General features: G+C 38.8%; 1 protein-coding gene and 2 long non-coding RNA genes across 3 annotated transcripts; 1 reads left to right on the top strand and 2 right to left on the bottom strand.

The window, feature by feature from the left end:
* The first annotated feature begins 20,026 nt into the window (after nucleotides 1-20,026).
* Nucleotides 20,027-177,207, top strand: sema6a (sema domain, transmembrane domain (TM), and cytoplasmic domain, (semaphorin) 6A). Its single transcript, XM_044110280.1, has 19 exons — nucleotides 20,027-20,435; nucleotides 89,719-89,881; nucleotides 91,683-91,800; nucleotides 108,578-108,638; nucleotides 110,745-110,807; nucleotides 111,247-111,348; nucleotides 121,678-121,768; nucleotides 123,506-123,625; nucleotides 124,932-125,020; nucleotides 133,028-133,245; nucleotides 135,074-135,205; nucleotides 138,189-138,344; nucleotides 142,711-142,884; nucleotides 145,177-145,317; nucleotides 145,430-145,507; nucleotides 151,865-151,923; nucleotides 152,729-152,749; nucleotides 156,589-156,744; nucleotides 172,275-177,207. Exons 2-19 carry the CDS (start codon nucleotides 89,782-89,784, stop codon nucleotides 173,408-173,410), a joined length of 3,015 nt encoding a protein of 1,004 aa, XP_043966215.1. The 5' UTR covers nucleotides 20,027-20,435; nucleotides 89,719-89,781; the 3' UTR covers nucleotides 173,411-177,207.
* Nucleotides 32,474-36,179, bottom strand: LOC122827401. The gene is made up of 5 exons (XR_006370056.1): nucleotides 36,118-36,179; nucleotides 35,588-35,750; nucleotides 34,754-34,825; nucleotides 32,830-32,901; nucleotides 32,474-32,513 (listed from the first exon to the last, which is right to left on the bottom strand). It is a non-coding gene; the product is annotated as an uncharacterized LOC122827401 (long non-coding RNA).
* Nucleotides 177,208-177,537: 330 nt separating the features above from the next.
* Nucleotides 177,538-199,325, bottom strand: LOC122827398. Its single transcript, XR_006370055.1, has 3 exons — nucleotides 199,206-199,325; nucleotides 197,870-197,983; nucleotides 177,538-178,091 (listed from the first exon to the last, which is right to left on the bottom strand). It is a non-coding gene; the product is annotated as an uncharacterized LOC122827398 (long non-coding RNA).
* Nucleotides 199,326-227,337: the final 28,012 nt, after the last annotated feature.

Below are 227,337 nucleotides of genomic sequence, written 5' to 3'. Positions count from 1 at the left end.
CCAAAGCACTACCACACCCAATCCTAAATTTAATTGACGCATTTAATAAATGTCTGGATTAGTCTCCTGGCAAGATGGTCATGTTATCTGCATAGTTACAGTAACACATTTTTATGCACACATTTTGAGAAAGTTCAAAACATAGGCCCCAAAACATTTAACCTTGGGGAACTATTTTTCTATTATATTACTAAGAAAGAGGTTTACAGACCTGTGTGTAAGAGACCTGTCTACTATTTCTTTTTAAAAATGGCTGTTTGTGGGCACTGAGGAAAGATACCTCACAGCAATGACATATTTACAATGTGCGAAACCACTACTCTGTTCCAAGAGTGTCAAGGCTGTAAGTGATGGAATTGAAGTGATGCATGAAATCATCCAGGTCCTCATTTGTTACAATGACAAAACTGTATCATGGTTTCTGTCTGTGGACACAGAGGCATCACATCTCATGCATCTGGCATTGAAACAGTGACTGAGCGTCTAATTTTCTGGATTTTGTCAGTACAGAGAGAAACATAATTGTACAGAAATTCAGGGTCCACTGAATCAGGGGGAACTGTTAGCTTCTCAACAATAGAGAACAAAGTCTGAGCATTATTGTTGTTTTTGTCAAAAACATCAGCTCTATGCTACATATCCTCAGTCTTTCTTTATAGATGTCATAATGAACCTGTAATTTTCCACTGTTTTCCTCCATGTAGTTTTTTTTTTTTTTTTTACTGTGATAATTTTCTTATTAGTGGGAGCAATGGTATTAATAGCAGTTCAGTAGCTGAAAGCAAGAGAGAGAGATGGGTGAGCAAGGAGAGCTCTGAATTAACATTTCATGGGTTGTTTCATAGTGTTTCTTGATAAACACTACTAGTTTTTCTGGTTATCCTGGTTATTTGTTAATAACACATTATTACATGGATAAATATGTTCACAGTCAAGGTACAGTAGATGGTCAACAACTATCCTTTATTTTGCTGGATCATTGCAGTGGTTTATATTAATACATAAATGCGAGTTTAAGTGTATAGTTTGGACCTTCCTTTTATCTGAGATGAGATTAAGATTTAATTGGCTTTCAATGATCTTGCAGTCATCACAAACTAACACGAGGTGTCACTGTTGCTTAGTACATTAAATTTTAGATTACATTTACCAGTTAGAATTACTCAAACAGAACAAAAGTCATTATATACTAAATTATGCATACATTTCTACTTAACAATAACAATCCTGCATTGGTCAGAAACAACATGGTGATAGTTGTCCATTTGCAGGAAGATGTCTCTAAAACTCTCTTTTTAGACACGCTGCTACTCTCCAATTTATTGTGGATAGCTCCTTACATGTGGAATAAAATGAGGAATTGCAAGCGTCAAGCTGAATTAAATCATGTACACATAAATGGAACAGACACTCTTCATGACTAATTAAAATCGCTGACATGTTGGTGACATGGTGGAAGACTGGTGACATGCACTGACGATGAAAATGTTGACTTCCCAGGAAGAAAGTAGGTCACACAACATTGTTAAACATGTTCCTTCCCTGCCTAACTGTGCTAAATGTCAAGCTGCCTCATTATATTGATCATGTTTGGTATAACATTGCCAATTACTTGTAGCATAGGGGTGCTAGGCATGTAAAAACAGACATGACTTGCACTTCCCTAAAAGACTTGCACACATGCATACACACGCACGCACACACACCATCCATCTTGATGTAGCAATGTCGCACTATCGATTTTCACCTACTCAGCTCTCTTTCAGTGGGTTTGACTTTAAATGACATTCACAGAGAAAACAGACGAGGCATCTGTCATAGGAACAGCATTGACAGATGTCACTTTCTTATGCACTGCTGTGTTTTTGTAACTGGGAGTCTTCTGACAGCATGCATTCTTTAAGGACTGACACACAAGCAAAGAGAGATCTCTCAATTTAGATCGATTTACATACATATGTTAGATTACCTTCGGTACATTAAAGGGAAAGAAAAATCATCTAACTTATTTTTGTTAAAGTTTATTTCATGTGATGATGGCTAAGGAAAGTCTAGCCTTTGGACAAGTGGCGACTGAAACCTTTTAATTTTTTCTTTGCAAGACAGCTCAAGTTCAGTCAAACTGAATGGGAAGCATCTGTGAACATTAATTTTCAACTTAGGTCCTTTGATTGTATGCATTCCTCTACCATTCCATTATAACTCTGTCTGTATGTTTACTACTGTTGTAGTAAACAGTAAGATAAAAGTCTCAAGTCTTTTACAACCTAAAATGACTTTTCTTCCTTTATTGTCGTATCTAGCCCATTCCATATTCCGATAAAGTTTGAGCATCTCCACTTCCATGTTTGTCAATGGGAAAGGTGCGTTTAGACAGATCTGTATGTTTTGCATGTGTTAAAAAGTTCAACCTTCTTTTCCAGATTTTCCTGGCTGTCACTTGTCTGGGGTCTTCCTCTTTTTCACAAGAGTGTACTTTGGTTCAAAGAAAAGTTCATAATCAACTCAACAACTTCAAGGTGCTATTATTGCAAAAAGTCCTATTATTGCAAAAAAAAAAGAAAAGAAAAAGATATATCAGTGATGATTCTCAGACATCCTGGACATGGCATTAGCTTGTGTTGATGCCACACAAGCTCAGCAATGCGGTGTATGGATACTAGTGCAGTGAGAAATATTTAGACCTCTACAATGGATAAACAAAAACGCAGCTACGCAGAAGAATGACCCTTTATAACAGAAGTCAGCTCATCTACATCTCAAGGACAAGAAACACTTTGTTGAAGACAGCAATGTGACAATTTTGGACAGGGAAGACAGGGCAAATGATGGATGTGGTCTTAATGGCCCCATTAGTGACCTTCACAACCCTCTTAGTGTGATTGTTGTGGCTACAATTTATAGGCATCATACTTCTAACCCAGGTAATAAAACAAGTGAAGAAGCCATTTAAATAGAAGATATAGCATTTATTTGAACACCTCATTATGCCTTAATCAACATGCAGCTTATATTTCAGTTTACCTTGATAGATATAGCTCTATGCATTGTCCAAGTTGTCCCAAATATCTTGTGGAGTATTTTGTTGCCATTTTATTTTAGAGAAAATATTTTCTACCAATGCTTGTTTTGTCTTTTTCTAACAGCAGTAACATGAACTTTAACATTTAACACACTGAGACCTGGAGAGTCTTAAATTTTAAATGTTTCCTGGCGCCTTAGCAATTACTTTGTGTGTTTGACCTTGGGCTGAATTTTCTGTTATGCCCACCAATGAGGAGGTTGGCAGTGGGCTGAACAGCTATTTTTATGCAAAGTGATTTAACACTTTCTTGTATAAATGTGTACTCTAAGTTGTTTGGAAATGACCTTACAAGCCTTCCCAATTTGATGGGTAGTAAAATATGCTTCCCATAGGCCTTTACCAAAGGTTTTTTTCCTTTTAAAATTATTGCCAGGCTCATCTACCATCTCTTGATGTGCAATCTGTAAAAAAAATCTTATTTATATGGTTTGCTCAATAAATGATGAGTTATTGAGTGCAATTTACTAGTACCTGGCTGCAGAGTTTTTTTTTGTTTTTTTGTTTTTTCACAGTGGTTGTTGTATTTTTTAATAGCCACCTGATCCTGAACACAAGGATCAGGTGGCTATTACCTGTTTAAGATTTTAAATCTCTAGATTTAAACAGGTAAGTTTAAACTTAAACAGGTTGCAATGTGCGTAAAATAAACACAAGAGGGCAGTATTGAAACATATGAAACATGCATTTCTGGTTCTTGTCTGGTTTTTCTCCCCAAACTGTTGAAGCTCCAAAATTTAACCTCACAATCGAAATTCACTCTTGGCTGCTGCATAATCCTATTGTGGCATGAGAAATGGGCTCCATATTTATAATGCGAAAACACAGTCTAGTGAAAACAGCTCTCACTACTGGACCCTTTCATGCCAAACACTGAAATTACACCAGCATAAATCTCTATTATCACGATTTTTTTTTTTTCCAGGGTCTCAGTCCAGTTGAGTTCCAGCTGCTCTGGAAGGCTGAATCAATCCTCCCTCATGCATAATCCATGAGTTTTTATTTTTCCCCAGAAATGAGTGTTGCCTCTTTGAAGTACTTTGTGGTATTATTATACAGTGGTTAGGCGAGCTATAATGCTGATGTCCCGTGTAAGCTGTAATTACTGGATATGGAGGTAGGAGGGCAACTCCAAAAATGGCTTGAAGTTTCTCTCTGGCTCCTGCTTTGATGTTTTGTGGGTGATGGATAGGAGTTGTTGGAGGAAGGGGTGTTTGTGAAGCTTGCCGCAAGTTGCTGAACTTTGTCTGGCAGGACTTAGACAAGGGTAAATGACTATTGTAAAAACAAATAAGTTCTTTAGCATTTGGTATTTATTAGGATCTCAAGGCAGTTATACACAGGCTTTAAACCTACTTTAAACGATAAGCTCTTATTTGGATGTTTGATTGGAATTGAGCACCGAAAGAGATCCCAGGCACTCTTTGTGCTCAGCAAAGCAAACATTTCTGCACATCACGCTAATATTGTTTTTCCTCTTGCCATCCCTGGCAGACTGTCTGTTTCCTGCTCACGTCCTCCGTTCTACAGTTTCAACACTGTCATTGAGGCCTGCGTAATGCAGTGACCTGAGCGAAAGTGTCCTTGGCTGTGAATATTGAGTCAAGTGGAGGTGTGTTTATGTGAGTGAGTTTTTTTTCCTGGCTGTCAGCATGTGCGAATAGCTGCGTACATCATAGTGTGGTCCTCCATCTGGATGCGTGTGTGTGTGAGTCATCCCAAGAAGTGTTTGTGTGCGTGTGTTTGCCAGTGCGGTCATCCTGCAGAGGTGGCTGTGAAACGATGGGAACAGACATTAGCAGTCAGAGGAAGACGGGTTAGGAGGCAGGGCAGCAGGATATCCCATCACGTTGGGTTCTCCCGCTGCTCCTGCTTCCTTCAGCTATTCCCAGCAGCTGGATCCAGGAGGTCAGGAAGGGTCAGACGAGCTCCTCCCTCTTTCATTATCTTTCCATCATCTGCCATCATCTCCATGCTGACAGCAGAAGTTTCTCCTCTGTCTCCTAACCCTCTACTCTGTTCTTTATTACCCTCACCACCCTTTTCTCTTCTTGTCTGAAACTGGCCCTATGATTTTCACATCTTTTTCCCACTCCATCTGTCCCCCCAATTCTCCTCTTGTCACAGACTTTTATTTGTGTCTCTTTGCTCTTTGATAGCTCGACAAGAGTCTCAATTTCCTTTCACATATACAGAGAACCATTAAGGCTCCCTCTGCTGTGAGTTTCTCTTGAGTCTGCAGCAGATCTACAGATTGCATCCGACATGCAATGGAGGCTGTAATTTCACAAAAAGGCTACAGAGACTGAACCCATATTTCTCTCAGAGAAGAACTTAGTTTTAGTGAGTTTCAGAAAGAATAGAAAGACAGCCCATCACAGTGAAATGTGTGTCAAGAATACTGCCTAAAACTGGGGCAAGTGATAATGCAATATAGATGTTATGTTAAAGATTAATTTTTCACAGTTGACAATCATGTAATGTCATAGTATGATGGGCCTGGGTATAAATGAGCGCAGGAAAAGAATTTTAATTCAGGACCTGAGTCACTCAAGTTTAAAGTCAAACATTTTCTTCCATTTTTCTCAAAAACAGTAAACTAGCCCACTGTGAAAGCGACACTTAAACACAGACACACAAAGTCAAAGGTATTTTCTGTAAGAAAAAAAAACCAAGCAGATTGTCAAATAAAAACTCATAGCTTACTAAGGAAATATGCATTGTTAAACAAAAACACACTCGGCCGGTAAAGAAACAAAGAAATATAAAAATATTTTACCAAGTTCCGTGGAAAAGATTGCTACCTCTATCCCTGGCAATTTGATTTGATAAGTAACTAATAAAGACTAATAAAGATACAAATCTAGACATAGAAACTCTCCAGGCAAAGGTTGCAAACCATTCATAAATAAAAAGTTGCAAAACAAAATAAAAACCCACTCTGTTAAAAGGTCTCAAAGTTCTTAAACCTTTATATTTTATATTTTTCCTTGAAGCAGTCCAACTGTTAACTGCCTCCACCTTAAGTAAGATGCATTGTTTTACATGCATTTGGGATGTTCTTAATTTTTGCAGCTCAGCTCTGTTTTTATACTTTGGCTTCATTCTTTATTTAACAGTGAACATGGAGTGAATTTGCTTAATGAGACGATGAGAATATTTTTATATCATTTAGACAAAAATCTCTAAAACAATATCTGACAACAAATCATATTCAGTGTGAAAGGCTTGTCAGTGAGAAATATTTGCAGCTGGATGTTTATTTCTTATCTCCTGTCTTGGTAAGCTGGACTCATGTGTGTTCAAATTCTGTATTTATATCTATACAAACAGCTTAGAGCTATTTTTGGCACTAAAGATCCCCTTTATGTCATCGTAGCTTATGTGAGCTATAATTTACCTGGTGACTGGATCTGTAACTCCTATTAGGTGAATACACATCACTCCATCTGACCTTGAATCCGGAATCACCTCATTTTTAAAACCACAAGAACCCAACGTCAAAATATCTGTTAGCAGTAAAATGAGCAATCCAGTATTTAGTGGCTCTGCGGCAGAGTGTGGAGTTATGGCTGTAGCATTTACCCGTAATGGTCCCTGTTAGACCATTATCCTCCACGATATCTGGTTATTATCTCTGTCTGATTTATGCAGACCCTCACCCATGATGGCCTACATTTTCTTTCATCTCAGCCATCAGTCATTTAGCAGTTCAAAGCTAAAGCCTGTCTGTGGAAGAACTCAGCGGGTTTGATCATGATGACATTAATTCTCAGGTGACGCTGTAAAAAATGAAATATTTTGCATCTCAAAGTGCTGCAGCAGATAAACTAGAAACAGTGTATATGCTAGAGTATAAAGTGGCTGAAGGACACAAAGCAAACTGTTTTGATTGTCAGTTAAAGGAGTCAACCAGCAGTTAGCGATCTCTGCTGGAAATGCAGATCCTGTGGTTTTTCAAGGCAAAGTCCAGTTTCAATTCTTCTCCCACTTACTGTTACATGGATCCATGCCACTTTACCCTAACCAGCCACAAACAGAACAAAGTTCAATAGAAACAATCCATCATGGCTGCACTGTAAATAAGAGAGATTCTAGTTGCAATTATACCAGATGAGTTTCTAATGATCTGCTGTTTAAACACAGAAATCGAACGGCTCTGAGATGCAAGCGTTGAGAAAAGGAAAGAAAGAAATCCACTGAACTGAAAAATAGATGAGTCCTAGGGGTGTGTTGGCTGAGGTTTGATGACTTATTCAGTAGGGGCTGTGTCAACACGTCATTAAATCAGTTGTTACTGCAGGTGAAGTTCAAACTGGAGCTCAGGGAGAAAAACAAGACCCGGATGTGGATTTCCATCTGCAAAGCCCTGTAAAAGTGTTCGTAAAAGTGAGTTTCATCCTTATTTTTCAGGTAACACACACATAATTTAACGACTGGGGATCAGCTTCCTTTTCTCTGATACTTCTAAATAAAATTCACTATTTACCATCAGATGCCATCAGAGAGATCAAAAGCTCAAATGGGAAAATTTAACTACAGAAGAACTAATAGTCATACATTTTACAGATCTGACCTTTAGGGAAACATGGCAGGAAGAAAGACTTTGTCACAAGCAAATCATTAGAAGCCCTTTTTTATCTATGTAGGGGACACAGGAAACACGCAGAAGCAGAATGTGTGGTAGAAAAATAATATTGTACATCACCCTGACCACCAGATTTCCATCTGTATAGATTGTGGTGGTAACATCATGGTGGGGAAAAGCTTTTGAAATGTGGAGTTAAATGAAGGTCAATCCTGGAAAAATACATGTTGGAGAATGCAAAAGACTTCTAACACCTGGACGACTGTTGACTTTTAGCCTGAGCTGCAATACAAAGGTTTTGATCACACCATATTTGTGTGTTACAATGGCCCAGTCAAAGTCCAATCTTTTTGCAGTACAGCTATAATTGCAGCAAAAGGTTGTTCTACAATTGCCTATGAGGGGCTGCATTAATCTCAAAACCATTCATTCTTTCTTTCCACTTTATGGTAATACACTACTTTATTATGATTGACAACATAAAATTCACTGATGTTTATGGTTGAAACCAACTAAAATGTGGAAAAGTTCAAGGGCTAAAAAGGGAAAAACACTAAAATGAGCAGGGGAACAAAATGAGATGTGAATCTGTATCCACTCTCCATCCTGCTGTAGTATTCAAGAGCTTTTCTGTGCAAGTCGGCATCGTTTCCTCATAAAATCAATTTAGCTCAACACCTGATATGCGTCCATAGGTCCAACAAAGTACAATGTACTGCACACAAATAGCCTGCTTACTCGTGGATGCAGAGCAAGGAGACAAAGGTCAGTTATGCTTCTTGCAAAGGATAAATGAGATACAATCTTGATTGTTAAACAACAATCCCCAACACACAAAGCAGATCATAGTTTCTTTGTCCAATCAATAAGAGAGAAGTGAGAGTTATTTAATGCTGTAATGAGCCTAATATATATTTTGACAGTCAAATTAGTGTATTAAGCATCTTCAAAAAACAAAGGAGCATGAAATTTTGCAACTGGCAAAAACATCAATCAAAATGTATAATTTCATTGTTCCTTCATTGTAAATGCTGTGGTTGGAAAAGCGTTTAAACATGCTGTTTTGTTGCAACCCTTGCTGATAAAATCTGACCTTTAACCTCAGGTTGTGCTAGTTTATGCTAGTTTTCAAGCTACCTTTTTGTCTAAAAGGCATGTGGAAAATTGGATTTCTTCCTGGATGAACATGCATAGGGTTTGTTCAGGAATGGATTGGTGACTGTGAACCACTTGTACTATTATTTCCACTATTTAGATGAAACTTTTTGTGTTAGAATAATTGCTTTTATCTCCATCTCTGCTAAATTCCCTACAATTTAGGGAATTCTTGATCCTCTTTTTATAATGGGATAAGAGTATTTGTATGGCATTAAGAGAAATATTCAATCCCATTGGCAGCTGATCTCAAACTGTCAGAAAAAAGGATTTGTTCATGCAGTTTTAATCTGCAGTTTTCCTTTTTAGATCTGGGTTTGACTGTGAGAACTCTCCCTTCAGGGGAGTTTGTCAACATGATTATCTTTAATCTGAAAAAAGATGATCCTATTCCACCTGGAAAGTTTTGGACACATCTGTTGGTTTTCTGCCTTCAAGCTGCAACCTTCACTATGCACCATGCCCACCCAAAACCCAGATATAGTGGATTAAGTAGCTAAAATACATTTAAAATATGTGAAACATACATTTATAACTTAGACCATTTCACACCAACATGTTTAGTTATGTGTTAACAGTATATATTTTACTCAGCAAAGAGCATTCACTTGCTTGTCTGATCAGCTGTTAGATTTTCCAAAATAGATTTTCACAGATGATTGTCTTTTCATCATCTACACAAAATTAATAAAAATCACCAAAATATTAACAGGGCCGTAAAAAATGTCTACCGTACATCTTGTGTATTTCTTCTGGTTCTTTTTAGCTGTTATAATCATCAATTGAAAATATCTGTTATTGAACTCTTTGTGTTAGAGTATTTTTTGAGATCTTCTGGGACTATTTCATGATGTCAGAAAGATTCAGTGGTTTTTTAATCGTACAGGTCAGGAAGTGACCAGGCCTGGAAGTGGATAATAAAATTAAACCAATTTGTCAAAAAAAAAAGTGGTTGTTTGCAGATAATTTATAATTTAAGAGGCGAGAATTACTTTTTGACATAGGACCAGGTTGGTTTATATTGTTTTTTTTCCCACATTAATAAAACTGAATTCTCTTTTTCTTTGGGTTATCTTTGTCTGATATTACAATTAGTTTGATGATCTGGATCATTTAAGTGTAATAAAAATGTCAAACTAGAAGAAATCTGTAAGGTTTTCAGTACCAACAACCAGCCCATGGTGGTTCCCGACCTCTCTGCTCCATTTGCCGCTGACGTCAACAACCTCGCTTTTAAGCATCATCAGCAGCATGGCTTCCATTTGTGGAGCGGCAGGAGGGAGCAGGGAGGACACAGGGGCACTCAGTCCCACCACACCCATCCTACAACACACACACACACACACACGCACGCACACAAAATCCCATCTGCGATTCTAAAGACTATGCTCTCTAACTGTCACTCCTAGTTACAGACCTATCATGCAGAAATGCTGACTTATTCATGGCTTTCATGCAAACCTGGATGCAGGGAGGAAACTGAAGCTGGTTGGGGTGGAGCTGCACTGGCTGCCGTGTGTGTGTGTGTGTGTGTGTGTGGTTTCTCATACAGTGCTTTATTCCTGTTACTTTAGTCAGCTGTACCATTACAGGTCAGACGGACCAACACACACTGTAACACACACTCGCCGATTCTGTATATACAGTAAATGCTGACACAGATGCCTCAGGCTTACAGTCAGAGCCAATTTCTAATGATGCTTTTAATACTTTAGGCAACTACTCACAGCAGATTGATGACAAGACGAGAATTGTGTTTAGTAAGTAAAGAAGTAAATATATACACTGGAAGCCAGATGTCTACATACACTGAATAAAAAGACACATACACATTTTTTCCTCACTGTTTTACGTTAAATCAGATCACACATCTTTTGTTTTAGTTTAGCTAGAATTTTAAAAATTATTTATATTTGCTAAAACTCGTAAGAGTGTTCTGGCATTTGGCAAATAGAAATAATCGTTCTGTAATTCTAACTGACCTAAAATGAAGTTTGGTCCAATTTGACTTCAGACATTGAGAAACAAATTTGTATGTGTCTTTATATTCGGTGTATGTAGATATCTGGTTTCAAATGTACACAGTAACTTATAGTGCATAAAAAGATTTGACTATCTTTCTAAGATAGTCAAATGAAGCAGGACTGTAAGTGAGCCAACATGTAAAAGTCAGAGCAGCAGAAACTTTATACCTGCTGGTTAAATGTTATTAATGATCTTCAAACATCCTAAAAAATGGCAAACTGCTAAAAGCTTTCGCACTTCAAATATCCCCGACGACTTGTCACTTACAGCTGTTAACGTAAAGAGGTGAAAACAGGTTTGAGATTCTGGTTTCTAAAGCTTCTGCATAAGAGCATATTTATTTATTTAACTTTTTTTTTTTTTTGCAAAGAGTTATCTCTGAATACAAATTAGTTTCCCCAAACTTTTTTGCGACACTTTCACATAAAGTAAACCCAAGATAGAAACAGTTAGAAACATATTTCCTCCAGACCAATTAAAATCGTGTGAGAGTGTTATCTGCCAGGTAGATGGTGTCAAAATGGCTCTGCTCTTCCTGTGAGTCTGACTGCATTTCCTGTAATCATGCAAAGAATGAACATGTGTGTTAACACGCATATGCACACATATGGGCAGGTGACAACGACATTCATTTAGACACCTAGGGAGAGTTCAGAAATCCGATGATTGTTATTCTGGTGCTCAAGGGCAACAAAATCACAGCTCATTACCAGAGCTGGCTTTGTGGTGTTTTCACCTTCCTGCTATCTGTCTTTTTGGAGGTGGAATCCTGGAGACACCTGTAGCAGGAACTGCCCCAAATGTGACTTAGAGTCCTTTGACTGGTGTTTACGTGTCTGTCAGTGTGTCTCGAGGAGAATCACAAACAGAAGACGTCAGGAATCAACTAGAACACATATGTCAGAGTCAAGGCCCGCGGGCCACATCCGGCCCGCGAGAAGATTTTCTACGGCCCCTGGGATGATCTTGATTTATTCTGGTGCTCAAGGGCAGCAAAATCACAGCTCTGAAAAATGGCTGTTCGATTCCTTCACCTTCCTGCTATCCTGTCTTTTTGGATCCTCTGGAATCCTGGAACACCTGTCCGCAGGAAATGCCCCAAATGGTCCGCTGCACTAGACCAAATGCGTCATTTAAGAATCTGAACGTTCGATCAGTCAGTGTGTCTCGTAGGAGAAGCACAAACAGAAGGCGTCCATTTGACTTTGACACCCCTGAACTAGAATGATGAAAATCTGAGGAAGCTGTAGGAATATTTTTAAAGTGTCAGGTTGCAATGAGAGAGGAGTACCCAATTTGGCCCTTTGACACCCTAAATCACATGTGTCAAACTCAAGGCCTGGGGACCAAATATGGCCCGCCATAGTTTTTTACATGGCCCTAAATATTACCTTATCAATCAAATCAAAGCAGTTTTTATCTTTTTACTTCCAAATTACATCAATCAGTCCCTCCACTTTCCTGAAAATTATTGAGGAAATTCCCATAAAATCAACAAATCCCTGCACTTTTTTGCGCTAATGCAAAATTGTAAGTTTATTGTAGATTTTTGGGCAAATGGTGACATAGTGGATCCAAGTGACTTTTTACTCCCATTTGCAGGTGGATGTGTTTCTTATTCTATGAAACAGCTGCCTCAGCCTAAAATGATGTCCAGATGTGATCCATAATAAAGAGTAATGAAAAGTTGCATTTCCCATTACACATAAGTGAAAATATTTCTAAATTAGTATCACAAACACTTTGATTTTTTTTTGGTGAAAATCCCCAAAACAATCACAAAATCCTGGAGGGGCTGAAAAAATGTTCAATATTATTTAATTTTAAAAATATATTCATATTTTAAAAGTTTGTTAGCAGGTTTTAGCAATAGGTTCTGCCACAACCGGCCCTTTAAGAACAGTCATGATCTTGATTTGGCCCAAAATGAAACTGGATGTGACACCCCTCTTACACTCTAACACCTCTGCTGTCTCAAGAACACAAAAACATAATAAATAATAATAATAGAAAGACTACATACAGTGTCTGCCTTCAGGTAAAAGATGCAAGGGAATATAAGAAAGAACGACAGGTTTAAATAATTGTTATTTTATTCAAAGGCAGTTTTAGGACATGTTATCCATTTTAAATGAGTATGTTCTTATATTTTAATGGTTCATATGTTGTCAGAATGATTGACTTCCAATTTCTTTATATTGCAGATAGATTGCTATTCTTTTACGTTTTAATAAATGCATCTCATTTTTTCCACTGGAAAAGATTCTACAGTAGTTGTGGAAATGAAAAAGTAATGTATCTTTTCTAAGCAAAATTTCTATTAGTTTTCATTTGGAGTATTTAACTAATACTCCAAATCTCTACTTTGTCTCAGTACAAAAGACCACAGATGGATTGCAGTCCATTTAAATTCATCACTGGAAATCCTGTGCTGCTATTTTCCTTTCACAAAGAAGAAGCTGCCTCCTGAAAATCTATAAAATTACGTCTACACGTCCAGTATTTTTCTACTTATCTTGTACAGAACTTCAAAATTTAGCATGCAAAATGTGAAGTCTTGGAAAGAGCGCTGGAGGTTTTTGAAATCTTTTTCAGTTCTTGGGTTGAATGTGGCAGGATCTCCATTAATGAGAGGATTATTAATTGTGTGTTCTCCACTTTCAAAACTCTTTGAAAGTGTAAAAAGTCAAACTTTACATTGTTTGACATGGGCAGCTCCTTGCAGATTGATGGGAAGCCACATCTGGATTCTTGTGGTTGCTGGTGATGTCTCTCCATCTTGGCATTGTGTCAACACTCAACTGTTTGCCCCAGAGCACCAAACTGCCAAGAAGTCATGCTTGGCAGCTTGGTGCCAAGCTGTAAACTGTGACAACATTAAGGTGTTGTCACACTTTACAGTTATGTGTATTTGTTTAGCACAATCTGACTGCTACTCCTCCTAATTCCTTTAGGAAACAGGAAGGGTGTACTGAGTATTTTTTATACACACCTTCTGTGATTTGGCTTCATTTATGGGTATCAAAAATGTCTGTGGGAAATCTGCTTACAAGACGTATTTTAACAACTGGAGAACCTGGAATTCACATAAATCCGTCTATTGTCTGTACTCAGCTTTCCATGGAGTGAATTATACTCTGAAAATGTTGTCAGCATATCACAGTGCAACAACTAGGAACACATAAACTCAGGCTTAAGGACAAGTCCAGTTAGCTTTGTCTCATCGATGTTTCAATGTATCCAGAGGGAGTCCATATGTGTCCTGGAAGAATGCACAAACCCCATTCAGAAAGACCTGAAAATGTAAATCATAGAACTGAAGTTGTACCTTCCACTTACTGTTACTGAATTTTTCTGTTCTGAAATTAGTGTAACTGTGGAATTTGTTTTTTAATCAAAGATTTGACATAACTTGTGAATGTATTAAGGAAATAAATCTGAAATTTACCAATGTGGACAAATGTGGAAAAAAGGTGGCACTCCAGATGTAAAAATGAATCAAGTTTAACTCCCCAATGATACAGAAAATTATTTCCCATTTATTTTAATCAAGTAAGGTTTTTCTGTAATACCCGGTGCAGTGACTGTCAGGTATCATTTCCCTTGAAATGCTATTATTTACCTCAGATAATGCTATTTAAACGCAAGGTGAAACCATTTTATTTTCAAGGTTCAATGTTATTTTAATAATTTTTAAAACACCTCTGTTACAAACAGAATTCATGCTTTTAAAGTGAAAAAAAAAAACAACCCCAGCAACAACAGCAAAATAATTTTCCTCTATTAGGCCTAAGTGCTAAATTACAGCTCTTACACCTGTGAGAGACCAATGATCAAAATGTTTCAGTGTTTCTATTTCAGTGCGCTTCATTTCCTATGCTGCAGTTTTTACTTATTTTCATTGGCAGAGACGTTTAGCTCAATAACTGACCTGCAAAAATGACAATGAGAGCTACAGGCAGCGTAGACTATGGTCCTTTCCAGCTATGATCCGTGGGTTAGATGTTAGCTGGAAGTGTTAGCACTTGTTAGCCACAATAAAGGTAGTTTTAACAAATGATGTGACTACAGAGACCACAACAGGGGTGTGTGTGGGGGGGTGTCAGATATATCCCGGACGTTTGATCACTCTATACAAAGCCATGTGCACGCACATCAGAAAGCCCCTCTATGAATCACAGATGCACCTCAATGTTTGTGTATGCAAATGGTCATGCATTAATGGTCAATGAATGACCATTGATGAATGCTAAGGCTTATTGAAATGAGTCAGCAGATCAATGTCATGTCATAGTCAACCATGGCAGCCATATAGAAAAGAGTAAAGCATAAAGCATAAAACAATGTGCTGGCGGATGAGGTGGAGTCAAAACCCCCCCATTATTTTTGGTAGTAACAGTAGCAGCATGACAAATAAAAGGAACAAAACACCACCACCATTTTAGAAGCATAAGTCAAGTTTTGGTTTTTTAATAGATCATAACTTTTGGTTGGAAACTGAAATGTTCATAAAAAAAGACCTCTGCTCTGTGGACCCTGGTTCTGTCATTGCCAATGAGCGTCACAAAGCTCTAGGATTAGTTACCTCTCCATGGATGATTCTTTGGTGTTTTTCTGCTAACTCTATGAATATCCAAATAGTTTGTGTTGGATCTTCTGACTTCTGGTGTCCTGAATCGGGCCTGTCCTAGACTTTCTTTCACCGTTACCTGTTGTTACATCTTTCCCCTCACCTGGCGCGTTCTCTCAGGAGAAGGATGAGGAACAGAAGCCTGGTTACCCAAGTGGACAATGTGCTAACAGCAAGGCTGCTAACAGAAGAAGGGTGCCTCACTTAAAAGCACCAAAGGAGGCAAGATGCAAGGCCTTGTAGTCTGGTGAGCTGCAAGGCCAGGGAGGTCAAGAGGAAGAGATTCTCACCAGAGTCCCAGTCTCTGTGTTTTATTCAACAAATAAACTGCATTAAGTTGTTCAAGAATATTATTCTCCTGACAAAAAATAGCTTATCTGTTGTAACACAGAGGCTTCAGGGTTTAAAGTGAATAGATCTTTATGAGATTCAGACACTTTCAGGATGTTCTACGGTTATTTACTCATACTTGGTATTAGTTGATTTAAATCTGCAGTAGTGTGACTGCTGAGTGTCCCAGTCTTTGGTCTGACGCTTGCTCCATTTCATCCTCCTCTCCTCTGTGCACCGAGCCCAAATGCTTCTGGGAAAACTTCGGCAGGATAAGTGAAATAAGCTTTGACACAGAGCATATTTCCAGAGCCCAAACTAACTGGTGTGCATCTTGACATTATTGAGCTCAAATTATACCCTGCCTGCCTCCCACACTTTGCAACACTTCCGCTTCAAAGTGTGTGCGAGAGAGAGCTAAATTGGAGGATTTAAAGGCACACTGTGTAAAACACAATCCATCTGTGTGTTTATTTGATTTTGTTTGATTCGGGCAGAATTTGCACAATTACTGATGTTTGCTTATGCATAGGCATTATTCCTCCACCAGTGTAGCCCACACTCATTCACATGTTATACAGAGCATTTAATGAGCTCAGACAAAACCACTGGAAATCCTGCTACTATCACTTAGAAAGGAACTAAAGCTGGTTTTGAAAAACACAAAACTGGTTGATGAAAACAGATGGATTGATAGTTTTGTAGCAACATCTTGATGTAAATGTTTCCTGTGGTTTCCCTTTCCTCATAGCTGAACTGAACTTGGTTAAATAGTTGATAACGTAGAGGAGAGGAACATCATCCCTTCATCACTACAGTTTAAGCTTTTCTGAGCGTGAAAACCCTAGTTTTCCTCCAGCTACAAAAAAATCCCCCATCAGAAACATAAATCAGTTCAATTAAATTAAACACTCTTTTAATCACAAGCGAAAATGTTTTTGCGACTCAAGCACGTTCCTTTAGTCAGACTCATAATAAAAGGAAAAAGAGGCATAATAAAACAGATTAATGGGATTTCTTCAGTTTTTCCTTTTTTGTCACACTTAATGTTTTAAATCATCAAACTTAGAAAAGTTGTGTGTTGATAGTTTGGTTTTCTCTTTTAAACTAAAAAGCCTCCATAAATACCATGTACCGTGTTGCCGTGGCTATTATACCGTAAGATCCTCACAGATGCAGATGTCTAGTTCTTATAATTTCTTCACATGACCTCTCTGTGAAAAACTCAGTAGGTCCTGGTGCAGCTTTCAGTCTTTGAAAGGAAATATGCTTGATCAACTTTTACATGTGTATATTTCTGCATAGTCTTCAGGTTGTGGTCTACCTTGTATTCCCAGAACCAGATTTGTTTTTATGCTCCACAAATCTGGAACAAACCTACAGAAAACTGCAAAACAGCCTAAACACTGACTTCTTTTAAATCAAGGCTAAAATCCAGATGATCAGAGTTACCTTTGATCATTAACAGCAAGAACATTGATCAATATATTTGATGCATATCTGATTGACAATGGCAGTAGACAAAATTTAATATGCATTGCTTGGTTACTGTTTCATGTTTTTATGGTTTAAAGCACTTTGAACCACCTTGCTGCTGAAATGTGCTTTGCAAATAAACCTGACTTGACATGATTGTTTTTACAGCTGTGGTTTAGTGATTTTATATGTGAAAAGGTGTTAATGTATCCTGGGAAGGGTAGCAAAGTCAGAAAGTTACTTGAGCAAATAAATGTTGGAGCACAGATTGGGGTTATGGTTTCCCTTAGAGTGAGTGCACTTCCGATTTTTATGCCATCTCACATGAAATATTTTGGAAAATAACCAACGTCTGAGTGAATGGAAACATTATAGTAATGTTTTCCCGGATTGCGCTCTCTTATGAAAGTTCACTGGGATGGAGGTAAATGAGGCATTGTGTCTTTGGCGGCAGTACTGTACTTTACTGTTACAGTAACAAGAAAACAATTTTGCTTGACAGCTCTCTTCTCGGGAAAACAATTAGGTCCAAACACACACACACACACACACACACACACACCCACATACACACACACACACACGCAAACACGCACACACACACACATACACACCCATGCGCTCACCCATTTGTTGTTTCACAGGTGGCTTGTTGTTCTAATGATAAGCCATCACCCCCATTAACTTCGTCCCCTTGGAGCTCATATAGTGTGGTCTAGACGTTCACACAGGTGTGTGCTTGCTGTTGTGCAGCCTGCTGTACGTCTGACAGCATCTGCAAGCAGTTTGTGTTTGTGCTTCGTGGCAGGCTTGCAATTTTCAATCGGGCAAATTGATGTTTACTTTGGCCTGGTTAAGCCAAGGACTGTTTGTAAGAGTAGCCAGCATGGAGCATGCATCACTGCCATCTGATTGTAAACGGTGGACAGATTTTGATATGGGTGCCATGACTTGGGGCTGTGCAGCAACATTTATTACAATATTGACCAGTAACCTAATTTAAGTCTAGTAACACCAAAAAACATAATACATTATAAGGTTTCTTAAGGTAAAAACTAATTTTACAAGTCATTTGTATATCAGATTTTGTATGGGTTGCCTCTGTCAGAAAGGAAGATGATGATGTTTTCATGTTCAACTAGTTGTACTAATTAACCCATATTTATTCCACTCACTTGGATATTTAAATCCATAAGTTCACCCATTAATTCATCCAGAATGCAACACAAGACAGTTAACCATGTACACACTCATATCTGAGGGAAAATAACCTAACAGTTCTGCTTTGGGACTGTCAGAGGAAGCCAGAGTACCTATAGAGAACCCAGCCATGCACAGGGAGAACATCCAAACTCCATCCTGAAATATCAGAGATTCAAACAACAGAGATTCTTGCTTTTTAATTTTGTGTATAGATAAATATTATTTTCAGTATTTTCAAGTAATCACCACAATGTCCATTTGGTTGCTAAATCCCTTTGTGGAATGTGAAAGAATTCAGGAAAAGAACAGAGACTGGATGTGTTACTCAGTTACCAGCAAAATAATGTAATTTTTGGGTTATTATTCATTTTATTATACTTAGAAGAGGCAGGATTACTATGTTGTTGGCTGTGTATTTTTCCCCAGAGTATTTTAAAAAAAATAGTTATTTGTCAGCCAGATGCTTATCTGCATCTCAGTAAATGGGATTTGGCGCCCCCCTCTGGCGTGGACAGCATATGCAGTGTTTGAAAGTGAACCAGTCCTGAGGCGTTCCCAAAGCTATACGCACCCATGAAAAGTTCATTTATTTTAGTAACTCATTTCACTAAATGAGACAAATTAAATACATTAATTACAAACTGGCTGATATTTTCAAGCCTTTATTTTTGTTAATTATATATGATGATTCTTTTTTGTCCACAGCTAACAAAAACAAGTTAAAGCTTACGACTACAGACCAATAATAATTATAATAATAAAAAAATATCACATAAATGAGAGCTTAATAAAATTTATTTTTGGTACCTGCTTAAAGATTATTTCCAAAAAGGTACTTTTAATCTCACAAGAAAGCCTCATCCGAACTGATATTCTAATTTATTGAATATATATATATATATGTTTATATTCAATAAACTGGAATACATAGGTGAAAGAAAAAAATCTTTATTGATTTGATGTAAGATGCTAATCTTAAACAATCTTGTTTCTATTGACTGTAAACGGAAGATTCTCTTATTTAACATAAATAAAGACTAACAAACACCAATTTAAGTGTAAATAATATATGTAATGTGTTTCACTGAAATAGTGAAATATTCAATAGTAAAACATTTTTAGACTGTGACTGTGAACTCCGCAGTCTTGAGAGTTTGTGTGATGACACGAACTTTAAGTTGACTCCTGTCTAACCGGGAAGCACGTGCTTTAGTGCGTGCGCTCATTAGCGCGTGCCAGCCCCAGACCAGGAGGGTCCATCAGGGAAGAAGAGTTCTGGTCCAGAACGCATCCGTAGCAAGTAATAAGACGGAGGATCTAAACCTGCGACGAAACAAGAAGATTCTCAATAACCTCGTAATATTTCGCTGTTTTCTGTCGCCATCAAGATTTTTTCCCCTCTCCCCGGCGCGCATTTTTCCTGAAAGGCTGCTGCGTAAAAATAGAAGTACAGTTGTCCATAACTGGCCCCCATTGACACAATAGCTCCCATTCCTCAGACGTGGCTCCTCCCTGTATGTGTGAGAGCGCGTGTGTGCGTGTATGTGTGTGCGTGTGCAGCGGGTGGGTGACAGCTGGGCTCGCTGCGCTCCGCTCCAGTCTAAGCTTCTCCAAATAGGATGACCGTCGGCTTTTGTGGAAGAGGACTGCGTACGTCTCCGTAGCTCGTTCTGGGACACCCTGTCGGTTCGGTCCGTCCGGTCTCACCTGAGGAGAACCTAAGAACTAGAACAACGTTGATCTCTTTAGTGTGGATTTCTGATGGATATTCCGATTTGAAGAGGTGCGATTTGAGCGCGGCATGTAACAAAAAGAAGTGCAAGAAAAAAGTAGCGCTCGTATTGTTATTCTGAAGCAAGCTACCCCATCTGAACTGCTTGAAAAGACAGATCTAATGGATTATTAAAATAAAAACCAGAGCTGGCATACTCATTCATGAGCTGAAGGTAAGATTTTTCTTTATTTATGTCAAACTTTATGCGCTAAAAGCTGCCTCCTCCTGTCTGTTTCCACCAGTCTGTACAGCCGGGAGACAAGTGCACAAGCTCCACTGGACTTACTCTATTAACCCAATGCGTAAAACAACTTATTTCAAAACAACGCGAGCACAAATCTGTATTGTTTTTGAATTTATGTAAGGATTATTACAGCTTTTACAAGATAATTTAAAAGAGGAGACTTTCGTGCGTAACCCCTTATCGTGGTTTTTATTCATATGAAATAAAGGAGGTCTGAAGTCTCTAAGGTTCTGTTTAGGATCTCATAGAAGCAAAACAGAAGAAAAGCGATGTGTGAAGCATCAGTAGGTACATGAAGGGACAACTTTTGTGACCTCACAGACAGTTTTCCTATTTGTAAGAAATTAATTTTAATTTTAAATCAACTTTTTTTCCCCTGGAAACGTTAGGAACTTACAGCTAAAATTTTGTAAGTTTAATTGGCTATATGCTCAGTTTAAAAGATGCTTAATAGCACATTTATTTTCACATAACTGAAATTAGATTTAATTAAAATTGTTATCAGTGGGAATTCTAATGATGCAACTAATGTTGACAGTTTTTTCATTCAAAGTGATATCGATAATCATTGATTTTCCATTCAGATCAGGATGTTGGCTTACAGTTTAACATGCATACACACATGGTCCAACACACGCACGCACACACACAGGTTTGGGTGTGTTCAAGGATTTCTAGCTACCAGGCGGTGGAGTGGTCACAATTACCCTTGTTCAAAAGGATCAATCATATGTTTGCAATTCTAACCCGGAGCCAAATGTGTTTGCCATTAAACGAAGTGCTTCAGTAGCACATTAGAATAAAACCAGGACCAAAACAGTGTTATAGCTTCAAACTGATTTTTATTTTAACAAGCATGACTGCCAACACCCTGTTACTCCATTGTTGCCCCTTCTCCTCTCTTCTTCTCTCCTCTCCCGTCCTCCACTCTCCTTGTCCAGTGTTAAAGATTCCCCCCTGAGACACTGGGAAAAGCTGGGAGAGCTGGGGGGAAGGCTTGAAAACTCCAAATGTAGGTTACAGATTGTGAAGTTTGCAAAAGATGTGTGTGTGGGAGCTGGAGAATGAAACAAACACAGCCGAAAATGCCTCCCGTCAGCTGATTTTCAGCAGCAGCACATGGTGTTTTAGAAATGTAATTCTGGTATCAGCTCAGAAAAAAAATATTTTCTTCCCAGAGAAACTGAAAGAAAAACATTTTACTCATTTACTCAGTTTTTTCTCTCTGCACAGAATAAGTATTTGGCTTATCTTGTAAAATGAGAGATAATGTGCATTTGCAGCCTGTGGGCCAACTTTGCTTATAAACTGGATTTCAGTCCCACTGCTGAACTTGAACGGAATTGAACTTAATCTGGATATATTGATTGGTTTGGATGTATTTTTTCCCTTTATAACTGAATTAGATTGGTTTGGCTTGTAAAGTGCCATAAGAACACTCTGGATTGAACTGACTCTGACCTGGCAATAGATATGTCTGCCTTAGCTAGGAAAATGCAACTAGGTCAGATTATCTCATTTGTACCTGGGATTCTTGCTTCACAGTAGATTTTTTTAACATGTTCAAAAATCTGAGCCAAGGTAAAAGAAATGATAACAAAATCGAATAAAAGAGCCATATGTCAACTCGTTTGATTTTTGAATTCTCGAAATAGAAAAATTATTAGATGCAATGAGAAATTAAGGCACCTGGAAATGTCTTATTTTCTACTTGATCGGTCCTGAATGGTGGCAGCCGGGTTGGAAAGTCCGAAATGTGATACTTACAGGTCATATAGACAAAAGCAATCGTCAGTGCTGAAGTTGTTATAGAGTGAAGATGTGTTTTCAGGATCATTATTCAGAGGAAGCAGAAAAACTGTAAGAAGCCATTTAATATGAAGTTGTGTTTGTTATGGGGACTTCTACAAAGAAGGGCTAGACGTCAGCTTATCTTGGTTCAGTTTTTCTCTACTTTTGTACCTTGGACATTTTCTCTAATTGGAAAAAAAACCCCTGGGCAAACCGTGCATGGGACAGACTCGAAAATGCTCAATATCTGCCCACAGACTGCACTGTTCCTCCTACAACATCCGCCTGAAGGCAGTCAGATGCTCTGGATCCAGTTTTTCTTATGATCTTCCACAGTCTGGAAATCCCAAACAGTTCCTTTCATTATGGCAGCTCACCACCACAAACCCAGAAGGCTAATCCCGCCTTTAACACTTTTTATATAAACACTCTGTCATGCAGAGGTGCTGATACATGAATTACAGCATGATTACCTTTTGTGACAATGGCCCGCCTGTTGTCCTCGCGGAGAAGCAGAACACAGCAGAGCGACCCGGGCTGATGCTTGTATTTGGAGCAATGCTCCGTGGAGCGTTTGATCCGCCGATCCCCTAACAATAGCAGTGGGGACGGCTTTGTGTGTGACTGATGTGAATTTGTCACAGTGTGTGTGTGTGTGTGTGAGTGTTAGAGAGAGAGAGAGAGGCAGAGGGAGTTCGTCTCTACCTTTGCCAGTTAAGGACACATGCGGATACTGAATACGGAGGTTCTGAATAATTGATAAATGGCTTTGCTCCTGTTCAAATGAATTGGCCGTCTATTATAAACACGAAGAGCAGCCAACTGCTGTTAACTACTGCTCCTTGTTCAGCCAGTGTCAATACCCAGCATTCAGCAGAGTGTGTATTTATGCATATTTTATAAAAGCCATGTTTTATTGATGTGCATCCTTGGTGTGTGGGCTCCTTTTTTTTATAACAATTAGAGTACAAGGAAACATTGGACCCATTTTCCTCCACTGGATGTGATTTATTGATGCTTAACCTATTTTCCAGCTTCCACATTTCTCTAAATTGCTGCCACTTAAATTACCCGCTTTAATGGCGAGTGACAAGCCCCCTCTACAGATGGGGAAATTTGGCACACTTTGATTTCAGAAATACAGGTCAGAGTAATAAAAAGCATGTTCATAGACTGGTCTTTTACAGGCGTGACATGGCTCATTTGCTAACTTTAGCTGTGTCCAAATTGACTTTATTCTGCTGTGATTCATAAGGCAAAAAGAGGACGATCTTCTAACCTGCATTACACAAGTTCCCTTCCAGATAAACATTTCTCTACTTAACCTCCTCTGCTCCATCTCTTTCATTTAGGTTTGCTATGATTTTCCCCAACCCTCTGAAGTCAAACTCATTATTTGATAAATGGCTTTCATTTTGCTAAGGAAAACATGCTGAGGATATTAGCAGAATGAAAAGAGGTAGTCTGGTGTGTATTTGGGTTTTCTTCAGAACTAGAGGTTCATTTACTCACATCCTCATGCTTTCAAGTTGAGCCAGAACAATTTTGATTTGCTTGTTTGTAGCTATTTGTGACTATAGATCAGCCATGAAATTTACATTTTTACTACTGGAAATGAACAACAGAGAACATCTGTGGGAGGCCCTTAGGTCTTTGCTGCAGGAACCATGAAAACTTCACCATACTTTGTGTGCAAAGAGCTGCTGATGCAGAATGTTTTTAGGGTCAGCCGCACCATTTGGTTCAATGGATCTACACTCAAAGCAAATAAGAAACTATAAACTTTAGATGATTTAATACTGTTTGTATGAATTGGACTTGGATCAAAGTGACAAAGTTGTGAGAAAACCTTATAGATATCGTTAATGATTTTTGAGCAGAGACTTTATAAACAGCTAACATTTTACTTGACAAAAGACCAAAATGGATTTCATCCTGTCTTAAACAGCTCTAATTTAAAAAATGTACCATCTATAATTTATTTATTTACGAACTATTAAACGGTCATTAGGTTTCTGTTATGTGTGTATTTCCAAAGAAATTGATGATTATTTACACAGGAAATGAGGGAAAAAGGTGTTGCGCTGCCTCAAATTACCCTAAAGTGTGGATTGAGAACATTTAACATGTTTCAATCAGAGTAGCTATTAAATTCACAATAATACTAATAAAAAATCTATAAAATAGTGCTTTTTTAACATGCATTATGTACTTTTTTTTATAAACCAGTCACTCTGACTGGAAACAGTGGATGGTTCATGCAGGAAGATTTTTGGTGGCACAATTTCCTCAATTTCCTGTATAAATAATATTCAGTGTGAAAATAATCAGCAAATTCAAATGTGAAGATGGCTTAAGGGTTCATAAAACAGCATCATCCTAAACTTCTATGATATTTTGTAGATTGGAAATATTTTAAGACGGTAAGTCTGCTTTGGTTCTGGCTCCTCCCAGATTAGCTGCATGCCAACCCATCTGGATTTACTCAAAATGAAGATCCTATGAGAATTATCCACTCAATTCAACATATTAACTACCGGTAGTTGTAATATTTTCACGAAAACTCACTTAAAACTAATCTTGAATTATCCTTAGTTTATCCTGTTAATGTGCACAGTGAGGTTTTGTTGGTAGGAAGGACAGAAGGTGGGGTAAGTGCAACTGGAAAGTGTCTGATTACCATCTTTGGTGAACAGTAGTGGTCTTATGAGGGATATGGCACCCTGCCCAGGGCGCCATGGCATGAGGGTTAGGAGTGGGGTTACATCGAGCACTTAAAACTATATACTTTATTTCTTATTCGGATGACTAGTTGATTGCAATAATTGGTGGCTTATTGCAATGAAGTTTGCACCTGGTTTCAGAGTTAAATTAAAGGGCCATTTTACTGTTTCTACTGGGAATCTGGCCTGTTTTCACACACCTGAACCACATGAGTTTCTAACTGTTACTGTAGAGCTCATAATGTAACAACAGACTGGTGTGCCTTCTGTAAGTTACTGTCCAGTTTGCTCTCTATCCACTCTACGGCTCATTGAGAATGTAATCACTGTCGTATCTCGGGCTTTGGAGTCTGGCTCCAGTTCGTTCTGCCCTTCACTCATAAACACAAACACAACCACCCGCATGGATGCCACGGTTTCCAAGTTTTATCATGTTGTTCTAACTGACTACTTTCTCACCACTTAGCCTTAGCCCTTCTGAGTCCATGAGTGACTGTTGAATTAACCATTCATGTGTTCAATGGCCTTCATATTCTCCACATTTGCATAATTGATTGAGCGTGTTTTTTTACTCTGCCAAAGGAAAAAAAAAAAACAGGCAACTGGGTGTCTGCTGTTGGCTGTGGGTCCTTGGCAGGGCTTTGTTGTTGGAAATTAAGTGAATTAGAAAGCGATCGCCAGCCCACCACCTCTTCTGATGTTGGGAAAGACAACTGAGAAGCCTGCATGTTGGATAGGACAACACAGCGAAATCAGATTATACCTCATGGATTTTTCCTATTTCAAACACTTAAGCATATCCAACAATAACGTGCTTTAATACCTTTGTCACAGATGATGGTTTTTTTTCATTTGCCATTATCCAAATGGAAATGAAAGCAAATGCATTTGTCGGGATAATCCGAAAGCAGCAGGCTTTTTTTTTTTCTTTTTTAAAATGGGAACGTCTGAAAATCTAGCCTTAAAAAGAGGCTAGCCATGTACAGCACAGATCAAATAATGTAAAACATGGTGTGCAGTGTTAAAATATGATGTCCTATTTTCTGTCCTGCTGTTGCTTTGCCTTTAAACACGAGGTGTGTGAGTCACAAGGACAACCAAGCTGTGAGCACGGACTCATTAGGGCCACATCCGCTGCCGCGGCTGCGGTCATGACTGTGGTTAGTTTGTTTGTCCGGAGCCAATAAGGAAAATTATATCATGCGGATCGGTCTCCTGATTTGGTTCTCCACCCCTAACACTACTGATAGCTTGTGTCCATGTTTAAGTCAGGCATCTGTGACAAACAGACGAAAGGTGGCTAACGATGGAGGCGGTGGAGGTGTGGATTTGGGTGTGCATGCTTGCTGTGAATGTTTGTGTGGCGTTGTTTGAGTGCATCTGTCCCTCCTCCCCAGGCCCAAGCGATTGGCACTGCATCTCTCATCTATTAATCATAGAGAGCGCTTGCTCTCTCACTCGGTTGCCATAGTTTCAGGACCTGAGACAGTATCGGGGTGCCTATAAAGAGGAAAAGTGAGGGAAAGAGAAGGAAAGGAAAGGAACAGAGAGGAAAGAGAATGAAGTGGAGAGACGTAAGTTTAGAGAAGAGCTAAATTGTGCAAAAAGTGTCGGAAAAGGGAGAAGAGTCTAAAGCGCAGCTGAGGAGGCGAAAAAGGGGGGATGTGACTGACAGAGCAATGGCAGGCTAACACACCGAGCAGGTCTTCACACTGTGGATGTGAGTGCTTCAAGAACCAAAATGGATTCCATTTTTATCTCGGCAGTAAATCCTCTATCTCCCCCTGCGAGTGCATCTCTTCAATTTCACTCACTCTCTCCCCCCTCTCACACACACAGGCATACACAAACTATTTCCATCTCTGTGCTCTCTGCATCCTAAAGACACCAGAAGAATATTTTCACAGTAGGCATCATCTTGTGAACAGCACGCTCGTGGGGCTGGTGCATCTTGGGTTGTCACAGTACATTGAACTGCTGTTATTTTATCTTACTTTACAATGGAAATTCTTTCCACTGAGCTGAGATGCAAGACGGGCCCGGGTCTCCACTTTTATGCTCGGTTGGATGCTTTGATGTTAAATCATGCTGAAGTGTGTTTATTATTGTGTTATTTGGTTGTGGATTATATGAATGAACCACTATGAAAATTTCCAAGGCAGAGATTACCTCTTTCTATCATGTTTTCACCACTGTTGTAATATTTCTTCTTCTTCCTTTTCTTATTAAGATGTGTTGTTCTTTCTCTACCTTCAGATTTTGTCTGTACAGATGAGATTAGGGTGAGAACCAGACATACCACTCATGAGATGGGATGATATGATACGTGGTACTGGATTCACACGGGAAAAAAAAACGAGATCTGAGCAATACCTTGTTTAAATAAGCATGTTTTATCTTTATGGAACAAAGTAGCTTCATCTCTTGTTGTTAAGTTGTTCTTAAAGACAGTGCATTTTAGTCACATTTTGATTTGTTCTTTTATTGTTTTTGTGTTTGTTTGTTACTACTTATGTATTGATTGGGTCTATTTTAAAAGTGTGATGGTCTGGTTAAACACATTTTTACATCTATTTGTTATTTCTTTGTTTATACCCTTATTTACAAACAAAATAAGCCTGGAATTGAATTCTTTATTGTTTCCAAAATGGTAAACAACAAAGCAGATGCTAACTTTAAAATGTTTAGCAGCTAACAGCTAATCAGTAGCACTATTCTCACATTGCTTGCATCTTGTTCGTCACTGTAGTTTTCTGTTTTCTATTGAATTTTCAAGATCATGCAACAAAAACAAATAAAAAGTGATTCTTTCAGAATAGGGTAAAGATTTCAGGAAAATGTATTTAAAAATGTTCAGGTTTAAGCATTTCAAGTATTTTGGATTTTGAACTAGCGATTATCAAAAAGCAATCTCAATTCAGCAAAGAAACTGTGAAACATTGGTGATATTTAGCACCGACTGGATGCTACACAACAGATGCTAATTTTAGTGGCTAGCGATTAGCCGGTCTAAGTATCCTTAGAGTGCATGTTCTCTGTCATTGTTTCATTTTCCTGCCATGCACTGCTAATGCTACAGCACAAATCATTTAAAAATGATGGAGTCTTCATCACTGATTTTGGTACAGAGCGTTGATATTAGCTCATCATCCGACTCAGTCAATATGAAGGGACGAGGAAAGAACAACTTTCTTTTTTACTTCAAAATAAGAGCCTCAAACACTGATATAATAGGATGCCACTTTTCTGTTGTTTGCGTTTTGGCTTTTTTTCTCAGAATATGACCTCATAATCTCATTTGATGTCTAACCTTGCGCTAATGTGTTGCTTGTATTATCGCCTTTTCTCTCCACGTCGTGCTTCCACTGGGAGCTTTTTGGAGAGTTGGTGACTGCCAGATCTGCAAACATGGGATTCTCAACTGCATTTGTGTGCGTGCACACAAATGGGCATGGACACACATCGGGACATTTAAGTGCACTCAGTTTCATGCAGCGGGGCATTTTCTTTCAAGTTGGTAAGACTGAAGAGGAATAAAGAAAGCTTGTCATTTGTATTGTGGTTCATGCGGTGGATGCCAGTGGGCAGAAACCTTAGAATATCTGACTGAAGAGAATGCTGTAATTCTCCCCCATCCATGTGTGGACTTTCTGCGGGGGAATTACCATTAGGAGACAGCAGGACAAAGGAAGAAGCGAGAGGTCGCGTTTGCTCTCTGTGCTGATGGCACTGAAGTGCTTTTGAGCCTTTGAAGTGATGGGATTGCAGGTGACATCATAGCGCTCACATTCTCAGGTGCAGCAGGTGAATTAATCCAGGTGGAGGATGGGGGTAAAGGTGGATGTGTGTGTGTGCAAATCCAAAATGCGCTCGGGTATCAGTGGAGGCAGGCATGCATGTGTGGATGAGTGTGTGCATCCGTCATCAAAGCAGAGGAAAGCCAGTGTGTAAGTCGATCTGTATGCTCACAGCGGAGCAGCAGTCGTTCTCTCCCAGAGGCTATGAGCCTCGCTGAATCTGGAAGAAGCAGCTTCTTCTCAGCAGCCCAGCTGCTGGTCTCCTTGTGGGGGCCAAACCGGGCCGGACAGATTTAGTTTATCCTGCACATTTCTTAACTTTCTCCACAGCAACACTCCTGGTCACATTATCTCTCGGAGGAGATACAGTATCACATGATCCAATGTTGCTTACTACATCATGATGTAAACATTTACGAGGCTAAGTGGACAAGCTCTGCTCAAACAACCGTCAATGGATACCCTAGACACGAGGTAATTATTAGAGCAGCCTTCCTCAGCTCATCTGACACACTGATGATGATCATTGCCGTAATTAGTCCTTGGTGAATATTGATTATGTCCAGATGGTTTACAAATCCGTACAAAGACATGCAAGTATAACCCTTAAATTTAAAAAGGAATAACTTTCATCTGGATTAGAGCAATCAACCAGAGACAGTTCTTGTTTCTTTCAAATAAAGTAAAGTTACAAGATTGAAAATCTGTTTTTAATTGTCTCTTTCCAGTGACGTAGTCTGCTTTGTATTTTATTTTTTGAATCAGACATAATAATAATTCAGACCAGATTCTTAGGGAAAAAAAGAGTGAAGTAGTCTTTTAAATTAGGGCTGATACAAAATCCATGAGTTAGAGACCAAGTTTCACATCACTACTCAGTAGTGAAGCCAGTCCCTAAACAACAATAGCTACATTTTTTCAAAGTGCTTTTCACTCATAGTGGAATGACGCCCTGGGTTGTGAGCCACATTGCCATAACAAAATCTGCTACGGATCAAAACAACTTCCCCCGAGCAGGATTTTGTTGAAAACACATCAAAAGAACAGAATTACCTTTCATTTAAACAGGTTTGAAACAAGCGAAACATGTGAAACAAGACACTGAGATGGGAACTTCTAACTATGGCCAATTGTTTTGAAAAGCACTGATCAAACAAAATTAACAAAACTTGTCTGTCTTTGTTCAGACGCATATATACTTATAAAAATGTTTATTTTCTATGTCTTTTTCTGGGCTAAAAGAAGAAAAGAACTGGGCATTAAAATGTTAATAAATGTCCAGTGTTGGAAGAAAAACCTCAAAATCAAAGCCCATTCTGGAAAAAATGAGTTTCTGTGTAACTCCACCTGCCACACAGAGAGCTAAAAAAATAAATTCAGACTGATTTAGTCTGATATGAACAGTGACGGTACCTTCCTGCTTCTTTAACTCGTTTCAAACACCAAAACCAGCTTTCAAACACTTTTCATGTTTTCGTAAATTGCAGAAAATCTACAACTTCTGTTTTAAAGAGTCAATGTTCAACTATTCGGCTCAGACCAATCTTAAGTGTTAGAAAAATTTAAATGTAATTCATGTGAATAAGCAAAATAAAACTTGTTTGTGGTACAGCTGAAGGACCTTTTGTTCTTTTTTGTGTGTAGCTCCCTACACTTTGCCACCCCGAGTAGTGTGCCATGTTGGCCATATTAAAAACCGGCACTGGTTTCCATTCACAGCGTTTCTCTCCACAAATAGACAAACGCTGGAAACCTCTGAGTTTGTCTCAAGCCTTTTTAAGAAATCCTCTCGGTCACAGTGGTTGGCAGACTACAAGAGCTTCCCTGGAGGGTCCTCCATTTCAAAATCCAATCAGGCAGAACTCTGAACAATATTACCTCTGTGTGTGTGTGTACATTTATTACATTGCTAATGAACAAATTGCAGCCATGTGGCATGGTCTGGTGGCACAAATGGTGAAAAAACAGAGCACACACATCACACGCTCCCCAGTCCCCAGCCACTGCCTCCCCCCCTTCACCATGCACACAAACACACACACCCACACACACATACGGGTTTTGGTGGTTTAGAGGGACACTTTTTTCAAACCAGTTTTTTGCAACACTAAACAGTCACCCCTTTCCACTTGTGCTAGAAAGACCTAGTAAGTTGTCAAAAATCTTGTTTGAGCTACACAACATAGATCTCACTTGAAAACTTCAATACACACATCAGAACTCAAAATACAAGAACCTGATGCAATGCTGTATTAGAAGGACAGACGATAATGAGGTGCTTGGCTCCGCCCATGATACCAACAGTAATTGTCAGGGCCAATTTTATTTATCAGGACCACAGCATACACAAACATGAAATATATATGTATTAAGTCCAAACATGGAAATATGGAATATGGCTACACAGAAAGTGGACTTTATTTACAGCACCTTCACTAAGAACTAGAGCAACAATTCTGTTTGTGAACATAAAGGAAAATCTGTGAATGGCAAAGTTAAATGAATTACGGGTCTATTGTTAAATCAAAAGATAATGCTGGCATTCTATTATAGTGGCCAGTTGTCCTTTCTTGATGTGTTCGCCAAAGTGCCTCATGACGCAGCAATCTCCAGGAGATCATGGATGCTTTTGCTCTCCTAGCACTTTCCATAGATGCTAGAAAAAAGAAATAATTCATTAGTGAAAACCAACTCCAATTGTTAATTTTTCTTGGTTATAAATTATGTAATGCCTGTTTTCAAATAAGCATTCATAAAGAACATACATTAGTGGGAGAAGCTACAGAAATGAGCATGTAGGTTGCATCGATGAAAATTAATTTCTGCAAATGCCAAACAGGTTAACACTTGGTATGGTTGCTTGGTATGTATGATTAATTATTTGAGGGAATTCTAGAATTTTTTTTTTTTTCCATAATTTAAAATTGCATTTGTTTGACAAACAGGCCTCAGCAGCTGGTGAAGAACCATCCAAAGCCAAAAGACTTGTTCCTCCTTCTAATGCTGGTGCCTAGTCTTTTTTCCAGTGAAGGAGATCCCACTCTGAACCATCTCACTGACTCCACCAAAATACAGGTTCTGTACAGGTGCAGCATCAGCAAAGGGCCATTTATTGAGATCTCTGGTTTCCTAAAACCAGAGATTAATCAAATTTAAGATGTTAAATTTGGTTAATATCTTAAAATTAACCAAATTTAAAGATATACTCTGATTACTTTGCTTATTAGTTTTGTGGTGCTTTGATATTTTGAAAAAAATATAAATATGTGAATGTATTTCAGATTAAGATTGGGATAGAGAAAGTAGTATAAACAGTCCCATTACTGATCACCAAATTAGATTTTCTAGCATCTGAACATTGGCTGTGTGAAAGTTTATCATTTTAATACAAGGCACAGTTAAATGGTATGTGTGTGGTAATTTAAGCCAGATGACATATTGGATAATGTCTGCTCAAAATATCATGCATAAAGAAGAACATGGTCACCCTATTGCCTTTCAGTGGTGTAGATCATTACTTTTGACCATGCTTCAGTTGTGCTTTTGAGCTTAACTAGCTTGGTGTTTCAAGACTTGTGTAGGTGTGGTGATTTACCAGAATTTTTATTTGTGTTCCTTTTCTGCATGGGCTCTATGTCCTTCTGTTTTAGTTTTCTGTTGAGCTCTTTCCCCTTACCATCTGTGTTTACTTTGTGCTGAAAAGAACATATAAAAAATATGGGGTTAATCAACTGAAAAGTAAAGAACACTCGCTTAAGGCGAGTCTCTTCCCAATGTAGAAAACAGTTCTCCATCTTCCTGCACATTACATGTTGAATATTACACAACACCTGTGTGTCTGTGCACTTCTACATGTAACTTTCATTTTTTTGTAACTTCAAAACTCAGTCCTCTATATACCTGCATCTTACATGATGAATATTACACAAGACCTGTTTGTTTGAACAGTAGTTAATACCATTTTAATGACTTCATTTAGAAAATAAGTTGGTCTTTGGAGACCAATAGTACCTCAGGAGGGTTGGTTAAAAAGGATCCCCATGCATCCACGTCACCAGCCTGATACGGTTCCTTTTTGGAAATCTGAAATGTAAAGAACACTCATTGAATGCGAGTTTGTTCCCAATGTAGAAAACAGTCCTCCTTATTCAGGGACCTTACATTTTGAGTATTACACAGGACCTGCGTGTATAGGCGTTTCTACATGTCACTTTCATTCTTTCAAAACTATGTCCTCCTTATTCTGGCACCTTACATGATGAGTATTACACAGGACCTTTGTGTATGGGCGTTTTTACATGTAACTTTCATTCTTTTGTACTTGTAATTTCAAACCTCTGTCCTCCCTTTTAATGCAGCTTTACATATCAAGTTCTAGACAATACCTGTGTGTTTGAACAGTACTTAATAACATTTCAATGACTTAGTTTTAGAAAATATGTTGGTTGTTGGACACCAAAATTACCTCTGGAGGGTTGGTTGAACAGGATCTGCATGTTTCCACATCACCAGCCTGACACAATTCATCTTTGGAAATCTGAAATGTAAAGAACACTCATTGAATCCAAGTTTGTTCCCAATGTAGAAAACAGTCCTCCTTATTCAGGGACCTTACATTTTGAGTATTACACAGGACCTGCGTGTATTGGCGTTTCTACATGTCACTTTCATTCTTTCAAAACTATGTCCTCCTTATTCTGGCACCTTACATGATGAGTATTACACAGGACCTTTGTGTATGGGCGTTTTTACATGTAACTTTCATTCTTTTGTACTTGTAATTTCAAACCTCTGTCCTCCCTTTTAATGCAGCTTTACATATCAAGTTCTAGACAATACCTGTGTGTTTGAACAGTACTTAATAACATTTCAATGACTTAGTTTTAGAAAATATGTTGGTTGTTGGACACCAAAATTACCTCTGGAGGGTTGGTTGAACAGGATCCGCATGTTTCCACATCACCAGCCTGACACAATTCATCTTTGGAAATCTGAAATGTAAAGAACACTCATTGAATCCAAGTTTGTTCCCAATGTAGAAAACAGTCCTCCTTATTCAGGGACCTTACATTTTGAGTATTACACAGGACCTTTGTGTATTGGCGTTTCTACATGTCACTTTCATTCTTTCAAAACTATGTCCTCCTTATTCTGGCACCTTACATGATGAGTATTACACAGAACCTTTGTGTATGGGCGTTTCTACATGTCTCTTTCATTCGTCTGTATTTGTAATTTTAAAGCTATGTCCTCCTTATTCTGGCACCTTACATGATGAGTATTACACAGGACCTTTGTGTATGGGCGTTTTTACATGTAACTTTCATTCTTTTGTACTTGTAATTTCAAACCTCTGTCCTCCCTTTTAATGCAGCTTTACATATCAAGTTCTAGACAATACCTGTGTGTTTGAACAGTACTTAATAACATTTCTATGACTTAGTTTTAGAAAATATGTTGGTCGTTGGACACCAAAATTACCTCTGGAGGGTTGGTTGAACAGGATCTGCATGTTTCCACATCACCAGCCTGACACAATTCATCTTTGGAAATCTGAAATGTAAAGAACACTCATTGAATGCGAGTTTGTTCCCAATGTAGAAAACAGTCCTCCTTATTCAGGGACCTTACATTTTGAGTATTACACAGGACCTGCGTGTATAGGCGTTTCTACATGTCACTTTCATTCTTTCAAAACTATGTCCTCCTTATTCTGGCACCTTACATGATGAGTATTACACAGGACCTTTGTGTATGGGCGTTTCTACATGTCACTTTCATTCTTTTGTACTTGTAATTTCAAACCTCTGTCCTCCCTTTTAATGCAGCTTTACATATCAAGTTCTAGACAATACCTGTGTGTTTGAACAGTACTTAATATCATTTCAATGACTTAGTTTTAGATAATATGTTGGTCGTTGGACACCAAAATTACCTCTGGAGGGTTGGTTGAACAGGATCCGCATGTTTCCACATCACCAGCCTGACACAATTCATCTTTGGAAATCTGAAATGAAGAGATGTATACTGAATGAGTCCATAGAAAAATAAAATCCACCTATTTAATGAACCTGTCCAGCTGATTGTTAAACAGACATTTTATGTATTGACACTGCAAAATATGTCTCCTGCTATAAAATGTTCATTAATATAAGGTCAAAATATATTAATTTACATATGACAGTTTCTAGCATTTTGGATAGCACTGAAAAAGTTGAAATAGTGGTCTGGTTAAGTCTTTCTCCAAAATCTGGTTTTTAGGCACTCTGCTAATCACTTCTTGTTTTCAACTATAATGAAACTCTGTACTACAACTTGACATTTCCTTCAAAAATATTTTCAATGCTAGTAGAATGACTTGTGATAGTATTTTCACACTTTACTAGTACCCTTCTTCTCCATAGCCAGTCAGAATCACTACAATTATAAGTCATTTCTTCCCCTGGACCAATATCTTTGAGTGCAAACAAACAGAGATGACGTCTTCCATCCACCCTTGTAACTTTCATTTTGTTGTTTGTGTTCATCTCTTCATCATTTACCAGCCTCCCCAATGATCCATGTTCTCTGGCAGCATCAACACTAAAATATTAAGTATGCTATAAGAATAATTATACCATGCAAGGGAAATGATTTTGCATATTTGGTGTTTGCATGTCAGAAGAATATTCCTCCTCCAACTAAAACTACTTTTACTGATGAAGCTGAAAATGTTTACATCACTTTGATTAAATATAAAATAAAAAACAACATTAAAACAGTCACATACCAAAGCTGTTGTCCATTGAACTTGAAATCAAACATAAAAGCCTGGAGTGCATCATGGTAAATTTTCAATCGGTTTTCTTGTTCCTTCCTACTTATGACTTCCCCTCTGCACTCAATAAGGAAATCTCCTTTTTGAAAGCACTGGCAGCTGAACACACCCCGACCTGCAGGTAAACATAATGAGTAAGGTTGAATAAACTTTAAACAATGCATATCTTTCAAATAGTAGCAAATGAGATTATTAAAAAATTTTCAAAATCAGTTAATTGATCTAATTTGAGGTCTTTCTGTGTTACTTGAACATTTGTTTGTCAGCTGAGTGGTGCTTCTAAATGTCACTCATTCTTTTATACTTGGAATTTCAAAACACAGTCCTCCTTTATACACATATATATATATATATATATATATATGATCTATGCTAATGTGCAGTATAAAAATAGTTTAAAAGTCAAAAAGCAAGACAAAAGTAAACAAAAACAATCCTTTAATAAACTCTGGAATCCTGTACGTAAAAAAGTCACAACTCACCTTTAAATGAATTGATGTATTTTACATCAAATCCCTCTTTATCTTCACCCAAGGAGAATAATAGCTGGCATCATGTTTGGGATTTCTTTTTGCTCTCTGAGACCTTGTTGCTGACATCTCCTGCAAAGATCAGAGTAATTTGTTGTTGAGTAACAACATGATGCTGTACATCAGGAGTGTCAAACTCCAGGCATCGAGGGGCAGTGTACTGCAACTTTTAGATGTTCCTCTGGTCCAAAACACCTGAATTATATGACTGAATTAGCTTCTAAGGGCAGTCAAGTTGATGACCTGCTGATGACCACCTCATTTGATCCAGCCATGTGGCATCACAGACACATCTAAAAGTTATTGTATACAAGCCCTCAAGACCTTGAGTTTGACACCTCTGCTGTACACAATATGATTTGATTTTATTGTATGCAAAAAACCTGTACTGAAGTACACAGTATTACATAATTGACTTTCTATTGACAGGTTCTCAAAACCTTCAAATATTAAAACATTATCTTAATAGTAATGATTATTACAAAGGATAATTTGTGCCTGTGAAAGAATATCACTCACTGATGCACAGAAAATGTCCAAATACAGTTTTGTCTAATTCTGGAGTGAGCCACCTTCCCTTTAAACTCTGGTACACTGACTAAGATGGTTGGTGATAACTAGCTAAACTGAAGCAAATCAGATGCTTTGGTGCATCCAAACATCAAGTAACCTACAACATTCTTCAGAATTACAAATCAATATGTACTTAAATGTCTTAAGAGATTCTGTATGAGTCTTACCTCTTCTTCCACGCAAAAGAAGTTCAATTAATACTAATGGCTTGCACCTGGCCTTGATGGACTGTACCATGTTGATAGAGTAGGAGGGGTACAACAAAAGGAGAAATCCATTTTGTTTCTGAAGCACACAAGGTCAGACTTTTTTTCAGAAACAAGAAAACAAATTTATTTGAGTTATATTTTGTAACTTTCATTCAATATTTCAAAGTTAAATAGTTTATCATACATCTTTCTTTAATTAGGAAACAACAGTAAGATGGTATCTCTCACCAGCAATGTTTAATCTTTTATCAGGAAGGTCACTTCTTTTAATCATTTCTGTTCAATCAATTATTTAAGTTTACTTCTATAGCACATTTCAACACACATATATATATATATATATATATATATATATATATATATATATATATATATATATATATATATATATATATATATATATATATATATATATATATATATACACACACTAGATCACTTTATGATATAAAGTGTTCAAAACACTTTAAATCATAAAACAAAACTGTTGTCTAATGGCAGACAACACCAGCAGAAAAAGGTTGTCTTATGTACCTGCCTACAGACAAATTAGACTACCTAGACAATCTGCATGTATGCAGAGTAGTGACATTGAGATAATGACAAAATATCAATCTAAAGTTTTGTGCTAACAGTAACATAAGTAATCATAATATTTTTGGCACTTTAAATATTTTTAAATAAATGCTTTTTATATTTATATTTGTAATTCTGTATTACTCCATGAGTGGTTATCCCTTCTTTCAAATTCAAAATACTTTATTGATCCTAAAAGGAAATTAAATTTAAAATAGCTTGGGTCCTCTACCACAGGCCTTGGAGTGTGAGTGGTCTTCACAGTATATTAACAGTTCCCAAAGGTGTGCTTCTCTGTATCAAGAGGTCTGATGATGTATTGTTTGAGCCACTCTTCCAGTTTAGGGTCATTACCCCAAGGGTTTCAGTGACCACAGGCACTACTGTTGCCCACACCTTCCACACTCTTTTAACCTTTTGCATGGCATGCATTATTAATTCATCTTTAATATTGGGGCTGATTGGGCCCTAATGATTCCAAAAACAAAGAGTTATCTTTTTACATGATATGTGGACATAATTCTTCTCAGAAAAATATTTATTCCTTTTAAATCACCATGTTTAGCACCATGGTAAATCTCTACAGTTGCCAACTTTGTAAACTTACACCACAACAATAAACACTGAACATCTTAGGTCTAGCTGTAATATGTAATAATCTTCCACTACCACTAAGTCATAAAATAATGACCTAACATATGGACACCCAATCCCATGTAGAGCTAAATTTATTATTGTGGGCTAGACAGCCCAAAATAAGTCATCCACTTATGTGGATTGGCCTCTATTTATAAGTTACTAGGCACCTGATTTTGTTCCACCATAAATACAACCTCTGTGCTGTGTTTCAGTCTAAGCCTTTTTGTCCATTGGTAGTATTGTTTGCTCGCTATTGTAAACACCCTGTTGTTATGATTATGCATCATAACAAAATAGCAAAGTATAAAAATATTTACAAAAATCAGTCCAAATACACAGTATCAAAACAAGAAGGAACTTTTGTCCAAACAAAAGCTATATTTCCCCAGAAAGGCAGGAATGAAAGTTTAAAAGTTAAATTCTCAATGAAAGAACAGGGCTACTCCAATGTGCTACAACCTTGAGAGGCACAATTTTCCATTCATCATCAGTAGCATTTGAATTCTTATATCAGTGGACTGAGTTTCCTCCCTTTTCCATCTTATCATTCCAGCATGGTATTTGATAACTGTCAATGCATAGCTGTTGATTGCTGGACCTTGTTTCTCTCATTGGACTTGCCTTACTTATTGTAGGTACAGTAGTTTGCAAAAGTATCCATAGCCCTTGAACTTTTCCATATTTTCTGACATTACAACCGCAAACATATTTTTACAGAATTTTATGGGAAAGACAAACACAAAGTGGCATATAGTTGTGGAGTAGAAACAAAACTATACATGATTCAAAACATTTTCTGCAAATAAAAGCTGAAAAGTGCAGTGTACAAAATCTTCAGCCCCTTTCCCTAAGTGCGACCAATTGCCTTCAGAAGTTGCCTGATGACTGCTAATGACTAAATAGTCCACCTGTGTGTAATCTAATCTCAGTATAAGTTCAACTCCTCTAAGACTGCCTCAAAGGTTAGTTAAGAGAATATTGGGAAGCAAACAGCATCACAAAGTCCAAGGGACACACCAGACAACTCAGGGACAAAGTTGTGGAGAAGCTTAAAGCAGGCTTAGGTTATAAACAGGTTCCACGAATCATCTGGAAATGGAAAGAGAATGGCACAGCTGTGAACCTACCAAGACAAGGCCATCCACCTAAACATACCAAAGTCCCATTTGCAATTTGCCAGAAGCCATGTTGGGATACAGCAAAAACAATAAGACGAGACCAAAATTTAACTTTTTGGCAAAAATGCAAAGCATTACTTGTGGTGGAGAATGGACACTGCACATCACTCTGAACACACCTTCCCCACTGACAAACATTTATTTTCTTCATTCTTGATTGTAAGATGGATTGAGCCAAATACAGGTCAATCTTGGAAGAAAACCTGCCGGAGTCTGCAAACGACTTGAGGCTGGGGCGGAGGTTCACTTTCCAGCAAGACAATGACCCTAAACATTAAGCCAGATCTACAATGGAATGGTTTAAAAACATTCATGTTAGAGTGGCAAGGTCAAAGTCTAGACATAAATTCAACAGAGAATCTTTGGCAAGATCTGAAAACTGCTGTCAAGTCAAGTTTATTTGTATAGCACATTTCAGCTGGAAGGCAGTTGAAAGTGCTTTACATCAAAGAAACACAGAACTAAGAAGTCATACAAGTAACATACACTGTGTTCCAAATTATTATGTAATTGATATCTTCTCAGATTTTATTAAATGGTCAATGGAAATGATGGTCAGTATGATTGTCAAGTCAAGAACTACTACAGTATAAATAAAATTTTACTGAACAAAGCTCCCAAGGAGAACAGTATTTTTCAAAAAGAAACTCAAAATGCACTGTTCCAAATTAATATGCACAGCAGATTTTCTAAACATTTTATGGATTATAAAGAACTGCAAACAGTTCTCTGAACTAATCAATATTTGAATGTGCAGCATCACAAGTACTAAAATCAAAACCTAATTCAATCAAAAACCTCTTAATAGACTGAGTTACGTGTTCACATAGGACCCTTCTTTGATATCACCATCACAATTCTTGCATTCATTGAACTTGTGAGCTTGTGGATAGTTTCTGCTTGAATTTCATTGCAGGATGTCAGAATACCTTCCCAGAGTTGCTGTTTTGATATCAACTGCATCCCACCCTTAGATCTTCTGTTTGAGGAAACTCCAAAGGTTCTCAGTAGGGTTGAGGTCAGAGATCAGAGGAGGATGGTGACCTCACCATGAGTTTTTCCCCTTTCATGCCTATACACAGTGGCCTTGCAGCATAAGATGATGCATTGTCATGCATGGAGATGATTTTGGTATGGAAGGTATGGCTCTTCTTTCTGAACCATGAAAGAAAGTGATCAGTCAGAAAGTCCATATACTTTGCTGAGGTCATTTTCAAGCCTTCAGGGACTCTGAAGGGGCTGACCAGCTCTCCACATGATTTCAGCCTCCACTACCTCCTTGTTGATGTCACAGCTGTTTTGGAATTTGGTGGCCATCCATCATCAATCCACTACTGCGAACATCTGGACTATCCAGGGTTGCACATCAGTCATCAGTGAACTAATCTGTTTGAAAATCAATCTTCATGTACAGTTGGGCCCACTGCGACAGTTCTGCTTGTGAGCTCTGGTTAGGAGCTGCCAAATAGTAGGTTCATGCACTGCAAGCCTCTGGAGGACCCTTCACCTTGTGGTTCCAGCTTCAAGTAACTGCTTGCTGCTATGCAAGGGCATTTTAACAGCTGCTCTCTTAATTTGATGAATTTGTCTAATAGAAACCTTCCTCATTCTGCCTTTATCTATACAAACCCATCTTTGTTCTAAATCAGCCACAAATCTCTTCACAGTACAATAATGCTTCAGTTTCAGTTAAAATATTTGATGTTTTCATATCTTGTCATATAGCACTACACTATCTGATGATTTTGGTCAGCAAAGAGATCCTTTCTCTTTCCCATATTGCTTGAAAGCTGTGGCCTGCTTAATAATGTGGAACATCCTTCTTAAGTAGATTTCCTTTAATTAAGCTCACCAGACAAACTAATCCGAAATTAATTATAGTGATTAAAAGAGCCCTGACACACAATACCATCTATAAATTTAATAGCACAACAAAAATGTAATCTTTATAACAGTTAAATCCAATTTGCATAATAATTTAGAACATGGTGTGCATTCACCTTAAGAAAGAAAAACAAAGAAATTAAATTCAAAGTAAAATCAAAATTAAAATCATATACATCAAATATAATGATACATGTACCTTTGATTAAGATTCAGAAACAATTGTAAATAGTTGTGTTTTTGCCTTGATTTAAAGGAATTCATTGTTTCAGCTGTTTTCAAGCTTTATTCAAGATTTGTGGTGCATTGAAGCTAAATTCTGCTTCAAAATGCTTGGTTCTGGTTCTATGGATGCAGAGCAAGCCAGAATCAACAAAATGTTAGCAGTGGAGTGTATAAATAGTTTGGTGAAAAATGGCTCTCTTATGGTTTATATTTCTTTTAATCCATGCACTTATGTCACACATTTATTAGTCATAATATTTTAAATAAACAATATTTGACCAAAATATATATTCATTTCTGTATCTTATAGCACAGAATAATCATATTGCCAACTCATCCCCAGTGTAAATTGCAAGACGTGAATTAGAAGGACACTGTAATAATTAGCAGGACCTTCCGGTAAACAACCAATCAGATTAAGACCTTGTGTGAATATTCATGAGGTCCTGCTATTACACAAACCTGCCATAGGGGGCACTGTGGTGATACACAGATTATACACAAAATCAGGTTTATGTGTATTAAGCGGACATCTCGTTTTTTTTGCATTTTTGGGGTTAATAGACCAATAGAAACCTTTCTACGTTTTTAGATTTTTCTCTGTTTTAGCAGGACACCGCTCCTGTCCTGCTAATTCAAAATGTCCTTCTAGTGTGGTGTGTATTCTGACGAAATGTCCTGCTAAATCACATATACCAACACACGCACACGCGCCCACACACGCACACACCCACACACACGCGCACACGCATGCACACTGAAACCACAAGGCTCCCAGTGTTCTTGGCCTGTCTGTCCATCAGCTCATGCAGAGTGCTGGGCTGGGAGTACTTATCACCACTCTGCTGAGTGGAGGCCTCACAAAGGCCCCCCTCATATCACACACACACACACACACACACACACACACACACACACACACACACACACCAACGCAAACGCACCCACGCATGTGCAAAGAGTACGGCGAGCACCGGGAGGCTGTTGGATGTGCTCAGAGCTGCTGCGGCTGATTAAATGTATGGTGTGACAGCAGCCTGAGCTGACACTGGGAGGAAAGCCTGATAGGTAAACGAGGCGACTCGCAGGCAGACACAGCACTGTGAGGTGATCCTTAACATCCATGGAAATACTAAAAAACAACCGTTGTTTGGAGAAATACTTTGTTGCTGGAATGCAGGTTTTACTCAAATAATACTAAACCTTTGTTCAGGTTGTGAAATATTTCAGTTCAATGGTGACAGTAGTTAGGATCAAATTTGACTGATTGGATTGAAATGAACTTAATCTATCTAAACTGAATTTGGACAATTTGGCCTCTACAAAGTAGATTATGATTTGGACCTTTTAGATCATTTTGTTGTATTATACCATTGGTGTTTTTACCATTTGTTTGGTATTTCTACTCAGAATATTGAAATTTCTGATTTTCAAGTCAGAAAATTCAGTGCAGGTGACTCTGAAAGTTAGTGGACTTTTACCATTTCAGAGTTCAGACTCTGCATTGCTGCTCCATGCTTAAAGTGTTGTAAAGGTTGCAGGAATAAACTCTTCATTGTCAATGTATTTGAATTTTCCCACTTTTTTCCTCAATCTTTGAAAAATGGTTAAACAACCCTTTTGTGTTGTATCAAACTTCAGCCTGTAACATTTTAATGGATATGCAAATATGCAATAAAAAACTCAAGGAAAGGAGTTCTTGTTTAGATTTTTTAAGCTTTTTCCTGCCCCCTGGCAGAATGCCACCCTGTGCAGAGAGCCATTATTGCCCATATCACAAACCACCACTACCAGGGGCACAAAAAAATGGCCTCATCTCTATTTGTGAGAATGCTCCTTTATTATTACAGTGCATGAAACTGAGTCATTCATTATGTTGGTTTGCTTTAATAACAGTCAGTAATGACTTACACTATATGGGCAACATTAGAAAATAGCAGCATAATGCAAGTTATATATAATTTGTGGAGAAAGCAAGTTTTTAACTTCTTTTGTGCATGCGCAGTCAATGGGGAGCCGGCATCCCGGTGTGTGGCTCACCCAAGGCCCCATTCATGCAAGAACAGGCACTGCTTGTTGTTGTTAGCGCCATGGCAAATTGCAGATCAGATAGATTTTCCGGCTTGCAACTTGAACACAAACTATGCTTCTGGAGTAATATTTTGAGTCAACTAAATATGAATATGATTTTTGTTTTCTTTTGCTTTTGACTGAGGTGTTTGTTTTTGTTTATGGATATAAAACTATAAAAGCTATAAACCAATAAAACATTTGTTTATTTATTTATTTATAATTAAATTAACCACCTAATGCACAGTATGAACAGATCCTATAAGTTAGACTTCAGACTTATATGAAGTCTAATTCATTCCATATTATGATTATAAAGTCAGAGTCAACATGCACTGATCACTTAATGTCTATTAGTGGAACGCTAAGTATCTGAGGAAGCCTGCTTATTGCATCAAGTTGTTTTAATTTGACTTTGCACTCTGACTGCAAAACTCTGTATCTTTGTTCAAACGAAACAAACAAGGCTCCACTGTCAGTGTGCTTCTTTTAAGCATTCATCCTAGCAGTAATTACTCACATAGAAATGTGGCAGGTAGGAGGAAATGTTTGGAAAGCAGCAACTGACAGAGTCACGCAGTCAGCCTGACAGCCATGCAGATATCCAGGTTAGGGGGAACCAAGGAATGCACAGACTCAAAGAGCTAACTCGGATATTTAAGAAGACAAGCTGAAAGCCAGACAGCCTGTCAAAGGGGGCAGTGGAAATAGCCTGCAGAGTAAGTAAAGGAGGCAGAGAGCGGGGCTTTGAGTCACACAGAGAAAAAAAGAAACTCAAGACATCTCTCTTTCAAAATGAGTTCTTGTGAAAAGAAATAATTTTCAACCTCGCCCCATCCGTTTCCCCTTTAATATGGACAAAAGGTGCCCTGTATGAGTGCAGGTAATCAGGAGAGCAGGTTTGATAGGCAAGAGGACATACAAGCTGTGAGGCAGGAAGACTGAAGTTGTGCTCTGCATGATAATGTATTCATTCATCCCCCACTCTGATAATGTTCACAGCATGCTTGGGTTGATTCATTCATCACAGTCTACTGGGGGTCTTTTTCCTCCTTATTTGTTAAAAAAGCATCTCAGCTTTTTAAAACCGTTAAGGTTTGCTCACTGGATTATTCGCAACATAAATTCTTGTGTGTGAAGCTGCGTGAGTCCACCTGAGTTTGGATCCTGTTTGTTTGCATCTCTGTGATAACAAGGGTGTGTTGAGGCAGAATATTCTGCAATGAAGCCAGTGTTATCTCCCTAGTTGCTTAGGATAGTTGACACAGTCTGAAAAAATCTGAAATTTGATTTCAGTATATACCAAGTCTGGAAAGTATGAAAAGAGAAAAATGAGTGGGGAATAGTAAATATTTCCTTTCTTACCCCATACTTTAAAAATTGTCCTTTTTTCCCTCTTGAATCCTTCTTGCCTCCCTGGTGTTCTTTCTTCACTGCTTTTTCCTACTTTGAGTTCCTTCTGTTCTTCCTCGTTGCCTTCCTTCCTTCCTTCCTCTCTCCTCACTTTGGGTTCTATTTTTCTCCCTTGTATTTCTTATTGCCGTCGTTACCTTCCTTCCTCTTCATCATTGTGGCCTGCCTTTTTTTCTTGTGCTTCCTTTGTTCTGTTCCTCCTCGTTTCCTTCCCATGTCTCCTTCCTTCCTTCAATTGTTTCTTCCTCTTCACCTTTTTTTTATTCATTCTGTTCCTAAGATCTGTCTTTTCTTTTGCTTCTTCCCTTTCTCTCTTTTGTCTTTCCTTTCTTGTAGTTGTGTACTTTGTAGTTACTTTCCTTGCTTTTTATTCTTTGTGTCCTTCCCTGTCCTTCCTTCCTTCCTTCCCCTATTGAATATTTAAAGTCAACTCTGCTATATAAATATTTGCTATAGATTCTCTGTAATTTCTAGTATCCTAAATATTAAGGTAGCTGTCAAGGACAGTGAACTCTAGAAAGTTGAGTCTGGAGAAGTCATCATCATCATCATCATCAATAAAGTGATTGATGATGATGAGTCTGGACAAGTCCTTTTATTTACATGAAAATCATGTAGGAATGCCGGTTTAGTAAGTTGCTGCCTTGTCCTTTCAAATTTCACTTGTCGCACTGATAAGTTCACTATATATTCGCTTCATTTCATTTAAATGTCCTGTTTATTTTATGAGTAATAAACAGCAATTTCATTCTTGATTATTTAATTGGATTTGCAATTTATGCGAGGAAGCGTGTCCGGGCGCCCGGCTTCTGTGACGACAGTTTAGATGAGTCAAAACTGGTGGGACATCATCACAGCGAATTAACTCTGTTTTGACAGATTAGTCTGATGTGTGCGTCCTTTTTCGGCATCAAATCCTGTTTGCGTGACGGCTTTAACGTGACTTTCTCAGCAGTCCGTCAGGTTGGAAAAACAGAAGATGGCCAATCCATTAGTGAGCCTCCTAAATTTCTCTCTTCCTCTCCATCCGTCTCTTTTTATCCTTTTGTGCGGCTCTGTTTCGGGCCGGCGCACATTTGAGATAAGAGTGCACGCATTAAATCTAGTAATGCTAGCTACTCCAGTAATACTAGCCTGGTAACCAGATAGGAGCACCAAGAGACAAGTGAGACAACATCTTAATCATTTACATGGAGTAGCTGGGTCTCACTGATGCGTAATGGCTCTTTTTTCAGCTTTTCCAGCTAATTGTAATTCATCAAATGCTCTTCTGTTTGCTGTTTCTACTTCAGATTTCCACTAGAAGAGTGTAAACACATTTTTAGCTGGTTTAAACTTTGATTTAAAGGTTAATTAGAGCTGCAAACAGATTTTTCTCTGGTTGCCGTGGCTCACATTTCAAAGAAACGGTTGTCCCCATCGCCTCGGTTGTACTGTAGAAAATAAAATCAGTAATCTGCTCTCCATCTTGAGTTTACTCTGCAAAATTACAGTACATTACATCATGGCACATAACAACAAAGACATCAAGCTGGCAGGAAAGAGAGGCGGGATGATTCTTCAGAGGTGCAGCTCTGACCTAGATAAGATTGTGAGTTTGTAGAGTTAAGCCGATTCTGTGGCGTAGGCCTATTGTTGTCATTCAGCCCATACCTGTCTTTGATCTTCATCCTCCCCCTGATGCTGTGCTGAGTTTTTCTGCTCAGGCTTGTGAGTTACTGCCATCCTGGGCCCGGCTGAATTCCCCCTAGCAAAACTACTTGATTGTTGGAGACTCTATCTAGAACAAATAGGTTTTTTTTTTGTTTTGTTTATGCAGCCAGCTGATAAGACGGGACACGGTGGTGTGCTCACAGTGGCGCCGCTGCAGCAGTCATTCGTTTCACACATTAACAGGTGAAGGACTCGGTGTGCGCTTGTGCTCGCTGTGTGGGTGCTCTGTAGTTAACTCTGGATGACCCAGACTTTTGGTAAATGAACAGTCACAGATAAGACAGACGACCGAGACATGCATCGGGTGTCATTGCAACACCGTGAAGAACAAGGATGCGGTTGCCTATAAACAGCTTCTTTGTGTACACTGGAGTTCACTCAACCTTGGACACAAATATGCTCAAACATTTGGACTCGATAAATCAAGTTTTAGAGGCAGCTGACTGGTGACATCTGAGCAGTGAGGTGACAAGCTTGAAGTGCATTTAGCACCAGAATATACAGCCTCGCAAAAGTGTTAATTCACATTTAAATTTTTCACATTTTGTCAAGTTATAACCACAACCCTTTGACAGGTCAAACAAAGGAATATAACATATGCCTTTCATTCCTTATTCTTTTTCTGATCAGACATCCACTACTATGATACCCCTAAATAAAATCCAATGAAAGCAATTGTTTTTAAGTAACCTAATTAGTAAACACAATCCAGTTGTTTGTTTCCACTTTCTGATTAGTTTCATTTTTTAAAAGTACCTTTTAAACATAACAACCTATAAGGTGGTATTAAGCTCAGTGGGTTGAAAACACAAATTCTGAAAAACAAAACAAAACACTTTATTTTTAACCTTAGTGTGACAGTGTAACTCTCCGTTATTGCACCGTTATTTGAATTTCGCAGAGGCCTTTTTTTATAGACACACTCACTCATAAGCCCCCATTTTTCATTCTGAATTGAGAGGCATGCTGATTACAGGGAGCAGACCACTGCAGGGTTTCGGTTATTTTCCCTTCCACTTCATATCAGCTCCTCAGTCATACTCACAGTGATTGTAAGACGCTGCCTACATCGCCTCAACTACCTGCAGAGGTTTTTTTTTTCCTCCCCTATTGCATAATGAGGCCTGACTTTCAGTTTTAATGTTCTCATTGCTTGTCCCACCCTAGGGGCAGTCGGGTAGTTACTCCTTCTTCACAGTGATTTCCATGCTTTTAAGGCTGGGCTAATTACCACAAATGACAACAGCATCCGTCTGAATGGGAAGGATGAGCACACAAGAGATGCTTTTAATTAATTAATTGATAAATCGCTGTTTGGGGTCCTTAGTGATACCGAAATAGACGGCAAGGTGCTATTTTTATCCAAAGAGTATAGGAACAAAAATGCCTTTGGTCAATTTAAGATAATCTAAATGGATCAGTTGTCCTTTCAGTTCCAACTGAGTAGTTTCACATCAGCTTCTTCATCCTTAATTCCTTGTGCCACCATATTGAGATTAAATAAAGATTGTGGCTGGGGTGGATATTGATTTTAGTGGCTAGAATGTTAACCAATTCTCTGGAGCTTTTTATAGCCATTAGATGTGGTTATTAATTCCCAGGGATGCATTGTGTTACATCTAGAAGGAGGGTGCAGAAGCAGATGGCGAGATTGTGATCAATAGAATCATAAATCCTTTTTTCCCCTCTTGTGTTTTCCCTATTTCCACACTTCCTCTTTCTGGACAAAACCGCTTTTATCATGGGTTCAGCTCATGGTTCAGATAGGCTCGCAAATCGTCATCATATGATGTGGTCATGGGAGCGCAGCCACAGAGAGCCCACAGAGGAAAGGTTAGTCATAGAAACAGCTTGCTGACTGCGGAGCAGCCTACCATATGCTTCTAGTAAACAGAGCTAAATGGAGATGTTATTCACAGAGGGATGTAATGACGAGCAGGACGTAGAGGGGGGAAAAGTGTGTGTTGATTAGCAAAGGGGTTTTAGTTACCCTTTTAACTGATAGCTATCTCTCAAACGGACAGAAAGAGAGGCACACCTGTATTACAGGCATTTGTATGAGAACAAATAGTGGATTTTATTACCTCCTTGCAGAGGATGCAACTTTATCCATCTCTGAGGGGTTTCATAGTAGATGGACAAATAAGTGTATGAGATAAAACACTTTTTGGCAAATGTTGACAGCAATGTAGTGGTTATGAATTTAAGATATCCTAAATCAAATCCGACAAACAGCCAGGTCGGTGCAAACAGGCAGACATAAATTCAAGATAAAAGCTTCCCAAGTCTCTTGCTGCCTCAGGTTAGAGGCAGGCTGTGTCATGCCTGTCCGGTATCTACGATCAGGGCTCTGGGCTGGAATCCACGTATCACGTATCAGCGACTCGGACATGTGCCGGGGAGTCGGATGACTCTGTGATCGGATGAAGATGTGATCCACGAGTAGCCGGATTCTCTGACTCGGGTTTTATTTGTTTTCGCCGGAATGAGACTTGAGAAACACGGTTTAACGAGGGGTCAGCGGGGAACTGTGGACTGTAGGACTGAAGCGGTTAATGGATTAATGTGTTAGGTGACCCACCAGGATTTAAATGGCAGCAAATGATTGTGTAATTCCTGATGCTGCTTGGTCAGGCTGATGAAGATGCAGGATCAAATGTCTTCATTAGGAGGGTGTGACGAGTGTCTGAGTCATATTTGAGAACAAATAAATTATTTTATGTAGCAGTCTCATCATACTTCCCAGTCATATAGTATGTAAGAAAACTCTTCATACGCCCTAACCTTTTAGTTCATCTTCTCACTTTTTAATTAGAATGTAAAGGACTAACAAAGTAAAGCTTTTTTGTTTTGTGGAAGGAAGAAGATGTTCTCAAAATGTTTTTCAAACAAAAGAAATCTGAAAACTGTGGCTTGAATTTGTTTTTAGCTTCTTTTACTCAGATATCCCTTCACTGTATGCATGTCGGAAAACTAAAACCCATTTAATAAAACGTGGTTTGGCAGTCTCATGTAGTAAGGTTATATGGTTCAAAAGACTCAATAAATAATAACTCATAGCAGTAATACAATTTTCTTTTTACAAAGTTTTTGATAAAGATTAGCCTCCAGTAGAGGAAAACATCTTCTTTTAGGTCAAATTTTATTTTATGCACTATAAATTTAACAATAGAAGTAAAATGGAGGTGCTTTAAAATGACAACAAAGGTCATATACTAGATGCATTTATTTTTATTATAAGTTGCCTTTTTCATAAGGTTAGGTAACATATTTGAGTAGCTTAGATCAAAGAATATTAATATAAAATATTGTCCCAGTCAAAGTCCAAATTCAAGTCCAGTTGAGAATAGTGGCAAGATTTGAAAATTATTTTTCACAGATATTCTCCAGTCAGTCTGGCTTAGCTTGAGCTCAAAAATGGGGCAAAATTTCAGTCTGTAGATGTGCAAAGCTGCTGTAAACGACTTGCAGCTGTAGTGATGTCAAATGGTGGTTCAAGCCAGCGAGGACCTTGGGGGAAACAAATGCACTTTTTACACTTTTCATATTTGTATTAAAAAAATAAAAATAAGAAAAACATGCATATTTTAATTCCAGTTAAAAGTCATGTGCTCCTTTGTGTTGTTGTATCACATCAAATTATAATAACATGTTTCGAAGATGGTGAAAAAAAGGTCTAAAGTGAACACGTTCAATGCATATGAGTATGTTTGCAAGGTTCTATATATTACTAGAAAACCAATGTTTTAGCCAACAGAAGACAAGCAAACCTCATTTGCCATAAATGCAGGATTTTCCTGGTTTGACTGTTTTTGGCACCATTGCTCCCTACAGCTCAGCTGGGAGCTCTAAAACCAGGCATGTTACAATATTGCTGCATAATATAACACTTTACAACACCATCTGCTGCTTCTTTCAATTATAATAAGTTCATAAAAGCGAACGTTACAGAGTGGCCAAGCTATGAATGCTAAGTGAAATCAACAGCATGACTTTTGACACGCTATAGATCTGGTTTTGTTCCCTCCACCGTTGTTTAGTATTCAGTCAGATCTGATTGTATTTCTGCCCACCCAGTCTGCGCTCCGAGCATGCAGGCTATAAGCTGTGGTGGGAAATCACAAAGAACCATTCAACCAAGCGTCCTCCCCCTGAACAGATCAAATATAAAGATAAGAAAAACAAACTCATGTTGGCTGCCCAACTAAAGCATGTGATACTTCCTCTTTCTGTGGTTCACTCCGTGCAACAGCAAGCTTGGTTTCTGAGTCTTTTAGGTATAGAAATACAGAAAATAGGATCAGATTGTGGTAAAGCCTGATTGTCTTTCCTGCAGGTGGACTGGGAAATATTACTCTTGTCCTTGTGCACTGTTATTTTGCAAAGATAAGACAGGACAGCAGCTTTTAGTGTCTCTTTGGGAACAATCGCTGTTCCAGATTCGTTCTTTGGTTTCCTGGAACTGGATTACTGTAGCAATCATTCTCTTTCTGCTCTCTGGCATCCAGTACTGCGCTGTTGCTAATGTTCTTGTTAGTTGTTTAATGCAGTCTTTACAAACCCTTTGAGAAACCCACGCAGTTTATTGTGCTTAAGAGGATGCTTCTGACTTCCGGTGGGTCTTTTGAAAGACACATTGAAAAGCTTTTGACTTAATACCCTGAATTAGAACCGTGTTTTGGAGGAAAGTAAGAGAAGCGTACATTTATGCAAAAACTGTAACAGCCTGAAAGCTAGGACAAAGAAATATTCATGTTTGCTTTCTTTTTAAAAATGTTAACTGCTGACATTTCATAAGGTCTTGAATGTTTCTGTAGGGGAGAAAAGGATGGTCTGTCTACCCATCCTTTGTCTTCTGGCTATCAGAGATCGGTAACAAGTATCTTTCCTCCCTTTGACATTCTCCAAGCTATTCTGGATCCCAGTGTCACCCCAGGCCAGAAGGTTTACATAAATCTTCAAACGGATTGTATCCCAGTGGAAAATCTGTTAAAAACCTCTGAAATGAGGCAACTAGGAAGCACACTGAACCAATGCTTTAACAACCACAACAGCTATACTCTGAGCCTCCACTAACGGTGGAGCTTTTCAGCATATTTCCTAGACTGAGTCCAATCACTATACAGAGGAAGCTCCTTTCAGCCAATCATTTAACTGGGGTTGTTCATTGTTTACGGTCCATATTTTAGGACCATATATAAGAGTTGGTTCAGTGAAGCCCACTTATTCGCGGTTTGAGTATTTGCAGATCCCCCTACTCTAATTATTTGGAGAAAATTCACCTGCTCATGGATTTTGTTTTTTTACAGTATGAATAAAAATGGCGCTTGGGAGGCTGAAATACGTGTGTGTAATACGACCTGAGACTCTTGGCTGGTGTTTCCAGAACAGCCAATTCAGAAGAGATATTGATTCTACTTCACACTGATTGGCTGTACCACAAAGAGGGAAGATAAGGAAGACTGAAAGGTAGATAAGGGGCGTCTATTAGTGCATATTAAGTTATATTTGGGGTTTGAGCCATTAACGGGTAATTATAATTGCTTCTAGAGGGGGTTTAAGTATTCATGGGTTTTCATTGTTGGTCCCTAACCCCTCGAATATTGGGTGTCTAGTAAATCGGAGTAAGAGGAGTTGACTCTCATCCTGGCTACTTCACACTCAGTTGTTCCCTGATCCATTACATGTTGTATAAGTTATTGCCTCGTCTGCAAAACACAAAGAGATTCCAGTACAAGACACCCTCCTCTCATTGACTAAGGCTACATAGGGACACAGTTGTTGCAACAGGAAAGTTGTGGTTTGGAGACATTCGGTGATATGGATATTCTTGTTATATGGATATGTTTTATTGCTTGTTTTCCCATACATGCAACTTAGGCTGCCCACTTTGAATTAAAAACCAAGTCCAATGTGTGTTTTTTTTATGTCCAGTAATAACTGGCAACCTGTCTAGCGTGTGCCTCACCTCTTGCTTATTGTCCTTTGGAAAAGACTTAAATGGGTGTAGAAATAGATGGATGATGTTTTGCAAGGGATAGTCTCCTTTTAGTTTAAACTTTCACATTTTTCTCTGTTTTTGCTTGCTGCCTCATGTTCTTTATGCTTACCCCTGCTGTGCGCTTGTGTGTATTTTAGGTGAGTGAAAGTGAGTGTCTGTGCTGCTTAGTTGTCCTCTTATGATCAGAGTCTTGCAGTGCTGGGAAAGCGGAGCGAGGTAGACCAACCCAGAGCAGAAGAAGAGAATCAGGGCAGCCAGACCCTCCTTTATGCCCCATTAATAACACAATTCCACGAAGGACAGCCAGAGGCCAAAGAAGCTCTGTCAAGGTAGTTCATTGTGCTTTAGGAAGTGAGTTGTTCATATGGTAATAGCCACAGAATCTGGCTCCTTCAGAGCCCGTTTGTTTTAGAGAAAGTTGCAGTCCCTCACAGAGGACGCCTGGATGGAATGTGACAGGGTGCAAGGCTGTTTAGTTACTGTAGCTTAATTGACCCTGAGAAAGCTCAGGCCGAAGACAGTGGGAGGAGGGCTAGTGGAGAAAGGAGTGGATGAAGAAATAGGACAGGAGAAATGTTCAGAGCAGTAGGGGGCAAAACTAGAAGACATTTTAATAAAGAGAGAGAGCGAAAGAAAGGGAAAGAATGAAAGGGACGATGCTTTGTTTTGGGAAACGTTGCTTTCTGCAGTGGAATCTGTGTAGATGAAAAGAAAAAAAAAGACCTTATTGGTGAATGCACAACACAATAACATGAAAACTACTTGAAGCTCCTCTTACTAATGAGCTGACTTGTCCATAATCATCACATTTCTAATTATTTAGTCAAATTTTATTTATTTTTCCATTTATATGCTCATTGGATGATGATTTGCTGTTTTATTTTCTGGGTCATGGAAAGAGCTGAGTCTAGTCTTTTTTCATTTGACTACATCACAATTACATATTAAAAACTATACTTTGCAGCAAAGTCCACCTTCATATTATCTGCCTTGTTATATGGCAGATAATATGAATTTATATAAATATATTAGAAGGTGGAGAGAAACATTTATGTCCTCAAGGGAGCTCTATCTTCAGAGATAATGAAGAAAGCTATATATAGACACTGGACAAAACCTAATGTTTAAGACAGTGTGGTGGACAAATTATAACATTATGTTCACTGTAAACAATTTGTTTCTGCAAACAAATTTTTTTTTATTACCAGTACCTGGTCAAAGTGCTATTTTTTACACAGGAAAAACCAGAAAATTACTTAAATTAAATCACTTTAATGTCCAGATGTTGGTGCACAAAAACATTAACTGTAGATGGGTGCGCAGCAGTAGCAACAATTAAAAAAATTACGTTTGAAAATTGAAATTCTCAAGTTCCAAGTTGGTTCACAAACCAGAAGTTGTGTTATGCTACATGGAGTCCAAAATCCAACATGGTTTCCTAGTATCTGTAATTAAATTAAGCAAAAATAAACTATTTATCTTCCAACACTTTAAAGCTCATCAAATAATAAAAACATTTTACCAGTCTATTGTTAAGTGCAGTGTTTGCAGTAATAACTAGCCTGGTCAATTAGCTAAAAAATTAAAATATGCCACTAGTTTTTCTACACCACCTGAATACAACTAAACCAGATTTTCCACATACAGCACCTATTTTACTACATTACTAAAGCTGTAAAAATTGAATTAAAAATTTCCTGGAGATCCATGACATTACAATAAATATTTTCACCTCAAAGCTTACATAACTTATCTGTTAGCTTTCTTATCCCAATTATATTTAGGTAAGAGTGGATGAGTTTGAAATAATTTCATAGGTGCAACCCTGAAAAAGGAAACATTTCCCTGTTGAAAACAAACTATCATAACCTTTTGACGTGAATAATTTCCAGCTAAATTTATACCGACTGAGATCAATAAGGATTAATCATTGCATGAGATGTAGACTCTAAAACTTTGATAATTTCTTATTTTTCTATGCTTTTGTAATGATAATAATATCAAACTGCTCCTGTCACATAGTTATCAAACACACTGTGTTAAGTGGACAGAGTGTCAGAGGGGAAAAGAACGAAAAGAACGTGGGTGGGAGGTTGTTTGCCTGCCTGACATTCCCCTGAAGTCGCTACCCGTAAGCTTCTAATCTGACAAGTTTGATGGATGACGCAGACGCTCTGCACATTCATGAACTTGCAGCACACACACACACAAGCTGTGCGTGGGCTCCTGAGCTACTTTACACCCAAATTTCTTGCTGAAATGAACACCAGTCATGTCCATCTTTCACTCTGAGATGTCTCCTTCTGTTTCCACTCGCTACAGAGGTCATAAGGTAGTCCGGATTGAAAGGACCTCAGCGGATCTTGGATAGCAAGTCATTATTTGGACTGACGCTGTGCTGAAATTGGGGGAGCTATTTTAAGGCCCCAGCTGCAGTGTCCCCCCTGTTCTCCCTATATCTCTCTGTGGGAACTTAGTCATTGATCTATTGCCAAGCAGCATCCACTGCTCCACCCTTCCTCAGCGGGAACCCTCAAAGCATCTCCACCCTGCGGATTTCACCTTTAGATGGCCTAGCAGCTGTATCGTGGCACAAAACAAATAACAGTGTGCAGGGAGATCAGTGGAAAAGGCTTTTAGTGACACTGCCAGCCTCGTACTGCCATGCCCCGACCTTCAGCAGAAGATTCTGCTTTGTGTTTAAGGCAGTGAATTGTTGTCTGTAAATTATAGGCTCAGGGAGCCTTGCCCTTTTGCAACATTTGGAAATGGAAAAGCATTCCTCAGGTATGTTGGCTGGAATAAAGATGAAATGCAGCTTGTGTCTGCAACTAACCATTAAATGGCTCGATAGAGGACTGTTGTTGATGATAATAAGCAATGAGCCCATACCCTAACCCTAACCCTGCCCTGTATTTCTTTTAACAAAATTACATCTTTATGTGCATTATTTTTGGAATAAATACAGCTGCAGTTTGTTTCTATGGTAAATTAAAAGCAAAAGTAATTGATGTTAGATTTGGTGCACCGTTAGAGTAAACATTATCTCACTTCATATTGGAATTATGTCCCAATAAGTCTTGAATGCATGTTTATTTTGCATTTATTTCATTGTGTGGCTCCTGTACATCCTTCACTTTTGTATAGGAAATAACAGGAGGAGATTTCCACAGGAAACTTGTGTCCAGTCGTATCTCACACTTGTCTTCCTCACTGTCAGTCTTAGATAAGTCTCTCTGTTTCGCTCCTCACTTCCATCACATCCTTATTTGCTATCACTGGCTAAATACTTACTGATATGTTATCATTAGCATGTCGACCAGCACTAATGTTTTAACTTACATTTACAAACTTTACAATGCTAATGTCAGCTAATACACTGATCATAGCAAGTTGTGTAAAAGTAACTGTGTTCTTCCCATGTAACTCACTCTGAAATGGTGAACTTCTGTCTATGGATTAAAAAAACATTAAATGCTGATTATTTAGATTTATGAAATCAAACTCCACACAAAGAGAAATTAGAAGCTAAATTAAAAAGCATCCCAGTGCTTTAAAAATCTTTCATCTCTTTCTTTAAAACTAATTTAGCACCAATCAGAAATGGGGGCTGAGGGTCCCATTGAAGCATTAAAGCAGCTATTGAGACATTTCGTCACTGTGACATGCGTTTCGGTTCACCAGCAGTCTGATTGTTCATTTGATTGTTCTCTCTGCGTCAATTCAATTGGCACTTTGGTTTACATAGTCTGCCCCTTCGTCTTAAGTTGCTGCAGCAGACTCTCCTGCTATGTCATTGTTTATTTAGGTAATGGATTCTAAGTTGCTATTGTTGTTTATGTCATTTGGTGATTGATGGGAAAAACTCACCTTCTCTTAACCCATTGCCCCGTCCCTCCCAAAGCCATCTTTACACAGACAGAACCGAGAACAAGTCCCATCCTATTCTTCAGACAAAGTGACTCAGTGGCTTCCGGATGCTCGTTTTTTGGACCAGTGGACCGTGCCTTTAAATCAAGAGGAGCTTTCTAAAAACAAAGTTGAATCTGTGTGACTATGACTCTAAAAGGGAGGTTGAGATTATATGCGTGGACAGTTTGGGGGTTCCTTCTATTCATTGGTCATGTCACCCCATGGGGAAGGACTAATTGGTGGCCCCAAACAGCCCCCTGTTTTGTCCCCGCTGCTCACAAAGGCATTGGGGTGCAACTGCATGGAGGATTGGGGGTGCAGGGAAGCAGCAATGGGGATGAGCAGGTTTCCCATAGAGGAGTTGGATGAACTGGAGTTGGGTAGGTGGAGGAGTATGGGGTGGGGGTTTGCTCCCTACTACGTTGCAAGGGAACATGACGCACTCGTTCACTCATCCACTCCCTCATTCACACGCTCACATATACACACACTCAGTAGGGGATTCTGGTGCCAGTTGCAGGCCTCCTCCTCTTTAAATGATCCAAGGCTGACCCACATAATCAGCCATGTGTGAGGCTTCCCTTTATCCAGCGGCCCCGCTGAAACATTGAGTTATTGGTGTTCTCTGGTGCTCCCCAGCCGGGACCGCTGTGGGGCCCCATGTGGGACGACATTGTTCACCCCGACCCGGGGACAATGAAGCTGTTGGCTGGGCTGAGATAGACAGTGGGTGGGGAGACAGAAGAAGAAGAATAAAAAAAAAACTGACAGAAAAAGATTGAGATTGACAAAGTGAATGATTGAGAGAGGAATGGAAAAGATGAGGAGAGGAGATGGCGAGGGAAAGAGTGTGGGGTAAAAGACAGAAGGATTACTTTGTTAGTAGACGGGTGAGAGATAAGATGCTGAGATGAGGGGTGAAAGGAACGGGAAAGATTGGCATGAGAGATAAAAACAGACGGTCAGTGAGACGGACAGCAGGAAAAACACAGAGACTGCATGAGAAAGTATTGATCGCAGTGTGTACTGAGTGTCTTCAGCTGTCGTAGCTGCATCCAGAGTGAGGTCGTTAGTGTCTGCGAGGCATGGAGCCACAGACATTAGTGGCTCTTTAACAAACTGTATTGATTGGGACTTAGAGGAAGACTTACATGTAAACCAAGGGGTAGTGTCATGAACGCAATTAGCACCATGGCTGTGATAGGGACATAAAGGGAGAAACTATCAGTACTACTGGGGACGGACGTGTGTGTGTTTTTGCAGTGAGTAAAGGTTTCATTTGATCACTTCTCTCCGCCAGCAGCTTTTATGAGCCTTTTAGCCTTTTTGACCCAAACAATATTTAATCTAGTTTCAGGCATCTCAGGCGGCCAAAAACAGCTGAAGAGGCAAAAATTAATAGTTTGTTTTTAATAGCTATAAAGAACATAAATTAGAGAATTGCAGCTACAAAGGTGTTTTGGATCATTTAATTTGTCACAGTTCTCCTTTAGCTGCCCCTCCCCACATTATACCCCTCTCCTTCTGGCTATGATTAGTGGCTGTACTGGCTCTCAAAATGAGCAATTTAATTGAAAAATCACTCTGAAGTTAATCAAGTGATTGTGTTGATGATGGCCATGTAAAAGCGTTGCCTCGTGTGCAGCGCTGCAGGTCAAGCACAGAAAATCAAAAAATTCTTCCTTTTGTAACATAATTGCCTTTTTAAACAATTATTTTAACCTCTTAACCACACATCTAAAAATATATATTTTTCTGTAAAACTGTGGCCTGAATGATCAGGAGTTAGGAAAGCATATTGCCTTTCTTAAGGGATAGTTGTTTACAAATAAAATATCAAAAAAGTGTGGGATATTTGTATCAAACCCCTTTCAGTCTGACACCCTTAAATAAACACAGCTGTTCAGGGAAAGTTTGTTGGAAAATATTGTGAACAAACAGAATCATGAAACTCAGAAGGCAGAGTCGGGATAAATTTACGGAGATGTTTACAAATCATATGTGTGACACAGAAAACATGCAGAGGACGATACCCTGGTCAGCTCAGATCAAAATGTAACTTTTTGCATTGAGGAAAACTAATACTGCTCACCAACCTGAACACACAAACCACACAGTGAAACATGTCGGTAGCAGAGTCATGATGCGGGAATACTTTTAATCAGCATGAATAGATAGATGACGCTATGTAGACGACATTCCTTGAAAACACCTGTTAGAAGCTTCCTGTAACTGGGGTGGAGCCTCACCTTACAAGACAACAACCCCAAACAAACCAGAGCTACAACAGCACGGTTTAGATGAGGGGTCTTCAACTCCAGTCCTCAAGGTCTGGGGTCCTGCAACTCTTAAATGTGTATCTGGTGCAACACACTTGAATAAAATGGCTGAATTGGTATCAGTGGTGCCCCCAGAAACAATTCACAAGGGTGGCCAGATCAGGCCAGTACAGATTTTAGAGTGGCATAACTAAAATAAAATACATATTTTTATATATTTATTCACTTAGTTTTTGTGTTTTACATTTATGTCTTAATTGAAGAAGATGACTATATACCTTTGTATGGAGCTGATATGATTCTCTTTCGGAGGTTGGGGGACAGAAAGGGACCAGCATTTCCCAGAGGTGTCATGGCCCCCTTAACCCACCTTTGGGGACGCCACTGCTCAGTATAGTTGTCTTGAGTCCAGTTAATGATCATTTCAGTCAGGTGTGTAGAAGCAGAGATGCATCTAAAAGATGCAGGACACCAGCCTTTGAAACCCCTGGTTTAGATCAAAGTATAATCATGCGTAAGAATGGCCTAATCAAAGTCCATATATAAATTTTATCCATCAAGTGTGTGTGATAGTGAGAGTTTGAGTCTACTTGAGCATGGTGTGGGTATTTATGTGCTTAAATGTCTTGATTATATTTTGGATTTACTTACTGGGAGTTTTATTATTTGTTGATTGTGTTTATGTTTTGTAAGGACACACTCCAAAATCAGATGCTGCATCTCAAAAGGTTATCCTCGAAATAAGTAAAATAATCTTTTGCAATACTTGACATTTGCTTTTCTCAAAGGCTCTCCATTCAAATCTGACTGAGCTAGAGCAATATTAAAAATAAAAACAGGCAAAAGCATCTCTTGACTGCATTGCAGGTATGATCTATTTTACATAAAATCACAATAAAATGATGGAAGTTGGTGGTTGAAACCTGAAGACAGTTGGGTTTTTACCAGGGGTAAAATGCACTATGTTAATGTTTGCTATTACCTGAGACAGAGATTTGTCTGTCTTCATTAAAGTACTGTTTCTCATCTATTTGTGTTGATATTTTGCAGTATTGGCATCTATAGCCACAGATGAGAGATATTGTTTCTCCAATCATAAAAGCTGCCAGATCCAGCAGAGGTCCGACTGTCATATTTTTGGTATATTTGCAAAGCGTAAACACTTGTTAGTGGGGCTGTTAAGGCTGTGAAGCTGTTAAGGGAGACTTCTGCATTCAACGCTGTGTTGCAGTGAATTACTTGTAACACCACACAATGTGAAGCCAAGGATTGATTTATAGGCTCTTTTGTTGTGTTTTATGGGGATTTCTTAGTTTAAGTTCTGATTGTACCAATCAGAACTTTTTGCAAAACTTTTATCTGCAATAATAATTTCCACAGATTCAGATTTCTCCGTAAGTGCTACAATAAAGAAAAATATAGAAGAAATAATTTGGGGCTTTAGTGTCGTATGCTACCAGTTTGCACTCTGAGTGCAGCTAATGTTGGGAAACAGCAGTCTACTTTAAGTTTTCTAAATGCAGTTTGGGAACTTGAAATACTAAGGTACAACGCTACTTGACACACTATTGGCTGGAGTTTGAAGGTAACCAGTTCAAGAACTCCATTTATTTGTCTTGGTTCTGACTGACTGTACCCTTAAAGGTAGAAATTAAGAACGCTGTAGATATTATCTAAGTTTCCAGTGTGCGTTTTAATGCATATTAATGCATATTTGTTGTTTGAACTGCAGGGGTTTCAAGTTTACACAGATTGTAGCAATTCAGAGACGACTGTGGTCCCTAACCGCCACTCTACTCCCTTCAGCCTTCATGTTACCTGAAGTGTGTCTTGCTCTCTCTCACAATCTGAATTATCTGAGAACAGACTTTTGAACACCCCAGTTCTCCCGCTGCTCCCTGCAGGAGTATCCTCACTCTGTTTCCAGTGCCACATGTTGATCATGAGCTGCCTTCTTGGTGCTTCTCTTAAAACAAACAAAGTGGGGAGTTTTTTTTGAAGATTCTGCACCTTCAGCACAGATGCTCACATCCCAGCCAAACCAGCAGCGTTTCTTCAGAGGCTAAAGCTCCAGTGCCGTGTTCTCTCTTCTGGAAATCATTTTGGAGTGGCGGTAAAACCCACATGAAAAGTGAACTTTTCACCATATTTTTTTTAATCAGTGACTCTTTCTCTCAGCTTCTGTTAGAAGATTAGACAACTTTACTGGATTTTATAATCAAAGATGTGAACCACGGATCTAAAAGAAAAGAAAAGGAAAAAAAGCCCACCATTCTGATCGTTTTCCAAAAACGAGACATATGCAGGTCATTATGCTTCTCCCCTCAAAGACATCTGTTGCCTCTGGATTTCAGGACTCCTTGAAAGTCTTTCACATAAATGGAAGGTAATTACCATATCAGAGATCAAGACTCTGGGCTCCGACACCACTTTTTCAATTACGTAGAAAAGGTTGTTAAGATGCAAATTCAACAAAATGGGAAAAACCTCCAGAGAGGGATATGGTTTCACACTCAAAGCTGCTTCTTACGTTTCTTTGCTCATCACATTTTGACAGACAAAGAGAGAAAAGGAGACGGACGTGGAGAAGAAGGGCGGAGGGATTCAAGAGATCTATAATTCATTTAGCAAGGCATCCCTACTGCCATTTTGGGACAACTCTTTGGGACCATTGGGCATCCTTTCCTTCAGGTTTTTATTTCTTATCGAGGAAGGTTGCCCCATGGAGTAAGAAAGGAAATAACTGCTTCATCAGATGTGCTAAACAAAGATCAGGGTGCTTCCAGTGTCTAAGCTTTTCTCCTCTCTGCGTACAAGATAAGCTCATTCAAATTTAACATATACTTTGTTTTCAAGGATCTAATATTTGCATTGCTGGGATATAATCCTGTAATGCAGATAAATTATGCAGCAGCCATGAACAGAACTGTACAATACATCTCTTGCCATGAATCATGCAAATTTCAGATGCTGCCTTTAGCGAAAGCTGAAAGGAAATGATTCATTGTATATTTAAGGCATTTTTTGGAGGAGAGATGATGCATAAGATGCAAGTAATTATGACAACCTGAGCACAGATGAAAGAAAATTATTTTTATTGGATCAGAAGCAATTTGTCAAGGTATTTGGTTTTTTTAAATGTTTGACATAGCATTGTTGCATATTTTATGATTTTCTAAATTTGTCGGGATTTCATGAACTTAGTAATTTTTTTGTTTCAAATTCTGTATCCTTCTTGTCTTTCTTGGTCTGTTTAATTTGTCCATCCATCCATTGTGTCAATCCATCTGTCTATCAATCTATGACTCTATCTGAACATATTTTGTACTTGAGTGAACTTTAGTTTTCCAGATTGAAACTTACCCCTTCATACAAAAGAGGATTAGGGTCACTGAAAAAATATTCTGACATTTTCTTCAAAATGTTGTCTTTTAAGTTCAGATTTTTTTTCCCCCCCAGAATCCTGAATTCAAAAAGTCTATGAGATTAAAATCAGAATTCAGAGAAAATTGTCAGAATTCGTATTTTATTCCTCAGTGGTCCTAATGCTCTTTCCAGACTCCTTTGTTAGGAAATTAGCAAACTTGAAAACGTTTTACTCTAAGCAGAATAATGGCTGTGATTTGGGCTGATAAGGTACAACTGACATGAACCAGGTCATTTTCACAGTTAGGTGTTCATGACATGAGTAAAAAAAGTCTTGTGAAACCTGGATCAAAGAAAGCAGGAAGAGATACGGGAAAACATGGAGAAAGTTTCCCAGCAGCCAAAAGATGTGGAGGAGCCGTTCAGTTTAACTGGTGCTGCCAGGAACGCTGGGAGCACTCTGCGTTGTGTGTGTGTGTGTGGGTGTGTGGGCGTGTGCGTGTGTGTGTGTGTGTGTGTGTCAGGGCCAGGAGGAGGGAAGTCTCTGGCTGAGGTCATGCCATACAGACATCTCCTTTGGGCCCCACACACACACACGTGCAAACACACTGTTGCCAGTGCCAGATTGAGGGCTGAGGAGACTCTATGGCTCTGCGCCGTGAATGGCCGCGTCTTACCTCTGTTTGTCCTTCATCATGACGGCCTCATTATGACGGACCTGAATTGTGCCGCTCTGCTTGTGTGTGTTTGAATAACTGGGAAAGGAAGGAGAAAAAGAGATAGAGGGAGAGTGACAGGCAGAACCACACAAAAAAAAAAAAACGCCGTCATGTGCGTTCAAGTGTGGCGTGCTCATTCAGTGTGTGTCTGTGTGTGTGTGTGGTCATGCTCCTTTTTTATCGGATTGCTGTACGCATCAACAGGATGTTTCCCTCTCTGCTTAGAGGTTACATTGTGAAGGAGCCCAGCTCAGTCTCGAGGAAAGCACCGGTGGGCTTATGTAATAATTCATTAAAACTTCAAGTTCTACACGTATGCATGGAGTTTGCTTGCTTGGTTTCCGCCTAACCTCGTTTCCCCCCCAGACAGTCTATACAGAGATTTCATGCATTATGCAGATCACACAAGAGGACTGGTTTACCGTGTGACTGGAGAGAAGGAAATATAACTGCATAGAGAATTATTATATCACACACAGCTTGTTCTCATTCAGAAAGAAACGGGGAGGGGGAATCAAATGGTGGAGGTCTCCATGTTTATTCTGTTTTTTGTTTTACTTCTCCCCTGATTCTCTCCATCCCTGATGCTGTTTCTGACGTTTAAAAGAACATGTTGGTATCAGGGGGAAATTTATTTGCATTCCTTTGAATGCCTATCCTGCGCTGAATTTTCTTTGCCTTTAAGTAAACATAGAAGAGAATCCACTGAATTGCAGCATACATTTCCACATGTGTGGCTTGAAAAAAAACCCCTATTCCTACTTTTATCTTACTATTTATCAAAGCTCGCCTATTTAAATGAACCAAAGCCAAATATGCACATTTTCCTTAATCAAGACCATTTTTGATCAGTTGGCCTGAGAACTGAATAATCATTATTCCTTAATCATCTCTGATTTTGTGGTTGCACACAATTCACATGAAATGCACTGAAATATCAACAAGTCATATAAAAATGAGGGGAAAACATGCATACTTTAAACTAGAAGTAAACTGCTCTGCATGGAGGCATCACGAGGAGGAGTGTCACCAGTAGATCTTTCTTTTGAAATAAATTATGTTTTTTTGATCCAGATAACATCGAATTGGAGCAGCATGTCAGAGATGTTGTGTAGAAACTCTAGTTGAGCTGAAATATCTGTTGCTGTCTAATGAACATTATGTTTTATTTTACTGCACTTATTGGTACAGAGCTTTTAATTATAATTTCTAGATTGATTATAATACCTTTGATGCTGTATCGAAGGAGGTCCTTTGTGTCAATAAGCTCCTCCCCCTTAAATGAGTCAGCTCAGCATCTTGGACAGATAATCCTGATCAGGAAATCCCTACCTTGCTCATATTTGAAAAAGAGTAAAAATTAGACTATACATTCAGAGAAATAAAATATCAACATTTGTTTTCATTTTCTGCAGCGTCACATTACTTGAAAATCATCTGGAAGATGGGTTTGTGTGCATTGTTGTGTCTCAAAGTGGTTTTTCAATTACTTTTAAAGACCGTTCCTCTGAAAAGCTCATTGTATGCCCAAATTAAGCCAGCAAATTAAATCAATAAGGTCCAGCCAAAAAGCGAGAATGAAAAGAAAAAAATCAATAGCCTCACACATTACTAGAGCTGCTCTTTCTGAGGATAAGAGGGAAAAACTTCACACTGAAGTTAGATGGTAGTTACAGATGGTAAACTCAGGAGTTATTCCCCGCACTTTACTTGTTTGCTTGTTTATGAGGCAGAAGTTTGTGAATTTTATTGGAGCACTCGTTGCATAACGCTGTAATTATAAGTAGATGTGGTCTCTAGAAATGCATCGCTGCAGCAGCACCGTGTTCTGGTAATGGGTTTCTGCCGTTTTTGTTGTTCTCTTGCACTCGTCCTCATCCTACACGCTTTGAAGAACCTTGATATTTACAGCCAACTCTGCTGTGCCCTACTTTTTCTCTCAAACAGAATAATCCTCAGTATCCCCCCACATATGTTTACACTGCTCCCTGTGGACTGAGCCACCTCACCCCCTACGGCCCTACATCACCCAATCCCTCATGGGTCCCATTGCTGCAGCACCATAATAATAATAATAACAACTGGCAGTTCTCCCAGTACGTCCGGTGTTTTCATTATGGCAACCGGCACTTCTGGTTGAAGAGAAGTGCCGGTTGGTGCCGGAAGAGAAGCCTGTTTTTGATCAAATAGGAGAGAAGAATAGAGACAGAAGCTGAGAAAAATCTATATTTGCTCACTAGAGATAAAACAGAAATAAAAAAAACAAAACATTTAGATTGAGGAACATGATCTCACGCAGAGTTTGAGGACTCTGGCCAGCAATCACAGCGAGCAAGCGACATACGTCACCTCTGCTTTTAAAATAGTTAATCTGCTCCTAGAGGGACAATGGCTGCTTCAAGTCGCTCTCTCTGCATAACCCCCCCCACCCCCCCACCCACTCCTACTCGCTCTTCTAAGTCCCTCCCTTGGAGATAAACCCAATCGAGGCTCATTGCTCGGATTAGCTTGTGTTGTTGTTGCATCTCTGCCGCTACATAGCATCAAATGGAGATGCAAATGCAGCACTCATTCAGCATAAGGTAAGGTGCTTATCTGTGGATAAAAGAAGGGTTAAAATGTTGTAATCTGATGGTGAGTAACATGGTCAAGCTCAGTATACAAAGGTGTTACTTCCACAACATGATGTATTGCAAAGATTGTTCAGAACTTTTTGATATTTTATCACAACCAGAAGCTTCAGTGTGTCTCATTGGGATTTTAAGTGGCAGACCAACAGAAAGTTGCCCAAAATGGTCAAATGGCAGGAAAATAATTCCTTGTTTTCAAACTTGTTTTGCATAAAAATGCATTTTTATTCACATAACTGTAGGCTCATTTTTATTTAACCTCTTCTTTACTCTGATGCCAGTACATAAAGGCCCCTTCAGAAAACTTCCGTTAGAAAAATAATCCAATAACCTTTTACAAGTACCACAAGTATTAATGCACTCCACAAATCTGACCTCTGTGAAAGAAATGGGTTGCTGAAAGAAATCCCGTCTGCATTTTGCAGAAAGTCATGTGGGGTATGCAGCGTGGAAGAAGGTGGTCCGGTGAGATTGGACTATAACTTAATGTTTTGGTGTTTATGCAAAAGGCTGTGGGGAGGTAACTAAACATGCAGACATGGTAAAAACTGAGGGTGACCTCATGCTGTGGGAATCATTTTCTTCAGCAGGGCCAGGGGACGATAGCCAGAGTTGATTGGAGAGGTGGGTTCAGCTTAAAAAAATAAAAAATAAAAAAAGCAGGACAATCCAGAAAGAAAATCTTAGAGGATCTAAAAGAGTTCATTACCTAAAAAGGGAAACATCTAGCATCCTTTTCTTTCAATTAATAATTTTGTGTTGGTTTTTAAAACTGTCACTTCAAAATGCTCACGTTAGACCTTGGATCCATGAAGACATTAGTAGGTTAAAAGATATAGTTTGTGGTTGTAATATCACAAAATGTCAAAAGATTTTAGGGGTGTGCATATTGTGGAAATTTTCAAATAATTCCCTCTGAATAAATTCAGATAAGTTGGAAGTTGGCGAAATTATGATTGGGCCGCACTACCACACTTTAATGCACTTAGTCGTCATCAGAGAAACTCTAATATTACTCAGGATAATAAAATGATTGGTACCAACAGATCCGGAGACTTTATCTGCTTTGACCTCCAGGACTATCGCTTTCGCTTGAATTAATTTGATGCATTTTGTCCATTTTAATATCATTATACATTTGCACGGCTGCATGTGGATATTCTGCTGTGGGTCCTGTCCTCAACTGGCCTTCATGCAACCCAAACAGTAACAAATTGTACTTGTTATCTGCTAATTTTCCAAGAACTGTTAGTCATGAACAGTGAGTTGCTGAATGGATTAGGCTTCCCAGGAAGCATTATCTGTCTACAACTGTACACAAGTCAGAAGAGGTCATCACGCTTCCTTTCTGCAGCTGTTTTTATGGCTTCAGAAGCAGAGAGTTTACTCCTGCTTTGTGGTAAATGAGTTTGCTCCATGTGAATCAACCTTCATCTGGAGAAAGTTGAGGCCAAAGTAGTAACCTTTCTCCTCATCTGGCCGTCCTGCAGAAAATCTGCTGTTCAAGGTGCTCTGATGCTGTGGCATGAAGGGGATTAGCTGTTGCTGTCTGCTGCTGTTGTTTTGTCCACCTCCAACCACTCACCTCAACCAGCAAACAGACACAAAGGACGCCACTGTGCACTCGTTAGAGAGCAATCCAGAAGGGGCCCCTTTGCTTCACAGCAGCAGCTCTGACAGGACTATGGTTGTCAGCCACAGTCTTTTGACAGATGTAGCGAAGGAGTCAAAGGGCAAAGCGGATGACTGAGTGTTTCTGGAAACATGTCAGATGCTGGCATACCTCCGTGGCCCTGATGGATTCAACAGAAATGACTCGGATTCAACATGAAACTGTCCTTCTACATGACTGCTGTTCACAAAGCCAGTTGAAGGCTGAGCCACACAGCAATCCCCAGACTGCAGGTAAATTAGGGTTCCTATGTGACTATATGTCAAGTAATAAACCTTAAAAAGATCTTTTTAGGTGAATAAATAGGAATATCAAACCTCCCTGATCATTTTCCACCTAAATACCGTCTCAATTCCCTCCTAACCTGTCAGCGAGCGATTTTAATCACTTTAATATGCCACAGGTGTTTGATTCCCTACTGTATCATTTCACAGATGGCTTATCTTCACAGTGAAAAAATGAAAATGAAACATGAAATCTTCTTGGTTGCGCACTAAAGTGATTAACTTACAAACTCCTGGATTCAAGAGACTGCCAGTAGACAACCTGAGCTGAGAAAGAAACAAATATAATGTTTTATTTAACACACGGCGCATAAATGTGATTTACAATCTCTAATTCACTCTGGGTGTTTCAGCTGAAGCTTTTATTGCTTGTGAAACAGAACCAGAGTGAAATGATATTATCGGTTGACCTGAAACTTGGGCTCGGTACCAAACTAATACACAAGTAGCATTCTGCAGTTCGCTCAACCAAATTAAACTGGATTTATTTAATATTCATTGTAAACTTGTTGTTGTTTGCTTTGTTTCTTTTATAAAGTCAGATTTTCTACAATAAGTTTTGACAGTAAGGATTACTTTGTCTCCTCAAATATTGTATTTCAATTAAACTTTTCTGCCATTGTTGGAATAGGGCAAAAAGAGTCGAATATTTAAGAATATGTTATCATTATTTTTAAGACTCTGCAAAGTTGAGGCTCGTATTTTGTAAAAATATAAATTTTAATGAGTCCCTAAGTCCAAATTCTTACAGTAAAAATACAACTATAACAGCAACATTTTGAAACAGAAAAAAGACTAAATTTGTGTAACAGCTTGACCATTGTAGCCGTGGATACATGACCTGTAAATAAAAAACTTTTAGGTTGCTATGTCCTGTATGCATCTCAGAATAAAGAAACAGCAACGTTAAGATCTTTGAACGTGGTACTTTTCTGTAGCAGTTTTTGTGTAAACTTCCTTAATGTGCAGAATACTGTTTCCTTTTACTGTACAACTTTTTAAAAATAGTTTATTTTTTTATCCTGTTAAAAAAAGTTGGGCTATGTGTTCATGTTATCAGCCTGCAGTGTTAGGCTGAAGAACTACAAATTTGATACAGTGTTACTTTATTAGAAGTGAGGTGGTACTTTTTCTTTTTCTTTAGTTATATAATCTTTTTTTCTTACCAGTGTATCCTTTGATATAGTCTTTTTTGAGTGCGACATGGCAAAGAGGCACACCGTTGTACAAATCAATAATTAAAAGGTAGAGACAAAATAAAAACATAAAAAATAGAGTAGAAAATTAAAATTTTATAAAATAAATTTGACATGTTTTAAGAATGACATATACTTTTTCAGGACCATAAGCATAAGAGAAAGTTTTTGTTTATTTATTTTTTTATTTTTACCAACTTCTGAGCAGATTTTGGACACGCTGACGAGAAACTGATGTGGCACAAAGCAAATATGGGGGTTGCTTGTTCAAGGCAGCCTTGTAACTGAATACAACTCAGTGTTGTTGCCTCATTTGTTTTAGTGAAGGCCAACAGAGCATGGAGTACAATTTATTTATTTTTGCAGCCTTGTTTTAACCAGTCAGTTTAAAACTGATTAGTTGCAGTGTTCAGCAACTGGTTGGAAAAGGGTCATGGCTCTATACAGATAACTCAGTCAGGTTCTCTACAATTTCATTAAAATGACTTTATACTAGCAGCTCAGGATTTAATGTCTGTGGTTCTGACCTGTATCTACCAATAACCAACTCTATTATTATAACTAAATGTCCCAAAAAGCATCCTGCAGGCATTCAGTCGGGTCAAGAGATTATAGCCTTTTGTTGTTATGCTCTTCAAACCTTTAACATTTTTGTTCAACATATTGTCTTGCATTGTCCTGATTGATCCTTGGGAACAGGTAGAGAAGTGTGCACATGTCACAGGATGATTTAAAAGAGAGAGTCAAAAGAATGTAAACACCAGACAAAGTATTGAAGCTTCCCGGCAGAACATTGCTTTCCACATCATGATTGATGTTATTTATTGCATGGATTGTATTGATGTGGCTGATGAGTTTGCTTGTGTACAGAAACAAAAGGAGTGATTCGGGTATTGGATTGCACTTTTGGGTAAGGCAGATGAAAAACTACTTACAAAATTGGAGTTAACCCCCTGGTGTATTGTCCTTCTTCTCCACTGAGTTTTAAGGTAACAGTAGTAATCCTCCGTTGTATACACAGCTGAACTTTACCTTTTCAGTCAATTTCTGATATAAAACACACAAATTAAAAATTTGCTGTGAGATCAATGAAATAAAATGAAATCAGCATCTGAAATTAGACTCTAGAAGTCCTCTGACATTCAGCCCTGGTATCTCCTCTGACCCAGCTTGGTTGAGTACTTTAGCCTCAGCATGGTCTACTTTGCACAGATTTCCCTTTAAAAATTCAATGTCAATTGGAATTAAATGTTCAAAGAGCTAAATGGTTTAAGTTGCTGGAGGAGCAACCTGATCCTCTTATGTCTTTAGGGGTCCTAACTCTGTCAGTGCAGCGCTGATTTCATTGTTGTGGCCGGCAGACTGTCTTCTTGCTTTGTAGGCTGTCTCTGTAATTGTGTGCATGTGAAGGTGAAGGTGCATGCTCGTGCTTGTTGTGCGACTTTATGGGCCTCGTCCTTGGATTAGAGACGGTAGTGCCGCTGGTGGTAATGGTTCGGATGGGATCATATCTGGGTGGATGAAAGGAGGATTTGATGAAGGGGTGGAAGGAAAGGAGGGGCAGGGTACTTCAGGGATTCATCAAAAGGAGACAGAATGAGGGAAACAAGAAAAAAGACCAAAGGACATTGACTATCATCCCTTTTCTCTCTAAGTCTTGTGTGACAGCAGCTGAGGTCTGCTTACTGTTGTTGCCTTTGGCTGAGCGAGTATTTGACCCTTGAGCAACCCCTGACTTGCTCCTCATTTATCTCCTTTGCACTCCTGCCCCTTCCTCGGTTCATATTGTACTTTCTCCAATTCCATTATATTCAAACAAACCTATTAATTGTTAAAACAACAATCGTCCTCAAATTTTGTAAAGCTCTATCTTTTTTATTATTCTAGCTGATTTTGCTTTATCTTTAATAATATTTAATAATACTCTTTTTCTACCGTTTTCTAGAATTCGCTAATGTAACTGGCTTAATATTAAAATGTCATAGTGGAATTGTACAAGACGTTTCTTAAACACAAATATAGTTACAAATCTGTGTCTCTCCAGGGAATGGAAAAGAAGTGTAACATTCAAAAATAAAAAGAAACCAGACATTTTACAACATATATTATTATCTTCTAAAAGTTTTTATCTTTCTACCTTCACAATTCATCATTTTTTCATGTAACACTGGGTTCAAAATAAATAACAACTGTGTCCAATTAGAGAAAAACGGCCTGATTAACGATTATTTCGAAGAATATGAATAATTTCTTCACTTATTGCAACTAAATGATTGCTTTAAGCAGCTTTTTGGTAATCAAACATTAATAATTTATTTTAAAACTGGAGGTAACGCCACACTGTGTGAGTGAGACAGCAGCTAGTGATACACAGTTCTGCAGTAATTCACTATTATTTCAAAGTATACAAAAATAAGTTCAGAGGCCAAATTTTAAATTGTCTTTTGTATCTTTAGCAGGGTAGCTCCAGTGGAGCAGTTAGGCCTGCTAGCTGTGAACATTAATGTCTGGGTGTGTTTGTTGTAGAATAAGTACATTAACAGAAGCTTCCAATAGATTAACATTTCTAAATCTAGCACGACAGATATAAATTCAGTATTTAAAAAGACAAAACAATTAAACTTTGGTGCAAAATGCTCAGTTTTCAGTTTTCTGCTAACGTTTTTATGCTTGTTCGCAGCCTAAAGAAACCACCAAGATGCCTCTTATATGCTTTCTGGTAACTTCTTACACCTTTTATGTCTCCAACATTAGGCTAATGCTGAAAACAGCTAACTTTCTTTCCCCTGCCTTCAGATCTGTGCATCTTTCCAAAACATCAATAATTTAATTAAGAAAAAGTAAAGCAGGATAAAAGTCACCTACACTAAAAATCAAAACCGTTGCAGTTAGCTGTAATTCCACTGTTCCTTGTGGAAATATCATCTAAATGAAAAGATCCAGACTCATGTTTATCACAAAACCCAGACAGACATTAGCGAGAAACACCAACAGAGGAAGCAAGAAGCAAAGGGAAGCAGCACAAGCCAGAAAATTGGGCATGGAGAGAGATAGTATAAATGGACAGAGGGAGATGTGGTGTCAGGGGAAGGCTCCAGTCACAGTCTTTTAGCTGATGATGATGAATTACTTTGACAGAGACAATCAGTATGAAATGTTAATGCGAGTGTGCCAGTGGATGCCATCGCAGCCTGACCGAGTCCTCCTATGGGGAAACGAAATGGTTAGTTAGACTGCACAAACACTCAGACACACTCAGATGCACACGTGTTTGCTTGGATGTACAGCCGCGCAACATATCCCGGAGAAAGTGGAAGTTTTATTCCCAGACGCGCAGTTCGTGTGTGCTCTGTAACGTTGCTCTGAGGAATGAAATGTATCAAATAGACGCGCTTTCTTCTGACATTTCTGAATGTTTGTGAAAGGATGTTTGGTGGTTAGGGGATTCATTTATATGGTGAACCTGCATCTCCTCAGTTCAGTTTTTAAATGTCAGATTGCGCTATCATAAACAATTGAAAAGTTTTAGACGCTAACTTTATGCAAACTCTGTTCTTTCATTCTGTTTCTCTAATGGTACTAGATGTGCAGAAACTGTGCCTACTTAGCAGTGAGGCATCTTCTGACTAATGCTGAAATGTCACACTGGTATTTGTTCAGTGATGCACCACGCAGTGCGATGATCGTTCATTCTAATCTGTCATAGAAATGATTTCCATTAACGGTTCATCTTGTTTTACTTTTTTATTTCACTATTAGTTTTAGCTATGATGCATTAGGACTGACGTGCTGAAGTCCAATCCTTTGGAGGTACCAGCCTGTAACTTTTATATGCCCCTCTTCTCTAAAACACTGGAAACAAATCAATAGCTCGATACTGGGACTCTGCAGAGCTGAATGATATGTTGATGAGAGAATTTATCTATTTGATTCAGATAAAGGTAGGCATCTAAAAGCTGCAAGATAGTAGCTCTTGAGAACAAGATGTCTGGATTAGGGCAATTTAGTGTGTACCTTTTGCTGCAAAGATGACAAAACCCCATTTTCTTTTGACAGATTAAGCCTGGAACATTTGAAAATGTTGGTATTTTGAGCAATTTGTCTTCTCTTTACTGCATTTTGATCTCTATTTTCTTTTACTTTGTGCATATTTGGTGGTAATGTTAGTAATAGTAATCGCTTTGTGCTTTGAGGTTTGCAGAGGTGACCAGCGTCCATCTCGGTGTAGGACCAGGGCTTCTTTAACTTTTAATTCATTGTTGCTGTGGAGAATCAATAGCCTCTATTAAAAAGACATCCACACTATCATCCATATGCTGTCCAAGAAATCAGTTTGAATTCACCTTTTTTTGTAGAGATCTCCTTCAGACGTCCTAGTCAAAGTTTTAGAACCTGCAGTGGAATCCCAACCTCAGGGTTGGGAATTAATGCTGCTTGTTTCATTGAACACTGTTGTCTATAAAATGTGTGGCACGACTAAGGGGCACAAATGTACTGCTGAAGGCTTCAATCACCGTCTTCTGTCTCAGTCATTCAGCCTTGATAGAGTATTGTTATTCTTTTCTCTCTTTAAGACTCAGGAGTGCTACAGACAAAGCGCAGACCTCGCTCCACTTGATTGATTAAACTTCCCTGAAAGGTGCAATGACTTGATAAGTCATCATTGATTGCTTAATCATTCGTGACAGATGTGACTGCTTTCAACTCTACACCTTCTTAAAACTCTTTGGGAGAAATCCTTAGAGTCCTGCTGAAACTTTCCACATTCGTCATGGTGCATGATTAAGTGAGGCTGCTTGATGCATGTCTTGCTTTCGTACAGACGCTAAGACAGGGCAGACAAAGAAAAGACAGGTTTTTTTCAGGGATTTGATTGAAAGGAGGCTGTAATCCTGGAATTAGCTTAACATCGCAGTGAGTGGTCTCGACCGGCTCAAGTTTCCTACTTTGTTTCCCGAGTGGAAAGCCCTGGGAGCTGCAGGTAGAAGCACGCCCACCGTCCGACTGGCTGTAATACAACACCTGCACTAGCAAGCACAAACACAGAGAGCAGACTCTCACAACAGCCTATTCTTCTTTGCTTCACACCCCATCCTTCATTATCACTCAGATGGAGAACAGCAGTTCAAGGCCGAAGCTATCGCCACTTTCGGTCTGGCTCAACTCACTGTTATTTCCCAGTCTCCTCCGCACTCCGCTACCAAGATAGTTGTAAATGCAGGTCTTTAGATGTGGCCGGCTTGGGACGGTGGAATAGGTTAGAAGGTCAGAGATGAAAGGAGGAGGAATTGTTTGAGGTTTTTGACCTCAAATGTGTGTTGTGTTTCATATAAACCCTTTGCCTGATGGCATGTGGCGAGAATAAAAATAAGTTAGTGCTCTAAAGCAAAGACAGTGTGAACCAGCTACAGTTTTCAACACTATCGAGGAACAACACTTGGTGAGTTATGGTGTGAAACCAAGAAAAGAGTGTAGGAATAAAGAGTAAATGTGTCCTCAAACTATTAAGCTAGATTCACTATGTATTGATCCATCTGTTTTCAATGAAGATGCAAGAATCATTTGTGTGGACAATTTCAGTTCTCTGATTTTTGTAAAGCTTTTGCCTACCCATACATCCATCCATCCATCCATTTTCTTACATTCTTTGTTCCTAATGGGGTCGGGAGGGTTGCTGGTGCCTATCTCCAGCTGCGTCCCGGGCGAGAGGCGGGGTACACCCTGGACAGGTCGCCAGTCTGTTGCAGGGCAACACAGAGACAAACAAGACAAACAACCATCCACACCCACACACACACCTAGGGAGAATTTAGAGAGCCCAATTAACCTGACAGTCATGTTTTTGGACTGTGGGAGGAAACTGGAGAACCCGGAGAGAACCCACCATGCACAGGGAGAACATGCAAACTCCATGCAGAAAGACCCCGGCCGGGAATCGAACCCAGGACCTTCTTGCTGCAAGGCAACAGCTCTACCAACTGCGCCACTGTGCAGCCCTGCCTGCCCATACAATTATATTTAATTCTGAATTCTTTAGAAAACAATGTGTAAGAAACTACAACAACTTTGTAACACTTTTATTAGCCTTGAGTAGAAATTCATTTTAGACCAGAGCTGATGAATATTTTTATCCAAAGACAAAACAAGTGTCCAAATATATCATAGTAAGATGATAAGAAGGTAAAAATTAAGAAGCTTTTACAATATATTGCAAGATATTTTCCAAAAATATGTCCAAAAAAGAGAAAACCTATAAACTAGTTCTTGCAGTCAGTCAGTTCGACCACATCACCACCACTCACAAGCAAATATCTACAGCAGCATGATGTATGGCCCCAGCCACCAAATTAATGCAACATTTCCATTAGAAAATTGCTTGACACAGTCGATATAAGAAGTTAGTGATCACAAAGACCTTGTAACACACCATGAAAAATTGCTTATCGGAGAACCGTCATCCGCTCTTTGTTGAAATTTGTGACGGAGAGCGGAGACAGAGGCTGTGACACACGTTCTCTGTGTTCCTCTGGAAAAGGCTGACATGCCGGCGATGGTCTGCCATTTCCCTTCTGAAATACATTTCAAGGCAAAAGTCAACGGAAAGGCGGTGATTTGGATGTAATTTCATACAGTTTTCCGCCAGTTAGGACATGATTTTTAAGTCTGTAAAGATATACCCGTGTTCATTGTAACTGTACTCTATAATTACAGCGTGATTACAGTGCATATGAGCAACAACGAGGGCAGTCTCAATTCAAACAGCTGTAGAACAAACAGGGTTTGAATTTATTGTTGTTTTTATACCATCCTTCTGACTACTTCTTATCGCGGAATGTTTTGCCTCATTTAAATCTCCTTTTTCTGTCAAGTGTTGTGGGTATAAGATGACTGCGATGTGCGTATTCATGTATTTTAAGCCAGCCTCCAGCTGTATTTATAAAAGCATTGCAGTTACATAAAGCATCGAGCAAAAGAAATGCATTACGTTACATTTTCCTTTGCACATCTCATTGGATCATTATTACATGCAAAGATTTCTTTTAAATTCAGCTTTCTATGGAGATATCTGCTGATTTTAGTGCAAAGGAATGAAACTCTTTTTTTTTTTTTGCAGCAGCAGGATTAATGCAGTCCATTACACTATGCCAGGATTTGGTGATAAATAAAGTGACTTGAGTTCATGTCCTGCAAATCCTCCAGGTTTTAAAGCTAGTGCTTTATCCACATTATTTTTGTTGGGGTATTTCTTATCAGACCTCAAAAAGTGCTGCAACACAACAGCCAAAAGCACATCCTAAGCTAACTGAGGTTAACCAATAATCCACTTGTATGTTTCTCTACAAACCTAAATGGATTCTGTTAGCAGGCTCTCTGCTGATTATGGGGATAACAAAGTCTTAGCTGTGTTTATTATTAACAGATATGCTGTTTCATAATAAATGAGACTGTTACATTATATTTCTGCTGGTTTAAAAAAAAATTATTTTAAAGACTAATAAGATAAAATACCATTATTAGTATTTCTTGATGGATGCTCTGGAGGCCTGCTTGGAGCTACGTTTGCGTTGTTGTTGCCATGAAGCGTGTCTTACAGGCAGCATGTCTGAGCGTACGTGGCACTGCGAGTGTAGTGACACACCAATTGAGCTGATCAGCTTCCCTCTAATAAGGTTTAGCAACAGAGACGCTGGTTTCCCCAAGGCGTACATCCCCTTTACCAATCTGCCTGTGTGTCTCTAAAACGTAAAATTGGACAAATGCCATATATTTTTTTTCTTATTTTCCATTTCTTAGCTTTGTTATTTCTATTCCTGGGAATAAGGCATGGCGCAGGAATAAGCCACACAAAAGTTTTAAAATTCCTCAGATTCAAACCTGCTCCTCACCCACTTGTTGCTGTGAACTGCTGGTCAGTCGGCTCAAAGACGGACACTACACTTTTGTTAAAAGAAAAAAAACAACAACACTTTCCTGTGTATTTCTGGTTGAGAATTGATTGATCTGGTAAATAATACCTACATTATACAATATCTGCCTTCGATGTCAGTGGAAGACACGACGCCATAAGAAAATATCTCTAAGGTATGTAGTTGACTTTGAAGAATGTACAAGTCAAACACTCAATAAAACATGTCTGTCAGATTTTCCATTTTTTTCCCAGCATCTCCAACAATTCTGCCGGCTCACGTCATCATACAGATGTGTGCGACTCACGCTGACATGATGGTTGTTTAAACCTGACAATCGTGAATAGATTTACTTTTACTTTTTTCTCACAGAAAATAAATAACACACCCTGTCTTGAGACAGCAGAAAACTGTGTATTCCACACTCTTGATCCTAATGGATATGCTTTATTCAGAGCAGGAGTTCATCAGGGGTGAAAAAATGTGACATAACTTGTTGTTTGACAAAATCCTCTACAATTTCCCACATTTAAATTCATGGCACATGCTTTCGTTAATATGCCAGCATATACTGCTAGACAGGAAACAGTGGCAGCAGCTGAAATATTCTGCAAAGTGATTGAAATCTACTTCCAGATATAAATGTCTTTTCAAGTATGTCCCTCAAAATTTAAATAACAATAAATATGTGTTCATTATTCTTAATAGTTGATCATTACTACTACAAATACCAATCTTGTGTATTATACATAGAAAACAATATTGCTTTATTTGAAGACATACTTGAAAAACAGAAATGAGATGATTTTCTGGGTTTTTGTATGTACTTAAATCTTTTGGCACACTAGTATTTCTACTCAAGGTTCATATCAAGTCATGTTTAGTCAGTCTGAATGTGGTTGAGCCCAGACAAAAAAAGAAGAAGAAATAGCCTTCAAATGTTTCTCGTATTTCAGCAAAATCACTGCACTTACTGTATTGTGTTACCTCATCTTCTGACATAATAACATAACGACAGTGAGCACGCCGCTGCCGACTGACAGCATGTAATTTGCAACCCGTTGCCTTGCATTGTGTACAGTTTCGCTCTGCATACTGATTGGACGCCTCGGTGATCGGCCTGCTTCGGCACCTCATTCATTCGCTTAGACCAGGCTGCATCATTCCTACAATATGGCCTCTGGAGATAACCACACTCACTCTGTACAATAGCAGTACAGCTCCCACTCTGTGACACAATGCACTGTCAGTAAGTGACTTTGGCTTCATGCAGCAGCAGGATTGAATGTCTTTTTTTTTTATCCTTACACTCTTGGATGTGATGTACTAACAGAGAACAAGATACTCTGTTATCGGCAATGCAGTATCGCAGGCTGACACTGGCTGTAATTGTGTTGAGTTTGTTCCATTCTCAGTAATAAATATATGCTTCCTGTCATGGATGAAAATGGACAGAAGCGGGGTCTGTATGATAAGTCTTTATTTGGTTTTGAGGATTTATTTGGTACTTAGATGCAGCAAGGCGAGTGAAGCTGAGCCAGAGAAGGTAAATTGTTATCCAGAGACACTGAAAATGTCTGAAAGTAAATCAGAGACATAGAGGAAGACTGAAATTGTGTTTGTGTGCGTGAGTGACTCTTTCTCTCCCAATCCAGGGCCACCTAAACAGAGATTAGCATCATGCTAAGTCAGATCTGATGGGCCTGCTGCCCAGGAACAGAAGGCCAGTTAGCCAGTTATCAGCGAGGACGCAGGCTCAGTCACTTAGCATAATGGAACCTGCCTCAAATGAGCCGGGAGCTCAACAAGAAAGATGACATTAACAGGGCTATAGAAATGATTTTCAGTGGAGGTAAAGCAGTAAATTAAATCATGCTACATTTGCAGGCTCGTTGATTGAAATAAATGCACCTGATGTGATATCCAGCTGCATTATTTAATAATGAATGTTAATTTTGATTTTGTTGAACAGAACTGAATGTTTTTTTGGTCTGTTTTCAGGATTTCATTGAAGAACACCTAGATAAACAGTAGCTTAGCATCTTTGCATTCATTTTAGGATTAATTAACCGGCTGATGATCGGGGAATTTGGTGCTCAATGAGGAACAGGCAGACTGCGTCACACCTTGAATGACTCTGAGGCACACCTATTATGTGGAAGCGAGAGGCTGCAAGATGTGAAAACTGCACCAGATGGATTCAACAACAGAAAACCATCACACCTCTTATTCAGTCACTGCAGGCCACCTGTTTATATCTTGCGTCTGCTTTTCCAGTTAAGGCTCTCAGAGACTAAAAGAACTCCAGAAAAACAGCTGCAAGTCAGAGTTGAAATGTTAAAAATACAAATCCAGAATAAGTGCTGTGAAACGTTTCACATTTTGCCACGTCTAAACCTACAAAATTAATGGGTTTTAGGTGACAGAACTAACACAAAATACTGCATAGTTGTGAGGTGGAAGGAGAGAGACAGATGTGTGTGTGTTTATCTCTCCTGAGTCAAGATTTTTGCTGCAGTTACAGCTGTTAGTTTACCAGCTTTGCACCTCTGGACTGAAATGTTTGCTCAAGTTTTGTAAAACAGCCTAAGATCAAGACAGAGAACATCTGTGATTATCAATTTTAAGGCTTTTCTTCAGATTCTCAGTTGGATTAAGGTGTGGACTTTGACTGGACCAAACCGAAAGATAAATATGCTCCGATCTGAATTGTTCCTCCGCAGCTCTTGTTGTGAATTTATGATTGTTTTTATGCTGGAAGGCAGAACCTCCGCCACAGTCTCAGGTTTTCTGGAGCTTCTAACAGTTTTTTAGGATTCATTCATTCAGCTAATGTAAAATCCATGTGTCTGGTTTTAATTTAACACATTTTTGAAGAATTTTACAGCACTGTTATTGTTTTTCCAACACACCTTATAAAATGTTAGTTTTGACATTTAAGTCTAGATATTTGAAAATGGCTCTCCTCACAATAACAGCTTGAGTCTGACTTTTAAGAGCTCAAAGTATGGAGATAAAACATTTTTTGTCCATTTTCTTTTACATGCATGGCACATTTGAATATAAATATATAACTGAAATCCCTTTGCCAGGTCTCCTTGAGACATTTATATCCATAAAATAAAAAATAAATGGATGAGCAGCTGTTTAATATTGATGTAGAGGCTTTTCTCATTTATTGGAAGAGCTTCTAACCATACGACTTTTCTGTGAGAATTACATCTATTGTTTTATTGATTTGCCCATCCTCTTTTAGCTGTGGGAAAAAGAGCCCCAGCATCACATCATCCTCCATACTCTAAAACCCTCACTAATTTCTGTTTTCATTCAGAGAACCGAGGCACGAAAGGCTGCAAGCCCATCATGTGTTCCCTCTTTTACAGAGTCTTTCAAAACTACTTCTATCTCTTGAACCTCTACCTTTTGTGAATTTAAAACCATTAATGCTAATGTGTTTTATTTGGATTCAAAGTGCTAAACCAACACAAACCGCTCAAATGGGAGAAAGTGTTGTCAAACATCTATCAGTTGTGTACTTATGAAACAGTGTGGTGGACGGGGGCTGCTTTTATTTAACTGGGACATTTAAGGTGGTTGGAGATGATGACTGAAGCAAAAAAAAAAAAAAAAAGAACTCTACAAAATGTCTACATCTGGACACCTACCCTGAACAACCAGCCAGCTAGATAAAAAGCATGTAGATGTGTTAGAACGGCCTAGTCAAAGGCAGACCTAAATCTATCGTTCAGTCTTACTTAGTTTAGTCTATTTTGTAATGAATGTCCAAAACTCTTACTTTGGTGGGTGGAGGCAAAGAGAACCTGTAGATACCTCCTCATGTCCATCACTGTTTCCCATCTGATGCTTCACTTTCTACAACGTAGTTTGATGATTTAAAACGTATGACCAAAAAAAAAAAAAAAAGAAAGCTGAGACAAATTAAATCTGGAAGTCAAAACTGTAAATACACTGGAAAGTAATTTGCTCTCAGTTTGTGGTAAAGCCGATGATTCCCGACAAAACAGTAGATTGTGCATTTGCTCCAGCAAAACCATTTCTAAACACACAATCATTTGTTCCTAACGCCAGGCGTCGTGAATGTTGAGCCTCACTTGACTCACAAACCTGGCAGGCTGGAGCTCCCAGGTCTGTATCATGACTAAGCGTGGCATCAAATTGCGCAGCGCTGCCTGGAGGCACTGGTTGGCCTCTGTAAAGCGAGTTTCCGACTAAAATGTGCATTTTGCTGAGTGACAGTTTGAACACTGTGATTGCTGCTCGGCGGGGCTCTGCCTCCGTCTTGCCAGCATGCGTCTCCGTGGACTTAATGTGGCGTTTATCTCTGTGACATCCTGACAGCTTTCGCCAATATTTGTCTTCCTCTTGGAAGGAACAGACCCTTCATTTAAGTTTCATGGACACTTTTTGCCCTTTTAAAAGGGTTTAGGTTCAATAACTCCATGCAGGTGAATTTCACTTTAAAATCACCACCTTGCCCTGTTAATATGCAGCACATGAAGAGTTAAGTGATAATCCGAGGGCAGTACAACAGAATGCGCATCAAAAAGGCAGACAGAGTTGACCAAAGAGATAATTGGATCAAAATGGAGATGGAGAAGGCCATGTGGTACCAAGCTCAGCCTTATCAGCAGCAATTTTTTCTGCTTTGCCCACACAGCTCGGTATCAGCTGAATCCAGATTGATTAACCTTCCTCGCTGGTGTCGTCATAAGCAGTGAGTGACGGGCCTGAGAAAGGTTCTGATATTTAAACATGTAACCTTGTTCTTTGTTTGGCGGCAGCTGCGTGTGTGCGCTTCACATTTTGAGCTTTGTGTTTGTTTGTGTGCTTAAATGCGCCTTGCACAGAGGGGGCTTGTTTTGATTCATGAAAGCTTTTCCACCACAAAGCAGGTAACATTCTCACCTTCTCAGTTAGGCTGCTATTCTCAAAGAGTTAAAGCGACGCTAAAGGAAAGGTGGAGAAAATAAAAATCACAAAACATTGATAAATAGTTTTCACTTAGTCAGTGAGACTTGATGAGGGACGCATGGAGGGCAAATATGAGTAGGAACACGACTCACCTAATATGTTGTCAGTATTATAATCTACAACTGTAATAATGTTGTTTTGCAGATTATTTTGCAGATATGAGAAAGTTAGACTGTTTGGTTTTTTTTATTTAGAGCTGTTCTTAGTATGTTTAGACATCCTGCCTTAAATGCTTGACCTATTTTTAGAGATGCTTTGGATTGATTTAACTCTCTGTACCGATTTCTGTTTTGTTCCTGGCTGAACTTGAAAGCTTTTTCTAGAGAAGACTTGGGAGCATGTTGCTTCCTCCTGACCTACTTTAGAAAACAATACTCTGAACGGTAGTTTTCTCCTCTCATCATTTATTTCACATGGGTTTCTGCTTTAAGTGAAGTTAGAATGACGTTAATTGTGATCATTCTCCTTTCTCAACAACGAACATCCATTACCTTTAACTCCTCTTTGCGCCTTTCAATTCCTTTCCTTAACCCACCTTTCTCATCTTTTCTTTATGTTTCCTCATTTGCCCTCACTTTCCTCTTTTTTCTCCTCCCTTTGCTTTTATGTCATTTGTTGTCCTTATTTCTCTCCCTCCCTTTTCTTTCTGCTCCTTTTTCTTTTATCCTCTATTATTTCTTATTTTTATTTCTACTTCTTTTCTTTCCTTATTTCTTCTCCATTACCTTTTCTTCATTGCATTTTAATTTTGTCCCATATTATAAAGATTATATTATGGGAAAAATGTTTTGTTCCACTGGCAGATTATTTCACTTATAACAAGTACTTTTTCTTTCAATATTAGGTAATTATTGACTTAAAACAAGCTCCTAGGTCACCCTGAAGTGTTACATGTTAGTTTTGTCTTATTTTAAATGCAGTAATTTATTTATTACCAAGTATTATTACTAGGTAATAATACTTGGTAAGATTTAGTGTTTTTGCAGAGCACTCAAACACAGCGAGGTCAGTCCTGAAAACTCATATTATTTGTGGTGGATAATTGTCTTTTTAATTTTTTTTCTGGTTGTATTTGACTTTTTTATTTGTAGCTGGACATGAAAAAGGGCAGCGAGAGATGGAGAAAACAGGCAGTAACTGACCCGTGGCTGGGAATCGAACCTCTGCATATGGTTCTCCTGTTCTACTAAACAATGTGCCTCACTCTTACATAATTGTTCTTAATGATTAGGAACCTCAAAAATACATCCAAGTCTAAGGTATTTTAGATCATAAAGTCAGTATAATATAGATAGAGGGTTGCAGTCAGTCTTGAATGTCTTTGTTAGGCTTTTATTGTTGCAGTTTGTGTCGTTCTTTTATTTTCTGCTCTGTAATTCCTTCCCATTTGTTTTTGAGAGGTTCTTGGCTCGTTCCCAGAATCAATCCTTCACTTCTTACATTCAGGCTTTTATTTCAGTAACTGACTAACAGCTGCGGGGTGCCTCATTCAACTCAACTTCCTTGTCTTTTAATAATCAAACCATGATGGATTGCCTCCATGCAGATATTCATTTGGAGGCGACGAGAAAGGGTTTAAAAACAGGCGAGGAAAAGGGCGTTGATGCGAGCGTGTGTGTTTGTGTTGGATGGTAGACTTGCTGGTTTTCTTTTTAGCAGTAAAACGGGCGGGTCTCTTCCCTTTGCACTTTCTCCATTTCCTCCTCTTATCACAGCCTACTGGGCTTAGGCTATCTTTTTTCAGCGAATGCATCAGGCCAGGAATGACAAGCGTAAACACCTGCGAGGCGAACCTCCCCATTCGGGAGCCGTAGTTGGTTGGGATGCGGCCCATTTTTTATCTCCCTTATTGTCGGATCAGGATTGTTCTCTGTCTTGCTGGGGTTTAATCTTCTTCTACTTTCACACATCAGCTCAGACACAATTTCCTCCAGCTCACCCGTCAACAGGTGTCATAACCGAGTGGTCGAGAGCTCCTTAGAAGGATGGTGTGTTGTAAAAGTGTTGTCTGGTGTTTTAATGGGTGTTGCATTCACACCTGCGTGGAAAGGTCTATTTCTGCTCTAATGCTGAGAGACATGCAACACAAACGTCTCAAGGAGCTAAAATGACTGCACTGTAATAATTCACCCGTTCAATAGCCTTTTTTTTTAATTATTATTATTAAGCTCCAAGAAAAGAAAATCGCTCCTCTATCACTCCCACTCAGGCATGTTTTCTTCTATTCTTATCACCTATGTTTACAGGATAAATTTATCTCTTGTACTACACAAGAAGACTTCTATTTCCTGTTTCTCTCAGTAAATTTTCTGCCTCCGCCTGAGCACGCTGTGGGAGGCTCTGATCTCTAAAGAATACATAAAAAATACTTGATGCTTTTATTTGCAGCTACATCCCTAAAAAGACGGTCCTCATCCTTGGGTGATCACTAAAACAGGAACAAATATGACTCTTTTTTTATGTGGTGGAAGTTGGGTTTGTGTTGGAAAAGCACAAACTCAGCAAGTGCCATTTATAATCTCTGCTCCCAAATGTGGTGGCTGTAGGACCCCACACCTATATCTCAGTAATATATATATAAAATTGAAAGTCAATCATTTGAATTTCTTTCTTAGACTTCACCCCACTTCCTCCATTAAATCTTCCTCTGAAAAGATTATAATTTAGCTTTACAGTGTAAACGCTGTGAAATTTTAACTACGTTATAGTTAGATTGGGTTTCAGCTCCAATGAGAGCTATTTTTATGTCCACTTCTATTTAATATTTACTATTCTCCAAGGACTTTTTAGTGACCCTGAGTTTAGTCAGTTTGAAATATAAAGTTTTATTGCTTAAATTATGATTTTTTTTTTTTAGTGGCACAATTAGAGTTTTCCTTCCATACCTAGTCACTGAGCGAGTCTTTGGATGATACATCAGTAGGGAAAGGAGCTAATTCTTTGTTCCTATTAGTGTTATGGCCCTTCTCCACAATGGAAATGACACAATTAGGATTTAATTAAATACACTGAAATTCAAGCACAACAAAAGATAAATGTATTCTTTAGAAATATCTTTGCATTGTTGCCTTTTGTCCCACCTAAAATGTGCAATTAGGTCTTTACAAATGTCTGCTAGCTGTGAAGCTCGTTCAAACACACAAGAACTTCTCCATTATGTTTGTAACTAGCCTCTGATCTGGTTCGCACATCTGACGCCAGTTTTCACAAGATTACATGTTTTATTCAAACAGTTGGTAAATTTAGGCAGCAAATGGTTTGGTTGAGGTCAGTGAATGAGTAAGAGTCAGATCCTTTCTTAGGTCAAAGAAACCTTTGTTATCATGGTTGCAATAATGGTACCCTCATGATGAATGAAGATTAAAGGAAACTAATTTTCTCACATTTTCCAGAGTTATTCGTCCTGAAAGACCTCTTTGTGTGATATCAGAGTGTTTCTTCTGAAATCGAGGGAATCCAGAGCACTTTCCCTATTGACAGCAAACATATGTTCTTTGTGGTAAGACTATATTTGTGTACTTGTTTTTCTCCTTGGCGCCACACACATTCAGAAGCATCAGTTAATCAGCAACAGGTTTTACTCAGATGTAATCAAAAAGCCATCTCTCACTCCATTGCACACTATGTCTGGGCACCATGGGGGCTTTGAGAGAGGAACAGCTGGGACCCTCTGAAGATTAGCTAATTGTGCATGTGTCTACGAAATGCCGTGTTGTTCTAGAGAACCAGGCTTTACGTTCATCTGTTTGTGCTCTCGTCGAAGCTGTCAAAGAGAAGAAATGTTGGCCAACATTTCCTTCCCCTTCCTCACCTGAAGCCCACTGTGACCGACCTTGTCATTAAAATAAATGCGTTATCACGAGCGTGCACCCATAGCTAACGTGTTGATGCAAGAGCGGGAACAACATCATTAAGCTGGCTAATGTGTTTATTGTTAAAGCTAATGCAGCTCAGCCTGGTGGCCCCCATGGGCGTCTCTCCCCCCTTGATTGGTTGTCTGCTTTGACTTGCACGGATGTTGTTTATAGTCATGAATCCTATGCGTGTTTTTCAGCTCGGAGCTGTGTGTGTTACAAGATTGTTGAGTGTGTGGTTCAGAGGGGGAATAGTAGGATCTTTGTGTTTTTATTACCTACATGTGACTTCTTCAAGGTTTAACTCTTCCACCTTTTCCCATTTGTGCTTTAAGGCTCCCTAAAATGTTATGGAATCACTACAGAATACAATCTATACTGTACGTAAACCTTAAATGTTACTTTCCACAACTTGCCAGGTTCTTGCTAGAACATACAGTGTATTTGTGGAAAATGTTATTATACTTGCTGGATACTTTCACAGAACTAAAGTTCTGGAACTTGCTTGCTTTTTTCTAGGACTTTGTTGAAACTTTGCTTATTGGAGATTGCCGTTGATTTCACTTTTATTCATCAGGTACTTTCTGGAGCTTTTATGACACTTGAAGTGAGCCAAATCCGATTTTATTATTATTTTTTGCCTTGATTTGACCTGTATCTGATCTTTTCACAACAGTCTGAACAACACAGATCGGATTTTTACAATTGGACATAAATTTGATACGTATCTGATATTTCATATGTGACTTCGCGCTGTACTGCCAGGTCGCATTCATCTGACCTGTATATCATCGATACCTGTCAAAAGTCACTATTCTGCGTAATGATATGTGGAAACGGGAAGAAAAGTAATGCTCTGCGGTTATTGAACATTGTATTGGACATGCTTTCTATTGGTATTGATTGTCTACTGTGATATATATTGCTATTGATTCATTGCCCAGCCCTAAGTTATTTGTCAACAGCAGAAGAACAATGTTCTACAACTTTAACCCTCTTTATATCTTCTCGTTTGGGTTTCTTCAGTGAAAGCTCTAAAAGAGTTGAAGTCGCCACTGTTCCACCTCCACTTTGTTATTTTGGTAGCAGGTAATTTATTGCAGAAGTGTGGGCGTGCCTTTGATCCTGGATTCCCAAACCCGTATGTTCTCAGTCTGTTTGTGTGTCTAAACACTGCCACACTAAAGAAGCATTTTAGATCAGAGCTCTACACACTCAGTCACACTTAACACACAAGGAAGCAATTGGCTCCTCCACGCAGAGCGTAATTCGGTAAAGACAGGCTGTGTCTTGCCTCGTCCCTTTTACTCCTGTGTTGCAGCCGGTAATGAAAGGGCCGCTGGAAGGTTTAGAGGTTTCACTTAAGATGTTTTATGCTCAATTTATTTTGTGTATCATGGGAGGAAGTGGAAGAGGGGTTTTAGCATCCAATTAAAACTTGCTGATATGGATGGAGGAGCTTCTCCGCCTCCAGCCACAGCTGATCACCAGTGAGATGTCTGGAAAACTCGTCTGAAATTTCCCCACAAACAATAAAAACAGCATCATCTGCGTTTGTGCGAAGGATGCAGTTAGGATTCTGACATAATGAAGCAGAGTTTCAGAATCGCCCTTCGTTCATCTGAGCCGTGTCTTGTTTTGTTGGTTGGTGCGGCCTCCATCCATCACTGACTACTTTCCCTCCCTAAGGGCTACTTCCTCTTTCTTATTCTACTTCCTGCTCATCAATCAGTCAATTACTGGAAGAGTTCTGGGTCAAGGTTCAAAAACGATTCACATCTTAGCCCCCCAGTGAGGTTTGCTCTACTGTACAGGCAAAAAAGAGAAAAAAAAAATCCATTTTCAATTTGAACAAAACAAAAAAAATTAAACATTAATTCTGAATTCAGCATAGATAACCCACCAACACAATCCAAAGAAAACTTGTCTTCTCAGGAGTTGAGAGAAACCAATTCCTGGAAATGCCTGAATGCATTTCACTGGGAGATGATGCTGGACTGAAGCAACATCTATTTTTTAAATAGCTCTGTCTTATTAAAATGTAAAAAAAAAATAATAATTTCACTATGCAAGGATAAGATGGCAGACCAGCAAGTGAGAAAGGATGGAGGGGAAGGGAGAAGCTTTTGAGATCAAGGTTGTATCCAGGCTTTAGTATTGGTATTCTCCTCAGTGTTAAAATGAATCTACCACTGAATAGTGTTTTCATTCCTCTCCTGAATGAGATTCACAGGAGCATGGAGAGAGAAAGAGAGATGGGGGAAGAGAGGCAGAGGAACATGACAGAGAAAAACGAGAAAGTAACCCCTCCTCTTCCTCTTCTTCCATCTTCTTCTTCTCTCCTGGTTGCTCCCCCTCTAAGATATACAATAGCAAATGAAAATACAGCGTGGGATAAACAACTTTTATCAGGCTGAGGCAAATGAAATCGACTATTTTATTCAATTCCTCATCCCTGAAGCATCCCATGCTCTTTCTGCACAGCTACGTCTCATCCTCACAGCGTCAGCAGAGAAGAGAAAAGAAAAAAAAACTGAAGGTGCTTCATGCAAATTAAACGCTTTATTCCTGATTAGATTACAGATGCAATAATTGTCTCGGATGATTTATGGGTGTAATTGTGTGCACACAAACTGCAGCAAGCTAATCCTAGATGCCTCCATTTGAGCTATGAGAATGCTGCATTAGCTCAGCTTTCGCTTTGAGGACAAAAATCATTGCTTTCATGCGACTGTTACTGTAAGAAAACGAGACGATTTCTTTAAAGGTTGACATGATGGAATAGGTGGGTTGGTTTGGGATGCAGACCATGGACAAGGTTGGACCCCCTCCTTCATGCTGGTACTGATAGAAAAGGACAGATGCAGGTGAAGGAATGGGAGGAGGAGTAAAGGTTTTCAATGACGCGATGTATCGTATGACTCGGGTGGTTTTGGTGTGATCTTTCTTCTGTGTTCTGACAAAAAGATTCATACAAAGTTCTAAAAAAATACTTTCTGTCAACCGATTAAATTTAAAAAAAAATCAGATTAATCACGCCAGGACTGTGAAATACCATGATTAATCACTATGCTTAACTTTGTAAGCTTGAAATATGAAAATGCATATTTTCAAGAAATGTTGAAGAAAATGTTTTATTGTTTCAAACCAAACTTCTCAGTTTTACGGGTTTTCATATGCAGGAAGGTTTAAAATAAGTGATTCTGTTTCAAACTTAATGTTAAATATAAAGTGGTTGTGCTTACCCAAATGTCCATTTAAGTATTTTTAGGCACTAGTCGCCTTTATTTGATAGTAATTTGACAAGAAGGGAGCAGAGAGAATGAAGGAAAGACATGCAGCAAAGGAAATGAGGATGCGATTCGAACTCGGTATGTTCTCCATCAACGTCTATAGCTCCTGTACGGGACGCCTGCTCTTACTGCAGTGTTTTTTAAAACATAATTTGCCTCCAAGCACACCGCTGACTCTCCTTGCTTATCTTTTCACTCATGTTTGCGATTCTGCATTGTTGAACGCAGTCTTAAGCCCTGTTTTGAGCTACGCAACCCTGTGCAGCAGAAAGGCTTTTTGGTCAAAATAGGTACTGTGATTAATCTGTACTATGTAATATTAATGCATTCAACTTTTTAGATTAATCACAGGTATTAATGCTCACAATCTTAGTATTTATCAACATAAAAACCAAAATGCTTCATATAAAGCAGACTGTTATCCATACTCTGATTCAGCTGGGAGTGTCTACATGTTCATGTCCCTGAACATGTACGAGTCAGAGTACAGGTTTGTTCTACCCTTGTAAGAGAGTGCAAAGTATGAAATAAAGGACCTGCCATGCTGCCCGGCCCCATCTCCACGCATGGCAGACGCTCTACAGCAGGTTAATCTCAACAAGAGCACTCCTGCTTCACTAAGACCCTGTCATACTCCTGCAGGGAGAGATCTGCTCTGCCTGACATCGATCTATGACGCATATTACCTCCCTAATCCAATTAATTTGGTTTTGCTTGCATGGTGGCTTACTTGAGTCATCGAAAATGCTTATAAATATAACTCGGACTGACTGAAGGAAGCTGGGTCAAACTGCTCAAACAGCTAATTTAGGAGGGATGTGTGAAGTGGCTTCTGACCTAAAATGCAGGAATCAAACATGGGGAATATTGATTCTGCAGCCAGGTGAAAGAACTGTTCCTTGAACTTTGTTGATATTTTCTCTGAGAATCTCATCCTCGCCTTTCTGCCTGTGTCTCCTCCTGTGCAGGCGAAACCACATCTTTAGCAGAGGACCAGCAGCAGCAGCGGCGGCGGCAGTGTTGGAGTGACCATGAGGTCAGAGGCCTTAGTACTCTACTTCACGCTACTGCAAATAGCCGGGGCGGGTTTCCCTGAGGACAGTGAGCCTATTAGCATCTCACATGGCAACTGTAAGTGTTTTTTTCCTTGCTTCTCTTTATTTTCTCTGGGCTATTATCTCTTCTCTTGTGCACAATCCATCCTCTCATTAGAAGTAGTCTCTCTGCTTTCTCTCTTTTCCCTCTTTGTCTTGTACTTCAGAACTCTCCATTCTCAGTATGTGTCTCATTTGGTCAGTCTTTTTACTCTGCCGACACCCTCTCAACTAGTGCTTCCTCTACAGCACTTACCTTCCCCACAAAACTGAACTCCTTCTGCAGGACTGGAGTGCAAATTGGCACCAAAGGATGGGCCCTATACATGGACTAAAATAAAAGACTTAAGGCAGCATTTGAAACTGAGCCCACCTCACATGATTGGATAATCCGCTGTCAGGGTGCTTGTGTTGCTCTGATAGAGCACGCTCTGGAAAGCTGTAAAGATATGGTCATTGTTTTCTCTCCCAGTGTTTTTCCCTGCATCGTGTCCTGTTCTCCTTACTGTGGGCGTAATGCTCTGTGTCCTGGCAGAGAAAACCAGAACCCAAGCCAGACAGCCTCACGCGGACCTGTGTTACGTCCAAAACCACCAATAACAGAGTGAACGCATGGAGCAGAGCGGCGTATTTAGTCAAATGAAAGAATTAGGACACCTCTTTATATATTAACTTGGGATCTATAAAGCAAAAACCATAAAGGTACCTTAGTCATTACGCAACATATGAGCAAAATTTCATTTATCCAGCTCAGGAAAAAGTCAGGACACTTTATTAATTCCTCTCAACCTCTTCAGTTGAAACAAACTCATTGAGATGCTTTTTGCAGCCATCTAGCATCCGGTGACCGATATTCTGAGGAAAGTTTGTCTCACTCTCACTGTCAGGAGTGAGATGTTTGAGGTGTTCTAACATGTTTGGTCTGTTTTAATTGAGATCAAGATCTGGGCTTTCCATGACTTAATCCTCAGCCAGTCCTCAGTGGATTTACTGGTATGTTTCAGGTCGTTCTCATGTTGCAGGGTCCACTTGGATTTCCTTTCATGTTTTGCATTTTCCCAAAGCTCCCTCTGAGACATTGAAAAATTAATGGTGGACTCTGTGACGATGAGCTGACCAGGTTCTGCTACAGCGAAGCATCTCCATGACATTTCCCCTCTAGGCTTCACAGTTATGTGGCTTGTTCAGCAGTTCTACAGCGGTTCCTTTACTGCTGTACTTGGTCTTGGTCAAGCATGTCTTTCACTGTCACATCAAAGATATAATATTTTACCCTCATCTGCTAAAAATCCTGATTCCAGTGGTCTTGGGCTTCGTCTATGTTGCTTATAGCAAACTTTTGTCTAACCTTCATGCTTTTTTAAATCACTCTCACTTCAGCAGTCAGGAGCACCCCACAAAGCAAACCTCCTTCAAAATGCTGAGCAACATAATGAATTCTGCAAAGCTTATTGTCAGAGGCACCTGAAATGATACACGTTTGTGTAATATTAACCATTTTAAGTGGAAATACATGTGGGGTTGTCCTAATTATTCCATAACTGAAACAGCATCTTTTATTATATTCTACAGAAAATCTTAAAAAGTATTATCTTCTGCTTTTACTGTGCATTTCAGTAACTAGAATTATTCTGTATTGTTAAAATTATGTTAATTTTAAAAAAACAAACATTAACAGTTCTGCCATAATAAAGTTATTATCGCACAGGAAGTTGAGCCCAGAAGGTTGACTGCATTCCCTCGTCAAATAAAGACACAATGGAGGCCCAGAAATTCATAATATCTGATTACTTTTTTAACTAAGGGGATATTTTATCTTAATTTTTACCTTTTGACAGACACAAAACAGTATCCAGCATTCGTGGGCCACAAACCTGGGAGGAACAACACGCAGCGGCACAAACTGGACATCCAACTCATCCTGATCATGAACAGGACGTTATACATCGCTGCCAGGTATGTCATAATCACTGCTCAGTCTGTTAACCTGATGTCTAATTGTTAATTTCATTCATACAGCATTTGTTCATCCTCTCAGTGGGACAGACATTGTAAGCTTGTGAAGGTGGATTTGTTCAGTGTTTCCTCAGACTTTCTGGACATATATAGCGTTCCACACATGCTGCCTCAAAATTTACATCAAAGCAAAGCATATTCCACAGCAGTGATCAAATAATAATTTCACATAATTTCATGTTAAGCTATGCAGACTTCATGCCTCTAATAATGAAGATTCAGTTTCCTCACTATGCCAAACGCATGTAGTGACCAGTGTACCAGGGGAATTGGACCTACAATCTGCTTAGTTCAGTTAATTTTTTAACCAATCAATCTTAAAACATACTTCTTAGGCATATATGATTAGATACAATTCATTTGTTGCATTATCTTTCTGACACTACTCAATTTTATGCAGTTCTGTTATTGTTTTTGTTCCTTTACTCTATTCGGTTCAGTGTTTTGGCAAGTGCTTCCTGTTATTACAAGTGTTTTTCAAAGAAAGTTGCTTTGGTCGGCTTGTTACCATGTAAACTGTAGTATAAATGTAGGAAAGCATTTTCAATACTTGTAAGTATAAACATCTTGAAACAGGAAGTACAATTAGTCCAGAGAAAATGTTTGATAGTCTTTCTAAAATAGAAAGAGCTACTGATCAGAGCAAAAGGTTACATGCATTAAAAAACAACTTCCTCTATTACAGAACCTGGAGCATTCTTTCTTCCTTCTTTATTTCGTTTGGTAAAAAAAAAAAAACAACAACAAAAAAAAACAAAACTCTGCTTTGGCATTTCTATCCTGAGAGAAAATTGTATGTTGATTTTTGGCCAGGTGCATCTCTCTCAAGTCTAAAGTTGCTTTTCAATTTCATTCTAATGTGGCTTTTTGTGTAAATCTGCTGATAATGCAGTGAGGAAAATGCTCAGACGTGGTTGTGAGGACTGCTGCTCTCATTGCATTGTTGTTGTTCTCAGTTTTAATCTTGTTCTCAGCCAAAGCTCATTTTACCTCTTTCAAGGTCCCATTGGACTCACGTCGCACTTTTAAAAAACATCCACTCATAATCACGTAGCAGAAAATTACCGACGAGTGATAACATTGAAAGATGGAGTTGTTTGTTTTTTTTTTCCTTTCTGTGCGACTGCAACCGCATTTAAATTGAAACTGACAGTTATGAGAATATAATCAAAATTTTACTTTTCCACTATCTGTTGCGGAAACCTAACTAATCGATTTCAAATCTCTCAAGCCTGGTTTACATTTTGTTTTCCTGTCTGTCACCTACATTTATTTGCTTTTATGAAACCGTTTCCAACTGTCGGTCTGTCTTTTCAGAAAATAGAGCTCAGCTACACCATGCGGAGTCGTGGAGAAAATCCATTTTTCTTTTATTTTTCATCTAGTTTCAGGTATTTTTTTATGCTCATGCTGCGTCCTCTTTCCACAAAGTGAGCAAGCCAAAAAGGGATTATATCCATATTCAGTTGGCAGGTGAACCTTATGCTGAGGTCTGAAAGTGCAGAATAATATTGAAAAACTGCAGCAATGGAAGAAAAATGGATCACTGTGATGTTTTTCTCCTTTTTGTGCCGATTATGGCTAATTGAGTGGCAGCCTTGATTGGAGGCTGTTGAAGAAGACACAATGGGGGTCTTTCTTTATTTTTCTCCCAAGCATGTCAAATTAAGCTGCGCAGGGAGTCTGCTGCCTTAAGAGGCAGAACTTTTTAAGATATCGGCGGTCATTAAGATGAGGTGTGTGGAAAGTGAGAGGAAGCAGAGCGAAAAAAAGGCAGGGAGGCTGTCGCCCACCTGCTCCACATGGGGTAGCACAGGTCTTACGGGTCGAGGAGGTAAACGAGACACAGAGGCTTTATTGGAGGGGTGTGTGTGTGCGTGTGTGTGTGTGTTTGTGTGCTGACCAGTTGTCCCGTGGATTTAAAAGTTATTTCTTTGCCTGCATGTGTGGACGGGTTAGGGAACACGAGCCCTGGTGGGCGTCGGAGCCCCAAGATCCTGTCTGCACATGTGTTCTTTTTCCTGAAGGCGCGTCAGTCCCCGTCACGTCTGCCCGCTCAAAGCAGGCAGGAATTTTCACACATGGTCGCGGCATGCGACCCCTGAACGAGCGGGGTGGCTGCTTCAGATTAGACCAGAGTCGGATGACCATTGATCCCTACTCAGACAGAGAGGAAACTTAGCGTCGATTACATGGGCACCCGAGTGACAGCTGTGGGCAGGGTCATCCATCGGGTCTAACGGGATATCGATAAAGACATGTAAAAGTTAAGCAACAGCGTAAGGCAAACAGCGGAGACAATTACCACCTCGGGGATCAATTTGAAAGCGAGCCAACATTCAGCACAGGCAGGATGCAAATCGAGACAAAAAAAAAAAAATCTGAGCTGCATCAATAGTTTCTTTTATGAAGGTTGTCCAGTTAAATGACCTGTTTATTCTGGGGCCAGCGCCACGCTGCTCTGCCATCATGCCTCTAGACTGGCTTCGCCTCAGTTCTTGGTGCGCAGCAGCTTGCAGATGGCCTCTGTGAACGCTGTCCAAAGCCCAGCACTGCTTCGGCCTGTTTTTGAATGACTGTTCAGTGTCTGAAATCCCTTTGGCTCCTGATTCCGCGTTGGCAAAGTGAACGAAAAAGAAAAATATCACAAGATTTTTAAGCTGTGCCATGCATACAAACATAGAAACTGATGAAATTGTAAACAGACAAAAGTGGCTTAATCCGCAGAGAGAATGAGTCAAGTCTTTGGCACCAACCGAGCTCAGCAACAGATGAAGTGATTGATAATTTGTCCTCAGCTCTTCGGCGTGAATGGAGAGCTGTGTGAAAACACTCAGTCCTGTTTCTGTCTATGTATGTAAGGAAGAGAACGTCTTCCGATTTTCTAGCTTGTAAAATACAATTAGCCTTCTGAAACTCATATGTACTCAATGTTCAATATGAATTCAGCTCTTGGCAAGTTTAGATTTCTTAATATTCTGAATCTCCTTCTGAGGCTCAGTTTCCATCAAGTGGTTCATCCAGAGAGACAAGACTGCTGACAAAATACAGTCATTTCATCAACAACTCTGTTTGTTCAGCTTCAGTAAGACAGGGGCTGGACTGAATGTGACATTTCCCCTCTTGGAACCTCACATATCTGCTCTTGTCAGAAGAGACAACACAAATTTATTTTAACCACCTTCATAAATAATAAAAACAGGAAAAGAAACAGTTATACTATCCAAGATATATAGAGAAACAGCCCTGCTGTTCTTCAAGACCTTTTTATTATCAGCATTATCAGAGGAGTTTTGCAATATAAATCTATAGTTTATCACAATAAAACATGCCAATGCAGAAACAGCTAAAAATTTTGAGCAAACATTTTATTTTCTGCTCTCCGAAAAGAGAAACTCCATATTGTGCTTCTGCATTTTTTGAAGAACCCTAGAAATAATTTTAATTGCAAATTAGAAAATAATGCATAGAAATTTCAGCTATCTTCACAATATCAGTATGCAAAGAATTACTTGAACATTTATTTGAGCCCTTGGATTCACACTGCATGCAAACAACTTACATGGCCAGCCGACTGGACTTTTACTGCCCTTGATGTAGATTTAAGTGACCTTAATACTAAAGCTTACAGAAAGCAGAGAGAAAATTGTGGTGATAGAAAAAAAGGGATGAAAATGTGGTTTAATCTCCCCATTGAATTATTTAATAACATCACAGTTGCAGGATTTTCTTCTCACTTGTAGAACAAGTTTATAACCGCCAATTCCACAGTACAGTCGAGTTTTTGTAAATCTGATTTCTAGAAATAGTCCTCAATTAGATATCACACACATCTAATTGAGTGTGTCAACGCAGAAGATTTGAATATGGATAACATGGTAAAAGATTTTAGAGACATAACCTTACAACAGATTATTATCGACACACTAAAAGACCCTAGTTAAACCTAAAAGTTATTTTCCCAGATTAAAAGAGTCTCTGCATAGTTTGTGTAATTTCTTGATATTTTTTGTTGTATCCTTGTCAAATGTAAATACTTAAATATTAAGTATATACATTTCATGTTTGATAAAGTCCCAATATCTTTCAGATGTATATTGTTTCATTAAGATGCAGAACAACAAATACAATAAAATTTTCCTGCAGAATATTTTTGCAGAACTGCATAGGTCAAAATGTTGTCATTATTTCGTAACTCAGATGCTGCATGAAAGTTGCTTCTTGGGTTCTTTTGTAAAATCTACATCTTCTATAGAAAGGCACAACAGTGACATTTAACATTCTATGCTGCTGTTTAATTCTGTTTTTCCTGCATGGATCGGCTAAATAATATTTGGTGAGGAGCATAAAATTCTCATATGTGATCTTGGCGGTTTTCATTTATCTTCCAGGGTGTGTATTTTAGTAGCAGAGTCATGTTTAATCAAAGCAATAAACTGTACACTGAGAGGAGCGCTGTATGATTCCTATCCCAGAGGTCCATATTTCAAGAAAAGGGTACACTATGTGCTGCATTCAGAGGGAATTTATCAAAGTTCAAAGGGATATTAATGATTTTGCTTCTGCCAGAAAATATCTATGCATGGGCCTGAACGCGTGTGCACCTGCAAATGCGGCAGTAATGTCAGAGTGACTGGTCTCTTGCTTGTAAAGCAATTTGATTAAAGCCAGTTCCAATTTAGTAGTCGTAAAAACATGTTCAAACATCTCAGAAGTAATACATTCTTGAGAAAGTTCAGTTTGCTGTTTAAAGGAGGCCAGCTGAAACTCCTTGTGTTTTGTTGGCTTGTCTGTTCACAGTAGCCAAATCCTATGATGCCTTACTGAACACAAAGCTGTGCCTGAAATTATTTTTATTGTTGGTTTAGTCAGTTATTAAAAGTAAATGTTGAATTGCACGAGACAAAATAACTGGCGGCTTGTTGGTAGCAAATTCTTTCTAACAAATTTAGACCGGTTGAAGTGCGTGGTATCTGCTTTTTACACATGTATTTACTGTTCTCTTTAAATTTTCCTGCACTCAGAACAAAGGCTTTATTATAATTTTCTGGTCTCCTTAAGCAGGTCAGATTTCTTAAGTTAACTGATGACTTAAGTTGATAGTTTATGTGAACGTACCCATGTATGTTTCTCTAGTTTGTCTTTGTGGTGGCTCTATGATGCAGCAGTGACGTATTCAGGGCTTATTTAGATATTCACCTATTTATTAGATTATTAAATATGTTTAGAAGAAAACTGTGAATGAGTTTCAATGATCCCCACTTCTAGGAAGTGCTCCAAATTTTGTTATGTTGGTAAAATGTCATAGTAAGCTCACATGACGGGACAAAACACAATACTGGGTCTGGAAATTTATTTTGTACTGTAGTTTGACTAGTCCATACAAGCAAAACAAATGTATTATAAATCTGAAATTCTGTCCAATTCAGTTTTAATCAGCATCATGAGGGTATGTATGAATGTGTTACTGTATACGCTGCCTTGCATTCATGTCCTCGGCCCCTCCGCATGCAGAGCATAGTCGCCATTCTTGGGCTGCAGGCTGGCTTCGCCATGGCAACACCAGCCGCACTGTGTTTACACCCCTCTATGGGGCTGGGAAGCATGGGAATCAGAGCAAGAATGCGTGTGTGAGATCCGTGTGAGACTGAGAGCAAAAGGACTAAATTTTGTGGTTGCCATTTGCAGTCACACAGAGACAGACAGCTTCACTCAAAAATCCAGATTACTTTCTCTCAGTTGAGTCCACTAAAACAGTTGTACCTCTGTGGATGGCGCTCCTCCCTGTTGGGTCTCTTTGGGTCTTGCAGTGGAGGCCACTGGAGTCTCCATTATTGTAGCTCCACCAAATCCTTTTTAAGCCCACTAATGACTGGGATTACATGCTTGCCTCCTCTCTTTCCCTCTCTCTCCTCGCAGAACCAACGACATCCAGCCATGTCCTCACTCTGAAACAAAAAAGATTGCAGATCCAGAAGTTATAATCACCTAAATCACGTTTAATTCAAAGGATAACGCTGTAGGAATGTCATCAACCTGCTTTATTGTTTGTGACTAGTTCAGGGGAATTATGTCCTAAGATAACAGATAATTCCTTTTTCTTTATAAGAAGGCTGAAATGTGGTAGCAAGTTATTTTCACAGATTTAGCCTTGTCCTTTTCCAGTCAAAGTAACTTTTCAAATGACGGCACACTAATTGGCTTCCAGAAAAACCCCCAAAGATGCTAGTAACAAAATGGACTTAGTGGACTTACTGGACTTTCATTGCAACTTTTAGAGCAACTTTGTATAAAAAATGTCATTATTTACCGAATGACACTTTATGACAACAGTCAGACATTCATAAAGACTCCTTCATGTTCATGACAGGTGTGACTAGTTCAGTGTCATGTCAGTTTTATGCACGCCCTGTCAAATAAAATGTTACCAAATGTTTGCTACCATCAATACTCAAAGTAGGTAAGAATGACTACTGGTTTGAAGGAAAGCTGTTTTTGTATTGGTTTTGTAACTTATTGTTGGGTACTTCCTAAAATAATGACTTAAGTCTCTGTTGGGCAAAATGATAATAAAAAAAATATTCACTTTTGGCAAAATGACTTTTAGGAAGGTGATGATGTGGAAATGAAGTGTTTTCAGTCTTGGATTTTATTCACCATTTGCCTCTCAGGGTATATGATTAATTAAAACACAAGCAAACTGACTCAAGACACCAATTTGGTAGCTTAGAATTTAACATTTTTGTTGTTGTTGCAACTTTAGCAGCAATTTGCATTTTTACAAAATGCTAAATACTAAAACAGCCACAAATGAAAGCAAGTGTGATGAGAATTTCGAAACTCGTAATAAGAACTTTAACCTCGAAAATGAACAACCTGCCTCAGCTTGGGGGTGGGTGAACCCTGGCTTGTCGCATTTCATGGTGCCACATCAGCGAGGGCCCCTCGATGCCCTCGGCTCATTTAGAACCTCAACAACTCTCTTCACATCCCAAAGGTGCCTGCCGGTTCCCTCCCGTCCACTTTGTCAAGAGGATTTGAAGCAAAGAAAGCCAAAACAATGTACAATGGGCCCCTCCATCTACCACCCATGATCCAGTTATGAAGAGAAAGGAATATGGGGGATGAGGGTGGGAGGCAGAGAGGAGCCTGGATGTGCAGGCATTTAGTTTGTGGAAAGTGGGGTGGTGGCTTAAGGTGCAGGGATGCATGCTAATCACATTCTCGTCTTTTCTGCTGCCTGAGAGTGAGATGGATTGACAAAGACCCGGCAGACGGACCGAGCTGGCCTACAGTCGCCCCAGAAGAAATTCGCTGTTATGAAAACGACATTCTTCCTCACAAAGAGACTGTGTTCTCATGGCTGCATGTTCGACGAAGAGCCTCTCCGTCATTGCGCTGTTCTCAGTCTCACACTCTTGCCCACGCTCAGTTGTTCTTCTGTCTTGACTTGATCACTGAGCTCCTTTCTCTTCCTGCGTACTCATTCTTTCACAATGGCTTCGTATCTGCGCCCAGCAGAATATTTGCATACCTTCCATACAGCTCACACATATTTGTCACTGAATTTTGGGAAATGGAAAGCCCACACATTGACACCCAATGTTCTCTTCTCATCTGGTGTCAAAGGCTGTGGGTGTTTCGTTATTTACTTCATTCATCTTTAGAGCTTCATCTTTGGCACTGCAGACTCTAAATCTTTATGTTTCGTGCAACAGCTTTGTGCCAGTGAATTAGTTGGACATAAAATTAAGAAAAATGCCTCAGCAGCTAAATTCTCAGACTTACACTATCCACCAGTCAACTCGCTTTACAAGTGAAACGTGGATTTCAAAATGCAAGGTGCACATGGACACGATAGCTGAAAGGAAGAGATGTAACAAGATAAAGTAAAAATCAGTGTTGTAGTACTCGAAAACGGTCTTGGTCTCGAGACCGGTCTTAAGACCATTTTTTGATAGTCTCGGTCTTGTCTCGGACTCGACCACATTTGGTCTCGGTCTTGTCTCGGTCTCGGACATTGAGGACTCGGTATTTTATTTCAAGACCGGTCAAGACCACAACTGTGAAAATAACGCTAAATCATCAGTATCAATTTCTTTAAGATCCTTCTTTTTATTGGATGCACTCCTGATTCAAATCCAAGCAATAACCCGTCTCATTGGTAAATGCATGTTGTTGTTTTTTTAACTGCTGTCGCCCCACCCCCTTTCACCTTGAGCGCGGACTGCAGCACTTCGATTGAAAGTTACAAGTGGTTGTCTGAGAAAGGGATAAGATGTCGGCCAAATCATCGGTTATAAAATTTGGCTATTTAAATCACAAACAATACATTTGTAAAGCAACATTGAGAAAAAAGCATACAGCGCAATGTAAGTTCTGCAGTGCTTCACTATCAGAGACGGTGGGGACTACGTCCAACTTTTATCGACACCTTGAAAGAAAGCACAAAGAAAGGTAAGCTGTGTGTAAAAGTGATATTAGGAAAGCTAGCAAGTTAACGTAAGCAATTTCCTCGGTATCAAAATTATTCTACCCGGCCATCACACAGTTCTTATTTCAATATTAGCTACACATATTAAGTTAGCTAAAGTTATATATGTATGCTTTGTCTTTTAGGGTGAATGTTCTCCTTTCTTATCCGCTATTTGCCACCTAGCTTGATGCACAAGTTGTCACCTAGTAGTGTTTGTGAAAACATGTCGGACATTACTGATTTAATTTAAAGAAGTGTTGATTCGTGTTGTGCATGGACAACGCTGTTTCAATTACAGCTTTCCTGAACATGTCTCCGTATTTCTGTCGGCTTCATGAGTGGATTGCAGCACATAGGTGGAAGCAGAGCAAAATTAAAGTCTGAATAGATAATCGTAATATATTTTGGTTCTTGTTCAATACTTATATATAAGCAGAGAGTGAAGAGACTAATATGCCTCACCTTATGAAAAATTAATAAATTAGTTGCTTTGTATGGATATAGGCAAATTACTTTTAGAAACCACATTGTTATGTTGCCATTTACAATTTCAGGTCAATAAGTAACTTTTACCAGTTCACTCTCTATGGTTCATACCATATCAGTCATTTAACTTACTTGTTTATCCATTTCAAAAATGTGATGGCCAAAATACCATTGATTTGCATTTTGTTTATCTACATGCGTTTCTAGTAACATTACATTACACATATTTGACATGTATTTGTAAAGTTCCTACTTATTTTTAAGGTTGTTTTCTTATGTAATTGATGTTCATATGATCAGATAAACTGATTTCTATGTCCTATTTATTAGGTTCCTGGAATACAAGGCAGGGCAACAGAGTGATGTCACACAGCCAACAATATCGTTATTTACACAGAAAGTGCAGCTCTACAGCCCACAATCGCCAAGGCAGCAAGCCATCAGTGAAGCCATTGTTCAAGATTTGATCATTGGATGTTGTCTGCCCCTCTCCCTCGTGGAAAATGGACACTTTAAACACTTTCTTGAAGTCCTGGACAGTAAATACACACCAATCTCTAGAAAAACAGTTTCTGAGAGACGAATTCCAGAATTGGTCAGAAAAGTCAAGGAAACTGTCTTGGAGAAACTGAAGACCCAGTCGTCTGTGTCATTAACAACTGACCTTTGGTCTGATCGCAGGCTACGCTCCTTTCTTGGGGTGACTGCCCAAGGCAGAGAAAATACTATTTTGATCGACTTTGATTGTTTGAAATTCTGTGATTACAACATAGAAGTACTAAATAAAGATGTTTATGTTTATTCCAGTTCTCTGTGTAAAATATCTAGGTGTTTTTACGTGAATGTGGGTCTTTTAGATCAATTTTAGTGATTTTGATCATGTTTCACATTTTATTGTCACATACTGGCGCTGGTCTTGGTCTTGACTCGGTCTCGACTTCCCTCGGTCTTGGTCTTGACTTGGTATCGGACCCTAAAAGTCTTGGTCTTGTCTCGGTCTCGATACACTCTGGTCTTGGTCTTGTCTTGGTCTCGGGTTAGGTGGTCTTGAACACAACACTGGTAAAAATGTTCATGACAATCAGCATAATAATTTCCCTATATGTTGAGGTTTACTGAGGAAAGAAATTCTGTTGTGTCCGTTTTCACTTGATAAACAACAATCTCAATTCTTCCCTTAAGAGAAGACTATTTTCCTTTTAAAACATCTAATTTAACTGACTTTTTTATTTGAAACAGACAAGAAACTCAGCATTAGAAAGGTGTAGTAGTGTTCCCTTAGCAGGAATGCAGAATCAGGTGGGAGAAGGGCAGTACTGTTTCATAAAAAAGTATATCCAGTCTCTTAGGCCTTCAAACCATGGAAATTGAGTGATATTTTTTTTTTTAAATTACCGCTATGTCTGTTTTAAACATTACTGGAAATCTGGCCTGTACCTTTTTGGGTCAGAATTTGATAAAGAAACGACAAGAATTACCACTTTTTTGTAAGCGAGAGAAATATGTATATTCTATACAGTCCCAAGAATCTTTTTTAAGAATCTCATTAAAAAGATTTTAATTGATAGGAATGGTGTTATAGAAAATTGTTGCAGTTTTGGGTGAACCTCGATATACCAGAAATGGACCAAAGATTAATTAGGACTGCAAATTGAGCAAAACCACAATGACATAACAGTTTATTTCATTCACCCGTGTCTCTATGAATGATTGAGCAGGCACTAACTTTAATTAAAACTACTCTATAATTACTCCTTTCTAAAAGATGCCAAGTATTTATGGCAAATTAGTTTCAGTGATGTTCTTGGATTACGCTTGGCTGTAAAAAAAAGTTGACAATCTTTTGGTTTTTGCACCTTTTGGCCTATCCTTCAGTGAACTTGAAGTACACTTGAAGTTAGATTCAAATAGTTCTAAACTCTGGTAAATACCTGGGGCCTCATGCATAAAAGAGTGTGCAGTTTTCATACTAAAACTTGATGTGCGGAAAAATTTAGAAAAGTGCGCCTCAAAAAAATCGGATGTATAAAGGCGTGCGCATGCAGGTGGCCGCGCACCTTTTCCTTATTAACTCTTAATTTGCGAGAAATAGAGCGCAGCTGCTGGTCCACCCTGTCACCACCTATAAATACATACAATATGTGAATTAGTATAAATACCCGGACGTCTGCTGCCACGTGAAGCAGTAACCATGGCAACGTCCTTGATTAAGCCGTATAAGTATTTATAATAATACTTATATATTTTATTTAAAAGGTGCTTTTAGCACACATAATATCACCTCACAAAAATCAAAATACATTTTAAAGAAAATAAAAATCTACATTTAAAAAAAGCGAAAAAGTTTGCGTATATTGACTCAAACTTTGATGCAAAATTAATTTTTTATACATGCCGACTTGTGCGTAAAATATGGCGCTGCACATTTTTTGTGCTCACGCTCGCTTTATGCATGAGGCCCCAGATCGTTTTAAAGACAAAATCCAATAATCATGGGTGTAATTAAATATTCCTATGAGTGTAGGAACTGTGAAGGCACCATGAATTTAGTTGTATCGAATAAAGGGGATAAAGATATTTCATTCAAATCATTTGAAAAATAATTCATCAATCCCGATGGGAAATGAAATTTGGATGCTGAAACAATAAATTTATTTTACATAAACATGTTGCAGCAGTTTATTTGCTGTGGAAGTTTGAACATTACAATAAATTTGAATTCAAATAATTGGAAAAAAACAATTTGATTTAATGCACTGGGTCCATTATAGCAACATTAGCTGATGAACTGAAGTACCAGATGACAGATCTGTTTATGAAAAGCGATTATGCAATTTTAAAGGAGTCATGACCCTCATCTCATGGTTATTTCATTTAATTTTTCCTATTTGGAACAGGTAACTCTGATCAAGTACAGTAAACCTTGACACAGCAAATGTGAACAACTTTCTATAACAGATATTTTCAAGCTCAGCTAACTAATGCATGTTTAGGTTCCGTGTTGAAGGAGAGAATGAGTGATGATTTTATTGCTTCTGTGTAAATTGCTGGGTGCCGTTGCATCTCATTTGGCTCCAGGCCTTTAAATTCACCAACTCCTAGAAATTGGCTCAAACTAAACTGTGTAAAGAAGTTTAACATCGTGCTTGGTAGCTATATTCCTACAGTTCAAAGTCAGGGATACGAAAGAGAGAAATACAAGATGACTGATATAAATAGATTAACTTTAGGGTGAAAGCCTTCCTGAACTGTTCAGTGCAAATTAAAACGGGCCGGTAATAAAATGACGTTATGAGACTAGCTTTTGCTATAACTTGTGTTTTCATCTGCAGCGGTTTATGTGTAAGCTGTTCTCAGCAGGAAGGAGAGGCCTTGAAACACAGTTCATTTAATTCTACTTGTGAAGAATCACAGCAGTTAAACACTTAAAGCCTCAAATAAAATTCACATCTAATCAAAGAAAGAACTCTATTAAAGTTATAAATTAACTCGGTGTAGTTGGAACATTCAAATTTGTTATTATAAAGTCAACCCTTTGTGCTCAAAATCACAGCTGACATTTTGTCACACAAACTGAAGTGTTTTTGATTGACGGCAGCCACTGTCTTTTGTTTAATTTATCTACAGTCTGTTAATGTTATTACCTTGAAGTTCTCTGAACCGAGAGAATGTGAAATATCTTTGTGATTCTAAACTCCGATTTCTAAACCATCCATCCATTTTCCGTACATCCTTAGTGGGTTCGGGAGGTGCTGGTGTCTATCTCCAGCTAACGTTCTGGTCGAGAGACGGGGTTCACCCTGGACAGGTCGCCAGTCTGTCGCAGACTTTTTCTAAGCAATTCTTCAAAACATCTTTGAATAGATCTGGGGCCTCATGCACAAAAGAGTGCGCAGTTTTCACAGTAAAACTTGGCGTACAGAAAAATTTCAAAAAGTGCAAAGAAATTTGGATGTACAAAGCCGTGTGCACGGACGTGGCCGCGCACCTTTCCTTTATACATCCCAATTTGCGAGAAATAAAGCGCAGCTGCTGGTCCGTCCTGTCGCCACCCGTAAATACATGTATATAAATACATATTTAAATTAGTATGAATTCCCAGAGGTCTGCCACTACTTGGGGCAATAACCATGACAATGTCAGTATAAGTATTTATAATAATAATAATAATAATAACTCATTATAATAACTTATTATAATAGAATATTGTGTCTAAGTTATAATAATAATAATAATAATAATAATAATAATAATAATAATAATAATAATAATAATAATAATAATAATAATAATAATGACATGGTATTAGCCCACAAATGAAGAAAGGAGGCTAAAATTAGGATTTTGTAAAGGCTATGACTGCAACCAACTTGAAAAATAGTAGGAAGTTGCTGAGTCAAGAAACCTACCAATTCTGCTAAGAAAAGAGGTCAAATATCAAGAGTGAAATCTTCTGTGAGATTGTTCAGGCCATTTGAAAAATTAGTGAGAATATTTGCTGCGATTTATGCAATTTTAAACCTGTGCACCAGGTTCCTGATTTTCAGGGAGTTCATTCAGGTTGTTTGTTGAATGATCATTCAAATAAAGGATAACATTCTCAGAATTGTCAGAAATGTTCATTCATACGATGAGAGTAATGAAAACTCCATGTCTGGCTGCCTCTCTCTTGTTTCTACTAAGAGGATGTACGGTACAATGTACAGATGTGACCTGCACCACAGGGTAACAGGAGTTCAGGAGCAGTGTTGTAGAAGTTAAAAGGGCTCTGGAGGGAATCTGTGCCGCCATGTTGGAGGACGACGAATGGGAGAAGGGGGGAGGGGGACGTCTCTATGCACATATGTGTGTTTACAGAACCGGTGTTGACACAGACACAGCCGCTCCATTGTCCTCCTCAATCTCTGCTCAGGATGTTTGAGGGACGCCTCGCCGCTTGGCTCCCTCTAATCTCTGCTGGAACCAAAAACCCTGCAGCTGGAAGGCTTCGGCCCTTGAGGGACACTGTCAGCGCCGGGACAGTATGGCAGGGAAGGTTACTGCTGAGAAAATGTGGAGCAGTCAATTACAGATTACTCATGAGCTGTTTTAAAACTCCAGGCAGTGAAATAACCCAGGGGATTACAGTAAACCCACCAAGTAATCCTTTGATTTAATAGCTTTTGATTTAGTTTTGTCTTTTTGAACATAGAGTTTGAATTCTTAAAATAAATATATAAATGAAACTCAATGAATAACTTTTAAGAGACTTTCAAGCACTTAAACTGAACACATTTAATGTTTACATCTGCAAGTTTCACTGTATTTTAAAAGACAGTTTAGTTTTGTTTTAATTTAGTACAATAAAAAGATTTAGCTGCTGTTATCAAATTCAGTACTACCCCAGTTCTTAGATCATTTCTTGTGATGTTTTTCATGAACATGTTAAATAGAGGAGCAGCAGCTCTTCTGTTAGCCCTCCGAAGGGGATGGGGCTCCACACTTTGTCTCCCAAAGGAGGAAGCACATTTTATCCTCTTCTATCAAGGATATTGTTCTTTTGGTTGTATTTCAAACCACAAGGTAGCTGCAAGAGCTTCACTTTTTGTTTGTCCTGTCTCACACCGTCGATATCAGCCTCTCCAACCTACTGCCACTCATTAACCTCTACCTAGGCAGAGACTAACGTCAAACTCATGAAGAAGCAGTTCTCCTGGAGGTCAGCTCTTCCAAGCCTCAGACTTGGAGAGACAGATCCTCTTCCCAGCTGCTTCACACAAAGTTATGAACCTCTGTAATGATTGGTGTAGGTTAGGGCTGGGACTTAGCTATGGATTCCCATCACTGGCAAAAATCAGATGCTGAGGTTTCCAAACTAGACACCCTCTCCTCTCCACAACTACGCCTTGAGATGCTGTCTCTCCCACTTGGCGCTCAGTTTGGTTATAAAAGAACCAAATAGCCATAAATGGAGCTCCAGCTCCTCGTACTCCTTCAGATTTCCCTGTAAATTGTGTTTATGGATCTGGTTTGTACCATTCTTCAGATCCAACACAAACAAAACCTTCCCCCAGTTGAGAGCCACAGCTTCAAACTTGGTTGAGTTGACTGTCATCCCAACCACTTCAAACTCAATTGTGGATCTGTCCACTGTGTGCTTAGGAGGCCAACAAGCCCACATAGACTGAAAAAAGCAAAGATGAGACCTTGAGCCTTGCAAACCAGACACCTCCTCTCCAAGGGCACACCTTGAGAGCCAGTTCATGGATCCACAAAAAGGATCGCTGACGAGGGACCAATCAAATTCCAACTCGTGTTGAAAACAATGTTTGTGCTGATAATAAAGAAATACTTCTTGATTTTGTTGTTCAAGGACAGCAACATGTAAATGTGTAAATAAGCGTAAAAAACTTGATAAGATCCACATCTTGGAACATGAGAGGGTAGAGGACCCTAACTTTTTCTGAAGTTTTAGTTTATTTTTGTTTTGGACAAAAAAAAAAAAAAAAAAAAAAAAAAAACACCGGTGGAATTTAAGATATCAAATATATTTGGTTCAATTTAATCTGCATCTTAACTGCATCTTAAAACTTTAGAAGTATTTGATGTTTGCTTTCCTAACTAATAATCTCCCTGATAGAGCTGACTCAGACAGTTTGTGGACACAGGACATGATGGATATTGGGTTCTACACCCACAGCTCTGACATCTCTGTTTTCTCCTATAAAAAGCTGTTTTCCTAATTCCAACCTCTCCCAAAGATTAATTATTCAAATGGAGCTTTGTGTGTCATAGTGAAGACTGGGTTTTTGTCCACAAGGACACAGATGTGCCGCCACCCCCCAAGAAGGCGATATAAGTAGATTCATTTCAAGGTGCCTGTTACTCCAAAGACTTTATTAGATTTAGTTAATGAGAGAGAGCAGGGCTGGCGGTCTGAGCGCAGGTTGGGGAGCTGGGACGTAATTAAACCTTGAGTCTGACGATGCCACTATTACACACTTTGATATAAAAAAGAAAAACTCACTCAGCAACTAATCTCCACCAAAATTAAAACAGATACATCATTCGTCACGGTTGTTTCTCCTTTCTTTTTACCTCAAAATGAGATGAATCCTTTTTTCCTTTGTTCTTGTTCTGTTCTCATCACCTCAACACCTTCGACTCTCCATCTCCAAGGGAGGCGCAGCCACACGTTGGTCTGTCTGAGAGCTGGTTAACCTTTTAGAGTTTTATGTCTTCCATATGCCCTGCTGGGACTTTTATGGCTGGACTGCGTAACACAGGAGAGGCTTTTATGTTTCCAGGCTAGCACGCATACGTTTTCTCGTCCGAGCAATAATGAGTGTTAGTATAGATTTCCTGTGGCTCAAACAGCAGACTTAATTGACCTGAACAGCCCTGAGTGACTTGGCACCTCCCGTCTCAACCTTCCCTCCTCCATCGCCCCCCCATTAGGACCTTTCCTCTGGACAAAGAGGCTTTTGTCCCCAGGCCTGCGCTGCAGCACTCTAAAGCTTTGTTGACTGTTTCTGTCTGACAGAGCAAATAGCTCTGGCCTCCTTTTGTTTATTGTAATTTTTTGAAGTTTAAACATAGTTTATACAAAGTCCCATTTTTTGACATTGTTTGCTGGCTGCGGGGGGGAAATGGAGAAAGAAGAAAGAACACAGGCTTATTATTTGTAGATTTTTTCTGACTGTGTGTTGCTGTCTGAAGTCTTATCTTCTCATTTTTCTCTCTCTCTGTTTCTTTTCCTCCCTCCTCCTCTGGCAGGGATCACATATACACAGTGGACACGGAGACTGCCAACGGTGACGAGATCTTTTTCAGTAAGGTGAGTGAGACGTGGGACTCTCTGAGGATTGGTTGTTCTTGTCGTGCTGCGATTTGACAGCGTAACCCTAATAACCCTCCTTGCTCTGTGTGTCTGCGTGTGCATGCTTCCATCTATGTGCTCGTCAGCACTCTAACACACCTGCTCAGAGACGTGAGCTTGCCATGGTGACCCTGCAAAGACAATTATCCAGTCAGTCGGTTAACAAACTGCCTGCATCATGCGTTGCTCATCAGTGGGGCAGTGGAAGTTTAATAGAGCTGTAACAGATGCTAAAAGGGAGAATCTTGGCACGTTACAAAGCTGAGTGAAAGTCTTGATTCATCTTTTATGCTTTTTCACATATGTCAAAAAAATTCAGGGATTTTTGCTATCCACAGGGCAGCAATGAAGAAGGGTTAGGGTGATTTCTTGGACAGCAATGTCACTCAGCCAGTCTATGTTCAGTTTCCATGACAACCAAATAGTTCTGCATGATGTTTAATGATTGTCTCAGTTTCTAACAGCTTAAACTCACACAACTTCAGCATCAAGATATATGTTTCAGCGTGAATGCATCAATTTGTAATCAAAATGTTTGCTGTCAGCATGCCAATAAGTCCATTTGGATTCAGAGACGTTTCTATGGAGACGATCAAAAACAAAAACATAGCCTCTTACTTCTGGATGTCCATGGGGTTTGAGCTTGAGCCATACAACTCATATCAGAGACCTTTTTCTGGGGCTTAAGGAGCCACTGTAGACACATCAACACCCATCTTTATATTTTCTTTCCAAAGAGCCAGACTTTCTTTTAATATTTTTAAATGGTCTTTATCAGTATTTCTTCATGATTCAAATGTCAAATTAAATTTTTTTTTCTTTAGCCTTTTTGCACATTTTTCTTTTTTTTTTTTTTTTTTTTTTACAATTTGCTTTTTTACTTTCTTGTCAGCAGCATGTCCCACAGCAGTACTGACGATAACAGACTTTTGTGGGTTTTAGCTCCATTGACTTGATTCCCGATGAGCAATTAGCTGAAGACTTTGCAGACAATAGATGATGCTTATCTCTGGTCCATTATACTGTGCTTTCAAAACATTATTTCAGGCTGTTCAAGTGCTTGAGAAACCATCAACAGTGCAATCTAAAGTGCAGAACATGCTAACATAGTCAGGTGCCAGGCCTGGAATAAAAATCAGCAAAAAAACCAACATCCAAACACTCAAAACTGTTGTAGCTTTTTTGACGGTCTGCAAAGGAATTGGTTAAGAAAATATCAAAAATTCAAGAAAGGCCGGTTTTAACTTCTGCACAGTACTGTTAATGTTGACCAAAGGGGAATTTAATTACAAACATTTAAAATATTTAAACAGTATCTGATATTTTCACCACATCTTCTCTGCAATGTTCATTCTCTTTTTAGTTTACCCACTCCTCACTGGCATCCTCTGGCCTCATCATAATAGATGCAAACAAAGCTCAAAACAAGGGCGTTCTCTTGTACACAACCACCCTCCGTCTCCTCTACTTCAATGTCAAAGCCCGGTGAGTGGGTCTTAATGAGAGCGGGCTGCAGATGAAAGGCTGGTGAGGAGAGGCGAAGACTGATTGATGACCGAAGGTCTTTAATCAGCGGCTGAGCTCCAAACATGCTTCACAACGGCGGCGGGGCACACGGTGGTCTGAACCCGTGGCTGAGCGTTGACCCTCAGGCCACACAAGGAATGGTGTATATGTGTTAGTGTTGGTGCATGGTCGCTCATGAGGCTTAGCATTGATTAATCAGTGTGTGGACTATAGGGAGGAATTTGTCCTTGGATAGAATCGTCTCTGATCTGTGGCCTGCATTGTGCTTCCACCTCTCTGGCAGAGAAATTAGGTTTTCAGAGCGGTAAACAGATCATCTGCCGGTGCTCAGAATAAAGTTGGTCTCAGAGCAGTTTCCTGATGTGGGGAATCAATGATGGGGAATCTCAGATGATGATTATTGATCCCTGTATGGATGGATATTGAGCTGTCTGCTTGGGCTTTTTTTCCCGCCTAAATGTTGAGTCTGTTTACTCTCAGAAACTCTCCTTCTCTCTGTGTCCTATTTACATCGATTATTTCAATTTTTTTTCTCAGAAAATGACCTGGAAGTCCAGACAGGCAGACGTGGACACTTGCCGGATGAAAGGAAAGCATAAGGTAACACATTCATCACAATTTACAAATATGTCACATTTTACGCAAGTTCACATCAGATTTCATAACTGAGTCTCTCCGTTTTGTTTTTCTTCACACCCACACACAGACATTGACATAAGACCCTGATGATGCATCAACTTATTTTTTTATGGTTTAAATAATTTCTAAAGTTCATCAGTGGCAATCTTCATATCTTTCAGTCGTGTAATATTATGCAAAACGATTTATCGTTTCATTAAAAACATTGCGTCCCCTGATGAATAGTTAGTGTTTGTTATACCTGGGTGACATGTACTTTACCAGAAAAGCATAAAAGGAAGAACAAGCTTATTGATCTGCGAGTCAAATGTTGCTATTAGTGTGAAAGTATAAAGGCAGAAATGTCACCGCTCACTTTCTCTCTGTTTTGTTCTTTTATCCTGCTCTCTGCTCCCTGAAGGATGAGTGTCACAATTTCATCAAAGTCCTCCTGCAGCAAAACGGTGACACCCTGTTTGTTTGTGGAACAAATGCCTTCAATCCGTCCTGTCGAACCTACAAGGTAGGGAAGCATGCAACTCTTCGTGTAGACACATTTGTTCTCAGATATACTGCACCCGCTGGGCCTCATTTATCAAAAGTGCATGCACCAGAAAAACAGTTGCAGCGTAATTTTAAGAAAAAATAAATGTTGAGATTTGTCACTTTGAATGTGAGCGCAGGATACACCCAGATAAAAACCCACTGCAGGTAGTGTATCGCGAATGTAAGGGTTCACTGTGGATTCATGTGTTTATGGCAAATTTATGTTTTACACTGCTGGATTTCAGATGATTTGTTTATTGTGGTTTATATTTTTTATTAACTTTTTCTGTCAAATTACTTTGAAGTTCAGAAAAGAAGACTGTATGAGTGGTCCATTGGCTCTGCAAATTTTGTGTCAGATTAGTTGCCTAAATATTGAAGAACATTTAAGTATAATTTAAAAAAAAATCACTCTTGTGAATTAAATTGGTTGTATTTCGAATTGGAAACATTTTTATAGCAGTGATTTGAGATCAGAATTTCTCAGGAAAATGTTCCTTAAACAATATTACTGTACAAATCTGAACTGGCTGAGTAAATAATTGCTGATTGCTGGCACAAAACTGATAATGAACAGAAGCTACTTCAAACATCTTATGTCATTATTGGGCACACGAGGCAAAGGTTTACTAGAGCAAAGTGATCAGAGGCTAGAAAACTGATTTAAGGTTTGAAAGTTTAAGTCTGCCAAACTCTAGTAATGCATTCAAGGTGGAGATTTTGCTGCTTTAGAGACATGAGCCTCACCAGACTGTGGTTTGGACAAGATGCACATTTTCAAATATGGATGTCAGTGGAAAGCAGCTGCGAAGGGCTCTAATGGGGAAATAATTTTGTGCACATCTGCACAATATTACATTGGATCGTTGGGTGTAAAACTGTTGCTCTGCAGTGCAATGAACTAATATTGACCTGGGTTGACGCTGCACATTATATGGAACAGCAATTTACTTTGCATTATTTAGTGTCTGCAAACTCACAGATTATCCTTAAATGCCCAAATTTTTATTTAGCTCTTAATGATATAATGAAGAAATTATGAGGATGAAGAAGAGGAAAATGTGCTATCAGTGCAATCAGTATTGTCGTCACAACAATGAACAATAATATCTCAGTATCATGTTTTACTAATATTGTGCTGCTCTAGTCTGAGGACTGTCAGAACTTCATCACACAATTCCAAAAATTTACTGTACAGTGTTTCTATTTGGTAAATATGATCGTAAAATAAGACCTTACAAAACAGGTTATTTTAATGACTATTGTTCTCTCCTAAATAAAACAACACATGGCTGTTTTCCTGTGCTTGGATTGACCAGTATGCATACGTGTACCATAAATGTCTGATGATAATTTCTGCACCCAAATCTTCAGCAGTTTTTTTCATAAATGAGGATCACTTGTGTTGTCTTTCCCCACTTTCTCTTTTGTGTACTTGTCAGGCTATTTTGGTTGATACCAAAATGATCCTGCAGCTACTTACTTTGTCTTTTGACTCTTGTATATTTAATTTAATACATCATAAATTTTATGTGAAAATGTTCAGCTACATGAGAATGACAACTTTCAGATGTCATGTATTCTGTACATGTTTGCCAAAATTAGATGCTACAAAAACCAGTGGGCCTCAAATATTGCAGCAGTGACCCAATAACAGAACTTTGCTATGCATTGTGTCTGAACTGATAAAGATTCACTCACATCGGGATGCAGAAGGCTAAAAAGGGAAATTGACAAGTACTTTATGGTCTGGCTGATAATTGACAAGTTGTACAGCTTTGAAATGTCATTCGCAGTCAGTCGGATCCCTAAATATGTAAAAACCAAAAGCAACCCCTAAAATATCTGAGCACTGAACTCTGCACCATTCAAAGCTTCAGAGCCTCCAAAGGGACACACTAGTCATCAAAGATTGGACAACGCAATTTTTGGTATGTCTTTGTAATAGCAAGATTAACTCAACTCGTTTTCCAAGTTTATGTAAAAACAAAAAGCCTCAGTATGCTTGGAGTCCACCTGAATGAACTATTGAAGATTAAAGTAAATTACTTTCATCAGTCAGCAGGTCTTCTTCTGAAGTCTTTGTCTCCAGTTTGATGTGCTTGATTTAGAAGCACAGAAACCTATCAATGCATTCTGTCACACACACACACAAACACACGCATGTTGTGAAATGGAGGTGATGACACAGTCCTGAAATCCAACTCAGCCATCTCCTGTAAACTTCTTTGGGGTTGTATTCATGCAGGCGTGTCTGGAAGGCATTATAATTCCCTCAGGAAAAGTGAAAGCAGCACAGAAAGTGATTTATTTTTTAACCTCAGGCCAAAAAAAAAGAAAAGGAAGAGCAGGTGGACAATAAAATTGACTTGAAAAATAAAGCTGTTAATAGAAATAGACATGCGAGACATCTATAGGAAGGCAGATGTACAGACATAAAAGACATGTGGGTAGGAGGGATTATCTTTCCCTTTCTGATGAAACCTACATTTTTATGTTATGAAAAAAAAAAAAAATTATTTCAATTAATGTACTCACATAACCAGTTCAGTCACTGTCTCTATTTATGCTAATAGAAACCAACATCATGGCTGCTCAAATAAACAAGGCACAGGGGAAATAAAGGAGAAAAGATGTTTCCAGGCAAGAATATCCCAGATTGGAAATAAACCCAGATTCAAATCACAAGGTAACCCAGGCTGTGGACAACATACACACCTTTACCTGATGGATTTTTTTCAGACAGTGTCACTCTATATTTTTTGGATCCTACCACATTTTCTACAATACTTCCCATCTTTTCCATCATTACAATGACCTTATGTCTCTTAAACTCTATTAGGTTTGGATATAAAAGACAATGAAAGTCCATCCAACAGTCCAAATATGTCGGCATTGAGTGAAATTGGATTCATTGTGATCTTTTCTACTGCTCTATTTGAGAAGCTATTGAAGGGCTCCAGCGTTAGTTACATTTTGCTCGGTTTTGCTCCATTTATTTTGAAGTATTATATTGTTTCCCAAGCGGCAAATCTTCAATTTTTGGAGTTTTACAGTCTGAACAGTACGGAAGAGGATTAGGGCCACGGAAAAAAAAAAAAAAAAGAATTCTGAGATTAATCTCAGAATTCGAACTTTAATCTTATGTAGATGGTGGTAATCTAAATTATTTCATGTTAAGCCCCCAAATTTGGTATATGCTCTTTTTACAGAAACTACCTAAAGATTGGTTTCACATTCAAAGTTGAAGGGACATATGTAAGGTATGAAGGGCTTTTTTGTCCCTACAAATGTTCCTGTTCTCCTTGTCTGAATGCGATGCGACATTGAGATTTTATCTGTGTAGCCTGTGGGGGAACACTCTCCTGCTTTGGTCCACTAGGTCTGTTTATCAGAAAAGAAAGATGTTTCCACTCCGTTGGTTTTGTGGTTCAGCATTCTAAGAGTGAGCGTCTTTCAATTCACTGACTCCTCCTGCAGGGAGAGTGGATTTTATGTCTCTGCATTTATCAGGGTTGGTTAACTTTTATAGCGCCTCTGGTTATGGTTTCAAGGTTTGTTTTAGCAGTTAGTGCACCGATATTGCTATGAGTCTGCTGGAGTCACTGGGATGGGGGAGGAGTTATAAAACCTATGGAGAAAGCATGCTGCCTGTGACAGAAAAATTAGGACACTTGATTTATTGATTTTTGTGGGAGCAATCAGAAAAAGTATTATTTATGGTTGTGCAATATATCTTTCAGATGAACTGTGTTTAGCTAGATCTGTTTGGGTAGTTTAGTGTCATCAATTTACATTGACTTGCAGAAATATTCACTTGAACATTTTTAAAGTGGAAACAAAAAAAAACATGGTTTATTTTTATTTGCAAACAAAAATCTGAAATGTTTTGATTCAATTTTAATTGTATTCATTCCCTCTAAGTCAATATTTAGCAGAAATGCATTCTTTTTTTGCATTATGTCTCTATCAGCCTTGCACAGCTAAGGCCTGTTATCTTTATAAGAATCTCAGACTCAGTCAGTTGGATGGAGAAGATTGTGTGAAGATTAGGGTGATCATACAAATAAATATGCTTTTGATAAGCTCCTCTTCTACTGTAACTCTGTTGTCCTGTAGGTGGTGAACATTCCCCCTGTTTTTAAATATTTGTCAGGCTTTCGTCCTGCTTTGCTCTGTTATGCTCCATCCATCTTCTAATCAGCTTCAGAAAAGTGTCCCCAAACAAAATGCTGCCACCACTATCATAATGTTCAACACTTTTCCATAAAGCTCCAACTTGCCCAGCACAAAGCCGTAGTGTCAACAAATTCTCTCACCTGACCCTGAGACCTATTCAGCCTCTCCAGTTATTATGGATGAATGTATGTGCACGCATGATTTCTTTCCTCCACTTCACAATTATACAATTTTGAAATATAGTTTTAATTCTTTTTTCTCTCATAAAGAACCTGTCATTTTTGTGAGTGGATAATGAATTTAAAAAGTATTCTTGTACCCAAGCAGCTTGCAGTGAAACCAGTGCAAACATGCAACCTTACAGCACACATTTTTCAAAGCTTCTCCCATGCTGCTCTGCTGGCAGATTCTCAGGGCAGATACCAGGCCTTTGATGGCCTGCTGGGCTTATCCAGGCAGCCTGGTCAAAACTCTCTGTGAGTGTGTGTGTGTGTGTGTGTGTGTGTGTGTGTGTGTGTGGTTAAATCCACCTTGGCCACAGTTTGGCTCTCCATCTCACCAGTGTGACAGCACTGAAAAGAGCCTCTGTTTTGCGGCCAGCCTCATCCCACATTAATCAACGACGCTGCGAGGGCAAGCAGGAGGGACGCGGAGGAATAGATGAGGAGACAGGAGGGGAGAAAGAAGGACCAGTGAAGGCGCCAGCCCAAACTAGCACCAACCCACATTGTTTTCTGCTTCACTGGCTTTCCCACCTAGATATTTCTTTATTTTTAACTCCCTATTGTGTTTCTGCTGTGTCTGTTTTAGAATGTGATCAAGGTTTCTCTTTACTGGCTTTCAATATTGATTTGCCTCATCCACTTTGTGTTCCAGAAAGTATACGTTAAAAGACCTTGGCAGCATGATGCAGTCTTTTTGTTCAGTTCTCTGCAACATTAAACTCTATTTCCCCCTAATCTCTTCTTCTCTCTTCTTTCTCTCTTTCTGCAAAGCACTAACACTTCACTCCCTCCATTGCTCCCATCCCTGTACCATCTTTCCTTCTGTTGCCTTCTCCCTCTGTCACTCTCTTGCTGCGCTGCCATAATAAACGCCCCATCCAGCTGGGTTGATATATGAATGGAGTGAGTTTCATCGCCTGTTGCCTGGTGCAGCAGTGGGGGTCGGTGTGGAGTCTCAGACTCCCAGGTGACGGGGCCTGGACTTGATTTTAATGCACTTGAAACTATTTGTGCACACTCAAGTGTTTGTTGTTTTTGTAAAAAATACTATTACTCATTTTTTCCTCTAAAGTCTATTCTATTGAGACAGTAAGCCTGTAAAATCACAATAAAATTATAAGTAACTTTACATCAAAAAGGACTCATTTACATCCATTACATGCTGAAAGATAACTCTCAAACAGTTAAGATTTTGATGAGTCAGGGTAAAAAAGATTTTTTTAACAGCCACAAATACTCTTGTTTCTATTTCTAATCCAAAATGTGTTAACGTACATTTTTCATCCCTCTATTCCTCAGAAACTGGTTACGGAGAAATGGGCCGTGACTATTAATGTCTTGGGGAAGTATGTTCTGTTTTTAGATTGCACCACCTCTCCCAGGACAGGTGTGGACTGGTGCACTTGACCTTTATGGATGGAGAGAGTCGTTGCAGGTGGAAAAATATTTTGCAGTAGAATACATTTGCCGGGGCTTAACCCAGCTGCAAAGAGTAGGTCAACCATCTATAAATTAATCAGCAAGCAAAGAGAAAGACAGTGGAGACATTTGGGTTCCAAGAACCAAGTCATAGTCATGAATTATTATTAATCATGAATTATTTTATTATTTTGGAAGGGCTGACACATTCCAAAGTGCATAAATCCCATGAAATGTGCAGCACACAGTCCTACTGTTTTCCAGTAAATGATACATGTCGGCTCAGAAAAACCTGCTGGCGTAATGCCAACAAACTTCTGTTTTCTCAGTCAGACTTGGTGGCATGCACTTCTGACCTGACTTGTAAAACCAAGACTTCGGACTCGATTTAAGCTCATGGACTCAAGTCTGATTGGCAATCTTTGTATAATGTAATCATGAGTGAAGGCAAGCTGGTATATATACAGACTGGAGCTCAGACAGCTAATGCAGCAATGTAAGCACACAATTTTTGTCAAAGGGTGCATTCAGTTTAATACCCAAGATGTTTCTGGGCAGTGAGTTTGAATGATTTGTTACCATCTGCTCATATTTTCTGTAGCTTCTTAATATTCATCGCTATGATCTTTCTCCAATTTGGACTTGCTTCTCAAAGAATTGACATGCATCTTGGACATGCCTTGCAAAAGACACAAAGCTTGACTTGAACTTTCTACTCAAAGATTTTAAGAAGCAAGTTAAAGGCTTGAGATGATTTGGACTCACCTCTCAAAGACTTGCTCCAAAAACACTCAATACTTGGTAGTAGTTTCTCTGAAAGACGTGACTTGCCCATCAAAGACTTGAGGCTTGACTTAGAAAGGATTTATGCACATTTGTAGTTTAACGTGGCAACAATATTGAGTCTGGCACACTACATATTGGTGCAGTCAACAAATGTAAAAATAATGTAAAAATAAAGTTCACTAAGCTATTCAATTTGAGTCCCATGGTGCTTCAAGTAGCATAAATTTGGTTTGAGTAAGAAATCTCCTGCTAACATCTGATGTGTCGTCCTTATGGAACCACACAAACGTAGGATCAGAACCTCACTTTTAATTCAGAACTAATTATAATCTTCCTGATGGGCATGTTCCGGCTCCATGTTGTGTTTGTCTAATTAATTAGCATATAGCCTATGGAAAACACTAATGAGTTGTTGTAGTAATTAATTCATCCAGATGAATTGTACCTTAAGCCAAGGTTACTGTACATTCAGCCTGCCAAAATGCACTAGATCCTCAGAGAAGAGTGTTTTGTTAATGCACCATGTGACAAAGCTCTCATTATGCTGAACGGTGTCTCCACAAAGCTGAAACCTGTCTGTCTTCTTTGCAGCCAGTAGGGTTGACAGCATAATAGTGTTTGTCTGCTTAATGGCGGAAAAATGCTACAATTCTCTCAACCAGTTCAAATATTGAATTTCCTTCTGCTTAAAAACGTTGTGGTGGAGTGTGGCAGGTTTATCCTTTTCTGCCTGCCATATTTCAAAACACTGAATATTGCTTTTGACAGGGCTAACGCCATGTGAGGGAGCGTTAGGGTGTTGCTTCCCCACACATGCCAACTCAACAGGAGATTGGAGCCGTATGCGTATCTGTGGCAGTGGGACTGGGAGTGTCTTCCTTTGCTTGGACGGCAGGAACAGATTAGTGACAGCTGGCCAGGCCCAGCGGACAGAGGTCACTGCATCAGTGGAATCATCCGAGAACATGGAAGGCGTATGGAGTGATATGTTAGCGTTCGTCAAAGACGGACGGGGTGCTTATGTTACGTAGACGACAGAAAATGCTGACATTGCACTCAGATTCAGTAACTACACCTGACCTTCAGCTACTCATGTCTGCTCTGATCTGTCTATTCTATAATTACAGCCTTTCCTGTTTTATAACAATTTGCGTCCGTCTTGCATTGCTATTATCCTGCTTTAATTGCTGCAGAAACAGAAGGAATGAGAGTCTGCGCAATGCCCTGCATGCCACTGGTTCTTCTGTGTTTATTGTAAAAGGTCACTTATAATTTTCCCTGCCAAATCAGCCTCAACAATTTCTTTGGCAAGCTTTTCCACCGTTGCGCTGGGATTTGTGTGTGTGAGTGTGTGACCTTTTTAGTGGGCAGATGATAACCGTTTCCGCCGAGACAGGAATAGAAGACAAAATGACCTGTTTCGAGACCAGAAAGGGCGGCGTAAGCAGTTTGCAGCCTTAGTGAGCCGTGGTGTTCCCCCCAAGACTTTGTCAAGAGATGTTGGAGAAAGTGAGAGCTGTTTGTCAAGAACAAGATAGAAAGAGAGATACAGGCGGAAAAATGACTATGAAATGTAAACTGCAAGTGAAATGTTGTCATCTGTGAGTTTGCACGCCTCTGGTCATTAGCCAGAGTAAGAGAGCATCCTGAGACATGCTGGGCAACACAAGCTATCCCATGGCGGGATGATAGTGACCTTTCAACCATCTCTGATTATGTGCCATGCTCTGCTAATTTCACTGGAACAAAACTGGAAAAACTTGTCTTAATTCCATTTTCAATAGATCGTCGGCTACAATAAAAACAAATTTTTAGGGCCTTGAAAATTAATCTAAACAGATTTGGAATTGGCAACATAATAGGATTCATTTAACAAGCAACTAATACAGATACTAAATGACATATTTTACTTATATAAAAGATGCCATCTAAATATCTGCCAATACCAATATTTTCCATAACATCCATTTAGCCACCTATTTGAGATCAGGTTTCAATGGACAAAAGGTTTAGAAAGGAAACAAGAACCTCCCTCTCCCCAGAAACACTCTCTAGGTCATTCTGATGGATCCCAGGGCATTCCTAGACCAGACAGGACACTCTCACTAGTGAGATATTCATTACTCATACAGCAAAAAGCTTTTAGTTTTTTCATTTGTAATGGTTATAGCTTAGAGGTAAATGAAAGCCAAAATTTCACGTTAGACCAACAAAAAATGGATGTTTTAAGCACAAATAGTATTCTTCTGAAAAACATTTACATTTGTATGTACTGCATGGCTGGACCTGCTCTCACTACCTGTTGCTGGTGCATCTTTTCCCTACCACATGTCTTCCTTCCACTAAACCTTTTGTCAACATACCAATATGAATTCCAGCTTCTTCAGCAATGACTTTTTGTGGCTTAACCTCCTTGTGAAGGGTGTTGACTGTTTTCTGGACATCCGTCAAGTCCACAGTCTTCCCCCTATTGACCCAGAGAGACCAGTTAAAGGCTCAGGAACATTTTTCAGGAGTTTTGAGCTGATGACTTTACATTACCGACATTTTTCTGAGACACTAAATTTTGGATTTTCACTGCCCGTAAGCCAGAACCATCAAAATTACAAAAGATTAGAATATGCCACTTTTGTATAATGACTCTATATATTTATAGTTTTCCATTTTATTTTTAATGACAATGTTCTGGCCACATTGCCAAGGAAAATTGTAGTTTGTGTGAATTACTTCTCGAAGGACTTTCTTGAAAACAGCCTGCTGTTCATTGCAAACCTGTAGATTAAACCCTCCTCATGCAGGTCCACTCGACCAATAACTACGTCACTGTTGGTTGTACATCTGAGTTAATCTGGGTCTGTAATGTTGTTCAACTATGCATGTATAAAGTGTAAAGTGTGTTACTTCCAGCAGTAGCTATTTGCATAAAGTGACAGTCCTAAAGTAACAAAACGGGCACAATCTCATTATCTGAGAAGGATTTTTTTTATTTAAAAAAAGTAAAGAAGATATTTTGGATAGCCTATCCTAATTTATTCAAGGAAGCAGAATTGGTTTCCTTTTATATTCAAAAATCTTTAACAAGTTCTTCCCAAACAAGACGCATCAGCACAAGACCATGGGAATGCAGCCAAACAGTTACCATTACACAACCTACAACTAAAACTTCTCACAACCTTTGCTTAGGGCTGCTTGCTCACAACATGTTGCATTTTTTTTCTCCACAGTATTTTTATTTATTTTTTTACATATTCACAGCAAAACAAAAAATGCTTAGACCTGGTATGAAAATCTGGCTTGAGGGTAGCTAAAACTCTTTTTTAACATCAGCACAGTTGGAGAATGAAAACAATCCATTATCCTTATTTTGAGACATCTCTGCAGAAAATGTCTCTGTTTTTCCCGCTTGGTGACAGCTACCCAGATACACCCACATGTGCGGCTTTGACAAACCTCAGCAGGGCACCAGGATGGCATCCAGAGGTTATTTAGTTAAATGAGCACACTGCTGAGTTGGATAAGACATTCTTTTTTTCATTAAGTCACCCTCCCTATGATAACATGTTTTGTCTTTACCACCGTCTTTGAGAAAATTTTTTAAGATCATTACCTTCTACTGGCTGTGCAGCTGGTTTTATTGACGCCGCATTCAACACTTTTCTGATTTGCTCCTGACCTTTCTGATGTTTCTTGTCCCGCAGATGGACTCTTTGGAGGCTCTAGGAGAAGAAATCAGTGGGATGGCGCGCTGTCCATACGATGCCAAGCATGCCAATGTTGCTCTCTTTGCTGGTAAGACTAAATTTCTTTGTGCAAGTCAATCATCCAGACACTTTAACAACAAATCCTGTTAAGATTAAAACAAAGCTGTTCAATAATGCAGTTCACCACAGATTTACCAAGATCTTGCAATATTATAATGTTTCTCATCAAAGCTTGGAGTCAGAAAGTAGCTGTAAGGATGTGACTGTTGAAGTTGTTCTTGAATTAGTTGTTTGTGGTGAGAAAGTCGGGCAATAAAGACTTTATGTGTGTCCAAAGATTTTGGGTGTGTCCCCCTTTGAAGGACTTGGTCTTCATTGACCTGCAAAGACTGGAAGTGAGTGGATAGTCTATGCCTCAGATTTAGCCCCCTACTTTGACGTACATCCTATCACCTAGTTGATGGTGCTAAACACAAGCTGTTAAATAAATTGAGAATTTTTTCTATTACTTATTTAACACATTTTATAGTCAAATGCAACCTTTAGAGGTTGCAGTCCCTGAATTTGGACACACCCTGTTAATGAAAAAGGGCACCTGGTTATAATCAAGCATTGAAGAAGCATCCACAATTTTCAAATTGTTTTCCTGGCTGCCCTACAGGGTACTCGGTGTGAAACAAGAATATAAAAGATTTTTTTAGTACTGTGGGGGTTCAGGGACTAGCTAACTTCCAGCTATTAACGCTGAAAAGTATTTGTTAGTCTGCACTGCTAGTTTAAAATCTATCAGGATGTGAAAACTTTACAGTATCATCTTGTCACATGAACTGCCAGATGTAGTTACTTTAGCCATTTGGAGACAAATTAGAGTTGAAAGTATTTGAGTGACAGATTATTTTTGGTCGTATTAATATTTAATACCCTGTGGTTTTAAGGAGCATTCTGACAACATCTTGTAAAGCAAAGCCAGTGTGTGTAAGATGCATCAGAGGAAAATCGCCGAACTTGCCTCTGTTTTTGCTCAGAGTCTGAAATTTGTTTCCTATTAAGATCTTTGGAAATGCATCAGTAGTACTATGGCAACTGAAATAATAATTTGCCTCTGATTTTTCTGTTATGCCTTTTGTTTCTTATTTAGTTTCTTTCAATATGATTGTGATTTATGAAAGGAGGAAACCAGAATGAGTCATCGCTCTCTTTGTTGGTGGAATGTGACCCTCATGCTACAAAAGACATCCAGACATCTCGTTCATATTTATTATGATCCGATTTATGACATTATTGATGATCTGTCCCTTCTGGTTTCAAACACATGGAAGATGCCAAGTCGGAGCAGTTACTATGCAGCAGAGCTACTTGGAAAAGAGCTGGAAGCTCTGAGTAATCATGAGGGTTCCTCTCTCTGCTATCCTTTCAATTATGTCGTTTGAGTTTCCACTGTGGTTAAGACCAAGCAAGGCTGAGGTCATTCTGGTGGCGCATTGTGTTTGGGCAGTAGTGTGTGTTGGCGTGTCCATGAAAGTGTGTGACTGTGGCTTAAACAAGGGAGTGTGGGGGAATCTGTATTTTATTCACAGATGTGCAACATGTTTAAGTTTTGTTTGTTGTTTGTTGAGTTATTCCTTATGTTTGTGTGACTCATCCATTTTCCAGGTCTCAGGCTTCTGAAATATGTTAGTGTATCCAACCACAGAGGGCAGGAATCTCTTTGTTACTGAATGCTTTTTATTTCCTCTCTTCTTTATGGCACTCTGTGTCTTACTCTCTTTATTCTTCTCCATCTTTCCTCCTCATTGCACTTTCTACCTCTGTATTCCCTGTCTAGATGGCAAGCTGTACTCAGCCACCGTAACAGACTTCCTAGCGATCGATGCGGTCATCTATCGTAGTCTTGGCGACAGCCCGACTCTTCGCACTGTCAAACACGACTCCAAGTGGCTGAAAGGTGAGTTGAGGACATGGAAACTCACTTGTTGCTGGGAAAAAAAAAAAAAAAATGTTTTCAAAGATGCATCACCATGTGTGTTGAAACGGCAGAATAGGCATAGGCAGCTTTCACACATCAATACATCCCAAAGTTTAAATGTCTGAAATTAAAGATTGCAAAACTGTTTCTGTTATATCAAAGTTCTTTGGAAAAGTAAGTGTTGTTCCTCTTGTTGCACACTGCAAGTCAGCTGGCTCCACCTTATTTCTTGAAATAATTAAAATTCAGTGCATTTAATGGACTGAATCCTTAAACGTGTAAAGAGCAGAGATTTAAACAGAGTAATGTATATTTAATGTCAAAAACATTCATTAAAATTGGGTGAGAAAGTAAAATATTATGTCATGGTTCTTGCGCTACACTGTGTCATGAAATTTTTAAATCTGGCTCAATAGACTCAAACATTTGACTGGTCAATCCAGCAAATTAGCTTCAGATCAGCCAGACAGGAAGAAGTTCCACCCACTGACTGGACTTGTAAGTCTGACAAGAAATAGAAGAAAATCAGTTGAATAATTACAGATGGTATTTTGTAATGTTTATATTTAACTTATTGCATATTTTATTAACTATGCCTGTTTTAATCATTTTGACTGTTAGGGGAAAAGTGTAATTTAATTATTTACTTACTTATTCACTAAATTGTGGCATTTTTGGACCAGTAATGATCACATTGTTAAGCCATTAACAAATTATTAAATTCCTTTATAAAAAGCAGAATGATAATTTTGCATGACTTTTCTTATTTAGTTATTATGTTACCTTTAATATTTATTTTCTGTACATATTTTTTTTTTCATTTAGATGCGTTTGATTTTCTTTTATTATTTCTACATTTAAAAATATGTTTTGAGTGTTTGTGTACATGCCATGAAACTGCAGTATTTCTGCTCGTATCGTCAGAATCTTGTTCCTGCATGTCTGACACTAGATCAGTGCAGAACCACTTATGCAGAAACTCCTCATTCTGCTTGAAGTCGATCCATTTTGCCATCCTGCTCCGACTGAAATTGTTCTGCCCCCAGGGTGAATCAAGCACCAGTCCAGTCAGACAAAACCCAACAGGGAGGCAGTCTTTTCTCATATGCAAATTGTTTTGCCCGCATAAAGGATAATGGAGTGAGGCTCTCAAGACCGACCATCGGTGCTTCTCCCCATAATATGACAGATATTCTGTTTGCTGTGAAACATGATGTCAGAACTATTTTGTCATGGCAAAACATCATTTTGACTTCTTTTCTTTTCCTTTTTTGCTCCCCTGCAGAACCATACTTTGTGCAGGCAGTCAATTACGGAGACTTCATCTACTTCTTCTTTCGGGAAATTGCAATGGAGTACAACACAATGGGAAAGGTAAGCACAAGCCCAGTTCTTCTGCTATTGTTTGAACTCTAATCAGCGGTGACTTCCTATTTACTGGGAGAATGAGGAAGTGCCTGGGGAGGCAAACAGGATATGGGTGTATCACTTATTGGGAAGGAGGCTTTCAGGAGTTGCTAAGTGGTAAGAACATATTTTAGAAACAGCGAACAGAATGCAGAACTTAAAATAGAACCAGAAAAAACAAAATCTATCGATGTCTGGAGGATCTATTTTGGAGGCTAAATATATCCTCTCTGTTGCACGCCCGCATCCGCTCTGCAATGCTCCTGTTTGACCTCTTGTCTCAATGTTTCCCATGAGAAATTCCTCCCAAGCGCCACAAAGAAAAAACCTGGAGGGGAACAAGAAAAGGCTGGTGAAGGAGAAGAAGAAGCAGCAGTAGATTTTTCTCTGGGTATTACACCAGTGGGATGAGAAATTTCTTCTCTAATCATCTCATTTCAGTTTTGGATCAAGAAATGAGAGAGTTTAACGAAGCAGCAGGTAGAAGTGAAGACGAGCATGTACTTTGCAGAATAAATTAAAGGGAATATAAGAGAGAACGGTACGAGAGCAGATCAGAGGCGATGCTAAACACAGAAGTAATGGATTCAGTGCCAGGAACGACAGCCATGTGTTATATAGAGCATGAATACAGATCAAGCCTCTCAATCTGCTGGGTGTTTTGAAAGCAGCGTCAGTGTAATTATGCAAGTGGTGGGAGATCTGATGGAGCAGAGAGCAATTTAACATTCAGTGGATGATATCTCCCCATTATTTCCCAACAGAATGGCCTTCCCTGACAATGTAAGGAGTCGCTTGTGCTACGTGGCAAACTGATAAATCTGCTGTGGAGGAATAAAATAAAAATAAAACAAAAGGAAATGTATCTCTTAACATGGATATTAGCTTGGGGTGAACAAATTAGGATGTAAATCTGGAATAATTCAACCTTCAGCTTGACACTCTCACCTGTTCAGCATTTTCTGTTGCCACACGCTGAAGCAGCCCTGGGTGAAGCTCACTGCACAATCAAATCTCTCATTTATATATCTGTGTGTGGGTCAATGTGAGAACGGAGGATTCTGGTGTATGCTTGGCCGTGTGTGTGTGTGTGTGCGTTTAAGGATCTGGTTTAAATGCATGTTTGCACCCGTTCACACTGTCAATTTTGGGCCATGGTTGGAGTTGTAGCTGTTAACTATAGTGTGACAACAGCTAATTACAACACTGGCTACCAAATCTAACAGTACAGTTGTAATTACAGTTTTTGTCTCTGATTTAATGCTGTATGGATAAAATTTTCTGTTGCCGGGTGCTGACTAACTAAACATATGGCACACCAATTTACTGCAATGAAACACCAGGTTAAGACGTGGCTATCATTAAAAGATTTTTCATCACGGTGTATATTGAGTTCCTTAAGGGGCAGAAACACCAACACTCATAGGTTTATGGGTCACCAACAAGGGTGGCAACAAATGCAGTATATAAATATTTGTGCTTGCTGTCTTAAATGAATCTTCTATTGCTGTCTGTCATGTGAATAACAATAATGCTTTGGAGGGTGTCAGGTTCAAACACCTATCAAAGACAAAATTAATTAAACACAAGAAAGACAAGAGAGATGGATTCTTTGTACTCGCGAGGAGAACAGACAGAGATGTGCTTTCAGTTACAATCTCCTACCGCTCTGAAATCACATATGCCTGCTCCTCTCTTTTATTGCATTTAGGATCCCTATCACATTGGGCGCTGCAACTCTCAAAGGGCGGGGAAAACAAATCATCACATAGTTGCAGCGCTAATGACAATCACTATCTAGACACATGTTATCTACACACTAGATTCTTCTGTTCCAGGCACGGCGTCGAGCAGAACAAGTTGTATGTCTTCACGGTGACGGCTTTGTTGCTATCTAACAGGTCAAGGAGAGCAGAGTTTCCGGCCGGGCCGCAAACTCTGCTGGAAGCGGTTGTCACTGCTTTCTCTCAGGAAGGCCTCAGGAAGGAATCAAAGTTATTCAATACACAGAAACATTCTTTATACTAAAATTAAAAATGAAGTAAAAGCATATAAGTAAAGCATTATAAAGATATAACTATAAGACTACATGAACAACAAATAATTTGATAATACCAATAATACAATTTACCCAACATTTCCCCCCTGTTTATCACATATTTGTTCCACTTCAAACAATTTTCAACTGGGAGTTTATTTTTTTTTTTTTAACGCAAATATTCTCACACTCAAGGGTCACATTCAGTCCAAAGGCCAGGATCTGGATACCTGTCAGGAGAACCCTCATCAGAGTATTCTTTTCAGAATCTTTGGCTAATAAAGGATACATCTGTGCCATCCGGTCCTCCATGGGGCTTAAATCGCTGTGGTAATGAGACAGTTAAACAGAGAAGCATGAGCAGGGAATAAAACAACATCCACACAAGGTTAAAATTGCAGCAAACGACTGCAACTGATACCAAGGCAGAGGACACAAGGTTTCGGTACTTCCCAAAGCATCCATCCACTCCAGAGAGTTCCTTCATTTTGCCATTCAGGGTACAGAGCCCTGCAATGGCTTTCTTCAACTCCCATCAACCGCTGTGTTGTTTGGCAAAAGGGTGCAGCAGCTTTTCACGAAAACCTGCGCATACCCCTCCTTTCTCGGCCAACAGCATGTCAAGAGCGATGCGGTTCTGAAAAGACATCAGTGAGGTAGCAGCCAGCTGTTCATGGACTGCCTCGAAACCATCCTGTGTCCTGTTGCCCAGCCTTTGTACGTTGTAATGGATGTAATTAATTCTGTCTACGTTCTTGTTTACCGTGCACCACCAACAAATTGTAGATTCAAAACCAGCCGCAACCTGGTCGACTAGTCGATATTCATCAGGTACTCCATGAGGGACACCGATGGCATCGATGTATGTAGGATCATTATCAGTATTTTTCCATGTCACTTTACGTTTCTGTATGTGATGCCACTGTTGAGGTAAAACACTAGACAAAGTGTTAATTAGGTCTTTAGCAGATATAGGATAGACAGATACAGGTAATAACAGAGAAACTAATGCACAAAATCCTGTTACCTTTCGAGGTAATCTATCAAAAAGTCTGTCATCACCACAACACCACCAAACATCTGCATGAGAAACAGGGTTAAAATCATTGTTTACAGTGATTACAGCAGTACACATAGTTTCAGACAGATTTCCCAATCTTTTCCCGGTCCCTGTTATATTTACACATGTGAAGTTAGCTGGAGCTATTTTCTTAGAAAATAAAGGTTTCTTGTCATCTGCTGCAGTAAGGGGAAATATAGAATCATAAGTCACACAGGTGCTATTAGGATTAGTTTTAGTCATTACCTCTAATAAACATTGTGATGGTTGCTGGAGTCACACAAAGTAGAGGCCTTGGTTCCATACAGACTACACAATCTTTTTTAGTCATTTTGCAGCTTGTTCTACCATTAACAACCAGTTATTATAACAACCCAGGAGACTGAAACAATAGTAGTAGAACGAGGTGGAATACACACTTGAATCCCTACTCTCATTCCATGAGTAGGGCTACAAGAGTTCTTCCTTGCATAAAGTTTCTCCACATGAAAACACAGCAAAAAACCAAAAACAATAAAAACAAAACAATACATTTATTTATCATTTTGCTAAATTTGCAAACTTGTTCAGCTCCTAAAGACACTACAGGGTTGTGGACAATCTTCACCAGTTTCAGACGGCTAAACCTCTATTTAGTTTAGTCCCCTGTTTACCTGGGCTTTGCCCTGCAGGTCGGTGAGCGTCCCAAGCTTGTCTTATATATATATATTTTTTTATTTTTTCTTTTAGCTACTTTTGAAATGAAATGACCTTTTTGCAATGTATTAAATGTACCCTTTTTTAATTTTTATTAATTAGGGTTGTGTTTAGTGCAAATTAAACAGGCTCTACAAAAATTTTTTGAATAAGAAGTAAATCGATAAGTAGTGTAACGTTGATGTATCTGTCCTACCATCCCCCCTGTTGAGACATGCGAAACGCCATGGCTCAATATTGCAGCCCACTTATATATGTTTTTTGGTAGGATAGGTTTGTTTGCAGGTCACTTATAGATTTTATCTTCTATTTTTGCTCCACTTTTATCCAAAAATCTTTTTCATTTTTAGGACTTAATTGTTGCATGTCTTTTAGGATCTTTTTTTTTGTTTCATAAGTTTGATTTTTTCCATATGTAAGACGTTTATTTGTCCCTCCTCTGCCTTTCTTTTTATTTATTTTTTTTTTCCATCTTGTCAGCGAAGGCATTCCCTAGAGACACTTTATCTTTCCCTGTGGTGTGTGCGGTTTGGGGTGCAAATGTTGCCCGTTCTGCACCCATGCTGTCCAGAACAATGCTTTTCTAGTTAACTCAGTGGAAGCACTAGTTTCTATGTTTGAGGAAGTAGCCACCCAATCGGTAGCTGCTTCTCCTTCCTCAACAAGATTACCTAATTGCTTCCACTGTTCACCTTTTTGTTTAAACAGAGACACGTGCGGGGAGGTCCACGTTCTGTCTAAAGATTTTAATTCATCAGGGAGAGCGACAGCTGCAACGGCGGTGTGTTTTGTGTCTGAGTATAGATAAGTCACTGTGATCTTAGCTGGAGTGACCTTGTTGAGTCTGTCTTAGTAGTTCTTATCAGACCCAGGCACATTCTTGTACCAAAGAGTTACGTGTCCCCAGGAATGTTTTTTCTACATGTTGTTCTGCATGCACCAGTGTCGCAAAGGAAATCTACAGGTCTACTATTTATGAAAAGAGTTATTTTCTGGTCTTACACTGTCCATAGATAATAAATCCTGAAGATTTAATTGGACCTCTTCTTCTCTTTTTAATGCTAATTCTAACCAAAATTTAACATCATCATACCCTTCTTTGCGCATTTTCTTTGGGTTTGACTTTGTTTTTTTTTTTTTTTTTTTAAATAAAATTTGGTCCAGTTTGTCGACTCCTAGGGAATCCTAAAAACTGGAGATCTTTTCAGTAGGCCAGCAATTAAAAATACCTGTAGTGGTAACCTCCACTTCTACTCTTTCGAGTGGGAGGTTCTTCGCCTCTGCATCCAAGACAGGTTTGCTGGTTACAATCCTACTGTTTTATATGAGGTAAAACACCAAGTGGTATTTATACCTCCAATCACACTCACAGTCACACTTTCCACGAATTTAAGCGCCTGTTTCTAGAGATTCCATGATCCTTTTCCACGGAACTTAAGCGTTTATTTCTCGCAGGACTCCATAGTCCTTTTCCAATTACAATTTAGTAAGAACTCAATTTAACGTTATTTTTAATTGTTAATTCTATGTTGAATTGTGTTTTTACAAATAAAATTTGATTTATTGAGTAATTTTATTTCTCTGAAATGTATTATCCAAATAAAATTTGATAGATCAATTTTATTTATTATTATTTATTACCTAATGGATTAATTTTTTGTTTACAACAGGACCGCACCAGGCTCCGTCCACCTATTTCCACGAAATTTTGCGCAAGGACTTCGTTCGTCCTTCACGGATTTTGTGCACTATCTTTTACCTGTTAGGGTCTAGAATTCACAGGGTTTTCTTATTCGCAATGACCCCCAGTCATTAGCCACACTTTTCTATTCGCAATGACCCCAGTCATTAGCCACACTTTAACCAAGAATCCACTCACCCTCCGTCTTTCCCTCGGAGTCTTCAACCTTCAGATCCCAGCAGGCAGGCCGAGCGCCAGCCCTTGAACAGGTTCTCATAAGTTTCCACTAGGAAACCTGCCGTGCGCACGGTCTTTACTGGGGTCCACCATACCTGCTGGAATCCTTCCGGTATATTGACCTCCGGCTCTCGAAGGACCAAGTTAATGTCAGGTTCAAACACCTATCAAAGACAAAATTAATTAAACACAAGAAAGACAAGAGAGATGGATTCTTTGTACTCGCGAGGAGAACAGACAGAGATGTGCTTTCAGTTACAATCTCCTACCGCTCTGAAATCACATATGCCTGCTCCTCTCTTTTATTGCATTTAGGATCCCTATCACATTGGGCGCTGCAACTCTCAAAGGGCGGGGAAAACAAATCATCACATAGTTGCAGCGCTAATGACAATCACTATCTAGACACATGATATCTACACACTAGATTCTTCTGTTCCAGGCACGGCGTCGAGCAGAACAAGTTGTATGTCTTCACGGTGACGGCTTTGTTGCTATCTAACAGGTCAAGGAGAGCAGAGTTTCCGGCCGGGCCGCAAACTCTGCTGGAAGCGGTTGTCACTGCTTTCTCTCAGGAAGGCCTCAGGAAGGAATCAAAGTTATTCAATACACAGAAACATTCTTTATACTAAAATTAAAATGAAGTAAAAGCATATAAGTAAAACATTATAAAGATATAACTATAAGACTACATGAACAACAAATAATTGATAATACCAATAATACAATTTACCCAACAGAGGGTCTCTTGAATTTCACTGACTAATTATGCCGAAGCTGCTTCCTTGCTCAACATTCCTCCTCTTGCCAATTTTTTCTGAAGGAATCTCTAAAAAACACTTGTTGAAAACAAAAAATACTTTTCTACTTAAATTTTTCCATTTCTGTTTTGATTTAAGGACCACAATAAAGGAAAGTGTAACTATAGCAGTAAACTATACTGCTATAGTTTTAGGTTACGTTGACACACGTATAAACTTTCATTACATCAAGTTTTTAATACAAATATTTTTATCATGGAACACCGTACCAATTACAACATCTTCAATTCTTCATGGACAGATGCTTCTAGGGCTTATAAGTCAGTTTATGGTGATGTTTGATTGTTCCTCCACCATCAGCTTTGACATTGATGGTGGACAAGAAGGCCGGTCTCAGAGTCTCTGCTCTAATTTATCCCAAAGTGTGCCGTCATGGTTGAGGTCAGGACTGTGTGTAGGCTTGTCAAGTTTCTCCACCTTAGACTCATTTGTTCATATTCTCATGGACTTTGCTTTGTGCACTGGTGTTCCTGTTAGAACTGTTGGGGAAAAGCGCAAGCTCTCCCCATAAAGTCAGACATGAAATCGTCCAGTATATTGCTGTAGCATTAATAGCCCCATTCACAAAAGTTTGGAGAAGCAATTTGAATGCCAAGGTGCTGGATTTCACACACCTGCAGCCATTGAAGGGGTTGGAACATCTGAATTTAAAGATTGAGGGCTGAGTGAGTATTTTGGCCGTACAGTAAAAGTTAATCCTGTACCTAATTATTCATCTGTGACAAAAGATTCTTTAAAAGAGTTTTGATTTGTGAGACCATCATTGCCAGTTAATCTCGCTCTTTTTCAATGAATGCTAGGATTGACCCGAGCGTCACCTGACATGGGATCAAGTATCCACATTGTTCTTTCTCAAAATCTAATTATATTGTGAAACTGCAAAAGAGGAGCTGAAAAGTACAGCTAATTATTCCCAGTGTTATCCAACGTGTAGCTTCAGCTGGGTGCTATAAAGGTTTCACCAAGAAAAACCCCCAAAGTGTCACAAACACTGCATAATTTCTTAATTTTAAATCTTTTTCTGGTTCTTCCTGTAAAATCCAATCAACTATGTATTATGGAAACATAATGCTTATTTTATTCATGCTAAAATACCAAGTTTTGCAATTAGTGAAACGAAAACAAGCAGAAGAAATTGGATTGTGCTTGATTCCAAAATAGGACAATAACCAATATTGGTTATTGTTATTGAACAATAACCAATAATAGGAATTGTTATTGTTCAATTGTAACCATTGAACATAAGCATTGTTCAATGGTTATGAACATTGGTTTTGTCCATAATCCATTGGTTCCTCTGCAGTGCAAATTACAGTTTCCTTCTTACTTAAACCTGCCAATTATGACTCTTACATGACTACGAGTTTCCATGTACAGCACTTAGAAATTAAGATGTGACTGACAAAGTTGCCACAGCATTTTAAATGCATGACTCCACCAGGTGGTGTTTCCCCGGGTGGCGAGGGTTTGCAAGAACGACCGCGGAGGTTCTCCTCGCGTCCTGGAAAAGCAGTGGACGTCGTTCCTAAAGTCCCGCCTGAACTGCTCCATCCCCGGGGATTCCCACTTCTACTTCAACATCCTGCAGGCCGTGACGGACGTCATTCACATCAACGGGCGTGATGTGGTGATGGCCACTTTCTCCACGCCTTACAACAGGTATCCTGAATAACTGGAAGGTTCATTTCAGATCTGTGTGAACGCGCCAGAAGCTAATTTTCATATTCCAGCTCTTATCCTGGTTATCTTTTTCAGTAAGAAGTACTTTCTAAAAACATTTTGACAGCCTGACCTTTATTAACGTTGGTAGAGCTGCTGCGCCTCTCGGCGACATATAATTTCTGAGCGTTACAGGGCCCACATTTACATCTCCTGTCAAAACAGTCTCGCCGCCCTTTTGACTTGCTGGCCTTAAATCTTATTTTCCGTTTCTGTTTCATGTTCCTAACTGTTCTCGAGGGCCATGGGAGTTTTTAATCTAAATTGAAAATTACCACAAAAGCACGAAGCTCGTCTGATAGTTCATACATATGGTAATTCTCTATTTTATGGCCGCTTTTTAAGCGGATAAGACAATTACTTGTGACAATGCAATTGAGCATGGTTAATGGACACCCAATGAAGCAGCACCTCTGAAAAATTTCTGTAAGGTTCCAGTATTAATTTTCTGCTTTATAGTTGGGAAGTGAAATTAGTGTGCAGACAAGACTCTGAGTTTGTCTGTCTGCCCACCTCGTTCTCAGTCGCTCCTCCTCGTCAGCTGTCTGGTAAAAACATGAATATAATAGTCTCGCTTTCTGTACATATTCAATAGAGACAGCAGTTACTGTAATTTAGCAGCTGAGCAGAGAATTAACAGCTTTCTGACCTTGCTCTCTATAATGCTGCCCTTGTGTATTCTTGTCTCCCCGTTGTCTACGAGACAAGTTTAGTTCATGATGCAACGCCGAGAAAATTCAACCAGGAAAAATGGTGGAAAAACGATTACTCTCAAGTTTTTTTCTTATACTTTTGAATACAGTTGGATAAAGAAACAGAGAAATGAGTCAGTGATCAGCTATGCGTTGATTCCACACAAAGGCGGCTGCTGCGCCACTATTAGAAGAGGAGGATTTTTTTCCCCATTTAAAAATTAGAGACAGTAATAAAATTATTTGTCGTTCATGTATGGAGCTCAATAGTGGTTTTGTAATGAACTTTGATGTCATAAGGAAGGAGTTTGGGGAAACCCAGTCTGAAGGCCAAAGATTAAAGAAAAAGATTATCAAAAATCCTGCATAGATATTAAAATATCAGGTCTCTATGGTGCAATATGCAAGATAAACCATTTCTGAACTTCTTCACACCACAGATTTTTAATCTCCAAATATACTTTGACAGAAGTCATGATTTTCTCCAATTTTGGTTCATTGGAAATTATTTTGTACCCTTCTCCTGACTGAAACCTTTTGATAGAGAGGTTTCACTCCAAACCATACAAAAGTATGGTTTGGAGTGTCTCTGATGGTTTTTGATGTGATGTGACCCAGAAAATGTCAGCCAAAATTCATTTGGGGTTTGTCAGATTTCTACCCTGCATTTGTTTAAATTGGGTAATTTTATTATTTAATGTTTTATTTTCATCTAAAGGATTCCAGGAAAATGTTTGGATCAATCTTAAAGGTGGATCTGAAAAGGTTTACATTGGTCTAGTTTTTTCAGATGATACGAAACTGGTGCTAAACGGTGGGATGTAGACTTTTTATATCCACTTTAAATACGAAGTGCTATGAAGAATGATTGCTTTTAGAAATGCAACAAGTTCTCCTTCAACATTTAAAACAAGCCAGGGAATTTCAACGCCTGTGTAATTGGATTGTAAATCCATTTCTCTGTCTCTTAGTGATAGTCCAGAATTGGCAAGATGTTTCCTTGTAAAATGTTCAGTCACCGGCTTGTTTATCCATTGTTTCTTTACTTTAATGTGTGTGTTTTTGTGTTATGGCAGTATTCCAGGTTCGGCAGTGTGTGCCTACGACATGGCGGAGGTGGCCCGCGCCTTCACTGGGCGTTTCAAAGAGCAGAAATCCCCAGACTCCACCTGGACTCCTTTTCCTGAAGAGAGGGTTCCCAAGCCAAGGTACAGACACAAGCAACACACACACACACACGCATGCCTGCGCACATTAAATACAGAATCGACTCTCTTTCTGTCGTTATTCTCAAACACTGCTCTCAATCACACAAGTCATTTCTTTAAAAAACTGAAAATTACTCATCTAATCACCTACTTGCACTTCTGTTATTTTAATAGTCTCTTTTAAAACATCCACTGCTCATCATCTACAATTCCTTGCAAAACAATTCTCAAAGCTCCAACCATTTGAAATTCAGGTTAAAAGAATCATTTCTATGTGATAGACCAACAAAGAGTAGTTCATAATTGTGAATTAATGGGAAAATGATTCCTGGTTTTCAAAATGTGGAGAAAGGTTTGAGAACCATGGAGTGCATGTGTATTCAGCCCCCTGAGTCTCTGTGGAAAAACCTTTTGAGGAGTGTCTCCAGCAGCTTGGCACATCCAGAGTGACATTTTCTGCTCATCCTTCCTTCAAAACAACCCAGCTGTGTTTGGCTGGATGCAGAGCATCTGTCAACATCAATTTTTCAGGTCTTGCTACAGAATCTCTCCATGTTTAGGCTTGTTGTCCTGCCCTGCTGGACAACAGTCTTGTCTCAGGTCTTTGAGGTTTTCCCCGGAATTAGGTTTTGTCCATTTTGCCACTTACTATAATAGTTTTTTTTCCTGTCCTTGCAGTAGTAAAGCATTTTTTTTGCCACCACCATCTTTCATCATGGAAGGTATGTTCAGGTTGATCAGAAGTGTTCGTTATTTTGGGGCATCAGAATAATGATGGTTAAATATCATTTTCACCACACATTTTTATTTTCTTTTACTTGAAAACTGTCTGTGTTTAACTGTTTGTGCTATTTTATGTTGATCTACCACGTAAAATCCAGAAAAAAACTAATGTTTCTGCTTGTAATTTGACAAAACGTCCAAGAGGTATGAAAACTTTTGCAAAAATACTGTGCAAATATCCACTCTCAATCACATGAACACAATCTTTTTTCATAGTTGCACACATTAGCTCCCCTGCTCCCCACCCACAGCTTCATAAGCATCAGCAAATGAAGCATGAGATCATTTTAAATATGGGTGGCTAATTCCACAAATGTACCGACCTGATCAATCTCCCATCTATCTCTCATTAATTAGAGCACTGAGAGTTTTTTTATATCCTGAAGGAGGAAAAAAAACTGATTTACTACAAAGATCTGGGCTAAGATAATTGTTGGTGGGTGTATAGGTCCTCACTTAAAGCCAGGGGATTTGATTCTTCTACAAAACACAAGCGCCACAACCGCCCTTTTTACCTTGATTAGTATATATAATGATTTGTTTACCCTGAGTGAGGTCAGACATTTCTAGAAGCAGATATGCTCACATTTGCTTACTGCAGTAATTGATGGGATTGATTAAATTTCTGCTCTCTGCCGCATTCAGACCCTTTTTATCTACAGGCAAGCAGATGGAGAGCTGCAACAATGCCACCAAGGTCCGGTCCTGTGGCAGTCTGTTCCTCCATGTGCTAGACTCCCAAACCCAATCATTTACAGATTTTCATATTTAATACATGTCTGTTTTGGTTCTGCCATCCATATGCGTGCATGTGTGTGTGTGTGTGTGTGTGTGCATACCCTGCAAACTAACAGCAGATATTATTCTGTAGCTCATTTCAGCGGCCTCATAGATTTGCGAGTCCACTTCAGGGTAAGGATTTTACAGTTAAATGTGTTTTCTTTTAGCAGGAAGTCAACGATCAGAGTTTTGCAGCCAGTTTTCCACATTTGGTTCTTGTAAAGCTTTAATCTGCTGATGTTTATGTAAGAATTCAAAGTATTTTCATATTGTAAAGAAGTTGTTAATCAGGCAGATTTTACCATTTAAAAACAGATTTTAAAAAAGACTGCACATTTTCCCTTGTCTTTAACATCTTGAATAACCATTTTAATGAATGTTGATTCTTACCAGATAATCTGTGATATTTCCAAATCATACAGGAGGTTCACTATGATAGGCAAAGTTTAAAGGCTCAACAGGATAAAACAAAGCAAATTCAAATCTTACATCTTGCTATAGGTCCTGCTGTTGTTGTTTCAGCCTGAAGAGGTAGTATATCTCCATAGCAAAAAGATGTTTTACATAGATCCTTTCACCTTTAGTGCTTCCTCTTGACTTCCTAATGAGACTGGAAAATGCTTCAGATTGACAAGGACCACAAAGCTGAAAATCAGCCAATTCATTAACATTAACAATTCTTGGTTTATCCGCAGCTCTCTCGCATTTTGCGAGAGAGCTCAAATTTAGCCACAGTTTTCCGAACCCATTTGAAGGGTCGTCCCAGGGTTGGGAGGAGGCCTCATCATCCGAGTCAAACCACATGCTTTCGTAGAATTACTTCCAGTTCTCAAAAGTGGAAAAAAAAAAAAAACGGGACATGGAGCAAATCTGACAGAAATGTCTATACCAGCAGCACCACATATGCACATCTTAAAGCTATATACATTTCTCTGGAAGACGCTCAAATGTGTATTTTAAGGCTTGGTCCTTACTTATTTACAGTGCAAGGCCAGCTGTCTGACATTTCAGGGACCTGGTGTGTATTATGTGCTGTGAAAGGGTATGAAAGAGCACACTGTAAAGAGGTTTTACAAGCTCTCCGAGGTGACATGCCTGCAAAGAGGATATGCTATCAAAAGCAGCTTCTTTTTTACCAGCTCCTGTAAACGGATCACACTGATAGAACGTCTCAGTGCATTACCCCAAACTCAGAAAAGAAGACATTATGTGTCCTCTTGTTTGACCGAAGGCTCTAGGAGTAAGTGTTAGAGCATTTATGACTTCACTTTTATTGATTTTAAGGGAATTAGACTTTCTGTCTTCTGGTGGCTTCTCGTTATAAACTACTTTTTCCATTTAAACCTTTCCTCCTTGTGACACTTTTCTTTCCCCGTTTCTCACATTTTGTTGTCTTCCTCTCCCTCCACTGCATTTGCAGACCTGGCAGCTGTGCCGGCACTCCATCCATGGAGAGGTACAAGGTATCCAATGAGTTCCCTGACGACACTCTGAACTTCATCAAGATGCATCCCCTGATGGACGAGGCTGTGCCCTCTATCGCTCACAGGCCCTGGTTTCTCAAGACCATGGTGCGGTGAGTACCTTGCACTCCAGAAAGCTTGCAGTCGCAGAAGTCCGTGAGCCGCTCCTGTAAACGGATCACACTGATAGAACGTCTCAGTGCATTACCCCAAACTCAGAAAAGAAGACATTATGTGTCCTCTTGTTTGACCGAAGGCTCTAGGAGTAAGTGTTAGAGCATTTATGACTTCACTTTTATTGATTTTAAGGGAATTAGACTTTCTGTCTTCTGGTGGCTTCTCGTTATAAACTACTTTTTCCATTTAAACCTTTCCTCCTTTTGACACTTTTTCCCCGTTTTTCACATTTTGTTGTCTTCCTCTCCCTCCACTGCATTTGCAGACCTGGCAGCTGTGCCGGCACTCCATCCATGGAGAGGTACAAGGTATCCAATGAGTTCCCTGACGACACTCTGAACTTCATCAAGATGCATCCCCTGATGGACGAGGCTGTGCCCTCTATCGCTCACAGGCCCTGGTTTCTCAAGACCATGGTGCGGTGAGTACCTTGCACTCCAGAAAGCTTGCAGTCGTCAGAAGTCCGTGAGCCTCTCCAGCCCAGGCCGGCAATTATCTGAAGTGCTGCTCAGAGAGTTAGACTCATTAAAAGACAGTAGTGCTCCATCACAAACCCACAACTGACCTATTTTTCTTGGAGTAGAGGAAACACTAATTCAGACCTTACTATCTTTTTTTTCCCTACAAAACAGAGTAGTAATCTTTGGAGTGAGTATTTAAGATACTCACTGGTGTTTATCTTGATCCTTAGCCCATTGAAAACATTCATAAGGTCTTATTAAAGACATTTTTTTTTCTCTCTTGACTTGAAATTCCCCAAGACAGTATACCGGAGTGTAAACTTCTTTTTAGTCAATGTGGCTTTTTCCCCTGTGCTCTGGAGCTTTTCTAAAACCTATTGCACCATGCTTGTTGTTTGGTCTTAAAGGTTTATGTGATTTCTTTAAACTATGCACAAAAGATTTGAACAAACACACGTTTCAAGTGTTTAACATCCAACTTAATACTGATTTGTTCTCAGATGACGAAGTTATAGCACCACTTCCTGTACATGACTGACTTTTCTTTGTAACTCTGTAGATGATTGCACTGTAGGGGGACAGTTTTTTTCTTGTCATCCCAGCAAATGGACATCTTAATGTTATCAGTCTAACATATAATGGCTGTTTTAAGTGATGGTCTGATTATCTTTGTTTTGCAACAAAGACCAGCATTTCAGATCTTTAATTGTTATAAACCTGAAAATCTGCAAACAGCATTTATAATATCAGCTAAAACATTGCTTGTGTTTCCAAGTCTGTCTGGTATACTAACTAGAATACACTAAATGATAAGGAAACATTTAAACAGCTCTGTCGTGTTGTATGTAGGTGTATGAATGGATGGATCTTTTAAACAGAGGGAAGAGGAACAAACCATGGAAAACTAAATATTCCTTTCAGGCTTTTCCCATACATTCTCATCCAGACCTGAAAAATGTTTAAATGATATTCCAGACTATTCAAAACCACCTAAAACCCCATAAAGATGACAAGTAATGAACAGAATCTCTGTATTTTTATTGTTCTGGTCTAAATAAAAAAAATTACCCCTCATGTAATGTAATGTTTAAAACTCATGCAGACTGTTGGTCTCCAGCAGTTTGCTCTCCAGCCCCAATAAAGGCAGATTTTTCTTCAGGTCCAGCTAAGAGATGATGCCAAGAAAGCACTGGATTTTCAATGCAAGAGGCGGCGCTTTAGTGGTGCACTGACCTCCTTTTAGGTCTGGAACTGGTTAGGTGGAAAAATCCTTATACATTTAAGCTGAACTCAAGCACCTCAACATATTCCTAATGAAAATAATTATATTGTCACATTTCTTCTTCTTACCTACAGCTGCTCTGAAGTTAGCAGATCTGGGCAGATCCATGACATGCCTCAGTGGCGGGACCTTCATTTATCAAGCCACTACCTAAAGATTCCTTGATAAAAGGGTTTTTTTCATATCAGACCTGAGTTGCTGTGTTGCCTCTGTTACAATATAAACAGCTTAGTATGAAAGTACTCGGTTTTTCACCCCAATCAGCAGAACATGTCGATTAACATGCAGGCCAATTGCTGAAAGAATTATTTAAGCTTGAAAAGTATCACAAAGGCATGTGGAGTGGATATAAAACCCCTGTTGGGGTTTTATCGTGGATTACTATTTTGAGTTGAAGTCAACTGGAAATGAAATCAGTAATAGGATTTGATCCTTGTCACACCCCAGAGAGGACACCCGAATATCAAGTACAGGCTTTTTGCTCAATATGAAGATGCTTTTTTTTTTCTTTTTATCTTGAGATTTGCAGTGTTGTGGCAGGGAGCTCAGCTAGCTGGACGCAGTCAATCACTTCAAAGAGGAAGACACGCTGAAAAATTATTCTCACTGTAATTTTTGTTATCTGGATCAAAATTGGAAAGACAGACCTTGCCTTATTCACTGAGATTGTATTATTTTAGTGAGTTAAAACCCTAATTTCATACCCTTTGGAGATCCTGTTATGATTGAATGAATCAAAACCTGTTATTATCTTCATATTTTTGTCTTTGTTGACACTGAACATTTTAGGGGAAACTTTAAGCAAGCAGGTGTAGGTTAGTGCTTTTTCAAGTAAACATTTGCGTACTAGTGCATCACTTTTAACCTGATTTTACACAAGGAACACTCAGTCAACATTAATGACGGCAATAGTGGACTTCCTAGATTTCCGGATAAGCGTTCATTGGTAATCTTTAAATCCAATCTAGTTCTATTAACCCCTAAAGCCTTAATCTGTGTTTTTGAAGCTTCCATCTTGAAACATTCTCCAATCCAGTTAGCAACAACCCTGATTCTGAACAAACGGAACAACCTTAGGCTTTATGGATACAAGATGCCACAAAGAGCCCTGAAATACAGTAAAGCTAAATCACAAAGCTTCCTCCATATCTTAAATCTTGACACTTTAATCAGGCAGGAGTGTAAACCGACACTCAGCTGTGTCAGTTCTTTCTGATTGAAATAGATTTAATCAAATTGAAAAGCCCCAATCTCAGCAGATAATATAGCCGATGTCTTGCTATATTAAAAAACATGTTCCACATGTCTGAAATGTGTGGCATGCAAGACACAAATATAAGAAAATAACCTGGAATTAGCAGAACATCCAGTATTTTAACATCTTTGACGTATTTGTGTCAATTGCAGAGTTGAATGGAACATGTGTGTTGGGAATAAGGTTGTAATCAACTGCATCAGGATGACATATATTACCATGATAACTGTCAGTCAAATTTAAGACTTTATGGCAATTATCATAACTGGTATACAGTCAGCTTTTCTTTCAGTTTCAAGCTTTCAGCATCTCGATGTGAGTGAATCTTCCTCAGTGTAAACTGAGAATTTGCACGACAGTACATAATTTAAGTTATTATTAAATCATCACTTTAATATTTGACAAGCAGCTGTTGGTTATATATGCAATATTAATGGCTTTAAGTTGCAGTAAAATCTGAATGAATGGGTTGAAATCCTACTGCTACCATCAGTGAAACACCATGGTACACAGAAGCAGAAGAACAAACATTTTTTATATTTTGTTTCGGAGATATTACAGCACTTAGTACAATTATAAGTACAATACAATGCAATTATTATTCTAAAACATAAATCATATAATATTACCATCTACACCACAAACAGGAATGAAGGGCAATAAAAACTACATTTATTGCATAACCTTCGAAAACAGCACCTGTTGCTATAACAAATCCAATCCAATAGACCCAAACTCAGATGTAGAGACAGTTAAAATATATAAACCAATGTGCAATTATTCTCCTTTTTGTTAAGGAGAATGTTTATTTGTCCCTGAACTTAAAAACTGAAATTTGACTCAAAACGAAAAGGTATTTTGCAGGAGCTAATTGGTATTGTTTTTGCTTTAGCAGTTTCAAAGGAAGAGGTACAGAGTCAAATAGTCTCAACTTCAGCAATTAGTCAGAAAATAAATGTGTGCTTGTTTCCGGGTGATTCAGACACTTTGATGTCATGTTTTTGTTCTCCCTTTAACCCCCTACAGGCATTATGACAGCCTGATGAATATAAAATAACATTTAATTAACAAGATTACAACCCCCTCCTTCTCTGTTGTCTTTTTTAGACACTTGATATACACAATGAAAAGCCCATTAAGTGATTAACTGATTGGCTCTGCAGTTATTATCTGGACTTCACTTCAAAACATTTACTTGATGTGCGTCACCATTTATTGCTCTTTCAAACATCGTTATATGTGTTTGCAAATTGCACTAATCAGCTGATTGGTTGATTTACTTTACCCTGTAATCCTACTTCCAGGTATCGCCTGACGCGGATCGTGGTGGACAACGAGGCGGGCCCCCACAGGAACCACACGGTTGTATTTCTGGGATCCGAGAAGGGCATCATCCTGAAATTTCTGGCCAAAATGAACAAAGGCTTCCTCAATGACAGCCTGTTCCTTGAGGAGCTCAACGTCTACAACCCGGACAAGTACGTAACTATGTGAACATGTGTGTCCAATAGAGAGAACACATGGCGACAGTTGCCACAAACAAAAGAAGGCCAGTTTTTTTTTCCCTAATCTCTGTATGTGTGTGTTAAGTGATTCAGAAGTGTTTCATTCTGCTGTTCTACCATCGATCAAGTCAGCCAACCCACTAGCTCCACCGCTACTCTCTGGTTCCCCCGACCCAAGCTCTGAAGTGAAGCCAGTCACCCAGATGGCTACTCTATCATTTAAAGGAGTTTTATCAAGTTACACTTTGCCTAACCACAGCTTCTAAATTAAAGACACAGACACTAAAGCTCTGGATAGCATTGGAGTGCGGTTCCCAACCGCATTGGAGCCGAGTTCTTTCCAAAATGCCGGCTGATTAAAGGAAACACACACATACATGCTCAGGCACAGGGCTGCGTTTGTCTTCAGAGCCAGCATCGGATGTCCCACTAATTTATCACATCTTTGTAGGTTTGTGTTGTATAGATGAGCCTTTCTAACCCTAAACTTTGCTCAGAACGGTGAGCAGAGAGCTGTCGTGCAATATAAAAAAAAATAAATCTGATACAGTGCAGTCCTGCCAGTGCAAATATTTGGTTGAGAGATAATGAATGAGAGGGGGGTGGCAGCACGGATAAAGGAGAGAGAAAACAGTCATGAAAACCAAAAACGAGAAACGTAAGGGTTAGAGCATAATAAGCACCAAAGGATAGCTATGGGGCTGTTCGCCGCCGTTGGAAAGTCTTTTTCTGGACCCCGACTGCGATTTCAAAATGGTACAAATTTTCTGTCAGCACAAACAGTGAAGAAGATAGACTCCTTTTGCAAGATGTTCATGGAAAATGCCAGGCATTTTGAAATCATTTCAGTGCATTTAGGTAAAATATTTGTCTAACAGCATCATGAAGATTAAGAAATAGAGCAGGCAAGTCAGTGAAGCAATGGTTAATTAGAAAAACAACATTCTAAGCTTTGAACAGCTCGGTTTAATTTCCTTTTGGAATCAATATAGTGTTTTTGAATTGAACTGAATCGAACTGTGTTGAGTTGAATTCGAACATCTGAAAGAGATCCACAGCTGAGGTGGGAGAGTCTTTTGACTGAATGACTATTAAAGTCACATGAAGAAAGTCATAAGAAATACAGTACAAAGTTTGGTCAAAGGAAAATAAAATAAAACTTTTGGCGCAGAATGAAGTACATACTAAAAACAATTAGGAGTATTAAGAATTGACTTACATAAATTGTTTTCAACGTGTTTGAGCTAAGCTTTCAGTCTGGTGGTGCAAATCTGGAAGACTTTCAGATTTAATTAGAGCGCTATGTGGTACTTCAAATGAGTCAATATGGAAAAGGGATAAATCCACATTTTTAAAACAGTTTCCACCTTTTACTCCACTTCACAGTTCTGCTCCACAAGTCCCAATTAAATACAATAGATTTTGATTTTGTTACAAAGGTTAGTGTTGAAAAAAGGTCAACACTTTTACATTCAGAGTCCATGTGATAAGCTTTATGAAGGAGATGAAGGTCCTTCCCCGTTTCCTTGTCTCTTCCTCTCCCTATTCCAACCAGTTCCCTTCCTTCTCCCTCCTCTCTCCTGTTGGCTGCAGAGCATTCACCGGCTGCTGGCCATCTGGCTTCAGTCGCGTACAGTAAGTGACTTTGCCTCCCTGCCTGGCCAGCTAGATCAGCGCAGGCCCGATTGTTATGCATTACCCAGTGTAGATCGACTCTAAACCCTAATTGCAAGCGATAATGCAGGACCAGAGCTCTGTGAACAGGAGATTAAATCCCAGAAGCGGGATGGCAGGACGGAGGGAAAAACAGGATAGAAGGATGCTCGACACACCCCAGAGGGATTAAAGCGTGCTCCTGCGGGGCTGTGGAGACAAAGTCGGCTAACGGGGGTGGAGGAGTGGTCGTGTGCGGAAGGGATGGATGGGCTTGAGTTACTGTTGGTGGATTTTACACTTAAGTGCTGCTGACTGCTCACAGCGCCCATCTGTCTGTTTATCTGTTGTATCCATATCACCCTTTTTCTTATCTCTCTTTATCTCCCACTCTGCTCCTGACCTCGTGTACACTTGGCTAGCATTATCCGTTTTCTTGCTGAGTCCACAGTTTGTCTGTCTGCTACATCTTAATCTGCGTACTTGAAACTAACTCTTAAATCTCCTCTTAATCTTATTGTGTTGTCCTGATCTTTCTTTGGTCTTTTTCATTGCATTAAAATATAAATCACACACTTAAGTACATTTGACCCTCTGTTTCGGCTTTTGTAGGTGCAGTATAGATGGTGTGGAAGACAAGCGCATCATCGGGATGCAGATAGACAGCAAGAGTAACGCTCTGTGGGTGGCTTTCACCTCCTGTGTGGTCAAAGTGCCGCTGTCTCGCTGTGAAAGGCATGGAAGATGCAAGAAGTATGTGGGAATTCCACCCTTTACATCTGTTTGTTGAAAAAAAAAAAAATGTAAACAATTCCAGTTTGTAAAATACGTGATGTTAATAATGGTTGATGTGACTGTCCTTCAGATCCTGCATAGCCTCCAGGGACCCGTACTGTGGTTGGGTGTCAGAAGGTGCCTGTCGACAGGTGACGACCAACACCAAGTAAGTAAAGAGAGGTGAAATCACATGAAACGTGCAAGAGATTTTGAAAAACACATAAAAATTAGTGGAATTATAAAGGTTAAATAGTTCAAATCACCAGGCCTCAGATCTATAATCCCTTATAGGAACAAGGGATGGACTATTAGATCAATGTCAGTCTGTGAAGAACTGTTATTTGGTAAAATGAGAGTTTTATGGTATTTAAATATCTGATTACGGGAATTACTACAGCAACTAAAATAAGACGCACTCCTTCCACATCATCTCTATTAGACCATAAATGGATGCTTTTCTTTCTTTTTTTTTATTAATTGAGGATACATATTTCAAGTGAATGTAGAACATGTAGAATGTAGCGCTCCAATGGAGAACTGCCTGCAAATTGAAGTTGGACTAAACGTTGTTTGGATCTAAATAATCAAACATTTTGCAACATTATCAACATAATATTTTTTGTATTATTATTATTATTATTATTATCAAAGATGTCCCAATTCATGGGCCAATTTTCTCCTTTATCTAACTGGTGATTGGCAGGTCAAATAATCAGAATCAGCAAGTAGAGCCTCAAGAAAAAAAATCATGAAAAGCATGATTTTTGCTTGTCTAATTATTAGTCAATCAATCAATCAATCAATCTTTATTCCAGACACAAAAGAGGTCCATTCTGCTTTTTAAACACAAATGATTAGAATATAACAAGACAGACAAACATATTAGTCAGTCACTGAGTTAACACACAAATAAATGTTGCTCATTGTTTTTGCCAATCTTGCAGAAAAACACTGTAACTAAACAGGAATGATCACTAAAATTACTTTATATTATTATATGACATATATATATATATATCCTCATTTTTACATGAGATTCCTAATGCAGCTGCACATGTGGGAACCTTTCATAAAATGTGGCTTTTTAGGCACTTTAAGTAAGCTCAGGCCATCATTGTATGCCACATAAATTTGATTGCAGGCTACTTTTTTATATCTTTTTAAATGTCTTTCCTCATATAAACATTCAGCTATTTTCCACCAGAGGATGAAATATGAAACTTTCTGATCAAAATGCATTATTTTTATTTAAATAGTATTTTATCAATATTTATAATCAAATCCAAAAATGCTTATTTCTCAGAATATTATACATTTTTCCATTCTGCTTTTTATAGCTTAATATTGCATATCCAATGCAGGACATGAATATGTCCCAGCTTTCATACCGATTCAAACAAACTAATTGATTTATCAAAAGTATTTTGAATAATTTCTTACTCCTCATTCCACCTGAACAAACATTCACTCATAATCCTTCAGGTACATGGCATCTTTTTTCTGCATTGAAGCAACAACTGAGGCTCATGAGTGTCAGTGCTTTACTCTAAACCAGGGGTGGACACTCCTGGTCCTCGAGGGCCGGTCTCCTGCAACTTTCAGAGTATCTCTACTTCAACACACCTGAGTCAAATAATGAGTTCATTAGCAGAACTCTGGAGAACCTAACTGCACCTGGGAGGTGATTCAGTTGTTGGATTCAGGTGTGTTGAAGCAGGGAGACATCTAAGAGTTGCAGGACACCGGCCCTCCAGGACCAGGATTGCCCACCCCTGCTCTAAACCATCAGTTTCACCTACTCCAGACCTCTGGACTTGGTCAAATTCCACTCTTTTTCGTAAAACTTGCCATTCCTCTGTCAATTTGTCTAATTTTACAGTGTGTAAATGCAGCTGCCTGCAGCGGCAGGGTTGCTGGAAAGATGAATGGATGGAAAGTGTTGTTTGCCCAAAGCCTGGAGTTGGGTACAGTGCTGGGGAAAGTCTGATGGCCGCTGCAGCTATAATTTTGTGGCTGTACTTATGACACAGAAACAGATTATACTTTCTGAATAAACAGCATGAGAAGGTCTGTGGTGGGAAAAAACATTAAACAGATGAAGTCATGAAAAGGGACCGCTGCTCCACTGGCTTTTTGACGATGAATGAGTTTGACTCTTCTCCTTCAGAACTGACTGATTTTGCATGCTAATTTGCCTCATGAACACAGAACACGCATAAACCAACAGTCGCTTCCCATCCGGTCATTATTCCCTGACAATTCTGACAGTTTCCACTGTGCTGCAAGATTCAAATCAGATGCATTAAGAGAGGCATTGATGGTTCATGAGACGATAGAAGACAAAGATTTTAGCAGCAAATTCAGACAAACAAAGCCTTCCCATTTTGTGTTTTTCATAGACAGATGAAATGTTTCATACATTTAAACTATATTTTAAAAATAAATTCAATACTATCTTCGCACTTAAAACAAATCAGTGCCAAATCAGCTGCAGCAGGAAGAAACTGTTGGATCTCACCAATCACTTATTAGCTCTGTTGTGCAAAATCTATGGAACTAATGTTTCGACAGGTAAGCTCCGCCCTTATTTTGACCAATATGCTTCTAACATTGCTCGTTCTAGACTTCCAATGAATAATGCACACCTGTTTCTTGTTGTCTATAATCACTTGTGACTGATGAAGACACACAGTGTCAAAACCTCAGTCTTGTTGACGATTGCAGAATAAAGATAAGAATAATATATAGCGGTTTTTATACTCGTCTAATTCTAAGGTGGTCCTAATGCCAAAAAAACACTAAGAAGGTTTCATTTTTGTGTTTTGTGAATTTCAATTACAATTTTAAAGACTCCTTATTTAATGTAAAATCATCCATTTTCAGACTGAGAGCTTGTTGCACTCTTGCTTCATATAGCAGAATATCTAAAAGTGAGAGATAAATAGTGTTTATCCTGGTGATGTCTGTTGTTAAAACGGTCTGATTTATATTCTCTTGCAAATAACTTGTCTTACCTGCTTATGTCCATTCCTGCCTGTGTATCTATTTTTATCCCTCTATTTTCCTCCAACACACTCTTCCTCTCTTGCAACCCTCCCCTCCTTTACTCCTTCCATCTGGCCCCAATGGTAGCATGCCAGCTTTCCCATGTGTAGTTATGCCTCTCATACCTACTGCCTGCAAACAGCTTGTGCTCAAGTCTTTTGCAATATGGTCCCTAGTCAGCCCCTTTTTTCATGCATATAATTGCACCTCATTCTGAATGGTTGGTGTTTTGTGAAAAAGCTGCACGGTTGTGTTGCTGCAATCAGCCTATCATATGAACAGACGCAGATATTATGGGCCCATATGCTGGTTTGAGAGCCAATGAAGTGAAAGCTATAAATTAAAAAGGTAAATGTCAGCTATATGGTACCAATCTGCATACTTGCATCATACTGTACGTACAGTAATTTCCCTGCTTTTCACTTCACCTCTGATATGAATAATTTATGCCATTATGCCTGACCCACATTTCAGCAAACAAGTCCCCTCCATACAACCTCTCATCTAGTATAATAATCATATCTGATGCTAGGTGATAAATAATAAACACCATTCCTGGTTCCCTCCAGATTTGTAGAGCGCATCTCCAGTCTGATTTAAATATGTATTACACCGTACTGTTGCAGTGGGCTCTTAACCCTGAACGGACCGCCTGCACTGTTGCATTCAGACACACTGGATTTCATTAGCTGTAATGCAGCCACTACGAGGATGACCTCCTTAACTGAGGGATCATATTGAGGTTCATTCACTCTATGTGCCAAGCAAACCCCAGACGCCACATCTGTAAACTCAATTCATCTCAAATCAAGTTGGATTCAAACCATGTAAGCTTCATCTCACCACAGTTGATAACGTTAAAATCAGCCTATATGGGGAACCATGACAACAAGGCTTTTGGAAATACACAGCATTTCAAGGCACAGAGATAAAATGCCTATGATGAGCATTTGTCAGATATCAGGAGTGTTTTGACTATCTGTGCTGTTAGTTTTATCACTCTCTCTGCTTTGTGCCTGAGGACAATAAGAAAATCAGATCAACAGATCAACTGATGTTTCAGCTATGAAGACAGGATGCTACTCTTATTGTTGAGTTCTGGATTTTAAAAGGACTTTGTTTATTAAGAAATCATATTTACTGCAAAATTGTAAATTGGAAAGGACTTATACATGGTTTTAAATTTGAGTTGTTTGCATGTATGTCTCTCCATCCTTTATGCTGATACCTTTAAATAAAATCCAGTGCAGCCACATGTTTTTGGGAGTCACCTAATAATAGGTCAACTTTGTGAAATAAAACTGCATTTGAAAAGGTCTCAGAGGTTTTTTTTAAACATTGGTGAACAAAGACCATCATGAGGACTAAAGAGCACAGCAAACATGTTAGAGAGGAAGTGGAGGAGATGTTTTATAGGTTATAAAACAAAATCCAAGGTATGAAGGGCTACAGCAGAATGATTTAGTTTAAAGCAAATTAATATTGTGAGAATGACCCAGTGAAAGTCAAGGCAATCGCATTAATTGCATCAAAAGCTGCTTCCCCAGAATTGACCCAAGGGATCTGAATATACGTAAAATTTTTCAGATTTCTTTTCTAAAAGCAGAATAGTTTTTCCAATTTTTTGTTGACATTTTTGTGATGCTTTAGCATTCAAGGCCTTTGCAGGGTGGGCTATTACTGTCAGTCTCAGTATTTACGTGAATACCAGAAGATGTTATTCTTCTTGTAAAGTTTCAGTGTTGTGGCTTCAGATTTCTTTAAAGTGATGGAAAGCTCTGCTTGTCTTACAAAAATCACCTGAGCTTGTGAGGTCTACATTTTTCCACACAAGGGAAGGGGGACGGTGTTTTGGAAAATAATCTCCTTTATGCTATGATTGTGACCAGTGGAGGGTGGGGTAGATGAGAGACTGATGGACGGACAGAGAAGGAGGAGTACAGAGGAAGGAATCGAGGTGGGTCCGTGAAAAACTGTCATGCGTGACCGTGATCCTGGTCGACAGTTGGTTCGCTCTGTTTCACCGATCTCCTTACAGCTTGCTTGGTGGTCTTTCATGGATAAAACATGTCTCGGTGCAGACTGCATCAGAAAATAACATATTCCAATCTCAATCTCTCTTACTCTGTCATATGATGGCCCTCAAGCTCGGTTACCCCCCACTGCTCTCCTCTCAGCCCATGTGATTGTACTACACACTCACATTACTTCTCAAGCTAGATAAAGTCAGATGGAGCATAGATGGGTGAAGATTGCACAATGTGAAGCACTCATGAACATAAATTGGGAAATTGGCTTTTTTTTTCTTCTTGCAAGGAGTTACATGTGAAAATTGATCATGCTCTCATGTTTATAGATTGGATAGGAAGCTAAAAGCAACAGAACATTCACCCACCGGCTCTTTCATTTATAAGTAATGTATTGTTGTAATCTAAAATAAATGAGAGTTTTTACTCTTTTTGACTTGATAAAAGTGCCAAAGGAAAGTTAATGAGCTTTCAGCAAGCCCTTAATGCTAAGCTAAGCTGATGATAGTGGTATATTCCGTCAGTAATGTGCCATAATAAGATCATATAGCACTACATTAAATGTTGGCTGTTTATTTTAACATTATGTCCTGTTGTGTGGTCAGAGTGTGAAAACTGAACGTAGGTAGTGGTAATTACTTAGCATAAGTAAACAATAAGCAATAATATCTGCCAAAGTTTGGTTAAAACTGCCTTCTGACTAAACAGCATAAATGCAGCTTCTGGGTCAAAGAAATAACCTTGTTGTAGTGCATCATGAAGTAGAATCCCTACTTGTTTTCCAACTTGCCGCTGAAACACTTATTTCAGGCATTTCTCAGATTGTAGCTTACAAATGGTAAATGATCTGTAATTGTAACACTTTATTAAGTCCAAAGGACCCGAAGATATTTACACATCCATTTATATGCTGATGGTGGTAAGCTACGGTGTAGCCACAGCTGTCCTGGGGTAGTCTGACAGAAGCAAGGTACCACCGGAGCCTCTGACCACTGATTGAAGTAGAAGTCCAAACCGGGAACCCACCGGTAACGGGACAAACTCCTACCACCGTTGCCTGTACATAACTTCAATTTAAATGGAATGTGCTGTAAGTTGCTGTGTGTTATCTCCTCTTCTGCCATAAAAACACAACCTTACAAAATGTTAGTCATTTTACAAGCCCAACAACATAAATCATAGAGAAAGACTATTTTCAACACTCCAAGCAACAGCTCTTGTTCTAGATATTTACTTCACTGTCTGGCGTCTGCATTACCACTGATTCAGGTCTCCAGGGTGCCTGCCAGGTGTTCTTTGCTTCCAGCACAGCATAGGACTTTCTGCATCCTACGCTGTGTTTCCAGCTTATGCTATCTGTGGTGTGTTTCTGTGTTAGCTTTGCCATAGCTTTGTTGGGAGTGGCATGCCCCGTTTTCCGCCACTGACCATTATGTCTCTGTTCCCTGCAGATCAGCCTTCGAGCAGGACGTGGAGCATGGTAACACAGATGGCCTGGGAGACTGCCAAAGTAAGCAAGCCCTCTTCGCTCTTATCTTTCCTCCTCTTTTCCATACCTCCCTCACCACCTCTAACTCTGCTCACCTCTCAGCCCGTCGATTCCTTCTTTGCTACCGTCAATTTTTTCTTCTCCCGTCTGTTCTGGCCCTACAATTCCCTCTTTCAAGCTTCTTCCATCCATCTGTCCCTTTCAGCTCTTGTCCTCTTGTGTCCTTTCCCCGCTGTTTCTCCCGTCCCTGGTCAATAGAGCCCTGTGTCCCATTGGGCAAACACTGAGTTTCTTTTTGAGAATTTCCTCAAGGAACACAAACAATTCAGCAGCACACTGAGTTTGTAGATGTGAAAAGTCACAGGAACTGTTATATTGAAAGTAAAAAAACAAGACTGTTCAAAACCAACCTCTATTCTTAAAAGGTGGGCTTTTATTTTTCACACTTTGAGACAATATATTTGTTGTTTTCAGGACCAAATGCACTCTGTTAGCACTTGCAAACATGGTTCCCCCCGTTGATAATCTCCTGAAACTTTAAAACATGTTTGATATCGAATCAAATAAGTAAATAACTCTAGAAAGGCTGTAATTTACTCCTTCACTTCCATTTGTGTATTTATGAGCTAACCTAGAGCATTATACCTTCATAAGCTGTAGAACCCTGAAAAATTCCCTTTGATTGGACGAAAAGAGAATATTGAGCTGCCAGCCAACTCTGAATTACTTTAAAAGTCATGGTTTTCCATCGTGTTAAAGCATATAAGTTCCTTTTTATTGCCCACAATGACAGGTTTTCTTTCATTTTTCTTCTTTTTCTCTGCAGATACATTTGTGGCACTGAATGGTAAGTGTTCCTCATCCACCTCACAGCAATCAAACTCAAAAAGGATGGAGTTTGAAGCTCCATTTTTTTTCCCCTCCTAAATCTTTAACTTCAGCCACACCTCTTCATCAGCTCAGTCAGTCTTGCCCTCTCAAGTAAATGAAAAACTCCTCCCACATGTGTAAAAACACATTATTAATGATTCCAGGTTTTAACCAAATTGATTTCATCCCTTTCTTTTTGATAGACATCCCTTCCGGTTATGAAGGTAATAGAAAGTCAGTCACTTTCTTGATGTTATGTAGTTCCTTTCGGTGTTTAAAGGTGGAAGAGATCAAAATCTTTCACCTTTGATACTGATTCCTTTAGTTTATTAGACATTTTTCTCCCTCACTCTTTGTTTAGTGGCTCCATCTTTCTCCTTCGCCTGTGCTGCAGCATTGATTAGCTACGACCTTTGCTTTGTTAATTGGATGGATCTGGTTGTCAGTGGTTTAAGGCTTTGATAGTGAGGAAGTTCTTCACTATGTGCATTAGACGGGTGTCAAAAGAGAGCGAGATGTTAACCTGGCCAGTTGAAAGTGTGTTTATGCACATCAAATATCATCACACAGCTTTATTCATATGTATGCTTTTCTTATCCACTGCCGTCTATCAGGGTTCCTTCAGCGTTGTCTTCAGACATTCATCTATTCATTTATTCACCCATCCATCAAACAGTTATACATCTGGTTATCCATAAATACATCTATCACCTTCGCAGGAAGTATTTAGTAGTGAACTTTGGTATTTTCACTTTTGTATCTACAGGATGAAAAATGAGAAAGTCATCTGCAATTTGGGCTTTAAAAATGTGTGGGACCCTGAAATCAGAATCATCCCTGAGTAGCTGATACTTGAAGCAAAGCCACTCATCTACATGTAAACTTACAAAGATATTTTTTATCTAATCACAGGACAAATTAGCTCTTTTTAGTGAATCCCTCTCAGCTCCATCTCGCTCTCTCTCAAACACACCCATACACACAGAGTGCCTCGCAGCTGCCAGATCAAAACGGTCAGATCCATGCAGAATGACGAGAATAGATATTTTGAAGTCTCTCCAGCAAGCCCTCTCACTCACCCCCCTGTGGCTGTACTCCCACTGCGATTCTCCCTTCTTTTTGGAGATCCAGGGTCATCCAAAAAGCATCTGTGTTGGTGTGTTCCCCCTCCTCGTGTGCAATATGCTTAGAGATGTGTGTTTTGAGGCACAGACAAAAACTCACACCCAGTTTACTGCATCCAGACTCGGTCCCAGCCAGTTCCCGAAACCCTCTATCTGTCTGTTGGCGGTTGATATGGATTTTCGGATAAATTATTGCACCCTCTAAAACCTCATCTTTTTTACTACAGACGAGACACCCTTGCCTCTCTTTAATCTGTAGAAAGAGAGGGATGTGCATCCGTTGGCAGTTTTTTCCCCCTCCTGATCTCGGAAGAAGTGCAGAGTCTCTGGGCTCCCTGTATGTGTGTCATCTGCCTGAATTGCACTTCCCCTGTTGGTGGGGGTATGAATTATAAAATAGGCCTGTCACACTAATCTCTCAGCCTTGGGCCAATAGTTAAATAAATCATTTTAATGATTGCCACGCCACACAGAAGAGGAGGAGGCCTTGAGTGGCGTTCTGCGAGGGGGGTCTGTTGTGAGCAGTCTCCTGGCGTCGCCTCCCCGTCTTCAAACACAAGCGTAAACACATATTGAACGTGCACATCCTCAAACAAATACACACTCCCATGCTGTCACCTCCTCCATGGAGAGGGCTTGTCAAAAGCAGTAACTGGGGGAAGAGATCTGCAGAGCTGATGTAGATAAAAGCGTTGTCGCTCTTAATCGAGAGCTCTGTTTTTTTTTTTCTCTCTCTCTTTGCCGTGTGGCTTAAATACATCATGGTATATCCCGTTTATAGGGGCAAAATTGCGTAGGGAGGCTTAACTGTTAGCATGTGGGATGGTAATGTGATTGTCACGGTTCGAAAATACAGTCAAACAAAGCTTATGCATAAATTCTGCTCATGAAGAACAATGAGAAGCATAAGAAAGGGGGGTGGAGGAAAACTGTCGGTGTAAGCAATGTCTGAATGTAAACAGGAGAGAGATACGCATGATCCATCACCCACAGAAGAGCTCACAGTGCCTTGGAAAGGGGTTCACATCCACATCTCACATTTCTATTTCACTGAGATTTGTTGGGATGGACAACCATGCAGAGTAGGGTGGAAGGAAAATGATTGATGGTTTTCAAACTTTTTGACAAAGTAAAATCTGAAATGTGGAGTGCATTTGTATTCACCTCCTCTGATTCAGTGCTTTATGAAAACACCATTCATTACAAATATATTTACACTGACAGATGAACATGTTCACCCAATCTTATTAGTAAAATAGCTCAAGTTCAGGCAGTTTGGATGAACCCGTGAGCAGCAGTTTAAGCTTTGTGACATATTTTCAGTTTACTTTTGGCTTATGCCTTGATTAGGCCATTCTAACACACCAACATGCTTCAATCTAAAATAGGGTTGTCCAAGTTTGGTCATCAAGGCCCAGTGTCCAGCAAACGATTGGTTTATTATCTGGATCCTTTTCTTTTCTGATGGTCATCTAGAGATTTTAATCAGTTGAACTAGGGAGACTTCAAGACATACCAAGTTTTCTTCCAGTATTAATCTTCATTTAGCTCCATCTATTTTCCCGTCAACTCTGAATATATCACTTCTGTACTCAAGAAAAGCATCCCCATGTCAGGATGCCATGTTTCATCAGAAGGTGATTGATTGTTCAGGAGGAGGTGCAAGGTTAATTTTCCAGCTTTCATGGGCCAATATGGGTAAATTTTGACAATTGACATTACTGTCAGGTCTCCTGTTTTGCCCGGAAATTACCCATCTTTCCCTCCTTCCTCTCATATTAGTATTTTCCTGTAAATTTCCCATATAATTACACACCATCCTCTGCTCCTACTGTAGCACTGGCTCGAGAATTTCCTATAATTTTTAAATCTAAAACCTGACAGATATGAATTGATTGCACTTGAATTTCAGGGAGCTGATTATAAATGTGGACCGCCCTTTATAGATTTCTATTTTTAGTTGAAGACAATGTATTATTCCCAATTTTAATGTATTTTGTGTTGATTTAGCACATAAAATCCAGACACATAGGAAAAATATCACTTTAAGAGGTGTGATTGCTTTCACAAAGTTACTCTGCAAGTTCAAGAAGTTTACTCCAAGTTCCAGATACGTTTTGTAGCTCTGCACATTTAACTTTACAGCTACAAAACTGATCAAAACCTTGAAATGAACAAAAGTATACAAAAAAACAGCAGGGAGAAAATGTTCTGAGTTAAAAGCTCCTTTGTAGTTAAAGAGCAGTTACAGGCAGAATCCTCAACAGGACCAGTCAGGAGAAAGTTTCTCTTTTGTCCTACTTATGAAAGCAGGGCACCCTGTGGTTACAGTGGAGAAATTATCCTCTGACAGACCCAGCAGAGATCTGACATGTCAATCAGAACAGGACAGGGGGGAGAATGAGGAAGATAGAGATGCAGGGAAATGACAGGAAGAGGAAATGTGTCAAACCTTAGAAACACACATGTAATTGGTAATGAGCTGCAGAAGGTCACGAGGGAAACACCTTGTTAACCCTCAAACAGCCCAGCAGCTGTCTGAGTGTGTGTTTATGCATGTGAGGAGTGAATGCGTGTGTATATATGTGTGTGTGTGTGTCTGTGAGCAGTCTAGCTGGTCTGTCTGTGCCTGTGCACTGGAGGTTGGTCCTGTTTGCTCTGAGCAGAAGTTAACCTGTGATGTGTTCGACAGGCCGCCATCACCATCACCACACCCTTTCACTTCCCACCTCGGCCCTCCCCGAGGCAGCCGAGGGGCCCCTGGGGCGGAAGGAGCCCCCTATGAGTTCAGACAAAGGGGAGGACCCTTATATGGCGGTGCCCTCTCAGACTCAACCTGAAGCCACTGGTAAGCCTTGGAACGTAACAGAAATCAGTCAGTTTGGTCCATTGTCGCCTGTGGCAACAGGCTAATGAGGGGGAAGGGTAGGGATGTAAAGTGGAAGGGGGTAGGGGAGGTTTATGTAATTGAGATTTACGGCTGCCTTGCTGCTTCCAGCTGACGCGGTGTGTAGATGGTGGATGGTTTTCTCTCTAGGGGACAAATTGCCTCATGCTGTGCACGAAAAACCTGCTGCAGAAAAGTAGCAAACAGGCGAGATGACACACGTTCACCCGTGTGCACCTACACACTCAGCGCTCATTAGGATGCACACTCAAATACACACGCGCACACACACACACCCCTGCACACGCAGAGTAGTGTGGATTTATTATCTGTGGACTGTAATGTCCCATAGGAGATGTAATATCCAGACCATTACACTCTGAAAAGGAAAATGGCGATGTATTTATTTCTTCGAGAAGATGGCCCGGTCGCCGGCTGTGCCATCCTTCGCGACACAGTGACATGACATTGAACGTCCTTTTTTCTCCTGTGTTAACAACCTGCCTAATGCTGTGCCGCCTCAAGGGCAGCTCGCCGGATAAATGAGTCACAGAGAAAAGGATAGAGGAGGAGGAGACTAGGGACCAGTCGAAGGAGGGAATTTAAAGGTCTCTGGAGAGCCGCCAGTTCATTATGACAGGACAGACCGACGTATAACATAGCCTATTAAAGCAACGCGTCACTTGTTCATGGTTCTGCAATTAGAACCAGCTTCAACATTGTTAAAAATATAGGCTATAAAAATTAATTGATAATAAAATAATAGAGTCCTTTGCCAACTTATTCAAACCTTCTGAACATTTTCACAGACAAGAGTCAATGTATTTTTTATGGATTTTATGTGATTAACCAACATAAGTCAAAGGACATTACAGTTAAATGGAGGAAAAAAAAATATATAGAAACTACACTATGCAATTGTTTTTAGCCCTTTACTTTGAAAGCACTTTTATTTATTGGTTGAATAAAAGTGCAATTATCTCAAGAAATCATTTAAATAGAAAATAAGAGCCCAGCTGTGTATAATTTAATATCAGTATGAGTGCAGCTGTCCTGTGAACAAACAGCAATCAATATATGATGGTGCAGATCAGCTCAGGGTTTGGTTATTAAAATATTTACTAAGTAAATTCAGTAACTTATCAATACATGACAATAAACTGACAGGCGGGGCAGGGACAGCGTCGATCAAAGAAGCAGCGTAGAAACCTGTAGGAGGAGCTAAACACATCCACAGCTCAGGTTGAGGACTCTCTAAAGAGCAACTTTTAGTTAGTTATTCATAATTCTATCACAGCAAAATTAAACTCTTGAAGGAAAGACATAAGAAGTGATGAAGGTTAAACCAAACATGTGGATAAAGGACAAGACCAAACTGAATTTAACTGGCTTGTATGGAAAATGTCGTATCTGGTAGGAACTTAGCTGTGGTGAAGCATGATAGTGGAGGAATCATGCTGTGGAGATTTGGTCAGGGAATTTGGTCAGAGTTTGTTTTTTTTCTTATTCTGAAAACTACTCCACGTTTTTTCAACTTCACCAAAATGTACTGATTAGCATTGATACATTGTACAAACTCCTTCCAAATCCGGACAAAATCTGAAAACTTTAAACTTTAATTAATAGATGATGTTATTTATTAGAGGCGGATTCTTCAATAGTGAAAATGCTGTAAGTGTAAAAACAGGCATAGCAATAAGAAAGCAGCTGTTGAGCTCAGACTGGAAGCTTTCATTTCACACAGAGATTTGTGCCGTCTTCAGCCTCCTGGGGAGCGGATACAACCTGAGCGAGAACACAGGAAGCCATTTCATTCGCAAGCTTGTAAGAGTCTTTGAAGAATTCAACTGTTGACAAGCAGGACTGATAGGCTGATTGTTCCTGTGTGGAGAAAAATACCCTCAACGAGTACAAAAAGTATTTGGCGATGCGAATCAGATGTGAGGTTTCTCTACATGAGGGCCATAATCTGGGACTAGAGAGAAATCACACCATCTCCAAGTTATAAAGCGATATTTTGGTTCTGCGATAGAAATTTCTGCTTTTCCTCTCTATGGAGGAAACACAGCAGAGGCAGCTGGAAGCAGCAAAGGCACCAGCAGGCAGATCCAAGTACAATGGTGGCAGAGACTTCAGACAGCATGCCTACAGCCAGCTTCACAACATGCTGCCGTGCCTCCAGTTGCCTTTACCTGAGCAGATGCAGAATTACTTGGATCCACAAAAGCTAAAATCCATTTTATACCCAAATTACCTGAAAGGGTTTAGATTCATTTCAGGGGGGAACGTTGGAGTTTTACGCTCAGGTAACGGCAACATGGCTTCATATGTCAAAACAATGCTTTCTGCTGATTTTTCTGTATGATCATTGTTATTATTATTATTATCTTTTATTTTTATGGGACACCTTTGCAGCTTGTTTCACCATTTATTGGTTCAATTTCAGCTCTGCAGACTTTTCTTTTTCCTTTTTCTCTAAAAGTCAGCTTTGATGAGATTTGCCTTTTATTTTTCTTTATGTGAGCAGTTCTTGATGTTTTTGCATGGCTTGGTTTGAGACTACCTCTTTTTTGCTATTTATGTATTCGCTTTTTTTTTTCCACTGTGTTGATTGCTTTGATGGTATTAAGCACAGTTTTGCCTCCATACAGCTTAACGCTCTTTCAGCATGGCAAATTGAGCACCACAGCCAACAGTACTCATTTCCCGCTCCACCCATCCAGCCTCCTCTTCCTTCCTGACGTTTTTAAGCATCGCTGGCTTCAGGTGTCAACTGTACTGTGAACACGCAAAAGTAGAAAATGGTATATACACATGAGAAATGATTATAGAGTCTGAAACCAAGCAAATAAGTCATTTTATCTACATTTTAATGACTTAGATAAATTTATGCAGCAGAAATGAGGAATCAACATTCAGCAGCACCATCAATCTGGAGTTTATGCTTCAGCTAAAATATATTATCTCGTATCCAAAGTCATTTGCAAGCTTGTTTATGATGTAAAAGAAATTAAAATTACCCCTTAAATTTTTCATTTGCAGCTGAGACAGAAATCTTATCAGCTAATGAATATTACAGAGCTGCCAATATGTATTAGTCCAACACCACCGGAGTAATTAGTAATGCTGCAAAGTGATGATTCACAGACAAATTATATTCAACACCCAGCAGCACCATTATTTGGCATTCCAGCGGGGCCACTGCAGTAGCAGTGTTGTTGCTCGTGTTTCACAGTACATTTGAGCTTTGTGTGCGTCTGTCCAGGCCTCATCCCTCTCTGCTAAGATTCTGTGAAAAAGTATGTACCACCTAACAGATTTCTTCTGTTTTTTTCTTTTTTATCACATGTACGTTTCAGATCATCGAAGAGATTTTGACAAAGAAAATGCATTTTTCAAATGTTGATTTCATCTTTTAGGGAAATAAATCTATCCAAGCCAACCTCTGGCTTTGTCAGGAGTTATGTTGATTAATTTTACTAGCTACATCCAGGCCTAACGACTGCCTGAAGTTGAAAACTCTTAAATTGTTGGTTTGGAAGGTTTTTATCTTTAAAAAGCTAAATTATAATTTGAAATCTGCATTTTGTATTTAATCAGTTTATCCAAGTCTGATATTGTTTATGATCTGAAACATATAAGTGGAATACAAAAGGGAACAAAAAGACATCTGCAAGGTGGCAAATACTTCTCATGGGATTGTACATGTTATTCTGTAGCACACATCTTGCCTTTCCTTCCATCACCTCCCCCAAAAGCCACCAGCAGCCTATTCCTCCTTCCACCATCTGCTGCCATTGTGATCAGTCTCCCTTCCACAGGACCTCTGATCTGACTAGGCTGGCATGTTCCAAGGCTATACCTTACCTGGTGCAAATTAATTCCCAAACCAACTTTACAGAGCCTCTTTGCCCTGTCCCTGTCTTTCTCCTCCATCTTGGCACCTTCTCGACTGTTTTTCCCATTGCAGTCTGTCTCTTCGGCAGCTGATGTCATATCAGTTCTCCTATCTGCAGGAAGGAATCCATTCCCTGCCTCTCCTTAGCTCCATTTCCTCTCAGATACCTGTCGCCTCTTCTCTGTCGAGCCTGGCTCTTCTCTTCCTCCCCCTCTGTTACATCCACCCTTTCCCCCACCCCCAACCTCGACCTGTAACCACTGCTGTGTTGCTCCAATTTATGGGTTCATTATTGGTGAGGTGGAAGGAAAGTAGGGGGATGGAAAGAGTCTTCAAAGAAAGAGACTTTGGGGATGAACGAATGGAGGGTCAGGTGATGAAGATTTATTAAAGAGAATAGAACAATAATGTTGCACTGAAGGTTATGTGGAGGATAAGGGGAAGAGATACAAGGAGACGAAATAGAGTAGATGAGAATCTGAGGTGATATAAAATCTGCTGAGATATTTACAGCTGCAGAGTGGAAGATAGCTTTTCTCCTTTTGTTTCTGTAGTGACAGAGAATTTGAGTCAGCCTGGCTACCTTTACTTAAATATTAAGTAATGACATAGAATAAACAATGTACTCCTCAAAACCATCTTTTTTGAAGTAGGAATGCATGCTATTGGATTTTTGGAAAACATCCGATATGCCGATACACTATATATATATATATATATATATATATATATATATATATATATATATATATATACATACATACATACTCAACATATTGAGTTTTAGTATATTGATACCAAAAGTGATATTTTTTCTATACCTACTTACTGAAACTATATGACTTTCTCTACTGTGGAATTAAAATACTGCATTTTCTTTGTCAATTTAGCCTGCTACCAAAAGCAAAGACTAAAAGGGAGGCTGAAAATGATGCAACTCTTTCATCTTATGTTTAATGTGAAATATATTTATGACATATGTTCTCAAACAGTGCAAATTTGTAAATCTTCACAGAACTAAACTCAATCTGATCACCAGCAACAAGTGAAAAGCACATCAGTCACGCATTAATACTTAACAGTTGTTTATGACTCTGTGCTACAGGCATTATTGTTGCTGGTTTGTCATATAAAAACATCTTTTATATTGGTGAATTATTTTGATGGAATGGTTGATGTCCGATAAAATTTTACACTTAATATCAACTGATATTATTGTGCATCCCTCCTTTGAAGGGAAGGCCATACAAACTGGATTACTGTTATCAGTTCAAAGTTAATTCATTGTGGTGGTTATGAATTAGTTAATGTCTAAATTATGGTAATTAAAGAAAGGAAGATTTTAGTGATATTTGCCTTAAGTAATGTTATGCTGAAAATTATTCATACCCCTGAATATTTGAAATGATTTTCATTCTACTAAGCTATTTGTTTCTGATAGCATGTGAGACAAGCATATCTTAAAATATAGGTTTATGTAGACAATATAAGATCTTGGACAGTATCTGTTTCCATTTATATTCTGCAAATATAATCAGAAAAGACTCCGGCTTTTATTTGGTAAAAAGCACGATGTTTTTGATCAGATGCGCTTATCAAGCGTTAATGTAATTTATGATTTCCCTCCATGCTTGTATTTCACAGTAATATGACCTGTCAACTGACAGCTGCTCTGCAAGGGCTATTTTCAGCTGCAGGTATCTCTCTGACACCTGTGTGCCAATGTGAGGCTGCAATGATAGAACGGGACTGTGACCTCGTGTAGACGGCGATGGACCACTTTTTTTTCCCCCTTTCTTGTCAATGTGTCTCCGATTTCTCTTCATCTCTCACTCTGTGGGAAACAGAATTTGAAAGAATACTTCCCCACTGTCATTTAGGATGCAATGTGAATATATAATGTTACATGTTCAAGTTGGTAAAGGAACACTACAGCAAAGAAATCAAAATCTAATTTTATTTTCCAACTGATGTAAAAGTCTATGCTTTAATTTCTTGTTCAACTGCTTGCTAGCACAAATAGTGAATCAGCCAATCACATGGCTGCAAGCCAATGCATTTGGATTTAGCTGTGGAGCTCAGGTTTAGCCTGTGTGGCACCACACAAAATTTACTATTTTCAGAGGTACAGAAAATGGTAGCAAAAACAGAAAATACCTTGCTAGATAGTGTCAGTTTTTCTGCGATATTGTGCCTGGTGGGTTATGTCCCACTAACTGAATGATTGGATTTACTCTAAAACTGTATAAAAAGTCATGGTGGGATTTAGGTTAAAGATTGGTGTAATGTCCCTTTAAGAAAGAAAAAAAAATACAATTCAGTGTTTCAAAGAAACAAGAATGAGTAAAAAGATCCAACTGTAAAACGAAAATCCCTTCTAGTCTAAAGCAGTCGTCGTTGTGCTACTTGAGCTTTATTTTGCGTCTCCTTTCAGCTAAAGCGTGTTCAGGCTTTTGTGCAGCCGAGAAATTATTTGCAGCTCATTTTGAGTCATTATAAAGACAATGGGCCGTATGTTTTTTTTTACCGCGGCATTTACGCACTTCCTTGACTGACATCAGCCCACAAGCCATAATTTCCTCGGCTGATTAGCTCATTGTTCTTTAAGGCCGCCTCTGTTTTCTACACACACTTACAGCATTCATGTTTTGGTTGCACCAGAAGAGCTTTAGCCTTTGTTGGACGCTACAAAGAAAGCAAAAAAGAAAAGACAAAAGAAAAGAAAAATCAGTCAAACCATGACTGCTCATTCTTTTGACCTCACAAATTTCTCATCCACATTAAGATGTCAGTGTTTGTTTTACGTAACACTTGTATTAATTATATTTATCAGAGCGTACCACTCAATAAAATACAAGCTCAATGTTTGTTCTCTGGTGGTTTTCTTCCTGTTTATTAAAGTATTTATTTGTAATTATGGCATAATAAAATAGACTTAAGCAGGTCAACATCAGGAATCAATGTTAATTGCTTCCCCACCTATTTCTTTATCGTTTCAATAGTTTGAGTAAAACTCTTTCTGCCAACTCCGTATTCAATATGCCAATATGTGATATTCCTGCACTCTTGCAATAATTAGCTCTATAATTTTATTTACTTATGCCATCCTAAGCCATGTATTGTAAAACTCAGTCCTTAATCTTTAGTATTGTCAGTTTAGGAAATCAAACAGCAGTTTATGATTGCTCCCATGGATATTTGAATTACCCCGATGTACTGTGGCTATTAAATATTACAGTCTGCATGCAGGAAATTGGCTACAAGGTTAGTACATCACTTTTAATACCTGAGGTGCAGAATGATATAATTAGAGATTTAATTATATCTTGATGAGCTAATCAGTATGCCATGCTGCAACTCTGAATTGTCTGATGAAGGCTTTAGTATTGAATAATACCATTAATGCAAGTGCCTCTTGAACACAAACATACACAAGACTTAATGGGATAATATCCGAGCAGTGAGGAGGATCAAAGGGATTTTCATAAATGCTGTCACCGTCTAAGAACCAGTGTCCTTTTTTTGGAAGACACGCAAAGCAAAGCTTATCCTAAACAGAAAATTCTCCTGCAGAACTCCCTGCAGTAATTTCAGCACGAACCACTTAAAAGGCATATATAATCAATTTCTAAATCTGGTTGGGAACTTATAGCTCACATTAGTTCAAACTGCCATTTTTAAAGTGGAGAAAATAGAACACCATACTCAAGCATCGATGATTAACACAATGCCACCCAAAGCAAAAGTAGGAAAGTTTCAAATCAATTGTGAGCATATAAAGTTGAAATGTAAGTGGTGATTTATCCAGTGAGAAGGAAATTAAGATGAATGCTACATGAATGCAAAAGCTTGGAGGCTGACAAAAAGGATTATTCACCCCAACACTGAAATTTGTGCTCCAGTTCTGACCAGCATTGTCAACAACATGCACAAACCTGCATCAATTCTTGAAAACAGAATACTCTCTGTATCAGCCAACCTACACGTAGACTCATTGCATGTAGCTTCCCTTATTTACTGTATCACTAGCTCGTTCTCTTACTCTACAGTTGTGTAGTCACAGTGTCTGGGATCATGAGCGCCCCCTGCCATGAGGCAAGAGAACTGCCTGCCTCACCTCGAATCTGTCCTTTCAGAGGGCAAATAAAAAGTGAAAACTTATATAAAAGACATTTTCTTACCTGAGACACTTTATGCTCAAAAACAACACTTGAAGTTTGTTGCTTTGTTGCAATCCTATCCCTGACTGCTGGGTTGATCCTTCTCTTATAGCCAAGATTAAAAATGTTTCGTCATCTTATGGTAAGATAGTTTTTGGGGTAAGAAGAAAAATCTTCCCTCCCTCTTCACGTATTTGCTTTTAAAAATACAACCAACTTTTCTTGCACAAAAGATCTTTGTGGAAAGTAAAATTTTATGAAAATGTCTTCTGCCTCTGCATTCTCATCCATAAAGGGTGAGGGTTGGCTCCAAAGGTCTTTTTATGTCAGATACCTATGTTTTACTAATCTGCTAACAGCAAAAAGAGCACTGATTATAATTTAAGATGTCTGCTCCCATAATTAGGGTCGGCTGCACTGTTTTTCAGCACGACGAATGAGTGAGCCCAGTTGAGTTTGATAGAGATTCTCTCATTCCTCATACCGCGTTTTTGTGTTACACACAGTAGTCAAAAGGTTATGGCCCGCTACAAAAGCCCTCTGTGATGTTTAACCGCCTTTGAAGTTTCCCCAACACCAACACAAAGACAGGCTCTGTGGGCTTAAGGCAGGCAGTGCCTGTGAGGAGATTAAAAGAGTGTACGCGTCCCTCTGTGTATGTTGGACAGACAGAGATAGAGAGGATTCGCATGTTCCAGTCACAGGAGATTACAATTTTTCTGATTTACACCAGCTGCGGACCCAGTCTGTTTTGACATGAAGACGTATCGGAGCATCAGAGCTGTGTGTTTAATATCGGAATCTCGAGACCCGAGGCAGAGTGAAATTAAAACTAAATCACACACAGAGAAGCGTCGTGCTGCCTCATGCTTTGCAATTCATTTGGGGGAAGTAGCAAGTTTTTAAACCAGAAGATTGTGGGTCAGGATGAGGCTAGAGGGTTTCTGTGGGTTTTAGCAGAACTTTGAAGCTCGAAGGTCAAGTTGTATCAGTTTTGAAAAGTTTTCCGAGCATCACCGAGTGCAAACAGGAAAAGAGAGACGTGTTGCCACCTAGATTCAAAAGCCTGAAGTCATGTGATTTGAGTGAGACAGCTGAGGCGTCGTCTGTAGCAACTTTTCTGGCTTTGATGTGAGAGAAACAACTCCCAAGAAAGATAGAAGCCTTTAAAGTTTAACCTTTTTTTCCTTATTTTTGTTTTACCCAAGGCCTTGAAATTGTGTTTTTGTGTAACTGTAAGCTTGCAGAAGAGGTACGGGATTATTAGAGGAGCAGAAAGAAGTAAAAACAAGAGCAAAGTGCAGATTTTCCAAACAGAGTCCCACGTATTGGGCAGAATCAATAAGACTTTGCTTGTTGGATGAAAAACTATTGAGAAATGTTTAAGTCTAAAGTTTAAAAGGATGTATAACTCCTTGTCCAATCTGTCTCTGCTTTTTCTATACATTTGTACTCCTTGCAGGGTGATGAGGCCATTTCTCCAGTGGTCAGTGTGCAAGGGGTGGGGTATACCTTAAACAGGTCACCAACAAAATGATTTATACCACTTAAATTTTTCAATATTTTGTCAGTTTCCAACTACTAAAATAAATGAGCTGTATTGCAAATTTTTTTACAAATAAAATCGTAAAAGTTTGACATGCATTTGTGTTCACCACCACTCAGTCAATAGGTTTTTGGGTTTTTTTATGTTGCAATATAACTTTATGTCTTTTGGAGTTTGTCTTTACAAGCTTTACACATTTAAAAAATGGCTGACATATTTGCCCATTACATTTTGCAAAAATGACTCATCCTCAGTCAGATTAGACAAAAAGCACTTTTGAACTTCAACTTTCATGTCTTGTTACTTATTCTCAATTGGACCTACGTCTGGACTTTGACTAGACCATTTAATCATAAACCATGTCATTGAAGTTCTGGAGTTATTGTCCTTCTGGAAGGTAACCAGTTTTCTTCCAGGATTAAATTATTTCTTGCGCTGACTATCCTCCCATCATCTCTGACCAGTTGTTTCTGCTGGAAAGGAAAAGCATCCCCACAGCACGATGCTTCCACCACCTTGTTTCCTGGTGCGTTCACAATATCAACTAACTGCCAAATGCAGTACATACCATTTGGCATGTAGTCCAAAAAGTTTAATTCCAGTTTCATCTCCTTTTTCTAAATGTTGGGTAGATACTGAAGACACTTTTCTTCCAGTGGGCCGAGAAAAATGGAACTCTGTTCTCCATTTTTATTTGCAGAAAACAAATTTGCAAATAGAAACCTTTTTTTTTTTCAAGCTTTGAGCTACGTTGTGTTTGCCAATCACATAAAAGTAATTGAAATTTGTTGTTGTCACCAATTAAAATACCATATGAGGCTCACTCACATTTATGCCTGACAGCATTTCAGTGTTTCCATTAAACTCAACTAGCATGTTTTTGAGATGTAGAAAGTAAAAAATAAAGTAAAGCAAAATCCAAGATCGCAGCTCAAGTAACTTTAACAATAATATTCTGAGAAGGACAGAGATGAATGACCTACTTGCCTTTAACAAGGATTAAAGGACCTGATAGATTGGGCCAATCTGTATGTTTACGCTCCCACTTTCATTTTCCAGTTGGCTTCTGGAGATTTCCGAGGTTTCTTGCCTCAAGTGAGCCTTGAATTCTTCCCGCATCGCTTCTTTGTTAGCAGAAATATTCACCCCAACTGCTCTCATAAGGCGCCCATCACCACTGTGACCACTATCTTTTCCTTTCTGCCAAAAGATGATAACTCACGAAGACCACATGGTTGTAATTATAGCCTTCCCCGTTTCCACAGTGGAGAACTCTTTCCATGCAGAAACATAGCACTGCAAGAGAAAACAGTCTCACAGCTCAAGGAAGTCAAAATGTGTTGAAAACCATTCAAAAAAAAAAAAAAGATATGAGAGCAGAAAGTCAACAAAATGAGATATGGCAGTGAAGAGAGGTATCTTCTTCTGTTGATGCATGAGAAGGGAAGGAGATGTTTCACCCCACAGACAGGCCATTTGGTCACACGGGTTCTCAGCGTAACACTTCTCAAACCCCAACGCCTCACAGCAGATAAGGCTCATCACTCCTCACACCATCCATAGAGCAGGCACATCCCTTCTGTCAAAAAAAGAAGTTTCAACCTCTTTAGTTTGACTCCAAATGGAAGATGGAAAATCTGCATGTCGTCAGCTTTCTCCTGATAAATCAGAAGTTTTAGTTTTACAATAATCAGATAAAACTTTTTTCTTACTTATCCAGGTTGAACTTTAAAGTTCAAACAGACTGAAGCTTTTAAAGTCACGTTGGGGGACTAATGAAGTATGTCTGCAGTAAGTGAGGATTATGGATGTTGGTTTAGCAGGGTCTGGATTTCAGTTTCATGAGAACAGATTATCAGGCTGTCTCTATGTGCCTGTGTTGCGTCTCGCTGAGGAGACACAGAAGATATTCTGACACAGCCGAGCAAAAAGCAACAAACAGAATTAGCCGACCACGTTCGGGTTTCAAAGCATTACTGCATCCAGCTTGGCTTCAGATATTTTTCCTTTTTTGAAACGTAACTGATATTGAAACTCATAGTTCAGAAATTAGAAGTCCTATAGGCAGATAAAAAAAAAGCTCATGAAAGCAGATTAAACTTTTAATCAACTCAACATTAAATGCCATTTTACAAAGTGAATTTTTACCACTTGAGCAATGAAGACTTAAAAAAAAACTCAAGAACTGGAAGATTCAGCACAAAAGCATGGAGTACACTGTATTGCATTTGTACATTTCTAGGAGTAAAAATTAGTTTTCCGGTTTAAATGAAGCAAAATAGGCTCAGTCAAAGCAAATTTAGTGTAATTAGGTGTTTATCGGATGTCAACTTTTGAGATGTATTTACTAATTAGCTTCTTCAGGAGCTCCTGCCTTCGACTTCAGCAGAAAAACTAGCAGAGACACTGAAAACATCTAACGTGCATCACAGATGCAACTTAAATATTTTTTAAAACTTTTATTCAAAAATCCTTTAGTATACAGTCAAGGCCAAAATTATAGAAGTACATTCCAGCGGTAGATTTAGAGGTAAATCTATTGTCTCCCCTCCAAAACATCACAAAAATTACATTTTTAATTAAAAATTCATCATCTCATTCAAAAGTCACTGACATTACAGCAATAAAACTATTATTGCAAACCAGCTTTTTGCATATTTCTTATTGTATTCTACCAATTTACCTTGGGTTGCGGTTCCAAACCCAGGTCTTTATGTTCACAGTCTTTAGGAAAACAAAGATTATAAAGGGAAAATGAATCAAATTTTTCTTTTTCTCAAAATATCTGAAAGATGGGATGATTGATCAGTTACAGAAAAGAAACTCCAGTCTATTCATAAATGTAGACATCTGGGGTTAAACGTCGAAGTCCAGCGCAAAAAGATTTATAACGTGTCCACACTTGAGTGGCAGAAGGCACAGATCGGTTACTGCGGACGGAGGACAGAGCAGGTGGACTTCATCACAGAAAAAGCAGCCGCGGCACATTCAATAGCCTTGATGCAGGTGTGTGCTTCACTCCTTGTCCAATAGTACGGTATATATCACTGTCTGTGGAGTGAAAGCAGATTTCTCAAACTCCACTGTGCATCATATATATCTCTCAAGCATATCACTGCAACCCGGAAAGCTGCAGGAAATACCAAAGCTTTAACTAAGCCTGTATCGGTGTCTCCAGGTCCTGCTCCCTGGGACTCGCACTCCTATATGTTTTTCTTTTCACTAAACTTTCTCCAACACCATTGATTTTATTGAACAAACTACCTTAAGAGCTGGATAATACTGCCCAACTTCAATCAAGGACTGATTGATGCATCTTTGCAATATGTATTAGATAATGCGACATTACTAAAAAAAAAAATGCAAGTAATAGTTCAAATATTCCAACCTCAGCAGACGCACAAAGCTCATTTTTAAAGGCACAAATTCCCCTAAGAATTAATTGACACTGCCTTTAAAAACGGTTCTATTTTCAGCACTGAAAAAGAAATTTATACCAAAAAAATTTTTTAGTTGGTGCCAGTTTTAAAAAAGGTAAAAGAAAGTGGTCTAGCTTGGAAATAGTAATATCTTAGAGTGTTTTGTGCTGCTCAACTAAACCCGTCTCCACGGCTTTGTGTTGGCACTGGAGAACGATCCGGCTGCACTGCTCTAACACACTGCTACTGGGGAAACCAGAAACGTCTGTTTGTTTTGTCTTTTCTTCGTGAAGCTCTCCTCTACAGCAACAAGAAACACAGTTTATGGTGCAGTAATGACACAAAACTGTTTAGGATTTGGGTTTCCTTGGAGAACAGATGTCGAGTGAATACGTTTGCATAAAGCCGCTCCACATTTTGTGGCATCCTTGGTATATATATATATATATATATATATATATATATATATATATATATATATATATATATATATATATATATATATATATGTACAGCATACCTTAAAATATATCTGTTTAGAAAAAAATTCCACTGATAAACGCTGGAAGGCTCAACCTTTTAATTTGAATATAGGTATTCATAAAAAGTGATGTTAAGAAATAATTTTACTTAAAGAAGTCACTGAGGCTTAAAATTGAGAGCTTTTTATGCACACAGTTTTCAGTTGAATTGGTTGCATAAATATGACATATGTTATGACATATGACTCAGGGGTAAAACATCTCCTTGCCACTCCTAAAATTGTGAAAAACAGAAAAACAAGCATTTAAAGAAAAGACAAACATGTGTGTTGATCTTAAGAATTAAGAAAATAGCTACAAAAAATAGCTTCTCTCCTAACCAGGTCCATATTTAGAATCAGAGGAAAAACTTCACACGTTTAAATGATTGTAAGAAGAGACTCAAAGAACATAAGAAGGCAGTAGTGCTTAAAAGGTTTCCACTGTTTGTACTAATAGTAATAAACATGTTACACCTTAATATGCAGAGTGGGCACCATTTTGGCTCTACCACTGTAGCTAATATCTGCTCTTGGGTTTTCAGCCAATCAGTATTAAGGAAAATAAATAGTGCTTCTGAATTGGCTGCTTTGTAAAGGCCAGTCAATACTGCGTGACGTAGCATTGCATATAGATACCTCAACTTTCCAAACTGCATTTTGTTTCAAATATTTTAGATATGTTCTATGAAAAGACACAAATAGGGAATTTTTCCACAAATATTTTAGAGTTACAAATAGGTGCGAATAGGTAAACTGCAGAATAATACGTTAACAAATCCCAGACTGTCCTATAATGAGTATGTAGCCACTGTAGAAATGTCTTTTTAATTTCCACCTTGTTTTCAAATCTGAAGTGGTTGTGAGGACATGAAGACGTTTAAAATGCTCTTTTTGTGTGGTCATAAATATAATCAAGGTTTCATACCTCTTAGTTTTTTTAAAACTTATTTTCAGCTAACTTATTTTAGGTCTGTTCAGATGAGATTTTCAGAATGGACATACAGATATGTTTGATTCCCCTCAAGAGCACAGAAATAGCTCTTTAATTTAGCATCAACCAGGAAGTAAAAACAAAAACAAACTTATGTATCACTTGTCAGACATATTTTCTGACAATGCTTAAACGGTGCACAACAAAAAGGGTACCCATTCAAATTTCAGTAGGAAATCAAATAAGCAATAGAAAACTTGCATTTTTACATGCAGGTTTTCTATTGCATATAATAGGTGCCCCCGGTTAATGGTGCCCTGGGTGGAGAGTCATATTGCTCATGTCATGGCCCCTGTCAATATGTACTGAAGTCAAAAGATATCTTTGATTCTGGTTTACAACCTGAAACATGTTGATCCTACTCTCCAAATGTTACAGTAATTCACAGCTGCTTCTATTAAATTATCTATTTTCATATATCTCCTATTTTAGTCTCGGAGAATCATTCAAATCCCCAATGATACAGCTCATTGGATTCAGTGCCTAATCAGAGGCTTTTCAATGTATTCTCTAGGATTCATGAGATTGGATTCAAGCTTTATGAAAAGTCTCACATTTGCAGCCGTGAAAAGAAAAGGGGTTTGAGTATTTCATGCTCCCTTATCTGCTCTCAAATCATTCTCATTTTACCAGGAGGTTTAATGTGGGATTTAAAATGGGAATCCTAATCACCTCTGAAAAACATCCTCAGTCTCAGATTGTGTCTTAGGGAAATATTGAATTTTCACACCTGAAGCTACCATTTGCAGTCATTATGAAAAGTAGTTTTTTGTAATAATAAGATAAATCTTCCTTCATTTGCATATTTTTCATAAAATGATTGGACCTTTTAATCTTGCGCCATCTTCCGAAAACGCATATAAATCATCTACAATTCTAGGTTTTGTTTGTTTGAAAAAGTCAGCCGTTTAGCTGTTTTGAGTGACTGCTGTTTGTCAATGTGTCTCTCTGCAGGTGTGATCCGTGAGAGCTACCAGAAGGGTCGTGACCAGCTGGTTCCCGTGACCCTGTTGGCCATAGCCGTCATCTTGGCTTTTGCGATGGGCGCCATCTTCTCAGGTCTCATCGTCTATTGCGTCTGTGACCACCGGCGGCGAGATCTGGACCTGACAGGTCGCAAGGAGAAGGACAGCCTGCACCTCCACTCCCGCCGCGGGTCGATGAACAGCGTGACCAAGCTGACCGGTCTGTTTGAGACGCAGGCCAAAGATGGTCGCCCGGAGGCGATTCTCACTCCTTTGATGCACAATGGGCGACTGACGCCAAATGCCAAGATGCTGATAAAAGCTGACCAGCACCACCTGGACCTCGCTGCTCTGCCAACGCCTGAATCCACGCCGATGCAGCCGCGTCGCAAGCCAAGCCGTGGAAGCCGTGATTGGGAAAGAAATCAGAACCTTATCAACGCTTGTACCAAGGACATGCCGCCTATCGGATCACCTGTTATTTCCACGGACCTGCCCCTGAGGGCTTCACCTGGTCACATCCCCAGCGTTGTTGTTTTGCCTTTGCCGCAGCATCAGCATCAACTTCCGCCTCATCTGCAGCAGTCCTACCAGCACGAGTATGTGGAGCAGCCCCATCACAGCGACCTGAGCATGGCCCACGGCATCATGGAAGACCAAGGTGCTACCTTGGAGTACAAGCCAGGAAAGAGCCACATGATGGATCCAGACGGGATGCTTCCACCTCGCGTTCCCCAGCGAGAGGCATCCCTCACCGTCCCTCCTGCTGTCCCACAGATGGGCAAACGTCTGGAGGTCCACTCGTCAGTATACGGCCTCCGGAAAGGATCGGCGTCTTCTGCTTCTGGATCCTCAGCCCTGAAGAAGCACAACACCAACTCATCCAACTCCTCCCACTTGTCGAGACATCACAGCTTCCGTGTGGAGACCCCGCCGCCCGCCCCCCAGAGGGTGGACTCCATACAAATGACAACGCAGGGCATATCGCTGTCTCGGCAGCCTGGGATGATCACTTACGGCTCGTTGCCTCGAACGGGCAGCAAACACCTCAAACCCGACGTTCCCCCGAAACCCTCTGTAGTCTCTCTCTCAACAAAAGCAAAGTCCAGTGACTCCGGCACATAGTCAGTTCATAACCCCATTAAACCAGACTGAACAGACAGAAGCTAAAGGTGTTTTCAGACAGAAGAAGCAGGGACTACTGTACAACTTGCATCTCCTTTTAGTGCATTTGTTTGTTTTTGGTGGAAATTCACAGATTTTGTTTTTAAATAATTTGTTTTTATATAAATATGTAAATATCCAATGGATGTCGTCTGTTGTTGAGCTCAGATCAGCTCCCAGTTTTGTCTGTTAACACAAAGAGGAAGATGTACGCCTGAGAGAGGAAGTGAAGCCTGTCCTGATATTTCACATATCGGCACCTTGTAGCATTCAAGATGGTGGCTTTCCTGTTTGTAGTGTCTTCAGCCACCTGGACTTGACTTTTCATACATTATCGTGCCGATGGACAGTGAGCGTACAGGGGCCAGGAGACGGAGAATAATCAATGTACAGAAGCACTCAGAGGGACTGGATTCAGACTGAGTCCTGTTGGAAACTGTGAAAAGAGTCTCAGTGTTACAGCAATCAACACCTGGGCGGGTTCTGCTGAGGCCCGGCCAGAAGAATCTCCTACTGTACTGAACAATACGTGACTGTTAATACTAATAGCCTGTTGTATTTATTTTTATTAAGTGCTTTAAAAGAAAAACTGACTTTCTAGGCTTGGACAGAGAGAGGAGACAAAGAAGAGGTCTTTTAATATTAATTAATAAAGTGAGGAAAAAAATATTTAAAGTCATTAAACTGGAGCCAGTAGAACTTTTCTTGTAGACTTTGAAAAAAGGTCTTACTGCGTGCTCAGTGGGACCTGCAGCTTGAGATACGACGATGAAGTGGAGATATTTATTTAAACTGTGCCAGACCAGACTTTTACCTGTTCAGACCAGAGTTTCCATTGTTTTCAACCAATCAAGATGAAAAGAAAGAGAAAAAAAAATATCTCCAAAATCTCCCCCTTTCACTCCTCCACCAGGCAAACCCTCGACCCTCCCCTCCAATCAGCACTGTGGTTTTTTTTTTTCGTCTGAATCCAAAACATTCGTCCTGATTAACTCACTGTTGCATGTTACACATAAAAGGAAGAGGCGCAGCAACAGTGCAGGAATCAGTGCTCAAAACTAAGCTAAACGTTGCGACAGAGCGACGCCGGTCCAACGCGGCGCCACGTGGACCAGCAGGCGGAGAAAAAATGGAAACAATAAGAAAAAAAAACTAAAAAAAAAACTTTTTATCGTCTGCTTATTTTTCCACATGTAAATTTGTGCCTTACACCCTAAAGTAGTGACAATGTTTTTCTTTAATAGTTGTTAACTTTGTGTCCTTGTTGTATTCCTTTTTGTTTTTATTTTCTTACGTCATGATATTTCCCTTGTTTGATAAAAATGCAGTTAAAGAATGTAGGTGTTATTGTTGTAATTCTGGTCCCTTAGACATTAACACAGTTAACAGGTCAGACGGAGGAGAGGAAGGAGCGATCACTTTCTTCTTTTTTACTCTTTCTGCGCACACACTCACGCACTCAATCATCTTTGTGGTTCATTTCTGACTGTGCCATTAACGCGCTTCGAGCAGCCGTTCATGTTCTGTTGGCATCGTCCACAATTCTTTTATTTTATTTTATTTTTTATACAAGCTAAACGTTCCTGATGTTGGTTTTTATTAATTTATGTTTGGTGTGATAACCAGAACAGTTACGATTTCTTACGAGTTGAGAAGGCCGAGGTAGCTTTCCGGTGCACTGCAATAATACTGCAACAACAGCACCACAGCGAGCTATTAGTATGAGATACAATAGGCCCCCAGTGAGCTACAAAAGCTCACTGCTACTCATAAGCATTCATTTCTTAGGCAGTTGCATAAACAGGCTGGTTCCTGTGAAAAAAGCTGGGATTTTAAAACAATAGTGAAGAAGTTTCTCCCCGTTTTTTGTAAGAAAACTATTTGAAAAATATTAGTGATGCTTTTTTATTTTGCTTCACTGACTCTTATTATTAAGGCCTGAGAGTTTGACTTATATGTGACCTCTTACCTTCGATCACCCCTCACCAAAACACTTAAATCAGTGGAGCACTCATCTATTGTTGTATGTGTAGATAGGTCAAAGTTTTTTTTCATGTCCAGCAGTGTTTTTTTTGTTGTTGTTTTTTTCCGTTTCTCAATGGAGGAAAGCCAACAATGTCTCTATCCACAGCTAAACTAAGAGGGATATGTAGGATCTGAGAATGGGTTTCTGGTTTCATGTTTTGTCTATATGCTTACAGGATTTGGTCGAAAATATCCTCAAAGCAGGAGTCAGCTCAACGGTTTTCTATTTAAACATGTTGAACAGTTTTTCCAGGAAATATACAGTTTACGTTTGTTTATATTTCGTTGGTATTTGTAGCTTTTATTTCTACAGAGTGTCTCATTGAGATCCAAGATCTCATTTAAAAGATAGAACTGTTTTGATAAAACAAAGAAAATTACAAATAGCAACAAAATGAGCAATTAAGAAAATTTTTTGGCACCTTTGTTTTAAAACTTGTGTGAAATGTAACCTTACGATAAAATATAAAGTATTTGTAAAAGCATAACCTCACACTGCAAAGTCCTGAAAAATCCAACTTCTGCATTTGGAAAAAAATATGTTCAATTTAAAAAAAAAAACACGAATCACCAATGTTAAGAAAAGCACTTTTTACCAAAGGTCTTCTACACAATTTAAAAAGTTTGGGTCAAAAACAGAGACAGAATCTCTGACCATTTCTCTTTCTACTGTCACAAAATGATCAAGCTTAACACATCCGTTTTGCCTTTTTGCTGGCATTTCCAAACATCTAGATAATGTTTAAAAGTTGTTTTAGTGACCCCACAGATGTCCACCCACAATACTCTGCTCCCAGATATGATGGCAAGATAAATATGGATCCTCTTCTGGTCTAGTTCTAGTCAAGTTGGTTTAAACTTTTTAAATAATTTCTGTCTTGGCAGAAACTGGAAACTTTTATAAAATCATATTAACTTAAAAATGTAAAAAGAATATTTAAAAAGTAGTTACCAATAATTATGCCACTGGTGATTTTGTTAAGAACAATTCACTCTTAAAGCGTTTTTTACCCCCCTGCTTCTAAATAATTGTGCTCAATTTAAAGTTTGGATGTCTCTGTAATTACAGGGTGAGGTTATGTTACCACAAAGAAAGATGAATTTATTTTGAAGCCTTTCCTATGCCATCAGCGGTGCCATTTGATAGGTATAAGTAGTCCAAAATAACAAGTTTTCATCCTTCACGCAAGTCCATCCCTTTTGCCTCTATTTCAAATATGTTTTCCTGGAATGAAGCTGACAACTTGTTCGTAAACGATTTGTTTCAAGTATCATCACGTCCACACAGACAGAGAACAGCACGCCTGTCTGGGTGAGAAGGTTAAACATCCACCGTCTTGTGTGGACACGTGAATATATCTGGGCGTTTATTTTGAGCATGGAGCATTTTGATTTCAGCAGGACCGGAGGAGCTTTGGACAGGCTGGATTAGGACTGACTGTGACTGCCGCTGTGGACAGTGAGGTTCTTTAGTGTGTGCCTTTTTTGTCTTTCACCCTTGTTATAATTCACTGCTGTTAGATGCAAATCAACTCTTATCGACTTTTCAAACTTTTGAACTTTGTAAGCTTGTAAGATATTGTGACGTCACAAAGTTTTTTGCCCTACTCTCTCTCCACTTCCTTAACATCTGATTCACAGCTTAATGTATGTTGTAAAGAAAAAAAACTCTTTAATTTAATGCAAAATGTAATGAAAAAAAAGGAAATAAAATTCTTGTCATGAAAACTTGATTTGTCCTTGCTGTCTCGCTTGTTTCTTTGCCGGAGGCTGTCTAACATTTACCTTTTGTGCGACAAAAATAAAAATCTTGCTTCATACAGGATCTGAAGTCGTTAGAGAATAATTGTAAGAAAAACATTTCACTTTGTGACCTTCAGCTCTTCTCTCCTTGTGAAAATCTCATGAGATCTGAGGAACCATTCCTTAAACTTGAGACACAAAGTGAGTTTGTGGATTAAAGCTTTTTGAATCTATAGACGCATCTTAGGAAATTAGAATATCATTGAAAAGATCATTTATTTCAGTAACTCAATTCAAAATGTTTTCATTGCACAAACAAATATATTTTAAACTTTTATTTACATTTAAAATTTATGAAAACCCAGAAAATAATATATCGACAGTCTTATGGAAGACTATTCAATGCAGACAGTCATTATTGAAGGTCATTGGCTAGATATTCAGAGTACTGTATTCAAGCATATTAATGGAAAGTTTACTGCAAAGAAAAAGTGTGGCAGGACAAAAAGAGCACACATAATAAAAATACCTGACAAGGTGAATCAAAGCTTCAAGAGCCACAACACACAAATGCATCAATAAAGTGGACTTCAACTGTTGTATTTCTTTTGTTGAGCCTTTTGTGGAACCCAGAGTGTGGAGGAAGAACAGAATGTCTGAATCCAAGCTGCCTGAAATCCAGTGGGACGCTCCCACAGATTACGATGATTTGACAAGCCGTGTCATCTGCAACTGTCTACAAGGAAGTTTTAGAGTCCTGCATGGTTCCTTCTGCAGACAAGTTTTATGGAGATACTGATTTAATTTTCCAGCAGGACTTGGAACCTGCCCACACTGCTAAAGACACCGATGCCACTGAACCCCTGGGACAGTGCTAGGATGATAAAAGAAACCTGAGACAGTAAGGTAGATAAGCTGAAGGCCATTATTACAGACCAATTCAATAAATTTGCATATTATTAGAATAAATAATATAGTAACACAGTACACAAAGTGAAACACATTATATAGATACATTACTCACAGTTGCTTTGTTTTCATTAGCTTAAAGCAAATGAAAACAACATTTAAGATTTGAATATTACATCAAATCAATAAAAAAACAAAAAACATTTTTGTACAGAAATGTTTGTTTAAAGAAAAGTCTGCCTTTAATCTGCCTTTAATCTGAAAAGGTGCCTTTTCAGATTAAAGGCACCTTTAATCTGAATAATGACTTTGGCTTCCTGAAGAGCAGAGCCTCAAGTTGAGCCCCTCACTGCTATAATGCATTACTAAACTAATTTATTCGAAAGAGGCCCATCATAGTATTGACAGACTATGTTGTACAGTAAAAAAGAGATATGTTTCACTAGGACAACGGTTCTTCATTAAAGATTATTTTATTTAAATGCATCTTTTGTAACATTGAATTTGACTGAGAAAATCATTTTAGCTTTTTATGAGGTGTAGGACTTCAGCAGAAATAAATGCTTGAATTACACCATCCTGTGGGACAAATCAAAATATGTTGAATTACTGAATCAAATTTTCAGTGATGTGCTACATCATTCAGATGGACTTGGGAGGAAGACCGAATACCAGCACTGCATGCAATGGAAGTACATGTAGTTACTTTTTCACCAGTCAGTGAACGAACCAATCCCAACAAGTCCTATTAGTCTCCAAGGCAGTGAGCTAAGATGTTTACAGTGCTGGTGACAATGCTGAAATCACTTTTTAAATGATTATACATTGGCACTGTATGTTCTATGCTTACAGGACCTTTGTGTTGTGGTCTGCTTCTCCTTCTCTCCTTCAACCCACCACCGCCTCATGGACCATTAGTCCACACAGGCAATCAAAAGCTGTAATTACATTTCAAAAATATGTGCCCACTGGTGGTTCTGTGTTGTCAGAGCGGCGTGCAGTGACATGACAACTGCGTAAAAGCAAATTATGTTTATTCTCTTTTATTTCTGAAATAGTTATTATTTCTAGACCGCAAAAAATAGCTTGATGGGATAACCCACATGAAAAAAACTGCACACATTTCACTGCTAATGGCCCAGTGGGTTAATTATTATAACCCTTCCCCCCTCCATGTCACTTTTATGGAGAAAAGATAAACATGGCTCCTCATTCAAGTTTCCTTCTCACTGTTATTCAAATTTTAAACTTTTTAATTATTCCTCTGACTGCATACTGAAGATTCTCTAACCTCAGCCTAACTTGAATATCTTGTTTTCTTGTCTTTCCCATTTTTATGTGGGACTGAGATAAATGTTTCTCTGTCTCAGAAAGCAAAAGACAAATTATCGGACAAATGTTTCCTGATGCACCAATCAACTTATATAATAAAACATTTGAGAATGCTTCAGCTGCATTTATTTTGTAGGAACTGCCCTTATTATATGGCAACAATAGTTTAGCAAAGAATTACTAATATCACAATTTATGTCATATAATAATAAAATAAAATTATTTAAAAATGTTCAAGTGGTTTTATTATTTTCCAGTGAGGTTCTAAATATTGATAAATGATCTGTCTCCAACATTCAAAAAAAAAATTCTATTGTGCGTAAAAACAAAAAATAGTAACAAACAAGTACAAAGAAATTGATCTAGTGAGGCATGTGAGGTGAATAAGACTGATGTGACAAAAACTTTGCAGAAAATAAAACGTGCATAAAAGTCCACATATTAGAAAGCTGTCTTTTAAACATAAACAAACAAATAAATAGCTAAATATAAATTTGACTTCTGTATTGCACATGGCTAACTTCCAAGAACCAAGGTTCTGATTAATACAGAAGAGCCTTGGACTGATTTTTTTCTGGTGGGCAAAAACAGTTTTTTAGTGGAATAATGATGTTACAAAATTAATGTGGAAATACCAAGACACCTGAGAAATGACAATCTAGAAATGACTTCAAGAGTTTAATCATTTTAAATATTGAAAGGAGAACTGTGCACAAAATTTTAAACAAATTCCTCTCATCTCCATGATTTAAAGACTAATTAAAAATGCCAGGAGGCAGGTTTACATTTTTCACTTAGTTAGAATGACATTAAAGTAAAAAAACAAACAAAAAAAAAAAACCACACATCCCGTACAGCAGCCAGATTGGTCCCCCTTTCAGATGACCTCCTCTAGTTTCTCATGTTGGCACATAGTTGGCACTGTATTGTCGTAACCTGTAAGCTTAGCAAGTTGTTCATCACTTGTTTCCGACACCTCAGAGTGGAGTCATAAGTTATAATCAGCCAGTGTGGCGATCAGATAACCACGGCGTGGTTCAGATAATGAGGCCAGTCAGACTTTACAATACTGCATTGTGTAGCTCCCATCAGGGCAAGTGATGAATCAGAGATCAAGATTCAGATAAGTCTATTTCATCATGACAGGAGCACAACTGAACCTACATGTAACTACTGTGAGAGAGTATCTTCTACACAAACAGCCGGAGTGTGTTCAAAAGGTCACGACACAAGAGGTCAAAAGGTTTTCAAATAAGACATACAGGAATGTATGGAAAGGATAAAACTAACATGCAAGAGGATCTAAAAGAGGTGTTTTGTTTTGTCATAGCAACACTTAAAAATTTATGTTTGCAGACACTATAAATCCAATCTAACCAAGTTTGAGTTATTTTCACATTTATATACTTCCTTGAAAATCTTTTGATCATTTTCTCGTCCATTTTATTCAGCATGATGGAATATTTCTTGTTATTCGACATTCTGTAATATAAAATATAATTCCATGTGCTTCAAAGACACTAACGCAAAATGCATCAAGTAAATATGTATTTTTTTAAGCTGTAATTGCTGTTAGTGCTGCAAATCCTTGCTGTGTAAATCAGCAGAAATCAATCAAACATCACTCATGATCTGACATTATGACCTGCCAGCCCTGAAGCTTAATGGCACTTTTCCTTGACAGCAGCAGCAGCTACAGAAATGTTGGTCAGCCAGGCTTTCAGCCTCCCAGCCAGCCTTTTACGTCAACCATCTAGTCATTCATTCAGCCATTAAGCCCCAGCCTGCACCCGTCCCTCATAACTCTAATCCACCTGGCTGGCTTTGGACTTGGCAGTGCTCATTTTGCGTGTCCCTCCATCTGTGGTCACAACAAGTTTATCTGCGAGCTAATCTACACTGTCGCATCCAGCCATCATTATCCCCGTCGCTGATACTGTCTGCATCCGTCACTGCTCTTAATGACTCTTAACGTACTGGCGATTTTTCATGCATGTTTCTGTCAAAATATGGTTGCTCCAGTGACTCAGACACAAAAGAAACAGACACAATAGGACAGACCGATCAGCCAGTGGAGGGGATAATTATCTGTCAAATTTCAAAAAGCCTGCAGAGAGTTAAATGAAGTCAAAATAGACAGGAAGGCAGACAGCCATGCACATTTGTGCTCCGTCTGTCTCTCACAGACACAGACACATTATCACAATCCTGAATGATGTGTCCCCTGGGTATTAATATGGTTCTCTATGAGGCATTAATGGGAGTCAATAGGCCCCTTAATGGCTGTTCGCCATGTTGGTTGGCCTCTCATTAATGCGTCATCGCATAAGTACTTGTTAGATTCATGATTGTTACGGCCATGCGATTATGTTTGATGGGGGTCATACCAAATGAGGAAACTCATGTTATATACAATAGGCATTAAGGAAATTTGGAGCTTATTCAACAGCTAAAAATACGCAAGGGGTATTTTATGAGGTAATTCAGAGATTGTAGAAATACACAAACTCTCAAAGGTCTCCATGACATATATTGCCAGAAATTACTGGTTAGTAAATACTGGAAAGATGTAGGGGAAACAAATTTAAAAGGGCCATAAAGAGTGATGGAAAGGACTTTAACCAAGGATGATGGGGATGAAAGGATGGGCCAAAAAGAGACCAAGGATGTGAGGGATGAAAAGAAGTTATAAAGAGGGGTAAGAGAGGATCAGAGGGACGAATATAATCCTGCAACAGAAAAGGAAAAGGCAAAAGAAAAGACCTAACTGCTTCTCACTTTGGAAATTCAGGAGTGAGGAGGATGAGTGGGATAGAGATGTTCCTAAATAGGAATAAATAGGCTGATGGGGATAAATGTGGATTTTAAATGGGTATGAGGAGGATGAGTGGGTTGAAGAGGAGTCATAAAGAGGAACGAAGCATATATGTAAATGAAAGGTGTAAATATCTCAAGAGAGGGAAGAGAAAGTGAGTGGGATGATGAGGAGGAGTGTGATGGACAGAAGAAAGAAAGATAGGGAAGCAGGGGTTCATCAGACTGATGAGGCAAATGAGTGGGATGAATGGATGACACAGAGGGATGAGGAGGTTAAGTATGATAAAAAACAGGAAGGGATTATGAGAGGGATAAAGAGGGGCTATAAATGTGAATTTGAGGGATAAGAGTGATTAAAATGACCTGCAAGAGGAATGAGTTAAGAGAAAATAAGAGGATGAGAGGGATGAAGAGGAGCTGTTGAAGAGGATGAAAATGTGCCATAAACAAGGATATAACCCAAAAAGAGGGTTTAAAGATAGAAAAGAAGGAAGATGGGAATTATAAGAATGAATTAGTTAAATAAATGGGTTAAAATAAAACCATTTACAGGACAGAATATATTGAACTTGGCAAGGAATTTCACCTGAACCTAAGTCAACACATTAACTGTATTTGTTTTATGAATATGAATATGATAAGATATTAAAGTTAATGTCAGGTATTTGTACAGAATCACTTTGTTAGACAATGTTCTACTATGTCACATTGCCAATGGTATTTTTGTTCTGGTTTAACTAATCTGGATGTGTGCACAAGTTATAAAAACAGATGTTACTTTTTTGTCCTTTAAAAAACAAGCAAAAAGAAGAGATTTACAAAGGAGCCTCCATAAACTAAATCAAACAATCTCAAACACTTCAAGAGCACTTAATGTACCTATAAGGCATTTAGTGGGTTTATTTGTGAAGCATGGAGAAGTGAAGACAATAAAAACAGGCCTATATTCTGCTGCAGCTTGTGTGTCATAAAGTTTGACAGCCTCAGAGAAAGAAGGCACATGTGGAACTGGAAGATATTACAACACTGACTTAATTTATGATATTTCCCAGTTTCACCAAGTATAATAAAACATGCTGAATAGCGCTGCCACTCATTGTGCAATAAATGACTCGGCATTTAAATTTATGTATCTTTATCTGCAAAATATCAGCATCCCTTTAAAAGCAAGCCTTAAAGTAATTTTAGAAACTTTGACCTAGAATGCAATAAAGCTTTTCCTAATGGGTCTTATGAGCGGATGGCTCATAAAGAAAAAAAGAAACAAAGACTCTCTGACATCATGGGAAGCATCATGAACACTTACATGGGAGTAACAGCCCATGACCTTATTATACCTAGCATACCAGAATAACTTCAAGATGCAGCTCAAACTTCTCAGAGGTCTCCAAAAATCCAGCAGAAGATTCAAAGTAAGAATTTACGGAAACAAGGGTGAAAGGAACTGTCTCTTGTGCTTTGAGAAAAAAAGCCCTGGGCTGTGAGGAAGCAGTAAGAGGAGCATACCTCTGGGAGTTCTGATGGCAGAGTGAGCGGGGAAAAGAGCCAAGCCTTGTTCTGCCGTTATAAGCCCTGCACTGCACACACTGACGAGCATGCAGGAGAGAAATTGGCAGTGGGAATAAGGGCAAGGCGGTGTAAATGTGGAGCAGTAAAGTCTTCAGGGTGCACTGTGCACTCATCCTTGTGACCCCGCACACGCACACACACAGAGCACAGGATGCATGGGGGCTTAGGAGATGGCTGTGGATGGGGATGAAAACAAAGCCTGTGGGTTATGTTGGAGGGAAGCTCAGGGAATTGGGAGGGAAGCCTGCTCCTCATCCACCGGCCATATGCAGCATTGGATGTCGCACACATGTCTCGTATTCACAGACACTGGGAGCATACCGGCCATAAAAAGAGAGATTACCCAGGAAAAAAACAGGGGACGCCAGAAGGAAAGAAAACTAAAACTCACAAGCGCACATGCACCCAGTTACACACCGCACAAGGTTCTAACTGGCTGGTTTTGCCAGAAGTGAAAAGGGTAATCCTATGAAACTGTTTATGCGTGGAGAAACTTACTTTCAGTGGCCAAAAAAAAAAAAAAAGAAAAAAAAAAAGTAAGGAGAGAAGATGCCAGTCAAGTTCATACCTCTGCAATCTGTGACCTGGTTTCTAAATTCAGCAGCTATAAGGAAGGAAATAACAGCTACGCTGCTCATCCAGTCATTTTTGCTCCAGTCCGTTCCTGCTCAAGCCGCTTGGATTCTCAAGAAGTTCAAAGCTGTGACAACTTTAAAAGATATGAGCTTATTTTATTATGTGAAACAAATAATGTAATGTGTGTTAACATGGGGACTTGACACATAAAAAGACAGGAATATGCTTCTGGAAATTAAAGAGGTGAAAAAGTCTGAATTTACAAGTGATCTGTATCTCACAACAGTGACATAAACAGAAATTGGATGTGGCACCTGATTTATGACTTTGCATGTAGGCTTTCTTCCTGTAGGACCAAATAAACATATCTAGGGAAAATGACGTATCTGCTCAATGAAAACTGCTTTGCTATGATGCATGTTGATGTTAAACGTGACATTTAAAGATTAAAATAATCTGAATGATCTCAGAAATCTATGTTTTGAATCGTAGCCTCACATTTCAATCTATTTTTATGACCTCCGAGTTTTTGAGATTGGAAAGGACTCCGTGCCTTCACCCTAATCCTTACCACATTCAACAGATTCACCATCATATTCACATTTAAAGAACCTTTGAAAACAAATTGTTTTGAGTTAAAAATATGCAGCACTTCTGTTTGATTAATTTTGCATGAATGTCATTTAAAGACAAAACATGGTGACATTCAGATGAATCGGAGACTAAACCAGCTTGTAGGTTCACTCTCCTCCCTTCAGGCATGTCTCTGAAGCCTCTCATGCAGAGGAAGATATTGATTGTCGATGCACGTCTATTTTTATATTTAGACAAACACACATACATAGCAGATGGACCGATAATTATCCCTGTTGTGGGGCTGGTCTGCACATTCCTCAAGCAAGCATTTATTTTGTAATATGCTGAAAACAAATAGGGGGTAGTATATGTGCAAATATAAACAGATTATGAACATCATTGATTTATTGGCCTCCTATACATACAGTGTCAAGCTTAAGATCAACGAAACACCGACCTCCTTTAACCATCTACTCACATTTTCTCTCCAGCAGAGTGAGAAAGGCTTGCTTTTCTGGACAGATCAGCAGTTCAACTTGGGGCACTCAGATATGAACATGCACACAATCACACCTTTAGACATGTTAGAGTTATCGCAATCATTACAGTTTTAGCAGATAGTTTTTTTCTGTCTGCTAAAACACTATCCCCTATCCTTCACCTTCTCTTAACCAAATATTCAGTGAACTAAAGTATATAATAATTTGGGAACTGAAGGACAAAGATATTTGTGACACACCTGTGGACTGGTGCCTTGTAAGACATCGTGGAAAATGAGCAGAAGACAATTGTGGATTTCCTGTTCATCCTCAGGTTCAATGTTAATTGTCTTGAAGGTGCCGTTTTTATCAGATCAAACCATTAATTTACAAGTACAAACATAATGAGAATGTTGAAAAGTTTTTGTGAATCACAGATAAATGCCAAAAATGCTTGTGAAGAAGTTGAGTGCCATGAACAATATACCAAAATGATCTGAAGAGTCACTCAAAGAAAACAAGGTAAGGAAGATTTTCTCACAATGGATTATTCCACATGCAAACAAATTAGAAACACACACACACATTGGAAACATGTTGCAATTTTATGACAAAAAGAAAAAAAAAACATCTCTTACTGATTTCAAGACAACAATCCTGTCTATTTGCTAATTTAGCTACAGCCTACATCTATTTTTTTGTGTATATTAGTATTAATAAGTTTCATCTTAAGAAGTAACATCCCTAAGTGTGGCCGTGATCAAAACAAGGAGGAGGTCAGGAGAGCGTTCAGCTGAAAGTCTCACTTGCTTCCCATCCCCTGTAGGCCAGGACAGCAGCGAAGGAATCTACTGCATGTGTGAAATCTGTCACATTCTGGTTAATTTGCTAACAGGGTTTCATCGATCTACACTGAATGAGGGTATAGAGTTTGTCATTTTGTTTTCTCCTCCCATCCTGTGAAAATCCCACTCTGTAACATTTGAGTTTCATCAGCTCTTTTTACACTTTGAACCAGGGTTTATTTTAGTTCTGTCATTTCTCTTCATGCTCAAATCTTTTCATCATATATATTTATTTAGCAAATGCTTCTCTCTTCTGCAGTGTTGCATCACAAAACGTCTAAAGAGGCTTTCAGAAGAGCAAGAGCATTGAAAATTAATGAATGTGTCATCAGCAAGAGAGATTAATGAAGATTCAAGATTATTTATCCTTCATGCCTTTCCCAAAGTGCCCCGTCACAGAGGAGGAATAAATGGGGGTCAGTGAACAGAGTTTGGCTCCCGATGTGATTTCCACTAAAAAAATATTACCACTAGTAAATAAAGTTGAAATTTCAGATGTATCGTAAGTCGAATGCAATATTACCCTTAATGTTGATTGATCTCCTAGTAAAGATGTGTATAAAAAAACTTTAAGTATTCCTTCACTGCAGAAGCATAAACAAAAATATGTATCTAACCTTAAATTTGGTTATTTTTATTTTACAAGGGGGGCAATGTATCTGCAATAATAAATAATCTTTTAATAAAACATCATTGAATTGTTGTTTCAGCTGCTTTTGCCAACAGGAGAGCTCTTAGTCCTCTCTCACGTCTGGTTTCCTCCTTGGACAGCCCCAGATCCCTGTTTATGCTCTCTTCTCTTCAGCTATAGGATGTAGGTCTTTGCACTGAGTTGGACATGGACGGAGGTTGTTTTTACATCTGTTCATCTATTGTTGTGTTGTTGGAACAAGGTAAAGTACTTCCAGTGACAATGTCTACTGTTTACTGCATGTTCACTCGATTTCCACGTAGCACAAAAAGGCTCAGCAGATGGAAAACATCGGGACAAGAAAACTTGTGAACGAGTCTCACTTTATCATTTATTCTGCTTGAAACAACCTTGTTTTTTATTCATTTATTGGGTAGAGTATCTAGAAATGTGACTCAAGTAAGGATTTGAGTAGCAATAAGTCATAATACAGCTCAAATACAAGTACAGTGTAGTAAAACTTCTCCTAAAAGTACATTTTGGAAAACGAGAACCACTCAATGTTTTCAAACATTGATGTAATAATAAATGTAGGTTTTAAGATTTTTCATTTGATATTTTCTTGTCATTGAATCTTTGCATCAACCTTTTATAACAGAATGTCATTAAAAAATATCTGCAACATTTACAATCTTTTTTTAATCTTATTAGGTTTGAAACTATAATTTTCCACATGTTAACATCTCTAAGTAGTAATTTTTTATGTAATTCTTTTGTAAAATTGCAATGATTTTTATTTATTTTCAAACTAAAAATAGACATAAAGTTATTTCTGCAGTAGATTTTATTGGTCCAAAAAACTCATGTAAGACAGATGGGAAGATTGATCAATGACTTTACTGGTAATGTTCGATGTTTGCAATCCAATAAAAGATTCATTTAAATTAAGGCTGTTTAATTTATTAGCTATTAATGGGGATGTTGAGAAATTCTTCGTAAAGATGTTCCTGAACACCTGAATTACTCAGTGGTATCATGTCAAATCAACAAACCGTTTCAGAACCAGCGACTTATCTCTGGAGACTGGAATTAAGTAAAACAACACAAAATGACAAATGACAGACTCCAAATTGAAAGAGATACGATGTCATTTTCACCCTAAGGGTTTATGCACTCATCCATTTCACTTGGTGGTCATTGATGCAGGACTTTAACTGGAAACACGCAGCGCTGTGCTGATTGCTGCTGATGGTCCGGACTGCCTGGGCTTGTTTGACACCAAAAGCAGAACAAACATGTTGCCCAGTGAGTGTGATCGCACCTTTCTTTCAGCAGCTTTTGCTTTAGAAACAAGAACACGAAACTGACAGCACAACATCGCAGGAATGCTCCGTCACCGCTGAGTTATTCCTGACAGTGAAAGGGGTCAGTCAGAACTTCAAGAAACACCGTTTTTATGTTTTAATCAGAAGTTTTTGGTCTCACAACAAGAAACGTGTATTTAATACATTAGAAAGTAAAGAACTGAACTGAAAAGAAAGAATTGTCTAAATTTACTCCAAGAAATTTTTCTGTAGAGATTTCAGATTTTTTGCATTGGAGGTAAAACATAAAAGGCTTGTCTGAATCATCTGTTGGTATTTGATCACACTTTATACTGGGAGGAGAAGAAATCATTGGTAAATTTATTTTCTTGCAGTGTAACCAAAGTTAAATCAAGGCAAAATGCACTTCTACTTTTCTTCTTTTACATTTAGTTGGATGAAAAAAAATAGCCATTATGGTAGAGATCAAAATCTCTTGATTTGGTATTGATGCTGAAGAGTCTGAATGGAGTTAGAGCTAATGGAAGAGACAAGTAGTTCACCAGCTCTGTGTAGTAGAAAGGAAGCATGAGTGAGACAGATTGTACAGTATGTGGGACGAAAGGATGCTTGTGTAACATCTTTTGCTCTGACACAGTTTAAGAAGAGTCGTTGTCGGATTGAGGTTATGATGAAACGCGCCCACGGGATCGCCCTTACTTTACTGAATAGAGCGAAAGGTCATTGAATGTTTTTGGATGTCAACGATTTAAAGACAGAAAATTGACAAATTTAGGAATAGGGATGTGTTCACGTAGGTGCGGGAGCAGGTGTGTAAAAATATCATACCTGCATGTTACAAATAATCCTCATGCTGCTTCTTACGCAAACTTTAAGTGTAAGGAGAAGTGTATTACAGAGATTCGATCAAATGAAGCCGTTTTTCACCATTTTCACCAACAGCAGGATCTTGCAAATATGAATCTGAAAGCAAATGCCTGCACAATCTGAAAAAGATTATGGAAGTTGAATTTTCATTAGTGATGTCATTATTCTTCTAGCAAGAAGTAAAATCCAGATTAGAGTGTAGCGGCGATAACATAGATAATGATCAAGATGCCTCAATAAATCTAAAATAAAAATCACTTGGGAACAAATTGATGGATACGTTTGAATTCAACTAAATTTATCATTCCAAGAAAAGAATCTCATATCAACTATGAGGTACAGAGGTGGAAGTATCATGGAGTTAGCATGCTTTGCTGCAGCAGAACCGGAGCAGCTCAGAACCCAGCATTTATTGTTTGGGATGATTTTTTTCACAACTGTATTCCTCTGGAATGATGTTAATAGTAGAAGCCAAACTACATCAAGGCATGTTGGGGCTAGCTGGTAGAACTGAGCTCATTTCAGGTCCATCTGGTGTTCATTTTCTGGGGAAATAGCAGAAGAAGAAGCTCTGCAGAAAAATTATCCCAGTGAAAGAGTAGGATGTTTCCTAGTTTTCACCATTCAAAGTCATTTTTATCAGCTGCTGTTTGCCTTATGTGATGTCACATGAATGTCAAAGCTCATTTTCAGGTGGTGTGATTTAAATCTATTTATCATCCAACTAGAAAACCAAATGGGAAATCGGACCATGACATGGTTCTATGATTAACAACATGTTCTATGGTGGTATTCCAAGATATTTGACTAGTAGCAATGAAAGAACACCTACATTTAACCACATTTATTCTCTGTCTCTATTCTGAAAAAAACCTTTTAATCCAACAGAGGACTCTGCTGGTACACCTGATGTCTGGTTTTTGTGATGTTTTCACAGCTGCACTCTAAAGATGGGAAGTGATGTCACCAGCTGTGTCCTTCACGATTCTTCATCTCTCAAAGGATTTTTCTGTCTTCACCTGCAGTTTTTCCCCTCTTTCATGGCCAATCTGTCAGGGGTATATTTATAACCCCCATCATTTGCCTTTAGAACTTGTCACACTGTTGGGCCTAATGTATTTATTTTCCTATCCTTCTTTTTAAACAGATTATCGGCTTTAGCGTCAGTTCTTCTGTCTTGGAGCAAACATAAGCCGTTGGCTTCAAATCCTAACAGATGAAAACGCGAAAGGAAATACGGAGGATCCAAGTTACTGCAACCAGTCATTAACCTGCTCTGGGATGCATGAAAGTTAGGAGGCAGAAAAACTGCAAAACATCAATTTTATTAACCACTGGCTATAAAATAAATGTTAATAATCACTTGCATCTTGATTTCAAATGCAGGACTAAAACATCAAAGCACTACAGTCGTCTACTGACTGGTTGTGTGTACAGATGTTTGTGTTTACTGTCTATCTCTGTCAGAGCTGTAAACAATCTATCAGCACAAATCCAGGACCGTCTCTCTGCTGGTTGGTCAAGGTCACCTCACACACACACACACACACACACACACACACAGAGACGACCGTCCTGGCACAGACAGGTTCAGGACAAACACAGCCGAGGGCTGACTTGGCACAACCAAACCAGAAACAAATTAATTTTTGTCATATTTGCTAAATTCCATGCAATCAATTTTGGAAAACAAGTGACTTTAGGAATTTTTATCAGGAGCACGGACTGTTCACTGTTTAACTTACTCTTTGCAGTCAGTGTTTTCATTGATTGTTTTATTTATCAGTTTTACTGGTGCATGTAGCAAAGTCAGTGCACAAGGTACAGAATATCAATTTCATATGACTTTTCCCCAATTTTCCATTTCAGCTCAGTTTGTTGTCCTCGCTGTGCCAAGTTTGAAGTTCCACTCGGTCTGAACAAAATTGATTTTTTTCTGCCATAATGTCCGTCAAATTGAAGCACCTTCAGCAGCTGAGACTTTTTGTGGAAGAGGTTGGGGGACTGTTGCTGTCTTTGTCTTCAAGATAAAGAAAAAAAAAAAAACGAGAGAGAGAAAGGAACACCAAACACAACCTGAGAGAAAAACTGTCCTTCTATACAGGCTGGAAAAACCCAAGAGTACTGGTACATTTGCTGTAGCATTTGGGATACGTTTCTAGAATCTAGACTGGCAGTTCTTTGTGGAGAAAAATATAAAAGGTTTCTCAGTACTTGAACAAACTTAAAGGAGTTAGGCTTGAGAGCAGACAGTCTGTTTATTCACAGTTTTCTTCTTTAGGACAGACTCTCAGCTCCATCATTCATCCATTTATAATATGTACAGTTAAGAAAAAAGTTATTCATGTCCCTGGCATATTTAAATGTATAGCCATTTTATTCCACCAGGAAATAAGAAAATATAATAAGAATAGTTTAAAATAAAGTATTTTGTAAATGCATATTTTGTTAAAAACAGCCTGATCAATAACCAACTCCAAACTAATCACTTTAGGCAGGTTTCGACAGTTATCTTGAGGATTTATTGTTGATGATGACTCAAGTCTTGGAAGATGGAGTGCCTCCTTGCCATCACCCTAATCTTCCGCTTCCTCTTCACATGTTCTCTGTCGGATACATCCACTCTGTAGACATGATTGTTAATAATTCCTTCTTGCATTATTATCCTCATCTCTCATTCCTATCTCCTCACCCTTCGTTCCTTATGTTCTCATTCCTGTGTCACCATCTCCATCAGAAAATGTTTGATCCCCCATCTCTCTGTCTCCCTGATCAATAAACCTCCTCTCCACCATCCCTAATTTCTACAACTTTTACTTTACTCCATTCATAGATCATCCCTACTTATTTGAGTCATCATCCCAGCATCATTACCTGCTTTAGCCCCACCTCCCTCATTCCCACCACCTTTACCTGCATCTGGAGAAACAGCTTTAAACTGTGTCTGGCTTAAGCCATTCTTCTTCAACATCTGCAATTGTCTTAATTTTTGGGTGTGGTCTTTGCAAGAAAAAACTTAAAATGTAAAAAAAAAATGCTCAAGGTAAGGACCTTCACTGCATAAACTGCCTGCCAGCAGCTGTAAGCCTTACTGATCAAAGAGCAGATTATGTTCCCTCTTTCCTCTGATTGCTACCGGAAGATAAGCTTTTCTTTTTGCTATATTCTTCCGCTTCATTATTTCTCACCTTGTTCATACACGCCTATATTGCGAATGAAGATACAGCCGATTCTTTTTTGTAGAACTACTGAATCATGCTCTCCATATGAAAGCACCACAGTGTGTCATCTACTCAGGTTCAACTTTATCCCACCTCGTGCTGACGTGGTGTGGTCTTTGGTAGGGTGCACATGACGCTGAGCCTCTATATTTATTTCCGACTGTACCACTCAGGGTGGATATTAACTGTGTGGAAAACCAGGAGCCATAATCAAATAATGTCTGACAAGGAGAAGGTAGAGCAGGGGCCATCTGGTCTGCATGGGTGTGGCCTTGCAACAACACACTGACACAGACCACAAAGCAACACATTTATTATGATAAAACAATGAAAAAATAAAACGCATTATCATGTAAAAAGAAAAGCAGCTTGAATGTGTCATGCAGGAGACACCCCAGCTGAAAATACTGAAACCCAGAAGGAATCTGTTTGCATATTTCATCTTTCTATCCCCTTCATTCTTCAACAGGATATCTATCCGTTCTTTCTTCCTCTTTGTTCTTCCACCCTAACATCATCCCCGATGCCCAAAGCCCCTCCTGCCCATCACCTCGGCCACCAGCACGTCACTGGAGTGGCAGCCATTGGACTGAGCTGCAGTATGTCAGTGACCTCAGTGCACACATCCCCACAAAGACACTTACACACACACACACACTGGCAAACACGTGACTGCCCCCTGCTGCCTCTGTGGACTATAATCAGTGAGGTCCCAGCTGCAGGTCCAGAGCATTCTTCTCTGAGGACTACAGAGATCAGTCATCTCTCGAGGGAGGTGGCAGCATGTGGGCTTCCACTGTATGTGTTTGGGTTTTAAATCATAGGGGGGAGATTTTATCATTTCTAACAAGTGGATGAGATGTGATCTGTGAAATTATCTAAAACTTTCGTCTTAAAATCAAAAGACCCCTTATATTTCAAGTTTTTTTCAAAATGGTAAGGCCATAAAAACTGTCTCATTAAGACAAAAGATGAAGATGCATCATGATGTGGATGTAAGCAAACCGGCTTTGATGCCATGGTTGCACAATGTTCAAAGTTTGCAGTGAAACAAAGCAGTGAATTGGTAATATCATATGAGCTCATTTGAGCTGATTTGCTACAGTTGCAATTGCTTGCAAAAGTATCGACACACTTTAAACCTGTAAGAACCCTAAGAACTTGAAACATGGTAATGTTTCAAGTTCACATTTCCCAAACATGGCAATATTTCAAATGTTCAAACTCCTGGGTCACTACGTAAAAAAACTTGCCTCTGTGAATCCAATGATTATAATTTTCGTTTGCTTCAAAGCTACTTTTTGACTCTGTGTCCATCTATCCCATATCATAGAAAATCACTAATGATTGTGGCTGTAATGGGACATTATGTTAAACAGTTAAAAGGATGTGAATGCTTCTGTGAGGGATTAAATCTAAAAAACACAAAATCTTACATCTTTTACAGTAAAGTGTCTCCATTGACTATTTGTAGAGTACATCCAAATTCCATCAGCTGTTAAATATTTCAGCTCTGATAAGCTAACCTTGCTATTTCAGGAGCTGCTTCCCCTTTTGCTCTCTGCTGCCAAAAGCCCGTCTCATTCCATGGAACATTGATAGATTCATCAGTTTAAGACTTTTGTCACTCTGTTCAGCCTTTACTCAGATCTTCTCATGGAAACTGAAGTTATCGTGCGTGCACAGTAGTCGCTATTTACACAAAACTGGATGGAGTTTTCTCAAGTTTATTTGCCTCATATACTGAGAAAAAAATGACAAGGTGCCTCAGGTGATTATCAAAAGTAAAACCATGGAGAAAGACAGTTTAGACTGCAGCTTTACTTATTTATTCAATTATGCAATTTGTTAAATTCCTCTCGGTTAGGCAACCAGTGCTGTCCTTAAATGTCACTGCAGCAGTTCAGACTTGTGTTGACATATATAGTACGTTTCTGTAGTTGCCCTAGAAATTTTTATCAAAACATTTAAGGAAAAGCCAGAATTTAGGACATGGCAAGGACATGTTCAGTTTACTTTCAGCTCAAACATCTTTCCAAAGGTTTTCATGCAACTTTTCAAGCATTCTTGTCACATAACAAATCACAACTGCCAATGTATTTTAAGACCATTTTATGTCATGTTATGCATCTCAGAGGTTTTGAGTAAACAGAGGGACATACCAGTCAGATCAGGAATACGGGTGATGAGACGTTTAAAGACAGGTTCGCACAGCTGCAAACACCAAGATATGTCCACACACCTAAACTGTCAGACAAGCAAGAAGGGCAATAATCAGAGAAGCAGCAAAGAGGTCCAGGCGACTCTGGATGAGTTGCTGAAATCCACACCTCATGTCAGAGGTTCTATTGTTGAATGCTAGCCAGGCTCTCTACAGATCTGGGCTTTGTGGAAGTGTGACAGGAAAAAAGCCATTGTTGAAAAAGGACAAGAAGTGCCGGGTGAAGTTCAGAGAGGCAGAAAACATGTGGGAGAAGGAGCTCTGTTCAAAGGAGGCATAAAAAAACAAAACTATTGCCCATTTCCCTAAACACGCCATCCTCTGTGGTGGTGAGGGTGACCATCATATCCCCACAGCATGATGGTGGTGTCATGCTGTGGGGATGTTTTTCTGTTTAGTAATGAGAGTCAGTTGATGGGATGATGAATGGAGCAACCATAGAGAGCAATTCTGGAGAAAAAAAACTTGTTAGGGGCTGCAACAGACTTGAGACTGGGGTTGAGGTTCATTTTAGCATAGTAACACTAAACATTCATAGGAAAGCTGCAGGAAAACAAATGAGCTCAAATCACTTGAATCTGTTGGGAAAAGTTCAGACCAAAAGCCAATCAAGAATCTGTGAAAAAAGTATGTAAACAGAGGTTCACCATCACCTGTTTTATTTAAATACCACCAGCAGACGGACCCATCACTAATAACTAATGAATTTTGAATTAATGAGTTACAATGACACTCAATTTCCTTTTGTGATGAATAGAGTATTTTTGATGGGATTTTTTGTCGTTATTATACCCAAAAATTTCTAGATGTGCCCGTTGGATCTTTTTTCTACATTTTCCTTCTTTACAGTAATGCATTTTTTTCCATCCATCAAGCCTGAAAAGTAGATTATGCATACCATAACAACATCAGAGAGACAAAGTTTCAGTATTTTCTATGTATATTTTGGTACTTGTACCCTCATATTGGGTAGATGTGTGTGTAGCATGTGTCCCAGCTGCTGTGTCCATATGGGAGTCTGCGTGTGCATGTGAGTGAGCGGATTGTTGGTATGTTCTCCAAAGCCCTGAAGGTCATCTGCGAGGTGATTACACTTCAGCTGTGTCCAGGTTTGAAGCACAAACAGCTGCACTTCCACATTGATTTGCTGTCACTCCAGATGGGAATACATAGTGTATACCAGACCGAACCCATCACACACACACCAACATCAGCTTCTCTATCTCTTATGCACACACACTCAAACTAATCATCCTGAAACCAATGAATGATTTCAGAGTGGGCGGTGAAAAGGTGAAGGATCAGCCTGTGGTTTGTGGCAGGTCACCAATGGTTTCCATAGCTGGCTGGAAATGTATTCTCTGGGATCTGGATGAACTGTCAAATGAGTTTATAGGGAACCATTTCATCGTGGTTTTTTTAATTCTTGAATCTAAAATGTCTGACGTGTTATTGAAATTCAAATGACCAGCGCCGCCGGTATTTCTCAATCTTACTGCATGAATATGAATGGAGTGACAGCCTCCATCTGATTCTTGCTTAATATTCATGAGAGGAGGAGATTTGATGAATTACCCAAATGTGTGTACTGATCTCTATTTGAGATTATCGAACCAAGAAACCAATTGTTCTGTAATGAGAGGCATTCACGTGGGCTCGAGATGGGCTTTAAATGTTATTCTGGGTTCCATCCCGGCTCGGCCTTTTTAGACAGGAGGTCAGGGGTCGTGAATCCTTTGAAGGGGAGTATCCGTCACACTTGACATTTTGCATTGACCTCCGTTCAGGTTGTGCAGCCTGGAAGCCGTGAGGGCGGTGCGAGTTGTTGACAGCTCTTCGGAAAAAGGTGCAGATGGGTGGAAATGCACAAAAACACTAACTTGTTGCCCACACATGGACACAAATGTCTGGTTTCACCCACAGCTCAAATGTCTGTCTTAAAAGCATTATTTTGCACTGCTATTCAGGGCTTAATTATTAGTTGTGTGCACAGACCGCCATCATGGCTTGTTCAGACCTACTTCCAATGACAGGTCAACTCAAAGCAAATGAATATCAATAAAAGTGACAGACTTTCTTGCAAACGCCTTGAATGCAACATAAAACATAATCTAATTTCACGTACAGACTTTTAATCAATGTCTGCGCCGACCTCGTTTGCACTTACTGGCCACTTTATTAGGTATACCATGTCAAAGGCATATCACCACAAACAGTCATTTACTTGACTTGATGAAGTTCAGACTGACATTCAGAATGAAAAAGAGATTTATTTGACATCATCAGGCAATATGCATTTGTCAGTAACCACATGTTTACAGCGCCACCTGTCACCCGCATCTCATCACATCTCATTTTGTTCCAGTACACATTAATAAAAGCAAAACCATCTTTATTTTGCACCACCTGATCTGAAAAAATATAGCAATTATTGAACCACATCCCTGAGTATTGCTGCTGACCATGTCAACCTCACTGTGACCACAGTAGCTCATCTTCTAGCAGCTAATTCCAGCAGGTTAATCCACCATGTCACAAAGCTCAAATCGCCTTAAACAGGTTGATAATTCTGGGTTAGCAATTTAAATGTCTCACACACTTCCATTAACATAGAAACTGAAATATAAATTGCATACACAAATTGCACTGGTGCCAGTAAATGCAGTGGGGGGTTTTAACTATGACTAGTCCAAAAAGGTGCCAGAGAAGAAGGATTATAGGATTAAATTTGTGCCTCCGCTTTGAGGTCTAGATGGACCTGACCTGTCCAAAGTGTTTTCCAGCATAAAGTGTTTCTATGCTCTTGCACAACCACCCCCAACCACACGTTACACACAAAGACACGAACATACACGTTTCTTCCATAATTGATGTGGGAGATGAGGCTCCCCAGGGGTCACCTCCTCTTCCTTCATCCCTCCCAATTTCTGCAGCGTTTCTTGGCTGGCTCCTGCTCACCTTCTACTCTCCTGTCTTACATTTCACCTCTTCAGCCGCCCCCCCTGCCTTCTAGCCCGTCCGTTTACCTGCCTGCTGGCTCACATCCATTAAATGTGCTGACAGCACCGGAGGTGACCGGGTTGGGGCACCAGAAAACCATTCATACAGAAGCAATGTGCCTTTATTTATTTATCTATTTATTATTTGGCCTCTAGACTGTTTTAGTGTGTTTGTATCTATGAATATTTCTAAAAAAAAAAAAAAAAAAAAAAAAAACTCACCACTGAGATGAACTCACAAGAAACCATTGCACTCCCAGAAAAACACAAGCAGCAGAAACACACCTTGTAGTTCACGGTGTCCTCAGAGGCTTTTATCACGATGCACCTGGGTCCTCTCCAGATGTTGAACGTCTTCCTAGCCAGGTGAGATAGTCAGGAGGAGGCAGACACACACACCTGGAGAAAATAGATACATGGTGAGAGAAAAGCTAATTTATAGAGAAACCCAGCACACCTGAACACACCTTCACATTAGATAAGAATTACCTGTAATTCCTCACATTGACATACATTGCAGGCAGCACATCTCTTCACACTTTGTGAATTTACATATGGCAGGTATATATATCAAACATGACTCTCATCCTGTAGGTAGTTTTTGTATTAAATTATTCTTTACAGGATTTATTATTGTGTTTCACAGAAACTGAGCATGTTTTATTGCCCAGAACAATCATAAAATTCCTCCAGCATTTTACTGAGAAGGAAGCCTTTTCCATCTGCTTCCAGTCAAATTAATGATCTTTAAAATCCCAGGAAGTTCTCTAAATAAAGGAAAAAGAAAATCTCAGAGAGGCCATCTTTTGCAATTAAACTGAAGGAAAATGGCCACCAGCTCCGACTGGAATATAATCAAAGTCTTAACATGATGCTAGCACCACTAGACTTGGCACTTGGTTCAGTTTAATTAGGTTAGGAAGACTCATATTCACGTTTTAATATATGCTTCTTGTCACTGTGGCTAAAAAGTGAAACTTTCTCTTGTCTGAAGATAAAATCTTCATATCCAGTTAAACTGGAATGAGTTTATTCTCAGTCGATGCCGATATAAAACTGGCTTCACTGTGGAGAAAAGAGCTTCTAGTTTGTGGTTTCTGGGTTATTCTTGGACATCCTGACAATTTTTTTCCATTTGATAATTTGGGTCAGGTGGAAGAAAGCTTGACACAAATATTAATAAATTCCTGTTTCTAAAAATTATTAAAGTTGCTTGGGATCCAGTGATCTTCAGGCCAACATTAAGTTTCTGGAATGACTCCCATCAATACAATTTTGAAAATACGTGATCTGTGCCTGGAAGTCATGTGTGTACCAGGAAACCAATAAGTTTGAATAAAATATTTTAAAAAGTGATCACACATCGTTACAGCATCCCAGAAGCTCAGAGTTAAATACAGAAATCCTGACATTTCTCTGCAACTCCCTCTGAGGACATTTAACAAAATATTGGGAGTGTTTGCATAAATTTGTAGCTGCATGGATAAATTCAGAGATGAGTGCCCATTCTTTAGAGTTGTTTGTGCCATGACGCAGTTAAGTTGGGAGCCAAGTGCAGATAAAGCCAGAGGCTCTTGGTGAAGAGCAGATTCTTTAATAACAAACAGAAAGGAAAACTTACATGGGGAAAATCAACTACCAGTTGAATTCAGGCAAGAAACAAACATGGCAGACGAAGAACAAAAATCCAAGAACAAAAATGGAACAAAGAAAAAGTTTTATACTTTTAAACCAGAAGGACTAATCAGAGGCAAATGGGAACAGCTGAGTTAGAATGAAGCCAGAGGAAAATCAGATGATAGAAAACATCTGTGAAAGGGAGGAAACTATCAGGCTGAAGGTGAATAATAAATACAAAGAGGTTGAAACGAGACTAAAACCGGAAAGAATAACACTAATCAAAGATTACAACATTCAAAAATATAAATAGCAATTGTGCTACAATTCCTTTTTTAAACCAATTATCTTCTAACATGACCTTATTTAATTTAAATGCTAGATTTTCCAAATTTTTCAACAATTCTTCATAGACAAGCTTAACATGGGTGACTAGAAATTTGTTGAAGTTTTATGCAAATTAGTTCTTTCAAACCAGTAAGATTATTTTTACATTTACAATGATGCTTGTTTTTCCATCTTTTTTTTAAATAATCCATAATCACATCCATGTGAAATCTTCTTTTATTTTGTTCCATGATGTTTTGTTTCATAACATCAGGAACTATTTCTTCGACCATAGTTTTCCAGATCTACTGTCCTGCAGGTTTTCGATACAACCCTGGTCCAGTAGATCTCGAGGAAAAGGGTTGAAGATCCTAGATTTACACAACTACGGTTACAAATTAGAAAAACAGAGACAAATTAAGCAGATTTTATAGGGCTCTTTATGTCATAGAGTTAGTACTTAAAGTGGGACGAAACAAAATGTAAAGATTTCAAATCAGATTTCTTACTGAACAGATTTCATAACACAAGACAGTCACCTCATAGAAAAGTTTAAACCTCTTGCAGAATTTTTTAAAAAAGATTCTCTGGTCAGTTCAAACACAGGATCTAAAATTTGCAGGACAGTTTGTAGGTTTGAACCTGGGCACTGCAGCTCTAAATGATGATCTGTGAGAGTGTTTTAGGCTCTGCGACAGTCTCTTGTAGCCGTCTGGAGACCCTGTTTGGTCTGGGTGGCCCACAGGCCGCCCTCAAGCCCCGGAAGAAACCGCTGCTCCATCTGGACTTTCTGATCATCCTCCACTCACCCTGAACCAGCAGATGATGCAGGACAAAGAAGAGACTGGCATGAAATGCTTCATGTAATGCTCTCAGAAAACAACAGGAATGGAAGGGAAAACAATTGCAAAGTTGCAATGAATAAAACATGGGACGATGACTTCTGTTTGACTTTACAGTTTTTATGTTTTATACAGTAAAAAAATAAATGAATAAATAAGAAAAGAAATTTACATCCAGGGAATAGACTTCATGTCACACTGGTTTCGGTAAGAGAAGAGTGACGGGAAGGAGACAAGAGAGACATCACACCCAAAGTATCCAGAAGCACAAAACCCTGGAGGGTTTGTGTTGTCTTCAGAGTTTTTAAAGTCAGGCTGTTACAGATTGATGTGAAAGACAGTAAAGATCAGAGCAATTTGGACGTTTATTAGCTTTCTAAATGTTTGTCTCCCTCAGATGGGACTCGTTTCAAAAATGTAAAATAGTTTTTCTTTCTCTGTTGTTGCATTCTGTTGTTTCATTAAGCCAATCCTGCAGCTATTCTGGCTTTTTATGGGTAATTTGGTCTTGCAAATGATGTTCAGCTGTGCCAGTTACACAAAACCTGAACTGCACTTTTGACACAAACACAAACAGGCTTCTTGATATTTCTGAAAACATTCTGAACAAAATCAGAGCTAAAATGAAAACATGTACACTTCCAGAATACTTTTGCTGTAGTGTTTCAGATGAGTTATGCTCATACTTACACAGATGTGGATATTGACAGATCTTTCATTTCACTGAAGACTAAATCCATTGCTAACAGCCAGATATTCACATACACTGGATAAGAAAAATACATTTGTTCTAATTAAGTCAGAAAAAATATTCCTGTTAGTTCAGTTAGGATTACCATGATTATTTAAAGTTGTTAAATGCTGGGATAATGAGAGACAGGATTTTCCATTATTTTCTTCATAGTCAGACATTTTTTCTTAGCTTTGCTGCATTTATACTGCAAGGGCTGTGTCAAACATTTTAGGTATCCTAAATAATAACAAGCTTCTCACACTAATTTGACCCCACGGTCAGAAGTGATGCTCCTGGGTCGGGTTTGTAGGCCGGCTTGCTTTGTAGCTCCATCCCAACATTTTCTCTGAGATCAGGGCTTCATGACAGCCACTCAAAACACTGACATCGTCCTTTGGACCATTTTGTAACTTTATTTAGTGTTAAAGTTTGGTGTTGGTCAATAAAGTTTGCCATCATCCATCTTGCGAAGAAGGCTGGCATCTTCAGAAGATGGATGATGCCATCAGCTCTGGGAAATGCACGAATCCCTCCTGCAGTAAAACACCCACACAGCATGATGCTGCCACCGCAGTACTTCAGATTTGAAAGGTTACAAGGCTTAGAGTCTTTTCCTTTTCTGCTTTGGTCAAACACTTACATTTTATATTCCTCAGAGCAAAAGACGTGTCTCCAAGAATAAAAAGTCTTTCCATTTCCAAGTTGCAATCTTCCTGTGGATATGTGATTTTGATGTGTTGTTTTATACTTTCTTTAAAACTTACCGTATTTTTCGGACTATAAGCCGCTACTTTTTCCCCACGCCTTGAACCATGCGGCTTGTAGCCCGGTGCGGCTTTTCTGTGGATTTTTCTTCAACCACTAGTGAGCTCTTTAGCAGCTTATAGCCGGGTGCGGCTTATTATATGGAAGTTTCCATTATTATTACACAATATACAATATTTCACCAGCCTCTGTGGTAATTGCTCTATTTCTTAGTTTTCCTGCTCTGTTTCTCTCTCAGCTGTTTCCGATTGCTTCTGTTTAACTCATCTGGTTGCTTTGTCATTTCCATCTCTGCTTTAGCATGTGAGCTCATTGATTCTCATTGTTTGCAACCTTAATGTCACCTTCACTTTCCACTCCAGGAAAGACTCACAATTAATAATTTAAAAGAAATAACAGATGAAACTTTTGCACAACTCAGTATATTTATGTTTTACCAAGTAAACAAATAATCTCCTGGTTTAGTTTTGAGTCTAACATGAAAAGAAGATTTTTATGGATTTTTATGGGTGTAAATTCCTGCAGCTGTTGGCTTTTGTAAAGCAGAGGAAATGAAGTGGAAGAAACCGTTTTGAAGCTTTCTCAAGACCACGAAGGAGCAACAGGGTTCAGGGTCAGCAGCCAAAGATTAGAGTCTTTTTGTTCCTCAGTAGACTTCTCTTGCAGCGTCCCCCTATGTTGGGAACCAGCATCAGCTGGTTCTGAGTAAAGATGCAACTTTCAATTGTTTCTATAAGTGTTTCCAGTCCATCTACCTCAGATATCATTACTCTTTTCTGACACAGCTTCTAAATAAAAGCCATATCTCTATACCATTTTTCATCGGATGATAACTTTTAGTGTGAGCATCTGTCTGTCTTTCAGATTCACACGCGGCTGCTGCTCATGATTCACTGGATCACACGATTACAGCAGTTCACACCAGGTGAATGGGTGGTAATCATGCATGTTGCGAAATGCTTCTCATCACCGTATTACTTACACACCACACATCTGCCGAGTCTGAGAGAACAAACAGCTCTGTCTGAAATATTCAATTACGCACACACACACACAGAAACACGCAGACAGAGGCTCGGTTCTGTTTACCTCAGAGAGTAAAGCTCATTAACAACAAAGTACTGAGCAGCTTTCACCATTTCTCACTTAGTTTATAATCATCTAAATGTTGTGACAAGTATGCAAAGAGGACAGAAGCACAGTAGCGCTGATGAATGGGGTAAAACACAGCAAACTCGATAAAGACACAAATACAGCCACAACGCCATAAACCACAGGATGATCTTTTCACATGCGATAAATCCACTGCCACCAAAACACAAGTCAGGAGATGATTCGATTATAGCTGACAACAGCAAGTGTTGCATTGATAGAGATGCTAAATCTGTCTAATACAATTTACTTCAAGCTGTAATTTATCTTCATCAGTTTACCACCAGTGAAGCCAAACACCCAAATTATTAATATTTCAGATGTTAGTTCATTAAGGGTAGAGTGGAAAGCCTTTTACTCACACAACCCTTCACAGGGTTGTGTGAAGGTTTGCTCTCATCTGGGATCCTATCTTATGCTGTCTTCTCTTAAGATCACCTCACAAGTTTTATGTACAATTTAGTTTTAAAGGTCCTGCTAAAAGAGCATTTGATGATCAATCATTGAGTTTTCCTGGAATCCAGGAAATGTGGAAGAGATAAAATCCCACTGATTGGACTTACAATTACCTCTAAATCAAATTAAGACTGCAGCTACTCTTTCTAGCCTGAGTGATCAGCAGAAACTGGTGTGGTAAAATTTGTTCCTATCATATGAAACTATTCAGCAGTAATTACATATAAATGAAGGTAGCAGCAAATTGGGGCTTGTATTTTTGGTTTGCTGTTAAAGCAACTCTGACAAGGAATGAGTATGACTACTCCTAAAGACTTCTTAAAGGGAGGAATAAGATCACACTATCAAGCATTTTGGGCATGAAGGTGTTACTTTCTCCCCTGTAGGGTAAATAAAACATTCTGCACTAAACCAAGTGTTTTCCCACTTTCTTGTGCAGCAGCATTGTCCCACGGTGCTTTGGAAAACCGTTCACACTCCTTAAATCTTTTCATGTTTTGCAACATTATATCCAGACTTTGTTACATGTTCAGCATGTAACAATGCTAGACTAACATGTCTTTTGTTAGTCCAGCAAACATGTCTTTTGTTTGCTCAACCCGTCCCAGATGTTGAGAGGTTTCCTTCTGGGGTAGGAAAATATTAGCTCAATGATAAGTGATAAGAAACACAGATATGCATAAAACAAATGAATGAAGATTTTACTCTTTAAGCTACAAAATGAAAATGGCATCACTGAGCTTTAGAACAACTGAAAAAGCTGTATATTTATACAAAAAAACATCTTGATCCTCTAAAACATGACTTGAATTCTGGCTGTGCACAAATCAGTCATTTTATTAACTACACACACTCCTGGTCTATTCCTAATATGAGTGTAAAGCACACCAATCCAAATTTCTTCAAATCCAGCCTCCCCACCACAAAGAACAGATTCAAAATTATTCCATAAGCAGCTAATCGCCCCTGAATTGCACTTTGGACATCCCTGCTGAAGGGGGAGCTGAAGCTTTGAACTGCTGAGCAGCAGCCAAAAAAACACAGGGATTAGCAAAGAGCTTTTGCAAGTGGAGTGATTTAGAAATCCATCCTGAGAAGAGTAACAACCTGGTGGAGCTAAAACACATCTCAGTGCTGTGCTTAGTCATGCTTTCATGGAGGGTGAAGTATTTATTTCACCTAGAGACATGCAGACCTTTTTTCGACTAACTCAGCACTATCCACTCATATTCATCTCTCTGCAGTAAAGTAGAACTAATATAACAACTAGAGCCTGTGATTTTAAATACCACAGCATCTTGTAGAATGAATATAAGTACTTTGTGTTAGTCTGACACACGAAAACAGTTTGAAGTTTGTGGATGAAACATGGCAAGATGGGTGCCTGTCCAGGAGTCTTATTGCCAGTCACAGGACACAAAGAGGTGTGTGACCAACACACACTCCAATAGCCCCACTGACATATCTTCACTAACAGATACAGAATGAAAACCTCAACAACCCAAAGCTGAGGGACAGATGGTGCCAGCAGACATCCAAAAACATGCAACCCCACTGAAATCCCATGATGCCACTAAAGCACTTACAGATATTCAGTTAACCTGAAAGCAGTGGATATTCATCACAAATCTCTCAGCTCAAAAAAAAAAAAAAAAAAAACATGGACACAACTTAATCCTTTCTGGTGGTTACTGCTCTGCACACTATGAAGAAAGTATCATCCTGCTGCAGGTGTCTGTCAGATGCTGCATATTTGGACAGATGGACAATCCTTTTACTTGTGCACTGCAGGGAGGCATGAGCGCATGAGTGAATCCATCTTCCTCTCTTTCTTTGTCGCAATGGGCTTTAACTCTATCAACAAACAAACGCAGCAATAAATAAACCACTAACTTAGTTAGAGCAGAACAGACAGAGAAAAATGGAGGGTGTCCCATTTGCCTGTAGGTTTTTGTGCCTGCTTGAGATACTCTGCACAACAATGCTTTCAATTATAAACTTGAGACACTTCTGATTATGAACGCGGCTCTGGGATTTAAGTGGGTGACTTCGGCTGGAAGGAGACAAAGGAAGTCTCGAGGGCAGTGGATTCCTGTATGCCGAATCGCATAGAGAAATGTGCAGCAGCAATAGGATTTTCTCCATGGAGTCCAAGGTGCTGGGATTTGGAAAACAGGATTAGCTGCTGTGTAATAATGTGAACGTGATGGGGGCATCGTGCTCAGAGGAGTCCGCCCTTGTGCTGTAGGTTTACATGCGTGTGGAGCGACCGGCAGGAAAACAGCAGTTGTACGGAATAAAGACGTCCCACCAGTGAAATGCTGTTCTTTGTATTCTTTTGGTTGGGTTTCGAGATATGTCGCAGCTTTTGAATTAGGCAAGTCAGAACTGGGATCTAAATGAATTTATAGTCTAACTTTTGTTAAATTACTTTAATGTTTAAAAATAATCAGTTCTATGATCTATATAAAGTAGGTCACTTTATTGTCTCAGGATCAGCCTCTTCACCAAATGCAAAAGAAACTAAAATATTTCTTTCAAATTCTCAGGATTAGGATTAACTTCAGATTAATAACATTTAAAAAAATCAATGAGAGTTAACAATTAATTGACTCTCAACCGAATATATACTCTGTATCAAATACACAAACACAGATGTAGGTTGTGTGATAATGTATTCCTAATTCTTTTCTTTTTGTCACATTTAAATATTTCAGATCAAACTGATTTCATATCATAGATTTAGAACTTGTGTAAATGCAAAAAGTAGATCTGAAAATTATGGTTTTATTTAGTAAGGAACAACAAGCTGATGTAATCATCTCACTTCTCAAGACATGAATAAACTAATTAACTACACCTTTTGTGGTCAATCCAAGACACACAGTTTAAAAGTAGCTTAAATACTTAATAAATGTATGTAAATGTCAGATTATAAGAGAACGTAATAAAAAATATTATGACTTTCTCATGTTTTGGCTTTAAACAAAGATAAATACTTTCCACAATCCCAATTGACTAAACTTGGGAAAACTTTGGTCTGATTTAAAGTTAGAAAGTGAGAAAGAAGGAATTTGCTATTTATTTTTACACAGTGAAGATAAAAATCTGGTGTCAACTGCACTTAAAAAGTAAGTTTTATATTTCAATGCAACATCTAGCCAGTAACTTTAATGCTTTAGTAAAAGTATGAAGACGTTCAATCTCAAAGTAATGCATTTTTAAGAAATCTACGGCGTGTACTTTTCATCATGAGTAAGCACTTAATAACTGAAGCCTGAAATAACATATTTTAAAGCCTCGCAAACAGAATCTTTTAAACTTTCCGTTTCTCATCGTGACGTGTTCTCTTAAAAGCCTTCAAACCATCTGGCAGTGGAGGGTAAGTCCTCTTATTGCAGCACATCTGTACTTAGTGACCGCCGCACAACAAAGAATGTTCCTCTTACTCCAGATCTCCATGTTCTGTTATGATACATTAAATAACCAATTTTGAAGGGCATAAAGGTCACCATTAAGGACAGGATTTCATACAGAAAGAGGAAAGACTTTTGGACAAACAGGGTGAAGGTTCAGAGGAAGCAGTTCATTGCCTCCTATATGTAGGGAGAAATTTTTAAAAAAATGTTTTATTCTTGAGGTCTTTAACTCCAGACATCGAGGGCTGATGTCCTGCAACTTTTAAATGTGTCTCTGCTTCAACACACCTGAGGACTCTGGAGAATTTGAATCTGCAGGTAATTCATCAGTTTGATTCAGATGTGTTGAACCAGAACACAAATAAATGTTGCAGGACTCCGGCCCTCCAGCACCTCCACATTAGGGATTTTAACCGCTGTTCATCGTGGACCATGCTGCATTTGGAGGCGTTAGCAGCATCTTGGAAATGTCAAAGTTCAAGTACCGGTAGAGGTTTTCCAGGACAAACACACATGACCTGTAAAACATCCAGATTGTGGAAAACTTTAAGTTTAAGACTGTAATCTTTTATCTCTTACAGCACTTCTCTATCTTACACAGGTTTTACTGTGGACACCCACAGCATGGGTATTCCTGCTGTGGGATACCCATAATGGTATCCCACAGCACGAAGACTAGAAACAACAGTGTTGTTCTTCTTTTTTTCTTATTTCACAGTTCTTAAGGAGAAATAGGAGTCACCTTAAAAGGGTGCTGGTATAGACAAAAGCTTTGCAGAAACCAGAAGCTGAAAAACATCCATAAAAACAATTCTTACAAGTGAGTGAGAGTTTCTCAGTGTTGGCAATGCAAGTATGCTTTACCTCTCATGATTGATGGGAATTTCGTCTGAAAAAGAATAACTGATTGTTCATTTCAGGAGATCAACTTATTTTTCCTATATATATTCCTTCATACCTGCAGCTCGAAATGTCAGTTTATTCAGATCCCAATTGCCAGAATAGCAGCACCAACAGGCGTAAGCACATCACTTATTCTTACCTCTTTCTTCTCTGGCCTCCAGCAAGTCGAGGAATTGATTTTAACATCCGTCTTACTGTATTTAAATTTAAAAATAGCTCAGCTCCATCCTACACTGGTGATCCAGTCCAATTTTACACACGTGAAAGATCTGTTAGTTTGAGTAAAGGTCTCCTTCCTCACTAAAATAAAGTCTACATCAGCATAAAAACAATAAATACTTCTTGTTTTGTTCCAGTTTTTTTAAACCTTATTCTACTCACCTGTGCTCTATCTTATTGTAAAAACATTCTTGTGTTCTCATTATTTTTTTATTGTTTTCTAACATGACCTTGCAGGATCTACCCTATTTTAATAATGAAATACATGCAGATTATTATATGTAGTAAGAAATCTTCACCATAAGTAGTGTAGTTTGTGAAAATAGAAACAAAAAGCAGCAAACTGAAGCCCATTACCAATACTGCACTTTCTAAAGAGGAATTATTGCACATTAACCATTTAGCATTTCACTAACAGTTACTCTGCAGGAAAATGATCTGCTCTAAATTAATACTAAGTCCTCTCTAAACATTTTGATTAAAATACAACTCAACATGTTGAGTCACCACGTTAGACTTTCTCATTCTCCATGTGTGATGCCCAGAAGATGCTGATGTGTTTATGGGTTGCGTTATTAATTTTTCAGCTGAACAGCTGAGATCTGTCAGCAGACATGTTATTCAGAATGAGTAACGAAGTGCAAATACCAGCAGGTATGTAAACACTTATTGAGTTTGTTGGGTAGAACTATGAACTGTTCATTTTGTAGATGCCTTGCACATATAAATGTAAGTATGTAAAATGCAAAATGTTAAGTATTAAAATAAAATATTTAAATCCAACTTACTTTGTTGAGTTAGTACACTCAAAAACTAGTTTAACTGTTTAATTTAAGTGTCATTTAGCTGTTAAACATGTTTAATTTCTGACCAGGAATGTTGATTAAAATCTATCCATTTTTCTTAGATGTGTTATGAATTAGTGTTGACCATGTTTTTCTTTGTTTCCAAGAGTGAAAACTGTAATTATGCTGAAGAGATTTATTTTAAAAAGTCGTGAAATGGCTAAAAATTGATGCGTGGATAAATATTGTGATTCTCAAAATCGTAAGTTTGAGATTCAAGCAAAAGGGAACATGTCCAGCTTTGGACCTTTGCACATCCCTACGTTCATATTTCTTTCTCTGAATCCTAATGAAACACAGTAGCAATCCATTCCTCGAAATAACAAAAACTATGTTTATTACATTATTAAGGACGACTGTCGCACTCAAAAGGATTTTATACAAAAATATTTCACTGCAAGGTAGCTTCAGATTAACAAATGCATCCAAAAGAAAAAGGTGGCTGACACGAATAAATAAAAACTTATCAGAAGAAATTACTCTGATTAATGCGTATGTCCTGGAATCGACCCTGCTTAACTTTTGCTTGTATCTTTGCTTTCCCCAGGTAATTGTTGCAGAGCTGCACCATTGCTCAGCAAAAGGCAAATCTGAACTGACAGAAAGTAATAAATAGATTCCTAAGTTTGTTTACAGCAGCAACCTCGTATATGTTACCTCAACTCAGAGGTCATGTTATCTGCCTTCAGCCGAAAAATTGTAAGAGAGGATTAAGTTAAAGATTTAAATACTTTCTGTTTTTTTGGCTTTTTAGTTGATTTTAGGAAGGAGTTTATGTTTTAAAGTATTTCGAAGACTACAAACAAAACTCTTCATAACTTTATTCAATTTTTTCTGTTTTGTGAATTCATTATTCTCTTTGGTGAACCTCTGAACAAGATCGAATGTGTGTTTGCTGCTTTATTCTCTGAAAAAGCGCCTTGTAGATTATGAATAATTCACATTTTTATGAAACAATTATTATAGAAAGCACATACTGATTTGTTCCGCTTTTTTTGGTTTTAATTATCCCAGACTGTTTACAGAAGGCAGAATAACTCCATTTTGTTTCTGTTTCACAATAACTAAAATTGAAACAAATGATTTTTACAATCCAATCAGACTTTTGAGACGGTTAGTAAGTAATAATTTGCCAGAAAACTTGAAGTTTCAGCCGTACCTTCAGAGTACCTGTGCTGAATTGGTATGTAACACATCGTGTTCAGTGAACCGGGGAGCAGATCAGGTTCAGCATGAGCTGGGCTACAAACTACCCAGGAGGAAGTACCAGTCAGGCATCTCTCTGGCCTACTTTCCCTCGTTTTATCTTCCTCCTCTCATATCTTCCCACTCTATAACTCCAACCCTTCGTTTCGCTCCTGCAGCACAGAAAAACTGGTTTGAGTGCTTTAAAGTGTAATTGATTAGATGAGAATTTGGGAAAATTCTGGTGAAAATTCTGGCTTGGGTGGATTGTTAGATGTGAGGAAAGACACCTAAAAGGGAGAGATTTGGATTTAGCAAATCTTCTTCCTGCTTTATATGCAGAGTAGTTTGATATGCAAAATAAGATGCATACATTAACAAGCACAAATAATAACCAAACATGACTAGAGCAGAGAGGAATCTCAGGTTATCAGGCTGCAAGAAACGAACCAGCTTCTGATTTTTCCGCTTTCTTATTTTATTTCTTCGTCACAGCACAAAGTGCAGCAAAGTTAATAAATGCTCTGAGAGCAAAGAGCTGCAAGGTATGAAAAGGGCAATCATGCATATTGTAGATTTCAACTGGTAATGCAGCACATTTAAATGAACTTTCTCTAAAACACATTTCACAGCACAAACAACTTTCCTTCAGTAAATGCATTTTTTAGAACTCTGCAGAAAAATATCCCTAATTAAAAGAGTTTTAAGATGTAAGCATGTGGTAAAAGAGCGACTGGGTTTAAATTACATTTACAGGCAAAACTTTTTTTAATATTTTGAATTAAAAACTTTTTATAGTTATAATTATCATCCAATCGAGACCTATGATTAACAATAGAATGTTTGGGGGTTTTTTTCTGATAAGCCATAAAAAGGAAAAAATAAATTACCTTGTAATAACTAATCTTATAATCAAGTACATCAGAATAATCAATCAGGGAAATTATTAGACCAGACTTGCATGACATCACTCAAAATATAATATTGCATTAAAATGCATTATGTTTGTGAATATAATCTCCTTCATATGTTCTACTGACTGAGTAAATGTTTTTCTGATCAAATGTATCTGCAGCTTTGTGTGGTTTGTGTGCCATGTCTCTGTTGCATGTTGTGGTCGGTTTTAATAATTAATATAAAAAGACATGGAAAGCAAGTGAGACATGTGGCATTTATTTCTCCACAGCGTCTTTCCTTACTATGTGAATTGAATTTTGAAAGGAACAAGCAGGAGGAAAAATTAGCTTCAAGCACATCAACACTTTTCACAAAAAATAAATGATATTTTTGTCGGGACTTAAAATACCAGACCAGGTGATGAACAAACACAAAGAAAATAAAATATAAAAGAAACTAAATGAACATATGTGTAATAAAGGGGAATGACAGGGAATAACAATTGAACTCATGCATAAAAGGGAATTATTTCCCCAATCAACAAAAATTCATTACAGCTGATTTAGCCCACATTGATGACCTATGAAACATGTTTCACACTCCTGAGGAATCATTTGAATGGTGGAAAGCATTCAAATGATTGCGTCAGTACAGGTGGGTTTCTTAGTTTCTGAATGCTTCTCTGAGCACATTTAGGGCCAAAATCTAGAAGAAAAAAGAAAAAATTTTACCATAACCTGTTCATGACCAGCTCCTCGCAAGCTTTCAAACTGAAATGACTTACAGATGAGTCAAAGAAAAATTAGAAATGCAGTCTAAAAGTCGAGAACAATTCAGAGAGAACTTCAGAAAAGACCTTAAATTAGAAGATGAAGTGGCACTTAAAGTATAGAATAAAGTAATAATATTTGAAATGACTGTGAAATACTGGGAGAACAGTAACTCTTTAGATGTCAATGCACAAACCCTGTTTGGGGATGAATGGCACTGCACAACAAACCTGACAGCAACAGTAGGAGAGCAGAATCATTTTAACCATTTGGTTTCAGCTGAATGGCAGAAATTTAATGAAACATTTCCAATGCAAAAAACATGTGATCACTATCAGTATTTAAGATATTTTCATTTTTATTTCACTGCTTGGATGACTTAGTTTTTGAGTGAATGTAATGTAAAAGATTGCCATGTTCAGTCATTCTTACTGGCTGACTCATTGTCATATGAAACTCAAGAAATGTAGAAAGTTTTTAAAGATTAGTTCACCAACTATAATTAAAGCCTATAAATATTCCACAATATCAAAGATTCATCATCTTTCAGAGGGATGCAAAAACCAAATGATGTCACTCTCTTCTTTCAGTCGTGACTTGAGTTCTTGTTAGAGATTCTTAACACATCATCGGGACGAAACCTATTATTCTTCCATGCTATCTGACAGTTATTTTATGAAAATGTTGCAGTGCGAGGTCCCAAGAGCTCTGCGAACACGTTTTTGTGAAGCATTAAATATCCTGTCTAGTAAAAGAACAAATGTCCTTACTCTAGTGGAGAATGTTCTGCTCTTTAATGTTGGTGCAATGTGTGACGCGACCCTTCCCGGAGGATATTAATTGTGCAAAATTACAGATAAAATTCAGTCAGAGTATGAACAATATTGTAATCTACTAAAACTGCATATAATGAATAATGAATACTCAGCTGCCTACCTCATTTTACTTCATTTATTGCTAATAAAACACTTCTTTTCATTTGAAGCTGCTTCCTTTGATTCAAAATTGGCATAGTCATTAATACTTTAACTGAAAATTTAGTTAATAAAGATAAAAATATTATTTTACAGATGGTCAATGAAAAGAAAAAAAGAAAACGCATCAGCATCACAGGAAAGGTTGATGTTTTAATCGAAGTTGAATCTTGATACTCCTTCAGGAATAGGAAAGAAACTCATCACAAGCATAGCTCAGCCAAATAACTTAACAACCTCGTGTTGTTGTTTATTTTGTCAGATTGCACTCTAATTACCAGTTCTAAAGAAAAGCTATGGGATAATAATAAACACATTAGGAAGAGAATAACACTTAAAGCTCCAAAAGAATTTGAAGCATTTGGGAGTTTGTGAGTCACAGTGGAGATGAGCGTGACAGGATGCAAACCCTTCAGAGAGGAAGCAGGCTAACATGACGGCAGAGAGGGACAGGTGCAGCAAGTGGGCAAGAAAGAGGAAACACGGTGAGTGAGAAGCGATGACAGACACTTAAAACAGAGAAAATAAGACACGAATATCTTAGGATGGTAATATGAGAACCTGCCAGGTGTAGCGGTACGACGAAACTCCCTCTGAGCCGAAGCTGTTTATGTAACACAGACAAAGCTGCTTCAGACCCGCAGACACATCAGTAATACCACCATACCGAGTTCATGAGCGGGCAGGGCGACTGCATGCTTCGCCTACCACAGCGATCAAAACAGCAACAAAAAACATTCCAGCACTGAAGGCAAGAATAACAAATGACGACATATGTCTAATGATTAACAAAATTTAAAAAGTTTAAGTATGCCACAATGTAGATATTCATGGCGGAAATTTGTTTTCAAAGATATTACACTAGCATCTTAATCTATAAACATTTGCCCTTTGGCCTCATTTTTCTAACTATGGGATTCAGACAGAACTGTACCAAAGTTACAAAATGGAACTGAGTCAGTTACTTACATTGTTATTCAACCTGTAGCTAAAGGTTGGACCCATATGGGTCCCAAATGTGTTGCGGATCTTAAGTTAATTTTGGTAACACACATTTGAGGGCAGACAAATGTATGAATAGAAAGGACTCCAGGAAAGGTTTTTCTGATATGAGTAACATTTTGTGAATCCAAATTGAAGGCCAGGTCCACAAACATGTTAACAGGTTACATAATACATGGAGAAAGATTTTAGTTGTCAGGTAGTACTAGTTAAGAAAATAAACCTGGTGATACCAATGTAAATTTGAGGTATAGTAACTGAAATATTGAAAAACTGTGAAAATGTCAATAAGCCCATAAATACTATAGAATGAGAAATGTAATTATCAGTATTTAAAACATTCTTATTGAGGTTTCCATGTGTTGGCATTCATTTGGTACATTTCCACATTTCTCACTTTCTGATCCTCATCTCTACTGCATAACTAGGCCACCACTAATATTTTAAACTAAAGACAGAATGATTGGGGAGACTGGACTTTTGTTGTTAATTTTTTAAACTTCATTTAACCTTTAATTCATCAGGTAAGTTGATTGAGAACAAATTCTCAGTTTCAACAACAACCTGTTTTCAGAAAACATTAAAAACATCATACAACAGAAAACAGAGAAGTGCCATTAGCACAATTAGTATTAGCAGCAATCTCTGTGTATTTTCTACAGAAGACAGGAAGATTACCTTAACTCTGAGATTTATATTAAAAAAAACAACTTCAATGACAGAGAGTTTGACATCTTCAACAGATAAAATAGGATAACCTTTCTGTGCTCGTTTCAGCCTTCCTACTTTCTCCTGCTGTCTGTTTTGGGAGCCTTAAAGAACGAACGTCATGTCTATTTTATTTTTATTTTTTATTTTTAAAAAGCTTTTGTACCTCTCCTGACTTTAGGCAAAATGCAATTAAAAGTTTGAAAAACTGGACAGAGTGGAAAAAAACAAACAAACATTAAATTAATTAGAGATTTGTAACTATTTAATTGGATCAAGTAGGTTTTGATGAAGTGACAATGTTTGACACAAAAGATTTGAATTTCCATAATTTTTCATTATTGAAAGAAACAATGAATAGACATAAATTATGTATTATGATAATGTACAGCTACTAATTCAGGGTAAACTACTATTTTTCCTGCTACAGGAATACATAAGCAGTTTATTTTATAATGTCTTGGAGCAAGTAGAGGAGCAGCTTTACACTCTACACTGTCAAATTTCTATATCTGTGTTGGGTAAAACAAAAACAACTAAATACTTATATGTTTTACAGAACATGTTTTTTTTTCTCTCTCGCTGTATCACTCTTTGCAGCCACTTCATTCTAAAATCCAGTTTTTCAACCTCTAGATGAAACGTATTTTTCTTAACGCTTCATCCCCTCCTGTCTAAATGCTGCATAGTCACCTGAGAGGTAAAGCACAAAACAAAAGTCTGCACTGAAAAAGTGTTAGCCGAACAGCAGTGTCGCATGTTTATTTATTTCTTTCTCCATGTCAAAATGTCTCATTCCACCAAATATATTGTCTGGCTTTAGATTTCAGATGTTGGGATTCTGTTTTACTAACTATATGCATAATTTGTGCTAAAACTTTTAGTCCCCTTATTCAGCACTGTTTAACCACATTACACTGTTATTAAATGGCACTGTCGTGTGCATTTCTATCTTTGTGTCTTACAAATCACATTTTTGAGAGCAGTAAATGTTCTCTTTTTGTGATGCATTATGTGATCCTTAATTGATTTATCAAAATGAAGGCATCATAGTCTCAGCCCTGGCTTACTGAATTACCATAAAACTTCTACACAGAAGAGTGTTATGTAATACTTGTTAGCGCGTAGCTGCAGTGAGCTTTTTGGCAAGGAAAAACACATGAAGTCTTTCAATAACCTCAGGAACAGTCAGGATGAAAGTTGACCAAATCAGCTCAATTTTTCAGTGTATATCTAGTTAAAGTCATACACCTTTGTTAGTTTTCTAAGTGTTTAGTAAACTGGATGTGTATTTCTGGTATTTATTTCAGCAGTGGTAGTGTCTGTATAAAAACTACAGTCAGTCCTCGACAGTGATCAAGTACTTGTTTCTGTTTCAGCTCATCCTATAGTGATTAAGAGGAAAAACCATTCAACCAGTGTAAGTGGGATTCATGAATCAGTGTTATGATGTGATGAATCACCTCATTGCTGGGCTGCAATTTAAAGTGATAGATGTAATATATATTTTAATTTATAAAAACAATTGTGAAAATGGCAGAGGGGATGAAATTACGGAATAATTTTCCAGAGTGGCGCAGAGACTCAATGACTTCTGTCATTAAACACAGAATCCCAGATTATAACAGATTCAAAGAAATAAAATCGTCAAAGAGCAACAGAAAGCAGAGTCGCCACAGTGTCCACTACAGCTGCAGAAAGCAAAGAGAGAAAAACAGAGATGATGTCACACATGTGGATGGAGAGGGCAAGATGAGGCAAGATGAGGATTGTGAGGACAGAGGCTAACGAGGATAAAAACAGACAGAACAAGTGAAGAATGAGCACAAGGAGTTGACAGGGCTGTTGTGTCTTGGTGGTGCCAGCCTGAATCTGGAGACGTCTTCGGCCAGCACTGCAGCTCAGGATGGGAGCTGTTTGTGTGGAACCAGAACAGAGCAAACGTCCACTGAGAGTCTGGTGGTAATTGTGTTGGTGGAAGATAAAGGCACAAGTTTCCCCTAAAGAATTTAATAAATATAAAAATTACCATTGGCTGACCTTTACCAAAACCCTCGTCTCTGGCAGTGAATGACTAATCATAGCTTAACAAGCACAACGAAGCAGAGCAGCGTGTTGAGTTGGGGTTTATTTTTGCTGAATTAGACAGCAATATATGTTTATCAATAAAACACGAGTGAATTCATTGGTTGCCCAGCTGTTAAAAGTAAAGGTTCGCAAATACATGAGTGTGAACAGTGAGGGGTTTTTCTTCACTGTAATCTAACCTCCCAGTCTGGATTTGTGACAAATAACTTGGATAATACACAACATGTTAGCATTAGGAGCAAACTCCTGCTAGTACTTGGCCAAATACTCTTTTAGTATGACATGAATAAAATACTAAATTTGTCATACTGTGTCAGTGCCTACAACAAGACTACTGGGAATCTTAGGCAGTTATTGCTTTCTGCAAAAGAAAAAAATATAGTTTGAATTTAAAACCAAATAAAAGGTAGTTTTCAAAATATTCTTAAAGATTTGCCAATTTCTTTCAAGGTAATTGTTTGTTTTGTGTCGTTGGGACAGAAGCTGGAAAGTTTCAACCACACACTGGGTCAAAAACTGTATCCAAGTTTGTTGGGTAACAAAGGAGACTAAAGTGAGTCTAAATTTTCTCCAGAGAAGAACAAACTTATCAGTTCAAACTGAACTTCCTCCAAGGAATAAACTAAGAAATAATTACATGATTAATTAGTAAATGCTGACATCAATGGATTGAGACGATGATTTTAGTTCACTCTAAAGAATACATTTAACTTTGACATCCATCCATCCATTTATCTGTCCGTCCATCCATCTATTCATCTATCTATCCATTCATCCATCCATCCAAACACAGAAACTTGTCTCTCGACAGGATTTTAGTTTCTTGCTGTGAGGTGAAAGTGCTGACCGTACATAACTTTGCTACAGCCACAAATTGGCATATCCATTGAAGTAACGAGTAATAAAACCCGTATTCCAACCCTAACTACATGCAGAGCAGAAAATCTCTTTCAACGGTAAAATAACCTTGAACAGTTCTGAAGTATTGTGGTTTCTGAACAACCAATAAAAGATTACAGTGATCTGTTTTCAGGTTTCCAGTCATATTAGAAACACATGTTAAGAAAGAGAGCTGATGATGTCAAGGAGATGTCAGTCGAAAAACTTTAAAGCTTTAGTAAAGCTACAGCAAAAATAAAAGTTCAGACTCTCAACTTAAACTAAACACAAATCTCCATTAAAGCAAAGCGAACATCAGGAATTGAACTTTCTTTTTCACTGACTGGAGCAGCCTCCCCAAACATGTGGCTCCAACTTCCAACGGTATAAACAGAATAATACATCAAAACAAATCTGTGAAAAAATAAACACATTTTATGCCACAGAGCAAGCTTCCTTTTTCTTGGACCAGGTGCTCTTTGCCTGCGCCAAGGACGACTCCACAAAATCATATTGCAAGATCAAAATGGCAACTTGTTTATTGGAAAATCTGCCCATCTGGCTAAGCTTCACGGCTGGCAGCGAGATGAAAAAGATGACTCACTAAAGTAATGCTGGGGGAATGAGGGGAAAGCAAACGATGTGAATCATGAGTAAGGCCTGGCAGGTCCCGATTGGCTCTATAATGGAAACCAGACTCCACTGAGCCAGTGTAGGCCGCAAGCCCAGAGTTGTCACCTAGGCCAGTGGACCAGAGATGCACAAGCTGAATGAGTGAGCCCATACATAATGCCAACTGAGCAGCCAGATTAACAGAACGGTGGCAGAGCGGAAGAGAAAAATGACAGTAGGAGTAAGACACAATGTTCACAGCTGGAAGTGTTTGCAAAAGTTAAGAGTTGGAAAAGTAAGGAGGAGAGAGACTTGGGTTTCAGAGTGATAATAATGCATCTAGTTTAAAAAATGTGCACAGCAGAGGAATTACCTTTGAACAAAGAAGCATTTTTTATGCTTTCTAGTAAGACGTTAGCAGAAGCATCTTTCCACATCGCAGCCACAGCTGGTTGTATAAATTTATCATAGTCTGTATACTTTTAATCACTTTGGACTGCTTCTCAAAAAGTACCCTCTTCTGTTTCCCAGTCCTGCTAAAGAACATGAAAAGAACTGTGACTTTGACATTTGAAGACAGATGTTCCTCTCCTTTCAGCTCATTTTATGGGCCGGCTTGGACCTAAAATAAGATCAGAGTTGTTTTGACAACAAACTCATTGAACATTTTAACTAAATAAAAGCTGAGAGTTGAGAAAGTCCAAGAAAAAAAAAACAGGTCAGTGAGAAGAATGGACAAAGCAGTTGTGTTTACTATACAGTAAACAAAATTGAATCATTTATTCACTATAAAGTAGGTTTTATTTGTCCTGCCAACAGTTTCACAAAGAGATTCTCATGCTAACTTTATTGATTTCTAAGCATCAACTTCTATAACTTGAGTAAAGTTAGTCAATGCTTCTACTTCCAAAGGGATACGAAGTCTTTAAATTCTGTTTCTAAAGGTATTAATGCTTTTAAACTTTCCAGTCAGAAATCTAAGGAGCGAAAACACCTTGAACCCAAACAGGGATGTATTACTATCCCTAAAAGAATAAAGTCCTTTTGCAAATCTATGCACATAGTTTCATAAACTGAAGATTTAGTAAAAATCTGTCAATTCATTTGCACAGCTGACACAAGAAGACCCTGATTAAAGAAGTGCTTATGATGCTGAAAAATGAAAAATGATTACACAAGCACCATTTAAGCTGATAAAAATGCAAGAGGAAATTTGCTTAGCCACCAATTTGACAAAAAAGTATCTCCATTTGACTCCAGCTACTATGAGTTCATACTGACAAATTACAAAGTAAGAAGAAACAGCATTATTTGGATGTAATTTGGTCTTCAACACCAACAATAGAAATGGAGGCGATCCAGTTTGCAAAAAGCCTTTATGTCTGTAGGATGAGTAGGAGTAATTTCTCTTTTCATGCATATTTCAAATACATAATTAAATAAAATTGTGATGGAGTAAGATTTTTCTTCAAGTGTAGGCGATCAAACAGCCTTTGGGAGAGGAGCAGCAAATGTCGTAGCATTCGAATGCTAAGCAGCTGGACAAGAAATCAGAGTGATTTACTGCAAAGTAACATCAACAAAACATCAGTATTAAACCAGTATTTGCTTAATTTCAAAACCAATGTATGGAAAATGCTTATATATATCACCATAAAGGTTTAAAGTTGTGGGAATATTACCAGAACAAAGAGATTTTATTTTACTCTCAGCAGTACAGAAATGAATGAAAAATAACAAAATAACAGAAAGTAAGTTAGCTTCCAAATACAACATCTTCAAAAAATAAACCGGGGAAGAAGTGAAGCAGAAACAGAGAGTATTTCAATTAAAGTTAAGAAGCTAAAGCTCTTCTCTCACTGGAGAAAAACAGACCTTTCAGCATGCTGAATTCATGTTTTACAGGTTTTTTACTATTTGATTAACGTGGTGATTTATGTTATTATCAATGACTCAGTTGTTGAGCATTTGTCTTAACTTTTCTGCTACCGCTAACGTGAACATGAGGAAGCTCCTGAGCCCCACAGAAACAAAGACGTGGACTAATTTTAGACATGACAGCAGCACAAAGCGAAATGTCACAGGAAGTTAGGCAGACATCCACTAATGGAGATGATGACTTATTCTGGTGACACATTAAACAATTCAGAAAAATAGGTTTGTAAGGCTGGCAAATCTTAAACAGATAAAACAATGTTCATAAAAAGACGTAACTGTGTATGTCAAAGCAGCTTAGTGTCGTGTGTTTTTAAAGGCTGAGAGTTAAGAGTCAGGAACAGAGTGGCTAATGAGGACAGAGGCAGACGGAGTCACTCCGTTAGAACCTCTGGCCACAGGAATATTTTGGTTTTCAGGATACAGAGGAGAAAAAGAGCTTAAGGAGGGCTGAGGTTAAAGGGTCTTTATCTGTGCAGGAACTGGAAACTACTGGGTCAAGTGGGGCTCAGAGCTTGGCAGAGCAGATAGTGGGCTTGAAAATTTGTTGGAGAGTGTCTCCAGGATAATAAAGCTGGAAGAAGAGATGATGATTTTCAGAGAAAACCTCAGTGTCCCAGTTTAATTTAACAAAATGGGAGCATCGGTTCCAAGAAAGTCAGTAACCTCTACATAAGAATGCAGGGAGAACATCTTGTTTTAGTATCGGGCAAGACACACAGCATAAAAATAATTACATAGAAAGAGTTAAAACAAAAAGGAAAATAATTGAAAGAATTTGTATTTAGAACAGCAGCAGAAACAGATGATTTGCAGAGGATTTGTTTGCACAGAGACTGACCACAGGTGGCTTATTAGGACTCAAGGCAGAATAATAATTTTAGATGGAAAACAAATACAGAGCAGTGGTGAATTTGTGATGTGGCTCTTGTGCTGGAAATGAAAAGTCGGTGCAGACCGAACGCCAGCAGAATTGTGTGTGACCGTTTCAATTCCACAGCCAGAAGAAGAGAAATATCCAGTTTATTTTGTGAAAAGTTTCCCACTGTCGGTGAGAAGCAGCTTCACAAAAATAAGGCTAAATTAGAAAGCCTGGGGTTCAACAAGAACGAGAGATTTCAGAAGAAGACTGTGTGGTTTTGAGCCTCCATAGCAGAAGGGAGACTGAAAAAGGTAAGTTCAACCACAGATTGATAAAATGTTTAAGAGTGACGCTAAATCTTTCTGGGCAATTCCTCATCCGTCTTTGGTCATTCAATTTTGGGCAACCTCCAGATTGTCCTAAGAAAATCCTATAAATAATTTCTCCTGATGAATTATTTTCTTCACATTAGCAGCAACTGACCCATTAGATGTGCCAATTCGGACAAATCCTTAAAACAATTTTACACTGTATTTTATTCTTTTTCTCAAAGTTTGTAGGCGGAAGGCAGCTAACATCCACGAGTATTACCTACTTGAGCACAGCCTTGGTATGCAGTGTGGAGACAAAGGTGCGTAAAGTGTGTATAGTGGGGACTTGTAGAGAGAGGAAGAGACACTGAGAAGCCAGAGTTAACAGCTCCACAGTTAACAAAGCAACAGAGGTGAGTGAAGTGCAAATTTCAAGGGGAATATGAACAAAACCTGCACATTAAAAGCAGCAGAGAAGACGGGTCCTGATAAAGCAGCAAGCTCTCAGCATCATTAGCATGGCTGCAATGCGCCACAGGCATAAATATATCACCAGTTTAGGTTTAATGTAAATTAAGCTTTTCGTTATGGTTGTTATCTACTGAATTAATTACTTTGAACTGGTAGATTGGTAACATTCGATTTGGAAGCATTTTCTGTTTGCTGAACTTTTTTTCAGCAATTCCCTAATTTATGAATTTATGAGAGACTTTCTTAGTTTAATGCCATGTTCGCTTGTCTTTTCCATTTTAAAGAACTTCTTAGAGAAGATTGTATGGGTGACATAATGCACAGACATGAACAGAGAAGCATTTTCTGTTCTTCTGAGAGCTCACCTGGTTGAGGAGTTTTATTTCGTCAGGATTCAGTCATACTTTCTGGGATAAAACAACCACTCATTGATGTTGTACTTGTTAAAACTCACTTTCTCTTGTTTAATGTTCCTCTTGTAGGAATGGAAAAACGATGTCAAGATAAACGTGACTGATCAAAGCCTAACAGAAAACCGATGCTGGATGTGTTGAGATAAAAGGTGTCTTGAATGCATTTGCTGCAAAATAAAACCTTTGCTTTCCTCTGTGTAACTCTTGGTTTGGAGGCCAGAGCTGATGATTCAGCTTACACCAGCAGCTATACTGCAACCAGCTGCTCCAACACAGTATGGGGCTCTTTAGGTCATCCACTTTGGGTCTTTATAACATTGGACAAAAAATGCTAAAGAATTGAGCAATCGTTTCAAATGTAAAGGTAATTAGAAAATGTTAGCTGTAGTCATTTACCCAGGTTTTTTTTTTAATGCAACTTACCGTACTGTGTTGACATAATTTTATTCCAAAAAAAAATTTAATTTCCCATTGAAGAAATTGTTTCAAACCTGCAAACAAAATCTAAGCTGTTCTTTCATTTAAAAATGTAAACATTTCCCACAGTAGGTTTGATAAAAAAACAAAACAATGCATTTGATTTGAATAAAACATGTTTAAACCAAATATACCCAACCATCCCACTCATGCTAATTGTGCAAGATGCTCATATAAGGCAGTCAAGTCACCTCTGTAATCACGCTGTGGTTTTTTAAACATTAATAAAATCCTGTTTTACTGCCGAGCTGTGTAATACAGACTTCTCTCTTCCTGGTTGATATAAATAATAATTTTCTACAACAACCATCAAGTCCTAAACCCTCAGTCAGCTCTTTCTGCTGGCCCAAAACAATCTATTCTTCACATTTCAACGAAACGTAGACCTGCTGAAGCAGAATCCTCAGAAACTATGAAATAAAGAACAGAAATACTTCCAGGTCCAAACAAGTGGAGGAAATGAGGCACTGAGCCTCACCTCATTAACACCATAAATGATAACATCATTCATGAGAAGGCTTCATTTTGTTCTCACTGAAACTTCTTTCAGCAAAAACAAAGTACAGGACCAGAATAGTTCTGCTAATGAGGCATTGAGTTTTTTGGGGGAGGTTTTATGCACGTCAGAGAGCAGAAGCACATCAAATGTTTTTCACTCTGAGTCTGAAACAAAGATGTGGGGAGTTTCAAAGTATAAAGAGTTGCTGTTGGTAGGTAACAGAAACCGTGCTGTTGGATTGATGTCCCAAAGATTAGAAAAATAAATGACTGGGACATTTGTAAGCACCTCAGAGTCAAACCGAATCAGGAAAAACTGCTGCTACATGCTGTTCGCTGGTGAAGTTGCTTATGGGCGAAACAGAGTGAAAGTTTTTCAAATCCATTATGGCCTCCGGAGGGGTTGTTTTATAGGTGTCAGCTCAATAAAGTATTACTTTTTTTAATATATATCTTGTGTCTTGAGTAACAAACACCAGCTGAAAAACTGGCTGAGCTGATTTTGCACCATGAACTTAATACTTGTGCTTGCTTGGTCTTGCCTCAACAAAATACCTAAATGACAAAAATCAAATAAGGAAATGTTAACAGCGCACGAGCATTGCAATATCCTGCTGGACGTTTTATTTTAGAAAGGATCCGAAGGAAAACAAAAAATTTGGAGGAAGCAGAGGAGCAAAGGAGAAAGACACAAAAGTAAGAAATACGATCCACCAATTTCTGAAACTGCTTTGCTCTTACCGATAAATAAAATCCATGCCAATTATTGAAATAATAAATAGAAAAGGTCTTCAAAAAGACCAAAGTTGAATTTTTATGACCTAAATACAAAAAGTTACATATGAAGGAAAACTAGTAATTGACATGAACACACCATCTCCAAGTCCCAAAGGAGTTTTTTAGAACAACTAAAATTTAATTGAAAATTATTAATTCAATGACAAAAGTGATATTTAAATTTACACTGAGATAAAATAGTGACTAATTTAGGTCTGGACTTTGACTAGGCCACTCTTACAAATCATAGCTATTCCAACAAGCATTTTTTTTCCCCCCTATTAGAAGAAAATTTAGCATTAACTATAATAAATCATCAAAAGGGATTGAAATTTTACGCAGGCTTGAGGCCTTATTCCTAAAACAGGAATAAGGCCAACTAAATCAAGCTCAAACTAAAATTAAAAATCAAAGCCACCCCAGGGCTGCCTGCTATGTGGGGCCAACAAGAGCAGCTGTGTTTTTGTAGAGTGAGAACACTGGGCCCAGGTGTTTCCAGCCCCACCTCACCTGAACAACAGGATGTTATGGAACAGTCACGGGTCGTTACCGATTTCCATTCATCCTCTGCCCACACAAGATGAAACACTTTATTTATTGACCAATCAGCTGGTTGTTTCTGCACAAACTCTTCAGGAGGAAAAGAAAAACGGACTGCAGAGTAAGCAGTACCATTTTTCCTGATGCATCCTGCATCAGATGGAGGACCACCAGTAGGACTCTGTTATTTTACCAGACTTTGTTTATATTTGAGTAAACAAACCTTGAAATAATAAAGACGATACGTTTTATCAAAGCAAAGCCAGTTAGACAGTGAAATTGTTACCGTAACTTATGAAGGTCCCATCTACAGGCAGCTCCTGAAGCACATTCACACACAAATCTCCGTGCTTGAGTTCTGAGTCCAGCCACAGTGATGAAAATAATAAAAGCAGGGATGAAAGGATTGAAACATTCACAGTTCAAAGTTTGTACAATATTACACACTCTTCCAAGCTGAAATCTGTGACAGAAAAAGACAGAAGGACGTTAACCTTGAACATTTGTGTGAAAGCCTTGTTGATGTCAGCGGTCAGGGGCGTGAAGTAGTGACCAGTCATTACAACCGAAGAGTTCAGCACATTGAACCAGCAGCAGAAAATTACACCGGGTGCAGAAAAGGAAACTGAGGATACAACTAAAATTGAAAGTTATAAAAATACACCGTCTGATCCTGTCAGTCAATTTCATCAGGAATTTGCATAAATACATCCTTCAAGAGAAATTCTGTGTACAAGCACCAGATCATTAGTTATCTCCTCCTAAACATGTTTTTTTGCTTTTATGCACATGTACTTAATCAGAGCACGTATCCATCCTGTTTGGTGATAAGAATAGGGAGACTACGGTAGACTGTTTTCTCTGTAGGACTGTCATGCATTTTGTCCCTCCCTGCAACACAAACTCACATAATTTCATGAGTTTTAACCTTTTGGAGGAGGGCAGCAAAAGCAGAGTCTGGCTCAGGGCGTCAGTGTGTTGTACCACCACTGCATGTCAAAAGGTATATTGACATGCAGTGGTAGCAAAATCTCTGAGGTCTCTTTCTCACAGCTTGTTGAATCTAGAACACAAGGAGTTATGGCCATTCTGAATGGGAAATAAAGAGTCTAACACAGTCCAGCTAGTTAGTCTGTTTGCTCTTGCAGCCTTAGATGTGTTCACTTCAATAAAATCTCAGCTCATATGTTGCAAGAAAGGTTGATGTAAATTTGTCCAGTGATTTCACAAGCAAAACTTGGCGTTTACCTGGCAACTGAACATGACTGCAAAACTTGAAATTCACAAGAAATCTGACCTTATGTAACAGGATTTTATTTTTATTTTTTCTCACTGTAGCGGAATCATTATCAGAGGAATATTCTGATTCTGACTTTAACTGTTCCTCACAGAGATGCAATCAGAGACCTTGAAGGACCTGCAAGCAACTCTGTCCCTCGGCTTTACAAGGATTTCACTTCCATTTTCTGGCATGAACAGCAGGATCAAAGGGGGTTACATTTTCCCATGTTGCCACAGATATCCTCCCATGTTTTTTCAAGCTCGGGTTCCAGCCTGGCTTAATAATGGCTACAATCTTCAATACGTGCTGCCTTTGAAAAGTTTCTGTGCACCAGCAGCCTGGACGGGTCAGAAAAAATAACTCCTCTTTCTTAAGTTTGATCCAAGAGACCAGAACTATCAGGGTTTGTAATCTATGGTGCAGCTTTGCCAGTCCATCAAGATTACAGCCAAATGCAGAAGTAGGTGTGTTAGATACATTAAAGTAAGGGAAACAACAGACTGCCCATATGCTAAACCGTAAACAGCAAGTATGTTTGTTTGTTTGGTATCCAGGAGAGCTGATATTGTCTCAGCACAAATATCAGAGCGCACCAACAGCTTTGATACATACATGAAGAGACATAATTCAGTGTACCAGCTCAGAAACACACTGCTATTCCTTGTGGCTGGGACTCTGTGTGCCGGGGTCTGCTGGATCTCAGTGTGTGAGTCTTAGTGTGAAAGTCTTTTTTTCCTTCAGAGAATCCATCCCTGCTCGGCCTCGCCATCTGTTCCTCATGCTGAGGAACACGGCGCTGTCTCTTGCTCCAGGCGTTATCACATGGTGGGAAAGATTGTCAAAAAAGAAAAGAAAAATGAGGACAGAGGTGTTCCAGGACAGACGGCAGGGCTTCAAAGGTGAGGGGAAGGCATGGTTGGAGGTTTTTTTTTCCCTGCTGTAGTAGAGAAGTAAGAAGGATAGATTAGTATTCCTGCAGTAGCCAACAAATCCATCTATAGCTCTTCAGAGTTTCTGAAGTTTTTCTTTAAACATGATCTGTTTATTCCACTCTTTTTCTTTCCCGACCATTTTTAGTTTTTGTTTTACTTGTTACAAAGCTTAACCCTGGCCTATGAACCATTCAGTCAAATATAAACCAAAGATGTTGTGATAACCTTAAGTGAAAAACACCACATTTCACAGCCCAACTTAAAGCAGAAATGTATGTATAACATGATCTAATTGATTTAATCTGGAACTGATTGCTAACTGTTGCTTTAAAACATTAAATATTCAGTTTAATGTTTTAAACTGAATATTTAAACTGGGAGAGATTACCACAGCTTCTGGAAAACAAAGAGCCATGCAAGTAAAATAGGTCATTAGAGAAAGTATATAGCAAACATGCGTCTCAGCTGTGAGCACAGGCTCTGAGGCGAGGTGTTACTTTGAAATAACCTGAAGAGAAGGATATCATATGTAGAAGGAATATCAGCCAGGTTTATAAAATCTTGTGTTACAAACTTAATTACTTATCTTAAACATGCTGTATCTATGTTGTATTCATTATGGTTTTCCAGAACCAAGAGTTGTCAGAAATCATACCTATGGGCTGTTGCAGACACAGTGGACTATAGGAGCCAAGTGGAAATATATACCCAAACACAGATTATGATCACAAAACAGCAACGATAAAACGCTTGTGCTCCTGGCAACATGGAGCGAAGTTCGGTTTTCCTCCGTTTCTGCTGCTGGAATCACTGATTTAAAGGGATTATATGTATACAGACCTCCGGCTTTCATTTGAAGGCA

Source organism: Gambusia affinis, linkage group LG03 (genome assembly GCF_019740435.1).
Source record: "Gambusia affinis linkage group LG03, SWU_Gaff_1.0, whole genome shotgun sequence".
NCBI classification, from domain to species: domain Eukaryota; kingdom Metazoa; phylum Chordata; class Actinopteri; order Cyprinodontiformes; family Poeciliidae; genus Gambusia; species Gambusia affinis.
The sequence above is the reverse complement of the archived record's forward strand: the minus strand, read 5'-3'. Positions and strand labels throughout refer to the sequence as shown.

What these genes read in the sequence shown, in the direction of transcription:
- sema6a (XM_044110280.1), top strand. Translation starts at nt 89,782, where the DNA reads ATGAGGTCAGAGGCCTTAGTACTCTACTTCACGCTACTGCAAATAGCC. An exon ending in TTCTCCACGCCTTACAACAG is followed by an intron (nt 133,246 to 135,073) that starts GTATCCTGAATA and finishes GTGTTATGGCAG; the next exon opens with TATTCCAGGTTCGGCAGTGT. An exon ending in CAGGTGACGACCAACACCAA is followed by an intron (nt 145,508 to 151,864) that starts GTAAGTAAAGAG and finishes TGTTCCCTGCAG; the next exon opens with ATCAGCCTTCGAGCAGGACG.